Raw genomic sequence first — 288358 nt, 5'->3', positions numbered from 1 at the left:
CAAAAGAAGGGCCATGGTCAGATCACTTCCTGGTGCAACTGGACCTCTCCGCAGCCCTTCCCCTCTGCAGGGAGGTGGGACCGATTCGGATAGTACACCTCCGCCACTTAATGGATCCAAATGTTTTCCAGAGAGTGGTAGGGGATGCTTTATCCCCTGTTGATGGCCTTTCAGCTGATCCCCTGGTGGCCCGCTGGAATGTGGCGTTAACCAGGGCTATCGACTGTCTGGCTCCGAAGCGCCCTCTCCGATTGCATGGAGCCTGGACAGCCCTGTGGTTTTCCCCAGAGCTGAGGGTGATGAAACAATTGCTGAGACGGGTAGAGCGCTGGTGGTGAAAAGCTCATTCTGAATCGGACCAGACACTGGTTAGAGCTCAGCGTTGAGCCTACTAAGTGGCGATAGCGACAGCGAAGAGGACCATCTTCACTGCCTCTATTGCATCTGCAGAAAACAGCAGCAGGAAACTCTTTCAGATGGTTTGCAATTTAATGGAACCACCTTTGCCATCGGGGCCTGGTAAAGACCCCAAGATCTCCTGCAATGATTTTGCAAAGTTGTTTTGTTTGTTTGTTTGTTTGTTTGTTTGTTTTGCAGATAAAGTCACTCAGATTTGGAAAGAGGTGGACTCTACCATGGGAACAGGGCCAGGGCGGGAGAGTGCTAGAGTCCTGTCTAGTCAATTTGCATGTGATCAATTCCAAACTGTTGCCTCCAAGGATGTGGACAAACTGCTTGGATGAGTGAAACCAACCACCTGTCTCCTTGATCCTTGCCCATCCTGGCTCATAAAAGCGAGCTGGGAAGGGCTGAGTGATGGGCTCTGCGGGGTGGTGAATGCTTTCCTCTGTGAGGGAGCCTTCCCAGACCCACTGAAAGAGGTGGTCATGAAACTGCTACGGTTCATCAGTATGTGGATGATATCCAGCTCTATCTCTCTTTTAAATCAGAACCAGTGAATGAGGTAAAGGTCCTGTGTGAGTGTCTGGAAGCGGTTGGAGGTTGGATGGAGGCTAACAGATTGAGGTTGAATCCTGACAAGACAGAAGTACTGTTTTGGGCAGACAGACGACAGACAGGTGTGGCGTTCTGAATGAGGTAATTGTGCCCCTGAAGGAACAGATGCACAGCCTGGGAGTCATTCTGGACTCACAGCTGTCCATAGAGGCGCAAGTGAATTCTGTGTCCAGGGCAGCTGTCTACCAGCTCCACCTGGTATGCAGGCTGAGACCCTACCCGCCTGCAGACTGTCTCGCCAGAGTGGTGCATGCTCTAGTTATCTCCCGCTTGGACTACTGCAATGTGCTCTATGTCGGGCTACCTTTGAAGGTGACCCAGAATCTACAACTAATCCAGAATGCGGCAGCTAGACTGGTGACTGGGAGTGGCTGTCAAGACCATATAACACTGGTCCTGAAAGACCTTCATTGGCTCCCAGTACTTTTCTGAGCACAATTCAAATAATAATAATAATAATATTAATATTAATAATAATAATAATACCTTTATTGTTATTGTACAACCTGTGTAAAATGAAATTAAATGAGCTTCCCCCCACAAACACACAATCTCTTATCAAACAACACAATTCAAAATGTTGGTGCTGACCTTTAAAGCCCTAAACGGCCTCAAAGGCCCAGTAGACCTGAAGGAGCATCTCCCTTCACATCATTCAGCTCAGACATTGAGGTCCAGCTCTGAGGGCCTTCTGGCAGTTCCCTCACTGCAAGAAGTGAGGTTACAGGGAACCAGGCACAGGGCCTTCTTGGTAGTGGTTCCCGCCCTGTGAAAGGCCCTCCCATCAGTTGTCAAGGAAATAAACAACTATCCAACTTTTAGAAGACATTTGAAGGCAGCCCTCTTTAGGGAAGTTTTTAATATTTGATGTTTTTATCGTGTTTTTAATATTCTGTTGTGAACTGCCCAGAGTGGCTGGAGAGGCCTGGCCAGATGGGCAGGATATAAATAATATTTAGGAGTGTCATTTGGGAAACTCAATGGCAGCAGTGCACCTGACCATGTTTCAGACCACATGTGATCACTTCCCAGGAGGACATAGTTCTCACTAGCTTATGGGTTCTACACATTGATTGATCATTCTTAGAAAGGGACTTGCACCAGAGAGACATACCAAAGTCAAAGGAGCCCTTTCCCCCTGGCAGATCTGCACAGCTTTGCCACTGCTTGCATGTGACACGAGAGAGTGGTTAAAGCTTTTCTTTTAAATCAGGCTTTTAAGCCTTCTAAGGTATTTTGGCTGCTGTGAATTTTGTTGCTTACTGTTGCATACAGGAAGAGTGAGCTATACATGATTTGAAATAATAACATTAAATTCTAACAACAAATGGGAAGAAAGCTTTGTATAGATTTCTATAGATGGATTTGTATAGATAGCATCAACTACAACATATGCTTCTTCTTTTTTTACAATTTATGTCATAAATATATCATTTAAGTGTGTCTTTGCCTTGCTGTGAATTCTTATCAGCATTCAAAATTTCTCCTCACTCCATGCCACCAAATTGTGAAAAACTGGAAAAATATTTAGTTTTTCGTGTACTTCATTTGGCATTTTCCACATGGAAGGAAAATGACACAAAGCCAGAAGAAGCTCACTGGCTATTTTTTGAGGAACAATGTTTTAATGACCCTAATGAAATATTTTGTTGCTTTTTGGCTTTACATAACAATATCAAGACCCACATGTACATCAGTTTTAAAGAAAAAGGGAAAAAATGTATTTTATGATGTTTCCATACAAGAAAAGCATACTCGTAACATCATGCTCTAATACTATTGCGTTTGGTTCAGAAACTTTACCTTGTTGAGGGAGCAAAAAGATTTGTGCTTGTTCATCATATTTTCATTTTAAGTCATTATTATGCTTCTTTCTGTGACATATAATGCCAGAGTCCATTCATTCAGGATGCAGTTCTGCACAAATCACACATACTTTGTACCGTTCATTTCAGAGAGGGTTAAAAAGTATTTATGTGGTTCATTTATATATTGTTCTTAATTTAGAAAACTCCAGAGTGGTTCACAAATTAAACTATCAAAATAGGTAACAAAACAAAACCATATTCAGCCTTAAAACAGCAATAAGTTAAAAAAAATACCACACACTTTTACAGACACACACACACACACAAGCTAATATTACACACATTCAGACAGTTAAAATAACAAGTTAAACATATGCATAATTGGGTTTAGGTCTGCCATGTTATGTATGTATTATCTGAGAGGACACAACCCCCCAAGAAGTTCTCCTGGGCAAACCCAAGTCAAATGAAGGGCAGCTGTGGGACAGTGTTCATTGACAGCTTCCATTCATTTACAGGAGGAGTGGAGAACCCTCTTGATGGCTGGACTATAACTCTCATAATCACTGACCACCTGGACATGCTGGCTGCAGCTGATGGGAGTTAGAGTGCAAACACATCTGGGGGGCACAGGTCGCCACCCCTGATTTATAGGGTAGGGCTCCTGTGCAGCTACCATTCAAACTGATAGAATGTGCCAGAGATTGAGCCAATTGTCCTTTTGATTTTCATTCTTTATCTTCCAGAGGGGCAATGTGAATGTGTTTAAGATTTGATTCTGGATGAAATACCAGTGAATATTGAGTGAACATATTTCATCAACTATATTTCTCCTAAGCACATTTGTTCTAGAAATATATTACAATATCAGATCTGCATTAAATCAGCAATGGTATGCATATATCAGAACAATACAGGACACCCATGGCAGTGTAATTCAGCGGAAATCAGCACAGATCCCTTTAAAAATGATCATTCCCTATATTTTAATCTTATTTGCCACTGAACTCGCATTGTCTCCCTTAAATTATCTTTGAAGTGCCACTTCTACAAGGTCACTAGTAATGAACTACGAGGCTCCCATTTTGCACAGTTGACCAAAAGATATGAACACATGAAGTAACTTCAAGTTTTACCCCTGAGCTGAAAGTTAATCTAAATTCAAGAACAAAAGTATTCATATTTGTCCTTGTATGTCAAGGATTACTACTATTGAAAGTGGTTTCCATTATCTGCTTGTCACTTTCTGAGCTTCTTAATCTCTTTCTTTCTCTTATTCAATGGTTGCCTCTTGCTTGCTTTCCCACTGCAGAAGTAAGTCCTTCGCCCCTTGCTTGTGTGTGTGTGTGTGTGTGTGTGTGTGACTCCCTCCCTCCCCTCCCCTCTCTTTTTATGCTTCCAAACTTAAAAGGACTAGACTCAGTCTGACCACCTGGGCATAGCAATGGAGCTTACACTCAGGTCTGGCTCCCAGCCAGTTGCCAGCTGTGACATTGTATGCAAGCATCTTATTTAATTCCATACACTTGGATTGCACTGGTTCTGTTTACAACAACCTCTTGTCCCTGCTGTGTCCAATCGCAATTGTCCCCAACGTTCCTTGTTTAATACTGTTTTGCAAATTATTAAGCACTGGAAGTCTATTAATCACAGTTCATGCCCTGTGCAAGCCCACACAACGAAGGGAGAGGACGGTGAAGCCAGGATATGCTCAGATCCCTGAAAGAGCTTGGATGGTGGTCCATTCAGATCCTTAACGAGATCATTAATGCTAACTAAATACAAACCTGACCCCATGACCCCCTGGGAAATTATGTGGGCCAGTGCAAGACATTAATATGTATCCCAGCCCCCTACCCCCCGAATCCCTTGATAGGCTGAAAGCTAAACCTGTGATCAAAAGAGGCCTAATCACTGCTCTGATTGTAGTAAACCAAGCCGGACACAGAGTTGTCTGAATTCTCAATAGCTATTGCAGTGCCACCCCCACAGCCTTGCCCCCTCTTCCAAAAGAGCCCCGGCTTTTCAGTTTACTTGACACACTGTGTCTACTTTCTGGGACCACCTGGTAGGCTAATTTTAACATGACACCAGTTCAGCACCCCCACTTAGTGCTCTGCTCTCCCACACAGCCGAAAGGCAGGGGAATTCCTCAATTCACTAGCCCACTGGAAGAGTTCAAATTAAACAAAAAGTAACATAACACAGACTATGCAGTAATAGATTACATGAATTTAGCTCCCCCCCCCCTTTTGTGGCGACACCTGGAGAGAAAAAAGTGGTGTGGGGATTTGCAAAATAGGCCATGCAATAATTAGGCCACACAAAATGTACACCTTTTCATGTTTGCTTGTTCAATCACAGCAGTCTGCTAACCCATCCAGAAAGACTAAGTATCACAAATTTACTTGAAGCAGCATGACATATCGGACTCTTCTTGCTCACTTAAACAACCCCAGGAATATGAATGGGCTTTGCTACTTTTCACTATCTGTCTCCAAGAAGACGCTGTCATTGCAGAAGACAAGTAAAATTTTGCAGTGCTGCCATTAGTGCTTTTCAAACTGCTTCAACAACATGGTAAACTGTGGGTTGGGGAAATGAAATGCAAATTTAAAAAGGCTTTAAAACATGCTTTTCTGTTTCTGGCATTGCTAAGGCATCCATAGAAACAAGGTAGCATCCTTTACACCACCGCCATCATTTTCACTCTTTGTGCAAATGGACCTCTGCATACAGGGCTGGAGCTGTGCATACAGGAGCTCTTACTGGATTGGGGTTATGCACATGTTGCTAGGGACAAAGGATCAACTCTGATCACTATCATCATCCTCATCATCAAGGATTTATTGATCACCTTCTGAACAACTAACTCAATGCAATTTACACTAAAGATAAGTAAAACTTGTTAAAAACACAAAAGCATCAAACACATTTAAAACAAGAGTAAAACCATGCAAAGTAGACACACATCTGGGACAGCCAGTTGGGACAACATTTTCTTCCATTTCCCCCCAGAAAGTACAACTAGCGGGACCTGTCATATCTTGACAGGTATGCTATTCCACAGAGCAGACCATGAAAGCCCTGCAGACTGGCTTTCTGAGGTTTTTGGAGCTTGCAGGAGAAACTGCACTGCAGACCACAGTGAGCTACTGGGTATACATAAGCCAATCAGAAAGTCGGTGGTTCAAATCCACGTGACGGGGTGAGCTCCCGTTGCCCTGTCCCAGCTTCTCACGGTGTTCCACAGCTCCAGAAGCGGTATAGTCCTGCTGGCCACATGACCCAGAAAGCTGTCTGTGGACAAACACCTGCTCCCTTGGCCTGAAGCGAGATGAGCGCCACACCCCATAGTCACCATTTGACTGGACTTAACCATCCAGGGGTCCTTTACCTTACCTTTACATAAGCTATACACAGTGCTTTTTTCTGGGGGTACACAGGGGTACACATACCCCTAAACATTGTGTGAATCTTTGTACTTTTCTCCATATACTGTATTTATTTCCCCCGATCTGCACTATAAAATGGTGATTTCCTTAAGTCAAAATGAGAGTACCCCTAAACATTTTTTTACAAAAAAAACACTGGGTATACATATATAAGGGATAAGGCCATCTCTCAAGTAAACTGGTCCTGAGCTGTATAGGGATCTATATGTCAACACAAACACCCTGAACCTGGCCTACTAGCAAATGGGCAGTCAGTGAAAATCCTGCAAGAGAGTCTTTATATGCTGGAGGTAATCCGTCCCCCAAAGCCTAGCTGCCATGCTCTGCACCATCTGTAGAAATCTAACCAAGAGGTTACCAATGCACAGTCAACTGGTCAGGCTATCCCAATCCAGGAACAGCTATACAGTACCTCAGGATGCGAACGGGATCCGTTCCAGAGCCCCATTTGCATCCTGAATGGAACATAAGACTTTACGGTGCATCTGCACGTGCCACATTTTGCCGCTTCTGCGCATGTGTGTGACATCATTTTGAGCGTTTGCGCATGCGCAAGCAGCGAAAGCCGGAAGTAACACGCTCCGTTCCTTCCGGGTTGCCGCAGAGTGCAACCCGAAAGTGTTCAACCGGAAGCACATTCAACTCGAGGTAGGACTGTAACTGTCTTACCAGCCAAAGTTGGTAGGAGGACACCTGTGTCTCCGGTGGCCGAGTTGGATCCAGGAGCATCCCCAAACTATACACTATGTTTAGGAAAGTTTTTAATGTCTGATGTTTTATTGTATTTTTAATATTTTGTTGGAAGCCACCCAGAGTGGCAGGGGAAACCCAGCCAGATGGGCGGAGTATAAATAATTGATGATGATGATGCACCTGCTTCTTCAGGGACAGCACAACCCCAGCCAAGACAGGCAATTTACCAACTTCTAGAACCAGGAATTATTCACCAAGAGAGCTTCCAGTTTCCCAGCATTCAGACTCAGTTAATAAGCCCTCTTCCAGCCCACCGCTACATCATCCAGGGCCTTCTTAGCCATTCCTTATGCAGATGTTACAGAGAGAAGGGGCAGAGTATCCTGCAGAACAGTGCCCCTAATGCCCCTCTCTAGTAGACAGTCTTGGAGGGCACCATGGTTGGTGGTATCAAAAGCTGATGAGAGATCTAGTAAGAGCAAGAGGGTTGCACTCCCCTGTCCCTCTCCTGATAGAAGTCATATTGGGTGATCAATTGGGCATGTTCAATCAGCCTATATTTCAGATTTCATCACATATACAATCTTTGGATAAAAATACATTTTCACCCAGATCCGCCAATTGCTTCTGGATAAAGGAACTTCAATGTGTCCAGGGGGATCCTCACCTGTTCCCTCATTCACTTCAAGACAGAAGACACACCTGCTCATTCATATGTTGCTTGTAGAGACCTGTCCCCTGGCTAAAATGAACAAGGAAGTCTCCCTGAATATGAGCTTCTTGACTGTTTCTGAACTCTGGGTGAGTTTTTCCTCTCTAGCTCTGTTCTAGTGCTCAAGCAGTCAATGTGTAGAGGGGGACCATTATTCCCCCAACATCCATGTCTTTGACAACTCTTGTAGATGCATACAAATAGTACACATTTAGTATCTTTGTTTGGTCATGTGAATGGGGCTTTCATATATATATATATATATATATGGAGAGGAACTTCTTTAAAAAGGTGCAACTCACCAAATACATTGAAAATCATTGATCTCTTAAAAGCACATGCTACATTGAAAAGCAAGCTTTCACATATCTCCATCTCATTCTAAAGAGTCTATGATCTGTAGCTGCCATTTATTTTAGGCAGAAGAGCAGAGGAGAGATCAATAAACAAACATCAGTTTATTTATTAGAAATTGTACATTGCATTTAAGAGTTTTGTGGTGGGTATTGAGAATTATTATCAGTGCCCATATAGAAAACATGATAAAACTTTACAGACATTAGTAAGCAAATGGTATTTAACCTGTTCATATTTTAAACAACTGAATACAACCTTTCTATGGTTTCCAAGTTACTGTCTGCAACTAGGTTTCTCGCATGCATTTCAACTAGTACGTAGTTTTCTCTGTCTTGTGTTCACCTCTCTCTCACCTATACTTTAAGCATAGAGTGTAACACAATCCACTACAACTAAAGACTCAGCTAAGAGTCAGATTAAAATTATCCCTGTCTGCCCTGACCTCTTTTCTCTGCAGGTGAGAGTGTCCCCCTTCACAAGCTAAATGAAGCAGAAATGATGAAGTGTTTGTTTTCCCTGACTTTTCCTCAGCCTGTCAGTAAATTTACAGGCACGAATATGGAGTGTTAATTTAATGTTCCCACTGAGCATCTCATTGTCAACAAAGGCTTCAAACCATAGCAGAGGAAAAGGTTAGCTCATGCAGAAAATGACCCTTATGGCTTGATTGCCTCATGGTCCAGACTAACAGCGAGCAAAAAAAACAGAGAGCTTTGACTACCAGCATCACACATTTGATGCTAGTAATAAATGAACACTCTCCACCTTAGCTCAAATAAAGAGGCACCTGTAATGCTCACTAATTTATTATCTTTGCAGGTAATCTACACAAGCTGAAAGGGGAAACGGGACTGTCTTTGCACAATAATTGCTAATTTAATTTAACCAAAAACTTAAACCCTTCATTATCCACACTTTAAACAAAATCATTTTGGTCTCAAAACATTTTTTTAAACACACACGCACACATGATGGCATGGCCCAGGAAATTGCTTTCTTCACCAGACAGTTTTAGTCTTTCAGGACTCTGGTGACATGTCACACAGAAAGTCCTACAAGAAAGAGTTAAAATGTTTTTAAAGGTTAAATATCTATACACATATATTTATTTGCTCTTGTTTGGAAGAAAGAAAAACAAAACGTACTTAAATAAAATATTTTACACCAGGCTAGTGTTCACAATCTAGGAAAGCAATTCGGAAACCTACACAAACACCATGGTGAAAACCATCTTGATTATAAATGAGGGAAGGAATATACTTTCCTCCAGTATATAACACCCCTCCAAGGCAACATGCTTTCTGGTATTTGAACCAACACTCCAGTTCTTTCTCACAGTTGAGTCCCTAATGGTGCCAAGGTGTTGTCCAAATGTTTCTGTCCTCCTGCACCTTACATTTGTTCGTGTCAGCTGTCCCTTTCCACCACCGCCAGACCCAGAACCTGATCACAGGTTCTCCCCTCAGCAGATGCCCTTCACAAACTCACAGCAGCACGTTCCTCTTCCTTGCTAGCCACCCCTGCCCTCCTCTTTCCTCCCTCTCTTCCACTACCCCAACTTCACCTGTCACACTAGCAACTGGAATAATCCTTAAACCTGTGAACGTGCAAACTCATTCCATGCAGGAAGTAAGGTTTATCTAGAAGAGTTGTAGGTTTAGAAAATACCTTAAGACCAGGCAGTAGCATACAGCAGGGCAGCACTCACTTGCTGCTTACTGGACGGTAAAGGGGCAGGGAGAAAACAGTTTAGTGCTACATTAATGAAGAATGGGAGGAATTTTGCCCTTCACCTCAAGTAACAAACTGCCCAGGGTCAGCTCCATGATTCATCTCAAGGCAGCCTGATCTTATACCCACCTACACATCCTTCAAAAATAAATGCAGATTGTATAATATCGATGGCTGAAGGCTGAAATATGTATACCACTTGGAGGATTTTTTTAACAACTATCCTTTGTCAAAAGAACTCAAAAATATTTTGAAGGATATTATTTTGTCATGGCTACTGTGGGCTCAGATGTGTTCTTTTATGCACAGACTCATGACAACGCCACAAGGCAACTGGTACAACCGATAGTGAGAAAATTGTGACTTGGGAAACGGACAAGTATAAGCAATATAAAAACTGGACTTCAGGCAGTGTTCTGACCTAAAAGGGATGTGAGAGAATAAATTGATGAAGAAGACTGGAATCAAATACAACCCAAACCTTCCTTTAAATCAGTATCAGCCCAGGCCAGAAAACTGGGTCTTAAAACTCTTCACAAGTGGTACCTAAAACCACAGAGACTTTCTTTTAATAGAGTCCTCTCACTTTTGTTGGAGAGGCTGTTGTGTAACAGGCACAAAACAAACAAATGAAAACAAATCTTGCATAACCTGTTTAAACAGGGGGCATAGTGAAATGGGTGTACCACACCATTCTATCATTTTAGTTTCAATACTCTGAACTGGCCATTGTTGGCCTCCACTAATGTTTAGTTTCTGTGGTGAAAGAAGTGTCCAAAGTTTACAAATGGGAAATTTACTACCTCACCTGCAATTTCCATTTTGCTTCCCGCTTTAATATGCAATTTTGGGTCACAATGGAGATCCAGGTATAGATCACGAGACTAAATGGCAGTGTTGTCATGGCGGGTGAGAGGAAGAGTGTGGACGTGTCTGGTGTCTCAAGGTGGAGCCCAGTGGACATGGAAAGGGAGGTAAGAAGTTTTCAGGCCAAGCATAATAAAATAATATGCCACATTAATTCTGGCCTTTTATGTATTTCTTCCCTTAAAGACCCTGAAAAGAAGGCTAAAACCTTGAAATGGGCAGCCAAACCTGCCATCTATCAACTCTAGGCCACAGTCTATGACAGAGTTAGGCCTCAGTTCATTGAAATAAATAGGCTGAAGGAGACCTAACTCTCAGCTTCATCGTGATATTAATCTTGTTCCCTGAAGAACAAATTAGATCCTGTACTTCGCTGCCACTGTGCCATGATTTCCTTTTATTGATGGACCGTCGTCATTTGCACTTCAGAATTATCATGGACATACTATAAACTGAATTGCATTTAGAAATCCAGTCTGCAACTGACGAAACGTTATAAACAAAAAACATCCTGTTTTTGGCAATCATTTGCCAGTTACATTGTCAGTGAACAGGACTCATTCTGAAAGCAGTGATTCATTCTCGACAATCCTTTCTTAACACAATTTTCAGCCTGCAATTTAGATGATAGGAAAATTACAACCTTTGTGAGCTATATCTTGCAGTATAAATGTTATTGCAAGCCAATGAGATAGTCCCCACAAAGCACAACACTACCTTCTCCTCCTATTAGTCTCCAAAGTTTTATTGGGACATAATGTGGAGGACAAGGGGCAAATTAATTGACATTTGTAGAGTACGCTTGTAAATAAAAAGTAATTAAAAAATAAGAAATATAGTTGTTTGGCCAGTGATTTGGGAATTTTAGATCAAAGCAAACAAACTATTTTCTTGGGAGATGCATATAATAATATAATAATAATTTGTTTTTTGTACCCTGCCCCTCTGACTGGGTTGACCCAGCCACTCTGGGTGGCTTCCAACAGAATATATAAAAATACAACAGAACATCACACATCAAAAGCTTCCCGATACATGATTGCCTTCAGATGCATGTATGAGGACACAAACATTATCTGAATTTTCAAAATATTACTTAAAAGGTTACAGATAGTAAAGAATCCTAGCAGTTAAATAGAGGAAAACTGCCTTTGATACTATTCTCTGTATCCTCACTTCAGATTTAGTTTGACTCAGAGTTAGTTTACTCCTTTTGCTTTATCATGTTTTCTCATGTTTTAGGTCTCTAGCCTTCTTCCATCTATGCTTCTTTAAATCCTCAGCCATCTTCGCATCTCTCCTCTTAACCCACCCAACTTAGTACAGTGGTGCCCCGCAAGACGAACGCCTCGCAAGACGGAAAACCCGCTAGACAAAAGGGTTTTCCGTTTTGGAGGCGCTTCGCTAAACAAATTTCCCTATGGGGTTGCTTCGCAAGACGAAAAAATCTTGCGAGTTCCCGCGGTTTTTTCCCGCCTTCCCCCCCCTTTCCTAAGCCGCTAAGCCGCTTATCAGCTGTTCCGCTGATAAGCCGCTTAACAGCTGATCGCTAAAAGCCGCTAGACCGCTAATAGCGCTAATCTGCTAAGCTGTCAATGGGCTTGCTTCGCAAGACGAAAAAACCGCTAGACGAAGAGAATCGCGGAATGGATTCTTTTCGTCTTGTGAGGCACCACTGTAGTGTGTCCGTGTGTCTATGCCCTGTATTTCAGGGGAGCACATACTGTAAAAGGTAAAGGTACCCCTGACCATTAAGTCCAGTTGTGGCTGACTCTGGGGTTGCAGCGCTCATCTCGCTCTATAGGCTGAGGGAGCCGGCTTACAGCTTCTGGGTCATGTGGCCAGTGAAGCAGAGCAGCGCACGGAAACGCCGTTTACCTTCTCGCCAGAGCAGTACCTATTTATCTACTTGCACTTTGACATGCTTTTGAACTACTAGGTTGGCAGGAGCAGGGACCGAGCAACGGGCGCTCACCCTGTTGTGGGGATTTGAACTGCCAACCTTCTGATCAGGAAGCTCTAGGCTGTTGGTTTAGACCACAGCGCCACCCGTGTCCCTGTCAGGGCATACTGTAGATTTGTATAAATGCACTATGATTGTTTTCATACTATTTTCTACTGCATTCTGCACACACCACAACATTGTCAGATAGAAGTTCCCACAATAGCGCTTAGTTAAGGGGCAGGAGTACTCCTTTCAAGTACGAAGAGTGGTCTGAAGATATGTAACACTCTAGAGGAAACAACTGCAGCATCATTCTGAGGTATGGAGGTGGGGGAATCATCACCTGGCATTCTTGAAAAAGAAAATATATGTGTCCTGTTGCCCTATAGCTCTTAGCAAAAACAACAAAAAGGGGGAAGATGTCCTTTCATGATGCTTTTTGAGCTTATATCCAGGACGATCATACAAATCCTTGCATGTTTACTATAACAATGTTTTGCTTAGATAAATGTCCACAGCAAATTTGATGGATTCCCATAGGAACCTAATGGCCGCTTGGAGCACACTTTCTAGCTTAGACACAGAAAGATCCAGACCTGCACATCAATGAAGTAGGTGAACCTCAGGGGTTCTGAAGCTTATTCTGTGCCGGCAACATTTATGGAACCAAATGATGAGTGAGAATGTTTAGCAAAAACAAAAAGCAATGTTACTCTACCATATTTTTGAGATGGAGAAAATACGCTGAAAAAATTAACCATAGAGATTGATTACACAGATTGGATCTTTAATTTCTGTGCTATCAGTCTATGTCCTCCAAAGAATACTTATTATAATTTGATAAATCTTTATCTTCTCTTAAAAAGGGGGGGGGGCTAGGAGTTGATTCTTAGATTACAAAATAGGTAAGGTTAATCATTTTTAGCTTACATATGAAATAATTTATTATGCTTTTTAATTTAAATCATATATATGTGAAAAACTGTTATAAGCTGTATCTTTACAAAAATAACAATACATCTGTTTCTTCACAACATATAATTTATCCAACTTAATGTGATTCTTGTTATGGTTAACTTCAAGAAGAGATAGCTTCTTGTAATGTTGGATGGTGAGAGAGAGAGAAAAAAAAAAAACCTAAAGTCTCTACTGCTGATATATCAGAGAGGGCATTGTCAATCCCTTCATAAAAAGCAAATACTTCTGAAGCAATTACATAACCTGCTCTGCCCTCTTGCCAACTAAGATGGCACCATGAGGAAAACAAATAAAAACAGTCCTGACAAGGAATCTTGAAAAATAAGAGACAGCAGCTGACATAACTCTTAGTCCTTTGCATGCAATGTAGATAATCACAAAATTGCTCTTGTGTACAAATTAATTCCTGAGGGCAAAACATCTGGTGATTTGATAGAGAGCATCTGTAGTTAGGCCTTGAAGACCAGCACATAACACTGAAAGAATTTATATTATCCTTGAAGTGCACAATGATACTGCTATTAAGAGGAGAAAAAAACTCAGCAAAGGGAAACAAAGGGACATTCTCTTTATTTCTAGAAAAAATATCTATTTAGGCATAAAGTCCAAAAAATTGTTTCTTGGATGTTCTGTTAGCAATACTGCTTTCCTATGCAGATGGGAAACTCACAAATTATCAGGAAAAATTAGGATAAGAAAAACCCACGTATGCCTCATGTTGGAAATATAATTAAGATTTTAGCACGCACTTTCTGGACAATTCCTCTTCTCAAGAAGCAACAAACATTTGCAGAATGTTACAATCAACGCACCTTTATTAAAAAGTCCCTTGAAGAGCTTGTCATTTTCTGAATTGCCACAACTCCGCTGCAGACATTTGATGACTGGTGCCCACAACACCTTATCAGAATTCCACATGTGCTTACAAGCCCCAAAAGAGAACTATAAAGTAGGGCACATGACCCATACTTCTGCCTTCAACATGAAGTTCCTGACTATTACATTTGGAGACACAGATACTGACATTTTTCCATTACATCTACTTCAGAGTTACATTGTTTAGACAAATTCATTTTTTTATTTTTTCGAAGTCACTTGAAAAAGGAAGTCAACAGCATTTCTAACTCACAAATGTGAGATGGGTTTTCTTTTGAAGTAGGTTTGTTTACTATAATCCCTGTGTATTATTTGTTCACACTGTTTGGATTCTACACAATGCAGCTTATTTGCAAATGTTTCAACTAAGCAAACACTAAATTTAGCTGCAGTTCTGCTTGACATTCCTTCTGAGATGATTACTTGATTTCAAAAACATATTTTTATATTGCATGCATACCTGTTCCACAGCAGGGAATAATCACATGGTTCCAGAATCAGCAAAGACTCAAAGATGTAGAAAAATTAACGAGGGTAAGAGCAATTTTTTTAAAAACAACAACTGTTAATGATCAAAAAGCAACCACCGCAGGTTCAACAACAAAGTCTGAAGAAAATAAGCCTACAGGTATGCCACTATACAAAAAGTGATTATTCAGCTATTGATTCAAATAAACTTGAATGTTTTCCAGACTGGGAAAATTTATTTTCTAATAGTTTCTCTTGAGAGTTGGAAGAATTTAATGCAACTTTAAAAAATATTTCATAATCCGAAAATAACTAATAATCTGTTGCCTTCAAATTTTAAAGTAAAACAGTAGAATTTAGAAAAAAGATGAGACAGCAACAAAAAAAACCTGTTCTAATATATATATTATTTATTGAGTGTGTGTGGAGAGAGAGAGAGAGAGTTTTGAAAAGAACAAAACACTGTGTGAAATCCAGTTGTGGGAACCCACTAGCAGAATAGCCATTCCACCAATGGGAGCCCCAGATTTAACATGGTAAAGCTGAATCCAATGTGTGGCTTGGGCCAGCAGCAATGTGTAACTGCTGGTGGAACCTCTACATACCCGCCAAGTGTCTGAATTTAACCGGGACATCCTGGATCGACAAAAGCCACCTCTGTTTCTGATTCCAATCCTAGATGTTCTGCTTTAGCTTCTGTGCTCTGGCTGGACTTTTTGGTTCTGCGCTGCAGCGTGGGTCAGCTGGCTCATACCAGAGCGTGGGATCAAAAAACGGAAGGAAAACTTACCTTGACGCTGCATGTCACCCCTCCTCTTCCTCCTTCAGCTGTGGCACCAGAGGAGGAGGTGGAGGGTGGTCTGGTTCCCCCAGCATCTCCCAAGGCTGTGCAGGCCAGGGCAACCTTCCAGCAGGCCTCTTTGGGCCAGTAGCCATCTCCTGAGGCTGTGGAGCAGGAGACAGAAAACAGCAGGCGAAGGAGAGGGGAGCGTGAGGGGGGGTGAGCAAGTGAGCGGGATGCTGTGGCGAGTGGGTAGGCAAGGAAGGGGTCGGCAGGAGGGGGTGAGTGACGGGGTTGGTGGGGTGGTAGGGGGGTGCCCCAAATTTTCCTCCCAAAATGTTGGGGCAACGGTGGGAAGATAGAATGCACTCCTCCAATTCTCCCTTTGCAACTGCAGTCACAGCTTCAACTCTGAATTGCCTGACATCATGTGATTGGCAGGTGGGTGCCCTCAGCTATGTGCCCAAAGTGTCCAAAGTGATTTCCATGGGCCTTACACTGGCAGAGTGATCACAAGTCCCTCCCCTCTGGGGAGCCACTGTCACATCCACAGTCCAGACATTCACAACAGCGGAAGTGGGGGAAGGGGCAGACAGATTGGGCCCAGTCTCTGCACCAGCTCCAGGCAGACACAGTGATCAGCAGTACTAGATCCTGGGCTGGATCAGCCGCACCCCATGCCCAGCACACATTGTTTCAGGATTCCCACTGGGCTCCACTGGCAGGGATACCTTCTGCCCACATGCCCTTTTGGTGGGTGGAAGGGGGTGGTCAGCAGGAGGTGGCTGTCTGAGCTGGCAGAAGCAGACAGAGGGATGACGCCACTCAATCCTCACACACACCACAGCTCAGCGTAAGGCACCACCCAGTGTATGTGAACCATTAAGAGCACACAACAACCACTATATAAACACCAAGTACATTGTTGTTAATGCACATTAAATTACAACAACAGCAACAACAACCTTGTTATACACCTTAAGGGATTATAAGACCAACAAAAGTCAGGCACTTGAAAAATAGATTATCAACAGAGCTTTGAACCTTTAAACATAAGTACACACTTAACATATTTATCTTTGGGTGCCTAATACCTGTCTTGAAATGTAGAAGACTTAGCTGGTCAACATGCATGATGCCTCCCCACAAGCCAGGGAAACACACACACACACACACACACACACACAAAGCAGCCTGTAAAAAGCATTCATGTACATTTAACATTCTCAAACCATTTCCATCCAAACACATACACAGCTTTAAATACATACGGTAGTTAACCCACTGATTTTTGTCCTCTCTCCTAACCCTACCTGAGTCATGACATCACACCTATGTGCACTTAGCATCTTATTATTTTGGAGCTGCTTAGTAAACAGACATTGCAACAAAAAATATCTTAAGTAAAACCAACATTTTCAAGGACATTAGAAGTTACAACTTAGAATGTCAAAACAATATTAAAATCCCTATGAGCATGAGTGATTTGTAAAATTCTGTTCAAAGCACTAGAAATTGGGTTTTGGTCTGTCGCTGTACCTTACAAGAATGTTTAATCTGCTTCTCTTGTCCCTTTAGTGTTTGATAATGTTCCATTTAAAATCACAAGTCACTTTTCTTTCTGGCAGCATCCACATTGCATAATTCAAATCAGGCTTGTTTGCATCCACATTGCTTTTATCTTGGATTTTTTGATCTATATTATAGACAGGGTCACCACAATCATTTACAAGTGACAGTTGCACAGAGCAGCTGCTACAGCTGTGTTTGCACACCTGCGCTCTCAGTGTCAGTGCATTGAAGAAAAGTCCTGGTTGCTACCCCATAATGCCTCCACATGAGTTAGAATCTCATATCAAAATGCTCCTAAAGCAGCAGGGGCAGCTGATGAGGCAGTGTGGTTGGGGGTTTCCCACTGCTCAGAGCTAAAAAGAAGGAAGGAGGATGGACAAATACACTCAAGGCCAATGTATGAAGATGTGCTAAGAAGTCTGTAATTCACATAATGATGTTCTTCAGGCTTGGGGGAAATGCTGTCATCCAACCATCACCACTATTTACTGTGCACTCTGCAGACAAATCATGGCAAAGTATTGTGTGCTTAAACATGGAGCTGTATTCATAACCCATAGAAAGACAGAGTGGGCATCTAGTGTACTGCAAAAGGGGGTATTGAGTGACAACTGCAGAATCCTTTTTTCTAGGAGCATTTGTCTCCAGCACCACCTGTTCTGATATAAGACATCACCTCAACTGGGTGAGAAGTGGTTGTGGAGAAGGAGGAGAGGGAGGCAGACATGCAGAAGATCCAGCCCTCCCTGCCTCTAGGCCCCTTGCGCTGTAAAAGCCTCACATGGAACTTCTGCTGCCACATCTACTTTGTCCCACTGGGCGCAGATTCCTAATCCTAAAAATAGTCCTATGCCAAAGGGCTAATTTTACTTCAATAACATGCGTATTTTATAGACACAACAGAATCCATTGCTAGTAATGCAACAGAATTCATCCCAAGTTCTGATGCAGAGTTAATAAAAGTGAAGTTTTCAAATAATGTGCAAGGAAATAATATATGAGTGAAGTATGCACTTTCACTACTAAGGAACATTAGGTTTTGTTTTCTGCTCCAGCACTCAGAACGAGCACCAGAGAGCAGACAGAGCATCATCACCCAAAGAGACAAATCTATTGATCTATGCAATAAAAATGGATTTAGCCTGTGGTCCAATGTTTGGGGGGGGGGCTAGCAAGATGTCACCATGGGTATAAATGAAGCACCACCACCAAGAATGCCCTTTCTCAGATCACCATTCCACTGACTCCTCCAGCAGGAAAGCCAGAGGTTCTCTTGCACCTTCCCTACTGCAATAAATTGGAGACGTATAAGAACACAGTATTTTTTGCAATCAGCTTAGAAAGAAGAGGGCTAGTCTGCAGATTAGATCTAGCTGTTAAGCAACTCTAACATTCGGTAAGTTTGTGAGGGGGTTGCTAATCAGGGTGCTGACAATTTCATTCATCAGGAAAAGAAAGCTTTTTCCAGAGCTTGAGAGACACATATTCCAGATTTCAATGCTATGGCTCACAGTTGTGGCACCTTTGATGGCCTTAATGCATTGCTGACCCCAGAAGTGCTGTCTGAGGAGTAGAGTAGCTCCCCAGACTGCATGTGGTCATCCATGGGTAAGAGTGCACATTGTCTTAACTTTTCTTAAGCACAGAGCATCCCAGTGGGCCTTTTCCTTCCAAGATCTTTTTTAAGCTCGTCAATACTCACATACTCCAAATTCTGTGTTCTGTGTTACGCAGGAGTTTAGGTGTTTTCATGATCCCAAAATCACTGTACTCTTTTCAGCACCTGCTAAAAACATTCTTGTATAGACAAGCCTACCCAGATGTTTGGGACGCGGGTGGCGCTGTGGGTTAAACCACAGAGCCTAGGGCATGCCAATCAGAAGGTCGGCGGTTCAAATCCCCACGACGGGGTGAGCTCCCGTTGCTCGGTCCCTGCTCCTGCCAACCTAGCAGTTCAAAAGCATGCAGTGCAAGTAGATAAATAGGTACCACTCCAGCGGGAAGGTAAATGGTGTTTCCATGCACTGCTCTGGTTTGCCAGAAATGGCTTGGTCACACTGGCCACATTACCCAGAAGCTGTACGCGGCTCCCTCGGCCACTAAAGTGAGATGAGCGCTGCAACCCCAGAGTCGTTTGCGATGACCTAACGGTCAGGGGTCCTTTTACCTTTACCTTTACCCAGATGTTTAGATAGCAATTTTTGTATATTTTAAAGCATGGTTGTGATTTTTTTCTTGATTTCTTGTTTTATCTTTTTGTAAACCGCATTGAGGTTTTTTAAAAATAATAACAAGCAGTGTATAAATTTTATTAAATAAATGAAATAAATAAATAAAACATTTATCATCAAGACTTTTCTTTTTAAAAGAACAGCCAAGGAATGTGAAGTGATACCTAGACTTGTACATTATGGAGAGATGAAAACCAACCCGTTGCAGTCCTGTGATCTGCCAGCTGACTTCACAACAGCAGATGTCATCTCCCTGTGGGAGCACTGTTGTCTTGTTATCAATGAGACAGATGCACAAATCAGGTAGGCTTATTAGCAACTCTGTAACATCTTAGAAGAAATTAATCAATTAAATAGGAGCCCATATGTGTTGGGGGGAGCACTTCTGAGATATAAAAACTGTTTTATTCTGTCAAAGCACTAAGATATTGTTTAAAAAAATTACTTGCTTTGTGCTGTACACAACAGTTGCCTTCTTTGCCTCCAAAATTAAGGAAAGGGAAAGTTGCTGTGTTTTTAGCAAGTAAACTACTGGTGGGGGTAGGAATTTCCAAGCTTTTGCATTACATAAACCTTTTCATCAGGCAGAAATGATTCATTTTTTTAAAAAAGTCTGTACCTCCAAAAATCATTTCATTGGAACATATGCCAGCTCAACACTGAATAATGGTGTTCCAGATCTGGAGATAATATGTAATATTTTGAATGAGAAAAGTTGGATGGCTGCCAACTTGAAATTGTGCCAAACACCATCTCCAGCATTTTATCTGATAAATGATGTTGCAATCAGGAGAACAAGCACAGTGCACATAATCCACCAAGGTCTGCTTGAGGAGGGGGGAGCAAGGAACTTGATGTGGCACCAGGGCTTCAAGACAGTATAACCCTTAAATCGGGTCTAGAAACAAATATGCCCATATTTTTTTCCTCTTTATAATAATCCTGTTGAAATATTCACAAGATTTGTACCTAGTTATGTACAGAATTTCAAATAAACTTTGCTGTACTGGAAAAAGGAAAATATAGTCCCTGCAGTTTACAACATATCTGCACTACTAATTTAAAGTGATTTTATAGTCATTGCTTCTTCCTAGGAAACTCATAATTCTGAAGAGTTTTCTAACAGAATTCTTAGCATCTCGCCCAAATACAGCTCCAAGAATTCTTTTGGGAAAGACGTGACTGTTGCTTTGAGATTCAAGACCGGAATTTCCAGAATTTCCATGATGTTCCTTTCCAGAAGGAGGCTGGAAACGTTAGTCTGCATATTCACCACCATTACAGCTGCCCTAAGGTAGTGTTGCCAAATGGCCATTATTTTAAAGGTCCAGCAATCTAGTACCCTGTTCTTCAGCTGAAAAGCCTGTCTCTGCTCTCAGGTGTACAATTTAAAATACACAACACAAAATGAAAAGAAAATGAGGGAAAAGAAAAGCAAACATAGGTACAAGTTTTTAGAATTCTATTTTGTATATTGAAAAGCTGGAATGCACAAAAAGTTTGTGGAGCCAAATGGAGCTGTTCTCTCTTGTCAAGTCAATGCAGTGAGCCCTGCTTGCCATCTCTCCCTGCTAGAATACCTACTGCCACATGACAGCTGAAGGAGAGAGAAGCTGAATGGAGTTGGTCTTCCAGCAGAGCAGAAAGAGTGGGTCCTGCTTCCACTTTCTCCCTCTGTTGCAGCCTGATAGCATGACTGCAGCTAGGTGACAAATGTGGAAGAGCCAAAAGCAACTGGTTGCTCAACAGAGCCAATATGGATACAGTGGTCCTCCCTCCCTCCCTCCACCCAAGTATGTCTATTTCCACCTACTGAAAAGCCTCAGCGCTGGAGAAACAAAAGCACCTCATCCAGGTCTTATACATTTTGGAAATGTGTTTCATAACATTAACTTCTCCTCTGCTGAGTCTCAAGCTAACATGCTGCAAAGATTTCAGTGGAACCATCCTTGCCATCACCCCTGCCACTGTATCACCCTCAGATTCCCCCGTAAAACAGGGGTCTGTGTTGACTCTTATGAGTGACAGCAAATGAGTCTCGATACATTTTCTCATTCCAGGAGTCAGCCATGATCTCAGCAGAATTGTCAGTTATAGCCATCATGCCACCATTTTCTTTTTTAAAGAATATAATTAGAACATTGACCAGTTTGGTACTGACTTTCTTATTAGCAAACTTGAACAGTAACAGTTAATGGGTTGATACTGTTTTTCCAGTCATATTTTCTAATTAATTTTACTTTCTTTCTAATTAACTTTACCTAATTGCATGGGCTGTAGTCATCTGCCAAAGAACACACAATTGTTCATCATAGCAACAAAACATTGTAGCTTGAGTGTTGCATTCCTACAACAATAGTGCTACCTGGCGGACAGAGGTTTGGATCCTAGTCAACAAATGAGGAGCTAGTACTGTGCAACTTGTTGAATTAAAAATACAATTTTCTGGGAAGACCCAAATTCTAACATACCAGTGCGGGAAATATAATTGCTGCTTGCAGAAATACTAGTTGTATTACAAAACTCCTATTTAAATTGGGGATTCAGTTTCTTCCTGTGCAGCATCTCAAGCAATAAAGCCTTTTTTCTGTAGAACCTCCATCAACTTTCACATCCAAACCAAATACTCATTTTCAGCTCATGGCAGGTGTTCCCTAGCCCAAATAATAGACAGATTGAGATACATGAACAGAAATAACTGTGTTCCCATCATCTTTGCTTGCAAGACTCAAGGTCAACAAAAATCTTTAATAAAAATGAAGAGCTTGGAGTTTGTCAAGCTGTGTCTTGGCATCCATTCTTAAAATATTCAGGCAGTAATTAGGAAATTACTTCAGCAAAGCTAATGCAGCAGGGCAGAGGTCATGAATATGCTTGGATCAACTTCACTCTTTCTCCAAAGGGACCTAGCTCATCTCTTTCACTTTTAATCTGAGGGTGAGAATAGCCTAGTTCCCTGTCCATAAACACATACAGACAGAACTACATATTACAAGACAAACTCAGAGTGGGCAAGGGAGCAATGCTGAATCCTACCCAGTTTTCCCACTCAACTACCTCACATTTCTGCAGACATGGGTTTGCAAACACAAATTTGCTGGGGGAATGTTCATTTCTGCCCATACAACATACAAAAAAGTGATGTATGTTTGATACAGGGGTAAGTAAAGGAGAGGGGCAACACAAATGTACTTTAGTGATAGAAACCATTTAAGAATTGGCGCTTACTTTTTTCCTTAAGCAGCTACAGTATATTGAATGTGAATGCACTGTTTCTTTAGCACAGCACAGGATTCTGTAAGCAGCCATGTGCATTTCAGACCAGGCCTTGTTGGTTCACCATTTCCACTGATGAAGGGTGCAGCTAGCAGGCAAACTATGGAAGCTTTGCAAATGCTGCATGGATGTCACTGAACCTTTCACCCCTTTAATAAGACCTCACTCACAGAGTTCTTCTCAGTAGCCAGGCACAATCTCTATACGTCCCTTTCTGTCAGCTCCCATTTTATAGTTTTGGGTTGTGGTAAGTGGTTGGGATGGCCTTGTTCAAGCTTGCAGAGTGCTATGAATAAAACACCAGATTAACAAGTTTCACAAGTGTTGTGTATATATAAGCAGAATTAATTAGTGACTTGTCAATAACACAGAGAAGCCCATAGCTTACTCAATGACCATTTCCAGGGATTTGCGCCGTTCCTTAGGCTGAACACACACCACTAATAAACCATCTTATCAACTTAAGATGAAGCACTGGAGTGGGGGGTGGGGTGGGGGGCTAACAAGGCAAAGTGCCAAAAAGCAATAAAAAAATGTCCTGCTTGAGCCTTGTGCTTAACTCCACCAGTGACTCACTCCCTCTGTGAGGCTAGTTGCAGTGGACAACAGCCAAAGAAGAAACCATCTCCGGGATTACTATGCATTAAATATCTTGAACCCAATGATGTAGCTCCTGCTCCCCCTGCTGGATAAAATGCTGTTTATATTCTGCAGCATTCAAAAATGAAAACAGCATCACTTGTGTGTGTGCATATATCACTTCTGTTCCCCTGCACTGCCATGTCATGCACTGGCTGAGGGCTGCTTGAATTATGCTGTGTTCTATCACCCTCTGCAATGACTTAATCTGCACTGATTTAAAATCAATGAGAATTTTGTTCTTTATGATGACAATATACTTTAAACAATTGTCCTGTCCCGTTTCTTCACAATAGGCCATGCAAGCTGCAGCAAGTGCAATGGCAGGTTCACAGCATTTGTATGCATGTGCAATTGAGACAAGAATGGACCTAACCTCAGGTATTCTTACATGCACCAGAAAGGGCACAAGTGTTTTTGACTTGGCATTCATTCCCAGAGTAACTGACTTTTTCCTTCAAAAAAGAAACAAAAGCCAATGGAATGAGTTGATGCCTGCAACTCACACTAGGAAGCAGTTCCCCAAAACTCCAGCCACTCACCAGACTGGTCAGGTATCAGAAAATCAGGACTGAAAATAAATACAGTCCTACCTCAGGTTATGAACGCTGCGGGTTGCGCGTTTTTGGTTTGCGGACTATGCCGAACCCGGAAGTACCGGAACAGGTTACTTCTGGGTTTCGGCCCTCACGTGTGCACAGAAGCACATATAATGACATCACGTGCATGCACAGAAGCGCCAAATCACGTCACACATGTGCGCAGACGTGGCGTTTCAGGCTGCGAACGCTGCGGGTTGCGAACGTGCCTCCCGCACGGATCACATTTGCAACCCGAGGTATGACTGTATATGAAATCAACAGCCAGGATGATGCAAAGTTCAAAATGGTATCTTACTGAGACATTGACACCCGGTGGTGAAGTGGTAGACTGTTTTACTGAGTCGATATAGCTTATTGTTATTTAATCTTTTATTTTACAAAATTGTACCGAGCTTTCTTATAGGAACTCAAAGTTGCTAACAATAAAATATAAAATATAAATAGCAACAACATGATGCATTAAGTAAACTTGGCAAATGATTATTCATTTAAAAAAATGGCAGATACCAAAATAGTCAGCAAAATAAAAGGGCCATCTCCACTCAGAGCAGAAGGAAAAAAGGAGACAGGTCAGTCATTGGCCTCCCTAAAATGTCTTCCTAAAGAGGTATAGGTAAAAGGTAAAGGACCCCTGGACGGTTAAGTCCAGTCCAAGGTGACTATGGGGTGTGGCGCTCATCTTGCTTCAGGCCAAGGGAGCCGGCGTTTGTCCACAGACAGCTTTCTGGGTCATGTGGTCAGCAGGACTAAACCGCTGAACCACCTTTTGGCAAGGTTACAAGGAAGAAAGGAAGACCAGGGAGACTTGTCTGGAGAGGGCATTCCACACTGTTGGGACCATAACATGAAGGATCCACGACACCTTATCTTAAGAGTCAGTGGGTAAACTCAGTGCAAATCCACAGGTAATGAATGGAATTCACAAGACAGAACAGGCAGGAGAAGATGGTCCTTAAGGTTCCCAGGTCAGGGTCACATAGTGCTTTAAATATAGGAGACAGTGCCTTGAATTCAACCCATAATGAAGCAGGTGAAGTAATCATAACCATCAGAAGTAATATGCTCCTCCAACCAGTCCCAGACAAAAGTCTGGCTGTGGCATTTTGGACCAGTTGAAATTTACAGACACCCCAAATATAGCTTCTAACAATATTTGCATGAGAGGGGTTCGGAAGACCCATCAAACCTTGAACCTGTGTCTTGACCCCAGATGCAGGCTGCACATCTAACCCCAGACTCACCCACACCCCAAACCAGCAGTCCTTAGTCCTTATCTGAATGAACTTTCATTGTTCTCCCTCACCCAGTCCCTATCACCACCAGACATCATTCCAGGGTTTCCACTGTCTCTGATGCAAATTAGGGACTGCTGAGTAGCAACACACTTGTTACGACACCTTGGTCCAGATCTCCAGTTGCCTTCACCCAGCTGCTTTTATGTGCGTGTTAAAAAGCGTGAAGGGAATGGAGCCCTGCGGCACCCCTAGGCCAAGGATGACATCTGGTGGTTTAGTGGTTTAGTACACACCTGAATATATTTCAAGTGAATGTAACAAGACATATTACTGTGTGGAAAAGAAACATGACAAAGGAGTAAGTAGGACACACTGATTTTGGTAGTATGATAAAACATTATAGTATATCTAGTTTCAGAATAATATTTCAATGGTCATCCAGGAACTATTTCCTGTTCAGAAAGTATCTTACCACCATCACCACCTTTGTGTTCAAGTATCAACTGGGAGAACTTAGCTGCTTCTGTAAATCTGTGCATAATTCTGGTCTTGAACTCTACAGCACATTTTTAGAGATGAGCTTAGGGACATGGGCGGTGCTGTGGGTTAAACCACAGAGCCTAGGACTTGCCGATTAGAAGGTTGGCGGTTCGAATCCCCGCAACGGGGTGAGCTCCCATTGCTTGGTCCCTGCTCCTGCCCACCTAGCAGTTCGAAAGCACGTCAAAGTGCAAGTAGATAAATAGGTACCACTCCGTCGGGAAGGTAAACGGTGTTTCTGTGTGCTGCTCTGGTTCACCGGAAGCGGCTTAGTCCTGCTGGCCACATGACCCAGAAGCTATACGCCAGCTCCCTCATCCAGTAAAGCGAGATGAGCGCCGCAACCCCAGAGTCAGCCACGACTGGACCTAATGGTCAGGGGTCCCTTTACCTTTACCTTTAAGGTGCTCTTAAACTTGCCTAACAAAACATAATTTAGTGGCAAAGATGGATATTTTAATATCGCCAGGGGGTTGGCATTCATACTCCAAATAATTTCCCTCTTTTTTCATACTACAACAATACTGAACATTTAAGATACCTATATTACTTTGCTTGCAATCCTAAGCACACTTATATGACAGGACACCTCTTTAATTGCATGTCTTTAATCTGTGTTTTTTATTCTTCCTTGAAAGCTCATGTTTTCAAGTGCTTCAGATTTTCAAAATGTCAGGTCCTAGGAAATGGGAAGGAAGAGGAAATACTTGCTTTAGGGGGCTATGAAGGGTACAGAATTTCTAACCCTGCCCAGCCTCTGTGGCAGACACTAACTAAACCCTTCCAAGCAGTTTGTACAACTTTGTGGGTAGGAAGAAAGGAACAAATAAAAATTTGGAGGCCGGTTCTACAAGTTTCAGAGGTTTCAGTAAATCAAACATAATAGGCAGAGAGATGTAGGTTTAAATACAGTACAGTGAGTAAGACACAGAATCCCGCATTGCTGTACTGTATAGTTAGTATCAATGGTTGGATAGTGTTCTCAAAGCTATCAGCATGAGTTTGACCAAACTGTGGGAGGCAGTGGAAGACAGGAGTGCCTGGCGTGCTCTGGTCCAGGGGGTCATGAAGAGTCGGACACAACTAAACGACTAAACAACAACAACATACTTAGTATCACCAACTCATTATTTTAAATGCATGGAGAAATGTAAAGTATTGCACTTGGGCAAAAAAAATGAGAGGCACAAATACAAGATGGGTGACACCTGGCTTGAGAGCAGTACATGTGAAAGGGATCTAGGAGTCTTGGTTGACCATAAACTTGACATGAGCCAACAGTGTGACGCGGCAGCTAAAAAAGCCAATGCAATTCTGGGCTGCATCAATAGGAGTATAGCATCTAGATCAAGGGAAGTAATAGTGCCACTGTATTCTGCTCTGGTCACCTGGTCACCTCACCTGGAGGTGACCTCACTGTATTCTGCTCTGGTCACCTGGTCACCTCACCTGGAGTACTGTGTCCAGTTCTGGGCACCACAGTTCAAGAAGTGTCCAGAGGAGGGCAACCAAAATGGTCAGAGGCCTGGAAACGATGCCTTATGAGGAACGGCTAAGGGAGCTGGGCATGTTTAGCCTGGAGAAGAGGAGGTTAAGGGGTGATATGATAGCCATGTTCAAATATATAAAAGGATGTCACATAGAGGAGGGAGAAAGGTTGTTTTCTGCTGCTCCAGAGAAGCGGACACGGAGCAATGGTTCCAAACTACAAGAAAGAAGATTCCACCTAAACATTAGGAAGAACTTCCTGACAGTAAGAGCTGTTCGACGGTGGAATTTGCTGCCAAGGAGTGTGGTGGAGTCTCCTTCTTTGGAGGTCTTTAAGCAGAGGCTTGACAACCATATGTCAGGAGTGCTCTGATGGTGTTTCCTGCTTGGCAGGGGGTTGGACTCAATGGCCCTTGTGGTCTCTTCCAACTCTATCATAGAATCATAGAGTTGGAAGAGACCGCAAGGGCCATCGAGTCCAAATGATTCTATGATTCTATGATTCTATGATTCTATGATTCTATGATTCTATGATTCTATGATTCTATGATTCTATGAGAAAGTGACTAAAGAAATTTTTTTCTTCCCTCTCTCAAAACACTAGAAGAGCCAGTGTGGTGCAGTGGTTAAGAGCGGTAGACTCGTAATCTGGTGAACTGGGTTCGCTTCCCCGTTCCTCCACCTGCAGCTGCTGGGTGACCTTGGGCCAGTCACACTTCCTTGAAGTCTCTCAGCCCCACTCACCTCACAGAGTGTGTGTTGTGGGGCAGGAAGGGAAAGGAGAATGTTAGCCTCTTTGAGACTCCTTAAAAGGAGTGAAAGGCGGGGTATCAAATCCAAACTCTTCTTCTTCTTCTTCTTCTTCTTCTTCTTCTTCTTCTTCTTCTTCTTCTTCTAGAAGTCATGGACACCCAGTGAAGCTGAATGTGGGAACATTCAGGAGAGAGAAAAGAAAGTTCTTCTTCACATAGTGCAGAGTTAAACTTTGAAACTCGCTTGCACATGAGGCAGTGATGGCCACCAACCTGCGTGGCTTTAAAAGAGGCTGAGACAAATTCACTGTGGATAAGGCTATCAGCCACTACTGGCCACTAGGGCTCCATTCTACCTCCACAGTCGGAGGCAGGGTGTCTCTGAGCACCAGCTGCCAGGATTGGTAGGGAGGCCGATGACTGAGGTGCTCAGGTCCCACAGGCATCTGGCTGGCCACGGGGAGAACAGGATTTGGGACTAGATGGGCCATTGGCCCAGTCCAGAATATAAGGTTCTTCTTATATGCTTATACATATAATGGGAATCTGGCAGTCAGAGGCAAAAGGCTGCTGGGGCACAGGGCTTGGCTGAAGAGGAGAATACTCTGCTTAGTTGGCTTTTATTACTGCTGTTTCACCCAGTGCTTGTTGCTTGCCAACCCCCAGTCTGAAGGGCTGAAGCACTAGAAAACTGGATTATTGCCAATCCTATAACAATGAAATAGTGGCACCATCACTCACCATGATGTAGCCCTTTTTGCTGTTCTTTGGTTACTTGCGGTCCCCACCTCAAGCTCACAGACTGTGTAAGAACTGCACTTATTCATGGCCAGTAAACAACAGGCTGGACTTTACCCTGTTAAGTTAGAGGCTTAAGTAAGGGCAGCATAGCGGGACAGAAGTAAAGCACCAGCTGCCACAGGGTCGGAAAAACATCTCCAGAGGTTTCTATGAGGAACACCCCCCCCCATTTTAAGCATGTTACATGGAAGCAGGTCCCATGGACATCAATGGAATTTATGTCTAACCATGGAAGAGCTGAATGTCTGTTTTTGTAGAACAATCTTTCTGCCCTTTCCTTTTCAAAGGATTGTCTTTCTGATTCTGGTTGCAATTGTATGTTTTGCTGCTTGACATATTTAATACAAGGTGTGTGTGTGTGTGTGTGTGTGTGTGTGTGTGTGTGTGACACAGTATGATATCTTCATTTGTTTGCTAATCCCAGTTTACTTCTGAACGGTCAGGTTGGCTCGAAACTGAGCTGCCTTGTATGTGTGTGTGTGTGTAACATTATAACCTGATATTTGGCTAAACAAAAGCATAAGATTGTGCAACCATATTTGCGTAAGGTTATAATGGGTATGTGTCCATATATGATAAGTTTGTTACTTAACATGCTCATGGTAAAAAACAACAACAAAAACAACGCTTGACTCAGGGAGAGAGGGAATGTGTGGCATTTGCCCTTAGATAATCAAGGGTAAAGGTTTTCATTGTGCCTCGAAAAAGTTTGGTTGATGTAATAAATAGGATAATGAAGATGCCACTCTAGATACCACCTTTGTTAACATGCACCAGTGTAAAGAAACTGAGTTGCTCTGCTGCATGCCCTGACTTAACAATTAAACCCAGCTGGATTTAATTTCCCACTACTTCAGTCATGAATTGTGATTCTTCTGTGCACATACATCCCACATTTACAGACTACCTTTCAAATAGCTGGAGCTCTTGAGTTGAAACACAGGTTAAGGCCAATGGGTACAAGCTTTTATATGTAAGTGTTCCAATTTCAAACCGTGATCCTCGTAATCCACTTATGAATGAAAGGTTGCAACAAGATTTCACGGTGTTGGCAAACTTCTCCATGGTCAAGGAGAATTTTGTACCTGAGTACTAGTTGTCATGGTCCAATCGCTGTGCCTTGTCCCTCTCCTGTTAAGGGTGTTGTTGCTAATAGAAAGACATTTTTATTTGCTTCTGTTTACTGCCACCTTGTGGTTGTACAGTTGAATTCCAGAGCAGTGGCCTTAATATCTGCCTTCCCATGCAAGCTCCTGATTAGTTCAGCTTCTCTATTATAAAGGGCAGGGCTTTCTATCAGGAGATACTCGTGGGTACGCAGTACCGGCACCTCTTTTGGGGAGGTTAAAAAGTGTGACACTTGCTGTAACAACTTCATGGTGAGTACTGGCACATATTTTTTCTAGAAAAAAAGCACTGATAAAGAGTTTCCGTGGAAATATACATATATAAACCTCCCTCACCCACCCCCAACACAATGTGAATGAGAGTGTTCCTCACATATGACCAGCCATAATGGAAACACTGAAATGAATAAAAAAACGTGTTCCATCTCTTATTAAAATGTACCAGATATAACCAGAGGTTGTTTTATATAGGGTTTTTTTTTAATAAAGGGTCGTGTTTTTCTGCACCTCACCCTCAGAAGCTGGAAACAGCTCAAAGAATTCAACCAATCTTTATCAAGCTGGTTTTAGATTCCTAACTTCCAGTAAAATAAAACCTGTAATCCACACTCCGTATACTTGGGACTCTGGGAATAAGTCCCACTGAATTCAATGTGACTTACCTCTGAGTTAGGATTGGTTAGGATTGCACTGTAAATTGCCTGAAAAATGGCATTTTAAAAATATGGTTTGGGGTGGTTGTGGTGAGAAGGATGAGGGAAGGTTTTGGAGTTATATTACTGCAGTAATAGCTCTTCATGCCTAAATTGCACAACCAGAGCCTGCAGACAGGAAGAGGAAGACCAGGGCAGCTGAAGGACTTTTGGCACCTGAGCTAAACCATAAAATGGCACACCCCAGAAGCCAGAGAAGAAGGGGGAGTGAAGATCTACACCAGGAATGGGGGGTTGGGTGTCAAATAAACCGTCCTCAGTGGCTGCAGTAGAAATCAAAGGCTGTTGCAGGAGGGGGCGCTCTAAATCACACCAGATGGATGCAGAGCCCAGGAGACCCCAAAGGGCAGCCCCCACCATTTCTTTCCTAGGGGTGGGAGGAGACCAGCAGTGCCTCCCTTTCCCCAAGGGGCCATTGTGGAGGAGGCATTGGCGGGGGCCGTCAAGGAGGACAAAGATCTGGCTTCCAAGAAGCCCAGCCCAGCTGTTGCTGCCACTGTGAAAGTGATGGTGGCCGCAGTAGCAGGGGATGCATTCCCTGTAGAGCAGATTTGCTGCCTCTGTGGATCCTGCTGCTTGAGGTGGCTACCTCATCTTGCCTCATGGGTGGGCCAGCCCTGGGGACAGTTGCAGAATGGGAGAGCCCTCTTTTCTTGAATCCTGCTTGTGGGCTTCCCACAGGCATCTGGTTGGCCACTGTGAGAACAGGATGCTGTAACAGCTGGACCACTGGCCTGACCCAGGAGGCTCTTCTTATGTTCACTTCCTCCTTTTCAAAAGGGAAAGGCAGAACACAGTGAGGGAAGCAACCTCCCCATTGCCTCTATCTCCCCCCTTCATCAGAAACCCCTTCTGGGCAAATCATCAGATCATGTCAAGGCAAAGAACCATCCCTTTAACCCTTTCTCTTTACCCACGTCTTCCAAAGGGCAAAGCAGCAGATCACAGTGAGATAAGGAGGGAAATCACCTTTCTCTCCCTCCTCTCCTTCTTGGCAAAGCTCCCAGACACCATCACCACTTAGGTAGGCAAGAAAAAAGGAAGCAAAGTGGGAAGGAACCCCCATGACACTGTCTCTCTTTCCCTTCCTTCAAAGACCCTTCAAAAGCTTTTCTGCCACCACTCCACCACCACCATTTGCCCCCCAAGACCCTCCAAAGAACCCACAAGAGGCAGGCAGCCTACCTTCGGCTGCAACCACACAAACTCACAACAGCTCCTTCCAAAGAGAAGGGGAAGAGGAAAGGGAGGGGGCCCTTCTGGGACTGCTCTGCAGAGTGGTGTGAAACCCGTGAACTTCAGGGCAACATTTTGAGTCACAGTTTGCCTTCTGGAAGGAGTAGAGACTTACTTGGGGGAGAGAAGAAAGAAAACTCAGGGCTTTGCTTCAGTTGCACCATGGATACATCTGGCTTTGCTGCTTGCCAGAAACAGCCATATCAGAGGCAAATGTCAGGGTGGTGCCAGGAATAGTACATACACTATACATTAGCTGGGTGACAGAAAAATCTTCATGGGGCATCCTTATTTTTTTAGAAACCAGCTAATCAAAACTATCTCTAAAGTGTAGATAAAACAGCCATGCCCCAGGCTCCGTCATCTACACCACCCTTGGGATGGTTGCATAGGAGTCCCACCTCTGTGGAAAAGCTCAGGGGTCACATGACGAGGCCCTCCTGCTGGCAGGAGCCTTCACACACACTTCTGTGGAGAAAATGGAAGGTAAGTATATGTCTCTTTCCAAGGAAAAGAGTTGTGCATGTATGTGTAATGTATATGTGTGGTTCTGTATCAAGGGTGGGGGTGGGGGTGGTTATGGTCCCATTCACTAGTACTGAAATACAGCCCCAGCAGCTTTCAATAAGGTAATACAGTGCTCAGCCTGAAAAAGGTTCCCTCGCCCTGATATGCCACCATCTGCACTTAATTTTGATTCAAGACAATGCAAGTTAGATCTTGATATCATCTGTTCTGCTGCTACTGGTAGACACTGTGATATGCAAGTGTTCTCTTTAATTGGGAACTCTTTGATATAAAAGCAGCACATGTTCTTTTTTGTTTTAAACTCAGAATGTTTTGATGTTAAACGAGATAAGACCTTACACATCAAAGCAAGCTTGGACTGTGTATCTTTGTGATATTGATTCCTTGTGGACACCTGCTGTGCTTCTGAACTTATACATCCTAATTCATGCCTCCAAGAAACCGATTACAGTTGCTTTAACTAGGAAAGTTTCAGGGCACTGCTGTGATTCATAGAAGCAGATGCTTTGAAGTGGTGAGGTTTCTTTATTGCACTGTAGGATATGCCAAAAAGTGGGTGTCCAAGTGACACGAACATATATTTTCTGCTCTTCCGGGTAAACAAGTGTTCAAATAACCTGTCTATCTTTCTTCCAACAATTTATACAATAAAATTATTTAAAATTTGTATATGTAAAGCTACCTAGTTATTGGATTTATTCCAGAAAAAAACCAGACATGCTTATGTTCCATGGAAAGCACATAATTTTCTCTGAATGCCAGTTGCTGGGAACTGCAGGTACTGGAACATTTGCAAAGCTAAGCAGGGCCCAAGGTGGTTTCAAATTGGATTGGGGACCACATGTTGAAATTCCTGCATTGCAGAGGGCTGGACTAGATGGCCCTTGGGGTCCCTTCCAAGAGTGGTGGGGGAAGCCACTTGGGTGCCTGGGGCGGTGCCCAGGGGTGGGGAGAGCCACCCATGGGGGCAGGGTGCACCATGGGGCCACCGGAGTCTGCCTGCCTCCCCCCATACAGCCACCCTACAGCTGGGGGGGAGGCAGCGGGTGGACTGTTTGGGCAGTGTCTGGAGAGCTTCCTGACAGTAAGAGCTGTTTGACAGTGGAATTTGCTGCCAAGGAGTGTGGTGGAGTCTCCTTCTTTGGAGGTCTTTAAGCAGAGGCTTGACAACCATATGTCAGGAGTGCTCTGATGGTGTTTCCTGCTTGGCAGGGGGTTGGACTCGATGGCCCTTGTGGTCTCTTCCAACTCTATGATTCTATGATTCTATGGAGAGACGCGTGGCTCAGGCACACTGCAGACCCTGTGGTGAGTGCCGCCCGGCATTTTGTCACCCGCCTCAGTGGTGGCACCTGGGGCGGCCTGCACCCACCACACCCCCTTCCTCTGCTCCTGCCTTCCAAGTCTACAATTCTGTTGCACTCAGGTCGTCCTGCATACAGGCTTGCCATAGGCATCAGGCTGACTGCCCTAAGAGTGCTGGCCTGGCCTGGTCAGTAATCTTCTTATACAGTGGTACCTCAGGCTAAGTACTTAATTCATTCCGGAGGTCCATTCTTAACCTGAAACCATTCTTAACCTGAGGTACCACTTTAGCTAATGGGACCTCCTGCTGCCGCCGCACCCCCACCGCACAATTTCTGTTCTCATCCTGAAGCAAAGTTCTTAACCCGAGGTAATATTTCTGGGTTAGCAGAGTCTGTAACCTGAAGCGTATGTAACCTGAGGTACCACTGTATTCTTATTGCTTTCATTAGGAGTTTGAAAAGCTTGACTTTCTTTGCCCCATCAGAGCACTCACTCCAGTCGCAGCCGGGTGATGCTGCTAAGGTTGAATTGGTAACAAAAACAGGGCAGAATCTAGCACAATTCACTCATTGCTTCTCATGTGATTAACACGCATGTGAGCGCGTGAAATGGGACCACCCCTGCTTCTCCCCCCATTGCTGCCCCTACCCCTGTTGTGGAGGGGAGTGACTCAAAATCAGTCCTCCTGTCAGGGAAATGTCTCTTTACTCACCCAGTGCAATATATTCCACCTTCTCCTTCTTTAGCAGAGTGTCTTTTCATCCAGTGGAGTAAACAGCTCATGTACATACATGAAACAAAGCTTTAATAGTAGAAAAATGCAACATAGTAACATACTGACGGAGAGAAACGACACATCTTGAGACAAGGGACAGTTAGTCTGACGACCTGAAGGAAGGGGCTGATTCTAGAGTACAGCATAAAAGCCCTGCCAACGAGAGGCCAGGTATTCTATTAATCAAATGAGGCTTCAGTGCTTTTCCTGCACCCCCTGCTACCCCAGGCTCCTGCTGGGAGAATCTGGGAGACATGGAGCTGATTTATAGGTGTGGACTCCCCATGCGATTTAGAAGCCCAGAACATGTAGATCCCCCTCTTCCAACTTCCTCCCCTGTGCATGGATAGTGAGGGCCCAGCAGTGTGGATTCATCCTACAACAATTGTACATTACACAAAAGTAAGCATCACTGAATTCCACCGGGACTGCTCCCTGATATGTACAGGATTGCAGTCTGAATTAGTCTTAAAGCTGCAACACAGTACTGTTAACAAAGGAAGCCATACATTTCCAGACTGGTGAGAAAAGACTATCCCCCATACCCTCACATTATTCATCTCTACATCTCTCCCCCCCCCCCCCCGAAAGTGGAATAAAGTGCAGGGATAAGTGGACCAGGACTTGGGAATTCAGGGTGAAGACCACTACTCAGCCATGAAACATCAAGGGGCTGATTAAACAGCTGCAGCATATTCTGGTAGGAGGCAGGACCTGCTTGGTGGGAATTGCCCCCCCTTTCTCTGATACTATTAAAGTTACCTATGCATTGTTTGAACTGGCATTTCAAAAACATGAATTAAAATTTTGCAGATAATCTAAACCATTGGAATGCCTTCCAGAGGCACTGAAAGTTGCTGCTGGACTTTTTAGTTTCTCCAGGGTAGTCTAGGAAACACCTGGACTTGGTGCTCCGAACAAGAAATGTAGCTTCCAAGCTGCTTAGTACCCCAGAGTCTATACTATGCTCAAGGTCTCAAACAATAGACAATGCTCTCTTTTCACTAAAACAAACTGTCGAGTTGTCTTTATTGTCCAAATAAGAAACTGTACAGCAGATCTGTGATCAGAACTGTCAATGTTTTGATTTTAACTTGAATATAGCTATGTTGAGGGCTTTTGAATATGATGGGAACAATGGTTCTGGGGAAGGAAGTATTGCTTAACCCATCTCCCCTGTGATATAGCAATATTTCTTGAGGGGGTGGCACAAAGAGAAGAGGACATACCCAAACTGGAAAACAGCAACAACCAACTCTCCTACCACCAGTACTCTGATCAAATTTGGTGTCCCCCATAACGGCTTTTGAATAAAAACACCTGAGATCTCATCAAGCCCCCCACTCCCATTCCATGTAGTTTGGTGCTTATGTGTGACTGCACATTGGAAAATGAAAACCAATAAATCATTTGCATGGTAGCAGTTCCCCCATCAGGTAAAACTGTAGTATTTCTCACCTCTATCTAAATAGTCAATATATAAGTGAAATTATCCTTTATATTATTCATTCATTTATTCATTTATTTTGTTTACCAAAAGTTTACCAAAAGTTAAGGGACTCACAGGAAAGGACTTATACAGAGGTAAATAACATAAAACTCTTAAACATCTGGTGTTGCCACCCTCTAGACTTCTTGAGGAGCAGGCACATGAAGAAGGGCATCAGATGATGGTCTCAGGAACCAGGTTGGTTCATATAGGGAGAGGCAGTCCTTGAGGTCTTGCAGTCCTGAGCCATTTGTCCCTGTGAGCAACCTGGCTGCCAAATTTTGTACCAGCTGAAGTTTCCAAACCATTTTCAGAGGCAATCCTACATATAAAGTATTACAGTAACCTAGAGGGCTCAGATGGGCTGTGACACAGCAATTAACCTTACAGTCCTAGGGAAAACCCAGCCAGATGGGTAGGGTATAAATAATAATAATAATAATAATAATAATAATAATAATAGAAAAACTTCAATAAGCAAGTAAATCGTACTGCTGTGGAAATTCATAACTCATTTTAAAACTTTAGGGAAATCTTACTGCAGAAAGGAGACAACATGTATTGTCCAAACTGTTCTGTTTTTTTAAAAAATAATATTTATTCAAATTTTAAAGATTACAAAGAAAAAAATAGAAAAAATGAAAAAAAGAAAGATAAAAAAGTACAAAAAATACAATAAAAAAATACAAACAATTCGAAAAAAGAAAAAAAGAGAAGAAAAAACAGCTCAAACTTTTACATAACTTTCTTTCCTTTGCTTATTTCCTTGATGTCACAGCCACCCAGGTGGGTCCCAGCTCACGAGAGACCTTACTCCATTATAGTTTACTTACAGGAAAAGTTTATTGATGATAGTTGCTTCTTTCACAGTTCAGCATTGTGGCTGTACGTCTGTCACGTTAGACCGCTGAAGTCCCCCTCTGACTCCTCCCCTCCTCCACACCAACTTAATAGCCTGGCTCTAGACCACCTCTTCCTCTCCTTTCTTTTCCGCAGGGTCTTTCTGCCCCCCTGGGTTCTCTCCTTCCGGGATTCGCCTGAGGCTGAATCCTCTGCCGCCTCCTGCCCCCTCCTTCTGGCTTTGGGGCCGGGCTCCTCCTCTGAGCTTTCCCCACTTCCGCGCGCCTCTATGCTTGAACTTGGCGCGCGTACGTTGCTTTTGACCTTTCCTTCGTCCTCTATACTGCCCCCTGTTCCACTCTCTACCCTTTCCGGCTGAACACCTTGCTCCAACCCCCTCTCTCTGTTTGCTCCTGTTCCTCCTCCCTCCGAGAGGCTGACAACTCCACCCCCTTTACTCCGTTCCGGCTGAGACCCCTCTGACAGCGTCTGTGCTTCACTGGGCTTTCTCCCCTCCTTTCCTGACTTTTCACAGCTTCTCTCTTCTCCTGCTTTTCGCCTGATCATGCTAGCTCCCTTTTGGGAATCCTCTGACTCACTGCTTAGGCTCATAGATTCCCTTCGAATTCCGTCATCTTCTTCCTCGTCTCTCTCTCCCTCCTCCCACTCGCTTTCCGTCTCCTCTGCCATCTCCTCACTTCTCCCAGAAACCCTGACATCCATCCCCCCCTCGAAACCCCCCCTTCCCCCCTCCCGGTCGCTGGGTGCAGGTTGAGGGAAATGTGGTTCTTCCTGGGTCGGTTCAGGATACCGGGTGTCCATGTCAATCTTCTCCTCTGGCAGCTCCGTATACGTGTGTTCGAACTCGGGTTCTCCACCTGAAGGCATCACAGTCTCTTCCTCCCTCACTGCTTCTCCTGGCGCTGCCCGCCAAGGACCTATCATCCACCTCTGACTCCATACCTCCCTTGGCTGATCCACCCACCAATAAGGGTTTGTCTCTTCCCCCCCCAGGCGGGGATCCCTGGTCGGGCTTGTTTTGGGCGTAGAGCCCTCGGGCGAGGAGAAACCCCCGAACGTGCTGCCCGACAAAGTGGGCGTGAAAAGCCAATCATCAAAATACTCCTCGGGCATGGGTTTGTGCGGAAAAATTGCATGAAACTCCTCCTTCAACAGGGGTTCGTCCAAAGCGTAACCCGGCACCCAGCTATTTGCAGAGACTGGAGTGCCTTCCCTGGCGAGAAAATATTCAACTCCCTCCTCCCCCCATCGTGAATCCAGTATCTCTGTGACCTCATTAAGAGGTTCTGGTCTTGGCGACTCCCCTCTCTCAGGCGCCCTTCTACGTGGCTCTGGAGGTGCTCCTGACTCTTGAAACCTGTGTGGGGCTTTGTAGGGAGTGAGCACCGACCTATGAAAGACCGGGTGCACCCTGGAGCCCTCCGGAAGGGCTAGGCGAAAAGCCACCGGATTGACCTTAGCCTCAACTTGATATGGTCCTAGCTGCCTGTGTTCTAACTTCTTTTTGGCCAACGACCTGGCCGGCATCGCGTGGGCTGCTAACCATACCCAGTCCCCAACCTGAATGTCTTCCCCCGCCCTTCTGTGTTTATCGGCTTGCACCTTATACGCCTGCTTTGCCAGCTCCAAATGTCTCCGCAGCTCCTCGTGCACCTCTTGCAACTCTGCTGCAAACTGGTCGGCATTTTGAGGTCCCCCCCCTTCAGGTGCTGTAAAGCTCGGGAAGGTTCTGGGATGACGTCCATAGTTCGCGAAGAAAGGCGTCACCCCGGTGGATGCGTGCTTCGTGTTGTTGTAGGCGAACTCAGCCATCGGCAGGTGGTCCACCCACGCCGCGGGTCGCTGGTTGGCGTAACACCGTAGGTACTGCTGCATGATCGCGTTGACCCTCTCCGCTTGACCGTTGGTCTGTGGATGCCTCGCCGACGTCAGGTTGATCTTGACGTGCAAGATACCCAGAAGCTTCCGCCAGAAAGTGGAAACAAATTGGCGCCCCCTGTCGGACAAGACGGACTGCGGTAGTCCATGCACTCTGAAGACGTGATCGATGAAGAGCTTTGCGGTCTGTTCTGCCGTCGCCACCTTGGCACAAGGAATGAAGTGCGCCATCTTGGTGAACAAGTCCACAACCACTAACACCGCCGTCTTACCTCTGGAGCTGGGCAGGTCTGTAACAAAGTCCAACGCTACCCTCTCCCACGGTTGCTGCGGTGTCTCCAGCGGTTCTAACAATCCCGCCTGTTTCTGATGCACTGGTTTGGACCTCTGGCAGATATCGCACCTGGCTACGTAGTCCGCCACCTCTCCTCTCATCTGGGGCCACCAAAAGTCCCTTGCCACCAACTCCATCGTCTTCTCTTTGCCGAAATGGCCCGCACTCGGGGCATCGTGCAATTGTTGCAAAACCGTGGCGCGAAGCTCGTCGGTGGGCACGTAAAGGGCGCCCTTGCGAGTCAAAAGTCCGTCCTGCAACTGAAACTCATTGTTGTCAGGCGACCCTCTGCGGAGCTCCTCCATCTTGGATTGTGCAAACTGATCCTCTTGCAGCGCGCGTCGCACCGCGTCCAGGTCGACTGCGATGGTAGCGCACGTCCACGCCTGCGGTGCGAAGATGTACTTTGCTGCGATTGGAGCTACTTCCTCCAGGTATTGAGGCTTTCGGGACAGCGCGTCTGCTATAACATTGGAGTCTCCAGGGATGTATTCTATTTTAAAATCGAAATCCGCAAAGAATTCCGCCCAGCGCATGTGTCGTTGGGTTTGCAATTTAGCCGTCCGCCAATACTCTAAGTTCTTGTGATCCGTGCGGACCTGCACCGTGTGCTTGGCTCCTATCAGGAAGTGTCGCCACGCTTTGAAAGCTGCATGAATGGCCAACAACTCCCTGTCCCATATGGTGTAGTTGCGCTCCGTCTTGCTGAGCTTCCGGGAGTAGAATGCACCCGGTCTCCAGTTGCCTTGCGAATCCTCTTGCAAGAGGACGGCCCCAACTGCTCTGTCTGATGCATCTGTCTCTACCCGCATGGGCCTGCCAGGATTCACGTGCAGCAGCTGCTCCTCGGAGGCGAAAAGGCTTTTAAGCTTCCGAAAGGATCGCTCTGCTTGTTCGGTCCAGACGAACTTCTTCTTCTTGGAACTGAGGGTGTCAGTGATTGCCGCCGTCGCGTTTGCAAAACCTTTAATAAACTTGCGATAAAAATTGGCAAAGCCGATGAACTTCTGGACCTCCTTCCGATTTCGAGGGCTTTTCCAGTCCAACAGCGCTTGGACTTTAGTCTTGTCCATGGCCAGTCCCTCGTCGGACAGCTTGTAGCCAAGGAAATCTACCTCTCTCACATCAAACTGGCACTTCTCCAACTTGGCGTACAGCCTGTGTTCCTTCAGCCTCTGCAGAACTTCCTTCACGTCCTTATCGTGATCCCCTGGCGATTCCGAGAAAATTAGGATATCGTCGAGAAAACAGACACACTTCTTGTAGAGGAGACCTGCCAGGACGTGATGCATGAATGCTTGGAAAACATGGCTGCCATTTTGTAGACCGAAGGGCATAACTCTGTATTCGTACGTGCCCAAAGGAGTGAACATGGCCGTCTTCCACTCGTCGCCCTTCCTGATGCGGATGAGGTTGTAAGCGCCACGTAAATCCAGCTTGGTAAAAATCTTCCCCCTCCTGACTGTAGCCAAAAGGTCGTCAATTTTGGGCATGGGGAAGGCCTTGGGCTTAGTTAGTCTGTTTATGAACCGGTAGTCCACAATGAGCCTCTTCTGGGGCGTGTCTTTCTTTTTCACAAAGAAAACAGGACTGCCTCCCGCTGCTTTAGATTCCTGGATGAATCCGCGCTTGAGGTTGTGTTCTATGAACTCCCGAAGCTCTTGCAGCTCGTCTTCCGACATGGAGTACAGCTTGGCAGTTGGCAACTGCGCGCCAGGCACTAAGTCAATCGCGCAGTCGTAAGGTCTGTGAGGCGGCAATTTGTCAGCTTCCTTTTCGCAGAAAACCTCCAAGAACTCCGCGTACTTGTGAGGAACCGCTTGCACCATACGCAGATGCAGCTGCTGTTCGGCTTCTCCTCCTTGATCGGTTTGGATGCAATTCTGGGCGCAATACGATGAACAAAAGGTGATCTGCCTCTGGTACCAAGCAACCGCGGGACTGTGCCTGTCCAGCCAACTCATGCCCAACACGATGGGCGTGTCCGATAAGTGGGTGACATTGAAACTAATAAGCTCTCGATGGTCTCCAATTTGCATCATCATGGGAGGGGTTTGCTGCACCACTTGCCCCCCCAGCAACTTCCTGCCGTCTACCGTGACCACGTTCAGAGGCGTCGTTGCAGGCAGGAGCGCTATGTTATGCTGCTTGACGAACTGTAATCCCACGAAATCGGCGTTGCTTCCCGAATCGATGGTTGTTGGAACCTCGAGAAGTCGCCCATCAGGCAGCTGGAGTGTTGCTGTGAGTAAAACTGCTGGTTTGGGAGGTAAAGGGTCCATGCGCTGCAAGGATGCTGGGGACTTCTCTACAGATCCGCCTGGCTGAGCCCCAGTAGCTCTGCTTCCAGCCAGGCACTGCAGTTTCCCTGAAGCTGCTCCTCTGATTGCACCTCTGCTGTCACAGTTGCCAGTGCTGCAGTGTGCTTCTGGAGCCTCTGGGGGCACTCTTTCGCCATATGGTGTGCACTGTCGCAGATGTAACACTTCCTGGTCCCTCTAGGAGGCTTCGCTTTGGCTGCAGCAGGGATGGGGCTCTGGGATGGCTTTTGAGCCCTAGCACCACCAATCTCCATTGGCTCTTCGGCTTCCGTCCCCATTGGTGAGGGGTGCGCACGGCTGAAATCCCTGTGCACAAAAGGGAGAGTTTTTGCTTGCGCGCGCGCTTGGGGCCCCCCCTCCTCGTGCCACGGACGTCCCTCATGTCGAATTCCTATAGCCAAAGCCCGTTGCACCACGTCTTCCAGGGTCTGGGGTCTGTCCCCCCTTGCGATCTCATCCTTGACGGAGGGGCTCAATCCCTCCCAAAAAAGATCCCTGACCGGTAGACTGTCCTTCGGCCAATCTAAGGCGGTGAGCAATGCAAAAAATTTAGAATGATATTGGCGTACAGTGGCTTTCTCCTGCCTCAGCCCGTGCATCTGCCGGCGCGCAATGTCCTTATCCACAGAGGATTGAAAACAAGCATCCATCGCTTTGTTAAACGCATCTGCATTGCGACGGGCTGGTCCATCTCCGCGCCACAGATTGCGTAGCCAAGCCCTGGCTTCCCCATGCAGGTGCGAAACAATAAATCCCACTCTCTCCTCCTCATCTCTAAAATCATGACGGAGTAAATGCAGTGCATACACGACATCTGCCCTGAAGTTGGGATAGTCTTGCAAGTTGCCATTAAAATGCGAAACTAGGGCACCCCCCCTCCTTCCAAGCGCAATGCCCTCCGCTCTGGAGCCCGGGGTCCCCGCCTTGTCCGCATTTTCCCACCTTGCTTGCAAATCCTGGCACGCTTTCTCCAAGTCAGCATTCTTCTTCTGCGAAGCAATGACTGCCGTTGTGAGAGTGGTAATCTGATCCCGGAGTGCAGCCAGCTGTTCCTCAGCACTCATGGCTGCTCCGTTCGTGAGCTTCGCAAAAAAAAATTTTTGCTTTCAGAGGGAGGGGGACTTTCTGTCACAGCCACCCAGGTGGGTCCCAGCTCACGAGAGACCTTACTCCATTATAGTTTACTTACAGGAAAAGTTTATTGATGATAGTTGCTTCTTTCACAGTTCAGCATTGTGGCTGTACGTCTGTCACGTTAGACCGCTGAAGTCCCCCTCTGACTCCTCCCCTCCTCCACACCAACTTAATAGCCTGGCTCTAGACCACCTCTTCCTCTCCTTTCTTTTCCGCAGGGTCTTTCTGCCCCCCTGGGTTCTCTCCTTCCGGGATTCGCCTGAGGCTGAATCCTCTGCCGCCTCCTGCCCCCTCCTTCTGGCTTTGGGGCCGGGCTCCTCCTCTGAGCTTTCCCCACTTCCGCGCGCCTCTATGCTTGAACTTGGCGCGCGTACGTTGCTTTTGACCTTTCCTTCGTCCTCTATACTGCCCCCTGTTCCACTCTCTACCCTTTCCGGCTGAACACCTTGCTCCAACCCCCTCTCTCTGTTTGCTCCTGTTCCTCCTCCCTCCGAGAGGCTGACAACTCCACCCCCTTTACTCCGTTCCGGCTGAGACCCCTCTGACAGCGTCTGTGCTTCACTGGGCTTTCTCCCCTCCTTTCCTGACTTTTCACAGCTTCTCTCTTCTCCTGCTTTTCGCCTGATCATGCTAGCTCCCTTTTGGGAATCCTCTGACTCACTGCTTAGGCTCATAGATTCCCTTCGAATTCCGTCATCTTCTTCCTCGTCTCTCTCTCCCTCCTCCCACTCGCTTTCCGTCTCCTCTGCCATCTCCTCACTTCTCCCAGAAACCCTGACACTTGACCTCCTCACACCTCCCTTTTTTGTATTCTAGTTCAATTAGATATTTCAGCAAATCCTTTCTAGCTTTGTTTTTATCCTAATAATTTATCTTAATATACTGTAGTTTTACATTCTCATCTTTCTCCAATTAAAAAAATCAAATTTTACCTAATCCTTTATATCATTTCTGCTAAAACCACATTACTTCATTCCAACATCCTTCTAACATTCCTTAATTTTGCAATATTTCTGTAAATAAACTTTAAATTTTTTCCAATCTTCTTCCACCAACTCTTCACCTTGGTCTCGGATTCTGCCAGTCATTTCCGCCAATTCCATACAGGTATTGTTCTGAGGTAATAAGCTAGTTGCCCATAAAGGAGACCACTCGCTGCTTCAACTCTACCACCGAACAATATACAGTGGTGGGTTACATAAGAAGGTAACTATTAGACTTTTTTCATACATCCACATCACTAGCATTTGGGAAACACCACTGTCTTCCAAAAGGCTTTTGAAAATTTCATTCTCTTGGAACTGAAAACTAGTTTTGATTTTAGGTGGCATATAACATGATGCTGTTTTCTGCTTTACTGTTTTTGTTGGTTGGTTTGAATTACATTTTTATTTACAATGTAACAGTGTATTATCTTGCTATATTTATTAGCTGTTTTTATGACCTTAATGACAGAAAAGGATGATATTTCTAACAGAAGTTTGTTCATACCTGTAATTCTGCCTTCACACAAATACAGACAATATGTGTCCCTAGCAGGTTTTCCATTTATTACAGACTATGCTTCTGAAATTATGAACAGGGGGCAAAGTGTATTTCATGATTCACTCAGAGGCATCTTTCCTTTCTTCTCTCAAACATATTCTCATGGGAAATTGCATGGACACAGATGAACACTTTTAAAGAGTGACTTAGACTGTGTACACATTACAGGCTGAAAATGCAACTAGGCCATTATTTTTCTCAATTCGGATTAAAGCTAGCAGGGGGTAGGATACATTTAAAAAGAGTATTTCCTAAGAAACAACAGGATGGATAAAAAGTTATGGATTGTGGCTAACATCATGTGTACACCACTTTCTAAAAAAGTGGTGGGAGCATAGGATACAGAGCAAATTGGAATGTGTATGAATTCTTCCTTGGATCATTTCTAGAGGAACAGCCTGTTAGTTCACTTTTCATGAGCATCTGTGCAAAGTGTCATGTCACCTAGGGGTTTGAAGGTTTACCTTCCCTGAATTGGCCCTGTCAGACATGGCCACTGCCTTTGCAGCACAGTAAAAGCCAATGCAGCAAAAATAGCTTCCATTTTTTTTGTTCTTTGAGGGCCTCTTACTTTACTTTCTCACAGCATTCAAGTGTGTTGTGCTAGTAGGGTCAAATCAAGTAAACTTTGCCTATAAGAATAACTTTATACTCCTATTGGTGTGGGAGGGGGGGACCCTCTTCTTTTTCTAGCAGTGCCCCTACTGCTTTTGGTTCCTAAAATTTTGGAGTGGCTTGTGCTTGCACAAGGTTTACAATTTCTTTCCTCTGATTAATCTAGTTTTTATCCTGTTAATTCTACTGAAAACTTGTTTAACATATATTACTGACTTCTCCCCTATCTGAACAGTGTCACTTGTTTTCATTTCTCTTGCTGTTGGATCTTTCTCCTGCTGTTAATCATGCTGTTCTTTTGCCATCATTTTGTAAACTTAGCTTTTAGGGTGCTGTTCTGCATGGTTATCATTTTACCACTCCAGCCATTCCCATCATGTTTCTATTGGGGAGAATTTCTTTGATTCATTTCCTCAATCTGTTGGCAAACTCCAGGGTTTTGTATTGTCATCTATTTTTCCCTGCTGTCACTTGCATGCTTCTGGTACTAGTTATAACTAGTGTAGAGGTAGGCTTTTGATATTTCTACTTTAGATGTGTCCAAGAAGTCCACCATCTTCTTTACCACAGGTAACTGCATGAGTAACTCCCTGAATAGTCTATTTTGTGCCTTTCTTCCACCTCAATGAGGATTTCATAGCTTTGTTTTGCTTTTTATGTTTGAATGAAGCAGCAGATATGACTTTACTGCTTTAAAGCTGCTCCATGTTATAGTAAAATCCTCAGCTGAATCAAAGTTTTACAGCAAAATGTCATCAGTTTAGACACCAGATACTCATTATTTAAAGTTTTCATTCTGCAGCATGATCTAGTTCTAAGAGTTAGATTTTGTCTCAAAAAAAATTCTAGATCAAGATTACAGGAGCATGGTCCACAATTCCACAAAGTTCTGTCTTCATTAAGCTTATAACATTACTCTTAGATAGAAAGGGTATTTGGCATATTTTTTTCCAAGCCTGCCAAGACTGAAATGGATATCTAAGCTGTGTGCTTGTAAAGAAAAAAATATTGTTATTTTCAGACATCTGGGAATGTATATAGAGTAACATGCATAATAAATCATGGAAAACTAATAAAGCAGATTATTATTTGGTTTGGTTTGATAATGCTAACAACAATTTTATGAATTTAATGAATGCAGCTTACCATAAAGTGTATAATCAATTCTACACTGACATAATTGACATTAGCAAAAACAGCAAAGACTATTTGTGGCACCTTAGAATCACAGAATCATAGAATTGTAGAGTTGGAAGGGACCCCCAGGGTAATCTAGTCCAACCCCCTGCAATGCAGGAATCTCAACGAGTCCATACATAACAGATGGCCACCCAACCTCTGCTTAAAAACCTCCAAGGAAGGAGAGCCCACCACCTTCTGAGGGAGTCCATTCCACTGTGGAACAACTCTTACTGTCAGATAATTCTTCCTGATGTTTAGTCAGAATCTCCTTTCTTGTAACTTGGATTCATAAGTTCTGGTTCTAGCTTCTGGAACAGGAGAAAACAAGCTTGTTCCATCCTCCACGTGACAGCCTTTCAGATAATTGAAGATGGTGATGATACCTTAAAGAATGTTGTTTTTGCTGAAAGAGAGTAACATTGGAAAATGAAGACATTAAGGAAACTCGTGCTGCCTATCAGTAGAATTGTACCAGTTTGAAGAAAGCATGTATCTCAGCGTGAGCTGACTGAACTACTTAAAGGAATGGAAATCCCACAACATGGAATTTGTGCACATGGGCAAAGCCTTTGTTGTGACCTCTTTTCTCAGGGCCTAACGCAATGTTATGGGAAGCACTTGGCTGCACAGCTCCTTGGTAATAGCTGGTAAAAGAAACACACTGATTGCTATTTGCAAAGGGTGGGGAAAGCTTCCTGTTATGACATCACATAATTCTTTCACCAAACGTTTATGTGGAAGTGTATGGGTAAGAGGTAAATGGGTTTGGCAGTAGTCTATATAACATGCCATTTACACTGAAAGCATGTGAACGGGGCCTGTTGCTTTTTCTTTTTTTTAAAGTACTATTCCTAGTGGTTTTAAGTGATTTATACATTGTAAGGGCAAAACATAGAACTAACAGTATTCCCAACAACCCCCCTCTTAAAGCTTTTGGCTCTTAGTCATATTTTTCAATTGTTAGTTTTATTTCATGTTTTTCAGCATCACATTACCTTCCAAGCAGTAAGCAACAGTAATCCCAAGTAGCAGTGGGACATTAATTAGTATATGAGGAAATGGCTCTTATTACTGCTCCTCTGCTGCAGCCTACGGAGGTGCTTTATAAAGCACACCACGTACAACTGAGGTATCTCATTTATTCCTTTCATCACCCAAGAGTTTACCCTTCAAAGGATGCTAAATTGTCTTTCTGCAGTGGCAATACTTATTGGTATTAAAGTCCAAACTATTGATGCTGCATTAATGCTGAGGTAAGACTCAGGGTTTAGGTAGTGCTAAAGTACATTTGCACTGAGCTTCACAAGAAATGGGACATGCATTTATTTGCCATGTCAGCTCTCCAGTTCATTTTCAACAGTTCCAGGCAATACACTGTATCACTTGTTTAAATTACAACTTAAGTAACTTCAAACAAGAAGCTTCTGGCATAATATACTCCTCTCATGTGACTGTGTCACCTCATAAATCACACGAGGGGGTTCCTGATTTAAAAGTGTCCCCTGTTTTGAACTGGGCAATGCCAAACAAATAACAGCACCCCTTCCTACCCCTCGATGTGAAATCTGACATAAAAACAGCCGTGTGTCATATCACGAACTACATACTTGAATTTACATGGACCATCATGAAACAAGTATTCAGATACCATTGAGCATCTATGATATGTTCCCAGGATCACTGTTAAGAGAAGAGTTCAGTGTCCTGATAGACCACTCACACTTTTTTGCTCAAGATTCCTGGGTTGTTACACCAAAAAAAGGTTGTCAGTTCTGCCACAGCTATCTGCCTGCAAACCTTTGCAACTCAATGCTTTTCAGAAAAAACTACCATCTTCCAGTATCTGTCAGAAAGTCAAAACAAAACAAATTCCTTCCAGTAGCACCTTAAAGACCAACTAAGTCAGTTCTTGGTATGAGCTTTCGTGTGCATGCACACTTCTTCAGATACCTGAAGATATCTGAAGAAGTGTGCATGCACACGAAAGCTCATACCAAGAACTGACTTAGTTGGTCTTTAAGGTGCTACTGGAAGGAATTTGTTTTGTTTTGACTATGGCAGACCAACACGGCTACCTATCTGTGTCAGAAAGTCATCTTTCTAGCATAGTCATTTTACTTACTGCTTCCACAGAAGATAATTGTAGTTACCCAAAGCTTGTATGTTGGTCACATCTGGTAGAACCAGAGGTGTTGTTGTTGTTTTTATATTTTTATTTATACCCTTTTTCCCTAACAGGGACTCATATGCAAATATAATCATATATGCAGTAGATAGCAAATCAAAGTAAAATGTGTTCTTTTAATGTTTATCTCCATATGACCAATTCTGTTCACTCTTGCTGATTTTTAAGTTAATTTGAAGTAGAAAAATCCAAGTTGCAGATCCAAGTATTACGTGGCAGAATGTGGCTTATTAGCATAATTATTGAGGAAGCTAAACCCAAAGAGCCCACAGGAATAGGGCTCACGGGAATGGGACAAACCGTGTTCCACACTTCATGTAAAACATCAGTAGGAGATGGGAGAAACTGCTGGATAAGATACACTTGAAGAATACTCCCATCCTTTTGTCGTTTTGCCAAAACAGAAGGCCAAACAATACCTGATTTCAAAGGCAGCCAAATAAATGGATGATATCTCAACTGCAGCAAGGAGCTGGTTCCAGAGCTTACAGTAGCTGCCACCATCAGAAAAACCTGTTCAGTAGGGCCCACCTGCTGACAGACAGTGGGACTGCCAAAACTATTTTCAGTGCCTGATTCTGTTCCTTAAACTTTGGCACTGGGAATCTTTTGGTGGTCTCAGCAAATATGATGCGGGTAGCCACTGCTAAACAAGCTCTGGAACCATCTCTCTGCCAGGTGTTGTTTAGTTTTCAGGCTAGTTTAGAAATAAAAAGGCAAACATACTTGGATAATTTGATCAAATAACATGGTGGGATGGGGTGGGTTGGAGTAAAAGTGTAAAAGATAACATAAAACAATTGAACAACAAAATAAAACAACAGGGCATTAACATTTAGAGCAAACAGTAAAAGAGCACTAGACATAGTCAAACCCTAATATCAGCAGCCGATAAAACAGCAACAAACTGATGTTTTGGTGAATAAAACCTCTTTTTCTTGTCAAAACTGCATTGTATTAATAAAGCAACCATTGCTAAACAGGCCACTCTATTAAATATACTATTAATAACAATCTGGTTTCCTTTTCATAGGCACCTAACCGTTTCTGGGCTGTTTAAATCCCCAAACACTTTGGCATTTGGTTATCTGAAAGAAAGTTCACACCCATATAAATGGCCTGCACAGGGTACAACTAGACAGTTAAGATTTTTTTTGTTTTGTTTTCAGCAGGCTTTTATTTTTAGTTGCTGCTCTGAATTCAGAACTCTTCCGTTTTAACTTTCCTCCCTGCAATAGTTGCTTTGGTTTTATGATTTTATGCTATATTTGGAAATATTTCTTTGCACACGTCTTTGAAAATCTCACCTGAAAAACTGGTTATAAACTGGTTAAAGTAGAATAAAAATAAATAAAAGCGGAGATGGTACACCAGGAACAACAGTGGCTCAGTCTCTTTTGTTCTGCTTGAATTTCCAGTTATACAAGAACAACAGGTGAATTTTGTATTTGTTTTGTGAAAAGCTGTTTCCCCCTTTTGCTGGGCCTCGGACAGACAGTGTGCACTTAGTCAGAAAATACAAATGTTAGTGGCTGTGACATTCAACAGGTGACCTTTTGTTGAACTGGGCGGATTCAGCTGAGGCTTCTAAATAACTTTCCAAGATGGGATGTTTATGGACAGACACTGCAGTATGGGTATCATAAATGCAACTGTCATGAAAGGGAAAACATTATATTCAAGACTCTTTTCTAAATCATTCTGATCCAAAAACATCGATATTAAAACAATGCATGCTATATGATCATTACTAGGAGATTCATCACTCGATTTCTTCAGTTTCTTCCAGCACTAAAAGCAGCTTCAAAGGGGCCCCATATGGACTGGGACTGGGGGGTTTTAAGGGGGAGGGGTTAACCTGGCCCTCAACATGATTTCTACCACGAAAAGGACAATGTAGTGCTGCAGCCAAGAAACAAATCAGCCCCCTTTGACTTAAAAACATCAACAAAGAAGAACAAGCCACATATCTCCCCAAATCTTTTCTAGCTTGGTCTTTCAGTTCACAACTGAGGCCCTGCTTTGTGACCCAGTGACACCAGAAGTGTTGCAGGGGCCACAAGAGAGAGAACAGTTTCATCCATAGAGTGTGGAATGGCTTCCTGCAGAAGGCCACCCAATTCCTTCACTGCTTGCTTGTTGGCAAACTGCAAACATGCATTTGTTCTGTATTTAGCTATATTCCCCTCTTTGGCAATAGGAAAACTCCAGAAGGCACAACCCCAGCCCTATAGCCAATGTCAGATGAACTTCAGCCCACTGAGGTGGTCTGGGGGAGGGGAGCACCCTCACCACTCGATGGGCGTCCTGGTGTTTCAAAGCTCAAGTTTGCCTGTTGGTACAACCCACTTTCCTCCAGCCCGAGGGCCTTTCTCTTATTCCTGTCCACTTCTTCTTAAGGTCCAGGCCTTTCCTCTCAGTCTCAGTCTCCATTGCCCCCACCCCACAGCACTAGGCCTATTTAAATAATTGTATTTCAAAAGCTATGCACTGAAAACAAATTGTGGGCCTACACAATATCTGATAGAAGGCATGCACATCTCACAGTAAATAAATGATTTGGAATTGTCATCATACAGGGAGCCCCTTGCGCACAAATTCTACTCCCAGGGAAGCCTTGCACACCTGCCATGGAAGCCCAACACAGTGCAGCGGATTCTGGGAATGTTCAGCTCGCCTTGGACCCTGGTCTGTTGACATGGGCCTGCTACCCATTTTGAAGTGAGGAGACCTAGACTACAGCCAATACTCCCATGCAGCCCCAGACTGCACACGAAGATCAGTAACACGATGCGCGAGAATTTGCCTTTCAGTCATTTTTCCATTACTTACCTCTTTGGCTTCTACGAAATCCCTGATACCATTTGAAAAACATGACATTCAAAGACCATTGAATTCACGGTAGTCAGACGCCATCTCATAACGTGTCTTATAAGGTGTCAGCATAATTTGCCAAAGAATATCTGAATGTATCTTTAGGTGCCAGGCAAAAACTTCAACCAGGCGATTTGCTAATTAACACTCTATAGCTTTTTAAATGTTTGTGGGAAGGGGGTTATTGCTTTGTTTTTTGTTTTATTATGTATTTGTATTCTCATTTTTTATTTTTCTGTTGTGAACTGCGATCTTGGGATGTAGGGCAGTATACAAATATAATAAATGATAAATAAGATGGTTCCTTGCTCAATTTAGCTGAAAGCACGGCTACTCGACAAGTCACAAATTTCAGTGGGGCTTCCCTTCTCAGAAGCACGTTCAGGACTTCGTAACACTGCGCATTTTATTTCCACAGTACAGTTGCAAGACTCGTTTCCCAAGTAAATAAATATACTGTGTTAATCAAAAGTGCAGAGCCAGCAAAGCGCAGTTTTAGGTCTACAGGTTGAATAAACTAACAATAAATATAGGTAAAAACTTTTAAAGGTTAGTATTTAAAAAGCGCCTCAAGCTATTAACAGTACAATAATTAAGGAAGGCTGTTCCATATAATTTTTTATCAAAGATGTCGCCTGCAGGGTTGCAAGGACGGAAACTCCTTCCGCGCTGCGAGACAGAGCCTCCTCCGCCAAAACTACGACTCCCAGCATGCCCCGCGCCAGCCAAGCTTCCAAAGATGGCCGCCCTTTGCGCCGCCGCTACTGGGCGAGGCAGGCATTGGTCCGCCCCCGCCCCCGCCCCCCCCCCGCCCCGGAGAAGAGAAAAGCGAGACACGCGCCCGCGAAAGAGAACCCCCGAAGGACCTCCGAGCCGGGCAGCAGTCCCGCCCAGGCCCCGCCTGCCCCCCTCCCCCCCCGCCGCCCTTCGCTCCCTGGCTGTGGAGGCGGCGCGGCGCCCGAGGGTCTCCCGGCTGCCGCGCTGACGGCGAGGGCGACGCCCCCCCCCCAACTGCCCGGCGATGTTCTCTCGGAGGGGCCACGCCGATGTCAAGAAGTCCACCCAGAAAGCGCTGGACCCGCGGAAGGACGTCCTGACGCGCCTCAAGCACCTCAGGGCGCTGATGGGTGAGTGGGGCAGGCGGCGGCGGCGGGGGGGGGTCCCGCTCGTCCCGCTCAGCGGCGCTGGAGGGTGCGAATCCGGGATGCCCCGGGTCCCCTCCCTGCCGTGTGAGGTCCTCGTTATCACAGCCATCACTACTTAATGACATTGGCGAGTTGCTTTGCCCAGGGCAGCCCAAAGCGACTTTCAATCGGACAGACAGGCAAAACCGAACCAAACCCAGAGATAGGGTATAACGTGGCTCTTTCCTGCCCCCCCCCCCGCCAACCTCCAGAGGGGCAGTGGGTCAATGGATCTGGCTGTTAACCAAAAGGTTGGTGGTTAGAGCTCACCCAGGGATGGCTGTGGGTAGCCTTCCTGAATAGCAGGGGGTTGGACTAGATGACTGTCAGGATCCCTTCCAATTCCACAATTCCATGATTCTCACAGCCCCCATATATGCAGTGGGGTGGGAAAGAATTTACTGTTGTAAGGAAAGCAATACCATGACCATGGTGTACTTCAAACACAGTTCAAATCCACACAACAGGGTGAGCTCCCCTTGCTCTGTGAACAGCATTTCTGTGCACTCTAGCTTCCATCACAGTGTCCCCTTGCACCAGAAGCGGTATAGTTCTGCTGGCCACATGACCCAGAAAGCTGTGGACAAACACCTGCTCCCTTAGCCTGAAGCAAGATGAACGCCACACCCCATAGTCGCCTTGGACTGGACTTAACAATCCAGGGGTCCTTTACCTATTTTTTACTTTGTACTTTAAACATTCACTGCAGTTATGAATGCATGCTAAGTTGAACCAATCTCTGCAGCTAGTACTCTTGCCATGTTTCATGTGTGCACCTAAGGTCTTGCCTGTGACCTCTTCTAACTCTGTTGTTTACATTCTCTTCTCACAAAGAGCCCCCCCCCCTTTGTTAGAGTACATTGTTGTGATGGAGATAAAAAAGATGGCAGGTGTATTGTAAGCAAGGGACAAGGATAGGGTTAACATCCTTGTGCCTCAAACTCACACGCACTAAAAAAAAGTTGCTGGCTTGTTCTGCAGTTTTAAAAAGAAGTGTTTTTTTAAATTTCAAAGTGAATCCTGATTCATGGTATTGCATGTTGCCAGGAGGCAAAAGACAAATCTTGATGTAACTAGATCATGATAAGGAACTGGTTTCTCTGTTCAATTGTTCCAGCTTTTGTTAGTTAAACTTAGTAAAACTAGGGTAATGCCCAGCATACCCACTTCCTGTGCTCTCAGCTAGACTGGAAATATGAGCAGTGTCTTCTCCTTGGGGACAATAATATTCTTGCACTCACCCCATGTGCATTCACTGTGAATTTCAGTTTGTTTTGATCTTGCAATGGTCCCTGTCAGTTGTGTGGATTGTCCATTGCCAGCATGGGCTGAACCATCTTGCAGAGTCTTGAAGCAGTTCCACTGGCTCTGAAATCTGAGCTGGCTGTATTATGTCAAGCAGTGGGGGAGGTGGGAGTTGTTGAGTAAAATAAACATCCATTCTACCTAACTTTATCACCCTCCTATGAGTAAACAAAGCACTGATCTTCCAGGAAGTTGCATAAGATAATGGCCTAATTCACAGTGTATCCCTGCTGTGCTGCTTCACACTGCAGGTGGGACTCAGCTGTCTCAGTGCTCCATTAGAAAAACACCTGCAAATGGAAAACCAAGGGGAGACTAAGCTTGATACCTTCTCCACGGAATCTAGCTTTATAGGTGGATAATTTTGTGTGTGTTGGGAGGTGTATCCAATTGAGTGAGCTCCTACCTGCAGGCTGCAGTAGTTCTGCTTAAACCAGGCTTCCTCAACCTCGGGCCTTCCAGATGTTTTGAGACTACAAGTCCCATCATCCCTGACCACTGGTCCTGCTAGCTAGGGATCATGGGAGTTGTAGGCCAAAAACATCTGAAGGGCCAAGGTTGAGGAAGCCTGGCTTAGACACATAGGTTTGCCGTGTTAATCAAAGCTAGACCAATATTGTGCTGGAATTACTGAGGCCTATTTAGATAGTGTTCTGAACCGTATCTTTTTGAGGATATTTTAAAGATTACTGTATACCAATTTACATGGGAGTAAGGCCTATTTAAATCAATGGAACTTGCTTCTGAGTTGTCACGTATAGGATTGTACTGTATGTTTCCCAACCCATTTTGTAGTCTACAACTGTTTTAAAGTTCCAGAAAGCCCTTGATAAAATGCATTACTAAAGAAGCAGCAATATATCTGCTGGCTCCAATTATCTGAACTGAACTGTCTTATTCAAATATACATTGGTTTATTCTCCAAAGATTTTAGAACAAAATAAACCAAACTGTGAAGTCTTGATGTGCGTAATTAACTTGTTTAATAGCATCGAGAGGAAAACCAGGAATTCACAGGAAAGTATATTGGGTTTGTAGGTAGGAGCACTGCAGAGAGTTTGGATGAATAAATAAATATTTTTATAATCTGTTTTGTGGCCAAGGTTAACTCCCATAGTGGTTTACATTTACAATTCACAAAAGGTACAATGTATTAGGGATACTTAGAGGTGTTCATGGCAGTCTCTTCTGGAAGCTGATTACATTATCCAGATTCTAGGCTCTTCTATTCAGAGAAAGGGGGTGGAAGGAGCTGTAAATGGATGCAGAGGTTGATTTAGGGAAATATACCAGACCATAGGAGCGTCTCTCCATTGATTTTACTCTATATATTCAGTGCAAGCCTTTGCAGATTGTGTTTGGTGAGACTTACTCTCTAGTAAGTGTGTTTAGGATTGCAGCCAAACCAAGCTTTTCTTAGCTACAGAATACGTAGTGGTACATAGCATTCTGTGAAAACCAGTGACCTACCTGTGTCATATTCACTACCACAGAGAGCCAGCATGGGTTTCTTAAGTCAGCCATGCCAGAATAACCTTACCTCCTTTTTTGATAAGAGTTACTAGTCTTGTAGGCTATGGGAGTGCTGTAGACATTGTATAAAAGCTTTGACAAAGGCTCCTCAGTATCCTTGTTGGCAAGCTGGTAAAATAGGGCTAGATGATGGTACCATTAGGTGGATTTGTAGCTGATGAATAGACCATATCCAAATAGTGCATTTCAGTAGTTCCTCGTCAACCTAGAAATAAGTGACAAGTGGGGTTCTGCGGGATGCTGTCCAGGGCCTAGTGTTGGTTAACATCTTTATAAATTACTTGGATGAAGTAGTAGAATGTATGCTCTTCAAGTATTCAGGGCAGCTAACAAATTATGTTGTGAACCACCCTTAGAACTGCAGAACACAAATTCAACAAACAAACAAACAAACAAACAAACATACTTAGAAGACAGAAATAGGATCCAAGATTATTTCCCCATGATGGAGAACTGGGACTAAACTAGCAAAATGAATTTCAACAGAGATAAATATAAACTTTAGGTAGGGGAAGCCAGAAGTACAAGTTGTGAGAAAGAACTGGGTGTTTTAGTAAAGCTCAGGCATTAAGACAGGTGCATTGAAACATTTTCGCACCAATCCAGATAAGTAGATCCACAGACTTCTGCATACATACCACTTGTTGGATAAGGAATTTTGGTGACAAATCTGGTCCAGATGTTGATGTTATTCATTTGCACTGTATTGCATCTCCCTCCTGGCACAACTCGTAACATGAAAGTACTTGCAACCGGAACTAAATCACAGTGTTTGTATTCTAAATTATTGATATCCGTTTTTTAAAAAAATCCTGATTTTCAGAGACTTTCAGAGTGGTTAAAACGATAAAAGCTTGAATAGCACAATTCATTATTTAAATGAAACAAGTAAAATTCCAGCATAAAAACTAATCTGAATGTTTCTGTTAAATAACTTGGGCAAATTAAAAGGTTGCCCAATAAACGTTGACCAAAGGGAATCCTGCCTGGGTAGAACCTTTCATAAATGGGATACCACATCAGCAGTTGGGTGAAGGGAAGTACCGGTAGTCTTTACTGTGCAGGAAAGCATTCAGAGTTCCAACTATTAAAGCTAGGTAAGAGATGAAAATGAAGAGGATGAGCCAAAAGCTGTGTGCAAGAAATTGGGGTTTAAGGAGGGGTACATTTCTTGCCATATTCATTTGTAACCAATATTACAATTGGAGAATTGAAGCCAATTCATGGCCCCTGATCTCCATTGACTTAAAGCTGCTTCTGCTTTTACCTGCATTGTATGATGCACTGATATATGTCTCAGAAAAGTTTGAGAGTGTGTCTGAAGTCTATTTGAGATTTAATAGTATCTTCTTGATGGAGCTAAGTGCAAGTTAAAATGTGAATGTTTGTTCCATTAACTCATCTTAGTCATGTGTTAACCCAGAAAAAGTGCTGTCTGTCTCCTTTTATATCGAGTCATGAATTATTCAGTCTGTTCTGTTGGTTCATGTAAGAATGTTGAATCTATTAGCAGAGCTTCTAACTGTCAGGATGAACCCCAGTGTTTTGCACAAACTCTTCTTTTTTCCATTATTACTCCTGCCTTGATACTCTTGATGGCCCTCAAGGTCTCTACATTCTTTCTCCTTGTCCGGTACCACCCTAGTACATCCTGCAAAGGATGAATTGAAGCAGAATACAAAATAGATCATAGATAAATAAAAGCATGCAATTTTCTGGCACAGAATACTTTTGATAAGAGTTCCCATAGTTTGGCAATGACTTCAGTTCACCTTGCTTGCTCTTCAAATTATTTTATGTTAACAGTTAAAACAAGCACGTAATGTTATTCTCATATGACTGACTCCTGCCTGATACTTGACCTGGGCTTCCTGTAATTCTCTAACTCCTGGTGGCTCATCCAGAAGTATGTGCAGCTCATCTGAGTTCATTTGAAACTGCAAGTCAGCAGCTGCCCCACTGAACTTCCCAGCTGCTTTGTAAACTTCAAGTTATTGAAAAGGAAACAGCTCCTTTTTCAGTGAGCTTTTCCATCCACCAGACCCTCAAGCGGATTTTTGGATTCAAGTGAGTGGTGGAGATTATTTTTGTAAACTGCTTTGAGTTGGAGGTTTGTTTGTTTTTTGTTTTGTTTTTTTTTTGACAATAAGGTGGTGTATAAAGTTTATGAAATAACTAAATAAATATGGAAACTTTAGCTATTTCCTTGGTGAGAATCCCGATTTCCAAGCTGCTATTTGCCCTGGGTCCCCAAAAGAAATGGTAGATCCTATTCCAAATCTCCATTGTTTTGTCTGATTGTTTTGCCCTATTAAATATCTTCTTGTTGTTTTAAGTCTGGGCTTGTATCCATTAAATAATCAATCAATCAATCAATCAGTGGGGTAACTTAATAGAATCAATCTGATTTACCCTCAGAAAATTATCTTTTTCGGCACAATTTTTATATTTGTTTATAAAGATGAGCATTTAGCTATGCATTCCGTTTGTTCCCAAACAGCCTTATCTAAAATTTCAGTGCCGTTTGGATTATTTTTTAGGAATATAAATCCCTCTGCTTTCTATTCAAAACATAAAACACTGCAAACTCGAGAGTGAGCACTGATAAAAACAATAGGAAATGTAGTTTAGATATGGTACAAATATGTGGCAATGGAGCATGTAAGATTTGACAGTTGGACAGAGCCACCCGCCTGTCAGTGGCCGATGTAATGATGATGCCAGATGATGGGGTTTGTAAAGAGCCCTGCATAGTGCTTTGAAGTGCCACCAATCAGCTGATCTTTTCTGCTTCAAAGCACTAAGTAGGGCTGTTTGCAAGCGGCTTGCAAAGGATCCTTGCTTGACTTAGTGACTTCAAGGATCAGTTTGCTATGGAGTTCCCTGCGGGGAACACAGTATTATTACAGCTGATCCCAGCTGTCTTGCTCAGTGGATTGGTGGTGACAACAAATCTCCCTTACCAATGCAAATTAGGAGTGCACTTGAAAGCTCCTGCTTGCGCATTGGCAGCTCATTCTCACTTGCTCCTCACCTGATGTCACATTAGGTTAGGCCTGGGTGATATATCAATATATTGCCCAGGACTGTTATGAGGAGCAGACCGCGATGTCGGCTTCACTCAAAAGGTATATTGCTGGTGAAACCGCCACCGCTCCTGAGTCTCCCTGCTATCAGTGTCCACTGAAGGGGGTTAAGAGTTCCTTCCTCCAGCGGGCACTGCTAGCAGAGGGACTCAGGAGCGGTGGCGGTTTCACCAGAGATAGAGTGCTGAGTGAAACCACCATCCCACTCTGCCCTCATACGACAGAGAGGGAGAAACAAGCTGTATCAATGAAGCGCCGACACAGATTGTTCCTCCCTCTGCATCTATAAACTGCTTAACTGAGGACTGTGCAGCTGCCCTTGCCTCAGTTGAGCATTTAAAGGAGTCTCCAGCCCAGTGCTGGTTCCCGCAAGCTACCAGCGTGGCGGGGACTCTGTGAAACTGCTCTGCTGAGGGGAGCATGTTGGCCGCTCCCTGCAGTGAGCAGTTGAAGGAGCTCTGATGCTCTCATCGCTCATGCACGAGTGGTGAGAGCACTGGGCCTGTCTGAGCAGGAGGGGGGGAGGACCTTACCTCTTCTCAGCTGAGCAGCGCAAACTAGCTCCGTTGTCCCAGCCTGCGAGCCTGGGTAAAACCGCCTTAGCTCTTGAGGCAAGTGCGGGCAGAGGCAAGAGCACTTTCCCCCCAACCACGATGTTTGGCTAGCGATGCAGTGTGATGTTGAAAAGCTGGTATCACCCAGCCCTAGCCATGGTCTTAATTGGGACCTGTGGCCAGAATATAGATGGGTTTTTATACTCATGCGGGGAAAGTTAATACAAGCACAGTGTTTACTTTGTATTTCATTATCTGCACTATATCCTGGGCTAGCATGTGAACTTGGAGCCAGTTATAGATTTTTTTATTTATTTAATTTATATACCACCCTTCATTTGTAGATCTCAGGGCAGTTCACAACATAAAAATATAGCATTGGTATGAGAATGTCTGGTGCTGATATAATTAATATAAGTTGGAATTGCAATTCTATATGTAAAATGCTTCGCATTAATCCTATCAATTGAGAAGCACACTGTTCCAAAGGTGCATTGGCCACAGATGGAAGGGAAATGGCAGAAGCAATGCAGTAAATAAAATGATCATTTATGTAATGTTTGAGGACTAAAAATTACAGCAAATACTGCTTGTATTGACTTGTATGATTTCTGTTCCTGACCTCAAATGAACATGTGAATTGCAGGAATTCCTCCTCCCGTGTGTAGTGGAGCTTTTTGACATCTCTAGTCTTAACTGTGGTTCACTGAAATAAGCGAACCAGACATTGATGTTTAGTTAAATAAACCATTGTTCAAATTAGTGCTGCTTCTGAGTAATAACTGTAGTTATTTTTTTAAAAATGTAAGTGAAAGCTTCCAACTTCCTCCTTGCAGTCACAGTGAGAAGGAGCGGGGGGAGCTTGTGAACCTGATGCTTTCCTAGGCTATTACAGTAATGCTGAATCATACTTTACTATTATGTACATATGTAACTACTGTGTGGTAGAATCTAATTTTATTTATTTGAACAGCAAGCCTTTGTTAAGTTTCCAGCAGTTTCAAGGATGGCCAAGGAAGATGAGCCTCTTTGGAGAGCATGTTTCATGGTTGTGCATCTGTAGTGGGCATTGCTCTTTGGGTTCACAGTTCCAGTCTACAAAACCATGCACAGGGTTTGTTAAAAGGTAGTAGCTGCAAATGGGGAGCTTGATATGAGAGACTATGACCTAAAATATGTTGAGTCCCTCCCCCTTATAGCTGTATAGGAAATAAGAAACAGTTCTTACAAGCCCAGAATCCATTGCAAAGTTGTACAGCTGTGTTATAAGTGAATAATTTTTAAAGGAAGCTCTACACAGAATGTATTTCAGTAGTTGGGCCATTGTTTTGTTGCAGTTTAGATCAAAGTGACAATGTCCCTGTGTTCCTGCCTTGGGCACAAAGCATTGTCTGAACTGACTGGAAGATTGTACACATGCCTGCCACTTTAATCTCCCAAAGCAGTATCTCTTTCCTAATGCAGAGAAGGTAAGAGCTGACAGTAAGAGCTGTTCGACAGTGGAATTTGCTGCCAAGGAGTGTGGTGGAGTCTCCTTCTTTGGAGGTCTTTAAGCAGAGGCTTGACAACCATATGTCAGGAGTGCTCTGATGGTGTTTCCTGCTTGGCAGGGGGTTGGACTCGATGGCCCTTGTGGTCTCTTCCAACTCTATGATTCTATGATTCTAAGGTGGCAGGACAATGCTCAGCGGGGTTATAATTTCCCTAAAACTGAACTGTATTTTTTTTCTTTCATTTTTATTTATTAAATTTATATCCCACCCTTCCTCCTGCAGGAGGAACAATACGACAATATATATTTTATTATGTTAATGTCCTACCTTCCTTCCATGTTGCTTAAGTTGGTGTACATGGTTCTTTTCTTCCCATTTACACCTTGGTCTTCAAGGCCCTACTACTCCAACACTCTAATGTCCTCCCCAGCTTCTATAGATCACACAGATGGTTAGTGTATGTTGCGGTCATCGGGTTGGATTTGGTGAGGGGTCATTAGGCCTAATCTCATCCTGCACATAATCTGTGCATAGATTAGCTTGGTCTAGTCCATGATGTACTGTGATGGTGGAAAGGCACACTACAGTAAAGTGCATGAAGAGCAAGTGTCTTCAGATGATGTAATTGATGGAGTCAATTATGGAGCCTTATGATAAAGTGAATGCATTGTGAGGAACCTCAATACAGCAGCCTAGTTTCTCCACAGGTCATAAGTACCAATAATTTCTGATCCAGTGCTAGGAAATGTGAGACTATTTCTTGATGCCTGATGCAGTTGTCCAGCCTGGAAACCACTTGCACACGCCATTTTGTGTGAATGGTTCTTGATCTAATAGGGGAGATACACATGAAAATAAACTTATCGTGCACTCCAATCTCACTGGAAGGGATGTAAGAGGATTTTTTTTTTCTATTTATCTAAACTTCTGATTATCTGAATGTTCACCTTAAGGTCAGGGTAAGACTGTCTGGCAAATAAGTCTACAAATGTGACTAGCTTACAAATTTCTTATTTGTTTGCCTATCTGCATATATCTGTCAATATTTTGTGACATATTGGCATTCTGAAGGAAAGAGTGGTCCTGTTCTTTTACAATTTATAATAGCTTCTCTGCATGGTTGCTTAGGGAAGGCCTTTACCCATCTAAGGCAAGCAGACCAGTGGCTATAGTTTCAGTATAGTGATATGAGATGAAACTTTGATTATAGGATCTAGAATAAGGGCTTAAAAAAGAGGTAACATTTATTTTATTCAGGAGGTTGCAAAGAGATTACCGGTATGTGACTTCAATAGCTGAAGTCTTGAATGTTAGGTGTGTTTAAGATCAAGCCATTTGAACACTGCCACCTTATACATTGTACCATGTATTTCTATTAATACTTCTAGTGTTATTTTCCTGCTGCTTTATTTTTCTGTAGAGGTTTTAATTCTGAATTTCTATGCTGATGATGTTCTCCTTTTTCACACATGTTTTGTTTTTTACTTTTACAGATGCTATAGAGGGAAGTGAACTTAAACAGTTTTTTGAAATTAACTATTCTCAGATTTATTTTATCTTCTATGAAAATTTCATAACACTGGAAACTAGCTTGAAACAAAAAGGTAAGAATTTTAAGTGGCTTTGTTTGTTAGTATATTCTTTTAAGTTGCTTAATACTGACCTATACATACTAGACCCCAAAATCCACTCCTTGGCATATCTCTATATAATAAAAATGTAAGAATGTCACCACACAGCCCACATTGGAGGACATGTGCTGCCTCATCACAATCCTGAATTTGCCTGAATCAGAGTTGGGTGGGGCGGGGCAAAGTGAAGGCAGGTTGCCAAACAGCAGTGGCCATGGCACTGGAGCAATACAGGAAAAACGGGGGGAAGACTGGCGATTTTTAACAATGCAGAGGTTTGAGTAGAGCAAGTGGGCATGATACTGAGCAGAGAGAAGTGGCAGTTCAAAATAAGGTTTGAGTACAATGAGAACAGTTTGGAGAGGCTCTGTTGTGTTAGCTTTTTGGTGTCAACCATCTCTATTTCTCCTTGTTAAAACTGGTTTGTTTCAAATTTTTAAAAAAGTGTCCTTCATCCCTGCTTTATTTAAACCTCTGTTGTTGTTTAAAACAGCCATTTCCCCCTTTCAGCATCCATCTGTGTAAGAGCTAAAGGATGTAAAGCCCTCAAATGCTCCATAGTATCTTCACACATGTTAGGAAAGTTCAGCAAACCTAACAGCAAGTGCTAGCACCATCATCCTTTGGAAAACTTTGTTTTTGGTTTTTTTTAAGATAATTTTTTATTTATTTCCACATAAAGAATACATAACACATCACATTTTCCACTTTAACAAATTTTTCAGTTTTGGACTTCCTTCAGCTTCTCTGACAATCATCCAAATTTAATTTTTAAATACACAGTTCTTAAATTCACTATTGCCTTTCGAAAAACCATTTAAAATCTATTTTTCTTTTTTACAATATTTCTTAAACTTTTACAGAGCTTCTTTGAATGCCACTAACGTTATTTCTCTATCACTTATACCTTCCCAATAGTCCATCAGCTTTCTCCAGTCCTCGATAAACTTTTGGTCTTGTAGATATCTGATCTTCCCTGTCAATTTATCCAGTTCTGCATAGTCCATCAATTTTATTCTCCACTCCTCTAATGTTGGTACTTGTTCTTGTTTCCAGTTCTGGGCCAGTAGTATTCTCGCCGCTGTTACTGCATATTGGAAAAGTTTACAGTCCTTTCTGTTTATTTCGTTTCCTATAATTCCTAAAAGAAAAGCCTCTGGTTTCTTAACAAATGTATATTTCAACATTTTCTTCAGTTCATTATAAATCAGTTCCCAGAAGCTCTTCACTTTTTTACATTCCCACCACATATGATAAAAAGTGCCATCCTTTTCTTTACATTTCCAACATTTCTTACCTGTTTTATACATTTTTGCAAGTTTTACCGGTGTAATGTACCATCTATACATCATTTTCATTATATTCTCTTTTAACGCTATACATGCAGTAAATTTCATATTTTCATTCCATAATTTAATCCAATCATCCATTTGTATATTATATCCAAAATCCCTGGCCCATTTTTTCATAATCGATTTAACTTCCTCATCTTTTGTATGCCATTCCAGCAAAATTTTATACATTTTAGATAGTATCTTAAATTCGTTGTTTATTATTTCAATTTGAAATTTCGACTCTTTCTCTGCATATCCATATTCCTTGAAATCCTTCTTAAACATTTCATTTGTTTGTAAATAATGCAACCAGTCATATACATGCTCTTTTACCTCTTCATAAGGTTTCAATTTCCATCTCCCCCCTTCCTTAACAATTAACTCTCCGTATGTAATCCAGTTTTTCCTCATATTGGTTTTTTTAACACTCATAACCTCTAATGGAGACAACCAGTGTGGAGTTTTAGGCTCGAGTAGGTTTTTATACCTATCCCAGACTTCTTTCAATGATCTTCGGAAAATGTGGTTCTCAAAGCCTACATGACCTTTCTTCTTTCCAGACCATAAATATGCGTGCCACCCAAATCTATTATCAAATCCTTCTAAATCTAGCAACTCCGTATTATCTAATTTTATCCATTCCTTTAACCAGCAGAGACATGCTGCTTCATAATATAATTTCAGGTCTGGCAGGGAGAAGCCTCCTCTTTCTTTCACATCTGTTAGTAACTTAAATTGAATTCTAGGCTTCTTACCCTGCCAAATATACCTTGAAATTGTTCTTTGCCATTCCTTAAAAATAGCCGTCCCTCTGATTACTGGAATTGTTTGAAACAAAAACAATAGTTTTGGCAGAACGCTCATCTTTATCGTTGAAATCCTTCCCCACATCGATAATTTCATTCGTCCCCACACCTCCAGATCTTTCTTTATTCCATTCCACACTGGTATATAATTATTCTGATATAAATCAATACTCTTTGGGGTTAACCAAACACCAAGATATTTCACCTTCTTCACTATTTCTATTCCTATTTGCTGTTGCATTATCTCTATCGTTTCTTGATCCATATTCTTAGCAATTATTTTGGACTTTCTCTTATTTAATTTAAAACCTGCCACTTGGCCGAATCTCTCCACCTCTTCAAGAATATTTTTGGTGCTCTCTAGAGGTTCTTCCACCGTTAAAACCAGATCGTCGGCAAAGGCTTTAACCTTATACTCATTCCGGCCTAATTCTACCCCTTTTATTTCCTTATTTTCTCTTATAGTATTTAGAAAGACTTCTAGGACCATGATGAATAACAATGGCGAAAGTGGACACCCCTGTCGCGTACCTTTGCTTATCCCTATTTCTTCCGTAATCACATTATTTACAATTAACTTAGCTCTTTGTTCAGTATATATTGCCTTTATTCCATTGAGGAATTCCTTCCCCACCTCCATAAATTCCAGATTTTTTAACATAAAATCCCATGATATATTATCGAAGGCCTTTTCCGCATCCACAAATATTAACATTGCTTGTTTCTCATTCCTGGCAGTCAGATACTCCAAAATATTGATTATATTCCTTACATTATCTTTCATCTGTCTGCCAGGTAGGAAACCTGCTTGATCTTTATGAATAACTTCTTGTAATATTATTTTAATTCTCCTCGCCAAAATACTTGCAAAAATTTTATAGTCTGTATTTAACAATGAAATTGGCCTATAATTTTTAACTTGTGTCAAATCTGAATCTTGTTTTGGAATAAAGGTAATAAACGCTTCTTTCCATGTTCCAGGGATTTCTTTCTCCTTAAGAATATTGTCCATAACTTCTTTCAAAGGTACTGACATGATGTGTTTCATTTCTTTATAATAACATGCTGTAAAACCATCTGGCCTTCCCTCTTTTGAGTTCTTTTATAACTTCTTTTATTTCACTAATTTCTATTGGGGCATTCAGCCTTTCTTTTTTTTCTGTCGGGATCTTCTGCACCTTTTTTTCTTTCAAATATTTCTATCTTCCTCATGTTGTTCCTTTCTGTTCTTTTATACAGATGTCTGTAGAAATCCAGAAATCCTTTTCTAATACCTTTTGGGTTATCTATCTCTTGTCCCTCCACGATGATTTTATTGATGGTGTTCTGTTCCTTCCTCTTTTTGATCTGCCATGCCAGCAATTTTCCTGACTTGTTAGCCAATTCGAAATTCCTTTGTCTCATTTTTTTTATATTCCATTCCACTTCTCTGTTAATTATCATCGCAAACTGAACTTGTAAGGCCTTTATATTCTGTTTTGCTTTCACATTATTCGGTTTCTTCACTAATTTCTGCTCGTTATCCATTATTTGTCTTAAAATTTCCTTCTTCCCTTTTTCTCTATTTTTATTCTTAATTGCATTTTGTTGGATGAAAAATCCTCTCATAACCGCTTTGCTGGCATCCCATACTATACTCATTTTTATACCTTTATTGGAATTGTTTACAAAGTAGTCCATCAGATTCTTTTGTGCTTTCTCCACAATTTTTTGGTCATCCAGGAGGTAGTCATTCATTCTCCATCTAAAGGTTCTTTCTTCATATCCTTGTAACTCAAATTCTATTGAACTATGATCTGAAATTGTTCTCGGTTGGATTTCTTTTTTTTTTTTTAATAAATATTTATTAAGGTTTTTAAATATAAATGCACACATAATAAACAATCTTACTTCTTTTACAACAATTTCATCACTTCTTTGGACTCCCTCACGTCTCCCGCTCCCATTTACATCGTTAAAAATTTTTTCCAAACAAATTATCAACTTGTTTACAATCTCATGTCCACTCATTCAAATATAATCTAGCACTTCTTCCAAAAAAATTTTATATTTTCTTTAGTCTCACTTATCATCAAATTTAAATCTAGTTTAGTGGTGGCCAGTTTTTTATAATCTAGCATCCTTCTTAACATTCAACCAAATTACAATGTTTTTGTAGATACATCTTAAATTTCTCCCAGTCTTCCTCCATCTTCTCTTCTCCCAGATCACGGATTCTGCCGGTCATCTCGGCCAGTTGCATGTTCTCGGTTGGATTTCTATTTGTCTGATTCTTGGGGTTAATTCATTTGAGACCCATATTTGGTCTATTCTCGACATTGATTGGTTCGGGTCAGAATAGAATGTAAATTGTTTTTCCAGTGGGTGTCTCAATCTCCAAATATCAATTAAATTGCAGTTTTCTACCATCGTAAAAAATGTCTTTGGTAATTTTCCTTCCTTGCTAGGCCCAACCGCTCTTAGTCTATCCATTTCCATTGACACCACACCGTTGAAATCCCCCATTATGATGATCTTTTGATCTACATAATCGAACAGTTTTTCCTCCAAATTCTTTAAAAAGTCTGCTTTATTTCCATTAGGTGCGTAGATCCCGACAATTATTATTTTTTCCCCTTGCCATTTGATCTGGACTGCAATAATTCTTCCTTCTTCGTCTTTAAAAAGTTGTTGAGCTTCAATTTTGTTCTTTACATATATTACAACCCCTCTCTTCTTACTTTGTTGCAGCTGTTCAAACTTTGTTGTCAGCTCATGAAAAAATTGGTTGTGAGGCTCCTGGCAAGTCATTTAAACAACTCAATCTAGCTTGAGGCTAAAAAAAAAAAGGTTTTTATTTATTTGTAGTATGTGACAGTATGTGACAGTTTATTAAGATGTAGCCCTGCTTAGCATGCACAAGAAGCACATCTTCCCCTCCCCAAACACATTTTAATGTGATTGCAAAAAGAAGGCAAAACTTTTGCTATTAAAATATTATGTCCTTAGAAGTGTAAGATACTTTTATTTGCATTCCCTTTACACACTTGTGTGATTGTGCTTAATACACACAGGTCCCGCTATCCAAACACAATGTGTTCTCTGGAAATAGTTCGTTAGACAAGCATTTGCATAACAAATCAATGATTTCTACTTATTCCTATGGGGACATTTCTAATGTGTTCATGACTGCAACATTTTGACTTCCAAAGCTCCCCTCCCCCCCCCCCCCCCCGGAAAACCCTCTGAAACTGTACTAAAGTACAGATCACTAGAGTTTAATATAGTACAGTAAATAATTAAAAGGCAAACAAGGAGGATGGAAAAAAATGCTCTCTGATTTGTCTGATTGCTCCCCCTCTGTCCCTCTCTTTCCATTCCTCAGCCAACCTGCAAAAGTGAAACAAGGAAGTAAAAAATATTTTCTGTTCATATATCTGAATATGTGGTGTGTATAGTGAGTTTGGGGTACTAATTCCTCATGTTTGGATAAGTGTTTTTTTTACATAGGAAGTGTTTAGGAAGTGGGACCTATGTGTATTCATTTTTAAGTGTTTATGTGCATTACATAAAGCTTTTGTTAAATTGTCTCAGGTATTTTGATTGTATCAATTGCTGCCCTGTGGCTGAACAAAGCCCCTGGGACCAGACAGGTTAAATTGATAAGGAGGAGTGTAGGAGCCTCCAATTCCAAGTCCTGGCACCCCATTAAAAAATTTCTGATAAAATCTAAATCCTATTCAGCTACAAATAAGTCCTTATTATATCTTTTTAAATTACCCATGAGGAAATGTAAATATCTAAACTTATCAAACACAAATACTATATAGAGTGAGTTTTGCAAGAATTTAATTTGCTGAGAAGAATCGTTAAGTGGTATATCTTTTTCAAAATGACAAGATAACACGGGCCTAGGATAGCTCATTGGTAGAGCAGGAGACTCTTAAGCTCGTGGTTGTGGGTTCGAGCCCCTCATTGGGCAAAAAATTCCTGCATTATAGGGGATGGGACTAGATTACAGTGTGGTCTCTTCCAACTCTGCAATTCTACGATTCTACTTCAGCTTATTAAAAAGGAAAGTATGGCTGGTCTAGGGATAGACTGTATGCTGCTATAGAAAGTTTAATATATACCGTAGTTTGTTTTTGGCTACTGCTCATGGTTGCTGAGGAGAGAGCTTAACCACAAGACCCAGTTTGGAGAACATGCTAAGCTAAACCTTGCTCAGTGTTTGGTGGGAGCAAAAAGGACCAGGGAAGAGCAAAGCTTCCAGGGAGCCTGAACATTTTCACAGTCCTGGAAAACCATAGTTTGAGTTACCATGTCATGAAAACCCGGCCAGTATCCTTTTCTCCTGAATATTGGACCCCTCTTCATTTTGCTTCCCATTACATCCCAGTTTCTCTACTCACTAAATATTCCTTAAGACATAACGTGTGTGACAGAGAGCCTTTTGTGGGCTGTCAGTTATTAGAGCAAAGGGTTGAAGGAAAGAAGCTTAGATTTATCTTTAACTTTTTTCTGACACTGTACTCTTACAATACTGCTCCTTCATACTGTTGCATACTTTTGTGTAGTAGATATGCGAGCAGAGCACTGAATTTGAAAGCTAGCAGTCTGATGGGATTTATTAACAGAGTAGTATATTGTATTTATCCATACTGACTGGAAACATTCCTTTTCTCCCAGGGAATAAGTCACAAAGGGAGGAGCTGGACTCCATTCTCTTTCTTTTTGAAGTAAGTTATCACATTTCAGTACTTACTCAACATTATGGTTCCTTCATGATTATAGTGAATAAGTTACATTTCTGACAAACATTTATTTCATCACAAACTGTAAAGTGAGATTTATGGCTATTTTCCTCTATTTTAAATTGTGGGCAGACCCTCTCTTTCTCACATTCAGTTTGTGAGTGATTTAAAGAAAAATAGCATGACATCTAATTCCTATCACGCTTCCAGTGACTTAACTGGAAGTGTGAGGTGGGATTAGAAGACTCCCTGCATTTTATGTCTGTCCTGCAAGGGCATTGAGTTTCTAACTCTTGTAGAGCAAAAGCTATGAGGCAGAATCTGTAGGCACCATTCAAGGCTATTGCTTTTTGAGAGATGAGCCACTTCCACTTCAGTGTTTTTAGTCAATGATTGAAGTCGGAGCTGTGATTGATGACTGGCGTTTTTGCAAGGCACTTGGCCCTTCTCCATACTTGTTGTCTGGAAGACCAAAGAGCTGTCTGTAGCGAATGGATAAAGAACTCCTGGCCTGTGCTGAAACAGGGAGTCTACTTCTGGCTTCAATGTCTCACTGTTACTTGGTCACTTCTGCTTCTTAAAAGCATAATTCACCAGGGAGGACAAGCTTCACAGGTTCACCTTGGCTGGAAACCAAGCCACCACCACACCTGGTTCATTTTGAAGGGATTTGCTTATTCTTTATAAGTGATTGTTGTACACAGAAAGTAATTAGAAAATTCATGATTGTAGTGTAGCTTAGACTGGGCAGTAGCATATCTGCCCAAAAGCAAAAGATAGCAGCAAAGCTGGGTGTTTGTGCTATTTCTAACTCAGGTTTAATTTCATGGTAAAAATGTGGGATTTTTTGTCTCAACATATAAACATTTTAAAAATTGCTCTGCGAATGCAAATAAAATCCATGTTGCAAAGTGGAGATGTTATTATAGTTTAGAAAACCCTGCAAAGGGGGTGGGCGTTGATAGACAGTAGTGTATGACAACCATGAAGTGCAGTCCAATGTTTTCATCCAGTTTCTTGGTGGTAGTGTTCCTGGGTTTGGTTTGGTTTGGTTTGGTTAAAGAAAATTGATTTGGGGGAGCTCTCACATGGATTCTAGTAGCAACATGGGGGAAAGGGGGTTAATTGTTTTCCCAATTAAAGACTGTTTTCCCTCAGATGAACCTGCTCAGGCTCAGAGATCTTCTGTGGAGGCCCTTTTCTTGGTCCCGCCACCCTCACAGGCACACTTGGTGGGGACACGGGAGAGGGCCTTTTTGATGGCTGCTCCCAGACTTTGGAACTCCTTTTCTAGAGAAGTTAAACTGGCTCCTTCTTTGTTGTCCTTCCACCAGTAGATGAAGACTTATTTGTTCCAACAGGCCTTTAGAAAAGGGCTGGTGCTGTGATATTTTTATTGTACTGATCTGTATGTTTTAATTTTGTGTGTGTGTGTGTGTGTGTGTGAGAGAGAGAGAGAGAGAGAGAGAGAGAGAGAATGAATTCTGTTACTCTTTTTTCATTATGGTCCCCCCCCCTATTATTTTTGTTGTTGTTGTTGTTGTTTTAATTTTTTTAAAATTTCAAGTAATAAAACATACCCATACAAGGAAAACAGGGCCTGATAGTTCTACAGAAAAGAAAGAAAAATAGCAGCTGATGGTTGTAGTTTTAGATGTTCCAAGAAAGGCAATCAAATGAAAGTCTCTCTCCATAAGGTTCTATGAGTTGATGGAGAGTGAAAACCAATAAAAACGAAAAAGGATACCATGTCATATAGATGGTGTGAGTCTTTCCCACCCCCAGATCAATATTCCTTTTCTGAAATAGCTAATTTGTCTATAAGCATGATGTCTCATACTTGCAAAACCCAGGCTTCAAAAAGATTTGCAGTTAAAGTTTTCCAATATTTTTGCAATCGCAAATCTAGCTGCTGCTAATAAATGGAGGATGAGGTCTTTATTTGTTATGTTCTCAATTTGAAGTAAAATAAGGTATTACAGCTCATTTTGGGTCTGGTTGTAGCAATTTCCCTATCATTTGATTAATTGTCTGAAAAACTTACCAAAAGAGAATAATTTTTGGGCCAAACCACCACATGTGCACTAGAGAACCAGGCAAATTGCCTAGCCAGTAGCAAAGGCTGGATGTGTTACGTTTAATTCTGTATAATCCAGATCCTCCAAGTGTCCCTATTTTCCAGGGACAGTCCCAGATTTACAGAAGCCATCCCAGTTTCTGATTTGATCCTGGAATGTTTATGTAGCCACATGGTATATCTTTAAATATAAATTTTATTTCTGGAGCTGTAAGGGGCTTTTGACAAGTGTAGAAGTCTCTGAGTTTAAATAATCCCACTCTTTCCCACCTAGCAAATGAGCCTGATTGGGGTTTTTAGTTGTTGTTGTTGTTATCTGTAAGCCACCTTGCGTTCCTGTCAGGAAAAAAGACGGGATGTAAATAAATATAACAATGACAACAACAGGATATATTTTTATTAGGGGTTCCAACTCTTTTTGCTAAAAACAACAACAAATAAAACGGTGGCTGTTTGACCTGTGCTGATTGCATTACTGTAGTTATTATGACTATAAATAATACCTGATTCTTGCTTTTAAACAGTTTAATCTTGAATCTATCTAAGCATGGACATCTGAACCTTTCTTGCTGTAAATTTATTTTAATCACCACTAACCAACCATCTGAAATACCATACCTAGCTCTGCACTTCATGTACTGTTCCCCTTACTTCAGTTGATGCATGTTCTGTATTGGGATGGGAGACATGTGTCCCTGCAGAGATTGCTGGATTCCAGCTCCCATCATCCCTGACCATTGGCCCTTGTCAGATGTCAGTGGTGGTTGCTCATGAGTAACCAGTCAGGACTCTGATCTGTCTTTAACAGGTTTTATTTTGGCGCAAAACTATTTACAGTGCAGAGCCATCAGTTCATGTCTGCCTCAATCGCTAGCAGAATCCGGGAGTGGTCGTTTCTGGGTCCTCCCCCAACATAAGTGCTTGGTCACCCCCAGCCTTTTCCTTACTTCTTTGCGTTTTACATCTCTGCGCAAGGTGGGCGACAGAAGAGGCATGCTTCCCTCCTGGCCGGCTTGGCAAGGAGCGGTGCTGAGGCTCCCAGCAGCATCCTCTGGTCCCTTCCCCTCTTCCCCACTAGAGGTGTGGCTTTCCCCACCACAGGAAGAGGAACTGCTGCTCAAGATTTTCGTAGGTTCCCTGTATCCCAACGGCCCCTCTGCCTCCCTTCCCTGTTCTGATGGCAGTCCCCTGACAGCTGTCTTGGTTTCAGCAGTTTACACTTGGAGCCCAACATAATCCAGAGTGAGACAGGTTTCCGATTCCTGATCTACAGTAGCACAACCAATTTACACCTCATGAAAGTTTAGTTCTTTGTTCTTCGTTGGGGTAAGGCTTGGTACTGGGGGAGAGCAGGGTTCTTTTGCCTTTATAACAGCTGTTTGGCAGGCAGAAATTCTAGTATGGAAAAACTATTAAGGGAAAAATTATTTCTTGTTTGTGGCCACTTATTTATTTTTTGGCTCTGTACACCACTTGCGAAAGAAGAATCAAATTTGCATATAACACAAAAGTATATACAAATGTGTGTCCCCTTTTCACATTGTAAAGAGTACTGTGCCAAAAAGAATTGGTACTCCTGCTAACAGAACTACGACTCTTCCCTTTACCTTACATGCCAGCTTGGAACAGCACAGTGAGCCCCAGTAAGAACCCTCAAGCTGCAGAGGTGCACATATGTTGGTTGGCCTAAAGTGCCTCTGTAGCCTAAGTCCAACTGAACTTTGTGTTAGTTCCCTAATTTATAAAAAACTGCTTTAACAGTCGTCTGAAATACAGTATGCAAATACTGTAAACAAACATATAATAAAATACTTTATTTTGCTTTAACTGCTTCAAAGGGTTTGTGATACAATCTGTGATACAATCTGAATACTTCTAGATGCATGCCCCTACTTTTTAGTTATATTGCTTTTGGCTTTAAAAGTCTATTAAACGTTTTTAATACTTAGAAGGCATTTACTTGAATCCTCTCAGCAAGGCCTAATGATTTCATAATGGTGGCTGCTTCATTTTTTACAACGTGTTTTTTCCTTTCAAAAATCTGCAGACAGGTTATTATTGCCATAACCATCTGACATGTGTGTTTAGTTTTGCTCATTCATTCAGCCTAAAGAGAAATCCTGGGTAACCTGAATGCTTACTTCCAGCAGTTAAAAAATAATTGATAAATTAATAGTATTATCCTATAGTTATTATTAGAATTGTCCTTTGGAAAGGAGCTGTTATAAGCCCATTATGGATCCTCCAGAGCAAATGCGGGATGGAGAAACAGTGTAAATGTCATCTGAATTAAACATTTGTTTCTAAACCCTAGCAAATTAAGTTAATTGGTTGGTTGGTTGGCATATTTCATCCTATGTCAGCAGGAATAAAACTTCCCCCATGTTCTATTTTAATTAGTTAAACAGTTAATTAGGATTATTAATGTTTGGCATCTGGAATCAGAATTGAACTACATCCCAGATGAGTAAACAGATTTACATAATTATTGTACATTTTGAAACACTTGCTTATGTGTGAGTGGTATTAATAACATTTCACAAATTAGCTTTAAATATCTTAGGTCTCCGAGATGAATAATTCTTCTGTTTGCATTAAAAGTAAATGTGTGGTGTATCTCAAGGGCACAACTCATGCCTGCCCTTAACCATAGCTGCTTCAGAGGAACCACTTGCCCTGGCAGAAAGATGGGAAGAATATCACTGGAGAACTAAGAATTCCCCCAAGTAATAAAGTGCAGATGGCCTCACAAAGTGTGTGGGGTTTACAGTGCTCTCAATCTCTACTTGCTATCCAGTGCTTCACACGTAGAAGCTGGTGTGTCAGGTTGTCCTCAGACACTTCACTCACTGATCTTTCAGTTTCCCTGTCACTCTTAGAATGGGGCATGGGTCTTCATGTTCACCAAGTTTCTCTCTCATCCTCAATCCCTCAGTGCAGCTAGCACCGACCTTTTGCATAAAATGGTATTAGAACTCCTGCAAGACACACAGTTTTAAGACGAGTTGTAGCATATACTGCAGTCTGTTATATGGGAGGGGGAAGGTGCCTTTGAAGACTACAGGCGTCCCCCCACACACACCGGGGCCCCACTCACATAACTGAACTAGTGTAAAGTGGGGAGCACCCTCTATAAAGTCTCTATAAAGTCTCTGCTTTTCAGCTTTCTCTCCTGCTCTCTCTCCAGTCCAAACCAAAATATCTAGCGTTGAAGCTCTGGGGTTGGCTGGAGGACACACAGAAAAACTGTGACTGCTGTGCTGCTTGGCACATCAGTTGTTAGGCGGGGAAAGTAAGCAGCCTAAACAAAGGCCTGCTGTGCCTCAGGTCTCTTCAGAGCTTCCTCCACCCTCACTGATGTCCTCTTAGCGCCCCACAGAAGGGCTCCTGGCAAGCCACATGGACTCTCCAGCTCTCTCGACATTTCCTGGTATAATTCTATTTATTTATTTATTTCCCAGCTCTGTGTGTATTCATGGTTGCACACAAGTAGAATGCACGTAAGTGGGGGATGCCTGTACTTTGAAACAAATATAACACTATTGTAGCATGTTAAAAACTAATGACTTTTGTCTTAAGGTTTTGTTGACTAAAGTCCATTTCATCAGTTGTATGAAGGATATATGTATATCCTACATGTAGACCTGACCACTCATTAAAAAAACCCAGATAGCAGACATCCTGGCATTGGTAAGCCAACCAACACATGTAGTATGGTAACATTTACTTGTGCCAATTCAATCCACAAGTGATATAACAATTAAGCAGTTTTAACTTGAAAATACAACTGGTCCAAAATACACTTGTTAGGCTGTTGAATGAAACTGAACTAATGGGAAATTTTGCCAATTTTAAAATAGTTTTGTTGGCTTCTGGTCTGTTACCAAGCACAATTCAAAGGTGCTACATGGAACCTTGGGTTGTGGACGTAATCCGTGATGGAAGCACGTCTGCAACCCGCAGCGTTCGCATTCTGAAGCACCGCATCTGTGCAGGCGCTGGCGCAATTTGGCACTTCTGTGGATGTGCGAAGCACGATTTAGCGCTTCTGCACAGGCATGAGCGGCAAAACCTGGAAGTAACCCGTTCCGGTACTTAGGGGTTTCCCGCGGTCTGCAACCCGAAAACACGTAACCTGAAGTGTCCGTAACATGAGGTATGACTGTAGTTTTAATCCTAAACACCATACAGTTTACAGCCTAGATATGTAAAGGTTCACTTCCTCTAACACAAATATGCACAATTACAAAGATGGTCATTTGTGACCCTTTTCCAAGAGCTCCCAGTGTCAAGGATTAGGTAGGTAATCACCAGAGGAAGTGCCTTACCAGTCATGGCACTCTATACACGGGACATTGTATACTCAGGCCTTAAGTGTTTAATCTGGAGGATGCTAGTGTAAAATGATTCTATTATTTTAATCTGAGCTGTTATTTAATGTTATTTTTGTATTTTAAATAATTATAATGTTATATTTCAAATTTGTAAGCTGTCTTTTAATGGCTTATAAATAAAGAAACCTAAAATATGGGTGTTATAACCAACAGTCCAACTCACAATCTTCAGTGGTGAGGTGGTGGATTCAGAGGTGGAGTTGGAATACGAGAGGTCCTGCCCTTAGAGCAAACCACAAGTGTGCCTCTGTCCTGGAAGCTGTGGGGCAAGCGGAACCCATTTGGCTGGCTTGAGGAATTTGTGTTACTCTCCCCTGATTCCAAGGACTCCAGCTCAGAGGCCCCAGTGGACCCACAGTTTTCCCTGCTGCCATCATGGCTGTTGAAGCAGACAGGGAACTTTCCAACTAAAGAGGTTTCTCTTAATGGCATTTAAGCTGTGGTTCTGTTTAAGGCTCAGTCTGAGGTTGGCTGCTGCTGAAGTTTTAATAAGGTATTTGGGTTTATTTTAACCCAAATTGGGGATGGCTACATAATGCTGGATATGGGAAAAGAGGATTATTGCAGTTCTTCTTAGCATAACATCTAAATGCTTTAGATTATCTGTAATTAAATGAAGTATCATCTGGTAATAAATATGTTCACATTTATTTTTTTTAAAGATTTAAAAAAACTCCTCTGCTTATCAAAGCAGCTTGTCTATGTCAGAGTTATGCTTCACATTATTCTTAGTCATGCAATAGCCTGAAGGAAAGAGGCCTATGAATCAAAGAACTGACAGATCCCCTGATGTATTTCTTTGACATAATACCTATTTTATATTTCAAGTGTACTAATGGATTTCCATATGAATAAAGTACAGCATAAAAAGGAATATTCTGCACCATGGGGTTTCTTAAGTTATTTTGTATATCTTTACTCTGAAAATAAAAACAAAATGTCACTAGCTATTTGGAATTCACTGCCATATATATTTATACTGGAAGAGGTCTTTCGCTTTTGTTAGACACAAATGCCTAAGGCATATGTTTCTTGTCAGCTAAAGGTGTGCAAAATCATGTGTTAAGGATACAAGCATAGCATACTGACAGTGGGTGAAAGTCAACTAAATCATTCTCCAAATCAGGTCTGGCCCACCCATGAGACAAGGTGAGGCCATCACCTCAGGCGGCAGTTGTGGCCTCCAAGGAGCATTGCCACTTGCCGCCCCCTCCTCTGCGCCTCCTCCGTGCCCATCTGCCTCCTCATGCATGCACACCTCTGCAGTGGGAGGGCATGGTTTGGTGGCACCCAGGACAGGGCGCGGAGGGTGAATGGAGCCTGCCAGCCCAGCCCTTGCCGCCAACACCACTGAAACAACTCTACCCCAAGCCACTTTGTGAGTCTGGGGTGATCGCACCCTTACAGAGTGGCTCGGGCCTGGCAGGGAGAAGGATGCAAGGGTTTGTGACTGTTGCATCCTTCTCCCACTGCCCTGCCAGCCCCCAGCCTTGCAAAGCAGCACAGGGCTGGTAGGGTGGTGTGAGCAGCAGCCCCCATAAAAATATGCCTGGGGCCGTCGCCCTGGCAGCTACCCCCATGCTACACCCCTGGGCCTCTGCCTCCTTTGCACCCACCCACACCTCTTCTACATACCCACCTGCTGCCGCTGCCTCAGTTTTTCCTTCTGAGCTCCCTGACCATACCCTTCTGTTGGAGAAAGAGCTGTGTGTCAAAGCACCTTGCCCTCCACCTTTATAACTACCCTAGCAGGGTAGCTATCCCTCTCAGGAGCAGGACAGTGCTTTGTTATTAGTGTTGAACTAGGATTCAGCAGCCATTCCAGTTGGCCACTCAGTGGGGAGTGAGTGGGTGACATTTTGTCCGCAGGCAGCAAAATGTCTTGAGCCAGCCTTAATGGGGAAAAGCTTGTAACGTAGAGCAGAGCCCAGCCTATTTAGAAGTAGAATGATACAGTTGTTTTTTCTTAATAGCTCTCAGGGGAAAATATAGATAATAGAATCATAGAATTGTGGAGTTGGAAGGGAAGGAACCTCAAGGGTCATTTAGTCCAACCTCCTGCAATGCAGGAATTGTGTGTGTGTGTGTGTGTGTGTGTGAGAGAGAGAGAGAGAGAGAGAGAGAGAGAGAGAGACCGACCAATTGTCATCTGTCATTAAGATTATGTATTGCCAGAGCTGCCTGAACATATGTATTTACAATGCTTGAGTACTAGCTACTTCATAAAGCATAAACACATGGCAGTTGACTGCTTGTTTTTAACTAATTTTCCTTAACAATGATCAATAATGAATAATATTGAGCAATGTTGTAAATTCCAGAGGTAAAGTGTCTGCTAAGATTCTTATACTTTTGGTGAAGAGATTCTTTCCATGTCAACAGAAGGCTTAAGTGTAAAAGAAATTATTTGACAGCGTTGACCCTCCCTAAAAAACCCTAATCTGTATTGCACTTAAGTGATGTAAACTAGATGCCAAGTAACTGTTTTGTCAATATGATATAAAATATGAATTATCTGTGTTCTCCAGAAAATATTGCAACTACTTCCAGAAAGAATTTTCTATCGGTGGCATTTCCACAGCATAGGTAAGTGAGGTTTGGCTTTAATTATTATTTTTTTAAAGATTTTTTTAATAGTTTAGTTCAGTTTATTAAAAGTTGGGGTACATTTCTCCACTTTCACTAAAGCCAGTGTACAAATGTCAAATGATTTTAATGGAGCTAGATGGTACTCTTTTCTTATTACTACCATTTATCATTGTCTCTAAACATACATTAATGCATTCAAAGCATTTATACTTCACCCTTCAGTAGGAAAAGCTCTGAGCAGCTTACAAATCAATAAAAATAACAGTCCCAAATTCTTAATGTTTCATTGGTCTTCTTAATGACCAGCTTGGATGGAAATTTGAGGTCCAGGTGGCTTCTGAGTTGAAAAATCATGGAGACCCAAGCTTCTTGGAAGTGAATGTAGTACAGCCAGAAGTTGTACTTCTGAGGCCTAGCTGGAATTTGTCAGCTTCTTGTCACTTCACTCAGAGCAGGTAGGCTTAGGAGAGCCCAGCTGATATAATCACACTCAGAGCAGCTGGTCCTGCTGCCCTGCCATAGGAAAGGTGAACTGACGGCCTCAGTGAGGGGGAAGAGGAGCTCAGCCCACCTGGGAAGATCAGGAGCAACAGCAAGTGTTGACGACAGTTTCTTCCTGCTTTTTGCTACTTTTCCTCACATGCCACTTGGAAAAGATTGTTTCCAGGAAATTTGATAGGATACAGGTGTACTATAATTTAGTTTAAATCAAATATGGAATATTAATAGCAATAATTTGTTGCAGTACCAAAACATTGCAATAAGTAATCTAGTTATTACTGTTATTATTTATTAAAATTGTATACTGCCCATCCAAAGATCGCAAGGCAGTTCACAACAAAAAATACAAAATGAGAACACAAAATACAGTACATAATAAAACAAGAACAAAAACAAACCAATAACCCCCCCTCCCACAAACACATTTATAATGCCATAGAACATTAATCAGCCAAAGGCCTAGTTAAAGAGAAATGTTTTCACCTGGTGCCTTAAGATGTATAATGAAGTGAACCTCCCTGTGGGGAGCATTCCACAAACAGGAAGCCACTGCAGAAAACACCCATTCTCATGTTGCCATCTTCTGGACCTCTCGTCGAGGAGGCACATGAAGTAGACCCTGAGATAATGATTGCAGGGTCCAGGTCGGTTCATATGGGGAGAGGCAAATACCAGGTAATTACTTTGGCCAACATGTATAAAGAAACTTAAGTATTTCAAAGCGACATATATTATGTTTCTTCCATAGAGTCCTGAAAGAATCCTAATTTATACATAAAGTTGTGACCTTGGCTTAAGTCATAAGGTCATGGCTAAAAGAAGTGCCATGCTGCATAAACAATATGGCATCCAGGACCCCAAGGGCATGAAACAATTGGGGTGATGGCTAGATTGCATATGGTGTTTAACTAATGAGTAACCCAACCAAGCACCAGTGGCACTCCTAGACAGTGTACCTGATCTCTTAGAGAGAGTGCAGTCCCCTCAAGCACTGGTTGAAGACCATCTCAATGGACAGAAAAATTGCCTGACAGTGGCACCTACGTCATGTCAGGATCGAGTTTCAATTTCCCAACACTCAATTCAACTTCCAAATGACAGATAAGCATTTCCTCTGCATGCTGATGAGGGTGAACCCTCATCTGCAGTTTGAAATGATACGGTGCAGAAAGAATATTGCCATCTTATCTGTGGTTTCTGGGAACTATATATAAATGTTAAGTATTTCTATGGAAGTTGTACGAATAAGTTGCTGTGAAGAGATGTTGAGGCTTGCTGGCCCATCACACCACCAGATGCCAAGTAGGCAACAGCTCCTGAAGAGACCACATTTGGGCAGTGCCTGAAGTCTCTACCTCGGAAGGAGGAGGAGCAAAGTGGGGCATTTTCAATCATCTGCCCGATGGGAGGGAAGGAGCCCGGGTGTCATGCCTTAGGCAGAACAGAGGGTGGGAAAACATGGAGGAGGGAAGAAGGGCACAATGCAGGGAACGGGTTGCAATAGGCAGACCCTAAGCTTAGTAAGGCTTCTCCAAGGAGATTGGGAAGACTTGGCTCTCACCCCCCTGCCAGAGGTCACCTGCAGGTTATCCCCTTAAGCCCCATTGGACAGGACCATAAATGGAATTGCAGCCTCCTGGGTTTACCCAGCCCCTCTCCTTGCGGAAGCATAGGAGTTCTGGACTTAAGCCAGGCACTGAGGGAAAACACTCTGTAGTGAGAGGTTCCTCCAGAACACCAAGGTTACTTTGGAAAGTCTTACTGTCCCTGCAGTTTGGGATTTACTTCTGAGAAGACTGGAGTGGAAAAGAGAGGATTGGAACCTCCAGAGAAGGAATTACGGAATCGCGCCCCAGGAGTGAAGCCCTCCTGAAAGGCTTTACTTATTGGTAAAAGAAATCTACAACATAGGTGGAAGCAGGGATGTGAAGCTCCATATCTGAAATAAAGCTGTATAGCTGACCAGGTGTGAGTTGGTGTGTCCTTTAACTCCTTAGGCTGATGTGGCCAATGGAAAATATGACATCTCCTTTGTCATTACCCTTATTCTGGAGTATGGCACAGTTGGGTTAGTATATAAACAGCCATAATGAACTCACTTGTGGATTGAAGACATCATTTCCTACTGTATTTTTTCTTTTACTCTTCAGGTTCAGTTTTGAAGAAACTTTTGCACACTGGAAACTGTCTTAAGGTATTTCAACTCCTGTTTTAAATTCATTGTTAATTAGAAGTTTACAACCCAAGCTTACAAACCAACATGTTAATTCAAATCAACATGTGAAATTCAGTACTTCTCCCCATTTACCTATTAACCCTTGTTACCATCTTTGAGTTCCTTTTTTAAAATTAAAAGTTTATTGGCATAAACACATACAGAATACAATAAAAATTATGGATATGGTGAATAAAAATAGATCTAAAAGTACAAAAAATAAAACACAGATACAGAGGAGGAGTAAAAACCAATAAACTACTGAAAGTACAATGCCACTTTCAGTTGTTGTGCAAGGAGAAAAAGGTGGGTCAATTAAGTTCTCAATAAAACCTCTCCACATACTTGTATGTAAAACAAGTGGGCTGTTCAGTTGAGTTAGCATAGGAAAACATCTTATGCCATATTGAGTAGAAGGGATCTATTTTCAATGAACCATTATGGACTTTTGGTTTATGTCAGGTGTTCTGACAATGCAATGGCCCATACTTTCGCTAGCCGCCACTCCTGAGAAGGAGATGATTTGGACTTCCAGTGGTCAGCCACTGTCAGTCTGGCTGCTGCAAGAAGCATGAGCACAAGAGATTTCTGCATGATAGACGAGTTGGTCCCACACTCCAAGGATAGCAGTGCCAATGCTGGGTCTGGGGAAAGTACCTGTGAGGTAATAATGCAAATAGCACCAAAGGTTTGGATCTCTGAACTATGCAACAGTCCCACCACATATGGAGCAGTGTTCCAGTGTGTCCGCAACCTTGCCAACCTAAACTGGAGTAGCCTTTGCCAGTTTTAGATAGACGGAGTAGAGTCCAATTCCATCTTAGCAATGTTTTCAGTGTGGCTTCCTGTATTCTTGCAGAGGTAGCTTTAAGTGGGGGTTTAGACCATATTGCTTCCCATACTTGTTCCTCTATCCGAAGGCCCAGATCACTCTCCCACATTGATCGTAGCCCCTGGGAAGAGCCTGATGCTTTACTAAATAGAATTTTGTACATATTAGAAGCCATACCCTTATTACTTAAGGTCACATTAATGCAAAGTAGCTCACAGGGAGTCAGGGGGCAGTGACCCTCTCTTTTGTGCTGCAGTACTGAACAAAAGAGAACGTGGGTTAGTTGGCGCTTACTATGTGGGATATCTTTTAGTTTACCCTTTAATAAAGATGCTGACATAGGCATAATAGCTTTGATCCTGTATATTCCTTTTTGTTCCCAGCATTGATATTGATAATACTTATCATCAAAACAGAATGCTGGATGGTCCAGAATGGGCGTCAAGGGTGACTTCAGGGGGGCCAGATGTATTTGCCATCTACACCACTCTTTAAGTGTTAGTTGTAAAAATGGGTTGTTTTTTGTAATCCTCGCCCAAGAGGTTTTGAGAAAGGGCAGGCCTTGAAGGGAGGGTATCGACGGTTCCAATTCATTGCTAACCCAAGGAACTGAGACTGAACCATTAATAATATGTATCTTTTGTTTTAATTGTTTTAATTGAGTTCCTAAGCTATGTACATGTTAATTGCTTTCAACTGCTCATTCTTTCAAGTGCTCATGTACAGTTGGAGATTTAGAGGAACCAGGAGTCTTAACTCAGAAAGCAAGATGGTCCTGTTATAATTTGTTATAAATTTCTGCCTGTGTTCCCATTGCAGAAATGTTTCTAACCTTTAGCTATTGTTACTTTGTATCTTATAGTGATGCTACAATTAGGTAGCAGTAGAAATATATATTAAAAAATTGTCCAGTAGCACCTTAGAGACCAACTAAGTTTGTTCTTGGTGTGAGCTTTCGTGTGCATGCACACTTCTTCAGATACACTGAAGAAGAATACTACAATATTATGAAGCCTAATGAAAAGATTGGCACATACAACCTGAATGTAGCCCAGAAAAACTAGGGCTCCATCTTCTATTCACTAAAATAATCACAAATGCTTCACAAAATGTAGGATATAAAAAGTTTAATAAAATAAGTAGTAACACAGGAAGCTGCATTGTATCAGGCAATACTATTTGTCCATCTGTCCCAGTATTGTCTACTCTAGGGATGGGAAACTGGTCCTCCAGATGTTACTGGACTACAGTGCCCATCATTCCTGACCACTGAGCATTGTTGCAGGGGCTGATGGTAGCAGGAGTCCCACAACATCTGAAGGACCATAGGTTCCTCATCCCTTGTCTACTCTGACTCGGATTGGCTCTCCAGGGGCTCATAAGCCTTTCCCATCACCTGCTGCTTGATCCTCTTAACTGGCAAAGTCAGTGATTGAACCTGGGATCTTATACATGCAGAGTATGTGTTCTATTACTGAGCTATAGTCTGTAGGGCAGCAAGTGATAGAGCTATTTTGCATCAGCTTAAAAAAAATGGAGGACCAAAGATGTTCTGTGTTAGAGCAATATGACACCAGCATGCAGTCAGCCACACCTGCTTATAAACTTGTGGCTGCAATTTGAAGCAATCTCTGGTTAGACTGTTCAAAGCTGTCTTTCAGAATATGGTGGAGAATGATGGATTCAAGTAGCTTTGTGTGTAAGGTATTTTGTTCATGTCCACTCGTGAAATCAAGAGAGTGGCTCTTAAGCTTTGGAGTTGTTGTGGAACTGTCACATCCTTTACAGCTGAAGATATGACCTGCCATAGGACTTTTCAGTCTTCAGTAGCCCCCACAGAGTGGCATGAAAGCCTCTAATAGACTGGGTGCCATCACATGCTGTGGAAACTGGTATACCTTCTATCTAAGTAGTGGTGATAGCAGTGTACTTAGGCTTGCAGAATTTTGTAAAATGGCTAGAAAGAGAGTTTGCAGATCCACTACAGATTTAGCAACCCACCTGACAATGCTAATGGGGTGTCTCTTGCTGTGGGCACACTTGTAATTAGAATCGGTAAACAAAGTGATAAACCGAAGTTTTATTTGATAGGATCTAGTTGCCTGGAAGACTGTATTTGTACAGTGGTAAATATGTATGAACATACCCAATGCTATTTTTCTAAAAAAGAGGTGCCAGAACTCACCATGAACCCTCCCCTGTTCTCTTATAATGGCAATGGTGTCCACCTGGAAGGTGCCAGAACTGGGTTCCAGTGAGTTCCACCTTGAAGAAAGGCCCTGAATGTATCACAGAAGTATAAACAAGACAACTTTAATATTTTGAAATGTGCTAAGAAGCAATGATACAGATAGACTTAAGGTCAAGAAATAAGTAGATGTATTGTAAGAAAACTTGGAAATTTCAGATATTTCCAGACTGACACAGGGTCCAAACATAGGCAAGAGCTCAGAACAAAGATAGCAAAGCAGTATATCAAGGGTAGAAGAAAGCCGGGAATCCTGAGCCGTAAGAGGTATGCTACACAAGTGCAGTGGATGACCTTGAAATAGTCTTCAGCCCTGAGCTCAATAAAAAATTTTAGTTGCTGCGGCACTTGTGTTATCCCTCTTTCTTCCATTGTTTGAGCAATGAGATGTTCTGAACCTAACATTTTGTTTTTGTGCAGAGTTTTTTTTTCTTTCCTTGGCTCAGCAATTCCACTTCCTTGGATCTTTCTCTTTTTCCAGGTGCACAGAGATACAGCCTATTTAGGATATCTATATATTGCTTAATCATCTATAAATCTCTAAGTGGTTTACATAGAACATAAAATGTTCATTAAGCAAGTAAACCTAAAAATCATCAGTTGTTTATACATAATAAGATAAAATTAAAAATTGTATGTCTGATTACATGCTTGAAACAAAAAAGTCTTTAGCTGGTGCAAGAAACAATACAATCTTAATATTCCAATATCCTTGGAATAATGGAATAATGGTTGGGATAAGAAAGGAGCAGGAAAGCTACTCATTCAGTCATTGCAGTCTTTCTTGTAAAATATGGAAACAATGGGTTGTATTCAAAATAGCACAAAGTAGCTTCTTGTGCAAGCAGAAAGACTTTGATTTACACAACAGAACTTTCCCCTCCTCCCCTTGCACACCTGCTGAATCTTTTCTGGGGTTTACCTCAGTCCTTCGGAACAGATTTGGGGACACCATGGGGCATGTGTAGGGGAAGGAGAGGGTAGAAGTCATATTGCATAAATGGAAGTCATATCGGTTCCGTCTGAAACCTGGACTTTGGAAAATATGGCAGTATTAACTATAGTGCCAAATCTTTTCTCCAATTAAACAACTGATTGCAAACTTCTTCAAAGGGTAAACTTTCTCTGCAAAGTGAATGCAGTGACCCTTTTTGGCAGTAATGGTTGAAAGCAGTTACAACAAAGTACTTTATTAAGGTGTTAAGTCTATTTCTTATTTTCCCAGCGTTGCTGGACTGTTCTTTTTATATTGCTTTCTAAAATGTGTCTTCTTTCTAGATAAGATGTGAAGGAATCAGACTGTTTCTTCTCTGGTTACAAGCTCTCCAGACAAATTGTGCAGAAGAGCAACTGTTAACCTTTGCTTGCCTCGTTCCTGGTTTTCCTGCAGTGATGTCTTCACGAGGTCCATGTACACTCGATACTCTCATTAGCCCTCCTCCCAGTCACACTGATGGTTTGTTTTTGCTATATTCTGATATTTTCTCAAGTATCTTTTTCTCAAGTTTTTAGTTGCACTGTCTCCTGATTAAAGAAACTTTGTTGATTAATCATATGAATTTTAGTCAATCCATAGATTGAATCTCTCTAAATTTGCATTTGAGAAAAAACAATTTCAAAGAAAAAAGTGTGGGTTTTGTTTGTTTTTAGACAATGTGCAAGTATTTTTGCAGGTTTCATCATAGTAGTGGCATTCTCTCTCTCACATTAGGAAATGTCTCCAGATGTTCTTATAGGTACTTCCTTTCGGCATGGTTGAGGGGTCCTCAGTAGCCCCAGTATACTTAGAAAAGAAAAAGGGAAATTGGCAAGGGAAAGGAATGGAATTTGATACCCTGGAGGAAGACATGGCTAACGAGAACCTTGAATAGAAGCTCTTGTGTTAGGATACACTGCTATTCCTTCTGATATCAACCTTTAGTAGCCCAGTGCCTGTCACTTTCTCAGTTACAGAGGGTCACCTAAAAATGACACAGTAGTTTCTCCATACTTGAGTTCCTCCCAGATTTGCAGAAGCATATAAATTTACCCAATTGAAAAGAAAAATGATTTATTTTTAAAAGTCCCACAAAAGTCTAATAAGGATCTAGTCTCAGTGGCTTCCAGAACATAGAGGGTGTCAGTTGGAAGGGGGGAAAGGAAAAAGGACACCTAGAAAAAGGATCCTTATCTAAAAAGGATCCCACCCTCATCTATATAGCAATAAAGAACTCAAGTTTGTGGCTAGTACTATCCTGAGCCCTTTGGTATTATCTAGTGCAGCAGATGAAGGCTTCAGAAGGGTGAGAAAGAAATCTAAAATGTGTCAGCCTGCTGCATGTGTTTGACATTGCAGACAGCCCCATAGCTGTCATGAAGTCCTGGGCTGCTCTAGATCCAGTGGCCCCTATAGGCATGGGTATTTATACCTTACTGAACAATAATCCTGGGGATTTTCTTCTACCGGAGAGGAGGAAAGCCATCTGAAAGTGGAGGATTCTGGAGCCTGCAGTCTCTCTACTTGAGCTGACTGAGCTCCCACCCCCAATTTTTCATTTTAAAAAAAGAAGGTGTTTATGCAACTGTCTCTTAAATCTTTCAAAATTACTTCTTTTTTATTTTAGCAAAGATTTATCCTGAAGAAATAACTCCACTTTTACCACATGTTTCTGGAGAAAAAACGGCTGAGGACCCAACATGCTATTTCCTTCAGCTACTGTTAAAATATATGGTAATCCAGGTAATTACATGTAATTACATGTAAATCTGCTTATTCAGCGTTGGTTAACTTGATGATATATTCACTTGCTCACAGCATATCTAAATAAGCACAAGATAACAAAGCAGAGTATATTGTAAGGAAACAATTCCATAATTTGTCACTGAGGATGTTCATCAGTATCTAGTGTCTTCATTATTAATGTGTGCACTTCATAGGTCATAGGCACTGCCTCTTCCCTTGTGCTCCAACATGACTTTTAAGATCAGCCAAGATCTTGTCTGTATTGACTGTGCACTGTGTTCAAACAAGAAGATAATGAAGAGAGGTGTTTTCAATAGCTACCCAAGTTACATCAGTAACCAAGTACTTTCTGTTTAGTGTCTGCTTGATTTTTAAACTCGTCTGTCTTGAGGCCTAAATATGGGATTGGAGAGCAGTGCATTTTTTAAAGTGTTCATATAAAGTGTTTCATTTAGACTTATTTTTCAGTATGCTGTGTATTAACATGACACTCCTTACTCTGGTGTAGGCTGCGAGCTTGGAATGGAAGAATAAAGAGAACTGTGATACTGGATTTAAGTTTCTCTTTGCATTGTTCAGAAAGTATTACCTTCCTCACTTATTTCCCTCTTTTACAAAACTAACCAACGTATACAAACCTGTGCTTGGTGAGTAGCCATTTCATTTTTATTTTTTCCAAATAAAGTGTGAGATACATATATTTTACGTGCATCTCTTAATGTCTCTTTATACGCATTTGAATATATTTTCTTCCTATGCTCTCTGGTTCTAAATATGTTCACTCTGATCCAGAGAACCACGAGAGTGGCAGAAGGGTGGCCATCAGGGGACACCAGGCATGTCACGGTTCTTTAGCTTCAGCCAACCACCTGCAATATGGGGATGATATAAAATTGACCTACCTTAGAGGGTTGCTGTAAGGGTTACAAGAATGCTTTAGGGAAGTGAATGTGTTTAGGGTTGAGGATCTTACAGCCTGATCCTAAACATGCTTGCTTGGAGGAAGGCCCATTGACCTAAATGTGTTCTCCTTTCAGGTAAGCATGCATTGGATTGCAACCTTTGTCTTTTATTCAATAGGCATGATTTTAACAATGGTGTAGTAAAAGCTTCACTTCTCTTTAAAAGCTAAAGGCAAAACAACCTGAGTGTTATGTCTTTTTATATAATCAAGTTGTAGGAGTAGAAAGCTGGACGTGTCGGAGAAACAATTCACATGTGAAACTTGTGACACTTTAGATCGTTCAAGTGATATATGATGACTTTCTAAATTTAAGCCACCCTTTCTGTACTGTTTGCCTGAGGAAGATAAACGATCATTTATATGGCTTTGTAATGTTTCAAACATGGAGTTCAACACTTGTACAAAGTATTGCTTTCTCTGAGAAAGCTGGCTTCATTGTTTTCACTGAGTGGAAAAATTACACTGTGAACCGTGTAATTCACAATGTCAAAATTTTTAAAATTACATTTTCTGTTTTCTGATTTACAGACATTCCTGGCCTGCGACCCAAACCAGCGTATGTTAGTGTAGCTTGTAATAATGAAAACATTTATAGCACAAAAATACCATACATGACAGCTCGTGTAGCCTTTATTAAATGGCTTGTAAACTTTTTTCTGGAAAAGAAGTACTTCACACCAACACAGAATTCTAAAAATGGAGGGGACGTTTTGCCCAGAATCATTCAAGTGAGTTGTAAATTGTATACATGTTTGTATTCCTTTAAAAAATGTTAAATTGGAATGTTATAGCTAATGCTTTGTTAAATGAACTGTGATATTTACATGGGCTTTACCCATTCTGTTTGTGCGTTTTGAGAGTTACTGTTAGCCATAATTACATAGAATGTTTTCTGAAATAATCTTTTATTTAATAGTAGAATAACATCTTTGTGACAATTGGCAGTTACAAAAAATGAAATGTGGCTTTAAACATGGATTTAAACAAATGTATCTTGAACTATGTAAAAGATTCACACCTAATGCTAAGCCACTACATATTAAGTTTATAAATTATAATTTGCTGTCTTCTCTCTCCCCTCTCCCCAATGTTACTTAAGAGTGTGGGCGGTGCAATTCAAGATAAAAATTCTGAAGTGGAGAACAGTGTTGTATTGGATCAGGAGAAAAGTCATTCAACTAATGGCACGTTGACTGAGAGGAGGCTTAGTGACTCCAGCTTTTGCAGTATTGAAGAACAACACCGGGTCGTCTATGAGATGGTGCAACAGATCCTTTTGTCTACACGAGGTTATGTCAATTTTGTCAATGAAGTATTTCGTCAGGTTAGTTCTGGGTAAATGTATGTATGCTGTGGAAATGTAGTAGTGTGCTAGGTTTAAATCATGATTTCCACATTAAATCCTTGCCCAGTCCTGACATGTACTAGGAGGACTTGGGCCAGTCTGTCTCTCTTTTTCCTAACCTTCATCACTGTAGGTTGCTGTCAAGGTAAAATAAATCAATGTAATCTTCTTCTGAGGTCTTGAGAAAGTATGAGTAAAATATTTCTAGAGGTGTATGGAAGATAAAAGCCCAATAAAGCTGTGGTGGCAATCCTGAGCTCATGTACCTAGGGAGTAAGTCCCATTGATTTCACTGGGACTTATTTCTGAATAAACTTAGGATTGTGGTGCAAAATGTTAAAGTTGTAATAAAGGCTGAGATAATTCAGCTAAAAATCTTTTGCTTCTCTAGAGAGAAAATTGTGGGATATACAAGTGTGACTGTTATAGTGAAAATAATAAGTGAGTGTAGGAAAGAGAGATAAAGTGCACAAAAATGCCAAATGTGCTGCCTGTGAAAAGTACCGCTTTTTCTATTAAGAAATAGGTGAAAAACAAGGAGCTGGGTTTTTGTCCCTGCTCTTAGCTTTTCAGAAAAGGAAAACTTAAATATTGTTAGGTGGAATATGCCCTCTTCTGACATACTTTTGAATTACACTATTTAGTTTAACTTGGACATTACTTACATATTCGAATGTTCAAAGGCAAATACAGTGGTACCTTGGTAGTTGAACGGCTTGGCTCTTGAACAAATCAACTCCTGAATGCCACAAAGCCAGAAGTGACTGTTCCAGTTTTTTAAATGTTTTTTGGAAGCTGAATGTCAGACGCAGCTTCTGCAGCTTCTGATATGAGTGCAGGAAGCTCCTGCAGCCAATCAGAAGCTGCGCCTTGGTTTTCAAACCGTTTCGGGAGTTGAACGGACTCCGGGAACAGATTAAGTTTGAGAACCAAGGTACCACTGTACTTGTATTTTTGATCCCTATGTTACCCCAAGAAGGGACTAAGAAATCTAACTTATAGTGAGGTGATGTGGAATTTGTGAACCAACACCCAGTTAAATAACATGAATCCTCATTTACAATGACACAGTAGAGGAAGAAAAGTATAAAGCCAAACCAATTGTACCTGTTATAAATATCTGAACAGATTGGTTGTTTTGTTTCACAGAATTTATTTGATTTAAAGTCTAATTCCGTCTGTTTACGTGGATGTCCAATCCTGTATGTTCAGTGGGTCTTACTTTCAAGGAATATGCATAGAATTGTAGCCTAATTTGTAGAGGGTCTGTTCTATCAACAAAAATGTCCATACTACTTACACATGGCTTTGTAAAATCAGAGAATCATTTGGGATTCAAAAACTTTTAAAAGGCTGATCATTTTTTAAAAAGATTGCAGATCTCTTGGTTCATTATCCTGTAGTAAAAATTATATGAAGAGAACCTCAAGGTTGGCTTCTCTTGATCTGTGACCTTATTGCATAATTTTCATGTTATGCAACGAATGCTCCTTTTTAATTATTTGCATATTGGCTTGATGTATTGAAGTGGCGTAACCAAATCTTAAAATGTTTTGGATAGCTCTCTTCTGATCTAAGATGGGTGTAGCACACACATATAGTACACTCACTCTTACCACCTCCAATCTATTGGAGGGGAAAAACTTATATTGTACCCAAAAGGTGTCTTTCAAGCCTAATTGTGGCATGGGTAGGGGGGAAATTGCAGCTTGGGGGGGGGAGTCCTTGAAATTCCTCCCTGCAGCACAGTAAGGCTTGAAAAAGACTTCTAGCAGAATGTTTTTTTCAAGCCTAATTGCAGTGGGCCAAGGAGGAGATGCTGTAGGCCTGATAGGAGAGCACCAGGAGCTGCTTCTGGCCTGCAGACATTCATCTGTAATGTACTTTCAATCTGTACAAGTGTACTTTATTTTTCTTATGTATCAGTAATGTGTACTGTTGACATTTTAGGCTTTTTTATTGCCTTCATCTGAGATATCGTCAACAGAAAAAGTAGTGAAGGTATATAGGAAGTGGATACTCCAAGAGAAGCCTGTGTTCATGGAAGAACCGGATATGAAGGAAACGGTTCATGATGATGACGTCTTAGATCATCCAACAGCAGAAACAGAAGGCAAACATGTATGCTACCAGCCTTTATTAAATAGGTGGATAGTTTATAATGTGTAATTAATTGAGGTTTGTGTGCTTTATGATGACTAGCCAGGCTAAGAATAATAGAACTTCACAAAGTTTCATTTGTGGCCTTTCATCTAGCTATCTACCACTAATAATGTGCCTGTTCCCGTCTAGCCAACAGATCAAATACTCACTACCTCCTAATAAGGACAAATATACCACTTTTGGATATTTTCTTCCCAAGTTTTTGTTATATTCCTCTGTGTGATAGTATGACATTTATTTATTTGATTTAAAATATTTATATGCTGCCCTTCATGCAGAGAGATTCCAAAGCAGTGTACAAAAGGTAAAAATTCAATGGGTTGTATCAATGGTGTCACCCAGCTGGAGCAGATTTAGAGGTGGGATGAGAGTGGAGAAGAAGGAATGACTGAAAATTGCTTCCCTCCCTGTTCTGATAATGGAAGCCTTCCTGCCAGCTGAGCAATACGATTGGATACAACCCAATCGATAAAACATCAGCTATGTCATGATGGAATAAATTATAAAACATCAGAGTAATAAAATGTACTTTTTCCTTGGCTGTGAATACTGCAAGTAATGAACTTAGCCTTTCCTATTAATATATTAGACCTATAGAAGTATTCACAGAATTGCAGAGTTGGAGGGACCATGAGGCTCATCTAGTCCAGCCGCCTGGAGTGCAGGAATCTTGAACCTATGACCCTGAAATTAAGAGTCTCATGCTTTACCAACAAAGCTATGCATTCAATTACATATATTATGCCTTCACCTGGCAGTATATCGTGGGTGGGACTTGCTAGCTGGCTGGTGCCTTGCCTTCCTTCTCTGGCTGCCTCCTTCCTCTCTGCACCAGGCAGTGGTTGAAGCAGGAGTGGCAGCGGTTTCACCCTGGCGCCTTGTGGGGCCAGGGGTGATGCTCTTTCCTTTCCAGCACCACAGTGTGTCACTATATCATGGTGTTCAGCTGGTGATACATCACAGTGTTGAAAACCTGATATCGCCTGCCCTAGTGGTAACATGTGTTGCCCAATTGTGTGGTGCCTACTCATGACAACACTTGACTTTCCTGGTGGTATCATTGACATGAAGGGATGTCAATAGTTTAAGGAGCATTTGAATGTGTTTATATGATACAATTATGACCAGTTAATAAAAAAAGATATTGGAACTTCGGAATAACACTGATTTCATTGGGGATTACATCCAACAGAAGCATGTTTAGGATTGGAGAAAGACATGACTTGCAGATTTTTGAAAGGCTTCAAGGGCCGTGGAAGTTGCTTGAACTTCTTGGGCTGACCTGCTGCATTTAAATTATTACATCTTAACCATTTAAAAATAAATTTGATATGCTGTCTTAACCAGTGCATATTGTCATTTTTTCTTTTCTTTTTTGAAGCTTACAACTGGCCATTCTGGACATAAAAGGTCATCTAGTTGGGGAAGATCACATTCCTTCTCTAATGCGGTTAATAGAGGGTCTATATTAGAAGATGAAAACAAGAATGTCAAAGCAGGGCTTCAAGCTACACTACAGGTAACATTTATGGGATATCACGATAGTCAAATGGAGCAGAATATTTCCATTTCCAGTATTACTATTTCTGTGTCTGAAGATGAATGCTTTGGACAAATATCACTGAAAGTATTATTGGGCTGCTTCTTCTTTCAAGCTGCTAAAAATCTGGAAATTGATGCAACTGAACTGGGCAGTAGTTGAGAGGCTTTCTGGTAGTTTTTACTTTTACTGGTAGTTTTTGTATGCCCACCGAAGAAGAAGTATAATAACATGCTCTCTAGGCTGATCCTAGCCTAGAGAATCCCTAGGCTGCCCAGGAGCCTTGGGAGTTTCTAAGTTATAATGCTAAAGACCCTTTCCTTCTGCTAAATTCTAGAAATATTAAACAGTAAAGACCTTTGGATTAACTTTACCAAAGTCCAGGGGGCACAAAACAACAATATTGTGTAATGTTTTAACAATACAAATGTCTAGCTCATGAGATTTTAGTGAGAAATTCTAAAGAAATGCCTTTTAAAATCAATAAAGACAAATTTCAAAAAATAAAGTATTTTATTGGGAGGCAAAGGGGAACTAAAAGGGATGACAACTATTTATTTATTTTTTATCTTATGTTTACTATCAGATATTATTTATAATAATCTTGGAGCAAGACAATAATGTATTAGAACCCCCAATGTCTTTTAGAGAAAGTTCCTGAATTTCTTCTAGGAAGAGAAATGCCACCTGTAGAAAGGTTTTGTGGCTCACCAGCAATCATATATCCCACTAGGATAAAAAACGGTGGTGAGTGGTCCCAAAACGTTTTGAAAACCAAACTCTGTATGCCTTTTACCATAAAAGGAATGTAAAGGCGCTTTCCTGTTTGTGGTTGTGAGAATACATGTTAAGTGTTCTGAACAGGATGTAGTTTAACATTAGAATAACTGAATAAAATTTGTTGATTGCTATTCTTCCCACCATCCCCTTTGTTTCTTCTTTCCTTCCTTCAAAATATTAAGGTATTCTTGACAAACTCTGCAAATGTATTTTTATTGGAACCATGTACTGAAATACCTGCACTCCTGAAGGAGCAAGTTGATGCATGCAGAGCTGTTTTGAGTATATTTAGGCGCATGATTATGGATCTTCCAATGAATAAAAAGACATGGTATGTTTTTAATGTATTTCCTCTATGTATGACATGCGTAACATATCTCAAAAATGATCTAAAACATTGAGTCTGCCTAGGAACAAGTCCCATTGAACTTAACGGCTCTTACTTCTAAGTAGGCTCTGCTGCTAGCGTTGAATATTTCAGAATTTTAAAACATGTGTAAATTTATAAAACATACTGTACCTTTTTTTTTTTTACAACCCTATCTGAAATTTTCTACATAGAAATAAGTTTTGAAATCATGACATTTGGTTGTTGTTTCCCCCCATCTTTAGCTCTAAAAGGGAAAGGTCATGCATGGACATCTCCAAATGCATTATCTACATGGGGGTCGTTGGAGACCTGGCAGGCCAAATTTGGCCCATAGGCTGGAGGTTTCTAACTTTTGATTTAATGCAGTTCTTCATGGATACAGAGTGTCTTATTTACTGTGTTGATATTTTATTTTCCATATCTAATAAGCATACTTTAAAAATGCATGGAAAGTGCTACAGTGGTGCCCCGCAAGACGAACGCCTCGCAAGACGGAAAACCCGCTAGACGAAAGGGTTTTCCGTTTTGGAGGCGCTTCGCAAAACGAATTTCCTATGGGCTTGCTTCGCAAGACGAAAATGTATTGCGAGTTCCTGCGTGTTTTTTTCCTCCCCCCCCCTCTTTTTCTAAGCCGCTAAGCCGCTTATCAGCTGATCCGCTAAGCCGCTAAGCCGCTAAAAGCCGCTAAAAGCGCTAATCCTCTAAGCCGTCAATGGGCTTGCTTCGCAAGACGAAAAAACCGCTAGACGAAGAGACTCGCGGAACGGATTCTTTTCGTCTTGCGAGGCACCACTGTATTTTCCTTTGTTCGGATTGTGATATCAATCTTTCTCTGGGCAAGTAAGTGTCCTCACCTTGGACTTGTGCTCCACCTAGTGGTTGAAGACAAAATTGCTGCTCCAAATGGAATTTTCGAAATTCCTCTTTGGAATCATCAGTGTTTTTTTATTATTATTTCAATTCTATATCACACTTCATCCAAGGATCACAGGGTGCTTTACAGTATCAATCAATCAATCTCCTTTATTGGCATAGACTTAGTGTGTCATATACATGGATCAGAAGACAACACAGGTAATGTCAGGGACTGGCCAGAGGAGGAGGAGTGGTAGAGACCACCACCCCAAGAGCATTCCAGAGAATGGGAAGGGGAAGAGAATGAGGTTTTGGACTGGTGGTTCGAGACAGGTCACACCCCAGAGGAAAAGGAAAGGAGTTGGAAATAATGGGTGAAGAAGAACAGGAGCAAGGTAGCAGTGAACAGAGGCAAGTGTCAGGTGTGTTAGAATCTGTGCAGCAGCCAAGTGAGTTTGCCAGAGTCCCCCCCCCCCTTCCCCAAGAACTAGATCTGCTCTGCGTATCCAAGAACAGAAGGCTCAAAGGAGACTTGCCCTTAGCAGCCACCATAACCAGCAGAGGCCTCTCTGCATGTTCCTGTGCACCCCTCCTACAGGCACGTCAAGCAGGAGCGGACCCTTTTTTTTTCTTTCTTTCTGTCTATCTGTTCACCTCACCCCCCAGAAAAAGCCTGACATTCCTTGGATGTGTGAAGTGCATTGAAGGTGTATATTTATTAAATCAAGTCCTTCTGCCAGTCAGATACTCTCATTCTCCCACTTTCCATTCTTTCCTGTGCTGGAAAGTGTTCACTTCTACTTTGACTAGGTGACTTAAGGCCTGCATTTCTTAACTTACACCTGCCTTACATTGCCACCATCTACAAAAAAAATTTCTCATTCAGGATTTTCTCTGAATGCTGCATGCAAGAAATTTGTAGAGCTTCCACCTGGACCAAAGCCAGTACTTTTATCAAGCACTACAAAATGGCCACCCTGCCCAATCACTAGGCAGCCTTTTCCTTGTTTTTTTTGGTAGTTTTCTGCCTTACATGGGTCACCGCTGTGTCCCACCTGAGGTCTCCATTACATGTACAGAGAAAAGACCGTTTGGGTTCTTTCTTGCAAAGAGGATTTCTGTGCATGTAAACAGGTGACTTCAGGGCCTCACTCTGCAGTATGGGATTTTGCTTTGAGCTGCCTGGCTTTGTTGTTTTTCTACACGCACGACGTATTACCGGAGCCTTTTCTCCTTTTCTTTGTTGTTATTTATTCCACAGAGAGTCTCATTCATTGTTCTGGTCTTGGTTGGCTGTCACTGTTCTCTGTTATGTGTCTCCTTTCTTTTAAAAATTCCATTTGGAGCAGTGATTCATCCACCAGGTAGGGCTCAAGTCCCACCTGATGTTTACATGCACTTAAATGTCTTTTGCAGAACCCAAATGATCTTTTTTAGAACACCATCCTGTCTGAAGAATGGCAGTGCCAAAATTACTCTGAGGGAGTGTAGCTATTATTCTGAGCATCACATTTGTTAATATATTTTGTGTATTTTTCATATGTAAAATAAAATTATGGGATTTATTTCTAAACATGTGGTTTTTCTATTTTGTCTTAGGGAGCAAATGCTACAGATACTACTTAAGATAACAGAAGTTGTCATGAATAGATCAAAAGAGAACCAAGTAAAGGATACATTTGCTCAAAGTTTAGCAGGATTATTGTTTCGGGTATGGGCCGTCATCTTGAAATAATTGTAATTACAGCGTGCTTAACTTTTCCTGTGTGTGAAAACTGCCTCTAACAGTGTGAGAGTTAGAGCAGAAAGATTTTTAGTAAGAAAAAAAGAGTGAAATGTTGTTCCTTGGGAAAATGATAGGCTGGTAGCAGTAGTGTTCAGCTGAACTTATAACTCCATTCTATTAAAACAAGAATTGTCTAAAAATTGGAATTAGAAAATAAAGTACAGGAATGCTTAAAGGGTATGTAAATATTGAAATATTGAAATCTATTGAAATTAATTAACATGGCTAAGTTAGGTTCAACAATTCCAAAGACTCTACTCTGAGTGCCCTCCTTTGTTCTGAATAGTTTTTGGCAATTTAATTACAAATAATGTATTATAGGTCTTGTATCTTAAGAAGGAGAATTAGGAGTTATTGGTCAGAATATGAATAAATGGATTGAATGAATATCCTATATTACATTTGAAACATTTCGGACTGCAAAAATAGATAATGGAACAAGCTTTTAGGCTGTGGAAAAGTTACTGCTTCTGAGTGCAACTTTTTTTATTCCCTTGGAATCTAGAACGTGGATTAGTGATGTTGCCTTGACTGTTGGGGGGTTGCCTTTGCTTGCGAATGTATCCTTTTTTCTGTTGTCAAATTCTAGATGAAAAGTCAGTTTATTCACCACTCTAATCCCCTTTCTTGTCTCCCCAACACAGACACTCATTGTGGCCTGGGTTCGTGCTAATCTGAGTGTTTATATATCTCGAGAGCTCTGGGATGAGTTACTACGTGTGCTGTCATCCCTTACAGATTGGGAAGAACTAATAACTGAATGGACTAACATAATGGATTCTCTTACATCTGTTTTGGCAAGGACAGTGTATGGTGTTGAAATGACCAATCTGCCACTGGATAAGCTAAGTGAGCAAAAAGAGAAAATACAGCGAGGAAAAGGTAAACCTTGATTCAGTTAAAATTCTAACAGTTGTGTGTGTTTAGCTGTAAGAGCTTGTCAGTCACAGCAAATATGATTATATATTATGTATAATAAATGTTAATCTACTGCTATATTGCAAAGTTAACCCCAACTTACTTTCTATCTTCTTCTGCACTTAATCTTCCTTACTTCACTCAGCCATGTTTTTTGCAACTCAGCATATATCTACTGTCCTGATAGCAGCAAATGAAGTACCAGCTTTTATGACTTAATTCTCGGGCTTTGATTGGCATAGAGTAAATGAGCTCACAAAAAATCAGGAGATTTTCATGTGTCTTGAAGCTGATCAGATGTAGCGTTAAATAAAGAGCAAAATATATTCAAACTGAGTGTAGGCAAGAAGCATGTAGCTTATCTGAATGTCTGTGTTGGAAACTTAGCAGCAGCTGAAGTGCTGGAACTTTAATTTTAACCTGAATTTGAACACAATCATTGATATTAAATTATATACATAAAATTATGAGTACAATCCCTTGATCATATACATGTTTTATTTCTGTGATGCGGTTTTTGCAATTTCCTGTCTACAGAAAAACAACTGAAGTTTGAAATGCTTTGTTAGTATCATGAGTTAAGATGGGTTCTCTGTGCACTGCAGATTCAGAAAGTGAAACTGCTGTTTACCTATTCTTATCTACTCAGTGGCTAATATAATTGGAACTGGGATTCTCCAGTACGTATGAGCAGTTCTTTTACTATCTGAAGAACAGATAGTTTTTATATCCTCATTTAAATTAAAACACCTTTCAAAGTCTAGTTTAAGTTTATCTACATTGTATACTTCTTGTACAATGGGAAGTTTTTAGAAGCAGTACTTTTGTCTCTGGGGTCGGGGCAAATGTTGAGGATGCTTTTAAATGTTTTTAGGTGTTTTAAATAGTTTTTAATCTGTGGTGTTTTGAATTTTATTTTTGTTTTGTGGGGGGTGGGATTGACGTTTGGTTGGGGCTGGGAATTTGTTTAATTGTAGTATAATTGTAAATTTTTTTTATTGGTTTTGGGGGGGGTTCTACTGTTTTATTGGTTATTGAATGGTATGGTTTGTGTTCTGTTCTTAAGGGGAGATGTTCAGGGCTGCCTGGGAGTGGGCCCCAGCCAACAGAATGGCTGGGGCTGGGTTCCACATGGAGGGATGCACTGGGATACCCAATCTCAGTGATCATGGGCTGGAGGAGGAACTACGCTAAGACCAAACCACATCATTACCAAGGAGGCAGGTTTAGTCATTGTTTGAAGACTATCCAGGTCTGGTCTTGACTGGAAGAATACTGGAATCAGCAAGGGAGACCCACATGATCTGAAGGTGCTGCTGTGCAATGCCAGTTCAATGATTCATAACACTGCTGTCAACCACGACTTGATCTGGCATGTGTAACAGAGACTTGGTTGGATGAAGCAGATGGGCCTGTTCTTGCTGCTGCTTGTCCACCAGGTTTCTCTTACGCACAGCAACCCAGGTCATGTGGGCAGGAGGGGGGATTGCAGTGATTTTTAGGAAGTCATTTACTTACACCAGGCGTCCTATTTGGAAGACCCAGTTTTCTGAGTGTTCTGGAAGTTGGGCAATGGGGCAGTACAGGATTTCTTCTGGTGCACCGACCTCCCCGCTTCACCAAGGATTCTCTACCTGAGCTGCTTCAGGTCATGGCGGATGTTCTCCTGGAGACACCCAGTTTGGTTGTCCATGGGGATTTTAACATCCATGCCGACACAACAAGGGGCCACTCGGGACTTCATGGAAAGCTGTCCCTGAATAAATTGGGCCAACTATAGTCGTGGACATGTGTGACCTGGTATTCCCTGCCACTTAATGGATCCAAATGGCTTCCAGAGAGTGGTAGGGGATGCTTTATCCCATGTTGATGGCCTTTCAGCTGATTCCCTGGTAGCCCACTGGAATGTGGAGTTAACCAGGGCTATCAACTGTCTGCCTCCAAAGCGTCCTCTCCGATTGCATGGAGCCCAGACAGCCCTGTGGTTTTCCCCAGAGCTGAGGGTGATGAAACAATTGCTGAGACAGGTACAGCGCTGGCGGTGGAAAACTCATTCTGAATCAGACCAGACACTGGTTAGACTCAGAGTTGAGCCTACCAAGTGGCAATAGCAACAGCGAAGAGGACCTTCTTCACCGCTTCTATTGCATCTGCAGAAAACAGCAGCAGGAGACTCTTTCAGGTGGTTCACAATTTAACAGAACCACCTTCGCCATCGGGGCCCAGTAAGGACTGCAAGATCTTCTGCAATGATTTTGCAAAGGTTTTTTGCAAATAAAGTTGCTCAGATTCAGAAAGAGGTGGACTCTACTGTGGGAGCAGGGCCAGGGCAGGAGAGTGCTAGAGTCGTGTTTAGTCAAGTTGCATGGGATCAATTCCAATCTGTTACCTCTAAGCATGTGGACAGGCTGCTTGGACAAATGAAACCAACCACCTGTCTCCTTGATCCTTGCCCATCCTGGCTCATAAAAGCGAGCCGGGAAGAGCTGGGCGATGGGCTCTGCGGCGTGGTGAATGCTTCCCTCTGTGAGGGAGCCTTTCCAGAACCACTGAAAGAGGCAGTTAGTAAACTGCTTCTTTAAAAACACATCTTTGGACCCGGCCAATATGGCCAACTATCACCCAGTCTCAAATCTTCCTTTCTTGGGCAAGGTGATTGAGCAGGTGGTTGCTGAACAACTCCAGTCACGCCTGGAGGATGCAGAATATTCAGATCCCTTCCAGTCGGGATTCAGGCCTCACCGTGGGACTGAAACTGCCTTGGTTGCGCTGGTCAGTGATCTCCGGTGGGCTAGGGACACAGGTGAGAGCTGTTTCCTAGTTCTGCTGGATCTCTCAGTGGTCTTAGATAGCATTGACCATGACATCCTTCTGGCCTGTCTAGAGGAGCTGGGGGTGCTGTTATACAGTGGTTCTGCTCCTTCTTCCCGGGCTGTGTCCAGAAAGTGATGTTGGGGGATGAGTGTTCAGACTCCTGGGCTCTCACTTGTGGGGTGCCTCAGGGTTCTGTCCTTTCCCCCATGCTTTTTAACATCTATATGAAGCCGCTGGGAGGGATCATCAGGGGGTTTGGGCTGGGGGTTCATCAGTATGCGGATGATACCCAGCTCTACCTCTCTTTTAAATCGGAACCAGTGAAGGCGGTGAATGTCCTGTGTGAGTGTCTGGAGGCGGTTGGGGGTTGGAGGTTGGCTAACAGATTGAGGTTGAATCCAGACAAGACAGAAGTACTGTTTTTGGAGGATAGGGGACAGGCAGGTGTGGAGGACTCTCTGATCCTGAATGGGTAACTGTGCCCCTGAAGGACCAGGTGCACAGCCTGGGAGTCATTTTGGACTCACAGCTGTCCATGGAGTTGCAGGTCAATTCTGTGTCCTGGGCAGCTGTTTATCAGCTCCATCTGATACGTAGGCTGAGACCCTACGTGCCCGGAGACTGTCTCGCCAGAGGGGTGCATGCTGTATTTATCTCCCACTTGGACTACTGCAACGCGATCTACGTGGGGCTACCTTTGAAGGTGGCCCAGAAACTACAACTAATCCAGAATGTGGCAGCTAGACTGGTGACTGGGAGTGGCCGCATAACACCAGACCTGAAAGACCTACATTGGCTCCCAGTACATTTCCAAGCACAATTAAAAGTGTTGGTGCTGACATTTGAAGCCCTAAACAGCCTCGGTCCAGTATACCTGAAGGAGTGTCTCCACCCCCATTGTTCAGCCTCGACACAGAGGTCCAGCATGAGGGCCTTCTGGTGGTTCCCTCACTGCGAGAAATGAGGTTACAGGGAACCAGGCAAAAGGCTTTCTCAATAGAATCATAGAATCATAGAGTTGGAAGAGACCACAAGGGCCATCGAGTCCAACCCCCTGCCAAGCAGGAAACACCATCAGAGCACTCCTGACATATGGTTGTCAAGCCTCTGCTTAAAGACCTCCAAAGAAGGAGACTCCACCACACTCCTTCGCAGCAAATTCCACTGTCTAACAGCTCTCACTGTCAGGAAGTTCTTCCTAATGTTTAGGTGGAATCTTTTTTCTTGTAGTTTGGAACCATTGCTCCGTGTCCACTTCTCTGGAGCAGCAGAAAACAACCTTTCTCCCTCCTCTATGTGACATCCTTTTATATAGTGGCTCCCATCCTGTGGGACACCCTCCCACCAGATGTTAAGGAAATAAACAACTGTCTGACTTTTAGAAGACATCTGAAGGCAGCCCTGTTTAGGGAAGTTTTTAATGTTTGATGTTTTATCTCTTTATTATTATTTTTATTATTAATATTCTGTTGGGAGCCTCCCAGAGTGGCTGGAGAAGGCCAGCCAGATGGGAGGGGTATGTATGTATATATGTATGTATGAATGAATACATAAATTATTATTATTATTAATTGTCACTGCTAATTTGAAATGTTCTAATATATGAAAATATGGAACATCCTCTTTCAGGAATAGGCTTAGTTAAAGAATTATATATTTGCCAAAAGTACATTTCAAGCCCGTTTTATATTTCTGACTGATTTCTTTGTCTTTGCTAACTTATGGAGGTATGATGTCCCAGACTGTGCAATTATGAATACCTACCCTTTTTGTAGCAAGTGGGTGGCTGTATATCCTCAATATGTCTCTGCAGCAAGTATTTGTAACAGTAAGATACATGTATGCAGCCATCTGCTTACAGACACACTAATATTTATAAATATATATATGTTTACTGTGGAAAGTGTGAATGGTCATAATTGCTTTCCTAAAACACTAGTGTTTGAAGAAACTGAAAAGGTGGCTTCTCTCACTTCCCGTGCTACAAGAGATCAATATTTTTTATTCTTCCACCACACTTTGTAGCTTTTTGTATAAGAACTTGGGCATGAACATGCTGAAGTGTTACTTTTCGCCAACATTCAAATGAATGTCTTGTCCATGTGTTTGATATTTTGAGAATTCTTAATGAATGCTAATTTCTCTGAAGAAGATCCACTGAATTCATCTCCTGCATATTCTCCTTGTTAATTTTCAATAGCCTTTGCTCATTGGTTGAATCACTATCTTGAAATGCATTCCCTGAATCAAGAGCCTGCTTATAATATTTATTCATCCTCTCTCTTTTTCAATCTGAGATGCGTCAACTGATGTTATGTTCATGAACTAGATGAATTTGTTCATTTAGAATTTTTCCTTTTGAATTGTTTTCATTTTAAAACACAGTGCAGTTACTTTCCCTCTGTATTCCATTATTTGAAAGGTGGCAATTTGGAACCTCAGAAGGGAACTACTGTTGGAAGATCATTTTCTTTAAGCTGGAGAAATCATCCTGAAGTTGTGGAACCAATGAGATTTAGGAGTGCTACCACCTCAGGAGTACCAGGAGTTGAGAAAGCAAGGAATGTAGTGCGTCAGAGAGCAACAGGTTAGGCACAGGCAATTTAATATCATCATCATCATCAATAAAAAATTTAAATGTTGGTGATTTTATGTTCATAGTAATTGGAATGTGTTTCTGCTATTTGATACTGGGTTGTTTGAGTATGTGACTTGCCTTGTAATTACTCTTTTTCTTCTTCTTTTTCTTTTCTTTCTTTTTCTTTTTGGTCATGGAGTCGCACACCTGAGACTGTACCTGCATGGCCTTGATGCAGAGCCTTCTAGGTGTCTGACAGCCCACTGCCCCATCCTTAGCTAATTGCCATTTGGCACAGTGTACATGATCTAACAACCATGTGAGTGTTTCTGGTTCAGCTATCTCTGCCATGGTGGGTGTGACTGTGAGGCACTGGACCTTCGCTGTTGAGATAATGGGGGAAATTAAACATTCTTTCTCTGTGCATAACAGTCACCTCAGGTGGGATATGGGCTTCACTTAGTGGTTGAAGGCAAAATCACTACACAAAACAATATAAAAAGTTGCTTCCTCTTTTGGAATCCCCTGTTTCTGATTTTGCCTTCACTGAAGTGGTTCCTTCCTACCTCTGCAACTTTGTGGCTTCAAGCGTGTAGCTTTGTTTTATTCATTTTCCCATCTGTGCCTCTCAGTTCTCACCCTTTCCTTCAACATTTTCTTTGTGGAGCTATCTTAAAATCTCTTAGGGTTCAGTACAGGTTCCCCTCTTAGGGGTTACACACTGGACTATCAGTCTGGCAGAAGCTGCATTTCGGGCCTTGAAATCTGCGCCTCTTTCTTGCTTTCCTTCAAAGTGCTGTTTTTGGTGGCTGTCACCTCAGCTTGAATAATATCTGAGCTCAATGCCCTTTCAGTGGACAAGAACCTTTGTGTTATTCCATAAGGATGGGGTAACCCTTCAAATTAGCCCTCCCCCTCCCTCCCTCCCTCCCTCCCTTGGAATTATCTCTCTTCCACAGTCAGCAGTAGCTGACTTCTTTCTGTCCACACTTCTGAAAACTCCTAGCAGCCATTCCACCAGTTGGATTCCCGTTTTTTTTTCTCCCACTCTTCTTCCCTGAGCTGGAAGGTGTCCACATCTACTTAGGCTGGGTGGCTTAAGGCTTATATTTATTTAGCTTACACCGGCCTTAAATTATCACCACTAACTAAAGCTTTTGCTCATTCCACTAGAGCAGTAGCTACATTGGCAACATTTTCCCTGAAGGCTCCTTTGCTTGAAATTTGTAGACCCAGGACCTTTGTAAAGCATTATAAGATTTGCTTTTTTGGAAGTGGCTATTGGGAGGTGTGTGCTATTACACATTCCCTAAACCTTAGGAAGCCCTTTTCGTCTTTCCTGTAGGTTCCCGACTTACATGGGTGAGCTATGTTAGGTCCCACTTGAGGCCACTGTTACATGTGCAGAGAAAAGACTATTTTGCTTCAACCATTGGGTGGAGCTCAGGTCCCACCTGAGGTCATCTGTTTAAGTGCACTGAAATCCCATTTACCTAATGGTTTTTTCATGTTGGGGTTTCATGTTCCTTAATCATCCAGACATCACCATCTTTTTTATATAATTTTCCAATACACGTTTTTTACACTCCAATCAATACAACCATACAATAATCAACTACTTCCCCTCCCCCCCAATCCATGGTTCTTCTTGATTACCCAATAGTACTGCATAATTTATTTAATTCAGATTTTTTTCTCTCCGTTCTCATTATTTCTTTAAACTGTTTTTACTCTAGTCCTGCTAACGTTTTAGTTTATTTACCATGATTCTTCAGATATTCTACAAACATTTTCCACTCTTCCTTAAGATCTCCTTGTTGTTCTTTTATTACATTAGTTAAATTTGCTAACTCTACATATTCCATCAATTTCTTCTGCCATTCCTCCTTTGTTGGTGTTGTTCTCTTTTTTCATTTCTGAGCATATACCATCCAGACTGTTCTAATTGCGTAAATGAATAAATTCATTTTATCAGTGGGGACATCTGTTCCTAAGATTCCTAAGAGTAAGGTTTCCGGTCTTTTGATAAAAGTCTTTCTAAACATTTTTTTTTTCCATTTCATTATATATCATCTCCCAGAAATCTTTAGCTAATTTACAAGTCCACCACATATGATAGAACCTAACTTCCATTTCCTGACATTTCCAACAGGTACCTGGCTCCAATTAATACATTTTTGGTACTTTGCTCGGGGTTAGGTACCACCTATATACCCTCTTCATAAAGTTCTCTTGTAGTGTATAACAAGCTTTTCCACAATTGCCCCCATGCACTTAATTCTTTATTATGTCATCTCTCTCACCCAGTGCATCAAAGCAGACTTTAACAACTCATCCCTTCTTTCCCATTCCAACAATAACCTATGCATTCTTAATCATCCAGACTTCTATCAGTCAGTTGGTAAATTCAGACATTGCTTCTGTTGGAGGTGGGACCTCATGATAGAAAATGTTTATGGTGCAACAGGCTCTTCAGTTAGAAGGTAGTAGAGTAAGGGTAGTTTGTCTGCAGATGGACTACAACTCCCATCACCCCTAGCTAACAGGACCAGTGGTCAGGGATGATGGGAATTATAGTCCCAAAACAGCTGGAGGGCCAAGTTTGGCCATTACTGATGTAAACCTATGAATCTTATGTATCCTGATAGAATCATAGAATCATAGAGTTGGAAGAGACCACAAGGGCCATCGAGTCCAACCCCCTGCCAAGCAGGAAACACCATCAGAGCACTCCTGACATATGGTTGTCAAGCCTCTGCTTAAAGACCTCCAAAGAAGGAGACTCCACCACACTCCTTGGCAGCAAATTCCACTGTCAAACAGCTCTTACTGTCAGGAAGTTCTTCCTAATGTTTAGGTGGAATCTTTTAGACCTTACGCCAAAGAATAAATGGACATAAATCCGACATCAGGAACCACAAGACAGAAAAACCAGTAGGAGAACACTTCAATCTCCCAGGACATTCTATACAAGATCTCAAAGTAGCTGTTCTATTACAAAGGAATTTCAGAAATAGACTGGAAAGAGAAGCTGCTGAATTGCAACTTATCACCAAACTTAAAACTATGGAGAGACCTGGTTTGAATAAAGACATTGGATTCTTATCTCATTATACATGACAAAGCCATTTTTCACCTTCTCACCCCTTGCTTTTTCCTGTTAGACCTATTGCAGTCGTTAAGAGTCGTCAACAGGCTCATCGCAGCTATCTGCCAATCACCCATTCCCACCACCCTTCTGAGTAATACCCCTCCCCACCTTCTCACTATATAGAAAGGTCCGGTGACTTCTGTTTCAGTGTATCTGAAGAAGTGTGCATGCACACGAAAGCTCATACCTAGAACTAACTCAGTTGGTCTTTAAGGTGCTACTGGAAGGAATTTTTTTATCTTTTTTCTTGTAGTTTGGAACCATTGCTCCGTGTCCACTTCTCTGGAGCAGCAGAAAACAACCTTTCTCCCTCCTATATGTGACACCCTTCTATATATTTGAACATGGCTATCATATCACCCCTTAACCTCCTCTTCTCCAGGCTAAACATGCCCAGCTCCCTTAGCCGTTCCTCATAAGGCATTGTTTCCAGGCCTTTGACCATTTTGGTTGCCCTCCTCTGGACGCGTTCCAGTTTGTCAGTGTCCTTCTTGAACTGTGGTGCCCAGAACTGGACACAGTACTCCAGGTGAGGTCTGACCGGAGCAGAATACAGTGGCACTATTACTTCCCTTGATCTAGATGCTATACTCCTATTGATGCAGCCCAGAATTGCATTGGCTTTTTTAGCTGCCGCATCACACTGTTGGCTCATGTCAAGTTTGTGGTCAACCAAGACTCCTAGATCCTTTTCACATGTACTGCTCTCAAGCCAGCTGTCACCCATCTTGTATTTGTGCCTCTCATTTTTTTTGCCCAAGTGCAATACTTTACATTTCTCCCTGTTAAAATTCATCTTGTTTGTTTTGGCCCAGTTCTCTAATCTGTCAAGGTCGTTTTGAAGTGTGATCCTGTCCTCTGGGGTGTTAGCCACCCCTCCCAGTTTGGTGTCATCTGCAAATTTGATCAGGATGCCCTTGAGTCCATCATCCAAGTCGTTGATAAAGATGTTGAATAAGACCGGGCCCAAGACAGAACCCTGTGGCACCCCACTAGTCACTCTTCTCCAGGATGAAGAGGAACCATTGATGAGCACCCTTTGGGTTCGGTCAGTCAGCCAGTTACAAATCCACTGAGTGGTAGCATAGTCAAGACCGCATTTTACCAGCTTCTTTACAAGAATATCATGGGGCACCTTGTCAAATGCCTTGCTGAAATATAGTGTTGGAGACCTTTTGTTTATTATTACAGTGTCATATAACCTACAACTCACCATGTTAATGATACTTGTTCATAGCATAGTGTTAAAAGCTGGCATAGTGTAGTTTAATGACTAAGGATTGGATCCAGAGATCTCACAGGTGAAATTTCATTCATGGAGAGATTATTGTTGTTAAGCTCCTGGAAGGTAGGAGAACTCTCCAATTGAAGGGTTGAGGTGTCATAGGAGGCTCTAGGTAGAAGGATGAATATATGGTTTCTCTTCCCTCTTCCATGAGTAGCAACCTCTGCTGGATTGCCAGGCTTTCCACAAATGGATGGAGCTTTTTTATTTGCTACTCTGAATTCAAGCCTAAAACTACTGCCTGCAGCCTCTGATTTTAATCTGATCTCAACGATGAAGTCAGTAAATGGTTTACTCTTTCAGTCTTTTTCAGATAGCTAACTATGTAACACTGAATTGCTTATCAAACCTGAATTTCATTAAAAACACGCAGTATGAAAAACGTAGCAGAACCAGCTGTACTGTTTGGTGTATTTATGACATTTTAAAAGTTAAACATTGCCATTTTTTTAAAAAAAGAATATCACAACTATATACAGTGTTGGAGAAGAACCTGTGAGTTGCTGAAACCTCATACCTAAATAAATATTTCTTTTTGCCAAGCTAAAATAAAAGTTGAAATTGGAAGCCATCAACACTGTAGTATACAAAAGTAAGTTTTTGTCATATGGATTTAGGAGTATGTAGACATTATTAGTATTAGCATGCATACACTGAATAAATTCATAGTTTTAGAAAAGAAGCTTGAATATAAGCATTCCTGTAATATTCTAAAACCTTTGGATGTTCAGTTAAACATAATAATCCTGAGCCTTCTTTAAGAAGTATACCTCTATTTGTCTCAGTAAATAATAAAAATACTATTATTACTCAAGTTTATTTTGCAGTTCAGAATCAGAAAGAGACATAGTTTTTGATTGAGGACTTATACTATGGATGTCAGGTTTGCATGCACTGAAACAAGCTTGTAAACTCTTTTGCATGTTAGTTACTGGAGTGAGAGAGAAAGAGAATGTTCTTTGTGTTTTCAAACATTTTTCAGTTTCTTTCACTTGGTGAAGGGTTGGTCCTGATTTGCTAGTACCAGTTCCTGGTAAATCACTTGCCTGATCCTCTAACAGTGTGTTCAGAATTTTGTTAGCATGTGCACACATCTACACTGGTTACTCTTGAAGGTGTACAGATAGATTTTCCCCCACTCATTAATATGTCTTTAACCTTCACTCTCATCTCACTTTTCTACTGGTTCCTTGTCAACTCAACACTGTTTCCTCATCACTCTCTGGCTACCCCTGAGATATCCAATCCAATCCCTCCAGATGTTGTTGGACTACAACTCCCATTATCCCTGTTCATTGACAATCCTGGTTGGGGCTAATAGGAACTGTAGTCCAACAACTTATGAAGAAAACCACATTGGCTAATGCTGGGACACCTTGTTTTCAAATACCCTTGCTTGCCTCACTGCATTGAGCGTGTAGATTAGCCTGCTCACTTAAGCCATCTTGATTGTTTTACTTAAACTATTTCTCAAGGAAGCTCTGATATAACTTGTATCAAATTATCTTGCTAACCTTTTCTGGCTAGTTTCCTATGCTTCTACTAAGGGCATGGTAGGCAAAACGTTTAAGAGGTTGTTGCATCTCCACCCTAGGAAATGTTTTTGACTATTGTATTTTTTCTTGTCATTCAGATACCAAATGCAAATCTTCCTACCTGCACAAACCCTACTTCCCAAAATGGAGAACAAAATTTTCCTATTACTGCTCTCCATTTGGGGGGAAAAACAAACTTTCTTTGCTTTTGTGAATATAATTATTTTGAAACATAATGGGGGGGAAATGAAAATTTTAATTAAGGTTTCAATTTTTAAGTTAGTTACTTTGCTATAAATCTTAGTTAAACTGGTAGACTTTTTGAGTAAATATATTTATTTACAGAGAATCTACAGAGTAAAATAGAAGTTCCAATAAGACAGACAGATCCATTTTGTCCTTCCATCATATTTATTGTGTCCCCCCCGCCCCCGCCACTGGTGTGCATTTGCTGTCATCTTCCTGCAGATATCCACATATTCTTAGGTGATGGTATAGCCCATTTGCTCAAGAGTAACTGACCATGTGGGCACAGAATATGCTTCTGACAGTGCCAACAGACAAATGAATCACATCGAAGACAAATAATACTTCTTGCAAGTGAACCATTTTTGCAATTAGCCAACTTAAAAAAAAAGTCTAGAATAATTCAGGCTGTAGAACGACTGCAGGAAGTATCTTTTATATGCTCTAGCATTCATTCTGGTGAGAGGTTTAGTAAATTTTTTTTTTAAAGTAGCATCTTCAGTAAATGTGCACTTTTATGGATTACATTTTAATGAATTCCTTTTGCATTGTTAATTTACATTGATAGAAAATTAATGCCACGTGTTCATGGGAATTCACATTTAAGAATTTTCTCAGCTCCCTCACTCTTTTTCTTTAAATGCAATATTCTGCTAAATAAAGTATCCTTCTAACTGAAGTATTGCGTTACTGTTTTGAATTTACTTTTGTCACTTTATTTCTCCCTGGAAGCTAAACGAAGTCAGTCTATCAGCAACTGCGCTCATCTCTGTGAGGCTTTGCCAGTCACTAAAAGTGTACCTCTACTCCTTCATACTGTGAGCTCTTTCTTACCTGGTATCTCTTACACTTCTTACTCTCACACACTTTCAGGTATGCTTCTTTTCTCAGTATTCTGTATTCATGTTTTCCTGTGTCATACACACAGTATTCTGAACTATATTTATATTATTGTATTTTGGTCAAAAATAGTAGTGTGTAATATCATAGTTCTACCCAAAATGCAAGTATCTGTCACCTAATGTTCCAAATTCTGTAGCGCAGCTTTCAAGTTCTCAGGATTCCTTGTTAATTCCTCCTGGTTCCCCTATGCTTGAACAATCTCAACTGCACCAGTTCTGCTTTTAAGATGTGCATTATGACTGACCCTTCATTCCCTCCACCTTCACGTTCATTTGGTGACATTTGTGTATTGACTGTGTGGGTGGATTTTCCAAGGGGGAAAAAGGTAAAGGTAAAGGACCCCTGACAGTTAAGTCCAGTCATGGATGACTCTGGGGTTGTGGCGCTCATCCCGCTTTACTGGCCGAGAGAGCCGGCGTACAGCTTCTGGGTCATGTGGCCAGCAGGACTAAGCTGCTTCTGGCGAACCAGAGTAGCGCACGGAAATGCCGTTTACCTTCCCGCCAGAACAGTACCTATTTACCTGCTTGCACTGGCGTGCTTTCGAACTGCTAGGTTGGCAGGAGCAGGGACCAGGCAACGGGAGCTCTCCCCGTCGCGGGGATTCGAACCACCGACCTTCTGATCGGCAAGCCCTAAGCTCAGTGGTTTAGACCACAGCGCCACCAAGGAAAACTGGTGTTCAAAGAAGTTCTTCTGCGTAATGAACTCTGCTGTCTCCACAATTTTAGCAAACCTAAGAATTTAACTTCTAATAAGTGTAAGAATCTATGACCATGAAGTCTGTTGTATATTTGACCTCTTTAATTAAAATACACCTATTCTTGCTATTGTATGTGCCTCCATCTTCATGTACAGTCATTTCCGTATCTCAAGTCTTCATGACAATTATTTGTTGTTAGTTGTGTGGAGTTATGTTTTGCTTTGTAAGAATCCTAAAAATTAAGCTGACTTTCTAATCAGCTGAAACGTACCGTATTTTTTGCTCTATAAGACTCACTTTTTCCCTTCTAAAAAGTAAGGGGAAATGTGTGTGCGTCTTATGGAGTGAATGCAGGCTGCGCAGCTATCACAGAAGCCAGAACAGCAAGAGGGATTGCTGCTTTCACTGTGCAGCGATCCCTCTTGCTGTTCTGGCTTCTGATATTCAGAATAGTTTTTTCTTGTTTTCCTCCTCCAAAAACTAGGTGCGTCTTGTGGTCTGGTGCATCTTATAGAGCGAAAAATACGGTAAGTGCACTGGAGTTGTTGGAATTGCTGCATCTATGGCACTTCCTAAATCTGTTGATGGCAAAGTGGCAAAGCAGTTTTGTAACCCAGGTCCTTCTTTAATATAGATTTGACAAAGATTTTTGTTTGATCACAGGCAATTGAATTTGAGTATGTGAATGACAATGGGAATTACATTTAAAGGTTTTATGAAACTTGCAAAATTATAAAGTAGCATTCCCACAAGAGAAAAATGTTAACATAGCATAGCCTATTAGCATAGTTATCGGGCAGCTTGCCCAGTTAAAGAAAACACATACAAAGATGATAAAATAGTAAATTGAAGGAAGGTATCTTAGCTAAACTAGTATAATAAGAAAAATAAAGGAAGAAGAAAATCAAAAAGTACTTTGTACTTACCAGCATAAACCAGCAATACTAAAGGAAATGAAAACCTCCAAAGTTGGGGAACTACCTTCTTTGGGATATACATGTTAGGCCAAGGAAACATTTGCTACAGTTCCTGTTTGTTGTTGTTAATTACCTCATACTCTAGAAATATGGATTTCCCCCCTGCATTCAAAATACACATGAGACAGAACACGGGGTTAAAGTGGGGTTCACAAATCAAATTGTGCCTTGAACCAGATGAATCCAAAACTTCATATTTCAATTTCAATCTATGCCACCATATCTTATGCTGATGCATTTTCTGAGACTCCAGCACTTAAACTTCAAATAGCCAGATGAGATATCAAGCTGAAACATAGGGGTGAACCGTTCAGGTGGAAAGGAAAATATTTTAACATTCTGGACTCCTCTAATCATGCTTTTATTTGGTAGAAATATCAGTGCATGTTAATGTGATTGAGCCACAGCAAAAGTGAAATAGCTTCTAGATATTATTTTTAAATAATATAATTATTATATTATATATATATGAATAATAATCCCTGAAAGTAATCTTTAAGTTAAAAGTTTTACATTGCAGATCAGTGTTCTGCTTGGTTCTTTGCACCTCCCCATGAGCAACAGTAGGAGAATAAATGATGCAAACTGAAGAAATGTATACAAATTTGCTCAAAAAACATAATTTAAACAGGTTGCAGAATTCACTTTCTCAGCACGTTATTGAGAGTGCAGATTTTAAGAGACTGGAGGATTACCACAGAGTATACTCACTCAAAACACCCTGATTATTAAAGCAATAAAGCAAAACTTAGGTTGTGAAAGACACTACACAACTCTGTTTTTCCACTATAAATAGGGAACTTGATTTGAAGGAAAGAAACAGCATCCAAATAGATGTGTTAACTCTTTTCCTCATACCCTTTCTAGCCTTGAAATCACACCCCTTCCCATAATTTTAAGCAGAGAACTATTAGCTAGGATTCCCAAATTCATGTTAGATCAGTCCTAATAGTTAACATTTTATTTTGTTTTCTCTGCTAATTAATAATGAGGTACAGATGTATTAATGATTTGAATGTCTCACAATGTTATTGATGCTATAGGCATGGGCATTTGTAATTGGCATATGACTGAAATAGTTTTGTACCAATACCTACAGAAGCTGAAGAATATCAACAGTCAGAAAATGGAACAGGACTTGAATATCGCCAGCCAGAAAATATAGAAGGAACAGAATGTAATGGCACATTTTCAGACCAAGAACAATTAACTCGAAGTAGTAGCACCTCGGATATTAGAGACCAAAGTAATTCTGATGTTTTCCAAGGTAATTTAGAAGTAATAAGAACTGCCTCAATGAGGAAGTTAGTTCTTGTTTTGGTTTGAAATGTTTTGTGCGACAATGGCAAGTGCTGTGTTCTCATAGCTCCATGAATTTGTCGCTATGCCTGTTGTATAATAGAATTCTTAAAAGGCAACAACTGTGATTTTTCACCACAATGTTCACTGTGTAATAAAAATATATCTTATAATGGTAACTTTGCAAGAAGATTAGTTTTAGTCTGTTACATTGCAACAATACCGATCAACTGCTTTAGTATAGTCCAGTCTGTCTGTCTGTCTGTCTGTCTGTCTGTCTGTTTATACCCCATGATCACAAACGTGGAAGTGAACCCCACTGAATTCAGGAGGACTTGTCTGCACTTGCAGCCTGTGTTGGGGAGGGGGAGTATGCTCTCAATTTACAATGAATAAGCTGTACAAGTTTCAGCAAATCATGCTATAGAGTTTATGAATCCCTTTAATCCCATGTTCAATAATTTTGGTAGTCATATCATTTTAGGTAACTAGTGTACAAGACATGAGAGGAATACAAATATAGCAGGTTAAAGCCAAAAAAAATCTGAAACATTTTAATATTAATGCAACAAATAATGTAATAATTTAGTTAATGTTGACTATTTGGTTTATAATTTAACTAGCGTCAGCTATGGTAAAGGTAAAGGGGACCCCTGACCATTAGGTCCAGTCGTGGCTGACTCTGGGGTTGTGGTGCTCCTCTCACTTTATTGGCCGAGGGAGCCGACGTACAGCTTCTGGGTCATGTGGCCAGCATGTCTAAGCAGCTTCTGGCAAACCAGAGCAGCTATGACTTTAAAACAATTTGCAAGTGCATTGCATGTTTATTTTCCTTATTTACAAAAAAGTGAAAACATCATGCTTATTCCTTAATAGGCTGTTTTGTGGCACCCCTCCCTCCCCAGGGATGGATGGACCAGCCAGTTTCACATGTTCATTCATAACTCTGTTCCATCCTGTTTTTGCATTAATCTATTTTTTAACTCATTTCCAAGCACATTTTGTCTAGTTGTTGTTGTTGTTTTATATACAGTGGTACCTCGGGTTACCTATGCTTCAGGTTAAAGACTCCGCTAACCCAGAAATAGTACCTCGGGTTAAGAACTTTGCTTCAGGATGAGAACAGAAATTGCGCAGTGGCAGCAGGAGGCCCCATTAGCTAAAGTGGTGCTTCAGGCTAAGAACAGTTTCAGGTTAAGAACGGACCTCCAGAACGAATTAAGTACTTAACCCAAGGTACCACTGTATATCCTGCCCATCTGGTTGGGTTTCCCCAGCCACTCTGCGTGGTTTACAGGGTGTGTGTGTGTATGTGCGTGCATGCGTGTGTGTGTGTGTGTGTTTAAAAAAATACTTTGATGCTTTTTGGAGCTGTGAGCTCTAATGTAAAATCTGGAGAAGCTTGAGGCCCAAATGATGCTTTTATTTTCCCATCAGTGTATTAGTTTGGGAGAATAAAATTAAGGCAGAATAAAATGCTTTTGCATTCCTACTCGCTTCTAGCCCTCCCCCCACCAAAAAGCATTTCATTTAAGTATAGTTTACCTCCTCTTAATAATATTGTATATGTAACCCAGACTTTTTATGAGAGGTTTGCTAAATAATGAATTGCAAGTGGGGCCTGCAGCAAAATGCTGCCCTTGTACCACATGAGTCTGTGGCTATAAGGAGAGGGGAGTCCGAAGATAGTGTTGGATAGGAGTCCCAGAAGTAACTTGAGTCATATTCATGCACATTTTAAAAATAGTTTTTGAATGTTTCAAAGTACAACCAGTCTGCATGCAAGTCAAGGCCGCATGGAGATGTTGGATGCAACCAAATGTTTGGTTTGATGGAGGAGGAGGTCCGAGGGGACAAAATAAGCAGATTGACCTTTGCTGCAACCTGAGAGGTATGGGGGATTTTTGGCTGGGAATCAAACTTGTCTCAGCTTCACCTCTGGGCCACAGTGTTAACTAACAGTGGCATATGTTGCAGTGCTAACCTATTCACTCCAACGTGCAGTCGGGATGTACAAGTGAACTGCAGTGCAGGGTTGCTGCATATTATTCTCTCAACCCAACCTGCAATGTAGGGATTAAAGCAATGGATAACATCACAAGATTCTTGGATTCTCTAAGCTTCAGCCCAGTCTCAATGTACAAGAGGTGCCCAATGGCACTAGACAACACAAAAGAGTTGTTGTAAATCATTTGAAGCTACATGACAATTTTGGATTTCTTCATTGATTGCTGTGGGCAGCTCTCTTTCATCCCTGAAAACATTTGAAAATAGTGTAAACAAAGACTTGCAGAGGGTTAGACTAGATGGACTTCCAACTCTACAATTTTATGATTCTATGAAATATTATCCAATATAATGGATAATGATGACAATGGCAAGGTTCTCTCCACCATTTTTTATTTTTATCATCTCTCCTCCATTCCCAGCCACTCAATTTCATTGCCCCTCCTACCCAAGCTTCTGTGCTGTCCCTCAATAGTTGGTCAGCATTCCATACCCACTGAGCACAGTTAATCCTCATTAATCTGTTTTCATTACTCTCCCCCACCTCCATTAGGGTTTTCCACCCTAAATTGCTTTTTGTACTTAAGCAAACTTTGGATTGCCAGAGTATGCTAATATCTTGTGCATGAGGATTGAAATTAGAATAAAATAGTCTAAGTGCATAGCTGACACAATGGCTTGATTAGCGTGTCATATTTATTTGTTAACTGATAATCCCAATATTTGAATGAAGTATTTTTTAAAGAATTAAAATATTACTTTCCATTTCACAGTTAGAAAAACAGAAAGCTCACAGAACTTAACTTTGGATGCTGAATGTGTTCAAGGAACTGAGAGGTCCATGAACAAGGAAAGTACAGCCCAAGAAGTAAGTTTTAATGTGCATTAAAAAGTAAAGGTACCCCTGTTTGGGCCATAAGAAAAAATCCTTATTAGGGCAATGTCTTCATTAAGTCAGCCAAAATAGCACAAAATAGTGTGCATGATTTTGAGTTCACCAGAGCTCTTGGTCTCCTGACTTTCCCAACAATTTGTGTTGCTGTTGATTACCAAGAGGAGGAGGGGGAGGGCAGCAGGAGCACTGCACAGTGTGACACAGCAGGGAAGCCAAGCCAATGCTCCCAACACTGTGCTTACAAGCACCCACACAGCCCCACCAGCTGCTACTGCTGCCACGCAAACACTCAATCCCCTGCCCAACTCACAAAAAGTGGGAAGAAGCTGATGCTAGCAACAACTGCTGTCCTCCAAATAAATGTGTTCCAGCCCTTAATCTGCTAGTGTTTTGAGCAATTATCTGGAAATACATGCCTCCATTAATTTGAGACAATTTGATAAGAAAATAAATTGTAGTCCAAACAATTTCCTGTATTTTTTTTCACACAGGCAAGCAACCCTCCATCTCAATTAGATCTCAGAGCAGACATGCAACAATCACATGGAAGTCCCAGGGAAGGAGAACAGAGTGAGTTTCAGTAAAAGAGGTGTTTATTGCTTTGCTAGTGATTTGTGGTACAATATGCTGATGTCATTATTGTGTATGCATATATTTTAAAAATGTCTTATTTCAAATGACTGTTTTACTCATCACTTTTGGCTATGTAGGTGAAAGTGTTAGCAGTGATACCTCCATTGGATACAATAATGAAGTAGATATCACATTAGCTCCCTGGCAAGCATGTGAAGAAAACCCTGATGTCAATATCCCAGCTGATATTTGTGTTGATCCTGATGCGTGCCAGTGGTTGCATCTGAGTCCTTCAGGTGTCACAAATTTAACAGGTATGTATGCTCAAGGAAGTGTGTTGTGTGTATGTGTGGTGGTTTGTATAACACACACACACACACATCACAAATATGTACACCCATGTATGGTTTCTTGAGTTGATAATGTTAGACTTCATAAAATGTACAGTTTTAGAAATCCAAACTCTTTGGAGCAGGAATTTGTGTGGCAGAAGGTAAGTTATATTAATGAAAAGTGTACTGGGGAAAGGTAAACCGCATTAGGCTTTATGTAAGAGCACTCTTTTGCTCTAGGAATCAGTTTGAGAAATTACTGCCCTTATGCAAAATGTGTATAGGTAAAGGGAGATATTCCTTCCATGCACATTGAAGTTGGTATTTTCCCCACCCCACCCATCTTTGCTGAATTTCTCAGTACCCTATCTAGGGGCTCACCCCAGTCCTCCTCTTCCTAGATACTTGGGGGGAAACAGGCCCAAGAAGGTTTCTACCTGTTCCATATTATGAAATTAATGAGTATTTTTCAAAAAGATCTATTAAAAGGTTTCATGGACCAAAGTTTCAACTTTGTTTTTTTGTTTTGTTTTTTGAATTTGCATTTTATTTATTTGTTAACATTCTTATATTACATCGGTAAACATTGTCACATTACAGGACTTACTATAATATAATTTCCAATATGTATACAAAAATATATACAAATTTTATATACCTAGAAAGAAAATGAAAGAAAGAAAGAACAAAGAGAAAAAACAAAAACAATTTCCCCAAAAAATCATATACGTACCAACACAGTAGACTTCCTGTCTTTCCTTTGTATATTCCTTTTTTACAAATGAATGTACTCTTCTTATTGTATATTTCTTTACATATTATCTAATACATTCCTATATCAATATGTGCCCTTAGTCTTATTTCTCAACTCAATCTCACTCCGTCAATCAAATGCTAGCATAGATAGCAAACCTTTACTGTATTTTTGAACATATGTTTTATATCCATCCCACTTTTCCATAAATTTTTGTTTTGAATTGCCTCTCAGGGTATTTGTTAACTGCGCCATTTCAGCAAATTCTTGTAGCTTGTAATGCCAGTCCGTTATTGTCGGGGCTTCTTCTTCCTTCCACCCCTTTGCTACCAAAGTCTGAGCTGTGGCTATTGCATGTAAGAATACCTCCCTAAAGGCCTTTGGGATGTCCCTGCCAACAATGCTTAACAGAAATGCCTCTGGTCTTTTAAAAAAAGTTATTCCAAACATTTTTTTCAACTCCTCGTAAATTAAGCCCCAGAACACTTTGATCTTCCTACATGTCCACCACATATGATACATGTCGCCATTACTCCTACCACACCTCCAACAAGTAGTCGCTAAATTTTTATACATCTTCGATAGTCTTGAGGGGGTGAGATACCATCTGTGCTGCATCTTTAACATATTATATTTCTTTGATGTTATAACATGCCTTAAATTTCATATTTGTTCTCCAAAGCTCTTCCCATTCCCATTCCCATTCCCAATCATTATTGGACGTCCAATGTCCTGTGCCAATCTAATCATTGTTGCCTTAACCTCCTCCTCCTTAAACCAAAGTTCCAACTTTGAAAAGATTTTGCTTGAAGGAAGAGAAAAACTGATTTCAAAAATGTATAACTACTACTAGAGTGGGAGGTGAAATGATGAAATCAGAAATGATAAAATGGTCTAAATATTTAGAACATAATATAGAAATGAATGTCTGGGAAAAGTTGTGGAAAGTAGGCATGAAATTCACTGCTTGCCATGCTTTAAAATAGAAATATATGAAAATGATGTTTACATTGTATTTAACACCTAATAAACTATCTATAATGTATAAGACATTTTCTAATAACTGCTGGAAGTGTAAACAAGCAGACGGTTCTTTTTTCATATGTGGTGGACTTGTAAAAAAAGGTAGGGTATTTTGGGAAATACAGTGTTTTTCGCTCTATAGGATGCACTTTTTCCCCTCCAAAAATTAAGGGGAAATGTGTGTGCGTCCTATGGAGCGAATGCAGGCTCCTTGGCTTCAGCAACAACAATGCGAAGCCTCCGAAGCGCAGAGGGAGCGCTCCCTCCACGCTCCGGAGGCTTTGCGTTGCTTTCACTGAAGCCTGGAGAGCGAGAGGCATCAGTGCACACCGACCCCTCTTGCTCTCCAGGCTTCAAGGATAGCCCCCTGAAGCCTTCGGAGCACAGCGTGAGTTCCCGCTGCGTTCTGGAGGCTTCAGGTTCCTTTCGCTGAAGCCAGGAGAGTCTTGCTCTCCCGGCTACAGCAAAAGGAACCCGAAGCCTGAGGAGCGCAGTGGGAACTTGTGCTGCGCTCCGAAGGCTTCAGGGATAGCTGCGCGTAGCACCTCCGGCAGGGAGAGGCTGTGCGGGGCTATGGCTTCTTTAGCCCTGCACAGCCTCTCCCGGCTGGAGAGGTTGCGCGCAGCTAAAGAGGAAGCCAAGGCAGTGAGCGGGATCCATCCCGCTCGCTGACTTGGCTTGTGCCATAGCCGCACGCAACCCCTCTAGCAGGGAGAGGTTGCGCACAGCCTGTACGCTGCTCTGGGGGGAAATAAGATTTTTTTCTTGATTTTCCCCTCTAAAAACTAGGTGCGCCCTATGGAGCGAAAAATACGGTAATATATGATGAGATAAAAAAGATGTTTAAAAAACCTGACGCTTTTCTGCTAGGGATTATACGGATAGAAATTCCAAAAAGGATGGTTAAGTTGTTTCTGTATTTAACTAAAGCAGCTATTATTTACCAAATTCTGTGTTCAGAATTGGAAAGACAAAGAAATTCCGACTAAAGAAGAATGGAGAAGTAAAATAATGGACTATGCTGAATCAGCAAAGCTAACAGCTAAAATAAGAAAATTTAATGATCACTCTTTTTTAAAGAATGGAAGCCCTTTTTGGATTATTTGAAGAAATTTTACAATATGAAGAACCTGCAACCAGTTTCAAACTATGAGCAACAGAAAGAATTCAAGATTATTATGTTATGATTATAATAAAATAGAGTGATGATAGCTTGCAGCAAAGGGGGGGGGGAGAATAACAACAGAAAATTGGTTAGGAAATAGAAAATAGAAAAGTTTTTTTAATAATGTGTATTGGAATTTTATTTGTATTTTTAAAAAAAACTTAATAAAAATATTATAAAAAGAAGGTTCCTGCCTGGAAGAAGAAATTAAGGGAAGCCACATTTCCACCCATAAGATAAGGTCATTAGGAACTGCTTAGACTATCAAAGAGGAAATTAAGAGGAAAGGTTCAGAAACATAATTAATAAGGTAGTAATAGGATCCATGGTGGTGAGGAGATCTAAGGTGCTGAGATCTGGCATAAGAGTCTTGTTGTGATCATTTGCTCATGCATCTCATGCATGAGTGAAGGATTTTCTCTCAAATCCAGAACAGGATCCTGTGTACATCTGCCACACCCTACTCAAGATACCTAGGGGGGCAGTATTCATGGCAGATGCCACCATGGGTATATCACAGTTTTCAGCATGCTCCATGGTGGCAGGTGTCATAGCACACAGTACCTTATTGCTTAAACAGTGGTAAGCAGACTTCTTCCCTAATCAACCTCTCCATAGTGTTTTTCCATGGATCAATGCTACTCGATGAAGAAACACTCAAAAACTTTCTTCTTGACTCTAAAGATAAAAGAAAAGTTATCGTAACCCAACAGAAGGAACGGTGCTTCTCTGACAAATCAGTCATTTGTCACTACAGGCAGCAAGGCAGACTGAAGGAACGCAAGCCAAAACAAACCTGAAACAAGCCATGTTTTTCTCCAAAAGGTCAACAGGGAAACAAGTTCAACATCTCCACCCCTCCCAAGAACCCCCCAAGACACCAATGATGCCATCAGCAATCAAGTTGGGAAGTTGCCTAAAAGCATTCATACATATTTGGCAGCACTCAATGATGGCTCAGTGGGTCCTGTGGTTACTGCATAGAATTCATCATTCACCCTCAAGCACAGTTCATCACTCCTCTCTATCCCCATCCAAATGCCAGATTGTGAGGGAATGTGTCCAGCAGCTCATCAGTATGGCAGCAATAAAGCCAGTACCTGCAGAAGAACACTTGTTAGGCACCTATTCGATTTTCTTTGTAGTTCTCAAAAAAAGATCGCAAAGCCTGGAGGGCAGTACTCAGTCTGAAATATCTCAACAGCTGAGTGATCTACCCCAAAAAATCCAGATGGATTCCCTAGGACGTATCAAGCAGTCCCTTCATCTCAATGACTGCATGATTTCCATAGACTTACAGGATGCATACCTTCACATTCCTATTCAACCCAAGTACCACAAGTGTCTTTGACTCTTCATTGGCCCACACCAGGCATAGGCAAACTCGGCCCTCCAGATGTTTTGGGACTGCAGCTCCCATCATCCCTAGCTAAGGACCAGTGGTCAGGGATGATGGGAGTTGTAGTACCAAAACATCTGGAGGGCCAAGTTTGCCTATGCCTGGCCCTCACCATTCAGGGCCCTCCTGTTCAGATTGGCCTGATCTCTGAGAGTCTTCATGAAGACAATAGTTGCCCTGGTGGCTCACGTCCCCCTCTAGGGCAACCACATCTTCAGAACACTATGAGGACCCGCCAAACTCACAGATTCCTCATCAACAAGGATAACAGCCACCTCCTCCTCATACATATTGTTGCACTGATAGATACTACCCAGGGCCTGGTAGTCCTTTCAATCAAGGCAGCAACTTAAGCTCCTGATGTCCTCCAATAGGATGGACGTCATACTAGCTTGTATCCTGGATCTATACATATCAGCCTCACAAGTCACTCTGTGGGCCAAGCTTCATGTGAGACCACTCCAGTGGTTCCTTCTTCTACACCAGTGGTCACATTCACAGCAAACACCACTATGTCTTGATCTCTCCACGGCTATGAGAGACCATGTTCTGGTGGACAAGGGACCCATGGAAAGGAATCCCCCTCAGAGGTCCCCTAAAGATCACCATAACATTGGATGCCAGCGTGCAAGGCTGGGGGATGCATTGCGAGGGGTAACTGGTCCAGGCAGACTAGACACCCGGCAATTCACACAGCATGTCATCAACTGGCTTGACCTTAAAGCAGTGTCTGGCCACTCAACCCTTTTTCCACAGTATGCCCATCTATTGCATCCTAATCAGAATGGACAACACAAATGTTCACTCCTATATCAACAGGGAAGGTGGGACCAAATCAGCAGATCTACAGCAGGAGATCACATTATTCCTACTCTGGGCGAAGAACCAACTCTCCTAAGTGTCTCAGTAGGAGACGTCCAACACACAAGACAACTGGTTGACCTGCACCAGACTGGACTGTTTCTGTTTGGGAGCAATATATTTTCCTACCTGTGTACATTCACTCTTGAGCCACATAGCTGTTCTAGACACGCTAGAGACTCCTTATAGTCCTCCCTATGTAATAGACAAAAGCTCTCAGAAGGTTGGTGCTCTGAGGAGGGTAAGACAATTCTTGACCTTTATCTGGTAGCTGCTGGTATCATAACTGTATTGGATATGTTGCTTTTGTAGCACTAGAGGGTGCTGAATACCCACTAATTTCAAGTCTTTAGCTTGTAAGCCTAAAGGCAGGGTCTGTCTACAGTTCATTTTTGTAAGCTGCTGTGGGAGAAAATTTGGCCAAGAACCAGAGTGAAAAAATGTTATAACTAGATAAGTAAGCAAGTCTGAGAAATTTTCTGATAAATAAGTGCATCAGTAGAAAAACAAGCTGTTCTGCTCTTCAGTATTTCCTGTGCTTTTTGTTCTAGTAAGTACTGTAGCTGTGATGAAGTCAGTTTTATTGCCCCTTGTTATCTGTGTGGCTTTTGATTTCTTCTAGAATAGCATTAATTTTGTGTTAGACTTAGAAATGTAAGTGTTGATGTGAGTGAAAATGTACTCCTAAAGAGATGTGTGCCTTTTGAGAACAAATTGTTTTGTGTTAATCACTTTGCTTTTGAGTGAACAAGTCATGTTAAATAGGACATGTGCTGAAAATTATTATAGGCTGAAATTATTATAGGATGAAAATGGATAGTTGGAGTCATATGTGCCAAACCTTCAATAAAATACCTCCGGTTGTGAACGGGATCCATTCCAGAGGTCCAGCCGGATCCCGAGGTTTTTGCAACCCGAGGAGAAGCGGTAGACCACTTTGCGCATGTGCACGGGGGAAACACTTCCAGGTTTGCCGCTTTCACAACCTGAAGTTTACGTTACCTGAGGGTAACGTAACCCGAGCTGCTGCTGTACTGATTTCATTGACAATGCTGGACACTCAGAAGGAAATTTGGCTTAATGGGGAAACTTGATTAACTTCACAAATTGACCATTATCACACATTTATGTAATTGTCAGGACAAATAAAGTCCATCATTATTATACCCATACTACATGGAGCAGGACTGTGGCTGCAAAGTAATCCAGTTTTATAATACCCACTTTTTGAAGGAAGAAGGTTAGTTGTGGATGATAATGCAGTGTAGATAACCTGCCATTTTGGAGTGGGAGAGTTGGCTTTTTTTAGGGAAATGTAGTGGGGAGGGGGCTGTGAAGATAGTAGCAGCAGTGCAGTTAATTAAGGGCTAGAGGAGGCGACAAAAGGCAGGGAAATAACAGAGGGTTTCAGTGCTGTGTAGAGGAGACATATGGGTGCCAGGTCCACCTGTAGAGGGACAGCAGGTTTACCTGTTGAGAACCAACAGCAAGTAGACTTGGAATATAATTTTCTCCAAAGCCTGGTCTATTTAGGCCTCTTCACCTCTCAGTCACTATAACTAATATTTATTATTTATTTATTACATGTACCTTTTTCATTCATGGAACTCAATGTGGTGTATATTTTTCTCCTTCCTATTTCATCCTCACAACAACCCTGTGAGGTAGGTTAGGCTAAGAGATGGCGACTGGCCCAAGGTCACCCAGTGAGCTTCATGGCTGAGATTTGAACCCTGGTCTCCCAGATCCAACACTCATAACCATTAGGCACACTGGCTCTCTATATCTACCAGAAATGTATATCTGTTTCCAGGTGCTATTTATTTATTTATTTATTTATTTATTTATTTATAATGATAATTTTTATTAGTTTTTCAATTACAATAATCCAATAATAGCCTCATTATAACAATGCCATATTATAATACAATTCCTAATACAAATCATTCAGATACCAAATTATATAATTTAGGTGGCCCCCCCACATGCTAGAATTGATGGTGATTTACTTTGTTTCTGCGTTCCAAAATCTTACTGGTTTCAATCACATTCCCGTCATAATAGTAATCCCTTATACAACAGCTGCAATATTTATAACTTCTATTTGTGTTGACACATTAAGTAATTTATAAGACTACAAGGGAACATCTCATACTGTATCATTGTTCTTCCTGTGTGTGACATTTATTCTGTCCATGATGTTTCTTCCTGTCCTTGTATGTCAATCTTTACCCGGTTGTTGCTGCAATCTGTCATGCCTTGAGCAGAGCTGATATCCCAATGTTGTTCCAGAAATTTCTCCCTTACTCAATCCCTTCCAGATTCCATACTCGCAAAATGATAATTAACTCAGTCCAATTAAATTTCTCCCTCAGTCCCGTGCTTCTTTGTTTTACAACTTTAGCAATAGCCTCAAAGTCACTCTATCCCAGTCAGTAACCTGTTTTCGCCATTTTTCCTCCCAGAAAGAATCACTAGGAAGAAGAGTGATTTGTTATACTGCCGGTGCCCTTGGCAAGTTTCCAGGCTCCTTTCATTCCTCTGTTCAGCCGAAGATAAATAGCACATACCTTTCAGATTCCATACTCACAAAGTGATAATTAGCAAAGTCTAATTAAATTAAATTCCCAATCCTTTTAATGTTAATTCAGTTTTTTGGGTTTTTTGCACACACAGTTCCATTTAATGTTGTATTCCATATCTGCAATCCATTTTCCTCTTTCTTCACTTACTCTTTGTAGAAATTGATTTAACATCTAGGGAGGGTTGCTGAATCATAAATGTAAAAAAGAAAACTTTATATAAAGAAGCTGTCGGCTCCCCTCCCCCCACACTGTCTTTTACATTTCTTTCAAATTCAAACCTTAAAGACCTTGTAGCTGGTTCAATTCCGCAGTTTATGATCTCAACTCTTCTAGAACGCGTCTATACATTAGTCCAAAATAAACTAATTAACAGAAGAACCTCTGCTTCTTAATGGTGGGTAGGAGGGTTATTGATAGGCGGAGTGCTTTTGCACTCAGCACCTCCCTGCCTCCTGCGTTCCATGCCAGAGTGAGAGCCAGGTACCTAGACAAACTGCGAGTGAAGGCCTTTCCCCCTGACCCTAGAGGGAACTTGCAAGGATAATTACCCACAATTATCCTTGTTTTTTCTTTTTTCTTTTTAAAGTCATATTTATTCAAATTTTAAAGGTTACAAAAGGAAAAAAGAGAAAAAAATAAAAATAATCAAAAAAAATCAAAAAAAATACAATCAATTAAAAAAAGTAAAAAAAAATACATCAAACCTTTACATAGCCTTCTTCCCTTTACTTATTTCCTTGACCTCCTCACACCTCCCATTTTTGTATTCTAATTCAAATTATTATTTCAGCAAATCCTTCCAACCTTATTTTTATCTTAATAATTTATCTTAATATGCTATAATTTTACATTCTCTCTTACACCAATTCATTTTTACTTAAACCTTTATGTCATTACTGCCAAAACCACATAATTTTCTTTTTCCATCATCTTTCTATCCACCTTTACTTTATCCAGTCTTAGCTCTCATCCAAACCTATATATCTATACTTATTCTTAAAACGTTTCCCTAAGGTCAAAAATATTCTGTTCCACCAATTTCCCATCTCTCATTAAGAATACAACAAAAAAAAAACCAAATTATACTATATACACTTTGCATTCCCAATTTCCTTCCACCAGATCCCCTCCCCAGTTTTGGTCCCCAACAAAAGTCCATCAGTCTCGTAAAGCCCTCAACCCGGAGATCTTAAATCCGAGGCTCTTAAGTCTCTTTCATGTCCTCTCTGCCAGTCTTTTTGATATTTTTTGGTATTGAAAACCAGATCTCGGGGAAGCTCCAGCCCAACAGTAATCATATTCCTTCCTGCCGAACTTCCATGGTTAAAAATAGGGCCTATAAAATATTCCAAAATTTGTTTCTCGCTCCTTTCAAACCCAAAGGCCCCCAAAACTCCAACCTCCACCTGGCTCAGATTTGTAATCCAAAGGTCATCTGATCTCCACATAAGGTAATCTCTCCATCTTTCATTTTCCAAACCAGGCCAGGCTTCCATCTCCAAAGATTTGCTTCTCCTTGTTGCCGTCATGTCAGGCCTCAAATTATAATTCACCATTTGCATCTGTAGGGTTACGGCTCCCCCTTTCTTCACTTCAATCACATCATAATTCTCCTTCTCAAATTTCCCGGTTTGTTCAGTTGAAGGTTCCTGTGCCAAATTCTTATCGGGTTCTTTACTAATACCCACTTTTGTTCCCAAAGTTATGACGCTAGTAGACAAAACATTTATCCGGTCTTGCAGCTTTCCCAAGAGAAAAAATGTCCTGTTCAATTCAAACTCAATTTCCTTCCCAATCACCATCGTTAAACAGTCCAAGGTCAAAAAACAATTTCCCAGATGCTCCTTAAGACAATGTCCCAAAGCCCCCTCTAGAGGAATTCAAGTTCCATTTCACTCCTTTCAACAAAGACCCAAAAGGCCCATATGTTAAATTGTAACAGTCCTTCATTCGTTTAAAACATAGGCTTGTAACAAAGATAGACAATAGAAACAAAGTCCTTCTTTTATATCTTGACAGCTAACTTGACAGCTGTCAAATTGATCTATTCATCATCAACGGGCTCTCACGGACCACTCCCGGGTTCAGGGAGATGGCACCTCAAATCCCAAATTTTATCCTTCTCCTGCAGGCTCCCCTGCTTCCAAGAAAAATTAATGGTAATTTCAATCAGTAGAATTAAAATCCTTTACATAATGCTCTCCACGACCTTAGTTGACAGGTTCTTTGCTTCAGTTTATTTACAGGAAGGGGAGGCGGACTTCCTGTTTAGACCTTCCCTGATCAATGCCAATTTAAAAGTACTTTAAGAATCCAATTTCCATTCTACTCACGGGTTGTTGTTTGAAATCCAATTGTCCACAAGAAAAAAGTCAGTGCTCTCCGGCAACGGCTGTGCGGCTTCACTCCGTAAAAATAGCGGTCGATTCAAAACACCGCGCCACTCACCCCACGTCACTTTGGAACCCCTGAAAAGGGGTTTCCCTGTGGGTAGGGGGGGCGCTCCTGGTGTCAGCCGAATCCCACGTTCCCAGGCTTCCTCCGCTTGGGATTTTTAGAGGGTCTCCGCCTTCACCACGGCGGCACGACCCGATTTTTGCGGAGCAGGTTCCTCTGAGTCAGAGGAATTCCGCCATTGCCAATGGCGCTAACCCGGAAGTCTCTATCCTTGTTTTTTCTTCACCAATGATATCCCACTGTCGTGGGAGCTGTCTCCTTTAAGGCACCGGAACTGGAAGCCTAAGTATTTATTTATTTGGAGTATTTATTCCCACCACTACCCCAAAAAGCAACCTGCAAATGCCTGTGATTTCCAGCATTCCATCCCACATTAGCATAAGCAGGAAAGGAGCTAATGGTTTCTTTTTAAAACTATTTTAAAATGCTTGCAGGAAGCTAACGTACAGTTTCTTCCTAAGTAACTGTATGGAGAAAAATATGGTTGCCCCGTATGCCTGGTAGTAGTAGGATCTGGAGAGGAGTAAAGCAGCCACAGCCTTTTGGGTACACACATGCTTGCTCATTGTTGCTTAAGCCATAGTTTGACTTAGTGTTACATGTGAATCAGGCCACTGGGCACCCATCCTGCAGTGGCAAAGATCCTGTGTGGAAGGTGGGATGTTTTTATTCACACTGAGATGCACCAGCCCTCCTGTACAAAAGTCCTCCTTTTAGGACACACTTGGGTATTTTGCTAGTAATTAATAACAAATAATTTTCTCTTCTAGACAGCAGTGAGTTTCTTGCTGATGATTGCAGTATAATTGCTGGTGGGAATCTCATAGGCTGGCATCCTGATTCTGCTGCTGTGTTATGGCGAAGAATATTGGGAATTCTTGGAGATGTGAACAGTATCCAGTGTCCTAAAATACACGCCAGAGTTTTTGAGTATCTCTTTGCGCTGTGGTACAAATTAGCAAAGGTAAGGTTTGCTACTATAGACTTTGTCTAATGGAGAGTTAGTAGACTAATGTGAGATGCTAAAATAAATAGAACAGGAAATACCGTAACTGTTTAATCTGTGGACTCAGCGAGATTAGAAAAGAAAATGCATTTTATATGTGTTATATGGGTGGCGCTGTGGGTTAAACCACAGAGCCTAGGGCTTGCCGATCAGAAGGTCGGCAGTTTGAATCCCTGCGACAGGGTGAGGTCCTGTTGCTCGGTCCCTGCTCCTGCCAACCTAGCAGTTCGAAAGCACGTCAAAGTGCAAGTAGATAAACAGATACTGCTCTGGCGGGAAGGTAAATGGTGTTTCCGTGCGCTGCTCTGGTTCGCCAGAAGCGGCTTAGTCATGCTGGCCACATGACCCGGAAGCTGTATGCTGGCTCCCTCGGCCAGTAAAGCGAGATGAGCGCCGGAACCCCAGAGTCGTCCGTGACTGGACCTAACAGTCGGGTCCTTTACCTTTTTATATGTATTATAACACTGTGACACCAGATGGCATTGTAGAGTTCCATTTTTGCCAAAACAATTCCTCATACAAAGTATACAACGCGTTTTTCGGAAACACTTATTTGATGTGTCTAGATCCAGCCTGTCTAAAATCTTATGAATATTGTATGTTAAATGTTTAAAAGCTTATTTTCAACTACCCATTGAGACCATAGTGAAGATTTTAATATTTAAACAGATGAATGGTACTGGGATGAAGTGTGCTTGTACAGTGGTGCCCCGCAAGACGAATGCCTCGCAAGACGGAAAACCCGCTAGACGAAAGGGTTTTCCGTTTTGGAGGCGCTTCGCAAAACAAATTTCCCTATGGGCTTGCTTCGCAAGAAGAAAGTCCATAGGGAAATCTCCAGGGACCTCTTTTAAATGCTAGCGGTGGGGAGCAAAGCCTTTCCCCCCCCTCCGGCCTTCAGAAGAGGTCCAGGAAGGCCGGCAGGGGCCGAAAGGCTTTGCTCCCCACCGCCAGCATTTTAAAAGCAGTCCGGGATAGCAGGGAAGCGCTTCCCGCTATCCCGGATGGCTTTTGAAGGCAGGCAGAGGGGAGCAAAGACTTTTGCCCCCCGCCCGCCTTCAGAAGAGGTCCTGAACCTCTTCTGAAGGCGGGCGGGGGGCAAAAGTCTTTGCTCCCCCCCCCCGCCGCCTGCCTTCCCGGGAGAGCGGAGAAACGCAGCGCTGCGTTGCTCCCCCCTGCCTGCTTTCCGGGAGAGCGGAGAAACGCTTTCTCCGCTTTCCCGGACGGCTTTTGAAGGCAGGCAGGGGGGGGGAGCAAAGACTTTCGCCCCCCACCGGCCTTCAGAAGAGGTCCAGGACCTCTTCTGAAGGCCGGTGGGGGGCGAAAGTCTTTGTCCCCCCTGCCTGCCTTCCGGGGGCTTTTAAATCGCCCCGGGACAGCGGAAAATTCCTCCGCTGCCCCGGGGCGATTTTAAAATGCTGGCGGGCAGCAGCGCTGCCGCCCGCCAGCATTTTAAGATCACCCCAGACAGCGGAGGAATTTTCCGCTGTCCCAGGGTTTTTAAAATGCTGGTGGGCGGCAGCGAAGGCTTCGCTGCCGCCGGACAGCATTTTAAAATCGCCCCAGGAGCGGAGAAGTCTCCGCTGTCTGGGGTGATCTTAAAATGCTGGCGGGCGGCAGCGCTGCTGCCCGCCAGCATTTTAAAATCGCCCCGGGGCAGCGGAGGAATTTTCCGCTGTCCCGGGGCGATTTAAAAGCCCCCGGGAAGGCAGGCAGGGGGGACAAAGACATTCGCCCCCCACCGGCCTTCAGAAGAGGTCCTGGACCTCTTCTGAAGGCCGGTGGGGGGCGAAAGTCTTTGTCCCCCCTGCCTGCCTTCCCGGGAGAGCAGAGAAACGCAGCGCTGCGTTTCTCCGCTCTCCCGGGAAGGCAGGCAGGGGGGGGGGGGAGCAAAGACTTTCGCCCCCCACCGGCCTTCAGAAGAGGTCGGGGGACAGACTGTCCCTGGACCTGGTCTGAAGGCGGTTTCCATAGGAACGCATTAATTGATTTTTAATGCATTCCTATGGGAAACCGTGCTTCGCAAGACGAAAAACTCGCAAGACGAAAAGACTTGCGGAACGAATTAATTTCGTCTTGCGAGGCACCACTGTAAATAATGTTCCCGCCTGTACCAACCCTAATTTGTAACCCCTCAAAAATTCAATAATGTTTCAGTTGTTTTGAGATAGGAAGGAAATTTGTACAAAGGTTAGCTGTTCAAATTAGTTGGACTACAGTAACAAATTCCATACTAATCAGAAACTGAGATTAGCAAACTCATGATTCAGTGTGCTGTGTAACCCAGGGCAGCCCCACTATATACCTCAGGAGGTAAGAACATAAGAAGAGCCCTAGTGAATGAGACTCGAGGCTTGTCTAGCCCATCATCCTGTTCTCACAGGGGTCAACCAAATACTAGGGGCATCCTGCAAGGCAACCTGATAACCTAGTGGGACTTTCCAAAGGAAAGGAGAAGCATTACAACAGCCGCTTTAGTTCCCAAACTTCATGCATCACAGATTATTGATGAGAAAAGGGCCTTCTTTAGTTTGGGATTTTCCAAAACAATCAGAAAAGAAAGTGTGAGATCCTATCTGAAGAGGTTAGGAAGAAAAAACTATTCACTTTAGCTCATCAGGATTGTGTATGTCTTACTATCTATCTATCTATCTATCTATCATCTATCTATCTATCATCTATCTATCTATCTATCATTTATTTATTTATTTATTCATTTATTTATTTATTTATTTAGATAAGGGACAATCTTGCTATCAGTCTGGATAACCAATCCACTCCCTCTCCTCCTACTTTAATTCCTCCACTCAGAATATTTGCATCGTGGTTGTTCAAGGTAAGTTTTTCATGCACCTTGGTCTGGACCAATCTCATTTGTATCCTGCTTTTGTTTACCTTCAGTCTTATACTTCTAAACTCCCAAATTGCCTTTTAAACATGGAGGAAGGAATGCCTTACTATGTTAATTTTGTAGCTACCTCTAATGTTGGGATGCGGGTGGCGCTGTGGGTTAAACCACAGAGCCTAGGACTTGCCGATCAGAAGGTCGGCAGTTCGAAGCCCCGCGACGGGGTGAGCTCCCGTTGCTCGATCCCTGCCAACCTAGCAGTTCAAAAGCACGTCAAAGTGCAACTAGATAAATAGGTACCGCTCCAGCAGGAAGGTAAACGGCGTTTCCGTGCGCTACTCTGGTTCGCCAGAAGCGGCTTAGTCATGCTGGTCACATGACCCGGAAGCTGTCTGTGGACAAACACTGGCTCCCTTGGCCAATAAAGCGAGATGAGCACCGCAACCCCAGAGTCGGTCACGACTGGACCTAATGGTCAGGGGCCCCTTTATCTTACCTTTGATGTACATGTAGCTATACAGTGGTACCTCGGGTTACATACGCTTCAGGTTACATACGCTTCAGGTTACAGACTCCACTAACCCAGAAATAGTACCTCGGGTTAAGAACTTTGCTTCAGGATGAGAACAGAAATCGCGTGGTGGCGGCGCAGCAGCAGCGGGAGGCCCCATTAGCTTAAAATGGTACTTCAGGTTAAGAACAGTTTTAGGTTAAGAACGGACCTCCAGAACGAATTAAGTATGTAACCAGAAGTACCACTGTACTGACTATACAAATGTAAACATAACATCAACATAAGCCTTTAAAATTCTTTTGTTTCTGAATGTATGTTGAAACTTTTTTTTATATATTCATTAGTTTGGATTTGACCTAAATACAAAAAGTTCACAAGGGCTGCGATTTCAGTGACAGAAGCCTACATGTGACCACTACTCTGTATTAAGGATTTTTGAGTAAACTTCAGGAGTGCACATCACTCTATTCACATTATGGAGAAAGAGGAGACTGTTCCCTTGTGCCCTGTTTGAATGATGCCTGAAGTCCTGTAATGAAAGCAGAGTCAGCATCTACAGTAATTTAGTGAATTCTGTGCAACCAGCCTGTGATGTGCAAATTAATTGGTTAATTGGGATGTAAATAAGAATATATTAAGTTGCACTTAAGCTTTAATCTACTATTTTTATAATAAAGTGTGCTGTTCTGTCCTCAACGTCCCTTCCTTAGTGTTGGTATTTTATTTATAATACAAAATGTTAATTATCAAACCTAATAATAATAATAATAATAATAATAATAATATTTTTTTATTTATACCCCGCCCTCCCCAGCCAAGGCCGGGCTCAGAGCGGCTTACAAGCAATAATAAAAACAAGAAGAATGATTACAAACTTAAAAACAAAAATAAAATACAATATTAAAATAATGGAACATTAAAATATTAAAATGTAGCCTCATCGCAGGAGGAGAAAGGGGGGGGGGAAAGAGAGGGAGGGAGGGAATCAAATTGGCTCCAAGCCAAAGGCCAGGCGGAACAACTCTGTCTTACAGGCCCTGCGGAAAGAAATCAGATCCTGCAGGGCCCTGGTCTCATGAGGCAGAGCGTTCCACCAGGCCGGAGCCAGAGTTGAAAAGGCCCTGGCTCTGGTCGAAGCCAATCTAACTTCCTTAGGGCCTGGGACCACTAGGGTGTTGTTATTTATGGACCTTGAGGCTCTCCGTGGGGCATACCAGGAGAGGCGGTCCCGTAGGTACGAGGGTCCTAGGCCATGAAGGGCTTTAAAGGTCAAAAGCAGCACCTTAAATCTGACCCTGTACTCCACCGGGAGCCAGTGCAGCTTGAGAAGCACTGGGTGAATATGCTCCCATGGCAGGGACCCCGTGAGGAGCCTCGCTGCAGCATTCTGTACCCGCTGGAGTTTCTGGGACAGCTTCAAGGGCAGCCCCGCGTAGAGCGAATTACAGTAGTCAAGCCTGGAGATGACTGTCGCATGGATCACTGTGGCCAAGTCAGGGCGGGAGAGGTAAGGGACCAACTGCTTGATGCGGCGAAGGTGGAAAAATGTCGCCTTGGCTGTTGCTGTAACCTGCGCCTCCATGGAAAGGGAGGCGTCAAGGATTACACCCAAACTCTTAACAGAAGGCAATGGCACTAATTGGGCCCCCGCAAGAGAAGGGAGTTGGTCCCTCATCCCCATGCCATCCCGACCTAGCCAGAGGACCTCTGTCTTCCAAGGATTTAGTTTCAATCGGCTCCCACAAAACCATCCAGCCACAGCTTCCAAGCATCTGGTCGGTGTGTTCGGGGTCGAGTCGGTGTGGCTATCCATCAGCAGATAGAGCTGAGTGTCATCAGCATATTGGTGACAGCCCAGCCCAAAGCTCCGGATAATCTGGGCAAGGGGGCGCATAAAGATGTTAAAAAGCATCGGGGAGAGAATTGCGCCCTGCGGCACTCCACACACCAAGGAGTGGCGCGACGACATTTCCTTTTTTTTTTTTTTTTTAATAAATATTTATTAAGGTTTTTTTTAAAATATAAATGCACACATAAAACAATCTTACTTTTATAACAACAAATTCTTCACTTCTTTGGACTCCCTCACGCGCGACGACATTTCCCTCCCTAGTGCCACCCTCTGTCCCCGACCAGAGATAAAAGAGCACAACCAGTTACGGGCTATGCCCTGTATCCCCACATCTGCGAGGCGGTGGTCCAGAAGATCATGATCGACCATGTCAAAGGCTGCTGACAAATCTAAAAGGATCAGCAGTCCTGACCCGCCTCGATCCAGTTGTCTACGGAGATCATCTGTTAGGGCAACCAGAGCCGTCTCCGTCCCAAAACCAGGATTATATGCATTTGTGCTGTTCTCTTCATGGAAAGTTCTTTGATTCAGAGAGGCTTCTATGGATGGAAGGGCAGGTGCCATTTTTGCTGATTCTCTCTCTCCACTGCAGCCACACACTCCTCCTATGTTTTTCCAAAGGGTCCCTCATTCCTTTAGAGCAGTCTTCCCGGAGCTGCAGTGGAGGAAGAATATCTGAAAATTGCAACCCTCACCTTCTATTAGCTGAGGCCTTTGCTGGATCAAAGCTATTTTGTTTGTGGGTGAGAAATGTTGACGTTAAGTTCCATAAAAGTTCCAAATCATAGAAAATGTAACTTAAAATGTGCCCTTTATCATCTTGAGAAAGATGTCTTGAATAGTTGTCTTTGTTTCATATATTGTAATACAATACTCATGTTCTGATTATTTAGAAGCTGTCTTATTCATAAAACATACTCTTCTATTTTAGGCTACCACCTTATCAGATGAATATAAGGAAGGGAAGCTTCAAGCCTACAAACTGATATGTGCTATGATGGCCAGACGCCAAGATTTTGTGCCAAATCCTGACTACCTGGTGCACTTTTATCTTGTCATGCATATTGGATTAACTAGTAAAGATCAGGTACAAATACTATATTTCTAGTTCTGAAATCTGAACTGCGTTAATTTAACATGCTTTCTAAGGTTTGGATCCTGAGCCACAGTATGGCTTGAGACCCTGTGGAAGAACCCCTGGTGGGATTTACCAGTTCTTCCCTTCCCCTCCAACCTACTCCCCCTTTTCTGGAGGTTCCCCCAGCCCACCACAGTATGATGGTGTGATGCAGCAAAGAGCTGCAGGGGGAATCTATGCTAGTTGTTTTCTTTTGTTTTGCTGGCACTGTGTATGGGACATCCCTACTGGTGCATGGGGAATTGAGATCCAAGCCACTATCTCTTTGGTTACTAATGAAAACTGAATGACTTGGAGATTTCCATCAAAAATGGCTTCTGGATGTCTCTTTCTATTTCATGCAGGTCCTGCAATCTGTCCATTCATTATGTGAAAATTCAGTTATCTGAACATAAAGAATTCTGCCCAAACCTCACTATACACACTGCAGATTCAGATAGCCAAACAGCCAGAGTTTGCCCCCTCCCTCCCTCCCTCCCTCCCTCCCTCCCTCCCTTCGTTCCTTATTTGTTTGTGGTTTGTTGGTCAGTGGCAACCATTTTCTCATTCTTTCATATGTATGAGAGAGGAAGTGGAAAGAGAGATGGGACAATTTTTATTTTTTTTTTGTCTTTCTTTTGCCGGTTGGCTAAAGCCAATTTAGGAACAAACCATGATGGGGGAAGGGGAAAAGATCACAAATTAGAATTGTTCCCATAGGAAATAATTGAAATTGTCAGCTCATTATGCAAACACCCGCCTTACAGATGATTTCCTGGGAACACATTGTGTTCGGTAAGTGGGACCTGTGTGTATAGCCATTATTTCACTTTTATTTAGTTCCTGGTGTGAGGTAGGTGCTACACAGCACTTTTAAATGGCAATATTTATGCTCAGGAGGCTTCTCAAGCAAGTAAGACAAGGTGAAGGAAAAAATTAGAGCTTGGAAAGAAGTAGAGCATGTTAGATAGAGGAGGTTTAATTGTGTAGAAAAGATAAGGCTGCAGAACTTCAAGGAAAGCTGCAGGGAAAAATTGAGTTAACTAGATTTGAAGGTGGCATATTGGACAGAGAAAGTGAAGCAGTTTCAGGTTTGCCAATGGTAAAGCAGGAAGTGAAAGTAAAGAAAAGAGGACCAAGAGTAAAGGAGCTCTACAGAGCACAAAAAAGGAAGAGTTTAAAGAGAGATTTGAGAGTGCACAAATTGTCATCTCATCTGTCCTCCCAGTTGAACGACGTGGCCCAGGGAGAGAGGGAAAAATAGTGGAAATGAACAGCTGGCTTTGCAAATGGTGTAAACAGGAACGGTTTGGATTCTTAGATCACGGACTGCAGTTTCTTGAAGATGGACTTCTGGCAAGCGATGGGCTGCACCTCACAATGGTTGGGAGGAATGTTTTTGCCAAAAATCTCAGAAACCTCATCAGGAGGGCTTTAAACTGACTAATGTTGGGGAGGGGGACAGTGCTCCTGAAGGTAGGAGTCTATCAATTGATGAAGATGATCATCCAAATGTCATAGACCAAATGGAGCAAACAGCACGCAGACCTAGTGGTGGGAGGAAAAAATCCTTAAATAAGAGTCACGGGGGAATGATTAATGGACTTCAATGTCTGTACACTAATGCGCAAAGCATGGGAAATAAACAAGATGAGCTTGAGCTCTTGGTGCAGCAAACTTAATATGACATAATAGGCATCACTGAAACCTGGTGGGATAAGTCCCACGATTGGAATGTAATAATGGAGGGATACAATCTATTTCAGAGAAAAAGGCCAGACAAGAAAGGAGGAGGAGTGGTGTTGTATGTCAGGGATGTGTATACCTGTGAAGAGATCCAAGATTTAGAACCTCAAAGCCAAAGTGAGAGCATTTGGGTCAAAATTAAGGGAGAGAAGAATAACAGGGACCTCATTGTGGGAGTTTACTATAGATCCCCAAGCCAAACGGAGGACACAGATGATGCCTTCCTGGAACAGATGGCCAAGCATGCAAAAGGAAGGGAGATAGTAGTAATGGGGGACTTCAATTACCTGGATATTTGTTGGATGTCAAACTCAGCCAAGAGCATAAGGTCAAACAGATTCCTCACTGGCCTTGCAGACAACTTCATTGTCCAGGAAGTGACAAGCAAATGATTCAGCAGAGGAAACACAGCCCAGAATAACTAAGGAGATAGTACAAGAATACTTGGCTAGTTTAGATGTATTCAAGTCTCCAGGGCCAGATGAACTGCATCCAAGAGTATTAAAAGAACTGGCAGATATGATCTCAGAACCACTGGCAGTCATCTTTGAGAATTCCTGGAGAACAGGCGAAGTCCCGGCAGACTGGAGGAGGGCAAATGTTGTCCCTATTTTCAAAAAGGGGAAAAGAGAGGACCCAAATAATTACCGCCCAGTCAGTCTGACATCAATACCAGGGAAGATTCTGGAGCAGATCATTGAGCAAACAGTCTGTGAGCACCTAGAAAGGAATGCTGTGATCACCAATAGTCAGCATGGATTTCTGAAAAATAAGTCATGTCAGACTAACCTGATCTCGTTTTTTGACAGAATTACAAGCCTGGTAGATGAAGGGAACGCAGTGGATGTAGCCTACCTTGATTTCAGCAAGGCATTTGACAAGGTGCCCCATGATATTCTTGTAAAGAAGCTGGTTAATTGCGGTCTTGACTATGCTACCACTCAGTGGATATGTAACTGGCTGACTGACCGAACCCAAAGGGTGCTCATCAATGGTTCCTCTTCATCATGGAGAAGAGTGACTAGTGGGGTGCCACAGGGTTCTGTCTTGGGCCCGGTCTTATTCAACATCTTTATCAACGACTTGGATGATGGACTCAAGGGCATCCTGATCAAATTTGCAGATGACACCAAACTGGGAGGGGTGGCTAACACCCCAGAGGACAGGATCACACTTCAAAACGACCTTGACAGATTAGAGAACTGGGCCAAAACAAACAAGATGAATTTTAACAGGGAGAAATGTAAAGTATTGCACTTGGGCAAAAAAAATGAGAGGCACAAATACAAGATGGGTGACAGCTGGCTTGAGAGCAGTACATGTGAAAAGGATCTAGGAGTCTTGGTTGACCACAAACTTGACATGAGCCAACAGTGTGACGCGGCAGCTAAAAAAGCCAATGCAATTCTGGGCTGCATTAATAGGAGTATAGCATCTAGATCAAGGAAAGTAATAGTGCCACTGTATTCTGCTCTGGTCAGACCTCACCTGGAGTACTGTGTCCAGTTCTGGGCACCACAGTTCAAGAAGGAAACTGACAAACTGGAACGTGTCCAGAGGAGGGCAACCAAAATGGTCAAAGGCCTGGAATCGATGCCTTATGAGGAACGGCTAAGGGAGCTGGGCATGTTTAGCCCGGAGAAGAGGAGGTTAAGGGGTGATATGATAGCCATGTTCAAATATATAAAAGGATGTCACATAGAGGAGGGAGAAAGGTTGTTTTCTGCTGCTCCAGAGAAGCGGACACGGAGCAATGGATCCAAACTACAAGAAAGAAGATTCCACCTAAACATTAGGAAGAACTTCCTGACAGTGAGAGCTGTTTGACAGTGGAATTTGCTGCCAAGGAGTGTGGTGGAGTCTCCTTCTTTGGAGGTCTTTAAGCAGAGGCTTGACAACCATATGTCAGGAGTGCTCTGATGGTGTTTCCTGCTTGGCAGGGGGTTGGACTCGATGGCCCTTGTGGTCTCTTCCAACTCTATGATTCTATGAGTTCTACATCAAATTAGAGAGGAGAAGCCAACCAATCAAAAGCAAAGTAGATTAAGACACTAACTGATTCTACTTAAGAAAAGTACTATAGAAAAAGATATTCCTGCTAATTTCAATAGGTAATAGATTACAAAAATCTTCAATAGTGCAAAGTTATAAAATAGTGCAAGTTATAAACCATATCAGTATTGTTCCACATTGCCACTGCCTTTTCAAAAAAATTCTCTTTTATACCTCTTGGTGGCAGTCTTGGCTTCAAGTTTTCCAGTTGGTAGCTATGGGATTCTAAGAGCCCATTGTGTTTTTGCTTTTCAATGGTAAAAACTCAACAGTGTCCAATGCATATATACTTGCTGTATTTTTATCTAAATTGGCTAACCTGTGGCCCTCTAGATGTTGCTCACCTACAACTTCCAGCAACCCTAGCCAGCATGACCAGTGGTTAGAGATGATGGGAGTTGTAGCACAACATCTGGAGGGACAGATGTTAGTCACCTCTGATCTAAATGCTGCATCAGCTGAGCAGCTTCAACAAGCCTTTAGGACTCTCCAGGGTCCTCCCCACTTACGTGCATTTCACTGATGCGTGCGGAGGCCCAGAACATAACCCCTGCGCAAGTGAGGAGTCTCCTGTACATACAAGTAGAAAGCATGAAGAAAAACATTTTTAGGAAAAGACCAGCACCGACTTAGGAGCTTCCAAGATTTATGGAATATTGAGGGCATAAATAAAAGAAAACTGTACAGAAACTAATCTCTTTCAGGGATAGGAGACTCCTGGGTTCACACTGAATGCCAAAGATAGGAACTGTTGTCTTGATTGGTATTGATTCTGCTTTGGCATGACAAATGTGCTGCCTAAGCTAAATTCTTAGATTTCTCCATTGTTTTCTGTGGGCAACTCTTGCTTTTTCCCTGTGGGAGGGGACATGCTTTTGTAGGGGAAAACGTTTAGCATACTGTGCATCTTTATAGGTTGTAAGTCTGTGGGCATGAACTAGCTTGTTTTTCTTGAAATTATGCAAGATGTTCTAAAAAGCTTTTCAGTGGCAGGGTAAAAAGATTGTAAATAAACACAATTGTTTAGAAAGCATATGCGGGCTTCTTATTTACATGGGACAGAGAAATTTTCAGTGCAATTGCTTCTGAAAAAGGAAGGGTTAAACCTTTCCACTTTGTGCACTCCTCATGCTAACCAGAACCCTGTAGCTGCAAGCCTTCAGAGTGCCATGTTTTCCTTTGCACCTCCTCAAACTTCCCCCTCCCCTAGTCCTCAACAGCACTATAAGGCTCCTGTCCCGGGCTAGCTGGAGCTCTCCTAGGGAATGGGGATAGACTGCGACATTGCATGTCTCACTTGTTCTCTCCACTGCTGAGCTTAGTTAACTGAATTATTAAATCTTTAAAAGGCAAATAAATCCTTAAAATATTTAAAATATCCTGTTGTGAATAATTTTGGTTTGTCTTCTGACCTATACCTCTCTGATATCTCTTAGTAATTGCAAAATATTTCCTGAAACATGTTGATATTTCCTGAAACATGTTGATATTTCCTGAAACATGTTGATATTTGCTGTACCTTGCTTATCCTCAACCTTGCACACCAACCTTAGACACACCAGCCATAAGACTTTATAAGACCGCCCCCATTACACCCCATTCCAATCCCCATTCTGCCTACTTTCTGCCCACTTCTGGGTCCAGAAGGTCCCGCACGCCAGCGTTCGTGTGTCAATTGGACACACACAAACTAAATTAATTCTTAAAATTAGGACCAGAACCACTATAATACACTGTCCTCAATTCCCATTTCATGGAGCATGATACCATGGTCCATGGGGTCAAAAGCTGCAGAGAGACTGAGAAACAGGAGCCAACCCGCTTGCCCTATCAAAACAAACTGTGTCATCTAAGAATGCTTACAGCTGCCCCACTGCAACTCACCTTGCACAAGAAGCGGATATTTGTGACTGGTCTATAGTTATTCTAGTCCAACGAGTCCAGGGCTGGTGTCTTTAGGGGTGGTCACACCACTGCCACTTTCAAGGCAGCCGGCATCACCCCTGTTATGCAGTAAAGTGTTAACCACACTCTGGACCCAACCAGGCAACCCCTCTCTGATAGATTTAATAAACCAGGCAGGGCAGGAGTCAATAGGGCACATAGACAACTGTATAGCCGCAAGTACCTTGTCAACATCAGCTGATTGCATGAACTGAAACTAACTCCACAACAAACACATCACCAACTATGACACTGGGTACTTTAGGGTCATTTCATAATTCATAAACATTTTAATGGATAACAGAGTTTACCAGTAAAATAGTAAAATGTTATCCTCTAAACCTACCAAGACATAAATTATAATTAAATATTCTCGGGCAATGATTGTAATGGTAAATACATCCTATAAGTACAAAAGTAGGAGCTACTCCATGCTCATTCTTCGCTACTTAATTCATCATAGTAGCACTATAAACAACATTCCCTCGAATGTGTTTCCACACTAGACAGATTCAAGAGTTTCCATTTAAACTTTTTATCCAGCATAGCTAGAAGCCTGCTTCTCAGTCTGGACGTCTGCGCCCCTGTCCTGAATGCTGGCTACAAGCATTCTTTCTGATAAGTGTCTCTCGCCTACCAGGAGGGCCAGAATTTACTGTTCCATCCCTCTTCCCACACAATTCTTACTAGAATCGCTCCCTCACTCATTTCCCCACACATGATGCCCCAAAAGGACAGCAGCAAAAAGCCATGGCCATTTTCTGTTGCCATCCTTGTAGCAACTCAGTTAAAATAACTGTTCTCTTTCATTCTGCTAATCTGAAGATGGTAAAATGTGATCTCGTCTTGAACAACAAAAGATACCCTCCAATGTGATCCAAGTTTCTACATTGCAGTAAATATGAGATGACTGTGAACACCGTCCTACTTTGTGCCTTTAGTAAATTTTCTATATGGTGTGTGGGGTGAATTTAGCAAAATAATTTTCATCTATATGAATAATTTTTGGCAGTTTGTATACTTGTTGATATGTAAAAACAACAACAACCCAACACCCTTTTACCTATTGTTTTACTTTATTTGTTTATTTAATACCCACCCTTCACCACAAGGTCCAACAACATTATTTTAAATGTGGTATAAACAGTTATGTTGTAAAATCATTTATCATTTTGTATTAGAATAATTTTAAATGGCGATCAGTATATGCTGGTTATGTGTGTGAGTAGTGTGTAGTTGTAATAGCTATTTAATACCTTGTTGCATTCATTTTTATTCCCAACCCGTGTACACTGAGGTAGTTTATGAAGTAATCTTGACATACCAAATGACTTTGGAGGAGTCATTTGATTTGTGCTCCATAATTCTGTCCAGTGGTAAGCTTGGCTGGTGAATTGCATGTAAGGGCTTTCTGAACTTTTTATTATTATTTTTTGCCAATGTGGAAGATATGGAGGCTTTGTGATGCTTGGGAAGAATTCATAGCTGATTTTCTTTTTCTTTCTTCATTTACTCTAGCAACAAGCTTTATAGTTAGAAGAATATTCCTATGCAATCATTGTAGTATTTGTGTTCTGTTTGAGAAATCATATGCACTCTTGATCAGATCTAGGACTTTGGGAATTTAAACTGCCAAATTCTGACACCTTGACATCCATGTTATGCAAATAGCACTTTTCCATATATCCATGTAATACATTGTTTAATTACAATTTGCAAAAAAAAGTCAAAGGTGTTTATGTAGTTCAAAATATTTTTATGAATTTGTTTGTAAGGCTCAAGGAAAGTATTGAATCACTTTCATGTTGCCCTCCTTAGAATTTGCTCCTAACACTGCAGCCTCATGTAATTTATGGCTTGTAATTTATACAAGCAAGTTAAGTTAAATGCTGAGGAAACAGCAGATTTTACTTTATAAACCTAAAATGCCCAACAATGGAGACAGTGTACAGAAAATAGCTAGATTTATTATACAAACTGAGATATGTCAGATAATTTGTCCCACATAATATTTGTTCTTGATAAACCTTTTATCTATATGTTTGGAAGATCTTAACTGGTTTCTCGGGTGTATCATATTTGACAGACTGATTTGGTAGCCATTTTAAATGTTGACATTGCTTTGCTACCATGTCTATTATAGAGGGTTTTTAAAATACTTAAGAACGGCAACAAACAGTTTATAAACTGTGTAGCCTGATCTGAAGTTGAGAAAGTAGAGTGTAGTTCTAAAAATCCCACCACAGCTGCCACTTAATTTAAATGTCTCATTCCCTTTTTATAAGGAAAATATGCTAAGCTCTTCAGTGACTGAAATTTTGTCCTTTTCTACATAATTAAGGGCAGGAATTAATCTGCAAAAATGCCAGCTTGTTCATGGTGAGGAACAACTCAGAGTCTTTCTGAGGACAGATGGTAGGTTATCAAGTTACATATATACATGGCAATAGGTTGAACAAGAATAGGAAAGGGGTACTTTTATAACTGACCTTTCTGTGAACTTGAATCAAGTGAGAGAATATTTTTAACTGATCTTGCAATATTTTATTTTCATCAATACTTTGTTTGCAGTATTTCTAGAGATTTAAAGAGTTCATCCATTTTATTTTGACATAAACAGGAGATCCTTCCTCCCATTTATGACACTACAGAGCATCGTTCTGAATTGCACTGGTTCTTTCTGCCCTTTTCCATAACAACATCTACACTAAATTATACTGCAATTATATAAACAATAGAAATGCTTCCAGACAAATCTCTCATTTTACATTTTCATTTCAGGTAATTGTTGAATAATTTGGAACCATAATGAACCAAAATTATTTTACACATTTATAGATCAATTATGAAAGAGGAAAGGGGGGGACCTGTACAAATTGTAAATCAATTTCTATTGCCATCGCTATGTGCCTTTCTTACTGCTTGTGGTTTTCTAGTTACTGTGTACCTAGCATTCAGTTAAAATGATTGATTTACTAGGCTCTAAGCTTCAAAATGCTGTTTGCTTTTATAGAATTGCATTTTGAAGGAAACAACCTAGTGTATTTGAACTATCTGAGTGTGTGTGTGTGTGTGTGTGTGTGTGTGTGGCAAAATCACTTAAGCATAAAACAGATGTTCATGTTGCTGCTTTCCTGTGAGGCACAATCTTTTCATAATTGCCATTTCACCACATTTTTTCATAAAATGCATATTTGTAATCATTAAATATTTGAATGCTCAGCAGAAAGAAGTTGGTTTGGTTACCTTCACTCAGTCTTAGTCCATAACGTAAATTTGAGCCACAAAGGCTTATCTTTGAGGAAGTCCCCATGAAGGCTTATTTATGGGTCATACATGCCTTTGACTCTTGGAAATGATTAGAACAAACTTTTGAATAATTAGTCAAAGTGATCCAAAGGAAAATGGTGTATAACTTCCAACCAGGACTAGACTAAAGCTGGCTAAACTCAGGGTAGGTTTGCACAACTGGCTTTATCCCTCAGAAAGGTCATATTTGCAGACATCTTGTGACTATTGATCTAAGTCAGTGGTTTTCAACCAGTGTGCCATGGCACCCTAGGGTGCCTTGAATGATGATCAGGGGAGTTGCGGACAACACTGGTCTCTGTGCTTTGCTTTCCTTTCCTTTCCTTCCCTCCCTCCTCTGATGCCCTCTCACGTCTCTGCCTTTCAAAAGCTTGCACAGCTGTCTATTGCAGTAACCCTGGCTATAAGCTCCGCAGGCGAATGGTGCCTCTGGGAGGCACCTCTCTTTGGGGCGGGGGGGGGGGCAGCTCAGAGACCAGGGACAGCAGCAGCAGCTGCCCAGAGAACTCCCAAAAACAAGGGAGGGGAGAGGATGTTGAGGGAGCACAAGGGAACATGCTCGAAAAAGGGGGAGAGGCTGCCAGCTCTGCAGGCAAGGGGTGACATAGCTGGGCTCTTGAGCCCCACAGGGTTCCACAGAAAGAATGCAGTTGATTAAGGGAGCCATGGACTCAAAAAGGTTGAAAACCTTTAATCTAAGTGGAAATGGGTGAATCCAAAACTTCCCACTATCTGTGAATGCCATAACGTACAAATTCAGTAAATCTAATTCTTAAATAATTACTTTCTTTGCATTGGTCTGCAAAAGCAGTGTGCACTGAATGCTTCCTACAAGCCTATCATGTAATTGTGCTCACAATGAGTAAATGGCAAATTCACTTTGTGGTTGGATGGTGCAGCTTTAATTTTTTGGTTTACAGAATTTGAGAATGCATTCAGCTTGATCTGACTTTACTCCTGAGTGCTTTTGATGCACTTAATATCCACATGATATTTTAATAAGTGGGGAAAGGATGTTAGAAATCCTCAGACCTTGTTCTGAGTCCTGGGTTGCAACCTGTGTCCTGGGTTATAAAATGTAAAATTGCAAGTTTCTCTATACAAAAATTATTCCCTGCAGTGAGATGCTGAGTAGAACTGCCTCCAACTACACAGACACCTGATCCCAGACTGATGGGAACTGAGCCCCTAGCCACACGGGGGACACAAACCAGCCCTGATTCAACTGAGTGTCAGAACACCATATCAGATTCTGTCATGGAACATTGCAGGCTGGGGCAATAAGAAGGGAGACCTAGACCTAAACAATCATTTACGCCAATTTGACTGTTTAGCCCTGCAGGAAACCCGGCGTTTAAAAAGTCCCGTACTAGAGGGATTCAGTACCTTTCATGAACCAGCATTCAAAATCAATCCTAATGGTCGGTATTAAGCAGGCCTGACTTTATATATATATATAAAAACCTCATTTGGCCCTCAGATTGAAATAGCCAGCTCCATGCCCTCCTTTAGCCCAATCTTTGCTACTCAGTCTATCCAACTCCAACATTTTATTAATTAACACTTACTTTCTGCCATGTAGAAATAGGAAGGAACTGACAAGCCAATGATCTTGTCTTTCCAGTTGAATGAATGAATGAATCTTTATTTGCGTCAGCCATTGGTCATAGCAATAAAACAATAAAACGTTATACAAAGAATAGAAATAAAAAGTCAATTATATAAAATACATTTTAGGGTTTTGAATCAATAGTCAAATAGTGGATCCTATTCTGATTGCCCAACTAATAACCTTGCAACCTTTGCTGTCACCTGCTCATCTTGATCTGCCAAGAGAAAGGACACTGTGGCAGTGGTTGGGCGACCCGGAATGGACAATAAAAGAGGGGTGATAATCTCATTCCTCAAGTCTTAATCAAGAGTGCAAGCCAGAAGGGCATGTTCCCCCGATTTGGTACTGCCATCTCCACAGGGACATAAGCGTTTTTTGTGTGGAATCTGTTGGAATCGTCTCTCAAGTACAGCCAAGGGCAATATATTCAATCTTGTGAGAGTAAAAGTGCACCTATATTTTAGAATTGCTAAGTTATGCAAATAGGGTGCCAGAGAGTTGAAATTGGAAGGTGGAAAATAGTCATACCATGGGCAAAATTTCCTTATAGTGGCCAAGTTGTTCTGATGCTCGATATTGTTTAGGCGCTGACAAATTAGACTGTTTGCTTTACTAAAACCCAAAGTGAGTAGCTGTTGTGGTGATAAACCACAAGAGTGAAGTTTTTGTTATATGTTATTACTGTTAACCAGAGGACTATTGCTTTACCTAAATACATGCCTATATTGATTTTTCCTGGTATCAGATACTGGTATAACTTAAGTCAAGAATCTGGCATACATAGAGTTGCTGATTAAAGGAATTTTCTCTTGTCAGATTAATTGGTGACCTTGTCTAAAGGTTTGTGCCCTGTATTTGCTTGAGGATTGCTCTGTGATTTACTCCTCTGTCTGGCTTCATCTTTGAGGGTCTAATGTTGAATAGTCCTGCCTTGTGCCAGAGGTTGGATGAAGAAGTTCAACTTAACATTGGCCCCCTAATGTCTCAACAAATGAAACGGATTTGTAAAAATGTTACATGGAAAAAATATGAGAGACATTACCCTTACTTCTGTAAAACAAGAAAATCTTTAATAATTTTTTTAAAAAGAAACATTGGCACCATGTGCTATAAAAATGTACTAAAACTGACTGTCAAATTTCTGATTTGCTTTTATCTACTGTTCAACTCTTCAGGTTGCTCTAAAGCTTTAGGAATATAGATTTGTCAAAAATCATTATCAAACAGATTCTTAATTATTTTATGGTTTCTGCGACACAAATACAATATACTTGGCTCATACCACTGACAAGTGTGCTGTGATTTTACTTACTTTCTTACTTGCTTGCTGACTTACTTAAGTATTTACTTATTTACCTACAGTGGTGCCCTGCAAGACGAAATGAATTCGTTCCGCAAGTTTTTTCTTCTTGCGAGTTTTTCGTCTTGCGAAGCACGGTTTCCCATAGGAATGCATTGAAAATCAATTAATGCGTTCCTAGGGAGACCGCCTTCAGACCAGATCCGGGGACAGTCTGTCCCCGGACCTCTTCTGAAGGCTGGCGGGGGGAGAAGGACTTTTCTCCCCACCGCCAGCCTTCAGAACAGCCTTCTGAAGGCTGGCGGTGGGAAGAAAAGCCCTTCTCCCGCCGCCAGCCTTCAGAAGAGTTCCTGCAGGGCTGCCTAGGCTGCGAATAGCAGCCTGCTGCCTGGTGCGAGGGACGCTCTGAAGCAGAGCGCCCCTCGCGTGGGGCAGACATCTGCAGCTTGGGGAGCCCTGCAGGACTTCCCCGCACGGCTCTCCAAGCTGCGGGTAGCAGCCTGCTGCCCCGCACGAGGGGCGCTCTTAAGCAGAGCGCCCCTCGCGCGGGGCAGACATTCACAGCTTGGGGAGCCCTGCGGGGAACTCTTCTGAAGGCTGGAGGCGGGAGAAGGGCTTTTCTTCCCACCGCCAGCCTTCAGAACAGCCTTCTGAATGTTGGCGGTGGGGAGGAAAACCTTCCTCCCACCGCAAGCCCCGGGAACAGAGGAGAATCGCTGCGCGCCTTCTCCTCTGTTCCCGGACCTGTCCTGAAGGCTTGTGGTGGGAGGAGGGCTTTCCTCCCCACCGCCAACATTCAGAAGGCTGTTCTGAAGGTTGGCGGTGGGGAGGAAAAACCCTCCTCCCACCGCAAGCCCCGGGAACAGAGGAGAATCGCTGCGCGCCTTCTCCTCTGTTCCCGGACCTCCCACCGCAAGCCTTCAGGACAGGTGCTGCGCTTCCCCGCTGTCCCCGGAGATTTCCCTATGGGCTTTCGTCTTGCGAAGCAAGCCCATAGGGAAATTCGTCTTGCGAAGCCGCTAAAAAATCGGAAAACCCTTTTGTCTTGCGGGTTTTCCGTTTAGCGAGGCATTCGTCTTGCGGGGCACCACTGTACTTATTTATTTTAAAGGGGTGGTGGTCTTCTTGAGTTGATTTTTTAAAAATGGCATATGCAAAGCAGGAGATCAAAGTGCCTCTCTTTTTTCAGTACTTAGCTGGGCTATTTTGTTTAATTTAAGTTAGCAGATGTTACATAGCATGCAGACAAATTGGAGAGGATTCCAAGGAGTCAGCAAAGATTAGTCTGAGCTTGTCAAGTGTAGCATATTTATCCTAGTGAAAAGATTATGGTACTTTCCAAAGAGCTAAACTGATGTCATAAACATGAAGGGAGTAATTTTGTGGTCTAGAAGGACAATATTATGCATGAGTCCATAATAATTATTATAGGCAGACCCCATTCATTCATACTATTCCTTAACTGCCCTTCACCATAACATCTCAGGGCGGATTACAACAATGTAATGTAATGTAATGTAATGTAATGTAATGTAATGTAATGTAATGTAATATATAATATAATATAATATAATATAATATAATATAATATAATATAATATAATATAATAATATAATATAATACTTTAGAAACAAGTATTGCTTTTATAATTTTTTCAATTTATATAGCACCCTTTAACAGAAGAGCTGTGTACAACATTAGAAACACATTACAGAACTTCAATGATAAAAACATAATAAAAAAATAAAAAAATTCCTTCCAGTAGCACCTTAAAGACCAACTGAGTTAGTTCTAGGTATGAGCTTTCGTGTGCATGCACACTTCTTCAAGTGCGTGTATCTGAAGAAGTGTGCATGCACACGAAAGCTCATACCTAGAACTAACTCAGTTGGTCTTTAAGGTGCTACTGGAAGGAATTTTTTTATTTTGTTTTTACCATGGCAAACCAACACGGCTACCTATCTATAATAAAAAAACATACTGACTGACAACCAGTAATAAAATATTCATCAAAATAAAAGTCCACTCCCCCACACTTTCACAGACCATAGATTATTTAACCTGGCCACAGGATTGTGCACCAGCTGAAGTTTCCAAACCGTCTTCAGAGGCAGCTCTACGGATAACACGTTGCAGTAATCTAACCCAGAGCTTAGGTAAAGGTAAAGGGACCCCTGACCGTTAAGTCTAGTCGCGGACGACTCTGGGGTTGCAGCGCTCATCTCACTTTATTGGCCGAGGGAGCCGGCGTACAGCTTCCGGGTCATGTGACCAGCATGACTAAGCTGCTTCTGGCAAATCAGAGCAGCACACGGAAACGCCGTTTACCTTCCCGCTGGAGCGGTACCTATTTATCTACTTGCACTTTGACGTGCTTTCAAACTGCTAGGTTGGCAGGAGCAGGGACTGAGCAACGGGAGCTCACCCCGTCGCGGGGATTCGAACTGCTGACCTTCTGATTGGAAAGTCCTAGGCTCTGTGGTTTAGACCACAGCACCATCCGCATCCCTAACCTAGAGCTTACCAGAGCATAAATAACAGTAGTTAGGCTGTTCCTGTCCTGATAAGGGCACAGTTGGGCCACCAGCCCAAGTTGATGAGAGGCAGTCCGTGCCACTGAGGCTTATTGAGCCTCAAGTGACAGCAAAGGATGCAGGAGTACCCCCAAACCACGTACCCACTCCTTCAGAGGGAGTGTAACCCCATCAACCTTCCAGCCATCCAGTCTAGGGAACCAGCCACTGATAGTGCCTCAGTCTTCTCTGGCTTGAGTTTCAGTTTGTTGGCTCTCATCCAGTCCATTGCTGAGGCCAGACATTAGTCCAGCACATCCACTGCCTCACCTGCAAATATACAAAAGAGAAGTAGAGCTGTGTGTCAGCATGTTGCTGACAGCGTACTCCAAACCTCCAGATAACCCCTCTCAGCGGTTTCATGTAGGTATTAAACAGGTATTAAACTGCACAGGGAATAGAATTGAACTTAGACAGGAAGACTGTGTTTAGCGTCTTGGGAGAATATTCAGACAGGAGTTAACTGGAGGACTGAGTTTGAGAAGCAGAGCTGTGAGGATACCATCTGCTTGGCTCTTATTCCAGTCAGGAGGGGAGAGATCTTCTAGGAAGAGAAGACTCCCAAACCAATTAAGAGGGATGTGGTGGTCCCATGGGTCTGCTAGAAGTACCTCAGGAGTGTGATTGATAAAAAGTTGGAAAACAGAAAATACCACCTTGTTTAAGAACCAAAGTCATAAACTGTAACACCTATGCAACTAAGTTAAGGAAGTGAAGTGAAATAACTTGAAATAAGCTAAGCATTTATCAGCTAGTCTGGAAACCTGTAACATCTAATGGAAGAGTAATAACTGAAAATAAGCAACTGAACTTTAAAATCATTTGCTTTACCAACTTTAAAATCATTTGTTTTACCAACTTGGTCCAGATAATAAATCTTTCTTATTTGTTCAGCTTCTGCCTGAGTCTTCAAGTATCAAGGTTTTATCCTCACACAAAAACCAATACAATGACCCATGGTGTTTGTAAAGAGTAGGTGGGATCTGCCATTATTGATGGCAGAATGGTGGAATCCGCTATATTTTTGGTTGCAGTGGTGGGATCTGCTACATTTTGGTGGCAGTGGGATCTGCTACAGGTGAACTTACAGCATGCTATTGCATTTTGCTGATACCTCGGGTGTTTCAGTCCTCTCCTTCTCGTCCCTCACTACCGGGAGCAAAGCCTTGTTGCAGCCTAGCCTTATGTCCAAAGCCAGACTCTCTTCAAACCACAAGCTTTGTTCTTGGCTTGTCCATTGTATCTGACTTCTCTGCCCTTCTTTCTTTCTTCCTCACCTTCTCCTTCCCAATGCTCCTTGTTTCTGGACTGAGTTAGTTATTTTGTTTCTGGAGTAGTTAATACTACTCTGTGGAAAAGCACCCACCAGTGTCTCTTTAAAGGGAAATATTTTTCTATTTTCGAAGCAAGACTTGTCAGATTCATAAGAATCCAGAGAACTGGTGGTTGTGGAAAGTGGGAAGTCACTTTTAGTTGAGTAGTCAGCCACCTGCTTAAAGCCAGGACCTTTCACCATTTAGACAAGTGGAAGGATTATCTTAAACGACTAAATCCTTCTCGAAACATCCAAGCCTATCTAGCTGCTTGGCAACTAGTCCAAAAAGCATGATATAAAGGGTTCCTCCAGTTCCTTCTAATCTAGGACAGTTAACTGCTACATCTTAGTCCCCTTTCCCATCTCTACCTTTTCTATTTCCATAATCATGGCCACCTCTGGCTCTCACTTGCTACTTTACAAGTAACTTTTCTCCCTTCCTGGGTCTTTTGCTGTTATATAGAAAAGTGGGATCTCTAAAACTCTACCTCATAACTCCATCCTTAGGAGACTTTCTGCCTCTAGCCTTTCTCCTTTGTTTATGCAACAGTAAATAAGCATATGTTCCAGACAACATGTGGGTGGGTTAACCTGTGCCTTGTATTATTAATCCTTTTTACTCTATCTTTAAATGCTGTTGTTGCTTCTAAATCATTGCATATTGGCACGAGCTTATCCCTAAACACAACTACCCTTTTGTTAAAAAATATTGCAATGACTACAACGGTGTGATTCTTGTTCCCTAGCAAGTTCCCTAATAATGGTCATTGCTAAATTTCTCAAAATTAGCAGTGTTAGTACAGCCAGTGCAATCCTGTGTATGCACAATTATCTCCTGTTAAAATCCCAAGAATCTTATTGATAATTTCACAAATTAGTGTTTTATGTGAACAGGTGTGCAAAATACGTGTTTGTGCACATGTGGGTCCAGACACACTAACAGACCTGAAAGACTATAATGGACAGAATGTCTTGTGTCACCTTTATGACTTGAACCTTTAAAGATGTTGAGCCAGAACTTATTTCTTTGGTGTTTATTATAAATGTGTATCCTGATTTTCTATTGCCATGCTTAAGGCAGCTAAAATAATTCCCCTGAGATATAACTGTGGTATAAGTACAAAATTATAAGGATCAATATAAAAATCTTACAGCAATTCATAATAATGACTGAAAGAGGAAGTCTCACCCCTTGTCTGCTGCTGCCAGTTATTGGTGTTGAATAGCCACAACTTAGATGGTAAATGGAGGACTATCCTGGGTGCATTTCAGTGGGTCCTAGACAGGAGAACATCCTGGTGAATTGTGTCCATTGGTCCTTTATCTTTCAACAAAATTCTCGGATGACTAAAAGATAATGGGATCGTTTTTCGTTATGTAGACACAAGTTGCATGAAAATAGAGCAAGGGTTAGTACTTACTAATCTTTAAAAAATCTACTCTCTGTTGTCTTTCATGCCAAGATTCATGTCAATAGAGATGTCGTCCCATCTGCTGCTGCATGGCTTGTGCAGACGCTAGGCGCACAACACAATACCTGCCTCTCGGTAATTACAGGTGTGTTGTGAGGAGCCCAATGCATTAATCAGCCCCTTAATCATGGAAAAGGTGGGTCTTTTGTTCTGTTTTCAGAGCAGGAGTTTACCAGCCACTTTATGAGCTCCAGCATCCATCTGCTCATTCTTTTAGAATGTTTGCATTGACTGATATTGCCTTTAAAATGTATTGTGGGAAGTGATTAAAACCAGTTTGAACATTAACCTGTGTAGTGTTTCAAAGGTGAAAATGCTCCCTGCAATGATGCTAAAATGTGTTTACCTTTTAAACAATATTTGTGTAAAAACATGTATCAGGTTGGCTTATGATACTATAAGATGAGGTTTTGCAATCTTCATGCTTCAGCTATACAACGTAGCAATGTTGTGTAATATTCTAATATTTCCTGAGGAGCAAATGTCATATGTAAGACCTGGAGACTGCTTACACATTGGAAAACTTAATTCAGAGGAGGAGAACATAATTTTTTGACATGATTTTACTACTCAAACTGATTTTTATGTGAGATTCTCATTTCAGAAGGATTTTTCTTAATGTTTTTCTTGTAATGTGTATTTTTCTTTTTCTTCATTCCTTGCTCTGTAATATGACTCTGGCATAGGCAGTGAAACTGATTTTGGATGTAGCGAGTAGCACTGCAGAATTCTTTTTTAAAAAATAAAATAAAAAAGAAGAACAAAACAAAAACCACAAACTAGTCCCTTTACTTAATACCTATATCTTTATCCTATCTTAGACAGGTGAATGTTTTTCTGATATGGGTAGTACTCCTGGTCAATAAGAGGCTGAATAAAATCAAAACTGTTGGTGGCAAAACTGGTACCCAGTAAGTCCTCCTTTTCAGTTTGGAGCAGTTTCTTGCCCCCTCCATGCTCCATTTCAAATAGTCTCCCTGTTAAACACGATCTGGTGGCCTTTCTTTTCAGGAGCAAGAAGCAGAACTTGAGCAGAACCTGGAAGGGCTAGTTAACCATGATGAATGGACAGTTCCTTGAAGGATTTCAAGAGGCAAAGCACGTTGTAGGTGTACTAATGCCCTCTGTTCCCCAGTTTTCACTCCTCCCCCTTTTATTTTTTTATCTTTTTATCTTGAAGAAATCTCAGATTGCTAGGCACTGAAGTCATAAGAACATAAGAAGAACTTTGCTGTGTTCAAACAAAGGCCCATGTAGTCCAGCATTCTGTTCTCACAGGGGCCAACTAGATGCCTATGGGAAGCCTGCAAACAGGACCTGAGTGCAATTGTCCTCTTCCCTCCACCTTAAGATTTCAAGCAACACTGTCTCCAACAGTGGAGGTAGAACATAGCCATTATGACTAGTAGACACTGATAGTACTATCGTCCATGAATTTTTCTAATCCTCTCTTTAAAGTACAAGTTCTTGGAGCAGTCAGAACAGGAACAGACCTCAGTGAAAAGAAAAACATGACATGGGCTGTGAATAGCTGTACAGACAATAAAGTTAACAGACTACACAAGGCAAATGGACATCATTGATTCCATAACTCAGTGGTACATGCCTGCAAAGCAGAAAGTTTCTGGTTCAGCTTCTGCCAAATCCAGTTAAGAGGATCATAGGAAATACCTCTGCCTAAAATCCTGGAGAACTGCTTCCAGTCAGAGTAGATAATGTCCACACATTGTTGTTCAACATCTTTATAAATGACTTGAATGAAGGTATTGAGAGGATACTCATCAAATTTGCAGATGACACGAAACTGGGAGGTGTAGCCAGTGCTAGGGAATATAGAATCGGGATTCAGAATGACCTTAACAGATTGGAGAACTGGGCTGAAATTCATGAATTTCAGTAGGGACAAATGTAAGGTTCTGTACCCAGCTGCACAAATATAAGATGGGGGACACCTGGGTACACATGTGAAAAGGATCATGGGGTCTTAGTAGACCACAAGCATAAGATGAGCCAACAGTGTTATGCAGCAGCAAAAGAAGCTAATGCCAATCTAGGCTGCAGCAACAAAAGTATAGTATCACAATCAAGAGAATTCATAGTACCTAACTATTGTGCCTTGGTCAGACCACCCTTGGAGTACTGTGTCCATTTCTGGGTGTCACAATTTAAGAAAGATAAGCTGGAATGTGTTCAGAGGATGGTGACCAAGATGGTCTGGAAACCAAGCCTTATGAGGAACCATTGAGGGAGTTGAGTATGTTTAGCCTAGTAAAAAGGTGACTGAAAGGAGATGTGATAGCCACCTTCAAATATCTAAAAGGCTGTCACATGAAGGATGGAGCAAGCTTGTGTTCTCTTGCTCTGGGGGCTAGGACCCAAGCCAATGGCCTCAAGTTATAAGAAAGAAGATTCCAACTAAACATCAGGAATAAATTTCTGATAGTAAGAGCTGTTTGACAGTGAACAGACTCTTTCGGAAGGTGGATGACTCTCCTTCATGAGTTACAACTTTGGCAATCTTTTTCCCACTATGTATCTCTGTGTGCTGCAGGTAGAATGAATCTATAAGTTTTTGTGGCTCCTGTTTTTGTAACTTCTGATTTCGCTCATGAAGCTCATAGCAAAAATGCTTCATTTTCTCATTAAAGCCTTTCCTATGTAATCTTTCCCTTTCTCCTCTTCCAATTATTAAAAGAATTTGATGGCCATCTGTCATGTATGATCTAGCTGAGATTCCTTCATTGCAGGGGGTGAGACCTGGTGTCCCTTCCAACTGTACAGTTCTATGATTCTATTGCTGTACTACATGAACAAACAGCCTGACCAATAAGGCAGATTTCTACATTCTTCCTGGGTCCATCTAAGTATGGGTCAGCCACTTTTCAACTCAAATGCTGGATCTAGGCTAGTAAAAGAAGGAAGAATCCTTTTATTATAAATGTTTAAAACCATTGCATGGGTATGGAATAATGACACTGCTGTCAATTGGAAAAGTTCTTAGTGTTCGTAACTAATCTGGCCTCAACAAGTTCAAAAATTTTAACTTTTTCTCCTTTTCAGGATGTTTTAAATACTGTGATCAGACACTGTCCCCCCTGCTTTTTCTTCTTGGGTTTACCTGGCTTCACTTTGCTAATAGGAGACTTCATAACAGCTGCATCCAGAGTCCTGAGTACAAACATGTTGGAGGTAAGTATGGCAATGTTCGGTGTCCTGTTCCTATGAGAGTGCACAATTGTTAGCAAGGTTCAGATTTCTCTACTCTTAACAGGTGTTGACTCATTAGCACAATGTGAAACTGGGCTCTTGGGGCAGACAGCATGGCAGCTGATGTGTGAAATTGTAGGATAAGGTGACATCCTAGTCTTGCAAAGGTGTTTCATCAAAAGGACAAAATGTGAGAAATCATATCCCCACTAATACTGCAGCACATTTGCACTCTAAAAGCAAGGGTTGGGTTTCAGAATGTTATTAAGCTTTTGTTATACATGAACATTACAAATGTGTACTGGCATATGTGCTGTAAAGGATTGGAGCAAGGATTGGTTTTTTTTTTTTTTTAAATATCCATGTTAAATACAGTAATAGCCCAAGCATAGTATCATGAGAACTAAATGAACAGAGATGGCCTTACCATTTCTTAGTGCCCAATATTGCCATAGAGGTTTGTGTGGTACAGCTGAAGATGGTAGCTATGAAGGACTTACGTTGTTTAAGGGAATTTGTACATTAACAATAACCATACACTATTAATATAGTTTACCTTTGATGAAACATGTAGGTGTGAATCTTCATTGTGATTTTTTGACATTGTGACAACATGATGCACATAAATACAGATTTTGCTAATTCAAAAATGTAACCACATTGGGCCTCGATCTTACTGGTATATGTAAAGGTAAAGGTAAAGGTACCCCTGCCCGTACGGGCCAGTCGTGTCCGACTCTAGGGTTGTGCGCCCATCTCACTTAAGAGGCCGGGAGCCAGCGCTGTCCGGAGACACTTCCGGGTCACGTGGCCAGTGTGACAAAGTTGCTCTGGCGAGCCAGCACCAGCGCGGCACACGGAAACGCCGTTTACCTTTCCGCTATAAAGCGGTACCTATTTATCTACTTGCACTTAAGGGTGCTTTCGAACTGCTAGGTAGGCAGGAGCTGGGACCGAAAGACGGGAGCTCACCCCGCCGCGGGGATTCGAACCGCCGACCATGCGATCGGCAAGCCCTAGGCGCTGAGGTTTTACCCACAGCGCCCCCCGCGTCCCTACTGGTATATGTAATGCTCATTAATTATATGGTAGCTTGTCATATGAGCATATATGTCTTTAGAAATAACCAGATATACTCAGAATTATAATAACTTGTGTTTGCTGGTGAAATGAAGCGGTAAGACCAGTTTTTATAGCCATGTTTGTGTAGCAGAGTCGACATGTGAAATGATACTGCCTGCACTGGGATTTTCTGTTTTGATTGCCAGTACTAAGCAACCTCTCTGTTGTAAGGTATTTTACATTTGCTGTTTAGCTGGTCATCCAAGCCAGCAAAGAAAATCATGCTGAAATGTAGATGTTTTTAGAAGAATTTTAAATTGGGCCTTGCAGAGATGAATAATCTTTTTTTTTTTTTTTAATGAAAATGAAACATATTAGTTCAAAGTGTCCCCATTTTTATCTGAAATTTGGCAGCTCTTATCCTGGGGAGGGATGGCAGAATGCATCAAAACCCTGTGTCATTTGAATGAAAAGAATATAAGTTAAAAGTAGCTGCAGAAAGGCAGGTGGGAATTCCCATTGAAATGGGGGGGGGCTGGGGGGTTTGAACAAAATTAAAACAAATGGAAAATGAAATGAATAAAACTTTAATATGAATGGGGAAATTATTATTTTGTCCTTGCATGCCTAATAAGAACACTAGTTTTACAAGCAGCTAGTGCTATTTTATACAGCGTTTTAAGGGGAGACGTATATATTCAGACTTTGGTTTGATCCAAAGTTTGCATGTAGAAGGCATCACACATGCACTATTTTTCCTCCCCCTGTAGCCACCTATACCCTCTGAAAACCCTCTCTAGTGGTTTGGCAGCCTTCCTGGTCAGCTTGGACTGTGTCGTGGGGGCCTGCCGTAGGAGAGGAACCTATTTTAATGTCTCGTTTCCATCTGCAGCCTGTGAGATGTCTCCAAGATGCAGGGCATCAAGTCAAGTTATCACAATACTAATCCTTCCTTCATCGTTTCCTTGCAGAAGGAGAATGCTAAAATTAAAATAAGCAGCAGACATAGAATATTTATGCAGGTTATGAGTTATTTTCTCTGCTTCACCTACAATGCTGGAGAAAACGTTACTGGGGTTTTATTAATTGACAAGATTACCTACTTTTTTTTCCTTTCCCTTTTTCTGTTTTGCTTATAGGCCCCACGCTTAGAAGCACATACCATTCTTGGTTCTCTGGTTTGCTTTCCTAACCTCTATCAAGAAATTCCATTATTGCAACCCACTGCTGAAGCAGAAATCATCACAGGAACTACAGGTGTCAAAGTAAATGTTTTCACTGTTAGCTGATTTCTATTTTACAAATTGGGGGACTCATGTGTACCTTCCATTTCTTCTCTCTTACTCTTGTGGAGGGGCTTATGCAAACTGGAGAAGCCTTGCCCCATCTAGTGGGAGGAGCCTCTCCCCATACTAAAGCTAAGACACCTAAAAATGTCATGGTTACAAAATAGAGAAGAGAAGACAGAGGGTCTTTTTCAAGATTCAAAATACTTATTTGCCAGATATACTTCAGATACTGTATCTTCCAATATACTCACTTCCAATATATATCACCTTGGTTTCCCCAGCTGTTTTTCAATGTAGAGCATCACATACCTCTCAACTCTTGGGACATCCCATTTTGTCGCACAAGAGCATGGCACTTCAAACCACACATTTTGGGGAGCTGTGATTTCGTGCTGTGCTCACCCCGAAAAGTGCTTTTTCAAGGTCATGATCTCACACGGTGCCCCAAAACGCACAATTTTAGGCCCCTGGAAAAAGCATGTCTTTCAGGGCCGTGATCTCACACATGTCATGTGATTTGTGTGGGAGCACAGCCCCAAAAGACGTGCGTTTTTCACCTCAGCGTATTAGAGGGTATGTTATCATATGTATTGAGGTAAAGGAAGGTTTGTGCACAGCAGATGCAATTGAGCAATTTAGTTGAACTAAACTTGTTTAGTGGAATAAGAGAATAGAAAGTTAAAAAAAAGAAGATTTTTTTTAAAAATGGCATCCATCCAAGCCTGCAATTCCTGGAGGAAGCATTTGCATATGGGGCAAGAAATTTGTACTGGGGCATTGACAGTGAATGCCACCAAACAAATTGATCTCCCTAGTCCTCTTCCCCCCTACTCTCATGCCTCTTCAGGATCTTACAGAGGTTTCTTGGTAAGTGCAGAAATGGCTGCAGCATGTATAGAAATCAGATTTCAGCCCCTAAAAAAAGAAATACAAAACATAGGTAAAGGTAAAGGGACCCCTGACCATTAGGTCCAGTCGTGACCGACTCTGGGGTTGCGGCGCTCATCTCGCTGTATTGGCCGAGGGAGCCAGCGTTTGTCCACAGACAGCTTCCGGGTCATGTGGCCAGCATGACTAAGCCGCTTCTGGCAAACCAGAGCAGCGCACGGAAATGCCGTTTACCTTCCCGCCAGAGAGGTACCTATTTATCTACTTGCACTTTGATGTGCTTTCGAACTGCTAGGTTGGCAGGAGCAGGGACCAAGCAACGGGAACTCATCCTGTCACGGGGATTCGAACCGCCGACCTTCTGATCGGCAGGTCCTAGGCTCTGTGGTTTAACCTACAGCCCCACCCACATCCCTAATACAAAACATACCAGTTGCCTAAAGGATAGGCGAGCCCATTGTATATTTGGCAGCATTTTGAGAGGAAGGGTGTGAATTAATTGCATTAATGAATTATTTGCAGAATTTCCACTAAGAACAAGAGAGAGAATGATTACAGATGGGTTAGCAAAACAAAACAGTTTAAATATTTTAAGTAATAAAATTGAGATCAATGAAATTTGCTCCATTTTATTATATTTGACTAAGGGTAGAAATTGGAGTTCTTCTGCAATATATTTGTTTGAAGTAAATTGCTTACTGTCATGATTTTTTATTGTAGTGCTACCTCATAAATATTATTTTGAAGAATGCTGCAAATGAACCAAGTGAAGCTTCAAGGTAAATACTGAATAGAACAGAAAACATTATGGAATATAAATTGAAGAATAAATTATTTGTGTAGAAGGGTTATAATTGTCTGATACTATTGTTACTTTGTCCGCTGTAACTAAAGTGCAGTCATAAACCCAAAAGTGGGTTACATCTGGAAATATTCCTCAGGGTCTTGTGAAAGAACAATGTTAAACAACAATTGATGACCTCCTTCTACCGGTCCACAGTAGAAAGTGTCCTCTCATATTGTATCACAGTGGGGTATGCTGGCCTGACAGCCACGGACAAAAAGTCTTTACAGAGGGTGGTGAACACAGCACATGATATCATGGGCTGTCCCCTGAGCCTGCTAATGACGTCGCAAGAGATTGTTGCCTTAGGAGAGCGAGAAAAATTCTCAGGGGCGATTCACACCCCAGCCAGCACCTCTTTAATCTTCTACCCTCGGGCAGGAGATATAGAAGTATAATCAGTCATACCAACAGACTAAAAAACATTTTCTATCCGTGGGCTGTTAGGCTGCTGAACGGAAAATAATATAGTGCAACTGACTTTCGGGTGTGTTGTGCGACAAGCACACAGAGTGCAATGAAACTGAGTGTTGGGGGGGGAGGCTTGGTTAATTTCATTGTACACAGGTTGTACATTGACAATAAAGGTATTATTATTATTATTATTATTATTATTATTATTATTATTATTAAATACCACTTGACTCTATTCAGTGGCTGACAAAGTGATGCTTCCTTTGTTAATGTCGCTATAACAGCACTAGCATAGGAATCATTGGCCAAACAAGACCAAAGGAAGCTGCTGTGCCAGAACTGTAGTTGGATTTAGGATCAAGTCCTGCATAAGAGTATAGATTGTCACATAATACAGCAACCATCTGAATCCACATGTGTTGCTGTCTTTTTACAATTCATTTGTTCATAGAACTGAAAAATAAGAGGGACATGATGGCTTACTGACATGTATATTTCTTGTTTTCAAGGTGTTTAGCTCTTTGCTGCCTTGGGCTTTGGATATGTGAAGAACTAGTGCAATGTACAAACCATCCCCAAGTAAAGGATGCAATAAATGTTTTAGGTGTGACACTAAAGGTATGACACAAGTTTGTATGACTTGATTGTGCAAAATTGTGGGGTTTGACTTCAACCAAAGAGTGTTTTAAATACTTAGAATATTTTATTAAGCTGTTTGGAAGATTCTCAAATTCAATCTGTCAACACAAATTATGAAGTTTTGTAAATTAAACCATTTGCTATGTACTTAAGACAATAAAATGCTTGCTGAGATATTTCTGAAAGAAACGTTCCAATTTAAGTCCCTGTTGCATTGCAGCTAACAACTTGATTCCAATATTTCTCACTGCATCTATTGTTTTCTGATGAAAATGTTGAGGAAAGCATAGAATTTATTGTCATGATTTTTTTTAACTAAACAAAAAAATGTGTTTCCAAGGTGCCAGAGGAAGGAAGTCATCTAAGACAGCACCTCCTCTTGACAATAGGCAGGGTCACATTGCATGAACTGCATATTAATAAATATCTGCACAAACACTCAGCATTCCACACTGCCTTTGCCTGCGTAGCAGGTAACAGGTAGGAGGCGGAAGCTCTTAGTTGAGTTCATTCTTTTGCTCTTCTCTCTCAGGCGCACTTTTTTTCATAAGAGGAAAAAGAAGACAATTAGTTATTTTTATTTTCTATCCCTTTCCTTAGCTCCTTCCTTAAGGAAAAAAATTCTCCATTAAGGCTACCTCAGGAAAGGCACATACCCCAAACCTACAATTTCCAGATACCTTTACCAAACAATCAGTCCTCAGTCCTCTACACACTCAGTAGATCAGTAGCTGGCTGACATATTTGACAGAATCTTGCAGTGATCAAGGTTCAGAATCTGAGGCTGTAGCATCTCCAGTTATGGAGTCATACAGGGTTTTGGGTTCTGAGCCTACTCCTGACAGGAGCTCACAGAGCCATCTCCCATAACACCAGCACCTGCAGAGTCAGAGCCAAGACCTTTACAGACACGTGAGCTTGAGGAAACAAATGCTTTTCACAGCACCACCAGTCCAACAGTGCAATGAGTATACCTGGGAGAGACTATGGAACACAGAAGGAGTGCCCATGTTCAGACAAGATGGCTGTACCTTTAAAATGAAAGTTATCTACATAAAGGCAGAGTCTGGGAGAGGTAGCCTGGGAGCAGAGGCCTATGACACAGAGATATCTGTGGTCTTTCAACTGGGGCTATCCTGCATCAGTCCAGAACACAGGGTTGACAATGGTTTTGTACATTCCAGATATGAGCCTGCTCTCCTACTGTGCATTAACTCTTCATTGTGGGAAGGGGTGTTCTCCAAACTGGACTAATTAAACAAGAATCTGTAGTAACTATTTGCAGTATCTGAAATGTTTCCAGTTTGTTTGTATTCCCTTTTGTTGGTTCGTTATTGGTGTTTTGTTTCTTCTTCTTTTTAGTTTTGCAACAAACAGGTAGCACAGGAAGCCTGTGATGTCTTTCAATTACTGACCTCCTATTGGGATAAACTTGAGAAATACAAATCTTCGCTACCCAGAAAAATTATTGAAGTATGTTTATCTCTTTAATATTTGTGTGTTGTTTTCAGTAACAGATATACTATGCTTAATTATGTACAAAAACTTACCATGTATAACACACCGCCATGTATAAGACAAGCTTTTTTTTAGCCCTTAATTCACCACCGCTGAGGGACATAGACAGGAAAATCAGGGCAAGTGAGTAAGTGATAGCTAGCAATAGGGAGCAGGAGAAGGGGTCCAAGCAGAACCAGCAGCTAGAGCTAGAAGACCCTCTATTTTGGACTAATTTTTTTAGCGAAAAACATCGTCTTATACACAAAAAATATGGTGATATCTTATTCAGACAACAGAGTACAGATCTAAGTATATATTTAATATACATCTACAGGCACAACTGATGTAATTTAGTTATATGGTATTAGCTGAATTGTTGGCCCAAAGCATGATGACTTTTTAAAACTAGATTTAAATTGTAAGCAGAGTAAGCAGGTTTGCATGATGTGTGCTTAATTTGTGTGTTTCTAGTTGTAAAATCTGGTAAGATTTGGAAAGATTATTCTCCCCACCCCCCTTTTCTGTAGTACTAGAGAAGTGGAGGGAAAGACACATGGGAGATAGTAGGTGTTTATTTTCTTATGAACTAGGTCAGCTACAAATTTCACTAACACTTTTGACACCTGCTTCGAGAATGACTTTGGAAAATAGAACATGTCTGTAAATTTATCCTTCTGAAATTTGATTTACACAGATCCTTGTGGCCACAATTGCATTTCTCTTGCCTAGTGCAGAATACTCCTCCGTGGAAGGTGATAAAAAGGTATGGAATATTAAACTGTCAATGGTTTGTCCTGGTATGATGGTTTTTACTGTGGAGTTAATATTTAAACACTGTTCCCATGATCCAGTGGTGGGTGGGAGTATGAAAACATACAGTGTATATTTCCCAGGCTGAAAAATCCAATCTAAAACCTGTTGCTATAGAGCCATACACTTAGTTATCTGTGCTTGAATAGCTGTGGCCTTGTTCTTCCTTCAAACTGCAAAAATGATGATTAGCAGTTCTTCAAAACAATTGGACTGATGGTGATGGTATTTGTTCACAGCCACACCAAAAAAGAGAACCTCTTCTCAGTCTGTTAAACAAAGGCACAAAAAACACAAGTGTGTGTATAAAGTGAAGTGCCTTTTATAACTATTGTGTAAGGTGTATATACATATTGGTATGACGTAGGTTCAGGCTGTTTGAGGACTGTATTTTCCCATATGGACCTGCCTGGGCTCTGAGATCTTCAATGGAGGCCCTTTTCTCAGTCCCACCACCCTCACAGCCATACCTGGTGAGGACATAAGAGAGGGCTTTGGAACTCCCTTCCTAGAGAAGTTAGATGGGTGCCATTCAACTGACAGGTGAGGACTGTTTTATTCCAGCAGAACTGGCTGCTTTTAAAGAAAGAACTTTTCAAAGTGCTGTGCTGTTTATCTGTCTGCATTTTAATAATTTTCCTTTTACATTGTTTTAATTCCCTAATAGTTTGATTACTTTTTAACTATAATTTTTATACGTTTTTAGCTATCTCTGTTTTTTCCATTTTTGTTTTAATTTTTGTGAGTTGCTTTTGGTCCTAGACCTGGGGGAAAGGCAGGGCATAAATCAGGAGTCGGCAATTTTTTTAGCAGCGGGCTGGTCTGTCCCTCAGACCTTGTGGCAGGCTGGAGAAGTGGCACTGGGAGGGAGCTAGAAGAAGAGCCTCAGCCCCAGCCGCTCAGCTTACCTTCCTTCCCAGGTGCTGCCGCCACCACCACCACCGCTTCTGCTTCTTCTCATGGGTCGGCAGAGCGAGCTCGTCCACTCCGCTCTCTGGCCCACAGGCGCACCAGGGTGGCGGCAGGGGCAGGAGGAAGAGGCTGAGTGGCGGCGGCTTTACCAATCAAACACTGCGCCTGGTTTACCTCAGCACGGCATGGGGATGTCTCTGCCAATCAAATGCCACTGAGGTAAACCAGGCGCGGTGTTTAAGTGGCCGAGCCATCACCGCTCAGCCTCTTCCTCCTGTCGCTGCCATCGCCGGGAGTCTCGGCTTCACATCGGGTTCTGGCTTCACAGCGCGGGCCAGATTTAGGACCCAGGTGGGCCTAATCTGTCCCAGGGGCCGTAGTTTGCCAACCCCTGGTATAAATAAATAATAAAAATTGTCTATCATCTATCTCTTTTCTTCAAAAATATTCTAGTAGACTTATTTACTGACTAGTACACCCGCAGCCTTTAATATCAGTAAGTGGTAACTTTTTGGAAGCACTCGGAAGGAAGTGATCATGTCCTCCTGGGTTTCATGATACAGATGCAAAGGAAAGCTGAGTGCAGTTGCACATGCACTCTGGCCCTTAGGAAGGCCAATTTCAAAAACCTTTAGGACCTACTGGGTCGTGCCGGCTGGAAGTTCAGTTGGAACATCCAGTGGGATTGGGGACTTAAGGAGAATATGCTAGAACTTTTCTCTGTTTGAGCTGAACAGAGTACTAAGACGTGTGGTCTGCTGCTTTAAAGAGTAAGACCTGTGCAGTGAAAGGAGACCCCGAGGAGTCTGGAAGAAAAGGGAAAGGACATTAGCACATTCCACCCAAATCTGAGCCCTTGAGGCTCCTTAAAGATAAACACCAGGCCTTACTGTACATCTGAACAGGCTTGCCTCATACAGATAAATTATTTCTTTATATCATGAGGTCTATAGTTCTGTGGTTTTGCATTTAGCAGCCATTATTTATTAACTATTGCTTGGCTTGGCTTTTTATTTTCCTGATGGACAGGCCTAACTTAAGATAACAGATTTTAGGATAACATATTCTCTCTTCAATAATTCATTCTTTTTAAACTTACTTTTTGTAGATACAGCATTTGATCACACATATTCATATACAGAGAGATATATGAATGTAGTTTATGAATGTACCCTAATGTTTAATCAGCAGCTAAACGAAATGGGCTCCAGATAGTGCCCGTGAAGTAATTCTAACCATTCTCCCACCCCACCCCCAAACAAAACAGCTCAAAATGGATGTGCTTTTTTGGATCTGATAGCTCAATATTGGATGATAATAAACCTACAATTCCTACCTTTAATAGATTCAAGGTTCTAGAAATAGAAAGTCCAGAAACCATATGCTGAAAATACCAGTAATACTAACAATAACAATAACCACACAGGTGGAAGTGGCCAGGAAGAAATTAAAAACCCCACCTCTCTACCAAGTAATAGAGCACTCCTTGCTGAAGAATATGATCTGGTGGCTGTAACGGTCAAAAATATCTTTATAGAGTTCAGAAGCATTTCAAATAGGGAGAAATGTAAAGTATTGCACTTGGGCAAAAAAAATGAGAGGCACAAATACAAGATGGGTGACAGCTGGCTTGAGAGCAGTACATGTGAAAAGGATCTAGGAGTCTTGGTTGACCACAAACTTGACATGAGCCAACAGTGTGACGCGGCAGCTAAAAAAGCCAATACAATTCTGGGCTGCATCAATAGGAGTATTGCATCTAGATCAAGGGAAGTAATAGTGCCACTGTATTCTGCTCTGGTCAGACCTCACCTGGAGTACTGTGTCCAGTTCTGGGCACCACAGTTCAAGAAGGACACAGACAAACTGGAGGGCAACCAAAATGGTCAAAGGCCTGGAAACGATGCCTTATGAGGAACGGCTAAGGGAGCTGGGCATGTTTAGCCTGGAGAAGAGGAGGTTAAGGGGTGATATGATAGCCATGTTCAAATATATAAAAGGATGTCACATAGAGGAGGGAGAAAGGTTGTTTTCTGCTGCTCCAGAGAAGCGGACACGGAGCAATGGTTCCAAACTACAAGAAAGAAGATTCCACCTAAACATTAGGAAGAACTTCCTGACAGTAAGAGCTGTTTGACAGTGGAATTTGCTGCCAAGGAGTGTGGTGGAGTCTCCTTCTTTGGAGGTCTTTAAGCAGAGGCTTGACAACCATATGTCAGGAGTGCTCTGATGGTGTTTCCTGCTTGGCAGGGGGTTGGACTCGATGGCCCTTGTGGTCTCTTCCAACTCTATGATTCTATGATTCTATGAAATAAGATAAATAGTTTGCTATCTGTTGAAAAAACGTTCCCTCCTAAACCAAACACCAAATAATAATGTAGCTGGTCAACTTTTCCACTCTTCATAGTCAGCAGCTCCCCAAAAGATTCAAATTTAATCCTTCAGGCAAATAGGATAGCCCTAACCATTCACCCCTACAGGAAAAATATATTTCAGTGGAACACAAAAACTTGGGCCTTGAAAGACCTTAGCATGCTATTACATTTATCAGCAAAGGAAACTGACCTATCATTTATTAAAGTTCTATATGCCCTTCCTTTAGCACAAAAATGCATTATAACATTTAGGTCAGATAGAATCCCATCTCTGCTCCTAAAGAGGAAAGATTTTTTGGCCAGAGTTGGTGTGTCACCTAACCGAGTCTTTCTGGACACAGTGAAGAAATCTCTCCTGACCCTAAACAACTCTCAGCATGCAAGGATACAACCCAGGGCCATCCTGTCTGACTGAAAACCGTACCTTAAAAGAAGTGCCTTTGATTTCTTCCAGCAATGAACATCAGTGCATCTAGTTACACCTTCCTCCAGTAAATTCCATGGAGAAGGAATAATCCTTCTTAACAAGACCTTCTTAACAAATTCTAGAATTTCTGAAGAAGAGCACTTAATAAGTTCATACAACCAATTACCTCAAACCGAGCAAAAAGCTATTTTAGAAAGACTGGGCACATTAAGAGAAAGACTAATAGACCGGAGCAATCCTGAGTTGGACCCAGACTCAGTGGCACCATTCCAGGCATGTCCAACAGGTCAATCGCTAGATGAATGAATGAATCTTTATTTGCGTCAGCTGTTGGCCATTGCAATAAAACAACAATACGATATACAAAGAATAGAAATAAAAAGTCAATTATATGAAATACATTTTAGGGTTTTGAATCAATAGTCAAATAGTGGATTTTACTCTGATTGCCCCAGCTAAAAACCTTGCAGCCTTTGCTGTCACCTGCTCCTCTTGATCATCCAAGAGAAAGGATACAGTGGCATCCCTGGATGGATTTCAGTCGACCGCACTATGGCCAGGCAGCCTTTGCTCCTCCTTTGCAGCTGGAGCTGAATGGGGCTTTCGAAGCGCTGCAGGAGAGAGTTGTGCCTCCACTTCTGCCTTCCCGTGAGCTCCAGAGCACATGCTATCAGGAGACAGCTGCAGGAGAGAGAGAGTTGTGCCTCCACTTTCACTGTCCTGTGAGCACGCGCCGGCGGGCTGAATGGGGCTTGCGAGGTGACTGAAGGAGGGAGGTTGTGCCTCTGCTTTCGCCATCCCATGAGATGCAGAGCACACGCCTCTCCCACTTTGCTGTGCTAAGGAGGCTGCCTTTGGCTGGGCGACTCTCGCTGGGTGCTGCAGGGAAAGGGTACAGTGGTCCCCCTTGGGAGCAAAGGAAAGTGGAGTGTGGGGGTGCTGATGTTCTGCATTCGGAATGAGGCTAGATAAAAGAAGAGCACCTTTCCTTCCTCCTCCATACAGAGCAGCCTGTGACTTAATCAGCTGTTGCCACCATTTCAGCAATACGTGGAAGAAGGCAATGGAATCGAAACACAAATCTGTGCTAAGGAAAGAAAGGGGATTTTCCTGGCCACCCACACCTTACTCCTTGCCCAAATCACAATGGAAGAGTGTGGTAGATCAGTGCCAGTTTTTGATACTGGATAGTAGATCACAGCCTACTTGAAGTTGGACATGCCTTTCCTACACAATGAAAACCTGACAGGACCACCAACGCTATGCTCCAGGATGATTTGATCCCCTTTGAGACACCTTCCAGAAATAATAATGCTATTTCTCATCAAGCGCAACAGAAAATTGGTCAGAGATGAGGAAACTGGAGCCGCATGAACTAGGAGAAGGAAACCTGGAAAGGAAAGTTACCATTTCTGTAGAAGTACATCAGCTGCAATACAACCCCCATTGGCTAGTGAATGGACCAATAGAAACTACAAAAGAGATTGAGATTTTTTACTGAGACTAAAAAAGGGCAAAGCCTCTGTTGAAGATGGTCTCCCTCCAGATTTTTTAATTGCATGCTCTGATTTGTGGACTCCAATTTTTACATCATTATTTTCCCTAATTATGGAGTCCCATCCCCAATTAATGGTTCCTCATCATCCTGGGGGAAAGTGACAAGTGAGGTGCCACAGGCTTCTAGCCTTGGCCCATTGTTGTTCAACATCTTTATAAATGACTTGGATGAAGAAAATGCAGATGACACCAAACTGGAAGAGGTAGCTAATGTCACAGAAGAGAGAATCAGAATTCAGAATAACCTTAACAGATTGAAGAACTGGGCCCAAGCTAACAAAATGAATTTCAGTGGGCACAAATGTAAGGTTCTGCACTTAGGCAGGAAGAACCAAATGCACAAATATAAGATGGGGACACCTGGTTTGCTAGCAGTATATGTGAAAAGGATCTAGGGGCCTTGCTGGAGCACAAGTTTAACATGAGTGAACATTGTGACGCAGCAGCAAAAAAAAAAAACTAATGCTAGTCTAGGCTGCATCAAGGGAAGTAATAGTACCACTCAATTCTACCTTGGTGAAACCACACCTGGAATATTGTGTCAATTCTGGGCACCACAATTTAAGAAGGAAGTTGACATGCTGGAAGGTGTGCAGAGGAGGCCAAGCAAGATGATCAAGGGTCTGGAAACCAAGCCTTATGAGCAATGATTGAAGGAGCTGAGTATGTTTAACCTGGAGAAGGAGATATGATAATCATCTTCAAATATCTCAAGGGCTGTCACATGAAAAAGGGAACTAGCTTGTTTTCTCCTGTTCAGGAGGGTAAGACTTGAAGCAATGGCTTCAAGTTACAAGAAAGGAGATTCTGTCTCAACATCACAAAGAACTTTCTGACAGTAAGAGTTGTTTGACAGTGGAATAGTCTCCCTCAGGAGGTTGGATGGCCCTCTGTCATACATGCTTTAGTTGCAATTCTTGCATTGTTGGGGGTTGGACTCGATGACCCTTGGGGTCTCTTCCATCCTACAATTCTATTTTTCTAAAAGATAGCACATCATAAATCCAACAAGAATATGCATTTACATAAACATAGATTATACCCCATAGCTGAAATACTTTTCTGGAGCTGTATAATGTATGAACTCAGTTACTATATGCATGTCAACATTGTCCATACATACAGAAGTGAATACCTTATTTTTGGGTGTATAAGACGCCCCTATGTATAAAACAACTCCTATTTTTTTGAACTCAGCATTAAGAAATCAATATTTTCAACATCAAACAGAATAACTTGTGCAAGTTTTTTTGCAGAGTTTCACCCAAATCTTACCCCGGGCTGTCAGTGCCAGAGCCCAAACCCCTGTTATCCATATAATCCAGGTGTGCTTAGTACAGGGGTCAGCAAACTACGGCCCCAGGCTGGATCAGGCTCACCTGGGACCTAAATCCGGCCCACGACACGAAGCCAGAACCCACAGTGAAGCCGAGACTCCCAGCGTTGGTGACAGGAGGAAGAGACCGAGCGGCGGCGGCTCTGCCACTCAAACACTGCACCTGGTTTACCTCAGCGGCGTTTCATTGGCAGAGACGTCACTGCGCTGAGGCAAACCAGGTGCGGCCTCTTCCTCCCCCCACCGCCACCACCCTGGTGCTCCTGTGGGCCAGAGAGCGGAGCAGACGAGCTCGCTCTGCCTACCCACGAGAAGCAGCAGCCGAGGTGGTGGTGGTGGCAGTGGCAGCCCCTGGGAAGGTAAGAGCAGCGGGTGGGGGTGGAGGTGGGAAGGAGGACTGCTTGCTCCCCTCGCCTCTTCTTCCAGCCCCCCCCCCCCGGTGCCACTTCTCTGGCCCGCCACAAGGTCTGAGGGACAGTGGACTGGACCGCTGCTTAAAAAATTTGCCGACCCCTGGCTTAGTATATCCTGATGGTGTCAGGCACGTTTTGACTTTAGCATGGTTTAAAGTGGCAATAGCATTAAAAATGGAAAACTTTTTATTAATTAAGAGAATGATCAACCATCTGTTCTGATTTTTAAGAAATTTAAATTCGCCAAATATATTAATGTTGTAGTAGTAAACTTATTTACATTTTCTTTTATCCACCAATTACATGGAGTCTCAAGCCTAGGTTTCCTAAATAGCTCCTCTGAATCCAGGCTGAGGATCTGTTATTTTTATATTAATTACATATAGCACATACCTGATGCACCAGAATAGTCAGGTATATTCCTAAATAGTACTCCATATATCTGGTGAAAACTTGCAGTAATTAACATGGGCTAAATTCTGTCAATATTTCTGTGAAGACTTATAGTGGAACAAATATATACAATCCATTATACATCTTTATTCATATTAACACCAATGGTAACAGACTGACTTTTAGTATCTGACGAATCAGCTCAAGGAAGCATACATGCAGCATTCATTTGCATATGTGGTTTCCCTTACTTTATCAAGGTTTTCATATTTTCTAAGTAGAACTAATGTAATCTACATATTTCTGATTTAGTTTATAGTTTCGTTATTACTTTGCTTGTTGGACTGGTGTATGACATTACCCATGAAAATGCTGCTGGAGCCTGTGTTTACTTCAAGTCTTGAAGATCAACATTCTTCTAAAGCTCCATTGCTTGATTACATATATAGGGTAAGTACATGTTTCTCCTCCTATTGCTTAATTGTGTTGTTTGCTATGATCAAAAGCAAAATTATTAAGCAGTAAACTATAATATTAGTGGGATATTGTCTGCTTTTGAGCTAGATTTGATTAAATCCATTAATCCTGAAAAATGTTAACTTATTTTGTGTCTTATTCAGATTGCTTGATTCCATGGATTTGAGTGGAAACTAACCCCTACAGTAGCAGCAGAGAACCCCAGCCCATGAACCTAATTAAGTCCATTAGGGAGAAATGGTGTCCACCAGCCAATCACCTGACTTCATGTGCTCTTTAGCAGTAAAAGGCAGCATTTCTCCCGACCATGCTCCAGTCCTGGGGTGGGTGAAAATTCTGCCTTTAAGGAGCAGGCAGAGGGTTTATCTCCACTCTTAGCATTGTGGTGTTTAGTGGTAAGATGCAGAAATAAAAATCCATCTGCCTGCTCTTTAGAGAGCTCTCTACAGAACAGGCAGAATGATCTTTCCAGCCACCATTTGTTTTCAAATGCTTCGTTTAGGAAAAGCAAAATCTTATTTATAAATGTACTCAAACTATTGGTATTCTCTGTTTTTAAATGGATGCATTATTTTATACGATTCCTTTTTTTTTTCTGGACAAACAAGCCTCCACACGCTTTCAAAGGTTGTTGGGAATTAAACATTGCCAAGCATTACACATAATTTTATTTTGTTATTCACTGTGCTGCATTTTTAACATTTAATCAACTTTCAAGAAAACAAAATGAGTCGATCAACTGGCGTGAGTAGGAACCATGCCATTCAGTGTGTCCACATGATTCCTTTATCTCAAGGGAGGGGTTGGATCCAGCTGGAGGATAAGTGGGCGGAGCCGCTCACCTGACATCTGTGGGCCCATGTTATTGTTTTAATGATGTCTTCTTTGTTTTTTGGATTATACACCACTTATGAAATTTCTGAAATATTAAGTCAGGGGTCGGCAATTTTTTTTAGCAGTGGCCTGGTCTACTGTCCCTCAGACCTTGTGGCGGGCCAGAGAAGCGGCACCGGGGGGGGGGAGCTAGAGGAAGAGGCGAGAGGGGCAAGTAGTCCTCCTCCCCACCCCCCCAGCCATTGATTGCACTTACCTTCCCAGGGGCTACCACCACCACCGCTGCTTCTCGTGGGTAGGCAGAGCGAGCTCACAGGAGCACCAGGGCAGCGACGGGAGGAAGAGGCTGAGCGACGGCAGGCAGAAGAGGTCAAGCAGCAGCGGCTCTATCAATCAAACGCTGTGCCTGGTTTACCTCAGCATGTCGTGGGGATGTCTCTGCCAATCAAACCTCCGCTAAGGTAAACCAGGCGCGGCGTTTGAGTGGCAGAGCCGCCGCCACTTGGCCTCTTGCTCCCATCGCTATCACCTGGAGTCTTGGCTTCGCAGCAGGTTTCAACTTTACACCATGGGCCGGATTTAGGACCCAGGTGGGCCTGATCCGGCCCGGGGGCCATAGTTTGCCAACCTCTGTATTAAGTGATATTGAAATGCTTTTAAATATATAAAGTAAATAAATAATATGGTGTTGGGTGGTTGTAACTTCAGTCTGCAGCTGTGAAGAAAGAATTGTGAGCAGTGTTCCCAATTATTTCTTTGGAGCCCCAGATTCAGTTCAGTTTGTGGTTGGAAAAGAAGAATTGAGAGTGCAGTCTTCCGCAGCAGCTTTGGCTTCAACTGCACCATGGCTGATGTCATATTTGACATCAGACACAGAAAAGATGGGCATGGATAGCTTGGTGACCAACCTCTGATGCCTAGAGGTTTTCCACTATTGCTTGGTTCAGACATGGCTGAAGCAGAATAGACCTAGATCCTGAAAAAGTGGCATCCTGCTGTGATGACATTATTCAGGAGAAAATGTTGGGCATGCCATCCCTAATGCAATTGTCATTTCATTTGAACCTGGAATCAAGTGAACTATCTGAGACTATTCATGCTTTAGAGCCTGCTTCAGGCACAAAGAGAATGGAAGGGTACAGTCTTGGCCCCTGTGATTAGCAGGCAGCATGATGTCTTGCATTTGACCTGGCTCAATGTCAGTGTTAGGAGCCTGACATGCCTTTTTCGGGCCAAGAGACCAGTACCTTCTGTCTGCTTCACTTCAGCTTCTAGCTGAAGCTCCCAATAATAAGTATTTATTTGTCACATTTATTTTTTTTAATGTTTGTGGTGCCATTGGAGGAGTTTTGGATATGGCCAACGCGCAACCTACTGAACAACAGTATAGTGTAGTATTTTCTGTTACAATCTATTTCTCATTTTCCTTTTGCTTTTTCCAGGTCCTGCATAGTTGTGTTCATGGCTCAAACACATATACACAGCAAAGTCATTACCTTTTAAGCCTTGCAGACCTCTCTAGTGATATCTATGATCCATTTTTGCCACTTGGAAATGTTAGGAATTCTGAACCCATGCAGTTTCAGTCTTCTGCGGATCTGAGCAACTTACTCACTGTTGCTGAAGGTAATAAATACTTTGAAGTAAATTGAATAAGGCGGAAAGATTGGTGCAGCAATAAGCCTAAGCTGTAAAACGTTTAAAAACATTTAAAACAATGGAGCTAAAACTATAAAACTGGAGGGTTTGATTAATGCTGCCATTGTCGTCACCATCTTGAATCCAGGATCTACTTTGAAGAACAACAAGACATTTTAGCTTTAATACATTAAGAGACAGTTCTAGAGAGCTGTCTATGAGAAAAGTGGGTGTTTTGCAAGAACTTTTATCTAGATACAACACATTTACTATTTAGGTTTAGCCTACGCTATTAAGATATCAGAAGGTCCATAGCTAGATGGAGGTAGCTTGGATGAGCAGGAGACCTCACTTGTGCATGGTATCTCCACCTGATTGCCTCTATCACTACAGCACTTTACCCCACACTCCAGGCGTTCTGAGGAGGAATGCTTATTTGGAGATACCAGGGAAGTTACCTGGAGCAGGAACCGGCAAGCCACTCCAGTATCCCTGCCAAGAAAACTCAATGGACAAAGACAACAGGCATATAAAAGTTATGACGCTGGAAGATGAGCCCCTCAGGTCGGAAGGCGTCCAACATGCTACTGAGGAAAAGCGGAGGACAAGTACAAGTAGATTCAGAGCTGATGAAGCGGCTGGGCCAAAGCCGAAAGGACGCTCAGTTGCGGATATGCCTGGAAGCGAAAGGAAAGTCCAATGCTGTAAAGAAAAATATTGCATAGGAACCTGGAATGTAAGAACCATGAACCTGGGTAAGTTGGATGTGGTCAAAAATGAGATGGCAAGAATAAATATTGACATCCTGGGCATCAGTGAACTAAAATGGACGGGAATGGGTGAATTCAGTTGGGATGACCATCATATCTACTACTGTGGGCAAGAGTCCCGCAAAAGAAATGGAGTGGCCCTCATAGTCAACAAAATAGTGGCGAAAGCTGTACTGGGATGCAATCTCAAAAATGATAGAATGATCTCAATACGAATCCAAGGCAGACTTTTTAACATCACAGTAATCCAACTACTGGTGCTGAAGAAACTGAAATTGACCAATTCTTTGAAGACTTACAACACCTTATAGAAATGATACCAAAGAAGGATGTTCTTCTCATTATAGGGGATTGGAATGCTAAAGCAGGGAATCAAGAGATAAAAGGAACAACTGGCAAGTTTGGCCTTGGAGTTCAAAACGAAGCAGGGCAAAGGCTAATATAGTTCTGCCAATAGAACAAGTTGGTCATCACAAACACTCTTTTCCAACAACACAAGAGACGACTCTACACATGGACATCACCAGATGGGCAGCATTGAAATCAGATTGATTATATTCTCTGCAGCCAAAGATGGAGAAGCTCTATACAGTCAGCAAAAACAAGACCTGGAGCTGGCTGTGGCTCAGATCATCAGCTTCTTATAGCAAAATTCAAGCTTGAACTGAAGAAAGTAGGAAAAACCATTGGGCCGGTAAGATATAATCTAAATCAAATCCCTTATGAATATACAGTGGAAGTGAGGAACAGGTTTAAGGATTTAGATTTGGTGGACAGAGTGCCTGAAAAACTATGGACGGAAGCTTGTAACATTATACAGGAGGCAGCAACAAAAACCATCCCAATGAAAAGGAAATGCAAGAAAGCAAAGTGGTTGTCGAGCGAGGCCTTACAAATAGCGGGGGAGAGAAGGCAAGCAAAATGCGAGGGAGATAGTGAAAGATACAGGAAATTGAATGCAGATTTCCAAAAAATAGCAAGGAGAGACAAGAAGGCCTTCATAAACGAGCAATGCAAAGAAATAGAGGAAAACAATAGAATGGGAAAAACCAGAGATCAGTTCAAGAAAATTGGATATGAAAGGAACATTTCGTACAAAGATTACCATAATAAAGGACAAAAGTGGTAAGGACCTAACAGAATCAGAAGACATCAAGAAGAGGTGGCAAGAATACACAGAGGAATTATACCAGAATTATATCAGAAAGTCTCGTATCCCCCAGGATGTCTTGTACACCCCAGGTATTGCGGTTGCTGACCTTGAGCCAGACATCCTGGAGAGTGAAGTCAAATGGGCCTTAGAAAGCACTGCAAATAACAAGGCCAGTGGAAGTGATGATATTCCAGCTGAACTATTTAAAATTTTAAAAGATGATGCTGTTAAGGTGCTACACTCAATATGCCAGCAAGTTTGGTAAACTCAGCAGTGGCCAGAGGATCGGAGAAGATCAGTCTGCATCCCAATCCCAAAGAAGGGCAGTGCCAAAGAATGCTCCAACTACCGCACAATTGCACTCATTTCACACGCTAGCAAGGTTATGCTTGACATTCTACAAGGCAGGCTTAAGCAGTATGTGGACCGAGAACTCCCAGAAGTGCAAGCTGGATTTTGAAGGGGCAGAGGAACCAGAGACGAAATTGCAAACATGCGCTGGATTATGGAGAAAGCTAGAGAGTTCCAGAAAGACATCTACTTCTGCTTCATTGACTATGCAAAAGCCTTTGACTGTGTCAACCACAGCAAACTATGGCAAGTTCTTAAAGAAATGGGAGTGCCTGATCACCTCATCTGTCTCCTGAGAAATCTCTATGTGGGACAAGAAGCTACAGTTAGAACTGGATATGGAAAAACTGGTGGGTTCAAAATTGGGAAAGGAGTACGACAAGGCTGTATATTGTCTCCTTGCTTATTTAAATTATATGCAGAATTCATCATGCGAAAGGCTGGACTGGATGAATCCCAAACTGGAATTAATCTGGAATTAAGATTGCCGGAAGAAATATCAACGACCTCAGATATGCAGATGACACAACCTTGATGGCAGAAAGTGAGGAGGAATTAAAGAACCTTTTAATGAGGGTGAAAGAGGAGAGTGCAAAATATGGTCTGAAGCTCAAAAAACGAAGATCATGGCCACTGGGCCCATCACCTCCTGGCAAATAAAAGGGGAAGAAATGGAGGCAGTGAGAGATTTTACTTTCTTGGGCTCCATGATCACTGCAGATGGTGACAGCAATCACGAAATTAAAAGACGCCTGCTCCTTGGGAGAAAAGCAATGACAAACCTAGACAGCATCTTAAAAAGCAGAGACATCACCTTGCCAATAAAAGGTCCGTATAGCTATGGCTTTCCTAGTAGTGATGTATGGAAGTGAGAGCTGGACCATAAAGAAGGCTGATCGCCGAAGAATTGATGCTTTTGAATTATTGTGGACTCTTGAGAGTCCCATGGACTGCAAGAAGATCAAACGTATCCATTCTTAAGGAAATTAGCCCTGAGTGCTCACTGGAAGGACAGATCGTGAAGCTGAGGCTCTAATACTTTGGCCACCTCATGAGAAGAGAAGACTCCCTGGAAAAGACCCTGATGTTGGGAAAGATGGAGGGCACAAGGAGAAGGGGACGACAGAGGACAAGATGGTTGGACAGTGTTCTCGAAGCTACCAGCATGAGGGAGGCAGTGGAAGACAGGAGTGCTTGGCGTGCTCTGGTCCATGAGGTCACGAAGAGTTGGACACGACTAAACAACTACAAACAACAACAACAACAACAATAAATTACTGTTTATCAATTTATTGGAATACATTTCTGATTCTTCATTTGCATCACTGGCTTAATATTCAACCAGTGAGTAAATAAGCTAATCACTATCCTCAAATATATTAAGAATAGGTCTTTCTCTACTTTCAAGACTGCAGATGATGTGCTTTTAGATCTTTCTAGTATTGCTCCTAAAATTTGTGCTGATTGACTCCAAATCAGAGTATGCATCATCCCCCAAATTTCAGAGCCATATATAAATATGATTTACCTTGATCTTTGTGTATATTTTAGTTGGCTTATTTTGCTTATTTATTTTTATTACTTTCAGAGAGGAGGAGGAGGAGTTTGGAATTAATACCTTTGACTGCACGAATGATAATGGCACATCTAGTAAACAATTTGGGCCATTATCCCCTGAATGGAGGACCTGCTGTTCTTCACAGCCTTATTAGTGAGAATCACAACAACTCATATGTGGACTCTTCAGAACTGTCTTCTGAAGTTTTCAGAAGCCCAAATTTACAACTCTTTGTATTTAATGACAGTACTCTTATATCTTATCTTCAAATTCCTTCTGAAAAGGAGATAGACAATGAACCAGCAGCAGCATTCTCAGAAGTAAGAGTAATTGTTAGAGATATCTCAGGGAAGTATTCATGGGATGGAAGGCTGATGCATGGACCATTAGCTGGTAGTCTACCAAATCAAAATAAAAGAATATCCACTGCATTTTTGGACAATCATAAGCAGAACTTTGAGCCTCCAATGGACTTCATTCAAATATATGAAGGAGAAGATGCTCTTGATAAATTGCTAGAGAGGATTGGCAATAGTAGTCCTGAGTGCCTTTTACATCCGCAACTAAAATTGAATGAGCCATCGCCATCGCCATATGTCATGAACCATGACCAAGAGAAAAATATACTAGAAGCAATAATGCAGCAGAGTTGCATAGAAAATGAGTATGCACATGGATGCAGTTTCAATCTCAGTATGAAAGTTGAAAGTCAAAAGGCACCAAGACCTGCACAGCTCCAAGCACCATTTCATTTATGTAGGCTCTTGCTAAATGACTTGGGAATGAATTCTTGGGACAAAAGGTAAGTAGGGCTTTAGATTACTGTTATTATTAGAAATAATACTATCTTTCCATCCAAATGGAAGTCCCCATTTTCAGAAAAGCACCTCTACCCAGTGGAAAGCAGAAAATCTTTTGAAAGGGAGGGTGCTTCTGGGCTCCCAGACTGGCCAGAAGCTATATTTGCAGAGTTTCTTTTAACTCTCTGTGGTTATTTTTTTCTAACTGCTTTCCTCTTTTCTCTCTTTTTATTTCTTTCTTCTTTTTTCATCTTCACTTCTGGCTCCCAAGCCAGGGATATTGGGAAAAAGAAATATTTTCCCAAAACGTCTCCCACCTACAGCCACAATGCTTTCTAGATCTTTTTATTACCTTTTACAATCAGTATGGATTGACCCCAAAAAGGGGACAGGGCAATTAATAAGCCAACAAGAAAGAATCTACCTAAAAAACTAATGGATTGCTTCCTTAAAATTGAGTGTTTAGGTTTAAGCCACAGACTCAGATTTATATGCAGGAGGTAGTTGGAGCCTGAGAGTGATGTCCCTGTCTACATATCTTGTATTGCCATGTTGGTTTCAACAGTTTACTGTTAGTGGGACTGGGGGCAGTGGCGGAGGAACCCTCTCCGGCACCTGAGGCGGGGCAGCCCGTACGGACTGCGCATGTGTGGCATCCCACGCATGCACACTCCGTACGGAATGCTGCACATGCGCAGTCTGTACGGGCTGCTGCTTGCACGGCATCCAGACGGGCTGCCACACCCCATACAGACGGCATCCCGTACTGTTGCCATGCGAGAGAGACAGCCCATATGGACGGCGCGCGAGAGTGGCTGCTCTACAGCTGGGGAGAGGCAGGGGCCATCTTGTCACCCAGCCATCATGGCCAATTATTGCCCAGTCTCAAATCTTCCATTTGGATCCCTTCCAGTCAGGGTTCAGGCCTTGTCATGGGACTGAAACCACTTTGGTCACGTTGGTCAATGATCTCCAGCAGGCTAGGGACAAAGGTGGAAGCTGTTTCCTAGTTCTGCTGGATCTTTCAACGGCTTTTGATACCATTGACCATGGTATCCTTCTGGACCGTCAGGGGGGGGAGCTGGGGGCACTTTTCTACAGTGATTCCGCTCCTTCCTCCTGGGCCATATCCAGGAAGTGGTGTTAGGAGGGGAGTGTTCAGACTCCTGGGCTCTCACTTGTGGGGGTGCCTCAGGGTTCTGTCCTCTCCCCCATGCTTTTCAACATCTACATGCAGCCACTGGAGAGATCATCAGGGGGTTTGGGCTGGGTACTCCTCAGTATGCGGATGATATCCAGCTCTACCTCTCTTTCAAATCGGAACCAGTAAAGGCGGTGAAGGTCCTGTGTGAGTGCCTGGAGGCGGTTGGAGGATGGATGGCAGCTAATGGATTGAAGTTGAATCCTGACAGAAGTATTGTTTCTGGGGGACAGGGAGTGGGCAGGTGTGGGGGACTCTCTGGTCCTGAATGGGGTAACTGTACCCCTGAAGGACCAGGTGCACAACCTGGGAGTCATTTTGGACTCACAGCTGTCCATAGAGGCGCAAGTGAATTCTGTGTCCAGGGCAGCTGTCTACCAGCTCCACCTGGTATGCAGGCTGAGACCCTACCTGCCTGCAGATTGTCTCGCCAGAGTGGTGCATGCTCTAGTTATCTCCTGCTTGGACTACTACAATGCACTCTACTTGGGCTACCTTTTAAGGTGACTTGGAAACTACTACTACTACTAATAATAATAATAAAAGTAACTACTACTACTACTACTACAGCAGCGGAGGTCCCACACTGTCAGTGGTCCACAGGATATATGCAGGTGGTCTGCAGGATGTCTGTAAAGAATAGCAGGAACAGCCACTGTGAACGGAGGGAGCAGTGGCTATTCTGTCTATCAAGTGTGAAAGACAGAGCAAGAGGAAGAAAGAGGAGCCCACTTGTAAGGAGTTGACAGGATTAGCAGCCAGAAAGAGGAAACAGTAAAACAGAGTCAAGAGATGGGACAACTGAAACACAAATGCAAAGCCCCTTTTCTGTACATAGTAGTTGCACTCAACTGTTGTTGTTACTTTATAATAAACACTGCCCAGGTTTGCACTCCAGGGAGGTCGCCTCAGTGCTGTTAATGCAGCAGTTTGACTTCATCCCTGGAGGCACACTTCATTGTCTCTCGAGACTGTTGGATGCCAACAACATTATTTATTTATATCCCGCCTTTTCCCTTACACGGATTCAAGGCGGCTTACAAATAAAATAGAAACAGCTTAAAACTGTGACTTTTTATCGTGCCAGATAAACTCACTAATAAGCTATTGCCATTCTTTTGTGTCTTTTACCTGACGGGAGGCTAGAATTAGCCTTGATAAAATATTCGCTTCTGGTAATGGAAATACATCGCCAAAAAAAGAACAATTTTCCCCATCCTTTCATGTTTTTCTTCATGCATTATTAAGCTTGAAAGGAGTAAAGAGAATTAGTAGCATAATTGGAAGCTAGAATTAGGAAGTTAAATTTATCCAAATAAATGAAATGAAAATTGATAGAATAAAATTTATCAATAAAATTCAATATATAAGAAATAAGAAAGCAATAAAAATACAATTAAAAATCATACAGCAGCTAGCACAACAGAAGTCGGTCTGTCAAGACTTGGCAATATTCAAGTGGTCTTTGAGAAGAAAAGTTTGTGAATCACTGGACTAGCGTCTCTAGTTAATAAAAGCATATGCCATTATACCATTGTTTGTTTTTAATGCACCACAAAACTCTTTGTTAGTGCAGTGGTACCTCGGGTTACATACGCTTCAGGTTACAGACTCCGCTAACCCAGAAATAGTACCTCGGGTTAAGAACTTTGCTTCAGGATGAGAACAGAAATTGCACGGTGGCGGCATGGCAGCAGCGGGAGGCCCCATTAGCTAAAGTGGTGCTTCAGGTTAAGAACCGTTTCAGGTTAAGAACGGACCTCTGGAACGAATTAAGTACTTAACCCAAGGTACCACTGTATTGATCTGTGTTTCTCAAATGCCATTTGACTCAAGAGATCTCCCCGCCGTTCCCCAGTCAGAAAACTATTTCCCCATGCCTTTGCAAAGGAAAGTAAAGGGGGTAGGGAATAATTTGGAAAGATCTGGTTTCAACTTTACCATATTTTCAGTTGGAATTTTGTGGGATGTGGTTATATTCTACTTTGAAAAGGGAAAGATGACATATTTACATATTTATAGTTGCATACAAATAGTAGAGGGATTGAGAACTTACTGGCCAATCAAGCGCTCCTCATACTTGCATGGCGCAGCAGGACTCTGTTTCACCCAAGTAATCTGGATTTTGTATTTTGAGTGATTCCCAGGAGATAGTAGTGGAAATGGATTTGGAATGATGGATTACTGGCAGGTGGAGGAAACAACAATTCAAACTTCAGGCTTTTTATTGTAATAAATATATTGATATTTTCAAAATTATGTAATGTAAAGGCTTTTATAATTTTCCCTGTTGGTTACTCGAGAGATTTCTGGAAATTATAATGTTTATGTATCGTGGAGCTTTCCCACCATAACATGTTCCATATATCCGTAGAAAAAGCTTTCATCTACTGAAGAAAAATTCTAAATTGTTGAGAGAGCTGAAAAACTTGGACTCAAGGCAATGGTGAGTTAAGTTTTTAGCTAGGCAACTACTAATGGATACATTTACAGAATGAGGTCCAGTTTATTATTTTATGTTTATGGAAAACTGAAATGTGTTAGGTTTATTTTTATTTAAATATTATATGTTGTTGTAGCTGGTCTAATTTAAATAGGAATTGTAAGTGGGTATTTTTGAAGAAATTCCATATTAGAACACATTTGATCCTTAAACAATTTTGGATTGGCTTCAAGTACTAAATTTGTGGAGGGTCTAAATTTTAACTTTGACTCAGTTTGTTGAAAAAGTATGAAGAAAAGCTTAAGATGTAGAATTTGGGGTGTAAACTAAGCGTAAACTAGAGCTCTCCAAGCAGTATTTTGGCCCAGGGTCAACAGCACGATGCCCATGAAGCCTCTAAAATTCATAAGCGCCAACCTGGTACCTGTGAGTCCTTTCCCTGGTGTCCTTGAAGCCTCTAAAATCCCCTGCTCCCTTCATCATGAGATGGGGGGGGGGCGTGTTTCTGTCCTGAAAAGTACATAGAGCTGAAGAAGGAAGTTGGAAGAATGATACTCTTTCCCACTTCCTCTTTCAGCTCTTTTTCAAGGCTCAGATTAATTCTCTTGAATCTGATTTTGACATAAATCTCTTGGAAAAGCACAGTGTATATATGTGCGCTTTCACTCTACGCGGAAGACTAAAGCTCACTGGTAGGGCATCTGTTTTCCTAAATAAGGTCCCAGGTTGAATCCCCAGCAACTCCAGGCAGGACTGGAAAAAGATTCCCCACCTGAAATCCTGTAGAGTTTCTGCCTGTCAGTGTAGACAATTCTGAGCTACATAAACCAATGGTCTGCAGTGGTATAAGGTGGCTTAGTAAGTTCCTGTGTTCTACTCCTCCTGTCATTTGAAGAGAGGGTGATCCAGGACAGGGCGCTATAAGTGACCAGGACTGGTGGCTCCCATTTGCACTCACTCAAAAATCCTATTTTGGTCAATTTAGGGTGCAAAGATCTAATTGAATTAAGCAGTACCAAATATGAATTTGGTGAGGTAGATGTTTTCTAAAATAAAGGAACAAAAGGAGTCTTAGCAATAATTAATAGCATATTATTCCACAATAAAGATTCACTACATACATAATATGAAAGCCAGATTTAAATAGAGGGCAGAAATGGGAAAACAATTCCATTACAATTGAAGACCTCAAATGTAAGTAGCACACTGTTCTTTAGGCACCTCCTTCAGTATATGCACTCAAAAATTGTGGCATGTTGCAGCATATGCCAATAGCTGCATTCTTGGTAACCCATCTTATGTAGCTTCTTAACCATGACATTGCATTTGCCTACAATGTGGGTGCTACTGACTCCTTGTGGAGCCTATCTTAGCAGAGCCCTTCTTGTAGACCTTTGGCTGACTTCCCTTGCATTACTATCTGCTACACCTCTTATTCAGAAAGTTTGGTCCTGGGCCCAACTGCACATAGGAACTGCATCCCTATTGTGAGTAAGGAGGCCAGATTGTGGCTCTCTGGCAGTTTCTAAGAATCAACTATATTTTTTCTGCTTTTATGAATATCATTGATTTACTATTTTATTTGATAATATTCAGTTAAGATTTACTCAGAGTGGACTAATTAAAATTAATGTGCCTAGCTTATATGTGTTAATTAATTTCAGTGAGTCTACCCTGGGTAAAATTTAGTTAAATACTGTATTCTTTAAATGATCTTAAAATATGGTCACGTAGGCAGCATTTGCACACCACACAAAACCAAGGTTTAGTAAGATGTACCTGATGGGGAACAAGTTGCAGCAAACTTTTGCCACATGTGCTCCAAATTGCCCACTCTTCCTGTTATTTGGCCTTGAGGTGGATTTTGGCAGCATTTCCATTTCCATCCTTCTTGGCATGTTGTGTTGTCTGGACCAGGGACTTGAGAGTCTGGACCTAACTTGAGAGTTTCAACAAGCCAGGTTTATTGGCTGTTTTAGAAATTGACTGCAGCTCGAGAGAAGTCACAATCCCTGGTCCAATCAACATGACAAGCCAAGATTTAAGACAGCAGAGATTGGGGCACATGAGTAGAATAGAGGGAAGGAGGATGTGCAGTGTGGTTCCTTCCTGTGCCTGCATGTGTCACTAAATTATAGATTAGCATTACATGCAGATGCAAACAAAGAGAGTTTTCGTTTTAGAGTGATTTGTGCAAATTGCTGTATGTGAAAGTTGGGTATGGTCAGCCGGCCACCATTATACTTTTATCTCAGTTTATTTCACTAGAGTTCACTCCTATTTTCATTGGTAGTTGCAGCTGAAAATCCATACTTTACTCTTTTGTAAGCCTGATGCATTTAAGTATTTATTTTTAAGTGTTTTAATTTCACTGCCATGTTTTATATCACTTCAGTGTTTGTCACCCTGGACTCCTTTGAGAAAGATGAGATAAAAATTTAATAAATAAAATAATAATAATAATAATAATTTATTATTTGTACCCCGCCCATCTGGCTGGGTTTCCCCAGCCACTCTGGGCGGCTTCCATAAAAACCAGAAATACACTAAAATATCACAGATTAAAAACTTCCCTGAACAGGGCTGCCTTAAATACAGTACTGCAAGACACCAGGGCCAAAAAAATCAGAGTGATGTTTTTTTATTAAAAAATGGCTCAAAATTTGGAGCATCGTGGTGAAGAGGGTAAAATTTGGGTGTGGGGAGGATGGTAGGTGGCACATGGTATGAGTATCTTGTGAGGGGATGTTTCTGCCTCTGGCAGCGGAGCTCCTATCAGCAGCCACTCTTTTATCTCTGAATTCCCTGGACGTAGTGTTGTTCAAAAGCATTTCAGGAAAGAAATGGCTGCTGCCGCTTTCCCCCAACCCTGTGTCTAGGCCATTCAGGTGGGAAAGTGGAAGCTACCAACTCCACCCTTGCTGTGGGTAAGTTCACTTTCCCCTGAAAATCATTCAAAAACATTTTAGCGTGACCCTACTTCATATCACGTGTCATTTTCAGAATATTCACATATTTACAAAAATCAATGTTAATAGTTTCATTTATGGTTGCTTTGGGTTTTTTGTTATTTCCAATTGCAGCCGGGAAACTCACAAGATTGCAGTATTTTACATTGCTGAAGGACAGGAAGATAAATGTTCAATATTGTCCAATTCAAAAGGAAGCCAAGCATATGAAGAGTTTGTTGCTGGTCTTGGCTGGGAGGTAATTATTAGCCAAATATTTAATTTTGAAGTGATAAAATCAGTGTCAGCCCATGAATTAATTGTCATATTTGGAGCAATGGAGCAACTTCTCAACTGTTTGGCAGTTGCCCACTTATTCTTGCAATGCATGGCTTGCAGGGCCAGTGGCAGACTTGAAGTAGAGCCTAAACAAACATGCCAGGGACCAGAGGCACTGACTTGGGCCCCAGATTGTGAAAACCCAGTGGCCCTTGTGCTGGAAGTTGGGCTCCATGCTTGGCCGCCACAGCAGCTGGGTGGGGGCCTCCGCCGCAGGGCCTCCATTGGGGCTGCAGGTGGGCTTCCACAAGTGTGGCTGTGGCAGGCCTCAGCGGGGCCTCATGGTGGAGGCCTTGGCCTGGTTGTTGCGGCAGGGATGGGGCAAGCAGGCGGTGGAGCACACATCTTCAACATTGGGTGGGAGGCTTGGCCCCTGCTTAAAAAGATTGTGGAGGCCAAGGTTCCCGTGAAGATGGCTCCTATGCCAGGTCCTGACACCAGGTCCTGACACATGACAGCTTGGCTCTCTTACTGGAACATGGGATGTGGCTTGTTTGATGACATATTTTGAACTGTGGCTTCTGTGATAAACAGGTCTGGGGGCAGCTGATCTGTGAGAGATTCTATTCTGTTGGCCCTATGCATTTATGATTTCTGTTTCGGGGGAAATGTTACTTATTATTAAGCTGCATCAATGCTCATGGTGCTTTACAGAGTAGCATAAAACAATGAAGGCCCTTGCTCTGCAGGGACTAAAATGTAAATTATAGTTGCTGAAGTAAGCTTCAGAAGTGAACTTCATGTTACGCACTCTATTGTTGAGATCACTGAAATATACAATTGTATGATTTTTAGACACAAGAAAAACACAAAAATGATTCAATTTCAGAGGCTATCTTTGTCAAACAGTTCAATGAAAGACTAAGAAACTTTTTTTAATAATGTATTTTTGAGAAGTTAAGTGTTCATAAAAATACTACATTTTAATATGCAGCAAACAATACCTCTATCTCCAGTGTTAGAATTGTCACTAAATGTAAATTCTAAACCTTTTTGCATGGAGATGCCCCATTAGTTTAATTGGAATTTCTTAGGATTGCAGATTGAGAGTAAATTCTTTGTTTTTACTTGATTAATTAAGGTTGATCTTTCAACTCACTGTGGATTTATGGGGGGCCTTCAGCGTAATGGCAGCACAGGCCAAACGGCACCATATTATGCTACATCCACTGCAGAAGTGATTTTCCATGTTTCTACACGAATGCCCTCTGATTCAGATGACTCACTGACCAAAAAGGTAAGCATAGAACTAAAAGTCCTACAATATAGTGTTCATTTAAATATATTTGTTGTGGATCATGTGGACAGGGAAATTTTCAAATGTTTTATGCAGAACTTGAATTGCACAGAAATTGGTTCAGAACTTAAATAAAATGGCATACTTCGGAGGTGCTTGTTTGCTTAATTTCATTTCTATACCACTTCATCTCAAAGCAGTTTACAACAACATTAAAACATCAAATAAAACAATCCAGAGTAAAACATTACTGAAGATAATATAACAAATATAAAGTATACATTCAAACCAACATACCGTATTTTTCGTCCCATAGGGCGCACCGGCCCATAGGACGCACCTAGTTTTTTTGGGGGGGGAAATAAAGGGAAATTTTTCCCCTTTATTTCCCCCCAAAACCAGGTCGGGGAATCCAAACCAGGTTGGGGAACAGCGGGATGGCGGCGCTCCGCCTCCCCGCTGTCCCCCGAGCTTGTGGGCTGCTGCCTGCAAGCCTTGTGAGCCCGCAGGAACTTCCGCCGGGCTTGCAAGGCTTGCGGATAGCTTCCTGAAGCCTGCATTCGCCCCATAGGATGCACACACATTTCCCCTTCGTTTTTGGAGGGGGAAAAGTGCGTCCTATAGGGCGAAAAATATGGTAATTAACAAGAAACTAAAATATTATCTTAAACATTTCAAATGAAAGCATTACTAAAGGAAGTCAAATATAAAATGCACATTTAAAACAGTATAATTGACAACAGGATAACGTATTATCAACAGCATAGAACATAACTGCTGCTGTTGCTGCCATTCCTGTCATGGTGGTTCATGGCAGGCAGCGGCTGTAGAAGCTCAAGCCCAATGACCTGGGTCTGTACTCATGGTGATTTAGAAGTCTTTCTAAATCTGCTGCCATTTGATTCTTAATATGAAGCATAGTCACCTTTTCTTTATTTAAAAGACAAAAGTCCTTCTCAAGCTGTGCAATATGTTCTTTCTGTCAAGGTATCTGAGAATCTCTCTGTTGTAAAGACTCAGTGAGATACCTGTAAGGCTGTTGTACTTGGTTCAACAACGAATTACCTCTGTCCCGCACTTGTGAAATTTGGGCAGCTTGTTCCTTCTGATGCTTCAGATCTTTTACAAGCAATGTAAAAGATGTACATAAAAGCAAGAATCAAATGAAATCCTTCCCCCTCCATTCACAAAAGCTCTTCCACCTCAAAAGTCACAGTAATGGCAGGTTCCAAAGTGCTCCTTGTGGGAGCCGTTATGCTCCCTTTTCTCCCAAAGAACAGAAGACTGGTACAATCTCTGTACAGGTATAAATGCTGCTAGTGCAGCAGCAGCCAACAAAGTGTTCTCTAGATGTTGTTGTATTACAACTCCCTTCATACACTGCCTTAGCACTACTCTTGCATCCTCTTAAAGGGGTGGGACTTTGATGTGGCCAGGACACATTGGACAAGGGAAACTATCACAGTTGAGCACACATTCATAGAAGCATAGAATTGTAGAGTTAGAAGGTACACCTAGGGTCATCTAGTCCAACCCCCTGCTATGCAGGAATCTCAGCCAAAGCATCCAGGACAGGTGGTCATTCAACCTCTGCTTAAAAACTTCCAAGGAAGGAGAGTCCGCCTCCGCCCGAGGGAGACTGTTCCACTGTTGAAAAGCTCTCACGGTCAGAAAGTAGACTATAATGTAATAGGCACCTTTTATTACCCTGTTTATTTTTTAACTGATTTTTCAGTTAGTGTAAAAATGCTTTTCCAGCTACATTTTTTACAATATTAGAAAAAAATCAACTTGAATTAAAGTGTGTTATAGCACCATAACACTATGATGCCTTTTAAAACAACAACAACAATCCTTTCCAGAGATTGCCTTTTCAAGAATGTGGCTAGTGGCAATGGCAGAAAAGAGTGTTTTTCATCATGTGCATGGAGCTTTAGTTGACAACTCCGTTAAATTGGACTTTCCCACCCACATCAGCTGGTGTAGATGGAACATAGAAAGATGAGCATACTCAGAAAGTATGATATAACCTGTCATGTGGAAGCCCAGTTGCAATTCCATTTGTAGCTGACAGTGAAAGAGCAATAATTATTAATGCTGGACACCACCACCACCCCAGCCAATCTGGAAGTTGGCACTATCTACAAACCTTCCGATGCCAGTTCCTGAAACTGCAACATCAGATTTTCACAGGAAAAAGAGGAAAAAAGTAATGTTCCCAAGCAGTAATGGCATGTGCCCCAAGGCAGCACTGGAAAACGAAAGTCTCTTCCATCTGTTGTTGCAGAACTGTTTACAGGAGGGACACAGATCCTCATAAAAGGCACTCCACATATTGTGGCTTTTCCTACTTACCTTTGCTTTCTTTAATAGTATTTCTTTGTCTGCTCTTTCAAACCACTCTAATCCTCTTTTGGGCTGGCTGTATAAATGCCACAAACAATGAACCAGAGAGTGAAATCTCCCCTTCCCCCACTCCAGCTGCTTCTGTCTCTTGCAAAACAAGTGATTAAACAAGGAAGCATTCTCCATTTCACACCTTTAGCCGGTATATTTTCTAAAAACCACAATACCCACCATCATTTCAAAAATGAAAATAGGGACACACTCAGGAGTGCCAACTTGGCACCGCGACCATGGGCCATGGGGGCCATGCCCGAAATTTGTGGGTGCCTGGCCCCTTCTTGGGGAATTTAGTGGGTGCTCAGGCTTCCAGGGCCCCAGGGAGTTGGGACCTATGGTCACTCTTATGCACATGAACACCCAAAGATCATTGATTAGAACTACCCACATACTACATTTACACAGAAGCTCTTCTCTGCATTGACCTCTCCTGACTTCTTTGCAGTTTCTTATTTTAAAACAATGTTTAATTTTACACTTTAACTTTGATTTACATATTATAGTCATTACAAATTACACTCAGCAGTGCTTACTATCTGGATAAGGAGCAATGAAAAATTGTGAACCCTGGTGCACGTGTGCATACAATTACAAGATAATTAAAAAAACAAATTGAGAATAGTTATTTACTAAGGTCAGGTATAAGAAAATTAAATCATACGTTGATTGCACTCTGTTAACTAGCACAAAACACTGTGTCAAAGTTTATTTTCAGGAGTCTGGTGACTGTAATTTAATTCTGATTATTTTCAATCAGATGTTTGGAAGCTGAAGCTGGCACTTTTAAGACTGCTTTGGGGTTTTTAGTAAGGTATATTTAATATATCTCTGAGTCTTTTGCGCTGTTCAGGTAATAACTTGCACTCTAACCAGTTTTGTGTCCTGTTTTTTCTTTGCCCGTTTCCAAGCATAATAAGCAAAATTCTGAACAACTTGCTTAGCTGACAAACTCAATAGCATGACAGAAGGTCATACCACCTGCCGGCCAGAAAAGCTGCCTTTAAATGTGACCATTCTGCAGCAGGCGGCATATTTTGTGACCCACAGAATAAGACAGATGTCATAGCAATAATTATTAGAGATTCTATTTTTAATGAAAAGTAGTTGTTCCCACATGTGTTTTGTAAAATAAGTAGAGAATTCTAATGAATGTATATTGTCATAAAGTGAAATAATTAGGAACATATCCTAATACATATGCTAGTACAGGGTAACATATTTAGAAATCACATTTTTGTGCTTAAAAATATATAATACATGGTGTTAGCTGCAAAATGATTGTCATTACTGAAATATTTTTTTCTTTTGAAAATAAGACATATTCAGCAATACCTTTTGGAATCCAATGATTTATCATTATGAATAGTATTACTGTTGCATCCAGACATCCTGCAGCCACAATGGAAATGAATAGTAATAGCAACATCCTAATAGTTTCTTGTCAAAGCTGTATGTTGCTTTTTTATATACAATTAGCTGCAAAGAGCTTCTCAGTTCAGAAAGCTGGGTACAACCCCCCACTGAACTCTTGCTCCTTTACTCAAGAAATTCATTAGTTATAGCTAGATTAGATTTTTAGCAGCTAATCTCACTGCTGTAGGGGTTTGCAAAGTGGAGACAGAGCTGTGCTATTGGATTTGTTCAATTCATTTGACTCTAGGACTATAATTGCACTTATGTCTTACAAGGCTTTTTATAGCCTAAGGCTGGCTGGCAGCAGAAAACAAATTGGCAGTGAATACAGTAAGAGTGAAAGGGAATGAAAGGCACACATTATCAGTCTCCAGGCAGTGCTGTTCTGGCAGGAAGTTTCTTGGTTAATTTACAAATAAAACTTCGATTTTAGGATGGGCACTCTGTCAGGCAGACAATGGGGATGTCAGGACTGGCCATTACTCAGTAAAAGTAGCAGCCATGCCTACCCCAAGCAGAAGTTCTTCAATCACACAGACAACTCCTTTCTGGAGCCAGCTGGCTCTGTAATGCAATTAGTTGGAAAAGGAGGTCAGACTATTAGGTGTGTATACCATGACCACTGTTAGCATTGGTGTGTTGCCTGGGAGGCATGTTGCAGGATAGCTGAAGCAGAGTGCTTTTAATGCTATTTAATTAAGTAGGATATGTGGAATGTCACACAACTAGGTTCTGAACATGCAGTTTTTTCATAAGACTTGAAGAAATCCACCCCCCCCCCAGTAAATTACAGTTAGATTCTGATGTACAGATGGTAGCTGAGGAAATTAAGTCAGGACATGATTAATAGTAAAATTCAGATTAGATTCAATCAGAATGATCGACCTTTGGCATGTGAACACTCACTTTTATCTAATCCTGAAACATTAAAAACCTAAGGCTGCTTACGCATGTAGTTAAAAATGTAGGTATATATTATTTCTCCTTTTAATGTTATCTGCAATTTAGAATTAATACTTCCCTATGAGCATTCTATAAAACTTGTAAAAGTGACACTGAGCGACTCCTGAGCTCATTCACACATCACTTAAAACCATAGTTCACCTTTTAACCATAGTTTAGTTTCGCACGCTAGTGTGTGCTGGGGCATCTCTCCTTCCCTGCTGCTGCTGCTGCTCCCACACTGCCAGGAGGTAAACCATGGTCTGGCCTTGAGTTGCGTCTGAACCCAGCCTTGTGCCTTGTTTCTCTCCAAAGAAACTGCAAGCCATAGTCAAGTTTGTCCTTGGAGATTAGAGCAGTATTTTATTCTTGAAACTACCATGTGATCTGCATAATTAGTTAATAATTTGCATGGTATTTGCATAATGTGCAAATTAAGCTATCCAAATTTGAGGTACTGGAATATAGCAGATACCAGCTTTTCTACACATTCTTAGTACAGTGGTGCCCCGCAAGACGAATGCCTCGCAAGACGAAAAACTCGCTAAATGAAAGAGTTTTCCGTTTTTGAGGTGCTTCGCAAGACGAATTTCCCTATGGGCTTGCTTCGCAAGACGAAAACGTCTTGCGAGTTCTAGCGAGTTTTTTCCCTCCCCCCCTTTTTCTAAGCCGCTAAACCGCTAATAGCGCTAATCCGCTAATGGCCGTGCTTTGCAAGACGAAAAAACCGCAAGACGAAGAGACTCGTGGAACGAATTAATTTTGTCTTGCGAGGCACCACTGTATAATTCTTGGCTGATGAGGGGTTTAAGTCATATTCAAATTAGAATCATAGCTACTACACCCAACTGATTTATAGTACAGTTGACACTTATTTTAATATGTCAGATAGATACATTTTACTCTAAAACTTATGCTGTTAACCACACTTAAGGTCTAATGAAACTAAGCTGGGTTTAATTTTCTTCCTCCTAGTTAAACTTTGTACATCTGAAAAACATGTCTTCCCATTGGAAATCTTATTGCACAACAGGACTTTAAGTTTCTCAACTTCCTCTTCTAGGCCCCATGTGCCTCCAAACTCAGTTCAGTGGACGCCACAGTCCTCCAGAGCACATTACTGGGGCACATGGGGGGAGGGAGAGAAGAAGCCTCCTTCTGCAACTAGACATCCACTCACACTATATTAGATTCCACCCTCAGAATTTTCAGTTTTCATCAAAATATTCTGGTTTCAGCTACTGTATTCTGCAATATATAAGGACCCTGAAAATATCCAGTTTCCATGGCAAGCAAGTGAAGAACTAGCTTCTTCAGTATCATGTTATCTTTTATTCCCAACCAACTGCTTTTGAATTAGCCCAAGGTGTGTGCACTAAGTGAATGTTTCTGGTTTTAAACCTATGCTTCCGACCTTGAAAGTCAGCCTTTTATGAATAGCACCATACTAATATAACATAATCCTACAAGCTGATCTGGATTTCACTCAAAATCAGTTTAGTTTTATGACAATGAGCCATAGCAAGGTTCAGTTTTAAATTAAGCACCACTTGTTGTCCAAGCCCAAAAAACTATGGCTAATCAATAGTTTAATTATGGTTTGTTAAAACAAGACAACTTGAAACCATGGCTTATTTAAACAAACAGCAGTTAAGATTAACTATTCATAATGCTAAATTGTGGTTAATATGTAACTGAGGCAAAAGCTTCGATCTCGCAGCCACACAAAAGGAGGAGAGGAGACTTTGGAACTTGCTCCTGCACATTCTCATAACTCATAATTGTCCTAGTTTGATGTACTTCTAAACTACAGTTTAATCTCTCTAGCCAGGGTCCCATAAATATTTTGAATAAGATGGATTCCCTTAAGGAGAAAATGTACAATTTTCTTTACTGATGCATTATTCCGTTTGTCCAACTTCTCAAGTTGTGTTCATCACCCTGATTAATAGCAAGCCAATTTGCCGTTTCAGCTTCGTCACTTGGGAAATGATGAGGTTCATATTGTGTGGTCTGAGCACACCAGAAATTATCGCAGGGGTATTATACCAACAGATTTTGGAGATGCTTTAATTATTATTTATCCAATGAAGAATCACATGTTTTTCATAGAGATCACAAAGAAACCAGAGGTATGTTCTTGATTGTTTTATTTTATGTATCATGGCTAGTGTTTATAATAGTGCTCAAAGAAAGCTCAGTTGAAACAAACCCTAAATGCTTTTTCTAAGTTGAATGGGAGCATCTGATGCTGTGTATTCTCACTTTGTATTTATTATAAGAACTTAATGAGTTACATCATCCAGTGTCCCTTGTGCTGAATGAAGGTTTTTTTTAATCCATCCGAGGCTTCCATCAGCAAAATTGGAAGGAAGGTGATTTCCACCAATTCCCCCTCTCCCCTGTAGCCCTTCTTACACCTATACATCATCTTCTCCATAGGATGGTGGGATCTTTCAGAACAGAGTGGGAGGTGGCACAGGTGACTGCAGGGAATTAGTGAAAAGCACTTGTCTCTCCCTTCTGGTGATGGAAGCCTTCACTGGGTCAGAAAGCCTTTCATGAATTAGACAAACGCTACTGGATGCAACCCAGTATGATAAAATGCTTAACAAATGCATAACTTGCACTGCTTGAGTAGCTCTTCACAAAGTGACATAAAAAGTTCAATTTGAGGAAGACATGAATTTGTACTGGAAAATGTGAGGAGGAAACATTCAGGATTGCTTCTCCTACAGCAGAAAGCACAACTTGGACTCCTCTGCTGGGAGAGTTGCCCCCATCCCCTATAAATAGTCATAAACGAATGCAGAAATGTGGAGAACTGAAACTGAGAGAAACCAAAAATGGACAGATCTATCCCTATTCAGGAATTTGAGGTTTTCCACAGAGAGGAAGGAGAACTCTCTAATGATGGAGGAGAACAACCTGTGCGACACAGGCTGTTAAGCTAGAATTGTTTTCTAGACCTCTGGGCTGTCTGGCTGACTACAGACGCAGATGTCACGGACAGAAGCAGGATACTCCTTACTGAAGGGTCTCATGGTGGTTTTTCCACAGGGGCCAAACTAATCTTCCACAGTTCCAGTCCCAGAATCCTTTGATAGGATTTTATCCATAAAATGGTTGGCTCTAGCTAGGCAACCAATCACATAGTCAACAACACAATACATTTCCAGGGGCCTCTTGTGGATGCTGCTCTAGTAGTGCTTTCACCTGAAGCTGCTTTACCCACAAAGGGAGAAAGTGGGCTCAAAGATGCAAAGATGTCCAAGTGCCACTCCTGAAAAAGCCCTACGTCTGGTGCTGTTTCCAAAGCTTTGATTAGAATATATTAATGGGCTTTAGACATGCATGCAGTTATGCATCTTTTTATTCCATTAGAAACCATTGGGAGTATATACTGAATGAAGTTTTAACAGCTACAATCTCAAACCCAATTAAAAACAGCCATTTTTGGATAGGAAGCTCTCATTGTACAGTTGCTGGCCTTGTTTTCCAGTGCCTTCTATCATTTTCCACAGCACAAAACATACTGCAAAACATCCAGATGAGCCTGATTTTCACCTATTCAGCTGTTACAATTTTTACAAAGTTTACACAGATTTTCAGAATTTATCCAAGTAGCCCTATGGCCCTGTTCAATAAGGGGGAAATGTGCAGCTGCCTAATATGCTTTAAGATTATGGCAGACAGGCAAATCCTAGTCAGGCTTCCTGGGTCAGGTCTTGCTGTTACCCTGAGGCATTGGAGCCCCATAGAAAAAGAAAAATAGATACAGATGAAGAAGCAGATGATGTATAGATGACTAAAAGGCAAATGCACTCGGAATAATAAGAGCCAAGCCAGCAGCAGAAAGAAGTGCAGATGCACCTCTCATTGCATCTTAGTGACATGCAATTTTCTTGAATTTATCAATGCCTGTCCTGCCACCCAGTAGTGAAGTCCCTTTTCCCATAAGGATAAAATAACACTTACATCACAGATCAATTCATCAGTTACTGTTATTGAAAAATGTGATTGATTTAGAAAATGTTTTTCATCCATCAGGTTCCCAGAGAGACTTTCATAGGATGAAAGTACTAAAATATAACAATTGTAAACAATAAAACATAATAAATAAAATTCTATTATTGAAGCAGATGGATATAGAAAAATGAAAGTGTTGTCACCTGACACCAAAATGAAAATAACAATGACTCTAAGCTTTCTTGGAGTGGTAAAGCAAAGACATCTGAAATAAAGTAGGAATGAGTCCCTGTAAATTAAGTGGGAACACTTTTGGGTAGACATGCATAGGATTGCACTTTAAACTTTTTCTTTTCTTTTACTGATTGTTTTACTTAACAGTATCATTTTACTACTTTTTATTCAATTTATATACCCTTTTTCTGTACTAGGCTCAATATATGAATATCAAATGCAAAATGAATGCAAAATGTACTACCATAACAGAAAGGCCATGTGTGTGGATGTGTGCTTCCTTTTTGCTAATGTGTTGTGTGTTCAAAGAAGCCATGCTGCAGAAGGAAAAATGCCAAACTGTAAAATTAGTGTTAGTTTGCCTTTTAAAATATAACTATTACAATGCAATAAAACTAATCCAGGTATTTCCAGGGCAAATGTGTCTGACCTTCTGTTCACCAGCTACCGACCCCAGAGTGAATGAAAGAGGCTTGTAGAGAGAAATGACTGTTTGGCTGCAGTCCCTGGTATTTAAATTGTGTTCCCTAATCAGATGAAAAAGCTGTCACTTCTCTGTAAGGTTTCAGGATCCATGGTAACATTTGGCCTTTTATATACATAATGTTAGCCTTTTTGTTTGCATCTAAGGAAAGACACCTGGAGCAATGTTAACATTAACCATTTTAGTATTAATAGCTTCATTATATAAGAATCTCTCATCCAATAGCTGTTACTTCTGTTACATTGCTACAGCGTGTATTGTGTTCATTTTTTATCCTCCTGCTTGGCAACCAGGCAATGATTTGCAAACTTTTTTGTCTTGATTAATTAACCAATATAATTATTGGGAACTGCGATGCAGTCTTTTGCTCAACAAAGCTTCTGAGAGAAAACAATAGTAAGTCTGTCAGTATGAATGCATTCCATGCATCACAGATGCATTAAGATATTCTAAACAATGAGACGAAAAGCTGCCCGCAAAAGCGGACAAAGAATGCCGTGCAGACTCTACATGCTGTGCATACCGCCAGGGACACACGGAGAGTTCCCTGGGACACAGATGCCTCGTTAGATTGCAGTTCGTCATCAGAGATTAATTCTCAGCCATTTGGTACAATAATTTACTCATTCACCAGCTTTTTAAACTATATTGCTTGCTATGGAAGATATGTCTTTGCACTCTCAAGGTTTGTTTAAACTTGATTGTGTTTTCTAATGGGTTATAACAGTATTTTTAAAAATTCTCAATAATTAAAATAGTATAGAAGATGCTATGTGGGGAATCTTAGTTTCATCATGTATTCACATAAAATGTACACAAAACTACTTAAGTGATTTTAAGATCTGAAACAGACATGAGACATACAGTCTCTATTGGAAGCAGTCCTCCTTCTGAGACCAGATGAGTTTCCTATGACACTGGCAATCAGGAACACTCCTGTGCATTTTATTTAGCTTTATATCCTGCTCCATTCCCAAAACTTTCCAAATATATTTTCATGTACCATGTATGTCAAGATGACCTAAAAACATGACAATCAGTTTTAAAATAATATTGAAGTGGCTCTTCTCATTGTGCAGTTTTAGGTGGACACACTAAATAGGGCTAAACTTACCAATTTAGAAATTATCATACATCCTAAAATACCCTTATAAATATTCATAAATTTCCAGTTCAATCCTATGCTGCACTATAGCAGGTCATAGAATTAAAATGCAAGTCAACTTGCTCTAGGCTTGTTGGATAGCCTAGATTCATAGAATCAGAATTGTAGAGTTGGAAGGAACTTCACGGGTCATCCAGTCCAACCCCCTGCAGTGCAGAAACCTCACTTAAAGACAGATGGCCAACCAACCTCTGCTAAAAAAAACTCCAAGGAATGAGAGTCCACCATGTTTGAACAGCTCTTATCATCAGAAAGTTCTTCATGATGTTTAGTCATGATGTTTAGTCTTGTTCCGTATAATTTGATTTGGGTCCTAGCCTCCAGAGCAGGCGAAAACAAGCTTGCTCTATCTTTTATGTGACAGCTCATATCTCCTCTCTGTTCTTACCCAGCCTAAACTCAACTCCCTCAACTGTTTCTCATTAGGCTTGGTTTCCAGACCCTTAATTATCTTGGTCACCTTCCTCTGCACATGTTGCAGCTTGTCAATATCCTTATTAAATTGTGGCACCCAGAACTTGTCACAGTACTCCAAGCGTGGTCTGTCCAAGGCACAAAAGGGTGGTGCTATGACTTCCCTTGATCAGGACACTATACTTCTGTTGATGCAGCCTAGAATGGCATTAGCTTCTTTGGCTGCTGCACCACAATGTCAGCTTATCTTAGTCTTGCATTCTACTAAGTCCCCATGATCCTTTTCACAAGCAATACTGGCAAGCCAGGTGTCCCTCATCTTATATTTGTGCAGCTTGGTCTTCCTGCCTAAGTGTAGAACCTTACATTTGTCCCTACTGAAGTTCATGTTGTTAGTTTTGGCCCAGTTCTCAAATCTGTCTTCTGCAGCATTAGCAACCCCTCCCAGTTTGGTGTCATCTGCAAATTTGATGAGCATCACCTAAATTCCTTTATCCAAGTTGTTTATAAAGATGTTGAACAACAATGGGCTCAGGACCTGTGGCACCTCACTTGTCACCTTTTTCCAGGATGGTGAGGAGCCATTGGTGAGCAGTCTTTGGGTTCGGTCAGTCAACCAGCTAGAAAAACCACCTAACAGTTATCTCATCCAGCCCAGTTTTACCAGCTTCCCTGCAAGAATATCATGGGGGACTTAATCAGAAGCCTTACTGAAATCAAGATACATACGTCCACAGCATTCCCAATCCACCAAGTTTGTAACTACAGTGGTACCTCGGGTTAAGTACTTAATTCATTCCAGAGGTCCGTTCTTAACCTGAAACTGTTCTTAACCTGAAGCACCACTTTAGATAATGGGGCCTCCTCCTGCTGCTGCGCCGCCGGAGCACGATTTCTGTTCTCATCCTGAAGCAAAGTTCTTAACCCGAGGTACTATTTCTGGGTTAGCGGAGCCTGTAACCTGAAGCGTCTGTAACCTGAAGCGTATGTAACCCGAGGTACCACTGTATATAAAAAAATAAATAAAAAGAAGTGAGATTTGTCTGTCAAGACTTGTTTTTGAGAAACCCATGCTAGGTCTCAGTAATCACAGACCAACTGCTTAATTATTTGTCTAGAACCTTTCCAGGTATCAACATCAAGCTGACCGGCCAGTAGTTACCTCGGTCTTCTCCCCCCACCCCCCGTTTTTGATGGTGTGAAAACATTTGACCACTCTCCAGTTTGCCAGGATCTCACCTGCCCTCCAAGAATTCTTAAAGATTATAGACAGAGGCTCTGAGATACACCCGCAAGCTCCTTTAGTAGCTTTAGGGGCAGCTCATCAGGCCCTGGAGATTTGAATTCATTCTAAGTAGCTGGATGTTCCCTTCCTACCTCTTTTCCTTTCTTGGGCTGCAGCTCCCTCCTTGCATCATTTATTCTGTTATCACCAGTAATAACTAGTTTCAGCTCTGATTCAAATACCTTACAATACCTTTAAGACAACATCAAAATACCCCTTCATTCCTCGAGTATTAAAAGGAAAATCATACTACATCCTTAGTCAATACCATAGTCATTCTTGGAAACCCTCTCCAGGACCCTCAGAAAAAAGACAGATTCAAAAAGTTGGAAGAAGCCCACATGAGCAGTTGTCCAATGCCAACATGACATGGCATACCACCCATACTGTATTTAAAGTAGTTATTTTTTAAATCAGACAGTATTGATCTAGTGGCTGTATTCTCCCAAATCCATGTCTATTCCAGATCCATGTCTAGCCCAGATCTCCCTGCCCCTTCTTCATGAAATTATTAAGCTTATCTGACTCAATTTCCAGTAATGGTTGTATTTTAGAAGTCCAGCCTTTGGATTTGGATTTTGGTTTTGCCTTGTTTTCTTAACAATGCTAATAAAGGTAAAGGGACCCCTGACAGTTAAGTCCAGTCGCGAACGACTCTGGGGTTACGGCACTCAACTCGCTTTACAGGCCGAGGGAGCTGGCGGTTGTCCGCAGACAGTTTTTCCGGGTCATGTGGCCAGCATGACTAAGCCGCTTCTGGCACAACGGAACACTGACACCAGCGCAGCGCACAGAAACGCCGTTCACCTTCCCGCCAGAGCAGTACCTATTAATCTACTTGCACTTTTTGGCGTGCTTTCAAAATTTGTGGAAATGTCATTTGTAACCGGAAGTACCACTGTACATGTCTGCCTTATTAGGTTCTATTTAGGATAAATGGGTCTTCTTGGAATAAAATATAATAGAATAAACAAGTCTTCAAACTATAATATCAGTTGCTGCAAGCATTTCTTTAGAAAGTTATTCAATTATAAGGCATCTGAAAAGCTAGTCAGGCTTTTCTTTTAAAAATGTGTTCCAAAGCTAAGTGATAGCTTGCTATTGCATGATAGAACTAACTCTTTGAAAGAATTCTTGTTAGTACTTCATTTCATGAATAATAATAATAATAATTTTTAATTATACCCCGCCCTCCCTAACCAAGGCCGGGCTCAGGGCGGCTAACAAGCAATAATAAAAACAAGTTGAATGAATACAACTTAAAAACAACATTAAAATACAACATTAAAATATTGAAACATTAAAATATTAAAATGTAGCCTCATCGCAGGAGGAGAAAGGAAAAGAAAAAAGAAAGAGGGGGAGGGAATCAATTGACTCCAAGCCAAAGGCCAGGCGGAACAACTCTGTCTTGCAGGCCCTGCGGAAAGAAATCAGATCCCGCAGGGCCCTGGTCTCATGAGACAGAGCATTCCAACAGGCTGGAGCCAGTGCTGAAAAGGCCCTGCCTCTGGTTGAGGCTAGTCTGACTTCCTTAGGGCCCGGGACCTCTAGGGTGTTGGTATTTATGGACCTTGAGGCTCTCCGTGGGGCAGACCGGGAGAGGCGGTCCTGTAGGTACAACAAAATACATATCAAACAAAAATATGAAAAAAGTCTTACACATGAAATGAGTCTGAAAACATTCTTCCATTATTTATACTTTACACCAATGCACTTTTCAAGAGCATTTGTTGCACATGACGTTTCATTTTATATCAAAGTGTAAGTGTGGCCAGTTGCAGTCCTTGGTTTGACACTAGTTGTTTTGAAGATACCACAAATAGGCAGCTTAAACTGAGTAGTTGTTGGGAGTGAGCTATTGGACATTTTTTTAAGTGTTTTAAACTTCTGGTGTGGGTGTGTATGTGTGTACACATACATTTATCTGTATTCAAGTTGAGGAAACATCCAAACCCAGACACTTGTACCCAAAAGATAATACATAAACATTTAAATTGAATCCTTTACACATTTGCTGATAAAAACTACTATGTTACATTATCTCCAGGGTTAGTCTTACTTAGAGTAGATCCATTGAAATTAATGGAAACAACTAACTTAAATTCATTAATTTCAGTAATTCTACTCTGACTTCCCTTAGCCTTTCATCCAGTGATAGATACTGATTTAATCATACAATGCATTTTATTTTGACAGGTACCATTTTTTGGTCCTTTGTTTGATGGGGCAATTGTGACTGCAAAACTGCTACCAAATCTTATCCGGGCCTCGTGCATCAATGCCAGCAGAGCTGTGAAGTCCCTTAAAACTCTGTATCAGAGCTTGTATCCTTTTCTTTGTTTCTAGTTCAGGACTGGGAATTACATCTGTTCACTTTGAGGTAAGTTTTCTACAAGAATATTTGGTTTTGTGAAAGACTCTGCTGAAACCATTAAGTCTTTATTATCAATAGCTACTTGCCATGGTGAGCATCCTCTGAATATCACTTGCAGGGAATCTGCATAGCACTCTGAATATTACTTGGGGAGAGGGCTGTCGCTTCCCCATAGCATCTGGTCGACTACTGTGAATGCAGGAGGCTGGAAGACATGATACAACAGGATTTTTCTTACGTTGAGCAAAAGCAACATTTTTAGAATTATTCATGTTTGATTTTTGAACTAACCTGATGAATAAATAATGTAAAGACGCATTTCACTTTGTGACATTTCCAGTATCAGCCCCTGTGGAGAGCAGAGCCTCCTTCCGGAAACTTGGCAGGGCAGGGCTGTGGGGATGCAATGCAGTGCACCACCAACCTCACTGCCACCCCAACCCTTTCCAGTCAGGAGAGCAGCTTCTGGATCTTTCCTTCTATATTGGGAATGCAGCGTGGATATTGGCATTTGTATATTAGAGAGAGAGCGAGAGAACTTTCAGAATTCTCAGAATATCAATGCAGATTTCATTTTATGGTAGAGACTATTTTGCTAAAAGTGACCAGAATAATTTCAGTCGCTGCGGTTGGTAGAATTGTAACTGAGCCAATTTAAGCGTTTGATCTTCCAAGCCCACAAAAGATACCGTATAATCACTAAATTGGCAATAAAATATTTTTTCCCGTTTTACCATATGTCTGTTTCAGCAGCAATATCGTAAAAGTCCATTTTTGTAAGGTCACGAATTTAAGCCACACTTTAACTTTTTACAGTCAGAATTTGGGGGAAAAAGTGCTGCTTATATTTGGGCCAATACGGTATATATCATTTGGTAAGGCACACTGATTTTAGAAGCTTTCTCCTGCTTGACTCACCTAGGCCTGTTTACAAAAATAGCTAAAATAGACCTGCACAACATGCAGCCTGTTGCACAGCCCCTAAGTCACGTATTGTGGCCTGAATGATGCTTGATAACCTGTCTGTTTTTGCAGTCCCAGCTAAGCAGCAAAACCAGGTGATTACCAGCCTCCTAATAACCTGTCGTACGTGGCTGGTGAGCTAGGTTTAGATCACAAAATTTCTAATATCCAGTTGAATTTGAAGTCCTCCTTGACAATATTTGTACTTGAACTATCTATGTCCACTGGCTACTGCTTGGGTGAGTTTCTGTTATTGCAGCCTGGAGATATAGACAAAGTTCCTGGACTACTGCAGCAGTCTTCTGGATTCTTGCCCATCGTGGATGGTGGCAGCTTGAAGGAGAGAGCGGGGAGGGGGAAATCAAGCACTGCCATCAGATCCATTAGAAATTACTCACTGAAGGAGAGAATGGGCTTCTAATGTTCTCAGAAGGCTGTGGACAGGACTATCTTGAAGTTTCCTTTACTTGAACTGTCTGATCTGGGCCGTTATCAGTCTGCACCTAGCTAAACAAGGTATCTGAAGAGGGCTGGGGGTGGCTGTTCAGCTCCAGTTATTCCTAGATGAAGCTGACATGGGTGCCACATAATCAGTCTGGTACAGGTATAGGTAGGGATGCAGGTGGCACTGTGGCCTAAACGGAAGGTCAGTGGCTCGAATCCCTGTAACGGGGTGAGCTCCCCTTGCTCTGTCCCAGCTCCTGCCAACCTAGCAGTTCAAACGCATACCAGCACAAGTAGATAAACAGGTATCGCTGCAGCAGAAAGGTAAATGGCATTTCTGTGCGCTCTGGCTTCCGTCACGATGTTCCGTTACGCCATAAGTGGTTTAGCCATGCTGGCCACATGACCCAGAAAGCTGTCTGTGGACAAACAGTGGCTCCCTCAGCCTGAAAGTCAGATGAGTGCCACAACCTCATAGTCGCCTTTGACTGGACTTAACCATCCAGGGGTCCTTTACTGTTGTTGTTTTTTACCTAGGTAGGGAATAGATTTTGCTTGGTTGTTTTAGTGGCAGTAGAGGACTTTTAACATTTCAGCAGTGCCCTGTGCAACGCTAAAACCCCTGCCGCCACCGCCTCTCGCTTTCCATTCCTACAGTGCCTTCTCAACTCATTGTCCATTGTGGGTGAACCGGGTGTGCTCCCCTAAATCTGCTTGCTAGTGGGCAATATTTTAAGGTTTACTTTAATTTATTCATTCAAGTTTCTGAAAGCCTTGGGGTTCCCCCCTCAATCATACTGATTTCTTCCTCTTATTTCTCAGTGTCCCCATTTTAACTACAATCCTGTTTACACTCACCACCTGAGTTTGTTTTTTTGAATATGTGATAGGTGAAAGTATTATAAATAACAAAGGGAGAAGCAGTAATCATATTTAAAATGGCACTGAAATATTATTTTGTTCATTATGAAAGAAAACATTACATGGACCAGTTGGTTTCCTTGAGCATTTCCAATTCTTCCATACTTGAAATAAATAGATGAGCTTGAGACACCTTTGTATGCCTAGATTCTTACTGACTGAGAGATTCTGAAACATGAATTATACAATACATTGTTGAGCTACATTTTATGTTTTTGTTATTGATGCCTCAGGATCTCTTTTGAGAAAAAAGCATCCAATAGTATGGTGCCACTTGCGGAGCTGCTTTTGCTTTGCTAACATAAGAGAAGCGGAGACAGTTTTCACTGAGTCCCCCTACACCACCTGAAAAAACGTTGCAGAGTGTTGAGGGACTCTCCACAGCAACATGGAAGGTGGCATGGAATTAGAGCTGTAGGGGAAAGAGAAAATTGGTGAAAATTGCCTCCCCTTCTCTTCCGTTTCCAGATTTTTCCACTGGATCAAAAACTGTTCCATAACCAGAACATCAGCATTTGATTTCACCCTTATACTTTCATGTAATTTTGTCTTAAATAAATTGCAATCACTTTTCCCCATTCAGTTTATGGGACATGGCATTTTTCCCTTCCAAGATTATCAGTTCTGCCGTCATTGGGGGAGTATAATTTGCCTTCTGTAGTTTTCAGTCAGTTGTTGTCAGAAACTATGCATGTTGGAAATAAAATATGACTCAGAGTTGTTCGTAACAATCTCACCAATCTCTGTAGTGTCCTGATGAACATTATAGTAGGTCTAATTGGTGGCATAAAGGAATACTGACCTTCATTTTGAAGTGCAGTTTCCCTGCTGGAGTAGATCAATAGCTGAGCTGTCTGTCACTGCTGCTCGCCTTCCGTTCTCACAGCGAGAACATTCTCCAGGCAGCAATCAATAGCTGTAATCTGTTCCAGCCTGTAATGACATGTGAAGCTTTTAGGGTGGTATTAACATTGGATTTTTCTGTGTATGTCCTGTAGATTTGCCAAGAATTATTACATTTCATAGAAGGCCTTGGTATACCCCTGCAATAGGTAGGCAATTAAATCCTCTGTAAATTATCTGCACTTGTTTTAGGTACTGTTCCTGTTTAGACCTTGAAATCTCAGATGAACTTCTAAGTCATGCTTAAAACACTCAGTCTTGTGTGTTTGCTTCTCATAATCTTTACTGTGAATTTTAAAAATCACTTTTAATGGTGCTGACCCTCCCACAATAATTAGCAACCCTCTCATTTAAAGAGAACTGGTGAACAAAAAATATGGAGGAAAGCCACCCAATAGGTTCAACTGTATTAGTAGACTCTTAGAGGTGCTGTTTTGTTCATGTGTGTATATATATATATACGTACCTTGTGACCCGTGAAAGAAACTTCAGTTTCATACAAGTAATTCTCCTGCCATATCAATCTCTTTTCTTGAAACTCCTCTGCAATCCAGACACCCTTTGTGCTGGACTTGGGGTGGAAGGAGTGTGTTGATTGGGCAGAGGTATCCTCCATCGGCAGTGTTGAATGTGCAGGTGGGTGGAGGGCTTCCTTGGGGTACCTGCTAGCAGAAGCCCACCAAAAGCCCTGAAACAGGCAGAGGCAGATTTAGGGAAGCGCAACCGGTTTGGTTGCACTGGGCATGGAGCCTCAGGAGGCACCCCAACTGTGATGTAGAATGAAAAGTGGGGGGCACCAAATTTTGGCATTGCACAGGGCATCACTGAAATTTGAGGCCTCAAGGTCTACAACTGAAACAGGGCAGGGAGGGGCTGTGCCAGCTATGATCCTGCAAAGCAAGAGTAAAGCAATATATGATTAAGCATAAGATATTTATTTCATAAATTGCTACAGATTGCCTCCTGATCTGGACTGGGAACCTGTCATGGGAATTAGAGGGCTTTAACCCTTTTCTTCCAGTGTAATCCAGACCTGGATTGTGGCTTCACACCTGCAATCTGCATTAGGAAAAGTATCAGGAACCTTTTTCCCTTCCAAAATGCAAATGCCAGGGTGCGGGGATCCAGATTGGGACTACAATGGGAGGCAAAGGATTAAAGCAGGGATGGGGAACCTCAAGCCCCAGAGGTGAAATGCAGTCCTCCAAGCCTCTCTGTCAGACCTTTGGGACGCTACTCAAGCCCCAGCCCCTCCCCAGCCACACCTCTTACTGGCCCTGCTCTGCATCCTCTTTTGAGAGTTTTTGCCTAGCTGGAATGTGTCGTTGAACTCTGATAATGCCTCTTGCTTGCCTGAATGGAGGCTAGGCAGGCAGAACATGCTGAGCTGATCCAGCAAATCAGTGCAAGCTTCTGAATTTGTTCTCAGAGCTTTTGGATACCCTGATTTTCTACATGGTCAGTTCTGTCTCCAGTGAACTCCAGTTCTTAGTCTGGCCACTACAATTCTACTGGCCTATGCTGGGGTCACACAACTGTAAAGTTCCACCGGCATACTTATCCAAACAAAGCAAGTGAGGTTTCAAGCTGATGGGCTGTCAAACTGAGGGTAGTCCTCTAAGAATTAGAGAAGAAAATCTTCATGGATGCTAGCCAGTCTTCAAGTGGTCCAGGGCACATGGTTTCTAGACTAGTCTGAACTATCAAACCAAATTAGCAGAATAAAATGTCTGTTCCTTTTATTTAAATATGTACATTAATCTAACATAATATTGAGATAAAACCACAAATGTTTATTTTACAAGGAGAAAATACTTGCAGGCATTTTGCTAGGAAGCTTAATTATAAATAAATAGTAATTAGCCCTTTTCTATTCAATAATTTCTTCAGTTTCTTCTCTTCAACTTTCTAGGTGCCCTGGCACTTACAATCCTCACCAAACTATGGTTATCATTGAGCTGTCTCTCCTTCCATTTAGATTACCAGAGAGAATGTTTCAGCATAAGATATACCCTCCTGTTGAGAATCATAGAATCATAGAGTTGGAAGAGACCACAAGGGCCATCGAGTCCAACCCCCTGCCAAGCAGGAAACACCACCAGAGCACTCCTGACATATGGTTGTCAAGCCTCTGCTTAAAGACCTCCAAAGAAGGAGACTCCACCACACTCCTTGGCAGCAAATTCCACTGTCAAACAGCTCTTACTGTCAGGAAGTTCTTCCTAATGTTTAGGTGGAATCTTCTTTCTTGTAGTTTGGAACCATTGCTCCGTGTCCGCTTCTCTGGAGCAGCAGAAAACAACCTTTCTCCCTCCTCTATGTGACATCCTTTTATATATTTGAACATGGCTATCATATCACCCCTTAACCTCCTCTTCTCCAGGCTAAACATGCCCAGCTCCCTTAGCCGTTCCTCATAAGGCATCGTTTCCAGGCCTTTGACCATTTTGGTTGCCCTCCTCTGGACACGTTCCAGTTTGTCAGTGTCCTTCTTGAACTGTGGTGCCCAGAAGTGGACACAGTACTCCAGGTGAGGTCTGACCAGAGCAGAATACAGTGGCACTATTACTTCCCTTGATCTAGATGCTATACTCCTATTGATGCAGCCCAGAATTGCATTGGCTTTTTAAGCTGCCGCATCACACTGTTGGCTCATGTCAAGTTTGTGGTCAACCAAGACTCCTAGATCCTTTCCCACATGAACCAAGAGGAAGGGGTATTTGTCAGTGGGTTTTATGATTCCTTGCAGTCGTTCAGTTACATCTTGGATCTTAGCCCCGGGGAGACAGCACACTTCCCGAGACATCTTGTCAGGCCCACAGATCACTGCTTCTGTTCCCCTCAGTAGGGAATCCCCTATCACTACTACACGCCTCCTCTTAGGTTTGGTTGGGGTTCTTCCGTGAGCTGTCCGTTCCAAGGTTGCCTGCACATTCCCTGAGGACTGACTTTGCTGCTCGTCTTCATATACCTGATCGACTGTAATGAGGGAGAGATCCTCAAATGGAGTCTGCTCTTCATCTTCCATGCTAGGGGAGAGGACCTCAAAGCGATTGTGTATTTCTAAACAATCAGAGCGAACCCTGGGCCTCCTACTTCTTTGAGTCACGTTTCTCCATATATCTGGCTCCTGTGTTGGTGAACTAGCCTCCTTCTCAGGGGAGTCCCCTGTCTCCTCCTTGGTGGAGACGGTGTGCTCTGTTGCTTCCAAGAAGAGCTCCAGCTCTCTAATTCTTTGGAGCATAGCTACACGTTCCTCCAGTTGTTGGACTTTGTCTTCTAAGAGGGCAATCAACATGCAATTGCTGCAGGTAAAGCAGCAAAAGCCCAAAGCCCAAGCCCGGGACAACGGCCCCTCTGGCACCCCCCACGCTATACCCCTGGTCTTACTGCCAGGAAAGTACATTATAAAAGTGTGTTGTGGGTCTTAAAATGCTGAAGAAGACTGGGTTAAAGTCTTCATTTAAAACCACATATCAAACACCAATAGTTTCAAAGAGCTATATCTAAAAAAGGAAAACTTCTCAAAATGAAAATTCTATGTTCAATTAACCCCATTGTTCAAATACAGATTCAACAACAGGACTAGAAAGTACATTGGGGAAGCAATCCTATGACTGAAGCCAGAGTAAGCATGCTGGTGTAAATTTAGCCAGCATAAAGTTACCAACAGAGCCAAACTCTGTTTCGCAGTGAGGCTGTTGCTGTTGTTGTTGTTGTGTACCCGTTGTCAAAATATCACAGGCCATAGATTATTTAAGAGCCATAGGCCTAGGTAAGGAGGAATCTTTTTGCCTGGTACCTAAAGACATGTAATGATGGTGCCAGGCGAGTCTCTCTGGGAAGTGCATTCCACAATCATGGAGCCACCACAGAAAAGGCATGTTCTCTTGTTGTCACCCTCCAAACTTTTCGGGGATAGTCACAAGGGAGGAGATCAAGGCTGGCGCATGACAAACTATGTCAATAGGCCCCAACTGGGCCAAAGGCTAAATATCATGTGACTGCTGACTGAGTCATCCCAAGTCCAGCAGAGGGAAAACAATCCTTTAAAATAGTGTTTGTTTGAGTTACACTACCCTTCTTGCTGGCTTCATTTATGCCAGGTTACATGACCAAGTTGAGGGGTCTTAGGATCCATCCTAACTTCACCTTCTCTGGTGGAGCCCAACAATGGCTGGAGGGCACCATGTTGGAGAAGGCTGGCCAAGCTTCTATGCATAAACAGTTAATTTTTAAACTCCTGTGTAAATTTGTGATGGCCATAATCACAACATATCTGTATTTATATTTGGGGCATTGTTAAAATTTGTTATTGCTGTTTTTATACATTAATTTTCATTTTTATCTTTTATTATACTGTCATACTGAAATTTTGTACTGCTATATTGACACAATTTGTATATTTATTAATTTACTATGTTTTCTGTTTTTTTCCTCCCTCGTATTGTGGGTTGCTTTGAATGCAAGTGTTTATGGGTAAGTGACATATACAATCTAATCTCAATGGAATTGAATTGATATGGAAATTTATTTTTGACTGTTATGCTGAATTGGCAATTCTTCTATTTGGCTATTTGGGGCAGAGAAGAAACCTTCTTCATAGGAAAGTCATGCACAATTGCTGCCCTAGAAATGTCTTGAGATGAAAAGCACTTGCTTGGTGGGGAAAAGCCTGCTTGGGGCCGTGGTTCTGGGAGGACTGAGGATTCTTCCCCCCCCCCCCCCCGGGTTTTGGTATACACAATTCTTTGTGTATATGCAGAACCCTTGGAACTGAACCCTTGCATAAGATTTGATTGTACTGTATATACAGGGGGGAAATACCAATAATGTAGATTTGAAAATAACCAATTCTCCAATCCTAGTAGGAACCAGAGCTATCTTCTGACAATAATCTCATACTAGAAGAATACCTGGATAAGGAAATATTTTAAATTTTAGTGATGTTGTCAAGTCTCTTTTATCAGTATTGACAGTTCTCTCAGGTATTGACACAGCACTGTATTTTTTTTAAAAATGTACATGGTGTAACTGGCACATCCACATTATAACTACAGTGAATATGCGATGTTCTTTGCTTCAACAACATTGCTTTGTGTGTGGAAGGGGGAGCAGGAGGTGAGAAAGAATACTAATACCAAAAAATTGTTTTAAACTTGTACAAATTGTTGGCATTGAAGTCCTATTCAACAATTGGAAAATTACTACATGTTTTTTATAGGGCAAAGAACACATAAAGAGTTCATTAATTAAACAGTGCTTGTGGAACAGATGGAATGGCTATCTGGGTTCTAATTACTGTAAGTTGTACAGAGGTTTGCAGTCCTTAATGAGCTCAATAAAATGAATGATTACACATCAATCACCATTAGAGATACCTATAAGATGGGTTGAATAATCATTGTAATATGTCAAGCATGGTAAAACAAAGAACAACAGGCAACGCAAAACATAATTAAGAATAAATAGTCCATCCCAACCTCTGGGGGGAAAGTGACGTATTTGCACAACTTCTTACCATTCATGTAAAGTCAAGGGGTGGTATTCAATTTTTTAAAAATCAGAGTACACTCATTAAAACAAACAAGCCTAATATAAGCATGACCATTAATTTCAATGGTTCTAGTATGAGCAAAACTGATACTATAGCTCTACATTATCTCCTTCAAAAGAATAGGCAGCAACTTTCCCCTCCTCAGTGCATTTACATAGCTGAGGCACTTCTGGAATTTTGGCATCCCAGGCACTTGCCAAGTTTGTATATGTGGGGTGGACCTGCTTTCCTGGCAAGTGGAGGATTATGCCTCTATGCTCTCCTCCCCATGGTCTGGATGTCTTGTTAGCGGCAGTGACACCCAGGGTTTGGGCTACTGCAATAAAGCCCATCTGAAAAGGTGGTTGGGTATAAGCACACATACCCAGCGGAAAACTTCGTTTGCCGGAACTCACTCTTATTAAAGATAGTTTGTGGGAAAGTGGTTTCCAAACTATTATACTGACATAAATCCACTTCTGCTACTCACAATGGAACAATGCTAGTCAACGATATGTAAATCTCTAATATAACTGTGTGATTTAGATTTTTTTTTAAATTACACTCTCCCTTTGAGTAAATTTTTCACTTTTCACTTAATCAGATGTACAGTCAGATCTTTCACATTTGGCCTAGAAGTTCACTCTTTACATTTGCAAAGATTTGTGATTAAAGCAGAAGCTTTTCAGCCTGAGGGGTTAAAAGTGTGGGTGTGGAAGTGCGCTTTTGTTAGAAAAATTAGCAATGCCATGAGTCATTGTGCATTAGCGGCAGAATAGTTTTGCATCTTGTATGAACCCAGACACCATATGCCATGCGAGGACCTATTACTTTATTCGGTGCCATTGCTGACAGGCAGACACGTGGATATCCCCAATGGAAAGACTGTCTCTTCTCTGTGGTGAGTACAGGAACCCAGTGATCTGAACACATCAGACATTGTAACTAGCAGCAGGAACAGCTGGTAAGCTAGGAAGAAGCAATGGCAATACAGAGCTAGAATGTTAATGAGAATGTGTGAGCTAAAGCCCAGTGCAAGCCTCAAAGGAGTGGGGTGGGGGACATTAAAAAACACTTTATTTTATGCAGTTCATGAAGCCCAACATTTGGGATTTTTCTTCCTGAAATCATAAATACTGAATCTGAGTTAAGCATCAGTTCACACAACTAAGAAACTGATAAATATTGTTCAAGAAGCTCAGAATTTGTTCCTGTCATCCTATTGAAAGCATATTAACCTTAACTTCTTTCATTTTCCAAATAAAATAAAATAAAATAAAATGGTACATTCCCGAGTCAGTAAAGCCTTAGCCAAGGCTTAGATTGAAGCAGATGCATGTCTTGCTTGTTTTAACATCACAGTTATAATTACTTAAGCTAGATCAAGTAAACATTTTAATGCAAAAAGCAAACAAAACTCATAACATGACAATGAAAGGACTAATGCATATAGAAGTAAATAATGTTTTAAATGCATTGCAATTTTTCACAATTGACTGCATTTTAACACAACAGGATTAGAATGATTAGTCATTTAGCAGTAGCATCAACAATGCCATATATGCTAAAAAGGGTTAAAAAGTCAAACATTTTACATGAATTTCATTCTATCCTAAACATGCATAATCTGGACTTTGCTTTTTGACAAACTGTGAAGACATTTTACCTGACAAGATCTTTGTATGCTTTTTATTATGTTTACTATGCTTTCACTGAAACTCAATGTTTTGAAGGAATGAAAAACTTCATTATTATAAAACCTGAGAAATCTACATTGCCTTTACTCCCAAGAAGGCAAAATAAGATTGCTGCTATAAAGAATACAGTAGCAAGAATGCATACTATACAAGCAACCTCATTTCAACACAAGCTGATGCTAGTTTAGTATGGAAAAATTATACGCTCAACCCAAACAATATTTCTCAAACCGTGCACTCATTTTCTCATTTGATACTTTAATTGAACAGTAAATTGGTCAGTGGGTGGTCACTTTTGAGCCAGAATGAAAATAAATGTGGACACTATGCAGTATAAGGAAATATGCAGTAAGTATATTAGCAAAGAACACAAAAATATTGTTGTTTTTAAAAGTTTGTTTCTTCACTTAAGCTTTGAGAATTCACATTTAATTGTTCTTATAATAACTCTTTTAATAACAAGTACTGGTGCAGGTTTGGGCTACAGTATATGTGTTTCAGCTGAGCTGCAGTAGAGGACTTTCAGAAATATTTCTCACACTGAAAAATATATTTCACCTTGGGGATTTTTAATTAATTCAGGAAATTCCCACATTATGAATTAGCTTATTTTGCTATTAATGATGTAATCACATAGCCAAATCAGCTGCATACTAAGTGTCCTGACTACATCCTGTTTAGCGTGTGATTATTGACAGAGTAGAATAGTAAGTGAAACTATACCTAAAAAGAAGACAGCCTAAAAATGAAACAAAATGGCATTGAAACAGCAGCAGATGACAGAAAACGGTGAACATTTACTCAGTTTAGAGTTTTTTGTAGAAATACGTTTTGATTTAAAAAGTCAGAAAAGGAGAACAGCTAGCAAAACCCTAATTAATATGCTCTCATATTGAAAGCTTGCAGGGCAGCAGCTGAAGAAGGAGCAAAAAGGGTTTTCTCGTGTGTGTGTTTCTTTGTGGCTGATTAGCTGCTCTCCCTGTGCAAAGGTCAGAGGGGGCAGGGTTTCTGCTGAGGCAGGTGATTAGCTGTGGGAGGAGCTTATCAGAGCTTGCAGGGCAGCGGCGCGCGCAGTTTGATCCATCTTTTAGATTTAGGGGAGCTAGTCTCAAACGTTTGTTGGGGGAGACCTAGGGTTTTTTGGGGGGGAGTTATTTGTCCTGTCTGCACGCTTCTTATGATGGAGGACCGCTGTAGCCACCTCCAACAACACGTTCTCAAGATGGAGGGTGAGGAAACAGCTGCAGTCGCCTGCGGTTCCTGCGCAATGTTTGCCATCTTGCCATAGGTTGCAGGCGGCAAAGCAGGCGCCCCCATGCAAGTGCTCCCCATTGCGGCCCATTGCGGCAAAGCAGGCGCCCCCATGCAAGTGCTCCCCATTGCGGCCCCACCAGTGCTCGTCTCACAGGTGTCGGAGAACAAGAGAGAGAGAAGCAGAAAGGGAAACGCTGAGAGAGAAAGGAACTGCTTCCATGGGGAAGGTTACTCGGTGGGAGAAGGGCAGCAAGAGCCTCTCCAGCGCAGGCAAAAGAGCAACCTCCTCCCGCGTTCAGGAGGGGAAAGAGGCGGGGAAATCAGGGTTATGCAGATGTCAGGTAGAATCATCCCTCATGGATGTGGCACATTGCAAGGCTTTTTCCTTGCTGCAATGATCATTTGTCCCCTATGTGTAGGTGTTTTGCTTTGCGCCAGCACAGCACTCCTCTCCCAGGCATCGGAAGGCAGGCTCCTTCACCTTCTTGCTGCATCTTGGATCTTGAAAATAGCAGCACAGCCCAAGCCTGCCATTTGTCCGCAAGAGTAAGAGGCAAACCATTCTGTGATTCAATGGGCTTCCGCTCCCCCCCCCCCAATAAAAAGTAAAAATCTAACCCTGCTTTGGATCCAGAGTCCACACCATCACCACCTACTGTCTCCATGCCTCCTTACCAGCATTCCTCACCACACTTTTGTCTCTGTCGAGCATTAATGTGCTTTCCCACCAATAAGATCTTAAATGTAATAATTATATAATAATTTTTAAATTGATATCCTGCCCATCTGGCTGGGTTTGTAGGGTTGGGTGCACCCAGCACCTATGATATAGAAGTGCTAATTAGCATTGATAACATTAAAGGTAAAGGGTAAAGGGACCCGACCGATAGGTCCAGTCGTGACCGACTCTGGGGTTGCGGCGCTCATCTCACTTTATTGGCCGAGGGAGCCGGCGTATAACTTCTGGGTCATGTGGCCAGCATGACTAAGCCGCTTCTGGCGAACCAGAGCAGTGCACAGAAACACCGTTTACCTTCCCGCCACAGCGGTACCTATTTATCTACTCGTACTGGGCTGCTTTCGAACTTCTAGGTTGGCAGGAGCAGGGACTGAACAACGGGAGCTCACCCCGTCGCGGGGATTCAAACCACCGGCCTTTCAATTGGCAAGCCCTAAGCTCAGTGGTTTAGACCACAGCGCCACCCGCGTCCCATGATAACATTAGGTAAAAGGTAAAGGTACCCCTGCCCGTACGGGCCAGTCGTGTCCGACTCTAGGGTTGCGTGCTCATCTCGCTCTATAGGCCGTGAGCCGGCACCGTCCGAAGACACTTCCGGGTCACGTGGCCAGCGTGCCGAAGCTGCAGCTGGCGAGCCAGCACCAGCGCAGCACACGGAAACGCCGTTTACCTTCCCACTATAAAGCGGTCCCTATTTATCTACTTGCACTTAAGAGTGCTTTCGAACTGCTAGGTGGGCAGGAGCTGGGACCGAATGACGGGAGCTCACCCCGCCGCGGGGATTCGAACCGCCGACCATACGATCAGCAAGTCCTAGGCACTGAGGTTTTACCCACAGCGCCACCCGCGTCCCATGATAACGTTAGGCACGCATAAAACAAGAGAGGAAAGCTTTCTTCTGACCCCTTGATGCATTGAATTGGGGGCCCTGCATAAGAAACAGTGAAGCTTCAAACATTATATATAACCAGCAACTATTTTGGTGTAATTTTTTTATTATGAAAACTGATATTTCTGACACTGTATTTTTAGTTTAAAATGATTGCCATTTTGTTTGAGTAGTTGAAAGACTGCAGCACCATCTCTCTGCATGGCGTTTATTTTATTGTTGGCAAAGATGTCCTTGTGCTGTGCATTCTCATTTGTGTCGGAAATGGAATTCAGTTCAGTTCATGAATAGATTGTCAAAAAGATTAAAGTGTATGCTGTGCCATTTTTTACAAAAGAGTGCCTTTGATGTGCTAATGTTCATTTTCACTCCTTTCATTCAAAAGTGCTGGTCATTGTTTTGCTCCGAAGATTGTCTGCTTCATATATGCACATTCTACTAGCTCTGTAGTCAAATCTTGCTTCAGCTTGAAGGAATATAAACAAGTGGTCATAGTTAATCGTGAAATATGGTGGCATCAAATAATCATCAAACCAAGAAGATGCCTATCAAAGAACACCTGGAACTTTTGTTAAATTAAACGTTGGGAGCAACGTTGAGGCTTAATACTGTAGCAGAGCATGGAAGTATCTGTGGTTTCCCCCAGTTCTGTGTATTGCCTCATTCAATACATTGTTACAGCTGTGTCCATTAAAAAAATGTCCAAGGAATCGTAAAATGCTATAATTTACAAAAGGGACGGTCAATGTGGTGCCTTCCAGGTGAACAGTGCAAGTATCTCTAACCTTTTCAGACCGAAACATGATTTAGGGGACTCATTTCTTAATATTTTATCATGTATTTGCATGGTGGCAGTGGTCCTGTTGTGACCCACCTGGAATTAGGCAGTAACCCATCAGCTGAAGCCCAGTGCTGTAGTAGATGCTATACACAATGCCTGTTCCTTTAGTTATGAAAAGTCGCAGTGTGGTGCACAGGTTAGATGAAAGATTGTCAATCTTTTCACGTCCTTGAGCATTTTTGTTGCCTAATCGTTTACTTACACCAGTAGCTGGCAGAACAACAACAACAACAACAACAACAACAACAACAACAACAACAACAACAACATTTTATTATTTGTACCCCACCCATCTGGCTGGGTTTCCCCAGCCACTCTGGGCAGCTTCCAAAAAAGATTAAAAATACATTGAAATGTCACATGTTAAAAACTTCCCTAAATAGGGCTGCCTTCAGATGTCTTCTAAATGTCAGGTAGTTGTTTATCTCTCTGACATCTGATGGGAAGGCGTTCCACAGGATGGGCGCCACTACCGAGAAGGCCTTCTGCCTGGTTCCCTGTAGCTTTGCTTCTTGCAGTGAGGGAACTGCCAGAAGGCCCTCGGAGCTGAACCTCAGTGTCTGGGCAGAACGATGGGGGTGGAGATGCTCCTTCAGGTATGCTGGGCCAGGGCCATTTAGGGCTTTAAAGGTCAGCACCAACACTTTGAATGGTGCTCGGAAACATACTGGGAGCCAATGTAGGTCTTTCAGGACTGGTGTTATATGGTCTTGGCGGCCACTCCCAGCCACCAGTCTAGCTGCTGCATTCCGGATTAGTTGTAGTTTCCAGGTCACCTTCAAAGGTAGCCCCACGTAGAGCGCATTGCAGTAGTCCAAGTGGGAGATAACCAGAACATGCACCACTCTGGCGAGACAGTCTGAGGACAGATGGGGTCTCAGCCTGCGTACCAGATGGAGCTGGTAGACAGCTGCCCTGGACACAGAATTGACCTGCGCCTCCATGGACAGCTGAGTCCAAAATGACTCCCAGGTTGTGCACCTGGTCCTTCAGGGGTACAGTTACCCCATTCAGGACCAGAGAATCCCCCACACCTGCCTGCCCCCTGATCCCCAAGAACAGTACTTCTGTCTTGTCAGGATTCAACCTCAATCCATTAGCCGCCATCCATCCTCCAACCGCCTCCAGGCACTCACACAGGACCTTCACTGCCTTCACTAGTTCCGATTTAAAAGAGAGGTAGAGCTGGGTATCATCCGCATATTGATGGACACCCAGCCCAAACCCCCTGATGATCTCTCCCAGCAGCTTCATGTAGATGTTAAAAAGCATGGGGGAAAGGACGGAACCCGGAGGCACCCCACAAGTGAGGGCCCAGGGGTCTGAACACTTATCCCCCACCACCACTTTCTGGACACGGCCCAGGAGGAAGAAGTGGAACCACTGTATAACAGCGCCCCCAGCTCCTCTAGACAGGCCAGAAGGATGTTATTATCGATTGTATCAATCAGTTAAAACCTGGGTGTGAGCTCTCTCCTAGCACCCTTCACTGGGTGTTTGGTCACCACATAGGTTTTGTGTGGCACTACAGTAAGATTGAATGACATGAGAGTTTAGATTTCTTTTTCTGGATTTGTAACAACAACCTGAAGAATGAAAAACAACCTGAAGAATGTAACAACAACCTGAAGTAACAAAAACCTGCCATGTTGAGATTTCCACCAATAGGTATCCTACAAGATACCTGAGTTTGCTTGAGAACCTGAGATGTGGGGATAGCGTGATATGGGTGGCCTGGCAGCTCAAAATGTGATGTGGAAGGGAGAAGCATCTTCCAGGACACCACTTCTTGCCTTCAAATTGCACCCACTCAGCACCACTGTGCAACAGAAAACTGAGTTAAGATTTGTGAGCTAGGTTCTAAAACTTGATATTCTATGTAGCAATCAACTCTTGATATTCTATGTGGGCAATCAACTCTTTATTTCTTAAAACTTGTACACTGCTTAGTAAAGGGACGCAGGGAGTGCTGTGGTCTAAACCACCAAACCTCTTGGGCTTGCTGATCGCAACGTTGGCAGTTCGAATCCACATGATGGGGTGAGCTCCCCTTGCTCTGTCCTAGCTCCTGCCAACCTAGCAGTTCAAATGCATACCAGCGCAAGTAGATAAATAGGTACTGCTGCGGTGGGAAGGTAAGCGGTGTTTCCGTGCACTCTGGCTTCTGTCACGGTGTTCCGTTGCGCCAGAAGCGGTTTAGTCATGCTGGCCACATGATCAGGAAAGCTGTCTGTGGACAAATGCTGGCTCCCTTGGCCTGAGAGCAGAGATTAGTGCCACACCCCATAGTTGAATTCGACTGGCCTTAACCGTCTAGGCATCCTTTACCTTACCTGTACCTTTACACTACTTGATTGTAAAAAACCTCAAACTCTTGCACACTGTGGCTTCTGAGAGATAGCAGGATTTACTAGGTGGGACCAGGAGGTGGTAAATATGGCAGGGGATAGTTCCTTCTGCCTCGAAGGAGATGGTGGTACAGCCCCTCATGAAGTCCTTCCTGGACCCAGAAGTATGTGACAACTACCACCCACTCATAAATATCCCCTTTTGTGGCAAGGTACTTGAGGTGGTAGCCATCGAGCTTCAGACTCCCTTGGAAGAAGCAGATTATGTATATCCATTTCAGGCCCCGTTTTGGTTGGCCTGGTTAACCAATATCAGGAGGACAGGGCAAGGTTGTAAATTTTCCTTGCTCTCTCAGCAGTTTTTGATGCCATTTACCATGGTATCCTCCAAGGGTTGGAACCTGTAAATGCAGTGATATGATGGCTCCATTCCTACCTGTGGGACCCTAGCCAGAGAGGTCCTGCAGTTCACCTGCATGGCACCTGTGCTGTGGGGCCCTGAGTGCTCCATCTTGTTCCCCACTATATGAAGGCACTGGACATGTTGATTAGGGGATTTGATTGCAGCGTTATCAGTATGTGGATGACCCCCACCTTTATTCCTCACTCTCTTCTGAGCCAGGTGAGGCCATGCAGTTGCTGGATCATGTCCTGCTTGTGTGCTTCCCATAGGCATCTGGTTCGCCACTGTGAAACAGGATGCCGGACTGGTTGGGTCACTGACCTATTCCAGCAGGACTTTTCTTTGGTTCTTATTGCTTAGAGGCTGCAGCTGCTGCAAAATGCATCTGCCAAATTGTTGGCTGGTTCAGCTGCTTGGAACCATAGTCCTGAAGAGTTTGCATTGGCTGACTACATGTTGCTGAGCTTAACTCAAGGTTTTAGTGCTTTTGTACAAAGCCCTGAATGAATTAGGATCTAGCTATCTGAAGAAGTGCCTCTCTTGGCCTCGTGTTAAGATGTGTTGGCAGGCCCTTTATGTTGCTTTAACCCTAACTGAAGTCCTAACTGTGGAAGGTACTTCCACCCTTGAAGTACAGCTGGTATGGGCACTGTAGTTTTCAGCACCAGCCCAGGGAGCCAACTTGAATATAATATTGGGGGGCCAAGTAAGCCCTGCCTCACATAATTGATTACATGGTGTGGTACACTCAGCATTTGAATGGCAATGCCCATCAACAGGGAGGAGCTGGCCTCCTCTAATATTTTATGGGGGACGAAGGGACCTTGGCCCCTAGGAGCTGGTTCCCATGGCACCAGCTGAAAATTAGTATATTCCTCCAGTCCTTTGATGGGGATGTGAGTAGATACAGAGCCACTCATTTTTATTATAGGGACAGGAGGAGATTCCACGAGTGTAAAATTTATTATTTTGCTGACTGAGCTTACTGTGCCGATTTGTGTTGTTTTGTGTGAATGTGATTGCTTGTCACAAACGGTGGGATATCTATTTTACAAATAAATAAAATGTGTTGAGAGCGTAATCAAATGCAAATAAGAAATTAGAATAGGAAATGTTTTTAATGTTTTGAGCTCGTAACATGTTGGATCAAATCATTGTGGAAACAGTGCAGATTATATTTTTATCTACATATATGTCTGCTACAATCAAGAAATATTTTAATTTAAATGAGTTAAATAAAATAAAAGTAAGCAACAATTAACAACATTCATACTGTGTTTTAATGCATAAAAGATGTTCATGCGGTTCTTGTTAACTTTAGAAAGACTAGCTAGTGTAATTGAAGTGTAACCACCTGGTAGGAAAATTTTGCAGTTAGCTGCCAAAAAAGACACAGACTCTGAGAGGACCAGGTGTTCTGTCAGGCCTTTCTGATTGTTACTGTGGCGTAAACAGCATGGGTTCACAGTATGGCTAGGAGACTAGAAGCTGAGGACTTCCCCGCTAAAAGTGATTCTTGTCTTCAGTCAGTGCCTCACTTTAGTATACCAGTAACTCTGTCCCTGAACATCTACTTTACATTGGTTGATGCAGCAGCCTTGTTCACAGCCTTGATGCAGCAGCCTTGGCTGATTAGCTGATCTCCCTGTGCAAAGGTCAGAGGGGGCAGGGTTTCTCTTGAGGTAGGTGATTAGCTGTGGGAGGAGCTTATCAGAGCTTGTAGGGCAGCGGCGCGTGCAGTTTGATCCATCTTTTAGATTTAGGGGAGCTAGTCTCAAACGTTTGTTGGGGGAGACCTAGGGTTTTTTTGGGGGGGAGTTACTTGTCCTGTCTGCACGCTTCTTATGATGGAGGACCACTGTAGCCACCCCCAACGACACGTTCTCAAGATGGAGAGTGAGGGAACAGCTGCAGTCGCCTGTGGTTCCTGCGCAATGTTTGCCATCTCGCCAAAGGTTGCAGGCAGCTTTACCTGCAGCAATTGCATGTTGATTGCCCTCTTAAAAGACAAAGTCCAGCAACTGGAGGAACGTGTGGCTACGCTCCAAAGAATTAGAGAGCTGGAGCTCTTCAATGATAAGTAAATTTGAGAAAAAACTATAAACCTTTTGGAGAACTTATAGATTATATTTAAATGAATTTGACATAAGAGTGTAAACAAGATGATAAATTGCTGGCAAGAATTGGCAATGATGTAAATGGGAGCGGGAGGCGCGAGGGAGTCCAAAGATGTTATGAAAAGATGTTATGATATATGTTATACTGTTCTTTTTTATTTTTGCATTTATGTTTGAAAAATCCAAATAAAATATTATAAAAAAAAGAGAGAGAGCTGGAGCTCTTCTTGGAAGCAACAGAGCACACCGTCTCCACCAAGGAGGAGACAGGGGACTCCCCTGAGAAGGAGGCTAGTTCACCAACACAGGAGCCAGATATATGGAGAAACGTGACTCAAAGATGTAGGAGGCCCAGGGTTCGCTCTGATTGTTTAGAAATACACAATCGCTTTGAGGTCCTCTCCCCTAGAATGGAAGACGAAGAGCAGACTCCATTTGAGGATCTCTCCCTCGTTACAGTCGATCAGGTATATGAAGACGAGCAGCAAAGTCAGTCCTCAGGGAATGTGCAGGCGACCTTGGAACGGACAGATCACGGAAGAACCCTGACCAAACCTAAGAGGAGGCGTGTAGTGGTGATAGGGGATTCCCTACTGAGGGGAACAGAAGCAGTGATCTGTGGGCCTGACAAGATGTCTCGGGAAGTGTGCTGTCTCCCCGGGGCTAAGATCCAAGACGTAACTGAACGACTGCAAGGAATCATAAAACCCACTGACAAATACCCCTTCCTCTTGGTGCATGTGCGAACCAATGACACTGCAAGCAATAGCCTCCAGAAGATCAAAAGAGACTATGAGGCTCTGGGCAGGAAATTGAAGCAATTAAATGCACCAATTGTCATCTCATCTGTCCTCCCAGTTGAACGACGTGGCCCAGGGAGAGAGAGAAAAATAGTGGAAGTGAACAGCTGGCTTCGCAAATGGTGTAAACAGGAACGGTTTGGATTCTTAGATCACGGACTGCAGTTTCTTGAAGATGGACTTCTGGCAAGAGATGGGCTGCACCTCACAACGGTTGGGAGGAATGTTTTTGCCAAAAATCTCAGAAACCTCATCAGGAGGGCTTTAAACTGACTAATGTGGGGGAGGGAGACAGTGCTCCTGAAGGTAGGAGTCCAAATGTCATAGACTGAATGGAGCAAACAGCACGCAGACCTAGTGATGGGAGGAAAAAATCCTTAAATAAGAGACACGGGGGAATGATTAATGGACTTCAATGTCTGTACACTAATGCGTAAAGCATGGGTAATAAACAAGATGAGCTTGAGCTCTTGGTACAGCAAACTAAATATGACATAATAGGCATCACTGAAACCTGGTGGGATAAGTCCCACGACTGGAATGTAATAATGGAGGGATACAATCTATTTCAGAGAAACAGACCAGACAAGAAAGGAGGAGGAGTGGCGTTATATGTCAGGGATGTGTATACCTGTGAAGAGATCCAAGATTTAGAACCTCAAAGCCAAAGTGAGAGCATTTGGGCCAAAATTAAGGGAGAGAAGAATAACAGGGACCTCATTGTGGGAGTTTACTATAGATCCCCAAGCCAAACGGAGGACATAGATGATGCCTTCCTGGAACAGATGGCCAAGCATGCAAAAGGAAGGGAGATAGTAGTAATGGGGGACTTCAATTACCCGGATATTTGCTGGATGTCAAACTCAGCCAAGAGCATAAGGTCAAACAGATTCCTCACTGGCCTTGCAGACAACTTCGTTGTCCAGAAAGTGGGAGAAGCAACAAGAGGAACAGCCATTTTAGATCTGGTCCTAACCAATGTTGATGACCTGGTTAGTGGGGTAGAAGTGGAAGGATCATTAGGCGCGAGTGATCATGCTCTTCTGAAGTTTACTATACAGCGGAAAGCAGCAGCCAAGCATACTAGGACTCAATTTCTTGACTTTAGGGAAGCCGACTTCATAAAACTTAGGGAAGTGCTGGGTGAGATCCCATGGACAGTAATATTAAAAGGAAAGGGAGTTCATGATGGCTGGGAGTTTGTTAAGAGAGAGATAGTAAAAGCACAACTTCAGGCAATACCAATGAGACGCAAACATGCAAGGTGCCTAAAGAAGCCAGGGTGGCTATCTAAAGAACTTTTAACTGAGTTAAGATTAAAAAAGGATGTGTACAAAAAATGGAAAAGGGGGGAAACCACCAAAGAGGAATTCAAACAAATAGCCAGCACGTGTTGACACAAAGTCAGAAAAGCTAAAGCACAGAATGAACTCAGGCTTGCTAGAGAGGTGAAAAGCAACAAAAAAGGCTTTTATGGGTATGTTCGTAGCAAAAGGAAGAAGAAAGAAACCGTGGGGTCACTCAGAGGAGAAGATGGTGAAATGCAAACAGGGGACACAGAAAGGGCTGAACTCCTCAATGCCTTCTTTGCCTCAGTCTTCTCCAATAAAGAAAACAATGCCCGACCTGAAGAATTTGGAGCAAATGATTCAGCAGAGGAAACACAGCCCAGAATAACTAAGGAGATAGTACAATAATACTTGGCTAGTTTAGATGTATTCAAGTCTCCAGGGCCAGATGAACTGCATCCAAGAGTATTAAAAGAACTGGCAGATGTGATCTCAGAACCACTGGCAGTCATCTTCGAGAATTCCTGGAGAACAGGCGAAGTCCCGGCAGACTGGAGGAGGGCAAATGTTGTCCCTATTTTCAAAAAGGGGAAAAGAGAGGACCCAAATAATTACCGCCCAGTCAGTATGACATCAATACCAGGGAAGATTCTGGAGCAGATCATTAAGCAAACAGTCTGTGAGCACCTAGAAAGGAATACTGTGATCACCAATAGTCAGCATGGATTTCTGAAAAATAAGTCATGTCAGACTAACCTGATCTCGTTTTTTGACAGAATTACAAGCCTGGTAGATGAAGGGAACGCAGTGGATGTAGCCTACCTTGATTTCAGCAAGGCATTTGACAAGGTGCCCCATGATATTCTTGTAAAGAAGCTGGTTAATTGCGGTCTTGACTATGCTACCACTCAGTGGATTTGTAACTGGCTGACTGACCGAACCCAAAGGGTGCTCATCAATGGTTCCTCTTCATCCTGGAGAAGAGTGACCAGTGGGGTGCCACAGGGTTCTGTCTTGGGCCCGGTCTTATTCAACATCTTTATCAACGACTTGGATGATGGACTCAAGGGCATCCTGATCAAATTTGCAGATGACACCAAACTGGGAGGGGTGGCTAACACCCCAGAGGACAGGATCACACTTCAAAACGACCTTGACAGATTAGAGAACTGGGCCGAAACAAACAAGATGACTTTTAATAGGGAGAAATGTAAAGTATTGCACTTGGGCAAAAAAAATGAGAGGCACAAATACAAGATGGGTGACACCTGGCTTGAGAGCAGTACATGTGAAAAGGATCTAGGAGTCTTGGTTGACCACAAACTTGACATGAGCCAACAGTGTGACACGGCAGCTAAAAAAGCCAATGCAATTCTGGGCTGCATCAATAGGAGTATTGCATCTAGATCAAGGGAAGTAATAGTGCCACTGTATTCTGCTCTGGTCAGACCTCACCTGGAGTACTGTGTCCAGTTCTGGGCACCACAGTTCAAGAAGGACACTGACAAACTGGAACGTGTCCAGAGGAGGGCAACCAAAATGGTCAAAGGCCTGGAAACGATGCCTTATGAAGAACGGCTAAGGGAGCTGGGCATGTTTAGCCTGGAGAAGAGGAGGTTAAGGGGTGATATGATAGCCATGTTCAAATATATAAAAGGATGTCACATAGAGGAGGGAGAAAGGTTGTTTTCTGCTGCTCCAGAGAAGCGGACACGGAGCAATGGTTCCAAACTACAAGAAAAAAGATTCCACCTAAACATTAGGAAGAACTTCCTGACAGTAACAGCTGTTTGACAGTGGAATTTGCTGCCAAGGAGTGTGGTAGAGTCTCCTTCTTTGGAGGTCTTTAAGCAGAGGCTTGACAACCATATGTCAGGAGTGCTCTGATGGTGTTTCCTGCTTGGCAGGGGGTTGGACTCGATGGCCCTTGTGGTCTCTTCCAACTCTATGATTCTATTCTATTCTATGACATGTCATACTAAGGCAAACCAAACCATGGCCTAATACAAATGCACAAGCCCCAGGAGAAACCCACACTAAGTCATCGTTTAGCTTGGTGACCCATGCAAGCCACGCAATGTAAAAGAAAGCAACATTCGAACAGAAAAAGCTATACAGAACATCAACAGATCAGTAGCTACAAATGGCTTAGATAGGTGAGCCAAGTGTTCCAAGGTTGTGCTGGCAAACTTCTGTATTCCCAAGAGCTGTTTTATTTTTAGGTAGCAGTCTAGAAACCACAAGTATCTCACACACCCCATTACATCAATACTTATATTTGTGTAATTGCTAATAGGTTAGGTCTGGCATATAGGCTTTCTGCTGCTATTGCTGGTGAAGAGAAAATCTCAAGGTTGATTGAGCTGGGAGCACGTTCCTTCATGGTCCCAGATATGATCAGTCAAATATTTAAAAACGAGAAGTGGGAGGTGGCAACTCACAGTGAGTCACAACAGTGGCACTCAAATATAAAATCAAGGGTCTCTCAAATTTCTCCAACTGGCTTTAACCTAGTGGCATTCTTATATTTGCCCTTCTAATGGTTAAAAGGTATCCTTTGATTTCAAACCTGAATTGGTTACTGTCTAGTTCACAGATGGAGAGTCCATTGGCCCTTTCTGGCCCACAAAGCAGTTTCATTCACCTTTAAAAATCAAATGATGTATTTTGGGATAGAGGAGTATATTTTCTTCTCGGGAGTCTGTCAAGGAAAATATATTGGTAATGCTTCCAAATGACAAATAAGCAACTGCATGAAACATAATAAACTTGTTAGAAAGGTCATTAACTTGCTAGCGAATTTTGAAAAATATGTATTTCATCAAGGCTGTTGAAAAATTAAAAGTCAAAGATGTAAGGTTTGGTTTCTGTTATATGTATTAATTATCATTCAATTATCACCTAGCAGGTTATTAAATAACAAACTATATAATTGCAGAACATGACCAGCAGTAGCTGTACATGCACTGATTTATCTTCAGTTTGCTTTAATTCTGGACCTTTGGAATGAGCATGCAGCCTTTTTCTGACAGTGGTGTCCTTTCAGCCTTGCATGAGAATCGACACCTGCTTTGCACATAGGCAAAGATTACAGGTGTCAAAGCCCCCTTAGTACTTGTATATCTGGGAAGTTACCATGGCAGACTTCACAATCATGCTACCTAATTGAAAACTGTAAGTCACATTAAGATCTCTCTTGATACGCCTTACGTGTTGGAAAACTCATTAATTCCTGTTGCATCTTAGCAAAGCTTAATTTAACAAGCTGTTGTTTATGAGATATTAATACCATCATAAGAAAGTCCCCCCTTCAGATTTAGAGGGTGGATATACACGAGTGCTTTTTTCAGGAGGCTTGTGTGACAGCAGAACAGGCAAGTGATTTGTGATTCTCAGCTTTTTCAAGAACACCTCTCCCCATCGGCTACTTAACTATTATATTTATTGAGGGTATATCATAGGAGCATTACGGAGTCCAGTCTTCTCTTTTTCACACTCATGGACTGTTTGGGGCAACTCCATAAATTGTTGGACTACGTGTATTTTATTCAGTATTAAATAGAGGTTTGTACCTATGGCCTCTGTGGGTCTTTGTCCTTCCTTCCTACCACAAAATGGACAAGTAAGTCCAGTCAAACTTGACTATGGGGTTGCGGCGCTCATCTTGCTTTTAGGCAGAGGGAGACGGCATTTGTCTGCAGACAGTTTTCCGGGTCATGTGGCCAGCATGACTTAACCGCTTCTGGCACAACGGAACATCATGATGTTTTCCTTCCCGCCACAGCGGTACCTATTTATCTACTTGTGCTGGTATGCTTTCAAACTGCTAGGTTGGCAGGAGCTGGGACAGAGCAACGGGAGTTCACCCTGTTGCGTGGACTCAAACTGCCGACCTTCTGATTGGCAAGCCCAAGTGGCTCAGTGGTTTAGACCACAGCGCCACCTGCTCCCTTTTTACTGTTGTTATATAACCGAAGCAATAGGACTTCACTTCTGACCCCAATTGCAGCTACAGTTGTACCTTGGAAGTCGAATGGAATTCGTTCCGAAAGTCTGTTCAACTTCCAAAATGTTCAGAAACCAAGGTGCAGCTACCGATTGGCTGCAGGAAGCTCCTGCAGCCAATCAGAAGCCGCGTAAGCTGCATTGAACATTTGGGTTCCAAAGAATTTTCACAAACTAGAACACTCACTTCCGGGTTTGCAGCGCTCGGGAGCCAAAATGTTTGACTTCCAAGGTACGACTATATATATATTTTTCCCCTTGGTTGAGGAAGCTTTACTGTAATGTGGCCTCTCTTGCATTTCAAAATAGACCATCATGCAAGTGGACAAACTGTTCAAGAGAGATGCCAGAAGTGAAAAATAATCATCTCTGAAGTATCTGGTAAGGCTATGTGTACAGCAGCACACCTCCATGTTCAGTTAAGGTTTAGTTTCTAAAGCAAATACATTACTATTGTATTAGTCCAGTCATTTTAAAATTGATAATATTTGAATATAAAACATATCCATCACATAAACGTATATTAAAATTAAACAAAATAGAACACAAACTACACCAAAATTAGATATAAGCAAATACCCACTGTAGATAATTAGTATCAAGGGAAGCTTTCACCCCCCAAAAAAATTGTTGGTGAAAGTTATGCAGAGACATTGTCTGGTGCAGTTCTTTGGGCTGGGAACCACTGTGGAAAACCCTAATGGCTTTTTGCTGTTTAAACTGAAGAACAAGGGGAGCTTGAGGGAAATCCTGTATTAGTGCAGCATGCTTTTGAGCAGTTGTTGGTATCTGTCTGTCTTGAGAGACAATGGAGTGAGCTTCCAGGTGTGAAGTCAAACTACTCTGTTAGCAGCACCCAAGTGACCTCCCCATGGTGCAAACCCGGGCAGAATGGGTGTAGCCAGGATTTTTGTGGGGGGGCAGAACCTCAGTTAAGTATTATTATTGATGGGGGGGCAGCTGCACCCCTCCCCCTCCCCCCCACGGTTACGCCCATGCCGGGCAATGTGGATGGAGGTCCTGGGCTGCCCAGATGACAAATCTAAAGGCACCCGAGGTTCCCGAGTGCTCATATTTCTGGGAAATGAAGTTGGTTGGATCCAAACTGGCAGTTGTGTAGAAGACCCATGATCAAGATATTCTGCTTTAAATAATAATAAGAATAATAAGCTATGCAATAATGCTGATGTGAAGATCAGAGAAACAATGGGAGAGAATGTTTGCTCCACTAGGAATGGGAAAGATAGAGCCACAGGTACTGTAGCTATCTTTTCTCCCTCTATGGTAAATAGCAGCTTCACCTGAGCAGCACAGTTTACATAAAAGAAATAGTTAAATATCTTCTATGAGTCCCACTTCTCTATATTCAAAGCAACCTACTGAAACAGTAGAGTGAGAGACCTAATCACTGATATCCTGTATCGTATCTTCTTTGGTCATCAGATGGAGATCTTTGGGTGAGTAAAAGGGTGGGCAAAGATGTTTATTAGCAATAATTTAATGCATGCTATATAGGACATTAATATACTTTGACCCAAACCTGAAAGTGTGAATGGAGCGGGGGGGGGGATTTGGGGGGAGTGACCTTTACCTCTCAAACTCATTCTTAATTTCCTATTTCAGATAAGTTATCTAAAGTTGCAGCTAAAGAGTGATTGTGTTGGTAGTTTCTTAGAAAAATATTAAGCAACTAAAGAAGACAAATCTAAAACTATTGCAGAGCCATCTTATTTTTCCTTTATGTAAACTGCAGAATGATTATGTGGTACAAAGAGAGCAAGGCATTACTTCTTGCATTGTTATTAAGCTATTCTGTTATCTGTTAAGCACTATCAAATTGCACTTATCCCAAGTGCATACAGAATTCCCCCAAAAGATTTTCAGTTAAAACTACACAGTTGTGGTTGCTACTGGACCATAACCAAGGTTGTGTACTTTGCATTCAAAGTTTCACATCTTAATAACCTGTGAAGGATACTTTTTAAGAATATCACATGGTGAATTTATTTACAGTGCTTGGTGCAGTCTTCTGATTGCTGTAAAATTATGTTGAAATAATGTCCACAGTCTCTCCAATACCTTTTGTTTAAATCATGTTAATTTTTACAGGTTAATGTGGTATCATTCTTCCTTGAGTTTTCTGCCTTTCATATAACCACCATAGTTTTAGTTACAGATAGGTAGCCGTGTTGGTCTGCCATAGTCAAAATCAAAAAATTCCTTCCAGTAGCACCTTAAAGACCAACTAAGTTAGTTCTTGGTATGAGCTTTCGTGTGCATGCACACTTCTTCAGATATCTTCAGGTATCTGAAGAAGTGTGCATGCACACGAAAGCTCATACCAAGAACTAACTTAGTTGGTCTTTAAGGTGCTACTGGAAGGAATTTTTTGATTTTCACCATAGTTTTGTGAGGTTTGTGACTGCAATCACGTATTTAAACTACCTGTGTTAAACAGATTTGTTAATTCCAGTATTCATAGCTAAATGGCAGGTAGGGTAGACTAAAGTTCATGTTGTCTCACACAGCATGACTTTCTCCTCTTTCCATTACCCTTGTCTCACTTTCTCCTCACTAATCTGTAAAAAAATAATGTATTCATCACAAGGTGCCTCTAGGCATCATGTGGCTTAGTGGAGAAAATAGTTGCTATTCTTATTCCACCTAAAAATTACTGCTGTGAGTAATTCCACCTAAAAAAATTACTGCTGTGAGTAATTCCACCTAAAAAAATTACTGCTGTGAGTACCGTGGGTAGTATTCATTGGGTGATGAGTATCAATAAAGTTAGCAAAGAGTAGACCTTAGTTTGTCTCTCTGTTACAGAAAACACTATAAAACTATCTGTGTTCTTAGTTACTAAATGTCTACAAGACTAGTTATCTGGCACAGAATGGACAGAAACCAGGATAAAACATTAACATGTTAAAGAAAGGAGGAATAAGAGGAATTAGGGAGCACTGCTGTTGCATGTTGCTCCCTACCTTGTGGGTGTACAGGAAGGCTTTATTCAAATAGCTTTTTGATTGGAAAATCTCTGTGCTTTATGGTAAAAGAAACGGATCAATGTAAGCAAACATCTAGGTATTCAGCAAATTTGTTGATTTCCAAATATTGTCAGGAAGGGATGCAGTTGCTCATCATTTTTTTTACTCATGAACATTTTTATATGCTTTAACATTATTAATTTTATTACAACTTGAATTAATTTGCCAGTCTTGCTGCCTTAGGGTGCAGTGTTTAAATTATACATGAGCATTTCCTCCATTTATTATGCTGGATATGAAGTCTTTTTCATGGGATTTTATTAGGCGCAGCATGAAAAGAATTTCCAGTTTATCTGCCTCCGTTGAACTGAGCCCATGAGCAGACTGCATACTACAAGGGCCAAAGAGGAATTGAGAGTGGATGGCAGGTCCACAGAGGTCCACAGGCTCAGGTGGTTTACAGCCATAAGTTTAGCTTAGCTCTTCCAGTAATTTGTCACGCCTTGGTCTTCTCCTGCTGCGCCAGCACGTGCCAGCTTAGAGACAGAAAGTCTGTGCACCAGACGGCCACTCAGGCCTAACATCCTGCTGTTCAGGACCAGCGGCTTGCTGTGTCAGTGTGGAATAGAGAGCCCTGGCAACAGCCAAGTGCTGTGCAGAATAAGCATGTTCATAATGAGATGTGAATGGCATCAGTCAGTCCCTTTAGAAGAGGTACTAGGCGTGTGCCTCCTCTCATAGGAAGTTTGGGAGCCTATTCATTAACAAGAGTCACCAGGAGTTCAGCCTATAACAGTGAAGCAACCCCAAATACACTGAGGCTAGTGCTTGTACTGTCTGGAATGGGTTTTGAAAGCAGAAAGCAAATAAAAATGTCATCAGGTATATTTTGCAAAATGCCATGCTCACTTTCATTCCTAAAGACACCAAGTTATTTGAAATATGTTTTCATTTTGGGGCCCTTCCATGTCAGGTTCCTTAATGTGGTGATCAGTTAACTTGGATACTACACTGTATAACTGAAAAGGACTGCTGGGATTGTCCTCAAGGACATACCTTTCAAACAACAATAATGACACTTTTCAGTTCAGATGATAGGAGTCACATAAAACTAAGCCCTTTTCTCATATTTAAAAATACTAGGAAACTCTGGAAACTTGTTTTTAAACTGAGTGACAGGGAATGACATTTCATACTGGCTGTTTGATTGTTTAATTCACAAAGTTGTATGTGAGATACTTCAATCTGTTGTAGATTTTTTTTTTTCAAAATGTTACCCTGTTGTTTGAAGTGCATGATTCACCTTCAAAGAAAAGAGAAGCTGCACACAAAGAGAGAGATTTGCTCTCCCCCCTTTGAAAAGCTATCACAAGCAGGGGTCCTATTAAGACAGCTGGAAAGTTGCTTCAGCTTGTTACGCTTGTAAGTTTTATTGGTGACTGGTTTTTGATTATGCATTTGAATGGCACGTGTTCCAGGTTGCCGCGTTTTAATTAAAAGGCAATACTGTTGGTTTTAGATGCTTTGTTGTCAGCATAATTAAGACTGAAGTGTATACATGCTCTATTTTTTTTAAAAAAAGAGAATTGAATCCATCAAGAAATAAGAAATTACAGATGCGTCAAATGAATATTCTGAAAAAGCTTTAAATATGACTTTATTATACTTTAGTATACTTTGATATTCTTATGAATAATAGGTGTTTTCATACTTTAATTTTTCTTATCCTTTTCTTTCCTATAATCTGTAGCTCAAGTTTAAATATATTTACATTTTGAAAAACTGATCTATTATATAGGAGAAATATATGTGGGGCTTCTGTTGAGTTTATTGGCTATGGCAATTTTCCTCATGGTTACATAATTATTTTCATTTCTCATTTATAAAGGTCTCAAATTTATTTTGTCAATCAGCCTTTTTAATGAAGAATGAAAAAACACTACATTCATATAGTGCTTATATTTAGCTGTCAGAAAAATGTTTGGGGTTGGTGTTTTTTAGAAATACATTTTATTGAAGTCCTTAGAATCTTGTAGCTTTGTCAAAACTCTGACAACTGTGGCTTGATTTTAATTGGAAAATGCATAGGTTGAATATCAGTTTCTTTGGCTTTGTAAGAGTGCATTTCCTTAACCTGCTCCCAACAGTTATGAGGAAAGAGCTCTGTACCTTGAAGCAATAATCCACAACCACAAAGAAGCAATGACATTTGAGGATTTTGCTGCTCAGGTCTTCTCTCCTTCTCCCAGTTACTCCCTTAGTGGATGTGGTAAGTCTCATCATGTTGTTGTTTTTATTATTATTATTTTAACCGCTGAGAAGCACTTGAGCAGCAGATGTACACCTGCTTTTCACTGATAAATGGTTGCAAATTTAAGAAGAGCTTTCTCCCTCTGAATTAGCTAATGAATATCAAAAGAAATGATGACATTCATTTTAATTTGTTTTGCATCAGAGCTGTTCACTCGTTCCTTTCTTCAGCTATCCTGTTAACCCCTGAATCTAGCAAGGTTAATGAACTTTCTCTCACTAATGTGTTCTGGTTCATTCAGGAGTGTGGGCTTCTTGCTGAGCTGAGAATATGTTGTGGAAAAGCTATTCGTGAATCAGTGCATACTAATCGAAAAATAGTTCCTCACAGTAGAAGCCATTGCTACTAATGCTAAATGGGGATTATGCTTCTGCAATGCTTGGACCAAGGATTAACACTGGTGGGGGTGGGGTGTAAGGGCAGTGTTTTGTCAGACAATCATAGTGCCAGTATGTGTGCGTTCTACACATCACAAAGCTTTCAAAGTTAGTTAAATGAGTTTATTTTAATTATATTTACATGTGTGCTTTTTAAAGAGACCTTTTGTTTTGAGGGTTCATTTCATAATCCATTGCTCTCATGTACAAGGAGAACACAAGGTTAACCAGATGGATTTCTAAACATAAATTCCTTTATTCCCTGTTTATACCCATTTTGTGAAACTGACTCTTTCTAATTATATTACGATGCTGCATTGGATTGTTGATGGATTATCTCAAACCCTGGTGAATGTTCTGCGTGTCTGTTTTCTTTCTCTCATTCTAACTGATCTTTATATCTGAACTAAGAAATATAACAGAAATTAAATTTACTGAAATGAATCACTTGACAAATAGAATCAGACACGCATCACTGTTTAACATTACTGGCTTCAGTCCTTGAGCTTTTCGAGCTTTGTTAAGAGATAAGAGGTATTTGCGTGTACTTGTACTGGTCGCCAATAGCAGCAGGCAGAAGGCTTTAGAGATAAGCAAGCTGGCAGAAGCAAAGAGGAACCAGTGCTATTTACATAATCACACCTCTGCTTCCTGGAGAGGCGTCAAGAGACAGGAATGGCCTCTATTGATCTTTGTTGAACTGGAATACTAAACAACATTAGAAAAGCTTATAAGTAAAGCTTTGATTAATATTTTCTTTATTAAAAATGTGGAACAGCTATGAAATAAACCACACACATAAATACTCTTGAGACAAAATTGTGTCATTTGTTGCATAAAAGTATAATTCTTATACTAATTTGGATATTATCAAGAAATTTAGCTGGTTACGCAATTGAAAATAACAACAGAAAGCTCTAATTTAAAAAAAAATCACCTACTTTAAGTCACTTATCTTAAGTTAATATCTTACCTTTGTGTAGTTCTAGTATGTATTGGACATTGTGAAATAATAAAATTAGATGCATTGGGGTCAGTGAACTAAGAACCAGTCTTGCATCCTTCTTCAGGTTAATAGGTAAAGGTAAAGGGACCCCTGACCATGAGGTCCAGTCGTGACCGACTGGGGTTGCGGTGCTCATCTCGCTTCATTGGCCAAGAGAGGAGGTGTACAGCTTCTGGGTCATGTGGCCAGCATGACTAAGCCACTTCTGGCGAACCAGAGCAGCACACGGAAACACTGTTTACCTTCCCGCCAGAGTGGTACCTATTTATCTACTTGCACTTTGACATGCTTTCAGACTGCTAGGTTAGCAGGAGCTGGGACAGAGCAACAGGAGCTCACCCTGTCACGGGAATTCGAACCACCGACCTTCTGATCGGGAAGTCCTAGGCTCTGTGGTTTAACCCACAGCACCACCCACGTCCCGCTTCAGATTAATACAAGATGTTAAATAACACACCTGTGTGTTTTGTATAATTCCCTTTTGCTATTCTGAGGTTTAAATAGCTGATCCTTATGGAGTGAGGCTCAACTGCCTACACTAGTTAGAAAATCAGTGATCCAGCACTACTACTATTTTTGTGCATTTAACTTTTTAAAAAGCCTTAAATGTTTAATATCCCACCAAATCAAAACTTTACAACAACTTGCAATTTATATTTTAAAATAATTCAAAGTGCAACAATGTTATAAAAAGATAACTAAAATAGCAGCACAAGCCAACAGCATTAAACAGATTTAAAGAAGATTAGAAGTCTGGCACCAGAAACACATAAGGATTTGGCTCTGCATGAACCTAGTTAGGGAACAAATTCCAGAAATGGGATGCACCACTGAAAAGGCCAGTTTCCCCAGTTGGCATTTCTCATCTCCAAAGGCAGAGTTGGAGAACACAGGATTGACAATGACTTCAATATTCAGGCGGATTCCTATGGCATTAGAGGATCGTTTAGATACGCAGATCCTAAGTCATAACCAGATCCTAAATCTCAGGGTTTCTAGAGCAGCAGAGTATTAAAAAGGGGGGTGTTCAAATGCAGAAGGTTAGCTGCATCTAGATAAGAAGCTATTTTATAACAGAAGTCATAAGCTTTTTTTTTCTGAACCCAAGTTCTGAAAGTATAAAGAAGAAATTCAGTTGAGCAGTTAAATTTAATCCTATAAAATTCTAATCCATATGTGTGCCTTCATTTAACTTCATTTTGTAAGAGTGTTCAGTGCTTGGTGGGCTAAATACAACGCGCCCAGCCTGACCTGAGGGGCGGAGAGAGGCTGTGGGCACAATGCTCCTAGCTGCAGCTCCTCCATCCCCTGAGTCAAGCCTGGGAAGGGGAAGAGAGGCGAGATGCAGCCGGCTCCTTCTGCACTCTGCCCCTTTGGGGCACGCCCCGCTCCCGGCCCTGCGTGGTGTTTGGCAGACTCCGCCACTGGCTGAATATATACGTAAACAGCATGGGGGAACCCACTTGCGTCAGAAAACATGAGGATAACTTAAAATGCACATGTATTATGTAGAAGATGCATAAAAGTTTCTCTATGATACATGATTTTAGTGTTTTTATATTTGACCCAGTTAGTTGACTATATGCTAAATATGAGTTAGCAGAGCAGTGCAAAGGATAATGCAATTCTAGACTGCATCAACGGAAGTAATGGTACCACTCTATTCTCCCCAGCCCATTGGGTTTAGCTCCCATAGGAAAAAACAGTATTTGTACTATAACAGCTAATACACACATGCATAATTGTGTAGTTGTGGTAAGCCTTAGTAACCAGAAACAATGTTCCATAAAAGTTCAAATAACTCAACAGTAACCAGATGTTCTTAGCTGGAGTTTATGGAGTTTGTAATCTAAGTATGTCCAATTGTCAGTGATGCTGAATGTAATCCAACAATATCTGGATTGTAATCCAGATTACAATCATAGAATAGAATCATAGAGTTGGAAGAGACCACAAGGGCCATCGAGTCCAACCCCCTGCCAAGCAGGAAACACCATCAGAGCACTCCTGACATATGGTTGTCAAGCCTCTGCTTAAAGACCTCCAAAGAAGGAGACTCCACCACACTCCTTGGCAGCAAATTCCACTGTCAAACAGCTCTTACTGTCAGGAAGTTCTTCCTAATGTTTAGGTGGAATCTTCTTTCTTGTAGTTTGGAACCATTGCTCCGTGTCCGCTTCTCTGGAGCAGCAGAAAACAACCTTTCTCCCTCCTCTATGTGACATCCTTTTATATATTTGAACATGGCTATCATATCACCCCTTAAGCTCCTCTTCTCCAGGCTAAACATGCCCAGCTCCCTTAGCCATTCCTCATAAGGCATCATTTCCAGGCCTTTGACCATTTTGGTTGCCCTCCTCTGGACACGTTCCAGTTTGTCAGTGTCCTTCTTGAACTGCGGTGCCCAGAACTGGACACAGTACTCCAGGTGAGGTGTGACCAGAGCAGAATACAGTGGCACTATTACTTCCCTTGATCTAGATGCTATACTCCTATTGATGCAGCCCAGAATTGCATTGACTTTTTTAGCTGCCGCGTCACACTGTTGGCTCATGTCAAGTTTGTGGTCAACCAAGACTCCTAGATCCTTTTCACATGTACTGCTCTCAAGCCAGGTGTCACCCATCTTGTATTTGTGCCTCTCATTTTTTTTGCCCAAGTGCAATACTTTACATTTCTCCCTGTTAAAATTCATCTTGTTTGTTTTGGCCCAGTTCTCTAATCTGTCAAGGTCGTTTTGAAGTGTGATCCAGTCCTCTGGGGTGTTAGCCACCCCTCCCAGTTTGGTGTCATCTGCAAATTTGATCAGGATGCCCTTGAGTCCATCATCCAAGTCGTTGATAAAGATGTTGAATAAGACCGGGCCCAAGACAGAACCCTGTGGCACCCCACTAGTCACTCTTCTCCAGGATGAAGAGGAACCATTGATGAGCACCCTTTGGGTTCTGTCAGACAGCCAGTTACAAATCCACTGAGTGGTAGCATAGTCAAGTCCGCATTTTACCAGCTTCTTTACAAGAATATCATGGGGCACCTTGTCAAATGCCGTGCTGAAATCAAGGTAGGCTACATCCACTGCGTTCCCTTCATCTACCAGGCTTGTAATTCTGTCAAAAAACGAGATCAGGTTAGTCTGACATGACTTATTTTTCAGAAATCCATGCTGACTATTGGTGATCACAGATTGAAGTGTTGTCAAGATGCAGATGATACCAGACTCCATATCTCTCTTCTATCTGAATTGGGAGAAGTGGTTGAGGTGTTAGGCTGGTGTTTGGATCAGGCGATGGGCTGCATATAGGCCAATAAATTGAAGCTGAATGCTGAAAAGACACAGGGGTTTCTCTTGTCTGCAAGATGGTGGGACAGCATGTTCTGGATATACAGTGGTACCTCAGGTTAAGTGCTTAATTGGTTCCGGAAGTCCATTCTTAACCTGAAGCATTCTTAACCTGAAGTGGACTTTCCCATTGAAAGTAATGGAAAGTGGATTGATCCATTCCAGACGATGAAAAACACCCCCTAAAACAGCAATTTAACACGAATATTACTGTCTAACAAGACCATTGATCCATAAAATGAAGGCAATAATCAATGTACTGTACTATAAAATAAATAAGACAGTATTTTAGATGAAAAAATATATATTTTTTCTTATGTGCACTGATGATAGTCAGTTTGGATGGGGGGCTTTTATCCATTTCTGAAGTCACACAATCAACCAGTAGCTGAACTAGGTTCCACACAGTCACAAAAGCGAAGTCACAAGTCAGTCCCATAAAATGAAGAACAAATCACAGTCAAAAAACCGAAAAAGCCACACAAACTAAAATGCAAAAAGGAACCAGACGATGAAAAGCGACCCCTAAAACAGCAATTTTACATGAATTTTACTATCTAACAAGGCCATTGATCTATAAAATGAAATCAGTAAAACAGTACAAAATGAAAATGTGATTCAATCACAATCAGCTTGGCTCCCGGCATTCACGGAGGCCTCAGAGAGCTCCGTAGGCCCCGCAGATGTCCGGGCTTGGCTCCAGGCAGCGGCGAGGCCTCTGAGAGCTCAGACAACCTATTTCTGGGTTACAATCGTTCATAACCTGAAAAAACGTAAGTTGAAGCGTTCATAACCTGAGGTAGCACTGTAGATGCTCCTGGAGGCTCAGGTGGTCTCAATGGCTAGGAATGCCTTTTTCCAGCTACATCAGGTCTGCCACCTATAGCCCCTTTTGGACAGGAATGATTTTGCCACTGCGCTCCTTGCTCCAGTTAGATTGGATTTTTGCAGTGCGCTGTATGTGGGGCTGCCCTTGAAAATTAGTAGGTCCAAAATGCAGCCACCAGAATACTGGCTGAGGTTCCATTTAGATAAGATATGAACCATGTTTTAAAACAACAATGGTTTCCAGTTTGTTTCAGGGCCTAATTCAAGGTGCTCATGTCCATGTTTAAAACTCTACGTCTCAGGCCTCAAATATCTGAAAGATATCCTTCCCTACAGACCCTCTCCGGTCTTAAGATCAGCAGAGGAGGCCCTCTTTGGAGTTCCACTGCCTTCAGAAGCTCAGGGAAGAGGGCATGCTCTGGTAGCCCTCAGAAGTGGAACTCCCTCTCCACAGAGGCCTCTCTGGCACCTTCACTATATTGTTTTTGGTGAATGCCAAAGATACACCTCTTTAAGCCAACCTTTGGCACCTGAGGTATATTTTTTTTTGAACCCACCCTATTTTTGTGATTGTAAGTTGCTGTATACTGTTTTTAATATTGTATTTCACATTGTTGTAACCTGCCCTGGAACCTTAGGGTGAAGGAATAACAATATAGCACGGGAAGCCACGATGTTGGCTACTCCTGAAATAACTTGGTGCAGAGCTACATAATAGAACATTTTAACCTAAAATTCATGTGCCAAAGTTATGTGGCATCTGAAAATCCATATCCAAAAACACATTTTTAATATGTAAATTGTAGTTGGCCCTTCAGAGGGTTAACTGAGATGGGCACACTTGACTGCTGAGAGGACTGATCTAATCACAGTCATATCCAAGTGCATCTGTTCATCATGAGGTCATTCACGTGCATGCTAATGATTTGAAAAATAAAGAATAATGCTCAGAAAAAATAAAGCTAATGCAACTCTTTTGCCAGTTGCAGAAGCAAGATACACGCTCTGACTGCTGTCACCAAACTTAAGAAGAAACTGTGGAATTCACTATAATTTGCTGATAATTTGTTTACTATTACAGAATAATTGAATAGCATAGCTGTTTTGTGGATCTATGGATATCACACACAACGTTCATAAGACTTACGTTAAATGCAAATTTGATTGTCCAGAATGCTAGGTTGTTTTTGCTTAACATAATAAAAGTATATTCCCCTATTTCTAATCCATTAAAGCAAAACAAACTTATTTAAGTATATCCTACATAATAATTAGCTCTATTCTTGTGATACTTAATTATAGCACAGCAAACATCACTTGTTTTAAAGGAATATAGCCGATTCTAAATATTGTTGTTGGAGTTTGTAATTAATTAAAATTCTAAGTTTTACCCCCTTCTCTCAGCTATACTCTTAACCAGGCAGGTGTTAATTTAGCTCGTGCAGCTTCAAGCTGACTGAGTAATTTGATAGTGCTTTTGCACAGCACAGTTTATAAATCTAAATAAGCTTTCTCCTAACAAAATGGCTGCTTTTCAGCATGTAGGCTAGGTGCAATACTGACTGCTGGTTTTGGATGATACATTTGTTGCCCGTCCAGACAACCTATTTACTTAGCATTCATCCTGATTCGCTAGCACAAAGCTTATGTAGAGAGGTTATTCAGCATTCATTCTGATTTCTATATGGATCAGTTATACTACAATGAGCATTTGTCCTGCCTTTATCCTGATTTGATGTGTGTACAGGTATTCCTGTAAGTCATTTGTTCAGCCCACACTTTTCAACACATTTCTCCATCACTTTCCAAACTGCAAAAAAGTTGATTTATTGAGCTAGGGCAACATAATTATTTAATCCACTTTAGATGCAGAAATATATGCTTGAATCTGACCTGGAAAATAGTGATATTCTGGAGGCTTCCCTGCTGCTGCTTTGTGGATTGCTACCAAACAACGCTCAAATTATGGGGAAAGGTAAGGAGGCCCTTAATGAAAAACACAATTTCATCTTCTGACTCCTCCAAAGTAGGCAATTTGTGCCCCACGGCTTCCGTATCAATAGTTAATGGGTCTGTCTCCCCCTCCACGACCCAGTAATTCAGCTACCGAATGATACAGAAAACCAAATTCTATAAAAATGCAAGCATAATATTACTTGAACAAAACATATAATACAGGCAGCCCCTCGTTTACACGTGTTCGGTATGTGTGCGACCATGTATATTGTGCCAAACCTGGAAGTGACCTGGAAATGTCATAAAGAGGTCACTAAAATGCCACTAAAAGGGTGGGGTGGGGCAGAATGAGGTCATAGAATCATAGAATCATAGAGTTGGAAGAGACCACAAGGGCCATCGAGTCCAACCCCCTGCCAAGCAGGAAACACCATCAGAGCACTCCTGACATATGGTTGTCAAGCCTCTGCTTAAAGACCTCCAAAGAAGGAGACTCCACCACACGCCTTGGCAGCAAATTCCACTGTCGAACAGCTCTTACTGTCAGGAAGTTCTTCCTAATGTTTAGGTGGAATCTTTTTTCTTGTAGTTTGGAACCATTGCTCCGTGTCCGCTTCTCTGGAGCAGCAGAAAACAACCTTTCTCCCTCCTCTATGTGACATCCTTTTATATATTTGAACATGGCTATCATATCACCCCTTAACCTCCTCTTCTCCAGGCTAAACATGCCCAGCTCCCTTAGCCGTTCTTCATAAGGCATCGTTTCCAGGCCTTTGACCATTTTGGTTGCCCTCCTCTGGACACGTTCCAGTTTGTCAGTGTCCTTCTTGAACTGTGGTGCCCAGAACTGGACACAGTACTCTAGGTGAGGTGTGACCAGAGCAGAATACAGTGGCACTATTACTTCCCTTGATCTAGATGCAATACTCCTATTGATGCAGCCCAGAATTGCATTGGCTTTTTTAGCTGCCGTGTCACACTGTTGGCTCATGTCAAGTTTGTGGTCAACCAAGGTCGTTTTGAAGTGTGATCCAGTCCTCTGGGGTGTTAGCCACCCCTCCCAGTTTGGTGTCATCTGCAAATTTGATCAGGATGCCCTTGAGTCCATCACCCAAGTCAAATGCCTTGCTGAAATCAAGGTAGGCTACATCATCTACCAGGCTTAGAAATCATCTACCAGGATTCAGAAATCCATGCTGACTATTGGTGATCACAGCATTCCTTTCTAGGTGCTCACAGACTGTTTGCTTAATGATCTGCTCCAGAATCTTCCCTGGTATTGATGTCAGACTGACTGGGCGGTAATTATTTGGGTCCTCTCTATTTCCCCCCTTTTTGAAAATAGGGACAACATTTGCCCTCCTCCAGTCTGCCGGGACTTCGCCTGTTCTCCAGGAATTCTCAAAGATGACTGCCAGTGGTTCTGAGATCACATCTGCCAGTTCTTTTAATACTCTTGGATGCAGTTCATCTGGCCCTGGAGACTTGAATACATCTAGACTAGCCAAGTATTCTTGTACTATCTCCTTAGTTATTCTGGGCTGTGTTTCCTCTGCTGAATCATTTGCTCCAAATTCTTCAGGTCGGGCATTGTTTTCTTTATCGGAGAAGACTGAGGCAAAGAAGGCATTGAGGAGTTCAGCCCTTTCTGTGTCCCCTGTTTGCATTTCACCATCTTCTCCTCTGAGTGACCCCACGGTTTCTTTCTTCTTCCTTTTGCTACGAACATACCCATAAAAGCCTTTTTTGTTGCTTTTAACCTCTCTAGTAAGCCTGAGTTCATTCTGTGCTTTAGCTTTTCTGACTTTGTGTCTACACGTGCTGGCTGTTTGTTTGAATTCCTCTTTGGTGGTTGCCCCCCTTTTCCATTTTTTGTACACATCCTTTTTTAATCTTAACTCAGTTAAAAGTTCTTTAGATAGCCACCCTGGCTTCTTTAGGCACCTTCCATGTTTCCGTCTCATTGGTATTGCCTGAAGTTGTGCTTTTACTATCTCCCTCTTAACAAACTCCCAGCCATCATGAACTCCCTTTCCTTTTAGTATTACTGTCCATGGGGTCTCACCCAGCACTTCCCTAAGTTTTATGAAGTCGGCTCTTTTCAGGTCTTTTCAGGCTTTTAGAATTATATGCAATTTCTCTGCCCCCACCCCCGCTGTGCCTCAGAACATAATCCCCATGTAAAGGGGGGGGCTGCCTGTACTACAGTACATTCACAAGCACTTGTTTCCCAAGATAAGCTCTTTGTATAAACGCGGGTATGGGACGCGGGTGGCGCTGTGGGTTAAACCACAGAGCCTAGGGCTTGCCGATCAGAAGGTTGGAGGTTCGAATCTCCGTGACGGGGTGAGCTCCCGTTGCTCGGTCCCTGCTCCTGCCAACCTAGCAGTTCGAAAGCACGTCACAGTGCAAGTAGATAAATAGGTACCACTCCGGCGGGGAGGTAAACAGCATTTCCGTGCGCTGCTCTGGTTCGTCAGAAGCGGCTTAGTCATGCTGGCCACATGACCCGGAAGCTGTACGCCCGCTCCCTCGGCCAATAAAGCGAGATGGTCAGGGGTCCCTTTACCCTTTACCTATAAACTAAGCATGTTGATGGGGAGTGATAATGTGCCCACTGGCCCTGCTCCTGATGTTGGATGCCATGGCCTGCATGTCAGTGTGACATCTGAAAGGAAGTCTGTGTGTGCATTGGCTCTCCCATAGGCAGCTGTGCTTGTGTAAGTTCCACTTTTTAGAGCGCAAGTATGGGGCCAGCAGGTGCCATTCCCCTTCCATGCATTCAGTTCTACATGTAGCCAACATGATGCCCTTCAGATGTTGTTGGACACCAACTCCCATCAGTCCTAGCCAGCATGGAGGGCACTGCATTGGCTCACCTTGATTTACCTTATGGTTACCTTGTGAAAAGAACTTAACTTAAAAAGAGTTAAATGCTTGAAGGATCAGGTCTTCCTAAAGCTGGAAGGTATATTCTTATACAAGAAGCTAGGCATTAATTTAATTCTGCCTGTTTCTGATTTTTCCAACATTAAATTCAGTTCACATTTCTGCAGCAATTTGCGATTTATTTATTTTTAATTCTCATGAGAATTACACCATTTTCATGAGAATTTCTCCTAATAAACACATATTTGTATGCATTTTTGAGTAGTGTGCACATTTTTGCAAGCAATTTCTACTATATAATGCATTTTTATGCTACTTTCATTAGTAGTAGTAGTAGTAGTAGTAGTAGTAAAAAGACATTCAGAATTGTGCCACAAATCTGGCTCTTAATTTCTACCAACACAAATACCGAAACATAATTTTCCTTGTCTAACAGCAAAAAGCACAGAAACTCGCACAGAAACTCACAGAAATTCTTTTTGTGGCTAAACTCAAATATTTTTCATTGGGAACCTTATATAGAGGTAATAATGTGAACAACATCCTCTATAGCTGTTTTACAAAATACACAGAAACACTGTTCCAAGGGCAGTTCCCTCTACTGGCCATCCAGAAAAGCAGAGGTCACAATACTCAGTCTTTATTCTGTAAGAGCAATTCTCCATGGAGCCAAAATAATTAAATATTATGTATTTTTATTTTTATGCACATCTCATCCTTTTATATGCATTTTTATAAACATTGGTTGGAAAACTGCATCACAAAATTTAGATAAGTGTGTATGTTGACGGATAGGTGTGTTTTGGTTCTCATATTGTTTTGGAAAGTGTAAGTTTGAAAATGATCACTGCAGATGGTGATAGCAGTCACGAAATTAAAAGACGCCTGCTCCTTGGGAGAAAGGCGATGGCAAACCTAGACAGCATCTTAAAAAGCAGAGACATCACCTTACCAACAAAGGTCTGTATAGTTAAAGCCATGGTTTTCCCAGTCGTGATGTATGGAAGTGAGAGCTGGACCATAAAGAAGGCTGATCGCCGAAGAATTGATGCTTTTTGAATTATGGTGCTGGAGGAGACTCTTGAGAGTCCCATGGACTGCAAGAAGATCAAACCTATCCATTCTTAAGGAAATCAGCCCTGAGTGTTCACTGGAAGGACAGATCCTGAAGCTGAGACTCCAATACTTTGGCCACCTCATGAGAAGAGAAGACTCCCTGGAAAAGACCCTGATGTTGGGCAAGATGGAGGGCACAAAAAGAAGGGGACGACAGAGGACGAGATGGTTGAACAGTGTTCTCGAAGCTACAAACATGAGTCTGACCAAACTGCGGGAGGCAGTGGAAGACAGGAGTGCCTGGCGTGCTCTGGTCCATGGGGTCACGAAGAGTCAGACACGACTAAACGACTAAACAACAACAAGTTTGAAATACTCAGTTTTAAATGTAAACTGAATCAAATTTCTCCCCCATCCCTGCAAGCGGCCAATGTGCCAACTCAAATGTGCTGTTTATGGCATGGTGCAGTCTTCTCATTCAAGTGTGATATCTCAAAATTTGCAGCGGGGTCTATTCATAAATCCCATCTCTCCATTAGGATTATATCATAGAGAAGGATGGCACAGGGCAGTGCCCACCCACTGGATCCCCCTCAGCCTCCCTCCAGCTGGAGGGAACCCAAGGTCACAGTTGCTCTGGCAGTGTTTCCTGCCCCCACGGTGCAGCATGCCCCCACCTGCCCCAGGCACCCACGGGGCACACTCCACCACTATACAGAGGTAGCTGAGCTGCACCCAGAACATACTACTATGTGTTATACATGAAGCTGCCCTTGAAGACTTTCTGGAAATTTCACTTAGTTCAGAATGCTGCTGCTAGACTACTAACCAGGACAACTTTGAAACCCATTCAGTCAGGTTTGAAAAATCTTCACTGGCTACCCGTCTGTTCCTGAGCACAATTCTACATAAGAATCTGAGTACCTTCAGAACCAGCTCCTTCTGTATGTGCCTGCCTGATCCGTGACATCTTTGTCCAAAGCCTTTCCTAGTTGCCACCCATTTAATATCTGATAGCAGGGGCACCAAGAAAAAAGGCCCTTTGGTTATGGAGTTTACCCAGAAGGTTCATTGGTGCCAACTTTGGTATCTGTTTGTGGTGTCAGGCAAAAACCTTTTTTTGCTCCAGTTTTAAAGCTGAAATTAACTGAGATTGATTTTAACTGACATTCTAAGTGTATATCTACTGTATTTAAAAATCACTGTTTTCTTGTTAACAAATCCTGATAGTAGTCATACTTAAGAATGGGGGTATAAATCTTACCATACATAAATAACTAAAAAATTGAAGTTCTCAATCCAGTGTTGTGAAAATTGTGTATCCCATGCTAGGGATCATTCAGGAAGGAATTGAAATACAAATCTGTGTTCAGTTCTGGTCACCTCCCTTTAAAAAGGATATTGTAGAGCTGGAAAAGCACAACAAAAATGTTCATGGGACTGAAGCAACTCCCTTTTGAGATAAGGTTGCAACATTTGGGTCTTTTCAGCTTAGAGAAGAGGCAAGTAAGAGGAGGCATGGGGGACTTTCTGGAGCTGAATTGGGGAAGGAAGAGGGGCTGCAAGGAATGAAGAGGGACGAGAAGGACCATTGTGTGATGTTTGAAGGCACTCATAACTTTTTAAGACAGCCTGAACTAAATTTCATCCATGAAGTTATGACATCCCACTGGCAGTTTAGTCTTCAGAGTATTCATATGCATGGGTGGAATGGAACTCTGTGCTATTAGACACATTCTGTCTGTACAAGCATTGCAACTTGCCAGATGGAACCACCCCTCTCCTCCCCAACACTGTTCTGTGGGTTCTTCTGAACGTGCCCCCCCCACCTGAGATGATTTCAGGAGGTGTGAGAGAAGGAGAGGGGAGTAAGCTTCATTGTGCAAGTGGGGTTTATTAGGGGAATCCACCCCATGTTCTTATTCTATGTATTGGGTTGGGGATAGAATTTTTTTTATTAAAGTAAGAAAGGGTAGAAATCTGCTCTATTAACTATCCTGCCATAAATCTTTGCTTTGACTACCAATCCAAGCCAGTATTTTGTTGCAACTGCTTGATACTTCCAGGGTCATGTTTTCTACCATGTAACAAAGCCAGAGTATTATGGATATCCTATCAAAAGTAATCACAACCAAATTATTTAGCTGCAGATGTAAAAATTGGTTGCATCTTTTGAAAAAGCTACACAAATACACAATAGACTCTTTGCCTATTGTATATGTAGGAGCAAATTCAGTGGTTCAGTGGAGAAAATATATTTACTTAACCAGATAAAAGGCAAAGTTGTTTTCCTCCAGTTCAATTGATTCTGTTCAATCAGATACTATCACCTCCCCATGGTAATTCTTATCCATCTTCTAGGTCCATAAAACTGGATGTATGTTATCACATTCATTTCTATGGCAACAGACTGATTACAAACAGAATTATGACTTCTAAAGGACCAAGAAGCAGCTGCTCAAAGAGGAAAAAATGTATTTGGGTCTTTCCCAGCAATAAAAACCCTGCACTTTTCTTAGTGCTTTATTCATTCTAGTACCATGATTCCATAGCATGATCTATGTCCCTGTGCCATGGAATGAAGGGGTGTTTATTATTTTGTTTATTTATTCCATTTGTATACAATCCAAGGGGTGTATGGAATGTTAGGGGAGGGGTAGTTCCTCTGGTGGGGAATACTTCATGCTCCTTCTGGGGTAGTTTATCCACCTTTAGTCCCCACCCTGTACTCCATTCTCATCTGTGGTTCCTAGAAGCTGTCAGCATGTGACAGCAGCCACACCCTGGGAAACAGCTTTGGCTGGCTGGCTAAACCAAGTGAGGGTAGCTGATGGGTCTCAAACCCTCCATGAGTTAGGGATTTACCCTGCATGTGAAGACAGGCTCCAGTAGATTCAGGGGAGAAGGCCAATAGTGGGTCCAATGTTCAAGAAGGTGGCTTCTGCACATGCTGTAGAGAGAAGTGAGGGGCAGATGGGGCTCATCCACCTGGGAAGAAGGAAAACTCTGATCCTAAACCTCTGCTGCCTTGTGGGATATCTTTGGGAGAAGAAAAGGCTAAGGAGTAAACCTTACATAAATTGGGAGTAGAGTCCCTAAGATGTTTGGGTGGTGCCTTGTATGCCTCCTTCTGGCAATTTCAGCAGCCAAGCTAGTGCCAAACATATTGCTCTGCTTTCCTGGGCAGCCCAGGACCTCCATACACACTGCCCAGGCTTGCGCCCCAGGGAGGTCACTTTGACTTCACCCCCAGAGGCACACTCCATTGTCTCTTGAGACAAATGGATACCAACAATACCACCCAAATGTTCTTTGGACAGTTTATAGAAACATTAAAAATATGGGTTGTGTTTCACCTAACCAGTCCTGTCAGCAATGGTGTTTCCCCCTCCTTATTGTCCCCACATGCACCTCCTGCCCTCAGAAAATCCACCAAAACATAGTGGAGGGGGCGAGTGTAAACTGTTTAATTATTATTTGGTGATGCTTAATTTTACTGTTTACTATTAGATTCATAAGGATTGTTGAATGTTGCATTGTTTAATATGCTGTTTATTTTAAAGTTGTGACTTTTTATATTAGATCAGATTGTTACTATTAATGTTTGATGTTTTATTATGTTTTTATATGTGTTGGAAGCCACCCAGAGTGGCTGGGGATACCCAGCCAGTTGGGCGGGGTATTAAAAAAACAAACTAGTTTGTTTTTTTAATTCCTCAAAGTGCTTCCAGCAGGTAGAGTGTAGAAAGTTGTCACTGTCTTAGTTTTTCAATAGAGAGCTCCTTTTTATAGAGAGTTAAGTGCAATTACAGGTGGCAGCTGCCCAATCAGTATATATATATTGTGGAAGAGCTTATGCTACTTTTTGTGTTGTTATTATTGCCTACTTTTCTATTTCCTTTTTTACCCCCTCTCCCTGCTTTATGCCCCAACTTCTGGCTCCAACAGAAGATATACTTGGCGCATCTTACAATCATGTATTCTAAAACAAATTAAAATCAAGATTAGGAAAAAGCAGTTATGAACTGACCCATGGGCTTATTCATCTTTACAAACTGGTTTGTGTTGAGAGCAAAAATCCCATCACAAATCTCTAGAGGCAAGTATTTGGGTTAAACAAAAGCTTTGTGGATGAAATATATGACTTTTTTGAACGCTGTTTCTCCCTAGTTGCCAAATTTAACTGGTTGGTCTGTGGCCCAATAAGATGAGGATCTGGATATAATGAAATCAAACAGAATTTGTCATTGCCTAGTCAGCATCTCACCAATCAAACACATCCTTAACCCTTGAAAGCACAAAATTAGGAAATTGCTACAATTTTGCACATAAATGAGGCTGTGTATGCTGGTGCATAAAATACTTTTTACTCTGTTTTTGGAATTGTATGAAAATGGAAAGCTAATGATTCTATGTATAGTTTTTCCTTGAAATGTAAGTCTGTGTTTGATAACTAGACTATTTAGCATGAAGTTCCTTATAGCTGCCTGGCAAAGACTCAAGCTGATAGAGGATGTAAAATTGATTAGTGTCAAATGATGGAAGATTTTTGTAATATAATTTATATGGTACAGTAATATGCAAATAATATATACATTGTGAAGGAAGGGAATGGCTTTTTTAATTTCTCCTATCGTAATTTTCTGTCTCATTGTTTTTCAACCAGCAGTGGTGGGATCTGTCTGTGGAAGTAATTTACCACCTACCTCTCACTCAGTAATAGTGCTAATGTTCATTAGTTCCATTTCCAAATGATAGGCGCTGAACGTATAGTTCACACAACTTGTGTTTTTTCCCATTAATAACTGTGTAAGTAATGTGTACAAGGCTGTCATTAGAGCAGCAGGTGCTCTATTCCCATATTTACATGATTTTGTGTTCTTTCCCTTTAGATTAAAATATGTAAAGATCTCATTACAGTAATTGAGAAAGGTAAGAGGTTGCTCACATGGCGTCATGCTCAATTTACTAACCAGATTCTTTCTGTTGCTTGTATAAAACTGAAACATCTCTCATTTATCTGGGTTGGTCTCTTCCTTTTTCACTGGGTGCTGCGCTAGCAACAAGGGACCCTTCGTATCCCCCCACCCCAAGCAGCAATACGAAGAATCCCATATCCAGCTCTCTTTGCCCCTGCATGTCTAAAGCTTCACTGGAAACCCCCCCCCCCCTTCTGCTCCTGCTTGCTTCAGGCGGAATCTGACACCAACACCTGCCATGGTGGAAAATGTCTTTGTTGCTTTGCACTTCTGTTTGAATTGCTGCAGGGGAGCCAATGGGAGTTAGGTCCATTTACTTTTTTTGTTGCCTAAGCACCATGGAATAGGATCTTGAGATGGTGCAGATAAGGAGCGGCACGTGCTGTGCTGGCCCTTTGAGTTAGCTCAGCTTAATAAGGGGCTCTTTTTCTGGGAAGGGCAGATTGCTGAGCTTGGGCCTATGAATGGAACAGCTGGGGGAGGAAAAAAGAAACAAAGGAAGGAAAACACAGGCTGCCCTGAACCTGGCAATTGGGGGTGCGGTTTCGGAGCTGGCCACACGCCAGGTGTGACCTTTGCAGTCTGCTTGGTTCTGCTTGTTTGGGTAATTTCCAGTGCAGTGCTGAAAAGGAAGGAAGCTGCCCAGCAGCAGAGCATTGCTGGCTGGATAGGCTCAGTGGCTGGCTGGGTTGCTGAGGCGCTGAATTAACTCTTACAAAGCTAGCTCACAAATAAATGAGGAGGCTTACAGAATAACCTGTCAAACGGCCAGCTCATCAGGTTAATGGATGATTCCTCATTGCAATCATACATCAGCTGAAACACTTTTCAGGGTTAGATTATCTTTTTGTAAGCTCTGGCGCTTAACTGATATCCCTAAGGGAAGCAAAGCATTTGTGTATCAGAGGGGAATATGTGTTCATTAGTAATACAAATTTAACTCATTTATTCTTTGATCTTAAACACATTATTTGGAAGTCGTTCCAGTGAAATCAGCTGCTATTGCTTCCTAGGACTATGTTTTTGAGTCAGGTTGTGCATTTTATTATTCTCAGAGGGTGACCTGTGTTGTAAAACACCTTCTTGCCAATGTGTTCTTTTTAGAGCACAGAATTGTAGAGATGCTTTCTGTTGATTGAGATGACGGCATAAATGGGCTTTGTACTGAGCACTTTCTCACTGTAACTTTTATGTTAATACACTGTTTATTTTGCTGAGGCTGAGGGGCTGCTCTGTTTCTTTCTCTAAAGTGAACTGGAATATGAAGTTCCGTACTTCTGGGGAGAAGCAGGCTCAAGTCAAATTTGTGCCAGATGGCTTGCAGGTGGAATAATTATAATATTTTTATAAAAGACTTTATCTTTTGCAGTTATTTGCTCATTGTGCAGCTGTTTTCTCCCCATCAATCAAGACCTGTTTAAGGGGAGCAATGAGACTGGTTGAATAGTTAAGCACTTGGCAGAAGAAAGGTTTGACTGAAGGAATGTGCAACTTTGAAAGGCTGATGGAATGTTGTGCAAGTGATTACAAGTTGCAGCTGCCCTTTCCTGCACATGCTTGCCTGTTTGCACTGTACAGCTTTTCATATGCACAGGAGTGCTCTTGTTGTGTGATTGCATGACTGTTACTTGAACTTACTCATTTGAAGGAAATTGTGCTATTTTGACCATCTGTCACTCTGCTTGGCTTCAGGAATGTAAAACACTGCACCCTCCCTTTTTTTCTCCCCAAGGAAAAACCAAAGCATCTTCCCAGTTCTACAAATATCTACATATTTTGCACAAAACTATTTGCATATCCAACCTGTGTTTTGCTTGCTTTAAACTTTTTCACTTTCATTATTTAAGTACAATGTATGAGTATATAAATGTTTAAAAGGTTTGAAACAAACTCCTAGGTGAAAATTTAGCTGAACCATGTTATAAGATATTAAAATTGCCTAAGCCACTTGAATTTATTTTCCTTTAATGACTTGCTCCAAACATGAGCTGCTCCTGGGGCAAAACTATGTTCTAAACCTGACTTCTGTGAAGTGGGCCTCATAAATACATAAAAGCTGCAGAAAAACTACAGAACTGCTGATATATTGTCCTCCAAACAGCCAACGGCTCTTCTTGGCTTACTAGTACAGTGGTGCCCTGCAAGACGAACGCCTCGCAAGACGGAAAACCCGCTAGACAAAAGGGTTTTCCGTTTTGGAGGCGCTTCGCAAAACGAATTTCCCTATGGGCTTGCTTCGCAAGACGAAAATGTCTTGCGAGTTCCTGCGGGGTTTTTTCCCTTTTTTTCCCCTTTTCCTAAGCCCTAAGCCGCTTATCAGCTGATCCGCTAAAAGCCGCTAAACCGCTAATAGCGCTAATCCGCTAAGCTGTCAATGGGCTTGCTTCGCAAGACGAAAAAACCGCTATACGAAGAGCCTCACGGAACGGATTAATTTCGTCTTGCGAGGCACCACTGTAGACTTGTGTCAGTTTCTCCCACGAGATATTACAAAATGTGATGAATAAAAGTAAGTACAGTAGTATATAAATCTTATGAAATAAAACTTTAAAAGTAGATAAAAATAGAAACAAACAAAAAGACTGCAGTGAAAATAAGTGTATTCTAACTAACTAGCCCATCCCTTAAAATACAGGGCAGTCCCGTTTTGGGGGTGCAGAGTCCCCTACCCCATTTGGCTCCCAATTTGTCCCATTTTTGAAGATATAAAAATTGGCATTTGTGTGCTCACCCAAATCTGCTTGCCTTGTTCGCAATTTAACTTGCTAGCTGCTTAGGAAGTTGAGCCTGCCCTACCCTCCAAAGCCGGCTGATTGATGCTCCAGGCTGGCCAATAGTGGAGCACTAGCCTTGAGAAACAGCTTGTTTGGCAGCGCAGAGGCAGGGAGCTCAGTAAGGAGTCCTACCAACTAATTGTTTTTGAAATATACTTTCTCCCCCTTCCCATACACAGAACTAAATGCATATTTTATGATGGCACATGTCACCTGCAATTGTTAAAATTGGCTGTGGGATTTTCCAAAAATCAACCTTTTCCCAGCACTTCTTACACCCCTGTATTGCAGACCAGCCTGGTTAGCCCTTCTATCACAAATGCAGAGGGAGGGAGCAGAGACAAGCAGAATTGCTAGAACTTAGTGACTTCAGGCAAATGCTGAAACTTCAAATGGTGACCCTTCCTGACTGTTAAATAGGCAGGACTGGGTTAGCCCAAGACATTTTGCTACCTGAGAAAGAACAGTGGGACAGCAAGCAGTCCTTCTCCCCAGAGGACTCCGAGGATTATATTTCTGGGAGAGAGATATCTCTAAACATACTGGAGGTATTTGGGGGACTCCATGACTGTTAATGTGGTATAAGAGTGCCTTAAATGATGCATTAGTTAAAATTCCTGCATTGCTGGGGGTTGGACTAGATGACCTTCAGAGTACCTTCAATTCTATGATTCTATGAATGCCTACAGCTCAACAATTTTGCGGTCTTCCTAAAAAAAGTTAAACAACTTTCAGGGTGTCCTGGTTTTTACTTTTTGAAATATGGCAACCCTATTGGAGACAAAGCTTTGTGAGGAAAAGAAACATAATTTGTTGCTATCTCCACCTCTTTCTTTCTTTGGCTGGCCATTCATCAGGTGGGGAGCATGTGACTCATTGAAATGAATGTGCATTGGGTCATTGGCTCTACCCTATGAGTATGACCAGCATTGGAAACAACCCATTGCAATGGATTGCTTTGATGTCATTTCATTCTGCACGAGGTAAAGTAATTTTTAGTCCCCCAATTCCTCCCCACGTCCCTTATTTTGCCCGACCAAAGGTGGCAACTCTACTCACTGCCTCTCTTGTCATGAGGTGATAAGGGTGGTTACCTTCCACCACCACCTCAAAAAAGTACAGAGTTGAAGAAGGAAGTTTGTAGAATGGCATGCATTCCCACCTTCTCTTTTTTTCTGTTTGATTTTCAAGGTTCCGTATTCTACATGGGCCATCAGGCTACCATGGTATACATTTGCATTAATTTGGGGCCTAAGTGTACTAGCCTTCCAGAGTGCTATTTCCTTTTTGGAAGGGGCATCACACAGTGGTGGAGCAAATGTTTTGCATGCTGAAGGTCACAAGTTCAATCCTTGGCATCTCCAGGTAGGGATGGGAAAGACTCCTATCTGAAACCTTGGAGAGTCAGTCAGTGTAGACAATACTGAGCTAGGTGGACCGATTGGTCTGACTTGGTGTAAGGCAGCTTTCCCTGTTCTTACAGAATTGCCTCTCATTGTTAAGTGTCTCCTTTTCATACTACAGTAGCCTTTAATCCTTGTTTTCAGTGATGCTTCCAGGGCATTAGCCTCCTTTCATTTTGCCCCCAAACATACTGAACACTCCAAAATTCACACACACCAAACTGAAAAAAGCTAGCAGTTTGTTGCCTTGCAGGACATGGGAAAGGATCATTGTCTGGAAAAGGTTTTTGAAAGGGAAGGAATTGGTACCAAGGCCTTCTCAGTAGTGGCACCCTCCCTGTGGAACGCCCTTCAGATGTCAAGGAGATAAAGAACTACATAACCTTTAGAAGATATCTGAAGGGAAGCCCTGTATCGGCAAGTTTTTAATGAGCGGGGTATAAACAGTAGTAGTTGTAGTATAGTATTACCCGTTGCAGCTTGTAAGCACATCTTTGTAGGATAAATGAACATTGTGAGTCATCTCAGGGTAGACAGCATGAAAAGGTATGACAGAGGGACAGGCGCATACATGGAAATATTAGGCACCCATTCACAGTCACAGTGGCACAAACCATTCTATGAAAGTACATCATTCCAGCTAGCAGATGGCATACAGGCTAGGTTCCTATGCTTTTGCACGGAAGGGAGAATTTTGGCTGTCTTCTCACAATGAGTAGTATGGTAAGAAAAGCAGCACCTGATAATGCTTTCTGTTGTCTCTGGCACCTTTTGAGTAGTTTGGTGATGCTTACTCATGAATAAATCGACTAGAAATGGAATCCTTTCCAAGAATCCAGTCTTCGCTAGTTAAAACTGCAGCACTTCCATTGACTGAGAATGGCTCTGCTCCTGGGGACTGGTTAAAATCTTACCAACCTGAGCACACAAACTAGGATGCTTTATCATTGATCCACTGGCAGCCATTTTTAACCCTTTAACTCCATCACATCCCTATCTGCATCCCTCCCACCCTGCCCTGCCCACTATTTACTTTCTTTTAAAACAGCATTTCTACAATTACTAATTGTGTATCACCATCATTTTGTTTTGGCCTTCTGTTTCCTGAAACCAAACCCTGAAACGGAGTACTAGACAAGTACTGTGCCCGGAGCTTAGTGTGAGTGGCACTTACTTTACATGGGACCTCTCCTAGGAAAATAGCCAGAGTGAGCAGGCCTTAAGCTACCTGTCAGCATGGGTGGGAAAGAGGTTAACTAGGGCCACAGCATGAGGGAGAGTGTTTCCAGTTGGCTTGCAAACAGATATATGGAAATGGTGTGAGGAAAACATGCCTTGGGATTGCTAAGTGTAATGGTTGTAAGGGGTTACTTGTGCGTAAGTTGCCTTCCGTTTTGGTTAGATTGCCTGGCCAACCATGCTTTGGCTGACAGCTCACACTCCGTGGCCGGTCAGTCACTTGCAGAATCAGTCAGTGGGCGTTTCTTGAATCTCTTCCAGCATAAGAGCTGTTTGACGCCAAGTCTCCTCCTACTCTCCCTGCGCGGAACTCGTCTGTGCAAGTAAGGGGAGTGCAGAGGCGTGTCTGCGCTCTCCCCACTAGTCTCGGGTGAAGGGTCTTGGAGACCTCTCTCCGAATCCTCCATTTCCCTCCCTTCCCTACCGGTGTTACGCTGAATACCTTCCCCCCTGCTGGTCCCCTCTCCTGCATCGCTGTGGAGCCTTGCCTCCACCTCTCCTTCTGATGTCAGTTCCCTGACATCCACCTCCCTCCCAGGACCCCCTCCACCCCCGGCCCGACCCTGTGACGTAACTTCGTCTCTCTCTTCGGCCGACGATGCAGGGAATCCCCGGAAGGAGCTGCTATCATCCTCCGAGGACTCAAACTCCGCTTCCCACCTGCTCCGGTCTCTTTGCGCGGGGCGGGCTTCCCAGTCCAATTCCTCTTCTTCTGACGTTTCTCCTCCTTCCTCTTCGGAAGCAGGAAAACCCACAAAATCCTCTTCCTCGACGGTGGTCCCAAATTGCTCCTCCCAGAATCTCTCTATGGGTTTGGGCTTCCTCGGATACCGTTCGTGGAACTCCTCCACCAGATCTCCATCCCTTATCTCACCCGCAGGAACCCACGTGTTTTCTGACTCGGGCTCCCCTTCCCAAGCTACCAGATACTCCACCTGCCGCCACCGCCACCGCGAATCTAGGATCTCCATCACCTGGTTGTGGTGTTCCCGCTCCTCTACTTGTGGGTGTGCAGGGCCTCCTCCTCCTTCCCCCGGAACCTCTGCTCCCCCCTGTACGGTGAGATCAGTGACCTATGAAACACCGGGTGGATTTTCATGCTGTCTGGCAACTTGAGCCTGAATGCCACAGGGTTTACTTGCTGCGTTACCTCAAAGGGTCCTAGCCGTTTTGGCCGCAGTTTCTTGCACCCTTCCTTAAAGGGTAGCCCTTGGGTGGACAACCACACTCGGTCCCCCACCCTTATAGTCTCCCCTTCCCAGCGACGCTTGTCTGCTTGCCTCTTGTAGACTTCCTTGGCCCTTTCTAGGTTCATCTTAAGCTGCTGGTGCAGGGCCTCCATTTCTTCCACAAACTGTTCTGCCGCGGGTACGCTCCCCCCTTCCTCCCCCCTCCCAGGAAAGGCCCGGGGGTGACACCCATAATTAGCCATGAACGGGCTCATCCCCGTGGACACATGCTCAGCGTTATTGTATGCAAACTCAGCCAGTGCTAGTCTCTCTACCCAATCGTTCTGTCTCTCATTGACGTAGCAGCGTAGGTATTGCTGTAAAATACTGTTCGCTCTCTCTGCTTGCCCGTTGGTCTCCGGGTGTCTCGCCGTCGAGAATCCCACCTCTACCTGCAACAAGCTCATGAGCCTCCTCCAGAACCTCAAGGTAAATTGTTTCCCGCGGTCTGAGATAACCCTCGAAGGAGCTCCATGCAGCCTGAAGATGTGGTCCACAAACAACCTGGCTGTTTCCTCTGCTGTTACTGCATGTGAGCACGCTATAAAATGGCACATTTTGGTTAGCAGATCTACTACTACCATGACTGCTGTCTTCCCTCTAGACTTGGGCAAATCTGTCATAAAATCGATACACACCACCTCCCAGGGTCTTCCCGGTGTGGGTAAAGGTTCCAGCAACCCTGTCGGGGCAGCCCTCTCCCCCTTAGCCTATTGGCAGCGGTCACACCCCCGTACATACTCTCGTACGTCTTCCCTCACCCTTGGCCACCAGAACTGCCTGGTAACCAGTAACATGGTTTTGTGTTGCCCAAAGTGCCCCGCTGTTGGATTGTCGTGAAGCTGTTTAAGCACCCTGTCCCGCAAGGCCTCCCCTGGTACATACATTGCTCCCTTGTAGTACAACAGTCCTTCCCTTTCCTCAAAGCCTCCCTGGTCTCCCCTCGCTTCCCTGAGTTCCCTGATCCTGGTTTGGGCGAATTGGTCCTGGCGAATCAGCTCGGTTAGTTCTCTTCTCCCAACCAACGCCCCCCCCCCCACACCCATCGTTCCTCTGGGAACACGTGTCTCACTTCCGGCGGTCCTTCTCCTTCCGTGTACTCCGGCTTCCTGGACAGCGCGTCTGCCCTCACGTTCTCTTTTCCCAGTACGTACTGGATCTCAAAGAAGAACTTGGAGAACTCCTGTGCCCATCGAATCTGTCTCTGGTTGAGAACTCGAGCCGTTCTCCAATATTCCAAGTTCTTGTGATCCGTGCACACCTGAATCTTGTGCTGGGCCCCTATTAGTAGATGTCTCCACTGCCGAAAGGCTGCGTAAATTGCCAGCAGTTCGCGATCATACACCGTGTAGTTTTGTTCCGACTTGCTCAGCTTCCGTGAGAAGAAGGCGCACGGTCTCCAGGCGTGTTGACTCCCCCCCCCCCCCGGCTGCAGCAATACCGCTCCCACGGCCCGGTCTGACGCATCTGTCTCCAGCCTCATCGGCTTCTGCAGATCCAGGTGCAGGAGCTGTTCCTCCAACGCGAACGCCTTCTTTAGTCTTTCGAAGGATTGTTGGGCACTTTCGGTCCAAACGAACTTCTTTTTGCTACTGAGACAATCTGTGATGGGTGCGGTCAAGTGGGCGAAGTTCTTGATGAACTTCCGGTAGAAGTTGCTGAACCTGAGGAACCTCTGCACATCCTTCCGGGTCTTGGGGGTCTTCCATTCCAGCACCGCCTGCACCTTGCTGCGGTCCATGGCTAGGCCCCTGTCCGACAACTTGTATCCCATAAATTCCACTTCTCTGGCGTGAAATTGGCACTTCTCCAGCTTGACCCATAAGTGATGTTTCTGGAGTCTCTTTAGCACTTCCCTGACATCCTGGACATGCTGTTTCTCATTGTCCGAATAGATCAGGACGTCGTCCAGAAATGCTACGCAGTTCTTGTACCGCAGGGGGCCCAGCACATGGTGCATGAAGCTTTGAAAACAGGCTGAGCCTGATTGTAATCCAGATGGCATGACCAGGTACTCTAAGGCCCCTAGGGGGGTGAACATGGTGGTTTTCCATTCGTCCCCCTCCCTCATCCTAATCAAATTGTATGCTCCCCTGAGGTCCAGCTTGGTAAAGATCTTCCCCTTCCTTACCCGGGTTAGAATGTCATCAATTCTGGGCATTGGGAAGGTCACGGGTTCCGATACGAGGTTCAACCTTCTATAGTCCACGACCAGCCTGGGCTGATCCGTGGTTTTTTTTTGTCCACAAAGAACACAGGGCTGCCCCCCACTGCCTTAGATTCCCTTATGAAACCCCTCTTTAGGTTCTTGTCAATAAAGTTCTGCAACTCCTGCATCTCCCAGTCCGACATGGCATACAGCTTACCCACTGGCAGCTGCGCCCCAGGGAGTAGGTTGATTTGGCAGTCAAAGGGCCTATGTGGTGGCAGCCTGTCCGCCTCCCTCTCGCTGAAGACCTCCTGCAGGTCAGCGTACTGTGGCGGCACCTCCTCTCGGCTTCAGTGCCATTCCTGCCACTCTGGCCAACCTCAACCTGGGCTTTCCCCCCCCCCCAGACAGTGCTCCAAACAGTGAGCTGACCCCAAGGTGACTGTCCGTTGATGCCAAGCTACCACTGGATCATGTAGCGCTAGCCAGCTCATACCTAATATTATTGGGGTTCCTGCTAGCGTGGCCACGTGAAAGGCAATGGTTTCTGTGTGTCTGGAAACCCTCATTCTCATTGGTGGGGTTTGATGTGTCACCTCCCCTCCCAGCAGCTCCCTGCCATCTATCGTGGTGACTTGGAGGGGAAAATCAAGTGGCAGCAGGTGGAGTTGGTGCTCTAGTGCGAACTCCTTGCTGAAAAAATTGCAGGAGCTGCCTGAATCCAGCATCCCCTTCACCTTGACTGGGTGTCCATTTGGGAGTTCTAGCACCACCTCTATGCTATTGATGCCTTGGGTGGGTCTGGTTGGGGCACTTCCATGAGTTGCTCGCCTGGCTGCTGTGCCCCCCTGTGGGCAGCCAAGCGTTGGCGTTTCCCTGCACCTTGTCCTCCACCCCCTCCTCCTCACTACCAGCGGCTCCCACCATCCCTTGCCAAGCCTTTCTTTGTGGACAGGCCCTGGCAAAGTGTCCTGGCCGTTGGCAGAGAAAACACTTCTTGGTGCTTTTGCCATCCTTTCCCTCCCTCTTGCATCCTTCGCCAGCGTTTGAAACCTTGCGCGCGTGCGCTATCAATTTCCATTGGCTCAACGGACCCTGAAGGCTGCTTTGGCATCTCAGGAATGCGGTAGTCAGGGTAACGCTCTCCTCTCCCTTCCCGCCTTTCCAAAGCGCGGGCTTCCTGCCTGGCTCCTATCGCAAGCACAGCTTTGGTCAATTCATCCATAGATTGCGGGCGGGGCGCGCGGGAGAGCTCGTCCTTCACAGTTGGGGACAACCCCTCCTCAAACAGCATCTGAATAGGTGGGTCATCTAGGTCCCATTCCAACCGGTGTATTAACATCGCAAAACGGGACCAATAGTCTCTAACGGAAAGGTCCCCCTGCTTGCATCTCATCAGTTCCTGCTGGGTCACACTCTGCTGAATTTGGCTTGAATACATCGCGTCCATCGCCTGGAAGAACTTCCGAACGTCCCTCATGGCAGCATTCTGCTTGGCCATTAGGGGTCTGACCCACTCACGCGCCCCATCCTGAAGGTGCCCCACGATGTATGCCACCCTCTCTGCATCGTCAGCAAAGTCATTGTGCTGCAGTTCCAAAGCGTACTCTATTTCTGTTCGGAACGCGTTATAGTCCTGGGGCTTCCCCCCAAACTTGTGTACCAGTCCCGGCACTTTCCTCGCCACGGGGGTGGGTCTAACCTTCGCATCCTGAGTTCGCCTTTCATCCAGCCGCGCCGTCAGCAGAGCTACATGCTGTTCCAGGTCCCGGTTCCTCTCTACCAGATCCTGCACACTCGCAGCTTGCCCCGCTGCACTGGCACCTCCAGTCTGGCTCATGGTCCCCTGCCTGTGCACAAGTAACTTCAGTGACTGACGGATTGCTGTAATGGTTGTAAGGGGTTACTTGTTGCCTTCCGTTTTGGTTAGATTGCCTGGCCAACCATGCTTTGGCTGACAGCTCACACTCCGTGGCCGGTCAGTCACTTGCAGAATCCGTCAGTGGGCGTTTCTTGAATCTCTTCCAGCATAAGAGCTGTTTGACGCCAAGTCTCCTCCTACTCTCCCTGCGCGGAACTCGTCTGCGCAAGTAAGGGGAAGGCAGAGGCGTGTCTGCGCTCTCCCCACTAGTCTCGGGTGAAGGGTCTTGGAGACCTCTCTCCGAATCCTCCATTTCCCTCCCTTCCCTACCGGTGTTACGCTGAATACCTTCCCCCCTGCTGGTCCCCTCTCCTGCATCGCTGTGGAGCCTTGCCTCCACCTCTCCTTCTGATGTCAATTCCCTGACACTAAGCTAAGAGCAGGCCCATTTTAATATTTCACCAGGAGTTAAAAAATGCTTAAGGTTCCATATGATCTGTATGCAGTTGGTTGGGACACAGTTTTCATCCCAAAAATGAAATATTTGGCTATCTATGTATACTGACTGTTGAATCATATCATGTTTGTTTTTATTTTTCCTTATGATAAATAGCCACTACTGTAACTGTTGCCCAATTATGTGACACCATTATGGCAGACCCACTGTCCAAAGATCTGTTATCTCATCCCAAGCTGCCTCTCGTAGTAAACTGGCATGTTGATAAAGCACATGGGAAGTGTGCTGTCACACAAACAGATCATGTGGTTGGGCTGTGAATCATCCTGGCATTCCATCAAGATGAAAAATTATATAAAGTTGAAAACATTAATTTTCAACACATATAATGCTGCATTCATCTGTTCCTGTAAATGGGGGTGGGGAGTTTGGAGGCTTTTAGGCTCCTACACAGAAGTGTTATCTGCTGTTGATGGGATTCTCGCTTTGCCTCTTCACTCTCAGGGGAATTGCTATATAGGAGTTTGACTCAGTATTAATAAAAATATTTATGTGAGAGAGTTTCAGGAGATGGACAACGTTGTTTAAAAGCTCTTTACTAGGAGAGAGGTGATGAAATGGCATTTGCATTTGCATAAGTCTCCTGGGACTTGTCAAAGCCACAGTAGCAACAACTGTGCTCGATTGCAGCATGCATTTTAATGTTCCTTGGAGCATTGATTATAATTGTGCCAGGGAACTAAGTACAGAAGTTGCATGCTTACCCTCTACTGCGTACATAATATGCACCCTCCTTAAATGTGTTCTAGCTTTTGAGTTGAGCAGAAGATGCTGCTTCTCTTTTCAGTGAGATAAGATGAGATTTAGGCTGCAATCTAAACATACTTATTAGAGAATAAGCTCTCTTGAGCACAGGGGGGAATATACTGCTGAGTAAACAGGCATAGGATTTCACTGCAAGTTCTGAATATAAGTCACATGGGCCTTTGGAGGATGACTGACTTGGAGCTTAAGAAAAATATTTAAAGTTTATATATTGCCATTTTGTGTAAGTTCCCAGGCAGTCATCCTCCAAAAGGCTATATGACTAAAATTCATAAGTGGCAGTGAAATCCGTGCAGGTAGTTTTAAACAGACATTGTCTTAAGTCCTTCAAGGAATCCGAGTGTCACACAAGGTTCTGAAATGAAATGTGAGGAGGAAATTTGGGGATGGGGTCTTAATTAAATTCCTTGAAGAAGGCACTTCAGAATATTCAGGGGATGAAAAAGAACGACCAGCCTCAAACACAAGTTTACATTATTACATTGTCTTCAACTGTCTCATAACTTGAACTTGCTTACATATTGAAAGATTAGTCAGTGGAAAGAGCTTGTTTTGCATTCCAAGTCAGGGTACCATGTGAATTATACAGTGGACACCTTGAACTTCTAATGTTGAAATAAGACTGAAAGCCAGGAGGCTTATGTTGTGGCTGTCTCCAGGGCATCTGTTTTTTTTTTTTTTGTTTTGTTTTTTTTTTAAACATTTTCCTGAATTTCAGCTTGCGAAAGCATCTGTTCAAAGGGCATCAGCTTACTACTTTAACAGAATTAGTGTACAGCTTGTGTAGACATACAAGATAACATAGACATGGCCAACCTTTTCACTGAAACACTTGGTTATGTTGCCTTTGTTATATGGATGTGTGTGCATGCTGATCGTCTAGGAATTGCATCATGTGACAGCAGCAAAAAATTCATCACCCTACCTGTTAGCAGCCTAAAGCAGACAATACATTTTATATAGGTGCCCACCCTAGTTCTTTTTCAGCAACTTTAAAACAAGAAAAAAACAATCTAACAGCACAGCCTCTGCACAAGGGACATCAGTATTACAACCTAGTTTGGGGATTAGAGCTAGATTATAATTTTGAAACAACCACCTTGCTGTGTGTGCCCACAATGATGGGCCCTGAGACACACAGCCCAGGGTCTTTCTTGACAGGGAAATGTAATGAACAACCACAACTAGGGTCTATCTTTGCAATGGAATATGTGAACAAATAACCAGCCCACAATGGAAGTTTAAAAGCTTTATTTCCTAAGTTAGTTTTACACAGCTAGAGCATCTTCTGTCTGATGGGAGGTTACCCTTGGGGAATGGGAAATAGAGTGAAAAATTTATCCTACCTAAGCAGACTAACCCTACACCACTAAAAATCCCAGCCCACAAGGAAAAATAGGAAAAGGGTGAGATGTGAGAGGAGATGCTGCCTGTTTGGGTTTTGCTGTGTAGCCTTCTCCAACTTGGCCCGGAGAGAGAACTACCTTTATAGAGATACAGGATGGAGCAAAGTCCTTGCCCTCAGGATCCAGAATGCCACAATATTGCAAAGTAGTATAGCCCAGATTGCTTGCATCTTCACACCTCACATCTGCTAGCCCCAGCCTCACTTATTTGCTTTCTAGCCACTGTAAGCAAAAGATATTCATAACCACACACACAAATGTATCCTTTCTGCTATGCTGTTGCCTTGTGGTTACTAGGGCTTGAACTGCTTTCTCAAGGCTAGATTTCTTCTGCAAAAAGCTTCATTAGTTTACTAACAGCTTAAACATTTAAAAGTTAAGAGTTAATATTAGGAACAAGTGGTTTACTACAAGGATATGTGCTTTAGCATTATATGTAGTAAAAAATTAATATCTCATAAGCATAAAGGCTGTAGGTTGCCAAATACACAAGTTGGCCATAGTTTTTCTGCTTTATTATGGCTGGCAACTTACTGTAAGCATGTTTAAATAATACAAGATGCATTTTAATCATTACAACGCTACAGCCAAATTTTGGACTTCCCTGACAATGATTTGCAGTCCTCATGAGAGGTATGCAGCAAAATGTCAGTGCACTCTTCAGTAGCCAGAGCTACTGGATTTGGCCAACCATGCCACAGGCTTGATATAAGAAGGGAAGAAAGGAAGCCTGCAGAAGGAAGCCTCTATTCCAAGAAGAGAATGAAGGAAGCCCCTGGCACACCACCCTCAAAACCACTCTGGTAGGTCAGGTGAACCCCCATAGCATTGTGCAGGGGAGGAAAGGGGAGACTGTTCTGTTCAGCAAGCAGATATTATTGTGCTGATGGAATGATCTCTCTAGCATTATGTTGAATTCCACTCTTACATATGTGCATTGTTTTTAATTCAATGGACATAGAGACATACAGTCCCCACCTGCACTCTGAAGTGGTACAATCCTAAAATGACTGTATGTGATATTTCTGAATGTGTATTTAACCTGCATCTAAGAATAACAAATGTTTTGTTAGCACACACTCAAAACAAACGATTTCTTTTTCTTCGATACAGCTTAAATGTGTTTGTTTACACGCACCTTTTCTGGATACTTGCACATACAGACAATCAAAATCCATACCAATTTTCTGGAGAGGATTGCAATTATAGTGTCAGCATAGCAGCAAGCACCCCATCATCCTGATGATAGGGACAATGTCAGTGCAAGCTGGTCTTGTGCCATGGTCCTGTATATATGGGAAATCCTTGCCCTTTACAAGAAAGAGAAAAGCTGGAACCTGGAGTGCAGGAAGGCCCAAGAAAAGAAGTTGGCTATTTGCAAGTATTGTATGGTTTCTACGTGGATTTCTTGGACTTCTCTAAGGATTATGCTTCTTACATTGTTCTCAACCAGTGAAATGTATGTTGTTTTTTTAAAACCCTTTCGATTCTAATAGGATTTTCCTTATTTTTAGGCTGTCTCACTACAAGTCTGAGTGCTGATCTTGCCACATCTGTAGGGACAGAGCCAGCAGAGCAGATGCCACCAACACTGTCAAGTGCCACAAAAAACAAGCTCTCTGGGAAGCTGCGCCGATCTGCGAGCACTCTCAGTAAATCTTCAAGTTAAAACACTTTCAAAGCTGAAAACAATGTAAGGAGACATATACTTTAAGTCTCCTTTCATTAACTATATTCCTGGAACTGGTAATATTTGGATACCGCCTAATGAACTACATTTTCATATAAAATTATGATTCCTGAAGTTTCAAACTTAACATTTTCATGTGGATCATCTGAATTATGCAACATGCTTTTCACTTGATAATTTCTGCCACTGGAAGCAATGAAGTCAAAAGCTCTTTTGGCAAGTTTACCATTTAACTGTAACCCTATTTTCTTGTTTTACTAGTAGAGATTGTAGAACTGAAAACCAATGAATTTCTTGGTTGTGACATTTAAATTGCATTATAATTTGAAATTTAGTAGGCGGAATTTTTAGTTTGTTGATGAAATGCCAATTTAGCCAAGCGATGTACTTTTTAAGTCCCACTGATGCCAATGGGGAGATGAGAGCATGGTTTACTAATTCTCTTCTTTTGAAATCAATGGAACTTTGCAAAGAGCTTCACTTTGGTTGGAATGTGCCCAAAATATGGATAGATGATTCTGCTTTTCAGTATATCTTCAGACACACTATTTCTTTCCCACTATTTCTTTCCAAAGACCATTCTTCTGTGCATAACTAAGTACACTTCAATAATAACTGTTCTGAGTAACACTGGTAGTAAAAATAAAAAACAGAAATAATGTTTTATATACAAGACATAGATTACTAGGTCATTTAAACCTCACTTTGGGTAAGTTAAATATGGCACATGCCAACTCAGTTTCTGTTTCTTAATATTATTCTTGATAAAATTGGACCAAAGTTAAATACCTTCTTACTCCACATGATTAGCGTGGTGTGATTTAATCATGTCTAGAAGCACTTGCTACTTGATCAGTATAGAAAGACTGCTTGGTTGACCTTCTGGAAAAATGTGGATCAATGTAATGTCTATCGTGAAATCAATTCAGAACATCCGCATACATTATGAAGATAAAGCTGGTTCATGCAGTCTTGAAATGTGCAGCAGTTCAGGATCATGTACCCTCTAACCTTCTTGCTTAGGACTTCCAGTATGATCTAAGGAAATGTTTATCCAACTAAGCAATCAGACCTAGCTGTATCTATGAGCTGTGCTAGTGCAAACCATTATTTTCATGTTATGCATGTAGCAAATCACACTGGTCTTTCCTATCCAATTCTTGCCCAGACACTTTGTGTAGAAAATACTCATGTGACCATCCCATCCCCAACCTCAACATTAATTGCTGTGGATTTGGAGGCTCCTCACTCATTGCAGTACCAAATTATGGTACCCTCTGTGATTAGGCATTTTTACCAAGTTGTCACTTTGCTACAGATTAGATGTGGATAGCTTGATTTTTCTTTGTTATTTTGTGATGAATTTTGTTTTGTTGCACATATTTTCATGTTGGGGAAAACTGTTCACTAGACAGTGCTTCTAGTTATTATAGCTAATAACTAACATCTTTTTCCATTGGCATGGAAGGAAAAAAACAGTAGTGTCTTATATAACATATTTCCAAATACTACTGCTTATAGCTATGCTTTCAGATTGAAAGTATTCTTAATTTCGTATGTGACCTGGAGACCTGGAGACTTTGAGAGCTACATATCTTTTAGTGACAAACTGAAAATTTTGCACAACCCAAACCACTCAGTAATAAAGGTTTAAGGATGAAAAATACATTTAAAAATTGCCCCCTGAGAATAAATTGGATTGAAATAGCTTGAAGCCATTTTCTCCCAGGCCTACAATATACATTAAACTTTGCAGTAAAAGTAACACCTTTCCGGAACAACATTGTTAGGAACTGGTGGTGTGTGGAATTCTTGCTCTTTTGAAGTCAGCAACCTCAATCCAGTGTGGCATCAGTACCACCTGCAGCAAATGCAAAGCATTTCTTGACACTGAAATGAATACAGCAGCCCTATTTCTGACTACTAAGGTGCATGTATCTGGAAACTTTCATAGGCTTACTTTGAGCCCACTGCCATAGTTATTTAGCTGACTTCAGTCAACTACTGCTATTCACTGAGATGAAAATTATGTCCTCTTTGGTGGTTCTAAGTATTTGTTAAGAGTTTTGAGATACATTAGACTGTGAGATTGATTTCCTTGGCCAGTAAAAAAAAGGGGGGGTGCATCCAATCCCTGTGACATCTTTGATTTGTTAGGTCTGCTTTAAACAATCTGTATATCTGATGTAGAATTTGTTTATTTTTCTCTGTTTAACACTGAAATGCAATCTCAAAATGTGATGTCCCTATGTGTATTTTAATCGGAAGGGACACCCCCCTGCACCCCACCAACTACAATTCCAACTGTATGCCCCAGAGGCAACAGTTTGGTGGTGGTGTTATTTTACTTAAACCTTGTGAATATATTAATTTACAGTCTACCTATTTTCATGTCTGCAATTATTTATTTATTCTTAGTAAAAATTGTTTGAAAGCTACTGATGGCAATATTTTATAGTAGTTAAAACACAAAACTAATAATAAAATCAAGGAAATAATAAACTAGAATCAAGTTACTGTTTGATTACCAAGGAATTTACTGTTTGATGTGTACACCCTCCAAATTAAACACTGAACTTTGTTCTGTTAGCATGAAATTCACACGCTTCTGGGAAATGTAGGCAAGTAGCATGATGATAATATGTCCAATTGCCATTAACTTTATTTTTCCATGTATAAGACAATGTTTTTTGCTTTAAAAAAAGTCAAAAATTGGGTGTTGTCTTATACATGGATGGTGAATGCACAGGGGTTTAAAGTAGTTGGGGTATTTTAATGCACATAAAGTAAGACTTAGCTGGGTAGGAACTCCTGACTCTGAGAGGTTTTCAACCCCCTAACCATAGGCTCAGATAACATATGCATGCAGGAATAGACTGCAATCTTTCATTTCCTCTATTTCCAGTGTTCAGGCTTTGGGTGCCGATGTTTATGTAACAAAAAAAGCACCACACTCACAGGAGAGAAGTTTTAGCAGTTTGGGAAATAACCTGAGGCTTACAGAAGAACAAGATATTGTTGAGGGAACTCCAAAAACAGCTCAGTGATGACTACGTTTGATCAGGGGCCAAAGAATGCTGATTGGTCATCCTCCACCTTGGACACACAAAAAAGCAAAGACATTTTTTACCTGTTTTGACTTTCATTTCCCCATCTTGTAGTGGCAGTTATTATGGTGGTGGTGGTGGCGGGGACCTAGATAATTGCAGCCCAGATTCTGTTTCGTAGTTTTACCTGCAGATTACTTTAGGGTCTGGGTAGCCCAAGTCTACCTGAGTTAGGCTAAAATGTTTTTGGAAGCCAAAAGGCTGGTTCAGATGGAAAACAGAGGCCCCAATTATGTCTCTGTTTTCCATCCGAACCAGCTTTTTGGCTTCCAGCTCACAGAACACAACAGGATCTGAATAGCTGCTATTATCTACCATCAAGCCTCACTTTCTACTCCTACCTCACATAATCTAGCACAGGGATGGGGAGTGGTCCTCTAGAAGTTGTTGGGCACGTCTTGCCAGCCCCACTGTGAGTGGCCATCAGTCCAGCAACATTTGGACGGCCTAAAGTTCCCCATCTGTTTTTTACCTTACATCATTTAGACTGTGTGTATCAAATGCAACAGAAATTGTGGGAGTAAAATGGAGTTCCTGAATTATTTTATGAAACCTTTAATCACTAGAATGGTTGTTCCTTTTTCTATAGCTATTAACTACTGACATCACAATAGTGAGGGGGTAAATCCTCACTTGCAAGGAGTCTGAAGCAAGATTTCCTGTACTCAAGTACAGAGGGTACAGCTTCCCATCTCTTTCTCCCCCACAATTCCCTGTGCACTGAGCCTCCATATCCGTGCCTTGGGTCATCCCTACACCAAAGCAAAATTTCTGATCTTAAAAGTTTGGTGTAGTTAATGCGGCTTGATCAGACCTTTTACTTCCATCCATTCTACTTCCATCCATTACTTCCATCCAACAGAACTCTAATATGGCTGAAAGCATTAGACAAAGGATCCTGTTAGCAAAGCTGCCCCATTTTAATGTGAAGTGGGTGCTCTGTTTATTCAAGATTAGCTGGTCACCTGGCACTCTGTTCGTTTAATTTATCTTGTTCCCACTGCTGTTCTGATCATTACTACTTTAATAATCACACCAGCTAGTGAAGAGGATCAGTCATCTGGACTTAAATTACTTTGTTTGTGCCCAATTCTTGCTATGCTTGTTACTGTAAAAATATTACTTCATCACAGGCATGCCAACTGCTAGGGGGGTTACCTTGGGGTAATGAATCCTTGGGGGGCCATATTTGTTTGTGAGGGGCTAGGCCCCCTCAATGTTTGCCAGACACGATGCATGACGTCACAAAGTCTTGTGTGACACCCAGAGATTGGACGCAATGCCCAGACACAACACCATCACACACAACGTCCAGGCATTGCGCAGTGGCAGCTTAGCTCCTCCTCCTGCCACACAGGAGAAGCAGCCCCCAGCCCATGGCATGGGCAGGAGGAGGAAGAGGAGGAGCTGCTGTCAAGAGAAGCTGAGTTGTAACACACAACAGCATCACAGCCGATGTCCAGGCATCGCATGGTCACACAAGATTGAAGGAGCCAGGAACACGGGGGCAGCTCAGCTCCTCCTCCTGCCACGGAAGGGAAGCAGCCCCCAACCCATGGTGGTGGCAGGAGGAAGAGGAGGGGGAGGAGCCACATGCCATGGAAGCCAAGTTGCTGTGCAACGACTGGACATCGCGTGTGACAGCGTCGCCTCTGACATCCGGCGCTGTGCATGTCACAGCATCACATGTGATGCCCAATGTTATGTTGTGCAGCCAGGCCCCCATCTCATTCCTGAGTCAGCACCTCTGCTTCATCATCAGTTTATTATTTTCAACAGATCAGCAATAAGACCAAAAATAAAAGCATACAGTACATCATAGCCTTAAGGGCTGAGCAAAATGCAATGCAAAATGGTATTGGCTAAAGTTTCATATATAGAAGATAACCTAAGCAGCCCCTGAAAATTTTCTTTCCAACTTTGGGTGGTTATTCATCTCTTTGTCCTCACTCTCACTAATAAAAATTTGACCACTTTCTATGATACCCATGGTATTTTATCTCCAAGTAATTAACACTACATTGAGCTACCTGCCTGCTTGTTTGGCCAGTAAATTGGCAATCATTTGCTAACAAACTCCAACATAAAAATTACAAAACAAAGGCATACATTCCACAGATTCCACCTCTTGGTTCTTAGTAGCACAAAATCTCAAGAGAAAAACACCAACAAATCTCCCCCAAACCAATTGAGAAGGCAGCACATTAGATCTGGTTAGAGCAGGGGTAGGCAACCTAAGGTCCGTGGCCCAAACGCCTTCTCAATCTGGCCCATGGACGGTTCAGGAATCAGCATGTTTTTACATGAGTAGAATGTGTGCTTTTATTTAAAATGCATCTCTGGGTTATTTGTGGGGCACAGGAATTCATTCATTTTTTGTCTTCAAAATATAGTCCGGCCCACCTCATGGTCTGAGGGACGGTGGACCAGCCCACGGCTGAAAAAGGTTGCTGACCCCTGGGTTAGAGTAAACACCCTATGACAGTGGTTCCCAATTAGCAGTCTGAATACACCCACAGCCCCATCCCTTGCCTCCCCCCAACTAAATATTTGTCATTTTTGCATGGTAATATCACAAATTTTATGGTCTGTTCTAGTGCTTTGCAATTTTTCAATGTATTGGCCCAAACCGGTTTTGAAATCACACCGCAATAACAATTTTGACCCGGCAATACGCAGCAATGTATCACTCCTTGCATGAGAGAGAGCAGAGCAGCCAATTTCAAGCTGTCGTCAATATCACATGATGATCTCAGCCGATAACACTGCTGATCTGAGCTGCCTTCCCTCACGCGGATGGAGAACAGGGCAGCTGATCGCCCTCACTTCAAGGCACTGTGGCACTACCTTCCCCTGGCACTGAGGCAGAGCGGCTTTTCTCAGTCAGCAGGAAAGCAGCAGCAGCCACAGTGGACGTGCATCTTCGCTGGCTGCCCCGCTGATCGTGACTTGATGCACCCCCCATCCCTATCTCCTCCCACTCAAACCATGCAGTGGAAGTGACTCCCCTTCCTCGCCTCCCACCTCCATCTGATCTCCATGGCTGCTCCTTCGCTCATCCCCACGCCTGATCTCCAATTTCAGACATTGTGATATGCAGTATTGGAATATTATTATTATTATTATTATTATTATTATTATTATTATTATTATTATTATAATGCGGTTTCCCAACCAAATATTAAAACACAATACAGCATTAAACATTAAAAACTTCCCTAAACAGGGCTGCCTTCAGATGTCTTTAAAAAGTAAGATAGTTGCTTATTGCCTTGACACCTGATGGGAGAGCGTTCCACAGGGCAGGCACCACTACTGAGAAGGCCCTCTGCCTGGTTCCCTGTAACCTCACTTCTTGCAGTGAGGGAACTGCCAGAAGGCCATCGGCACTGGACCTCAGTGTCTGGGCTGAATGATGGGGGCAGAGACGCTCCTTCAGGTATACAGGACCGATGTTTAGCCACTGATGTTGAAAAGCAGATATTGCTCAGCCCTAATCTGTTTTTTGTATACCTAAAATCCTTTGCTTATTAAGGGCTACCCCAAAAATGACCACATGTGTACTAGAGAGCCAGGTAAATTGCATTCCCAACAGCAAAGATTTGATGTGTTATGATTAATTCTGTATAATCTGTTGGGGCACATGTACCAGCGATGTGCCATCTTTAAAGCATTATCTCAAGTTCTTATTGAGATGGATCTGAATGTAGTTTATGGGACAACTCAGCCAGATGGGCAGGGTATAAATAATAAAAATATTATTATTATCCCAAATATGTTCCCAGAGCTGTTCCTCTGATTCTTCCCCAAAGTATTTTCTCCATTTTAGTCTTAATGAAGTAAGAGGAAAAGCAGCCAATTGTGCGAGAATTTATGTTATGCAGTAATATAAAAGCTTCATCCAGAAACTGTTTTTGTTGGGTATTAGGTACATAAATAGAACACAATGTCAGCCAGGAGTTATCTAACTGACATTTGAAGAAGCTAAATCTTCCATTAGTGTCACTTAGTATAACTTTTAACTGAAACTCAAGTTTAGGTGAATTGCTGACCCTCTACTTTTGGAAGTACCTTGTAAGGCGTACCAATCTCCACTTCCACTTGGAAGGATTTTGTAACAGTATTGTGTTTCATTTTTTTAAAAAATGTCTCTTTTTTAAAAAAAATAAGGCCTGGGTTATCTTGCTGTAAAGCAAACCTTATTGTTTTAATTGTTGTACCCAGGCCATTTACACTCCAAGTTACTGCAGTTAATTGTGGCATTAGAAGATTAATTTAAAATTATGCAGCATATTAGGCCTGGGCGAAGTATCAATACATTTGTTTTAAATGTAAAATCACAAGAGCGATTTCAGAATTTCCAATCAGGCAATGTATCGTGAATCCCCCGGTCTGCTTGCAGCCGGGCCGCCTGATGCTCACCCACTCCTTCCCTCCACAGCCCAGTTGCTGGCCTTGGGAGTTGGGCTTGCCTGCCTGCCAGCCTTCCAGTGTGTTCGTTTTTTTCCCCTGGCTGCGTTAGCATTGGCAGGCTGCCTCTTCCCTCCGTTCCTCCTCACCCCATGGAATGGTGGCTCCCAGTAGCTGCCACTTGTGCAGCAAGACTATCACTGGGGTGAGCCGCAGCTGGCAGTTCTGGGGAGGCCAGTGGCTCTGTGGTACCATGCCATGCCATTTACCTTCCCGTCGCAGCGGTCCCTATTTATCTACTTGCACTGGCATGCTTTCGAATTGCTAGGTTGGCAGGAGCTGGGACAGAGCAACGGGAGCTCACTTTGTTGTGGGGATTTGAACCACCAACCTTCTGATCAGCAAGCCCAAGAGGCTCAGTGGTTTAGACCACAGCGCCACCCATGCGCTCTGGTTTCTGTCACGGTGTTCCGTTGCACCAGAAGCAGTAAAGCTGTCTGTAGACAAACGCCAGCTCCCGCAGCCTGAAAGCAAGATGAGTGCCGCAATCCCATGGTCGCCTTTGACTGGACTTAACCATCCAGGAGTCCTTTGTCTTTTTTTACCTTTACCATGCCATGCAGCACTCTGGGTGCTGCGCTCAACCCAGAGCAGTGCTGTCCGACCAGCTTCACCAGGAAGAGGCAGAAGCTGCACACGGTTACATTAACTGCCTTCTTCCTTCCCACCTCCTTCCAACATCCAACATCTGATATAGCAAAGTTTAGCTGGCAATATCACCCAGCCCTACAGTATATACCAGGCAATAGATCTATTAAGCATCATTGTAATTCCAGTCTTTTTGTCCTATTCCATCAGCACAAAATGAATTCCATCATGCCTTGCCGTGATGTCACTGCCTCCATAAGTAACCAAATTAACCAATTGAATGGCACCACCAACTAACCAGTTTCCCAAATACAGTATAGAATAAAGCAGTAGAAGACCACTCACCAGGCCAATATGCATGCAGGCAAAAAACTCCTACTTGGTCCCTTGGGCAACCTGCAAAGTTCCTACACTGAGTCCTAGGAGGGCAAGGTGGTTGCTGGAAACTGAAGAGGTGGGGAGGAAGTGGCATAGCCTTATATAGCCTCAGTCCATATGCCTCTCCATGCTGTGTGTAAATGCACACCAGCAGAGCAGGTCCTTCTCTTCCATCCTGAACACAAATATGCCATGCCAACAGGTAACTTCTTTGATAAGTAACCTTATTAAAGCACTATTCCATGCATATTAACTAAGTGCCTGAAAGGTGAATTCAAAATGCACACAGTCCCCTGCGTATATTTAGAAGCATTCAGTTCATCACAACCATGACATGCCATTACAACAGAAGTTAGCAATTCCCCTGTGTCTACCAAGTCTTCCAAGTCAGCTTCCTCCCCCATAGGCAGTGCAATCCTATGCATGCTTATTTGGAAGTAAACTCACCTGTGTTGTTCAATCTATCCCTCAAAGCAATTGTATACACAACTGATTTCAATAGAACTTACTCTCAGGTAACTGTGTATATATAGAATTGCAACAAAAAAACTTAATAGTGGCAATTCTAACACTGTTGATCAGAAACTATGAAGCACTGCAGTGGTAACTCGGGTTACATACGCTTCAGGTTACATATGCTTCAGGTTACAGACTCGGCTAACCCAGAAATATTACCTCAGGTTAAGAACTTTGCTTCAGGATGAGAACAGAACGTGCTCCGGCGGCACGGCAGCAGCAGGAGGCCCCATTAGCTAAAGTGGTGCTTCAAGTTAAGAACAGTTTCAGGTTAAGAATAGACCTCCAAAACAAATTAAGTTCTTAACCTGAGGTGCCACTGTATAGCACATCACACATTATGCTGATGAAATTGCACAGCTAAAGCCCCCAAGTGAAGAAAACATCCCCAAGAACTAAACCTTAAGACAACTGTCACATTCTAAGGTTAATCCTCACAATAAAAAGGTTTTTAAAAGCAATGAATTTCAATTATTTTCTCTGCTGTTCTCAGACCTTCCTAATGTGTGTCATTGTCCCAAAAAGTATGTTTAGCTGAGACAGTGTGTCAGAACCTGCTGTGCCCAGGTTCTGTAACTCCCTCCCTGGACTTATCTTGCCCCCCTTTTAGCACTAGGTTGTTGAACACGTTTCTTTTAGGAAAAGGCTTCTTTTAGGATAGGACCATGAGTGGTTGCATTCTCCATGATTTGGTCCTGATTTGCTAGAAGTTCACTTACTTAATTGCAGTTTGTACTTTTAATTTTGCTGCTTTTACTATTTTACTGTTATTTTATAATTGCTTTAATTATTGTTGTTAGCTACCTTGAGCTTTGTTTACGAAAAGCAGGGGATAAATATTTTAAATCAATAAAAGATTATCCTATTTCCCCCACCATTAAGTTCCACTCTTCTTGTAGGTTCCAGTTTCTGATGTTGCAAAGGAAGGAAGGTTTCCTGTAAATTTAAAAGTATGCACTAGAAGAAGGAATTCAAGCAGGCACAGTTTCTGCTGCAGAGGTGAGAAAAGCAGACTACTGCGTGTTTACATCTGGTCTTCTTTAAAAGAGAGGGAGTGTCCTAGGTGAAAACTCTTGAAAGCACCCTGAGATATTTCCATCTTTTGGTTAGGGAAAAATTAATAATTTTGCCATTATTGGTTTTAGAGTACTTTGAATGCACAGTTGCAATGTGTGGCTGAGGTCAGGAACACATATGCCTGCCTATCACTTTATGCTCAGTGGGGTTCATTGGCAGCTGAATTTGTGGGCTGACTCTATGGGGAAAACAATGCAGATGACATGAAATTTCTCCCTATGATGACAAAGGAAAGGGCGTCTCAGAAAAGGTTGAAAGGTTCATTATTTTGCAAACCAGGGAATAATAACCTTGGGAGAAACTGTTCTAAAATTCATCTTCTCTTCCTTTTGGTGAGCCTAGTCCTCCACTGCAAACGAGCAATGAAGTGGCACTGAGCAGGAAACTATACAGGCTGAACAAATAATGATCCTCGGCTTTAAAGTGGCAAATGCCAACTGAGCAACTCTCAACCCAATGGGCACAAGCTACCACTGCCTATGCAGCTTCTATTCGCTTTGAAGAACAATCTTCTGCTGGATTGGGCCCAACACCTGTGCTCCTTTCATGTGCTTACAAAGGCTCACAAAATCACTATTTAAGGAGGACAATCCCATTCCTTCCCTTCCCCCTCCACCCTGCCCCAATTTCAGATCACAGGTGCTCTTGAGGAATAAATCACCTATTACTTGGCATAAATAAATAAGTACAAGAAATGTCACTAGAAAGGGATAGTAGCCAACCTGTTTGCCCTCTCGATGTTAGACTCCAGATGTCCCCCTCTTTTAAAAAATTAAATATCTAAGAGCAAGCCTTTGACCTTGGGTCCAAATCCCCCTTGGCTACCAAGGAACTTCTCATTTTGGGGCTTTTTGGCCTCCTTGCTCATCCTTCTTTCCCTACCTGGAGTATGGAACCAACAATATGGCCAAACCTGAAAGGAATGAGGTTGAGAAGACAGAGCTAATGAGGCTTCTCTTCTCTTATGCCTTCTGGCTAGGTTTCTCTGCTCCATTCCCAGCCCACCAGCGAAGGAGGAAGAGGGTCCCTCTGTTCTCTCCCCAAAAGGAAGGCATTTGCTCAGAGGTCAACTCAAGGGAGAGCCCGCCTGCCTTGCAGCCAGCCCTGGCTCCTCAGGGCCAGCCCCCCGCCAGGCAAGGTGAGGCCACAGCCTCAGGCAGCCAAATCCACAGTGGGGGCAGCAGATCCCAATGTAGAATCACAGAATCCTAGATCTTTAGTACCTCCCTCCCTTGTTCCTGATGTAATCTTTCCTCACCTCTTTTTGCTTGGCAGGGAGGGGGGCGCCATTTTGTGGTTCTCCTCAGGTGACAAATATACTGTATTGGGCCCTGGGCCTGGGCCTACTCCGCCTGCCAAGGCCTGAGGGAAGAGGCCTCTCGGCTTCCCGCCATTCCGCGCTGCTGAGCCGCCTCCTCGTAGGCCTGCTGCTGCTCCCCTCGGAGGGAGGCGGTGGCCATTTTGAGGAGGGGGGGGGGTTCGTTTCGATTTTGAAGCCGGTTCTGGTGGCCTTTGGCAGGCGCCCGGCGGGGAGAGACGCGGGTCCGGCCTCTTCCTCAACTTCACGTATCTGGAGCAGGCCTTCTGAAGGAAGCGTCTCCCTCGCCCGTGGGGCAGCCAGAAGCGAAAGCATTTCGCCCGCCGGGGTCAAAGGGCTCGGCGGGGCTCCCCCCTGCCCCCCCCCCGCCCCAGCGGAGCCCCCCAGAGCCCGGGGTGGGAGGGGGCGCTGCGCGAGACTGGCGGAGGGGCGAGAGTTCGGCGAAAGGAGCGAAGTCAAGCCGGGCTGCAGCGGGGAGGAGGTTCGCGGCTTGCCTTCCTCTTGCCCGCGAAATAAGCGAGGCGCCGTGGCGAACAAACACCGCTGGGCATCGCCCCGCAAAGGGCACTATGGGCCCCCGCCCCCGCCCCCCGCCCCGTCCAAGGCTGACCCTGGAGCTCGGGCGGCGAAGCGCCTGCGGAGACGGACCTCCCTGCGCTTCTCCCCGCGGAAGGGACTGGGGCGCCCAGCGGCCAAGGGCAGGAGGAAGGAGGCATTGGGCGAACTTTCGGAACTTTACACACTAGAAAGCATCCTTGGAAAAGCGATCTGGGGTTCTCGGATGAGCCGCAGCACAGCAGCAGGGCTTTTCTCAGGAGGACGCTTCCCGCCCCCAGGATCGCGAGCTCGAAACTCCGAAGGATGCTCGCAAAACTAATCCAACTCGCTGGCTGCCATTAGCGGTTCTTACTTTCTCCTTTGCCTGAAAACACCCGCACTCTGATCCGAAAGATGCCCCCCCCCCCAGCCCTTGGGGTGGCGGCACCTCCATTACTGCATAACTCCAAGGTTGAGCCGTGGCAATGAAGAGATGCGTCAGTGCTGAGGCTGTGGGAGCCTTGTAACCTACCTATTAAGCTTTTTAAAATCTGGACGCCTTATCAAAATGTAATCTCTGAACAATAAATAATTACGGAGTCAATTCAGACCCACCAGTTTAAGGATTATTAACTTTGATTGGCTTTTGCTATTTTAAAAACAGACAAACCATGAATCGAAAACCAGGAATTTTTAATAGGAAATGAGGCTGCAATCCTATGCATATGCCGTTAGAAAGAAGCCTCCTTAAACCTCATGGGACTTACTACCTAGGAAATGTAGATAGGGTTACGGTACAAAATGAATGTAAAATGAAAACAGAAATGAATAAAGTGTATCTGAATTTGAAAATACTTTTATTTGAATAGTAAATAGACAGTTAAAACAGTTCTATTGAAGCGTTCTATAAATAGCTAACAGTTAAGAAAATAATTGTGTAGAAAAGAGATTGCATCTAAAAGGAAGCTGAGCTATCCGCGAGCCCTCGAAGCAAGAAGAGAAGGGTTACAGTTGTATGTTTATTCTAGGTATAAAAATTAAACCCTTTTCAACAGATCCCTTTAAAAAAGACTTAAAAATGCACAGTGAAATGGCAGGAGGGGGCGAACTGGAGGAGTTGGTGGGAGAGAGGCAAAGCACATCAAAAATAAACACCATAATTAATAATAAATAACGAATAAATAACAATTACGCATAAATCAACATATACAGATAAGCATCAACATAGAGATCTACTTCGAAAAGGAACAAACATAAAAAGATTGGCATGTCATTGTATTAAGGCAGCTTCTACAACATTTTTTTGGAGACAAACAACGATTAAAGTCAAGGCATTTGTGGCTATACTAACCAAAGTTATATCTTTAAGCAGATTGATTTTGTTCACATCGAAATTTTTAAAAAAGAGAAGAAAACACACAGCGAAAAGGTAAAGCCAGATCCCAGCGGTTCACAAGCCATAATAAAGCTAATCAAGTGGGGGAAAGGTTCAGTTCACAGCCTGTGAAGTGTAAAGGCATCCATCATTTCTCAAGATTGACTTCGGGTGGGGGCGGGGGGAGAGAGAAAAGGGGAATCTTAAGTTTAAGCCAACCCTGAAGCTCTGGCCCCTGGAGCAGCCCCCGCGAGTGCAGTGGGGGCGTAGAGGAGGGAGCTGCTCCGGAGCCAGCGCTCCAGGGGAGCGGCGGAGAGAAGCCCGACACACCGTCGCAGAGATGCTCCGGGGCAAAAAGGCCGGCGGTTCTGCGAGACGGTGCGCGCTGCCCCCGTGGCCGGCGTCCAAGTCCCGCGGTTGCCCCGCTGGCCCTCCGGGGGGAAGGCCCGGCTGGGCTCCCTCTAGCAGGCCGGGCGCACGGGCACCTGCAGCAAGATGACCTGGCGGTTCTCCGACGGGTGGCACTTGTTGATGTGGCGGGTCAGGCCCGGCGAGCTGTAGAAGGTGGCCGGGCAGTACTTGCAGGGAAAGGCCTGGGCGGCGTGGAGCAGGCGCAGGTGGCGCTCCTGGGCGCTCTTGCCGGCGAAGGGCTCGCCGCACACGGGGCACGGGTGGCACTCCCCGGGCAAGCTCAGCGGGCTGGGGCGGGCGCCCGCCTCCTCGGGCGGGCCGGCGTCCGGGGGCTCCCGCGCCGAGGGCGGCCCGTCCAGCGGCTCGTGGTGCAGGGGCAGGTGCTTGCGCAGGGCGCTCTGGCGGCGGAAGCGCTTGGCACAGCGCGGGCACGCGAACTCCTCGCCGCCGCCGCCGCCGCCCTCGGGCTCCCCTCCGCTGCCGGGGCTCGGCGTGTCCCTCTCGCTGCCGCTGCCGGCTCCTCCTCCCTTGGCGGGGGGCTCGTCGGCCGCAGCCTTGGGCTTGGCGGCGCTGGGAGGCCGCGGCTTGTGCCAGCGGCGGTGCGAGGCCAGGTTGGCCGGGCAGCTGAAGAGCTTGTCGCACTCCGGGCAGCGGTACTCGACGCGCACGATGCGCGAGCACTTGTGCTGCGCCAGGGCCAGCGGGTCGGGGTAGCGCTCCTTGCACAGCTGGCAGATGAACTCGCCCAGCGGCTGCGCGCCGCCCGCGCGCGATCCTCCGCCGGCGCCCGCCTGGTGCTGCTGCTGCTGCTGCTGCTGCGGAGCCGTCGAGGCGGGCTCGGGGGGCCCCTCTTTGATGCGCAGCCCCAGCACCGGCGACGTCGTCACCTCATCCTCGAAGTGCAGCTTGCGCGCCGCCTTGGCCTTCCGGCCCTGAGGCCGCTTGGACGCGCTGGGGCTCGGCCCATGGCTGCGCTGCGGGGCCGCCGCCGGAGCCGGGGAGGGCGGCGGCGGTGGGGCGGCGGCGATGGCCGCGACCGCCCAGAGCTTGAGCTCGGCCCCGGGGCCCAGGAGCAGAGGCTCCGGCGCCGGAAAGGACTCGGCCGAGAGCGGCGAGCCCAGGTGCAGGTGGCGCTCCTCGCTGACGGCCCGCGCGGGGCTGCGCCGGGGCTGCGGGGCCGGGGCTGCGGGGCCGTCGGGCGTCCCGAAGTGCGGCGCCGCGGGCGCCAGCAGAAGAGGCGCCTCGGCGGGCTGCGAGGCCGAGAGCGGAGCGGGGATCGGCGGGGGCCCCAGCAGCTGCGCCGGGTCGCCTCCCTCGGCGGCCGCCGACGCCGGGCAGCAGCAGCGGCTCCGGTAGGAGATGGGCGTGGGTCTGCGGCTCCTCTTCACCAGGAAACCGCGGGGCATCCTCGGGCGGCTCCGGGAGGTGCCAAGGCGCCTGCCTGCCTCAGCCCGCCAGCGGCGCCGGCGCCCCAAGCCGCGTCTCCTCCCGCTCGTCGCCCGCGCTCCCTCCGCAGGGGCGCCTCCTTCCCGCCTTCCTGGCCCGCTCGCCCCCACCAGCGCGGCTCCTCCGCCGCCGCCGCCGCCTCCTCCTCCTGGCCGCGCTGCCCCCCCAGTCGCCCAGCCTCGCCGCCGCTTTTTAAGGGGGGAGGACAGCATTGTTCGTGCCTCCTGCTCCGCCCGGAGCCAATCAGCGCTTCCCGCGGCTGCTCCCTGGGCTTTGAGGCGGCGCGCTGGGCGGGCGGGCGGGCGGGCGCCTGGCGGAGGTGGAGGGCAGCAGATGTACCTGCGGGCTGGGGCGCTTCCCTGTCTTTCTTTCTTCCCTTTCGGGCGCCCCCTCCCCTCCCCTCCCCTCCCCCCCCGGCACACGCCCAGCTCCGCCTCCCGTCACGGTCTGCTGCTCCTCTATGGGAAGGCGCACGTGCCGGGCCTTTGTGTCTCCCGGGCGGGGGGCGCCGGAGCGAGAGAGCCATCAGCATGACAATGCCGCCCCCTCGGGGGAGCCAGGGCGCCCGAGTCGGGGGGGGGGAGAGAAGGGAGCGAAATAGCAACAAAGGAGAAGAATGGAGCCGAAATATGTCAAGGAGAGTGTTTAAAATGCAGGAGAGGGAGCGGCGAAAATTGAGGAGGAGGGGGGGCTGATTGTTTCGGGGGGCTTCGGACAAGGAAAATCCCGAGGAAAGATGCGCCGAGAAGGGGGGGGGGCTGAGGCGAAGGCGCCGAGCAGCAGCAGCCGCCGCCGCCGCCGCCCGGGAGAGGGGCCGAGGTGCGCAGGCGCGCGCGCCTTGTTGCTTGGGGCTGCCGGGCTCTTTCTTTGTCCGCGGCAGAAAGCAGGTCAGCGCCGCCCTGGGCCGCCTCCTCCTCCTCCTCTCGGCCCTGCTCCCCTCGCCTTCATCTTCTCGCCCACGGGCAAGGGGCGAGGGCAACCTAGGAGTTGCCCCAAGAGCTCAGGGCGGGGGCCCCGGCCACACCGAGCTGGCCCGCGCGCAACAGGGAGTCGCTCGCGCCCGAGGGGGGCAGACCTGTTTGGCACGCGCCTTTCCACGTCGGAGGCTGGGATCTGGGACGCGCTTACTGAACACCGTGGGGCTAACTTCTTAGTAACCAGGGCTTTTTTCTGAGGGGGACGCTTACCCCTAAACATTTTGTGAATTTTTGTATTTTTGTCCCGATCTGCACTAAATGGTGATTTTCTTGAGTCAAAATGAGAGCATCCCTAAACATTTTTAAAGGGGAAAAAACACTGTTAGTAACTATGCATAGGATTAGGCTGCAAGGGGTGAATACACATCAGAATTTTAGGGTAGGCCGATACCTGACAGCTGCCAAGCGCACAAAAGCCTTTATTTAATAATAGGATGTGATGGGGGGTATTTTTTTTCTTCCCCGTTCCCAGTTCCTCAAGATGTTTATGGTAAAGGATCCTGCAAGGGAGGTCCCGTGCTTAACAGATTTCTTTCCACACCAGGAGCTACGAGGTGACACTTGCTCGCCAGTATTGCAATGCACACTCGGACGCGCAAAGCGATCCATATTTCCGCCTAAGCAGCAGCTTTTCCCGCCTGGCACAAGTGAGCTTCCTGCAACAAATTTCATTCTCTTTGCGAAACTCGCGCTCCTCCACACTACAGGCCTAACCCGGCAAGAAGGTCTCCTCCGCAAACCTCGCTTCAGTGTGCCAGGGGCTTCGTGTCAAAGGAGCTCATGCAGAAGAATCCAACTCCTCCTGCTCCTCCTGGATTATGCCCAGCGCGTTTGGGTTTCGGGCACCAGCTGGTTCAAAACCCAGCTAATTTGGTTTAAGTAGGCTCCTGGTGGACGGGCCGTTCTGACACAGTTTCTTTAAAGTTGATGAAGGCGCCCTCGGTGGCTCTGGCAGGGAGCGAGCGAAAGACAGGGAGAGGATGGGGCCGGAGGAGGCTCATACATTTTAATCCAGCCCGTGCACTTTGCTGTTTGACATCTGATGCTAAATCAAGGGGTCTAATCAAGTAGCCAAAAGGGGCGAAAGAAAAGAGTCTGCCTGTCTCCCTGTGCTTCTCTTCTCCCCCCGCCCCTGCCTCCCTGTCACCTTTGTCAAGGAAATTAACCTCTTGCTATTGAAAGGGAACCGCGGCCAATCTGGAAGAGCAAGAGGCACGTGTTGCTGGGGGACCCACCATGGAGGGGGGAGAAGGGGAGAGGGGAGCTGTGCCCTCCCTCTCCAGACAAGACAACGCCTGCAGAAGCTATCGAGATGCTTCCTTCCGTTGACGGAGCAGCAAAGTCACAGCTGATCCTGGTTGGGGGGTGGAACTGGGGCTCCGCCAATCCTGATCAACAGGCCAAGGAAGCAGCCGGGACCGAGGACTCAACTTTCTCCAGCTTTCTCTCAATAGCTCCTTAAAACAGAAGAAAGACCTCCTGGTCCTCCTGCCTGCCGGTGTGTTCGCAGCTCGCAGCATCCCGAGCCCAGAGCTGTTTTTCTCCCTGGTGCTGAAGTTAGCAAGAACACCAATGTGCTTTGGTTTGACAGAGCCGCCGACAGGCAAGGAGACGGGGCTTTCCCCCCATCCCACAGAAAACGTAACACTGGTCTATGCCTCCTGATTTATCCTGTAGCAGTGGTAACAGCAAGATTGGAGGGGGCGGGCGGGCGGGCGGGCTTTGAAACCTGTCAGCTGTTAGCGAATTTCAGTCTTTCCGAGCTCCTTTTAATAAAAATCGGACCCGCAGGAACAGAACACACTCCAGCCGGACCTTCTTTTGCACAAACCCAGTTAAGATGACTGGAACAGTTTGTGCACTCCGTTCATTTCCGCGGAGTTTACCCAGAACTTGTTCTCCCTGGATTTATGCCTATGGTTTTAGTAGCTGATTAAAAGGAATGAAAGATGGGAAAGCGGATCTTTCAGGTCTCCGTTTGCTGCGTCAGCAGGAATCAAAGGTCGCTGAATTCGGAGTCCCCAATAAATTCAGGTGCTGAGGACAGTAAATCGTGATTCTGATGTGGAGTCCATATATATTCTCCCAACATGTTCCCTTCCATGGCCTTCCCCCCGCATATCCTTCCCTCTAATTTGAATATGACGGATCAGCAACCTAATTCGGATTAAGGAGCCCTCTGGAATGCCCACCGCACAACGCTGTTCTTGGCCCACTTAAAATTCTGTGTCCGTGGCCTCTTCTACAATTTTCAGCTATATTTAAAAATAACATAAAAACACGATCCTTTTAAATAGTGTAGACTGCAGATAAGAGGGCTAAAGCATTAGGGTGTTGTTGTTTTTTAAGCCCCTCATCTTTCTAAATGTAGAAGAAGGGGGAAAACGCCACCCCACATAAAACACAAGGAATTCATCTTTGGAGGCAGCAGGTTCAAACAGCGAGTGCCATGTATTTACCAAAGGGAATCTATTGAAAGCTATTGAGGCGCTTGGATTCAAAAGACCCTTTTCTTTTTGTGTAGTGGTCGTGCTGCTGATTCTCCCCTTCAACCCGCTCCACGTGGCCAGCTGAAATTGGGGGGATGGCGGGGCTCGTTGCTTTTCAGTCGCATACAGTAAAAATGCATTAACACTTGAAACTGGTACAAGGACTCGAAACGCATTTTCGCAACAACAGGGGAAGGAAGAAAGCACGCTCCCGAGCACCCTCTTGCAGAGCAGGTGCAAGCAGTGGCGGCCTCAATTTGCAACTAGCTAAAGCAGGCGGGTGGGGGTTAGGGGCGCGGGGCGGGGGCACCTGGAGCGGTTCCTGCTCTGCAGAAGCCCCGTTGCCTCCTGCTTGCCCCGCTTTTCCTGATCAAACAGAAGGAGCAGAGGCGCTTCAGAATCAATGCACTTGTTAATTGCCGCGGGGGGAAACAGGGGGCCGAAGTCCAATGACTCCGTTTGCGCTGGGCGAGGAAGGTGCTGCCCCCCTAACCTGCCCAAAAGATATTTAGGATGCAGAGAGCATCTCTCTTCCATCCCTTAACGCTAATCCTGTAACCTCGAGAATAGCAAAGAGTGGATCCAACCCAAATTACAAACTGGTCAGCTCCAAGGGGAAAGCTTTCAGCACGCCCCATCTAAATATTAAAGAGGATATTAAAGTCCTTAAACTTCGGCGCTGGGTCGTGGCAGCCTAAGAGCCGGGAAGGAAATAATAGTTGGAGGCTGCGCTTCGTGACCCTCTTAAAGCCTAGACGACAGCTTCTGAATAAAGGGGGGGCGGGGTTGTGGAGTATGATTTGAGTGTTCACGTTTTTAGAAAACCAACAGGAACTATGCCACAATGAGGGAAAGTTTTAAAAGCAGACCAAGTCTAGCCTCGCTCCAGTGCCGGGCTTCCATAGAGGAGGAGGGGGCGCCTCTGAGAATATGGAAGGATTTGCGCAAGGAGCTGCTTCCCTCCGTATACATACTGATTTGAGGGGTCTGACGTTGACAAGGTCTACTTTAAATCAGCTCCGGGTTATTAGGACCAAAAACTTTTAAAGAAATAAAAACTTATATTTACACAACTCCTGAGTACTGCAAAGTGTGCATTTCGTGCGGGACGGGAGCAAATAGGATTTTTGTGCCGCGAGGAGATAAAGGCTGTGGCCACGAGGGAATATCCAAGCCCTTCCTCCGATGGTCAGCCACTACTTTTTATCAATAAAAAGCTAGACTCCGGCTTTGACAGCTGAAGAAAGAGGCAGGAAAGCCTGCTGGCAGTATTCGACCCAATTGCTCAGCCAGACATCAGCGCTCAGCTCCTGCCTTTCCAGTGTTCCGGGCCGAAGTCTGCAGAGGGGCAGGATCCCAGACAAGCCGAAGGCACAGAACTAGGAGGCGTTTTTCTTAACGCAGCACTGTTAATACTGTCAAGCATATTAGGCTACCCGAGCTTCGCTTCTGCGCGTTCTGCACTGATTCACCATATCCTTCCCAGGGCAGCTTTCCCCAGTCCGGCGCCTTCCAGGTACAGTATTTTGGACTCCAGCTCCCGTCAACCCCGGGCAAAAAGGCCAGTGCTCGGGGATTATGGGAGTCGTATTCCCATAAACGAAGCTTTTATCATTTTAATTCTATAAACCTTTAATTGTTTTTAAAAAACGATTATTTCCCCTTCCCACCCTTTTATGTTTTTAGCTGTTCCTATTCTTTCCTCGAGTCTCTTTTTAGAGAAAAGGGTAGGGTACAAATAAGACAATGAAAAGAGTCCAAGGCCACAAGGAGGGCTCCTGTGGGGAAGGGGGGCTACCTCTCCACACAGATTAAGGGCTCAGAGACCTGGCTGTAGCCCGGAAAGCCTAGTGGAGGTCCCACTGTCCCTGCAGGTTTTTTCAGGTGCCCAGCTGCATGCGCAACATTGAGAAAGGAGTGGCTTCTTGTTGGATATGAGGCCTAGGAAGCTCAAAGCCGGAAGCCAGGCCTGGCTGCACCTGGGACTGGGCACAGTTGCTGCTGCTTGAGGCAGGTCCTTCTTCCTTGCCATCAACCTCGCATTTCCCTCTACCAGCCCATTTGAGCAGGGCCCGAGCGAGGGCTGCCCTGTCCTTCAGCTAAGAAAGGGGAGATGAGGACCCAAGGGAAAACCACCCAGGACTGGCCCAAGACATTTTTGGCACCCAAAGGACTCCATAATTCGCTCCATCAGATATAGCAGCGTAAGAATACTTGTAAACATAGTAGCCTCTAAACAAATGGTCATGAGGCACAGAAAGACTGCTTTCTTGCATGGAGAAATTTTTGAGGAAATATACATAAAGCAGCCTAAAGGTTTTGTTAAACCACATGTGGCACATTTAGTGTGCAAGCTGCAAAAAGGACTTTATGGACTTAAAACAGGCTGGAATCAGCCTGGAATCAGAAGCTACATAAAATACTAACACAACTTGGGCACAAGCAAAAGCACGCAGACAAATGCTTGTACACCAAGTCTAACAATGGACAATTTTCTTATATTCTTGCCGTCGCTGATGATTTGACCTTTGCCATAGTAAATGACAGAGACTATACACAGGTTGTGAACATTTAAGCAAAGATGTAGAAGTCAAGGAACTGGGAAAGATCCAGTACTAACTTGGAATTCAAGTGGAAAGAGAAGGCGGTTAATTTCTTCTTAGCCAAAAGCAAAAGATTTCTGAACTGATCCAATACATGCAGATGCAAGAAGCGTACCCAGTTGCCACACCCATGACTACTGACTTTTTAAGGAATCAAGGTGATTCAAAGCAGTTGCCAGACAACATTGAGTACAGATTGGAAAGCTTCTGTATCTTGTTACTAATACATGTATACCTGACTTAGCCAGTGCTGTGGGAATTCTAAGTAGAAAGTTAAATGCTCCCACTGAACATGACTGGGTGGGTGTGAAAAGGGTGGTTTGGTACTTATGGGGTACGATAAACTGTAAATTAAGATTACCAGATGTTAGTAATCCTAAAATGATTGGTTTTACTGATGCAGATTGGGCTGCATGTATGACTGATTATAAATCCACAGGTGGATATGTATTTATGTTTGGAAATGGTCCTATTTCATAGGGTAGTTATATACAGAATTGTACAGCTTCCACAGACTCTTAATATATTCCACAGAGTCTTAATACATTGCAGCCACAAAAGCATGCAGATAGATGGCCTGGCTCGATAAACTAACCAAGGACTTTAGGTTGGTGAGAAAGGGGCCTGTTAGTTTGATGGAGGACAACCAGAGTTACCTAAAGCTCTTCCAGAGTGAGAAATTTCACGCAAGGACAAAGCACATTGGGGTGAGGTACCACTATGTATCTGAGGCCATTCAAAAGGGACTTGTGGAACTATCTTATTGCCATACCAAGGAGATTGATTGCAGACATCATGACGAAGCCCCTACCAACGGAAAGTTTCCAGAACCTTCGTGTCAAGTTGGGACTCTGGGTGCTTGAATAAAATTTATTTATATAAATGTATGTTGTATTGCCTGAGAAGGGCTTTGTGGGAGGAGTCAAGTACAACATTTTCGTGTTGCCTAGAATGGACACATAGGGGAATGTGGCTCGACAGGAAGGACTTCCTGTCATACCTGCTCTGGAGCTTCTTCCCCCTGTGCATGACCAGGTAGATGGGTGTGACCCAAGATGACCAGATAAAAGGACTGGCCACACAACCATCTCTCTCTTGGACTCTTACTCTCAATGCTTTCCCCCCTCAAAAAATGTTTAGGGGTACTCTCATTTTGACTCAAGAAAATCACCATTTTATAGTTCAAATTGGGAAAAATACAGTAAATGGACAAAAGTACAAAGATTCACAAAATGTTTACGGGTATGTGTACCCCTGCATCCCTCCAGAAAAAAAGCACTGCTCTCACTCTTGGACTCTTGCTCTCCTGGCTCTTAGCCAGCGCATGGCTCAACATAGCTTCACACAGGATGGAGCCCACAAGCAGAATGTCTGAGGTGTAGCTCAGATTTCTTTTCACTGTAACCACAAGATAAAGCCTGCCTTCAGATTACTACTGCTGTGAACTGAATGTGAGTAAAACTTTGTTCTTACTTTTAAAGAAAACTGTGTTGTGTTGTTATTATTTTAAGAGGGACATAAAGGGGAAACTTACCAGGAACAAGCCAGACTGGATTGCTTACTTAAAAGATTCTAACGAATCATCAACTTGCTTCCCATAAGTTGCAAAGGGAATGTGCTCTGCTCAGTAGCGTGAGTGAGGAAGGATAATATCAAAACAATATATCCTCTCCTACCTTCCTTAACATTCCCACAATGGAGGGGGAGCCTTGAAAAGATGTCGAAGAACTGTAAGAACCAGGCTGGCAGGGATGCTGACAAATGCCCCCCTCCCTCCTCCTCCTGCCTGCCTCCCTGGCAATAAAAAATGGCTCCAGGGCAAGTTCAAAGTGCCTCAGGAGGGCAATGGAGATGGGATGCCTCTTCCAGGACCATGCAGGAAACATTGCGCAGAGGCAGAAGGGACCAGACCTAGGGGGTGTTTGCCACCTCTAGGGTGCTTGTTTTCACCTCTGCTGCCCCACTTCCAGCCCTAGGAACCTTCAGAAGGGAGGTGCTGCCACAGACATTATGTGGATGTGTAGAAGAGAGTGAACGTTTATGAGTCACAGGTGGGGAGAGTGTGTATGAACTTTACAGTGCTTAGTTTATTTTTTTCTATTTTGCTAATGTTGTTTTTTAGGTTATAAATACTGTATTGATGTGCTAATCAGGTAGTATGACTACTGCTTTAATTGTGATGTTTAGCTGATTTTTTAGTTGTTGTTTTGTTAGCGTTTTATAGATTGTAATTGTTTCACCGAGGATTTGCTGCCTTTGTGATATTCCATTATGTTCTATCATGTTGTTTTTACTTCTCGTTTGTAAGCTGCTTTGGGATTCCTTTAAATGAAAAATGGCATGGAATATAACAGATCAGATCAAAGATCCAGCAGCATCTGAGGTTCCAGCAAAAACAGATTCACTGGGGCTTCTCCTGCTATTACCCTCAATCAAGGCACCTTCACACACGAGCCTTTCCCTTCCCTTCCTCTTATTTCCTTTTTGCATTTCCCAGGCCCGAGCCTGAAGGGCGTTGTGTGTAAATTTAATATCATCCTCAAGATCGGAGTGTGAATCCGGAGCTGCCTGGCACCTTATTCGATTCGACACCTTTTCCCGACCTGCATGAAGGCCAGCTCCACTTTCCACCCGGGCCAAAGGAAGCCACCCGTCGCGCTGACCCGCATGAAACGCAAACTCTCGCATTCGCACAACTAGTGACAAAGAGCAGGAGGGAGAGAAACTCGCAAAGCCACCTGAGAGTCTGGAATTCCTGGCGCGGATCAGGGTTATCCCTCGCCGCCTTCAAACCCGCCACGTGTGAACCAGTGCCACTGGCAAGCGGGGCAGCGGTCTGGCGGGAGGCCGAGGATGGAGCCAAGCGAGACCGGCGACTTTTCCTCTGAGGAAAGGAAGGCGGGAACTTTTTCTCCCCGTTCTGGCCGGGGAGGGGCGGCCCAGATCCAGAGCGGGGCCTACACCTGCCACGCAAGGCGGCTGCGAGTGGCCGAACGGGGCCCGGCGCCGGCGGGGCGAAACGCGAAGGGAGTTCGCGCTCGACACGTGTAGAGCGCGCGCAGGAAGCCTCCTTCGGTGATCGTGGGGATGAGGGGGCGGACGCGCGTCCTCGCCCGAGGCGGCGGCGGCGGCGGCGGCATCTGGGGTGCCTGAGGTCCTGCGGCCTGTCCCTCCCCGGCTGCCGCTTGGCTGGGCCTCCTCCCTCCGCGGCCTCCGGGCGGCTCTTGTCGCCTCTTCCGCGGAGACAATGGGCGCCTGGCTCTCGCCGTGTTTGACCCGGGCCGAGCGGGTCCTCGGGAGGGAGGCCTTTGTGTGCGCCGGAATTAGCGGTTGTTGTGTCTGCCTGAGGGACACGCGAGAGACACGCGAGCGGCCTCCCCGCCCCCTCCCCCCCCGCCCCGCCTGGCTTTGTCCTCCCGCATTAGCATAAAGCTGCCATGGATCTCCCGTTTAAATAATTACATACAAAAGAATGGTGGGGACATGAAAGCGACAACAAGAGCCGGGCGGCGGGGGACGCCCAAAGAGGCTCCGGCGCTTCGCTTTTGAGCCCCCCCCCCGCCCCCCAAGACACAGGGCGGATGGCCGGCCGGCAGTCGTGCAGTTTAGAAACTAGGAACTGACACGCAATCACTTCAGTTATTCATGAAATTTCTATACAATATAAAAGCACAAAAGTGCACAATAGTCTTTGCGAGCGGGTTCACGTGGGCGACTTGGCGCCCTCCCCACCAGGACCCCTCCGCCATCCTGCGCCCCCACGAGCTGCCCAAGAGGGCATTCACTGCTTGCCCAGCAACTAGTCTTCTGGAGGAAATATATATAGCCTGGTAGCTGTGATAATACACTGGTGTCCCCATCACCCCGGCTTCAGAATTAGGAGGAAGAAAAAGCTTTCACCTTCTTTCCCTGTATCACCCATATTTCATGCAGGATATAACGCACCTTTTTCATATCTCCCCCTCTCGGCCACTTACATTTTTTCTAAGCTAATAAGCCACCAAATATCACAACTTTTTGTCATACGCAAGTTGCTCTGTCCCCTTGAGCGTTTTGGTGGGCCTTTTCTGAACTTTCTTCAGCTGTACAATATTCCCTCTGAAGTGTGTAGAAGACTGCACAGTAATCCAAGCGCAGTTGCACCACTGATTTGTATAACAACATGATACTGGCATCCACCCCCCACTCCCACCCCCAATCCCTTATATGTCTCTTATATCCCTAGTACAGAAGTCACATTTTTTTTGGTCAGTCCCATTCCTGGACACTCACCAGCTCAGACACCGTTGGGGTTCAGCATTTATTTATTTTTTGCCTCAATATGCATCACTTTACACTTACATTAATCCACAGTTGACATTTTAATGTCCATTTCCCCAGCTTTTACTAGCCTGAACATTTGGGTGTCATAACCAAACTTGGCTACATCTGTATGCACCCCTAAATCCACATCAAATATGAAAAAGTTAAAAAGTTCTAGTCCCAATACTTCCCTAAAGTGAGCTATCAATTTATTTCTGTTCTACCTCCTGTTCTTTAACCATATACCAAGCCCAAAGAGGCTCTGTTCTCTTATGCCATGTCTAATTTGTTCAGCGGTTTCTAGTTTCTGGTCAGGATTTCAAGGCTTTTTGTAAGTCCAAGCAAATGTCGGCTGGAACATCTCCGTTGACACGCTCCTTTACACTATCAACAAACTATAAAATGTTAGCGAAACTCAAACTACATTTGCAGAAAGTATGCTTATTCTTTTTCAGGAGAACATGCTCTTCTATATGCTCAACAATTTGATCTTTAATAAGACTTTCCAACAATTCATCTAGAACTTACTGATTTGTAATTTTGCAACCTCCTTCCTAGATACCTTTTTAAAATGTTATGTTTCACTGGCCACTTTGCAATCTTCAGGTACAGAAGCTGATCTTAGGGACAAGTTATAACATTTTTGTTAGATGATTAGCAATTTCACATGTGTGGAAGCCATCTCAAGCCAGTGATTTGTTCTTTTTGAATTTGTCAGTAATGCCTAGAGCTTTGTCTATTGTCACCAACATTTGCCTCAGTGCCTCAGACTTCCTTTCTGTGAAATTTAGCTCAGGCACAGGGATCTGCCCTACAACTTCCACTGTGGAGACACTGGCAGAGGCAAAGAATTAATTCAGCTTCTCTGCAATTTCCTTTTCCTTCTTCAGCACACATTGGACTCCCTTGTCACCCAGCTTGCCAAGCTGGTTTCCTGCTTCCAATATACAGTATTTTAAAACTTGTTGTTTATCTTTGCATTTTTAGTAATGTGCTCCTTCAAAAGATGTTGTGCAACCCTTACTGTGGGCTGCTTGCTTTTCTTTTGTCAAATTGTGTGTTATTTTCTGTTCTTTTAACAGGAGCAAAGCTTCCAATTTTTTCAGGAAAGCTTCGTGTCTCTAAAACCTTCATTTACTTTCCTTATTAATCACACCAGAGTCTTCTTGGACTTAGTGGTATCCTTCCTGATCTGTGCCATACTGTCTAGCTGATCCACTAATATTGTTCTTTTGAATAAAAGCATTTCTGAGAATTTGACT

The 288358-nt window shown here is 42.8% G+C and overlaps 2 protein-coding genes and 1 long non-coding RNA gene across 10 annotated transcripts; 1 reads left to right on the top strand and 2 right to left on the bottom strand.

Annotated features, from left to right (window-relative positions):
* The first annotated feature begins 51890 nt into the window (after nt 1–51890).
* Nucleotides 51891–264004, top strand: RALGAPA2 (Ral GTPase activating protein catalytic subunit alpha 2). Of its 8 annotated transcripts, XR_014159042.1 has the most exons (42): nt 51892–52056; nt 61578–61688; nt 68524–68573; nt 77588–77645; nt 80300–80343; nt 84723–84900; nt 86048–86163; nt 86675–86813; nt 87659–87858; nt 88230–88454; nt 90426–90596; nt 92020–92157; nt 93141–93289; nt 95783–95894; nt 96614–96851; nt 102124–102288; nt 109229–109369; nt 112179–112346; nt 115159–115253; nt 115772–115850; nt 115991–116167; nt 127200–127393; nt 130173–130271; nt 133581–133736; nt 154151–154279; nt 156499–156624; nt 158257–158315; nt 159304–159412; nt 160796–160906; nt 161628–161696; nt 169469–169606; nt 171910–172093; nt 175968–176739; nt 180313–180384; nt 183465–183588; nt 184750–184905; nt 191637–191795; nt 199414–199541; nt 229875–229996; nt 246383–246422; nt 247839–247938; nt 261327–261425. XR_014159042.1 is itself a non-coding variant. In XM_081872573.1 (41 exons), the coding sequence occupies exons 1-40, from the start codon at nt 51951–51953 to the stop codon at nt 246385–246387; spliced, it is 5772 nt and encodes a 1923-aa protein (XP_081728699.1). In that variant the 5' UTR covers nt 51892–51950; the 3' UTR covers nt 246388–246422; nt 261327–261464. The 8 variants fall into 8 exon arrangements, 7 of the variants coding, with proteins under 7 accessions (XP_081728698.1, XP_081728701.1, XP_081728699.1 ...); XM_081872573.1 differs by lacking the exon at nt 247839–247938 and having other exon boundaries at nt 261327–261464; XM_081872574.1 differs by lacking the exons at nt 247839–247938; nt 261327–261425 and adding an exon at nt 247720–247808.
* LOC309347975 lies at nt 199964–204841 on the bottom strand. The gene is made up of 3 exons (XR_014159098.1): nt 203289–204841; nt 202722–202852; nt 199964–200887 (listed from the first exon to the last, which is right to left on the bottom strand). It is a non-coding gene; the product is annotated as an uncharacterized lncRNA (long non-coding RNA).
* A 10329-nt stretch (nt 264005–274333) lies between the features above and the next one.
* On the bottom strand, nt 274334–276808 carry INSM1 (INSM transcriptional repressor 1). Its single transcript, XM_081875140.1, has one exon. The coding sequence runs from the start codon at nt 276683–276685 to the stop codon at nt 275330–275332; it is 1356 nt and encodes a 451-aa protein (XP_081731266.1). The 5' UTR covers nt 276686–276808; the 3' UTR covers nt 274334–275329.
* Nucleotides 276809–288358: the final 11550 nt, after the last annotated feature.

This window comes from Podarcis erhardii (assembly GCF_964252035.2).
Source record: "Podarcis erhardii genome assembly, chromosome: 8".
Classification (NCBI taxonomy): Eukaryota; Metazoa; Chordata; class Lepidosauria; order Squamata; family Lacertidae; genus Podarcis; species Podarcis erhardii.
The sequence above is the reverse complement of the archived record's forward strand: the minus strand, read 5'-3'. Positions and strand labels throughout refer to the sequence as shown.

Bases quoted from the DNA above. Each gene is read 5' to 3' on its own strand.
- RALGAPA2 (XM_081872570.1), top strand. From the start codon at position 51,951: ATGTTCTCTCGGAGGGGCCACGCCGATGTCAAGAAGTCCACCCAGAAA. The intron at 154,280-156,498 runs GTAAGTATGGCA...TTTTGCTTATAG, and splicing joins TGAGTACAAACATGTTGGAG to GCCCCACGCTTAGAAGCACA. The intron at 191,796-199,413 runs GTATGTTCTTGA...TTATTTTGACAG, and splicing joins AGATCACAAAGAAACCAGAG to GTACCATTTTTTGGTCCTTT.
- INSM1 (XM_081875140.1), bottom strand. From the start codon at position 276,685: ATGCCCCGCGGTTTCCTGGTGAAGAGGAGCCGCAGACCCACGCCCATC.